Source organism: Gnatocerus cornutus, chromosome 1 (assembly GCF_029298725.1).
Source record: "Gnatocerus cornutus isolate USDA-ARS CGAHR chromosome 1, icGnaCorn1.1, whole genome shotgun sequence".
Classification (NCBI taxonomy): Eukaryota; Metazoa; Arthropoda; class Insecta; order Coleoptera; family Tenebrionidae; genus Gnatocerus; species Gnatocerus cornutus.
The window spans coordinates 24,515,419-24,775,026 of NC_142233.1; the positions used below are offsets into that span (position 1 = coordinate 24,515,419).

At 33.2% G+C, this 259,608-nt stretch overlaps 25 protein-coding genes, 8 long non-coding RNA genes, 1 other non-coding gene and 1 pseudogene across 37 annotated transcripts; 10 read left to right on the plus strand and 25 right to left on the minus strand.

The window, feature by feature from the left end:
• Window positions 1-413: 413 nt before the first annotated feature.
• ssp3 (SCAPER domain-containing protein short spindle 3) lies at window positions 414-40,502 on the minus strand. Its single transcript, XM_088037514.1, has 10 exons — window positions 40,272-40,502; window positions 40,037-40,221; window positions 35,987-39,468; window positions 35,810-35,939; window positions 32,077-32,204; window positions 8,701-8,866; window positions 8,461-8,652; window positions 7,526-7,726; window positions 804-974; window positions 414-757 (listed from the first exon to the last, which is right to left on the minus strand). The coding sequence occupies exons 1-10, from the start codon at window positions 40,363-40,365 to the stop codon at window positions 680-682; spliced, it is 4,827 nt and encodes a 1,608-aa protein (XP_087893640.1). The 5' UTR covers window positions 40,366-40,502; the 3' UTR covers window positions 414-679.
• Window positions 40,503-44,019: 3,517 nt separating this feature from the next.
• Window positions 44,020-44,493, minus strand: LOC148180915 (uncharacterized). Its single transcript, XM_088049875.1, has 2 exons — window positions 44,406-44,493; window positions 44,020-44,359 (listed from the first exon to the last, which is right to left on the minus strand). Exons 1-2 carry the CDS (start codon window positions 44,412-44,414, stop codon window positions 44,063-44,065), a joined length of 306 nt encoding a protein of 101 aa, XP_087906001.1. The 5' UTR covers window positions 44,415-44,493; the 3' UTR covers window positions 44,020-44,062.
• A 2,192-nt stretch (window positions 44,494-46,685) lies between these two features.
• On the plus strand, window positions 46,686-47,109 carry LOC148180916 (uncharacterized). The gene is made up of 2 exons (XM_088044140.1): window positions 46,686-46,719; window positions 46,771-47,109. The coding sequence occupies exons 1-2, from the start codon at window positions 46,696-46,698 to the stop codon at window positions 47,107-47,109; spliced, it is 363 nt and encodes a 120-aa protein (XP_087900266.1). The 5' UTR covers window positions 46,686-46,695.
• A 530-nt stretch (window positions 47,110-47,639) lies between these two features.
• LOC148180917 (uncharacterized) lies at window positions 47,640-48,289 on the minus strand. Its single transcript, XM_088049661.1, has 2 exons — window positions 48,210-48,289; window positions 47,640-48,152 (listed from the first exon to the last, which is right to left on the minus strand). Exons 1-2 carry the CDS (start codon window positions 48,234-48,236, stop codon window positions 47,766-47,768), a joined length of 414 nt encoding a protein of 137 aa, XP_087905787.1. The 5' UTR covers window positions 48,237-48,289; the 3' UTR covers window positions 47,640-47,765.
• Window positions 48,290-54,979: 6,690 nt separating this feature from the next.
• LOC148180918 (uncharacterized) lies at window positions 54,980-55,955 on the plus strand. The gene is made up of 2 exons (XM_088049653.1): window positions 54,980-55,206; window positions 55,256-55,955. The coding sequence occupies exons 1-2, from the start codon at window positions 55,204-55,206 to the stop codon at window positions 55,862-55,864; spliced, it is 612 nt and encodes a 203-aa protein (XP_087905779.1). The 5' UTR covers window positions 54,980-55,203; the 3' UTR covers window positions 55,865-55,955.
• LOC148180919 (uncharacterized) lies at window positions 55,883-60,896 on the plus strand. Its single transcript, XM_088044189.1, has 3 exons — window positions 55,883-55,920; window positions 60,453-60,543; window positions 60,594-60,896. The coding sequence occupies exons 2-3, from the start codon at window positions 60,541-60,543 to the stop codon at window positions 60,894-60,896; spliced, it is 306 nt and encodes a 101-aa protein (XP_087900315.1). The 5' UTR covers window positions 55,883-55,920; window positions 60,453-60,540.
• On the minus strand, window positions 59,413-59,969 carry LOC148180920 (uncharacterized). The gene is made up of 4 exons (XM_088049666.1): window positions 59,889-59,969; window positions 59,784-59,843; window positions 59,687-59,732; window positions 59,413-59,638 (listed from the first exon to the last, which is right to left on the minus strand). Exons 1-4 carry the CDS (start codon window positions 59,937-59,939, stop codon window positions 59,478-59,480), a joined length of 318 nt encoding a protein of 105 aa, XP_087905792.1. The 5' UTR covers window positions 59,940-59,969; the 3' UTR covers window positions 59,413-59,477.
• A 24-nt stretch (window positions 60,897-60,920) lies between the features above and the next one.
• On the minus strand, window positions 60,921-61,620 carry LOC148180921 (uncharacterized). Its single transcript, XM_088049665.1, has 2 exons — window positions 61,458-61,620; window positions 60,921-61,404 (listed from the first exon to the last, which is right to left on the minus strand). The coding sequence occupies exons 1-2, from the start codon at window positions 61,467-61,469 to the stop codon at window positions 61,021-61,023; spliced, it is 396 nt and encodes a 131-aa protein (XP_087905791.1). The 5' UTR covers window positions 61,470-61,620; the 3' UTR covers window positions 60,921-61,020.
• A 422-nt stretch (window positions 61,621-62,042) lies between these two features.
• On the minus strand, window positions 62,043-62,637 carry LOC148180922 (uncharacterized). The gene is made up of 4 exons (XR_015770212.1): window positions 62,547-62,637; window positions 62,435-62,494; window positions 62,324-62,378; window positions 62,043-62,271 (listed from the first exon to the last, which is right to left on the minus strand). It is a non-coding gene; the product is annotated as an uncharacterized LOC148180922 (long non-coding RNA).
• Window positions 62,638-62,686: 49 nt separating this feature from the next.
• Window positions 62,687-63,271, minus strand: LOC148180923 (uncharacterized). The gene is made up of 2 exons (XM_088038028.1): window positions 63,156-63,271; window positions 62,687-63,103 (listed from the first exon to the last, which is right to left on the minus strand). The coding sequence occupies exons 1-2, from the start codon at window positions 63,168-63,170 to the stop codon at window positions 62,789-62,791; spliced, it is 330 nt and encodes a 109-aa protein (XP_087894154.1). The 5' UTR covers window positions 63,171-63,271; the 3' UTR covers window positions 62,687-62,788.
• Window positions 63,272-63,364: 93 nt separating this feature from the next.
• Window positions 63,365-63,873, minus strand: LOC148180924 (uncharacterized). Its single transcript, XM_088038041.1, has 2 exons — window positions 63,763-63,873; window positions 63,365-63,710 (listed from the first exon to the last, which is right to left on the minus strand). The coding sequence occupies exons 1-2, from the start codon at window positions 63,772-63,774 to the stop codon at window positions 63,402-63,404; spliced, it is 321 nt and encodes a 106-aa protein (XP_087894167.1). The 5' UTR covers window positions 63,775-63,873; the 3' UTR covers window positions 63,365-63,401.
• A 1,965-nt stretch (window positions 63,874-65,838) lies between these two features.
• LOC148180925 (uncharacterized) lies at window positions 65,839-66,297 on the minus strand. Its single transcript, XR_015771066.1, has 2 exons — window positions 66,178-66,297; window positions 65,839-66,115 (listed from the first exon to the last, which is right to left on the minus strand). It is a non-coding gene; the product is annotated as an uncharacterized LOC148180925 (long non-coding RNA).
• Window positions 66,298-66,599: 302 nt separating this feature from the next.
• LOC148180926 (uncharacterized) lies at window positions 66,600-67,593 on the minus strand. The gene is made up of 2 exons (XM_088044401.1): window positions 67,456-67,593; window positions 66,600-67,401 (listed from the first exon to the last, which is right to left on the minus strand). The coding sequence occupies exons 1-2, from the start codon at window positions 67,483-67,485 to the stop codon at window positions 66,649-66,651; spliced, it is 783 nt and encodes a 260-aa protein (XP_087900527.1). The 5' UTR covers window positions 67,486-67,593; the 3' UTR covers window positions 66,600-66,648.
• A 126-nt stretch (window positions 67,594-67,719) lies between these two features.
• On the minus strand, window positions 67,720-68,096 carry LOC148180927 (uncharacterized). The gene is made up of 2 exons (XR_015771015.1): window positions 68,004-68,096; window positions 67,720-67,955 (listed from the first exon to the last, which is right to left on the minus strand). It is a non-coding gene; the product is annotated as an uncharacterized LOC148180927 (long non-coding RNA).
• A 12,198-nt stretch (window positions 68,097-80,294) lies between these two features.
• On the minus strand, window positions 80,295-80,786 carry LOC148180928 (uncharacterized). The gene is made up of 2 exons (XR_015770921.1): window positions 80,670-80,786; window positions 80,295-80,609 (listed from the first exon to the last, which is right to left on the minus strand). It is a non-coding gene; the product is annotated as an uncharacterized LOC148180928 (long non-coding RNA).
• Window positions 80,787-81,846: 1,060 nt separating this feature from the next.
• Window positions 81,847-82,394, minus strand: LOC148180929 (uncharacterized). Its single transcript, XM_088049747.1, has 2 exons — window positions 82,339-82,394; window positions 81,847-82,282 (listed from the first exon to the last, which is right to left on the minus strand). Exons 1-2 carry the CDS (start codon window positions 82,351-82,353, stop codon window positions 81,929-81,931), a joined length of 369 nt encoding a protein of 122 aa, XP_087905873.1. The 5' UTR covers window positions 82,354-82,394; the 3' UTR covers window positions 81,847-81,928.
• A 3,303-nt stretch (window positions 82,395-85,697) lies between these two features.
• Window positions 85,698-86,408, minus strand: LOC148180930 (uncharacterized). Its single transcript, XR_015771693.1, has 3 exons — window positions 86,247-86,408; window positions 86,087-86,192; window positions 85,698-86,031 (listed from the first exon to the last, which is right to left on the minus strand). It is a non-coding gene; the product is annotated as an uncharacterized LOC148180930 (long non-coding RNA).
• A 2,765-nt stretch (window positions 86,409-89,173) lies between these two features.
• LOC148180931 (uncharacterized) lies at window positions 89,174-89,820 on the plus strand. The gene is made up of 2 exons (XM_088044289.1): window positions 89,174-89,200; window positions 89,260-89,820. The coding sequence occupies exons 1-2, from the start codon at window positions 89,174-89,176 to the stop codon at window positions 89,818-89,820; spliced, it is 588 nt and encodes a 195-aa protein (XP_087900415.1).
• LOC148180932 (uncharacterized) lies at window positions 89,804-92,206 on the minus strand. The gene is made up of 2 exons (XM_088049263.1): window positions 91,834-92,206; window positions 89,804-90,111 (listed from the first exon to the last, which is right to left on the minus strand). Exons 1-2 carry the CDS (start codon window positions 91,840-91,842, stop codon window positions 89,860-89,862), a joined length of 261 nt encoding a protein of 86 aa, XP_087905389.1. The 5' UTR covers window positions 91,843-92,206; the 3' UTR covers window positions 89,804-89,859.
• A 243-nt stretch (window positions 92,207-92,449) lies between these two features.
• Window positions 92,450-93,333, plus strand: LOC148180933 (uncharacterized). The gene is made up of 4 exons (XR_015771037.1): window positions 92,450-92,618; window positions 92,738-92,915; window positions 92,967-93,030; window positions 93,076-93,333. It is a non-coding gene; the product is annotated as an uncharacterized LOC148180933 (long non-coding RNA).
• A 296-nt stretch (window positions 93,334-93,629) lies between these two features.
• Window positions 93,630-93,701, minus strand: TRNAD-GUC (transfer RNA aspartic acid (anticodon GUC)). Its single transcript has one exon. It is a non-coding gene; the product is annotated as a tRNA-Asp (tRNA).
• Window positions 93,702-94,420: 719 nt separating this feature from the next.
• Window positions 94,421-97,883, minus strand: LOC148180935 (DNA helicase MCM8-like). Its single transcript, XM_088045990.1, has 10 exons — window positions 97,662-97,883; window positions 97,235-97,612; window positions 96,924-97,183; window positions 96,777-96,881; window positions 96,526-96,687; window positions 95,737-96,114; window positions 95,481-95,693; window positions 95,325-95,431; window positions 94,894-95,278; window positions 94,421-94,660 (listed from the first exon to the last, which is right to left on the minus strand). Exons 1-10 carry the CDS (start codon window positions 97,804-97,806, stop codon window positions 94,457-94,459), a joined length of 2,337 nt encoding a protein of 778 aa, XP_087902116.1. The 5' UTR covers window positions 97,807-97,883; the 3' UTR covers window positions 94,421-94,456.
• A 1,114-nt stretch (window positions 97,884-98,997) lies between these two features.
• LOC148180936 (stromal membrane-associated protein 1-like) lies at window positions 98,998-101,083 on the minus strand. Its single transcript, XM_088048486.1, has 2 exons — window positions 100,840-101,083; window positions 98,998-100,589 (listed from the first exon to the last, which is right to left on the minus strand). The coding sequence occupies exons 1-2, from the start codon at window positions 100,955-100,957 to the stop codon at window positions 99,475-99,477; spliced, it is 1,233 nt and encodes a 410-aa protein (XP_087904612.1). The 5' UTR covers window positions 100,958-101,083; the 3' UTR covers window positions 98,998-99,474.
• A 1,072-nt stretch (window positions 101,084-102,155) lies between these two features.
• Window positions 102,156-160,156, minus strand: Calx (sodium/calcium exchanger 3). 2 transcript variants are annotated; one of them, XM_088031000.1, is made up of 8 exons: window positions 159,345-160,156; window positions 156,014-156,907; window positions 116,931-117,022; window positions 109,004-109,140; window positions 107,630-107,828; window positions 107,364-107,522; window positions 105,091-105,262; window positions 102,156-105,040 (listed from the first exon to the last, which is right to left on the minus strand). In XM_088031000.1, the coding sequence occupies exons 1-8, from the start codon at window positions 160,004-160,006 to the stop codon at window positions 104,836-104,838; spliced, it is 2,520 nt and encodes an 839-aa protein (XP_087887126.1). In that variant the 5' UTR covers window positions 160,007-160,156; the 3' UTR covers window positions 102,156-104,835. The 2 variants fall into 2 exon arrangements, with proteins under 2 accessions (XP_087887126.1, XP_087887132.1); XM_088031006.1 differs by having other exon boundaries at window positions 109,004-109,149; window positions 159,345-160,154.
• Window positions 152,897-153,728, plus strand: LOC148180938 (uncharacterized). Of its 3 annotated transcripts, XR_015770843.1 has the most exons (4): window positions 152,897-152,989; window positions 153,049-153,148; window positions 153,197-153,397; window positions 153,551-153,728. It is a non-coding gene; the product is annotated as an uncharacterized LOC148180938 (long non-coding RNA). The 3 variants fall into 3 exon arrangements; XR_015770841.1 differs by having other exon boundaries at window positions 153,049-153,397; XR_015770842.1 differs by having other exon boundaries at window positions 152,898-152,989; window positions 153,028-153,397.
• LOC148180939 (uncharacterized) lies at window positions 152,988-154,426 on the minus strand. Its single transcript, XM_088046812.1, has 2 exons — window positions 153,716-154,426; window positions 152,988-153,656 (listed from the first exon to the last, which is right to left on the minus strand). The coding sequence occupies exons 1-2, from the start codon at window positions 154,130-154,132 to the stop codon at window positions 153,009-153,011; spliced, it is 1,065 nt and encodes a 354-aa protein (XP_087902938.1). The 5' UTR covers window positions 154,133-154,426; the 3' UTR covers window positions 152,988-153,008.
• A 10,686-nt stretch (window positions 160,157-170,842) lies between the features above and the next one.
• PNPase (polyribonucleotide nucleotidyltransferase 1) lies at window positions 170,843-174,920 on the minus strand. Its single transcript, XM_088036230.1, has 7 exons — window positions 174,658-174,920; window positions 173,521-174,609; window positions 172,154-172,347; window positions 171,943-172,103; window positions 171,336-171,647; window positions 171,053-171,286; window positions 170,843-171,005 (listed from the first exon to the last, which is right to left on the minus strand). The coding sequence occupies exons 1-7, from the start codon at window positions 174,774-174,776 to the stop codon at window positions 170,880-170,882; spliced, it is 2,235 nt and encodes a 744-aa protein (XP_087892356.1). The 5' UTR covers window positions 174,777-174,920; the 3' UTR covers window positions 170,843-170,879.
• A 151-nt stretch (window positions 174,921-175,071) lies between these two features.
• Window positions 175,072-178,747, plus strand: cpa (F-actin-capping protein subunit alpha). The gene is made up of 2 exons (XM_088036242.1): window positions 175,072-175,600; window positions 177,662-178,747. The coding sequence occupies exons 1-2, from the start codon at window positions 175,187-175,189 to the stop codon at window positions 178,112-178,114; spliced, it is 867 nt and encodes a 288-aa protein (XP_087892368.1). The 5' UTR covers window positions 175,072-175,186; the 3' UTR covers window positions 178,115-178,747.
• Window positions 178,748-179,547: 800 nt separating this feature from the next.
• Window positions 179,548-180,556, plus strand: LOC148180942 (glutathione S-transferase 1-like). Its single transcript, XM_088035181.1, has 4 exons — window positions 179,548-179,801; window positions 179,864-180,064; window positions 180,121-180,288; window positions 180,346-180,556. The coding sequence occupies exons 1-4, from the start codon at window positions 179,661-179,663 to the stop codon at window positions 180,496-180,498; spliced, it is 663 nt and encodes a 220-aa protein (XP_087891307.1). The 5' UTR covers window positions 179,548-179,660; the 3' UTR covers window positions 180,499-180,556.
• A 1,738-nt stretch (window positions 180,557-182,294) lies between these two features.
• On the plus strand, window positions 182,295-183,362 carry LOC148180943 (glutathione S-transferase 1-like). Its single transcript, XM_088034244.1, has 4 exons — window positions 182,295-182,560; window positions 182,613-182,813; window positions 182,874-183,041; window positions 183,095-183,362. The coding sequence occupies exons 1-4, from the start codon at window positions 182,420-182,422 to the stop codon at window positions 183,233-183,235; spliced, it is 651 nt and encodes a 216-aa protein (XP_087890370.1). The 5' UTR covers window positions 182,295-182,419; the 3' UTR covers window positions 183,236-183,362.
• A 3,232-nt stretch (window positions 183,363-186,594) lies between these two features.
• On the minus strand, window positions 186,595-187,752 carry LOC148180944 (uncharacterized). The gene is made up of 2 exons (XM_088044411.1): window positions 186,967-187,752; window positions 186,595-186,915 (listed from the first exon to the last, which is right to left on the minus strand). The coding sequence occupies exons 1-2, from the start codon at window positions 187,750-187,752 to the stop codon at window positions 186,595-186,597; spliced, it is 1,107 nt and encodes a 368-aa protein (XP_087900537.1).
• Window positions 187,753-189,954: 2,202 nt separating this feature from the next.
• Window positions 189,955-192,403, minus strand: LOC148180945 (uncharacterized). Its single transcript, XM_088044501.1, has 3 exons — window positions 192,397-192,403; window positions 190,315-190,601; window positions 189,955-190,266 (listed from the first exon to the last, which is right to left on the minus strand). The coding sequence occupies exons 1-3, from the start codon at window positions 192,401-192,403 to the stop codon at window positions 189,955-189,957; spliced, it is 606 nt and encodes a 201-aa protein (XP_087900627.1).
• A 3,252-nt stretch (window positions 192,404-195,655) lies between these two features.
• On the minus strand, window positions 195,656-196,940 carry LOC148180946 (uncharacterized; annotated as a pseudogene).
• Window positions 196,941-208,818: 11,878 nt separating this feature from the next.
• On the plus strand, window positions 208,819-214,332 carry LOC148180947 (uncharacterized). The gene is made up of 2 exons (XR_015770068.1): window positions 208,819-209,278; window positions 214,205-214,332. It is a non-coding gene; the product is annotated as an uncharacterized LOC148180947 (long non-coding RNA).
• An 18,084-nt stretch (window positions 214,333-232,416) lies between these two features.
• LOC148180948 (uncharacterized) lies at window positions 232,417-233,296 on the minus strand. Its single transcript, XM_088044756.1, has 2 exons — window positions 233,096-233,296; window positions 232,417-232,656 (listed from the first exon to the last, which is right to left on the minus strand). Exons 1-2 carry the CDS (start codon window positions 233,294-233,296, stop codon window positions 232,417-232,419), a joined length of 441 nt encoding a protein of 146 aa, XP_087900882.1.
• Between the last annotated feature and the right edge of the window lie 26,312 nt (window positions 233,297-259,608).

The following is a 259,608-nucleotide window of genomic DNA, read 5'->3' on the forward strand; positions in this document are numbered from 1 at the left end:
CTTCTTACAACGAATAAAAGATCGCGATCAGCCCGGGCTGATGTCCGGCCGTGGCGAAACATAGAAACAATTATTGAAAAAATTCAAAAGAAATCAGAGTAATAAAAAAATAAAAAACTTAATTATCGAAATTTCGACCCTCAACCCGTCTAAGTGATTTGTTGCTGCTCCTCTCGTTGTCACTGAAATATTTTTACCAAAGAACTGCACAATAATCGGTGTTCCAGACTCAGCATGCCCGCGGAAAAACAGCGTAGGGCAGTAGGGAGCTTTAGATTAACACGAGCACTTAGCACTAAGAGCATGGGGCGACGTCCCCCACAACGACACTTCTCAAGGGGAAGATCCGAAGACGTTACGATCTCGAGGGAAGTGCCTATTGATTATTATATCTCAACAATGAAACGCATTGACTGTCTTCATAATTACTATATTATAGAAAAGCTACAAGTTACCTAAAAATATAATATTTACCACGATCACATAATAATCTCAAAAATACGATCACATCGAAACTAAAAAGCCAAGCAATTGTTTATAGTGCTTTAAAAATCAGTACACTGTTAGACACAATAAATGGAAAAGTATGCGCCCTCACATGAAAGGCTGGTTAGTTTATTAATTTCTAGTGACTAATGGAATCAACAATACTCTTATAAAATACATTGCACGTAGTTCCTTAAGCTCGAGCTTTGTTTAGTAGTTTGACCAAACGGTGCTTTTGACCCACTTCCGACGTGCGGAAGTCCTCCAGAATCTAGAAGAAACCATATAAAAGAGACACCAGATGTCATTTTACTCACGTTATAGGAAAGTTCTTGTTGAAGTATTGCTGTGGTGTGCTCGTTTCCGACACAGCACGCTAACAAGGTTGGGTAAAGCACGTTGGAAAGAGCCTCCACAGAGAAATAAGGAAAAGGCAATGAACAAAGTTGTTGCAGCACTGAAGGTGGTTGTCCGCTTACAAGCAGCATCTGAAAAAAATCGACCATCTATTACAGATCCTCACGAACAAGTTTGAATAAACTTGCAAATTACGTCGAGAGTGTGAGGTAAAATGTCTTTGTCGGAGTTACAAAGTTACATAATTGATGAAATTATGCAGTTGTTAAAAGGGGTTCAGTAGTAAAATACATTTCAAGAAGTAAAACAAATATTGACGAAGAAGAATCCTTAAAGGCAATTTAAATCAGAATGGAAGTATTCGTAACTTTATAATTATCAAACACTCAATTAGAAGCAGAAATTCAAATTTGAGAGACGGAATTGGAACAAAGGAAGTTGCAAGATTCGTATCCATGAATTAAACAAAGGAATTTACAAACTTAGTAGGTATACATGCAAAAAAGTTACAACTGGAAATATTAAATACAGGGTGTCCCAGGACTCGCGCTCCAGAGAGAAAGGGCTTATGGAGGCAACAATTCTGAACCAAAATTTTGAAACCATAATTTTTTAACTCAAAAAATAACCGAGATAAGACAAAAAAACTGTAGCCAATCCCGAAGCCGAACAGAATTTGAAAATTGGTAACTATGGACACATACTATCCATCCATTGGTCAGTTAAGCATTAGACTCTCGTTGCCTAGGAAATTGGGATTAATCTCTTTTTCAAATATGCAATTTAAGAGCGAATTGCGAGTTATTGATGACTATTTATTTGAAAACGTGCGTAACAGTCGTAACCTTTGATCCAAAAATAATTTTTTGGGCATATTTTTACACTTCGGTCCATATGCTTCTAAGAAAAATTGGATTATCTAAACTTAAGTCCCACTTAGTTAAAGAAACTTAACAATGTTTTTACAAAAAAAAGGTAATACGTTATTAGAAATAATGGCTAACAAAGATATTTTAAAATTAACCCAAATTCAGCAAATTCTATGGACTATTTAACCTTAAAAAAACTTTCACAAATTTCGTTCTTATGACACCAAAAATGTCGAAATTAAAGCGCGTTCAAGTTTTTTTTTGTACATTTTTTTAGCTGCTCGAAATAAAAATTTCTACAAATTCTCTTTTTCGCTCTAAATTTTTGTAAATCGGCACTGCAAATAAGACAGTCAAGAGTGATAATCTCCACAAATTTCGTTAAAATCACATTAAAAATTAAGAAACTACAGGATCTTAAAAAAAATTGTGGCATTTTTTTGGTCTTAAAACAAAAATTTCTATAAAAACGAAAAAACGACTTTTTGATCAAAATTTTTGCAAATTAGTGATATTACTAAAACAAACAAATAAAACAACATGTATAAATTTCGTTCCTGTCGCACTTAAAATAACGAAATTACAGTGTTGAAAAAAATTGACATTTTCACAGTTGTCCAAATAAAAATTTCTAAATATTCTCCGTTTTGGTCTATTTTTCTAAATCGGTTCTCTTAATAAGACAGTCAAGACTTATAAAACTCCACAAATTTGGTTATGGTGGCATTAAAAATGAAGAACTTACAGGTCGTCAAAAATTTTTGATCACATTTTTATTTGGTCAAAAAACAAAAATTTTTCTTGGCTCCTCAAAATCAAAATTTCTAAAAATTCTCTTTGTCGGTCTAAATTAATTAAAAATTAAAAAATTAAATTAAAATTAAATCAAAATTTCTAAAAATTCTCTTTGTCGGTCCAAATTAATTAAAAATTAAAAAATTAAAATTAAAAAAAGAAGATGTAAAGGGTAATAAAAAACATTATTTAACTTTTTCAATTTTTCACCAAAATTGGAGATAGACTCTTATGCTTCTGAGGTACCGAAATAGTGAATATAAATTATCAAAACGCAATAAACGGCAAAATAGGTATAGCAACAATAACAATAATAAATTATACAAAAGAATAAAATTTAAAAAATATATGGAATGTTCGGAATGTGTTGGGCGGTGCCATGTACAACAGAAAAAATGTTTCTCAAGATATGATGGATGGTGGAGTGGAAATATAATGTCAAAATTAAATGCTTGGACTCCTAAGTTTCGAGGATTTTTAGCTCAAGAAATTTCTTGTTCTACAATCGTTATAGAAAGTAGGTACGCATATATGCTTGCATTTGACAACGCAAAGTTGACGCTCTAATGCGACAAAGTTGAAAAAACGTTCGCACGCGAAATTTTTTTCTATAAACTACAGCCAAGGGTAGATTTTTCAATTGATTAAATGTTGTGTGAAGTTGAATGTTGCTTACGTTAAAAGTTTAAAAGTGGAACTAAAGTGTTCATTTGAATTGCGTAAAATGCTAGATTGTAGAAAAAATTCTTGTGTGAAGTGCGAGCAAAAACTTACATTGTCAATTTCAAAAGACGTTGCTCAACAATGTGTAAATTTGCGATCTTATTTATATACAAATTGCTATTAGTAAACTCAAAAAATTTTATTTCTTGTTCCAATTTATTTCGCAATTTAACCAACATCGAAAGTACCTACAAATTTTAAAACCTAAAAATTTTTAATCTTGAATATACGAATCCAAGAAAATTGTGAATATAGAAGATTCTTTCATGTAATTAGAACATTTTTCCTGTAAGAAATTTTCCTTCGTACCTGCTTTCATTTCTCAAACAGTAATTCTGATTTCTCGCTTCCCAAAGATAAAAATGAATGTTTAGAGGATGAGAACTAAACATTTTAGTTTGAATAAAATATTTGTTCATTCAAATAAGAAGAAAAAACAAAATATTCCGAGTTTGTAACCGGTAATTTTTTCTCTTGTAATCAGCACACATAAAATCCCTGTAATAAAATAGTACCCTCCATAAATTCCGGCGTACATTTTTGTTGTTTCAATAAAGCCTCATCGCCCGTTAATTTCCATATAAATTAGAAATTAATTTAACATCGCGTCGATTCCTGCCACCGGCTTTAAAACGTTCGTAATATCAACGACGGCCATAAAGTATAATGCACAACAAAACGATGTATCGCGTGCCGTAATTTAATCATACAGACAACGCTGATGGTGGAAACTATCATCGTCGTCAACTCCTGCAGTATCGGTGGAAATAATCACGATTAGTGATCGTGACCAACGACATCGAGGGGTGTGGTATTGTTCGGAAACGACCTCGCGATAACAACATTAACACTACGAAGATGATGACGACGAAGACGAAGAGAAACAACATCAATCTAACCGGTGGTGTTTTTCGCAGCATGGCAGCTTCGATGGCGCCCGCGCTATCTTAATGACGGCGGCCGGCGAGACCGAACAGTCGCAGGAATGCAGAGATGCTTTCTGGCCCAATTGCACCCACGGATAAAAAAACCCGAAAAATTTACGAGGGGGAAATAGGACCGTGCTTTGGAACGTGTCGAAAAATAAAATAAATCCAATGGAAAATATTGTAGACATGTGTTAAGGTCGGCGTTCACAAGAACTTGTGTTGTCGAGGACCGATTAGTGTGACATTTTATCTGAGTTTATTTCGTTGTAAATGCATTGAATTTGGAAATTATTTATATTCAAATGCGGTAAAATAATATTTTATTCATTTTGAATATTTTATTTTCCACAATAGGAACATGATTTCACAATTATACTCTCAATGTGAAAACGTAAACCGGATATTTGTCATTATTTTTCGTTGATAAGACTCTTTTAACAATTTGTCCAATTATTCCGATAAAAACTGCACTGAAAAATAGTCCTGTTTGCACACAAAATGAACAAATGTTTCAAAACAAAAGCTCGACATTACAAATTGTAACTTTATTTAAAAATTCGACTATTATTGTATTAAATAGTATTGAATTATGAATCCATAATCAATTTTACGTTTTAAAATATAAACTAAGTAAATGTTTTTTATTGTATGAGTTTCTTATAAGGCCTTTAAGACAAGATAGAAAAGAATAGATACGAGATGCTTATGTTTTCAGTAATGAATGCATTACAAAATTTTATTCGCAACCGCGATAGCAAACTACAAATGATTCTTTTTATGATTTATTTGTATTTGTCAAATCCGATAAAAAGATATTAATAGCTTGAAGTTCAACAATTAAATAATACAAAAAGGCGTACCATCGGCAATAAACGTCCTTCTGCCGTATTTCTGCAATATTAATATAAAATAAACTACTATACAGGGTCCGGCAACACTTGTGTCCACCCCCAAAATCGTCTTTAATTTTAAAGTTAAAATTTTGAAAATTTGCATACGCTCATAGTTGACAAAGCTCTAGAAGCGGACGCAAAAATTTGTTTTTTATCACTGATAGTTTTGGCGTCGCGACGCCTCAAAAATGAAATTTTTAGTTAATTGTGAGGGTTTGTGATATCAATCCCTAATTTAACTTTTTTTCAATATAAACGTGTTAAAAATATTTCAGTTGTTATTTTCAATTCAATGCAAATTGTCTTCAAAATTTGAGAAAAAAATGCTGTTTTATCAAGTTAGTTTCCAATTGCATTACGTCAAAGTTGGGAACTGCGTTTACACCCATCTGTCAGCATCTTGTGTCACAAATGACATCTATCTTTTGGCTTACTTTAGATTGTAACAAAAGTCTTAGTTGGTGAAATTGTCGCTTTGTCGATGTTAATTACCAATTTCTGGTGTCCATAAAGTGCAAGATGCCCGAGTTAATCAAAATTGACCTTCATAAGAGTGAATGAAGTGACTTGTGAAATTTTGGTGTAAACGTAGTTTGCCGATGCGCTGCCATAATTTTGAAAACTAACTTGATAAAACAACGTTTTTTTCGCAAATTTTAAACACAATTTGCATTTTATTTAAAATAAAAACTCAGATATTTGTATCAGTTATGTTGAAAAAAAATTGAATTCGCGAATATTTCCGCAAAAACTCAAAAATCGCTAAAAAATATACCTCTTAGGCATCTCGACGCCAACCAAATCGTGATAAAAAACACATTTTTGCGTCAGCTTCTAGAGCTTTGTCAACTATGAGCGTTTGCAAATTTTCAAAATTGTAACTTTAAAATTAAAGACGATTTTGGGGGTGGACACAAGTGTTGCCGGATCCTGTATAAACCACTAGTATTTGACTAACCACATTGTTGTGGTTATGGATATATGAAACTATTTGTTTATTAAGAGCGCAAACATGCACATTGCATAAGGCATAAGCGATTTATCGAAAAAAATTATCCGAGCGAGCGTTTTTTCAACTTGTCGCGCTAGAGCCACAAAGTGACAGTACTCGAAAAACGTCAATTTTGCGTTGTCAAACACAAGCGCAAATGCCTAATTTCTATATCGATTGAAGAAAAATCATTTTATCATTATGTACTTCCTCTGTTTGGAAATAAGTGTCCGATTTTGACTTTTGTTTTAAAATAAAGTTTTGTTAAGAAAAATTTAAAAACAATTATCACTGTCAGTTACATCCATATTCAGTGTGACAGTACATGCAATTTTGCCAGTTGTTGTGTCTTGTCACTCGTAATAAATAATTCATCTGTTTCTCATTTGAACTAAAAGATTAAAACACCGGTTTGAAGAAAATATGGAAACTGCAAACGAAAATTTAAGGAATTTGACAAAGAAAAAGCAGAACTGCCTTTCACAAGAAAACAAAAAGGGTGTTCTAAAGTACATTTTAATCAAAAATGCTAAAAATTCAATTGTTCAATGTTTTTATATTAGCAATAAGTGTTTATAAGTAATATAATATGTTAAGTTGATAATTGTGACAGAAATACAATTTTTTTTAAAATTGAACATTTATTTTCGAATAGATAAAAAGGTGAAATCGAACACTTTTTTCCGAACGAAGGGAGTATTACTTAACACAAAACAAACCTACTGTAACTTTATAGAGAAAAAGAGAAAAACTTTAAACGTCCTGCTATAAATTTGTAAGTATGCCAACTTAAAATTTATCGACTGTCAGATAGCTTTGATATGCTTAATTTAAAAAGTTTTCTGCATCTCGCTTCAAGAAGAAAAGTTTTTCCTTTTCTTAAATATGTATAAGGCAACGTCTTCTTGTATAAATAATAAAAAATGCGAATTATTCCAAGCCCCCCAGAGGTTCCTGGTGGAAGTAACACGTGTCAAGCCCGTGTGACCGGAAACGGAATTAAATGGCGCGCGGAAAAGCTAACAGGTAAGTTCTGACACGCAAACGGTTATCGCTAATGATGATATCAGAGTATTACATCGTCAAATGAGTTATTTACAGGTACGTGTGGATTTATTGCTTGGCTAATTAACATCGAACGAGGAACGAGTTGGAAAATTATGATTAATCACGACCACAAAAAAATCAAAGGAAAAGTGTTTACATTTTCCACTTGTGCAGATCCTAAACCACTCAAATATTGAAACACGAAATCGAGTTTTGACATTTAATATATCTCGTCTACCAAAGAGGTAAAAAATTAATAATGAAAATTCTCAACGGATTCTTGTCTGTTGTTCGAGACACCCCCACTCTAATATTAAAATCACCACCCCACACTTACAAACGCAAATTTCCACCCCCTTTTTGCTATCTGAAAACTATACGCCATCAATTTAGGTCACGATTGATTTATGGATTTTTAACACCAATAAAACTGACCTGATTGTCGTTATTCTCCACCGCAAAATATCCAGTAACTGCAATAACTTCGTGGAGAAGATCCTGATGAGCACCTGTTTCCGAAGCGGAATCCTTCCCATTACTTTTTGATGATGTGGTCGTCGGGAGAGCGCAACACCAGATCAAATGGCTGGCGATGTGTCGGAACTGCAAAGAGATACCCTCCGCCCCGAGAACTTCCTGAAATAAGACAAAAAAACTGGCTTGGGAAAAATCAATCCATCATTGAATCGTAAAAATTGAATTGTGGTTATTGTGTGCCTTAGTTTAACCCAACAGTCGGTTTGTTAGTTACAGGCGGAGTCTCTAGAGAATTGACCGTGCTTTGCGGGACACACGCTCTATCCCAAGAGGGTTTAATCAAGAGCGGCGGGACCTCCAATGAACACATATCAATCTCACGCGTGCAGATTAGGTCATCTGTGCAAACTTTCCGGGGGAGGTAATAAAAATTAAACTATTAAACCAAGAGAAAACTTGAATGTGTGCGTTGCAAATTAGTTTTTTTTTAATTTGCTTCTTTAAAATCTACCTTCCGCAGCAAGAAGAACGAGTTAAACAAACAATTTCAATAACAATCCTGCTTAAAACCCGCCACGATATGAAAATTACATCAGTGTTGACACAACAAAAGAAACAAGGCTGGTTTAATTAGAGGATACACCACCAAGCAAACACGGAAGCCTCTCTCTGTGCTTACATCCTCCATCTCTTGGCTCGGCCCCAGAGACCTCCCACAAATTAACTTCAACCCGGTACAAAGCTAATTTCCAATTGGAAGCAAACTGATTCAATTAAAACGCGAGCGGCGGTGGCGTATCATCTACTGCAAACATGGTTAGAGGCCGATCTGTAAACAACGGCATTCCCCGTTGCGAATTGTACTTTCTGGATTGAAAATGAAAAGTACTGACCTGAAACTTGATCAAGTCCAGCTCTGCGATGCGACGTAGTAAATTAAACGTGGCGGTGGCTAAGCTAAGACAGGGGGCAGGAACAACGGGAGGAGATTGTCCTTCGACGCGAGGGGAGGAATCTGGAGGAAGGAGGCTGCCGTACAACATGGACACGGCGCCGAGAAGCTCGGTACCGTGAAGAGTACTTATCTAAAAAAAAATGTTTGACTAGTCCTTACTCTTCTTTTTCAAACTTACTAAGTGTGTGGGATCCGCGTCTTCCGGACAATTGTCGGCCAAAGCGGCCAAGAACTCCAAAGCGGCTAAAAGGAAGGCACAAGCTGGAGGAGAGTCATGGACGGGTCCTCGCACGGCTAAACAGCATTGTGCGAGCTGTTCAACGATGCCGACACAGACGCAAAAGCTGAAAAAAGCAGAAAAAATATATTATGGGCATGTGGTTCAAATGGATAGTGTCACGAGTGAAAGCGGCGCTAAGAGGCTGCAGATGACACATCTAATGTGATTATAGGGTGGGTTGAAGTGCGGCATGTGCCTAGGCTCCCACACATGCCGACATAACTTATACACCTTATCAGATTAGAACGGTCATTGCGAGATGGCTAGTTAACGAGACAGATGTGACTTGGAACACATATGCTCAGTTCGGTCCCTTTTTGATTCATTCTGGTGAGAAAAAGTGGATTGCTGCAGGTAGAAAACTACCTGTCGGGTGTTAATGAAGACATTAAGTGAGGGCTGTAAATGTTAAAAAAAGTATTATAGGCAAGCAGTGCTTCCGAGGAAGGTATGAAAAAAAAATTGTTCCGAAAGTTTCATCTCCGTGCAGTAACATATTGTTTACCCCTCTCCAAGTTGTAGCAAATAATTAACTATGTATATACATCCTCAATCAACACAAAGTCGAAGCACATGCAAATCCCGCCTTCAATATAGCCCTGTGAGGGCAACACAAACAATCTAAAACAGCATTTGAATCTAGCAAAAGCCACTAGAACACGCTTGACCCGTCTCTGAAGTATCTCATAAACCCGGAGCGGACCAACTTCGCTATCAAGTTATCAAATAGAAATGGGTGCCGAACCGACGAGCTTACACCGATGTCGATGGATATCGAGGATTTATTCATTAAGTGCTTATCTGATGGATCTGTCTGAGCAAACACCTGATTCAGTAGTTTTCGACGGACAAGTACAAGAACCTTCGGGTAGTTCCCATCATCGATGATGGGAAATAAACAGAACTGTGACCAGGGAGAAAATGTGCTAAGAAGTGCACTGGCTTTCCAAATCTGGCCTTCGTTTCATTTTCCCCTCTCCGGTGTTTGTATAGAGGGTTTCCGGAGCCGATCCGGCATAGCGGGCTCTTGTTACTATTGGGATGCCTGGGAGATGACATGTGTGTTTGAATGTACTTAGCAGTGCGATGACTCTTGTTAGAATTAGAACACAGCTATATGTTGATATTTTACTTTAGCTGCTCCAGTTTGAGATTTACCTTGTCGAAATTTACACAGCGAGTTATTTGGTTAAAACTTTTGTACATTATTCGGCCTTTACACGTTTTAATTATGCCAAAAATAGCTCCTTTTGCAACAAGTAACGTTTTCCGCACGTCGTGTGCGTAACATCCATTTCGCACGAGTTGAAACAAGATTTTTTCAACAATCGCAGTAAATTAAGCAAAATTGAAAAAAAATACCCACTTCAAAAGGCAGTTTTAATACGTATGTTACTTGACAGAATTTCTGTACAGTTTTGGAGTGCGAATTTAATCACGACATACGTTTTTACGCGAATTCAATGGTTGTAATTCCAGCAGTTGGCACGAATATGCGTGAAATCTCACAAAAGTCGATAAACCACCTATGGGTACAAAACGATTAGTCATTTACAGTTTCAATGACAAATTCTTTTACAAACTTGCATTAAAAAGCGTGAAAAAAAATGACAATCAAATGTCTATTTTATGTAGCGATTGAAGAAAAAAAATCTTTAAAATGGAAGAACGGTTCAAAAGCTCTAGCTTCTACTAAGTAAATAAGTTAATACATGTGCCCGTGGAATAAAGATAAAAAGTTTATTCCAAATTTTAAATAATAATTATTTTTAAATTACATAATTATATTCAAACTAAACAATAACGCCCAGTGAGTTTAATACAATTATACGAGAATTCGATTACATTTTAAGTAAGTGCAATGATTAAATATTTCGTGTAAAATAAAAAAATTTGGTTTGTGTATTAAATTGTTTGTAACTACATTTTCGATAGCAGCTAAAATACCTTTTTAAACATGTTTCATATCGCTATATTGGAATTATGTACTGTTTATTTTATTAAATATTTTATAAAATTTTTCGTGGAAATAATTAAAACTGAATTTAAAATAGCTTTCACGCTCATGAGCGCCAGAGGCAAATTTTTTGGGCAACAAAATTTGTTTTCATCCCTGCATCATTAAAACTAACGGTATTTGACAGATTGTACATTTTCTGTCACAAATTTGACACATGTACCATTGAAGATTTAAATATTAAACATCCGAAAATATTGGCAAGGATTTATTTTAATAAAAAAAATAAATCAACATGTTCACCGAGGCAAGAAATATTCAATCCTAAAACAGATACGAGTAAATAATCACCGGTGGAAATCCTAATGACCGTTCGACAAACAGCCCGAAACAAAACAAACGGAATAAATTAATCTGTAACGATTGGACTTGGGCGATGATTAAAAAATAATAAAAAGGGAAGTGTGAATACGAAGGGGACGCAGTTACAAGTTGGGGTCGTTCCAACTCAACGATGAATTGACATTTATGGCCTTGGAACTAACGCTCCTGGCATGTCTATTCGCATTATTTTAGCTGCTGCTGTCTAATCAAGATCAAATCCACTTCATTAATCAGAATGCTGATCCGTATTGTAGCTGTGTTGATCAATTTCTTTAAGGAAATTGAATTTATACATTTCGTCGTCCTGTCAAGATTAATAAAAACGAGGAGTGAGAAAAGTCATCGTGGAATATTTAGAACTAAATAGAGAAATAATGTTTTTGGTTATCGGCGTAGAATGGCATGGAAGATAAAACTGAAAATCTTGATGGAACCGTGTAATCCAGCTGAATTCACATTTTAAAGTTATATGGATTTTCTGAGTAAAATATTCCGTTCTGTGTTTAATTTGGAAAACGGCGTCGAGTCCCAATTCACAAGACCAAACAAAAAGTCATATTGAAACTGGCATTATCATCTCTAATAAAAATTGCATGGAAATATTAACGTCGAGGACTTCGTCTGTAATTAATTTACATTGGGAGGCTTTTTTACCCGTCGATTCTAATTAAATTTGCTCGTATCTCTGGAAATATACCGTCTTTCCTCTACTTCAAACAGGCTTCGTTCCATAACGAAAAGAGTGTTTTCTGCATAAAGTGAAAGCCAACAGAGGAAATTCTTAATTGACAAAAATTAAAAAGTAATGAAGTGAATCACGGCTCAGCGAATGGAATCGACGGTCCTGAGGTCCTTCAGAGCCGAAAAAGGGTTGCTAAATCCTAATTTAGGCTTGATTATAATAATTACGTCTGAAGAGGAAATTGGTGTTTCCAGTTATGGAAAAGGCTCTTCAGAGAGCCGGTATCTTTTTAAAATATTTAGCTTTTTTAAGTACATGGAACATACATTTGCGTCGATGGGTTTTTTCTCACAGGCTTTTCCCCCTCCTTGAACTCTCGGTACGAAAATGATTTTATTTTGCCTAATTGAAATGTGCACAAAGCGAAAACTGAAAAAGTATCTGGCTGAAATCCAAATATAATTACGGAGTAGCCTGAATTCCTAAAACTGTTCAAATACCGGCTGTTTGCACAGATCCACAGCAATTTCACGAGAGGCGCGCTTTCTCTTCCCATCGTTCCGCCCAAGAATCCTCCGAGTTTACATGGCAAAATGAAAACATCAAACAGAGGAACCCAATTATAAAGATAATTTTTCGTGTATCGCCTTAAAAATGTTGAAAAATTAAATTAAAGTACGTTCAGGGAATGGAGAAAACCGAAGAGAATATGCAAATGGAAAATTAATGTTTGACTTGAATGTTGAAATATTCAACGAGAAAAATCAGTTTTTTCGCTCTGCAAACTTATCGTTCTCGTACGTGAAATATTCAAGCAGTCCATCAATTTATTATACACATTATTATAATCTCATGTTTGTGCACTCTTCGCAATAACTCTATTTTTGGAGTGCTTCAATGTCGAATGCATTATTTGCTTTCCGGGCACACGTTTATTATTCGATTTGTAACAAATACCCGCTATTTGGAGCTCTAACGTCGGGGGAGCGAGCTTATCAATAGAAACATCACACAAAACTGCACTGGATCTGACAGCCGTCCCTTGGAGATGCCATCTTATTGCAACAACTCTTTTACACTTTGGAATGTTTGCGGGAGGCAAGAGTGGCTTCTGCATCCAACGCTAGACGTGACGCTTCTCTTGAATTAGCACTTTACTTTATGATACAGCATAGAGGAAATAAGCTCTTTGAAAACGAAAATAAAAAAGCTCAGTTCACACATTTTTTAACTTAGTCTTAAATAAAAAATCCTTCACTCGACCGACATAAAATTCTTCTAGGACCAAACACCATGAAGTTGCTATGATACAAAACCTTAACAACATGCAAGTTTAATGGATTTGAAGTTGAATCGGTGTACTTCATTTTTCGATATTTACGAGTACCTACCAATTCTTTACCTCCGTTAACTTATTTTCCACTTAACGCCGTTATATTTCATTTTAAGACAGAAATCAATTTCAACAAAAAACCTATCTCTATAGAGGCATCAAAATCTTACCCTTACCACATTAACCCGAACTTACCACCAAAACATGTTTTCTTTTAGTATTTTCCGCCCTAATCGATTTTCACATTTTTCACGAAAATGTGAGATGTTGTCCGCCCCCGTCCGATAAAATCCGTTTATAAATGTCGAAATTTCTTTTCAAATTTGACATCACAACGTGCGATCCCAACAACCAGATAAACTCATGATATGGTTACGTATTTTCGTGCATACACGCATGTTTCGGGGGCGGCTCCGTTATGAATAATTAATTTGATCAAGTGAGGCAGTCGAAGTGAAACTCCTGCTTCTGTAGAGGGAAAACGAAGCCCTTCAAGGCTAAATTGAACCCATGTGACACTTTGGCATGTGCAGAGAACGAAGGAAAAGGCATAACTATTGAAATGTATGCAGTTTTAACAGCACATATGCATCACTTGCAATATCTAACAAAAATTTGTTTCAGTTGAGTCTGAGAAAAACTTTGCTATAAAGACTAACGTCTATCTGTGTAAATACTAATTAATATCATAGTTTAATGACCAGTTTACACACTAATAATTGACATTAGGTTAATCTCGCAACTTATTTCACGATTGATGATATTTGATTGGCGGAAAACGGTCACATGCTACTTTAATATGATGTTAAATATTTAATCAAATTGAATTAGAAGTACTTCATTTTGCTTTTGTAAACTGGCCCTAAATATCCTATAAATATTTGTGGTTAAATGAAACCAGAATCTTAAAGGAAGCCTGTGCTGTTAGTTTAAGATTATGTTTCTTGTGTTACTTTTATAATACATATAATTTACCGAAAATGTATATAAATGTATTAAATTTGATTTCCAACAATTCATATTCATCTGTTTGTCCTTTTTTGATACAGAATTTTTTTGATTAACTGTAAACAATGTAATGCCACTAATGTCTATAACAATAAAATTGTCATAAAAAGTTTATCGAAATAGTTTGATCGTTTATAATAAAAAACTACTATCTTACTTAAAAAAGCAGAAATTTCGTTTTGGTTTTCAATTTTGGGCTCAGGAAAGAATTAGCTGCAACATGATAGATAGTATGGGCGCCTTATTTTTCATCACACTATATTCATGGTTAAAAATTTCTATTTTCATCTGAGAATGCATTATAATAGTTTCAGGCGACGGATTTCAGTTTCAGTTGACGTTTGATCTTTAATTTTGGTAAATCGTCCGTCAAAAGAAATTCATCAAGAATTCCTAGCCTCATAGAAATGCTAAGATTAAGATAAATATTTTACTAAAATTTTCACTTCAAAACGAAATTTTTATCTCAAATTGCTGAAGAAATGTTATTTAAATCTTTAACGTTTCTTTCGAGACCAGAAATGACGCAAAATCTGTGAGAATCTATCAACCTATACAGGGTCCGGCAACACTTGTGTCCACCCCCAAAACCGCTTTAATTTTAAAGATAAAATTTTGAAAATTTGCATACGCTCACAGTTGACAAAGCTCTAGAAGATGACGTAAAAATTTGTTTTTATCACTGATAGTTTTGGCGTCGCGACGCTTTAAAAATGTAATTTTTAGCTAATTGTGAGGGTTTGTGATATCAACCCCTAATTTAATTTTTTTTTTCAATATAAATGTGTTAAAAATATCTCAGCTGTTAATTTAGATTCAATGCAAATTGTCTTCAAAATTTGAGAAAAAAATGCTGTTTTATCAAGTTAGTTTCCAATTTAAATACGTCAAAAATGGGAACTACGTTTACACCCATCTGTCAACATCTTGTGTCACAAATGACATCTATCCGTTGGTTCGCTTTAGATTGTAACAAAAGTCTTACTTGGTGAAATTGTCGCTTTGTCCATGTTAATTAACGATTTCTGGTGTCCATAAAGTGCAAAATGCCCGTGTTAATCAAAATTAAACTTTATAAGAGTGAATGAAGTAACTTGTGAAATTTTGGTGTAAACGTAGTTTGTCACTGCGCTGTCATAATTTTGAAAACTAACTTGATAAAACAGCGTTTTTTTCGCAAATTTTAAACACAATTTGCATTAGATTTAAAATAAAAACTCACATATTTGTATCACAGTTATGCTGAAACAAAATTGAATTCGCGAATATTTCCGCAAAAACTCAAAAATCGCTAAAAATTATACTTCTTAGGCGTCGCGACGCCAACCAAACCGCCATAAAAAACAAATTTTTGCGTCAACTTCTAGAGCTTTGTCAACCATAAGCGTATGCGAATTTCTAAAATTTTATCTTTAAAATTAAAGACGATTTTCGGGGTGGACACAAGTGTTACCGGACCCTGTATATAAAAAATGGACGCGTTTATAAAAACCTGCAATCACCAAAACATGAGAATAAACAAACACATAATGTTAAAAAAACTCAAAGTTACACCACAAAAATATCTTTTAGATTGAACTGGACGATAATTATAACAAGATATGTAGAAACAGCAGCAATCATCTAAAAAATGTCACAGTTATTAATTACATTTAATAGTCAAAACAAGTATTTACCATATGAAAAAACTCCCAATTTAATATAAAAAATCCGTCAAAACTCGCTTTAAATCTCGAATACAGCATGCTGACAGATACTAAGCGAAGATGGCGCAGCTGCTTATTAAACGAAGACTCGGAAGAACATTTATTCCATAAACTATGTGGAAACGTACATCCCTCGTCTATTATACCTTCTAAACTACTAAGTTTGAAGATGACCATAAAAAAACAAAACATGTAGTAAATTGTGCCCAGTAGATTACAAACAAATCTAATTGAAACTGTTTTCCCATTGGCTACTAAAACTATTGCTGTATAAGAACAATCCACTGTGCTTACAAAGCATATTCCAATTCCCATTATCACGGTGACTGAAAATTCTTTAACTACGTCAGCTGCTAGAGTCAGAAGGTAATAGCGACAATGTGACAACATCTGAACCTCTTCCACACAGTACCGAATTTTTCTTTCGTCTAATTCAGAGACTTGCACAGAATCGATAATCAGTTCCAAATGTAAATTCACTAATTCTATTTTTTCATAAACATGCCACAGCATTTCAGTCAAAAACAAGGCTTCAAAAGTACTGACTACGGCAGGATACATGAAGTAAATCTTGAAGTTGAAAGTTACATCACTAAAGCTATGAAAGATAATCCTCAAAATCAAAACTACAATCACAGTAATGTCCATCCAATGTTTTCTCTTCTTAATCGATTTATGTCGCACTTTTACTTCAATGATCTGGTGCAATAATAGCTTCAACTTGTTACTTCTCCTATAGAAAACCATGGCAAAAATAATCATACAAATAATATTACTGTAGTTTGAAATAAAGTTGAAATGGTCAAAAACTTCCATGTTTGTTTGCATTATGTGGTTGTATTGATAAGAAATATAAAAAAAGTATGTATACGAAATGACGCCCCATGATCGAGCTATCAGTGTTGACACATTTTGTGACCGGACGGGCAGACTGAAAACTGAAAAACACCAAGAAGTTTGTAGGTGTATAATAATACAGTTGGAGTTGATTCAAAGGGTCTACATGCCATATTAATACTGACAGCGTTTAAATGTAATTGCATAATCCTAGGTCAATTTGTCGTTTCATCAACTAATAGATAGGCAGAGGTCAACAGCGTATTTATTGATCATAGATATGTAACAGAATGATGCCATGAAACATCAATATTTAGTCGTTTAAATAGGATGCTATATAACAAATTTTAAATTAAAATTCGTCGACTTAGGTCGTAAAATAAATATCAATTTTAACTTATTACTTCTTTTGAAAAAGAGTACCACGTACATAGTCATCCAGACCATATTGCAATAGTTCGTTACAAAGCTAAAGTAGTTCGGTGTTTGTTTCGTTGTGTTGTACTGATGAAATGTAAGCGAAATAAAGTCCATATTATAAATTTGGCCGCTAGCTCTAACGCATTACTCTATGACTTGAAATTGTCACTTTGACAGATTCGAGTGGTTCTAAAAAGTTCGCTGCAGGTATCCTGTTTGATGCATTGAAAATTTTTGGATTTTAGGAAATTTGCTTTTCCTCTGCGTAAAACCACTTATTACTTTAACAAATGATAGTTATTTCCAACGCAAAGACAATAAACCAATAATAATTTTTGACAAATACATTTTACCCAGGCCAGCCCAGATTTAACTACTATTTTTTGCCACTTGAATCTGTCAGTCTTACAATTTTGGTCCATAGCGTACTAGTTAGAGCAAGCGGCCAAATTTATTCAAATGGACTTTAGGTGAAAGAGATTGAACACCACAATCGGAATAGTTTCTTATTTTGAGAAGCAACTGAAAACTGAAAAATCCCTAGTAGTTTGTAGATGTACAATAAAAAAATTGGACTTCGTGCTAAGGGTTTGGATACCATCGTAATAATGAGGTAGTTTAAATGCCTAATTCTAAATTGGCTTGTGGCTTTATTAAGTAATAAAGTGTACAGTTGTAGGCGTGATGTTTACCGGCTGATTAATTTCTGGTAGCTGTGATGTTTTTATATGGTAATGTAATGACCATTTAAAACTTTTATTTATTTAAGTAATCAAAGACAAGTTTAAAGTCACAAATTGACAAGACAATTTTTCTTTATTATTTTTATGGTAACTTCACGAAAAAAAGCGATCCAAACACCCGGTTTACAAAAGTTAAATTAAATCTTTAATTCAGATTAAATATTTAACGCCCCATTAAAGTGACATGTGACTGTGAAAAATTAACTTATATCAATTAAATTATTATGTAACCGACCCTATGTCATTAAACATAAAAAACTAAATTAAATGGTTTGTTGCATCATCTAAAACATACCCACTAAGATATTTTGTAAAAAAAGTTACAAAACAAAAATATCTTTTAGTTGAAACTGTATCAGAATCGTTACATACGTAGACACAGCAGCAATAATCTAAAAAATATCACAGTTACTACGTTTCAAACACAAAGTACAATGAAATACCACATGACAAAATCCCCAGTTCAATATAAAAAATCCATTGATATTAGGTACAAATCTAGAATGTAACATCCTTACTGACACCAACTGAAGATGTCGGAGATGATTACCAAACGATTCTAAAGAATACATATTCCACAAATTGTGTACAAAAGTACATCCTTCGTTTGATATTTTTTGGAACTTACTAACTCGAGAAATAATTGCAACAAAACAAACCATGTTGTAAATCAAGCACAGAAAATTAGATAGAAATCTAACTGGTGTTACTTGATCATTGATTAGTAGAAATGTTATTGTATAAGAAACATCCACTGTGTTTACAAACCAAAACCCTAATCCTATTGGAACAGTGATCGAAAATGCATTAGCTATGTCAGTAGCCAGAGCCACCAAATTGTAATGACAATGTGACAACACCTGCATGTGCTGCACATGAAACTTTATTCTTCTTCGATTCACTTTTGACATATTTGTGGACGCAATAACCATTTTGAAGTGCAAATTTATCCATTCAATTCTTTCGCAAACGTGGTAGAGCGTTTCATTCAAAAAGAGAGCTTCGAAAGTACCCACAGTAGCAAGATATATAAAATAAACTTTAAAAATAAATTTTTCGCCTCTGAAGATCAGAAGAATAAATCTAACAACCAAAATAGTAACAATTAAAGTATCCAACCAGTAACTTCTCTTTTTAGCTGGTGATTTAATATCTTCTGCTAATCTGATAACGTGGTATAACAACGACCTCATCTTACTGCTTCTTTTGAAGAAGAGAATCGCAAGAGTAGTCATGCAAATCATGTTGCTGTAGTTTATAGCAAAGTTGATGTTATTGAATACTTCGGCAGGTTGTGTTGTCTTGTTGTACTGATACGAAATGTAAATTAAAAAAGCAAAGGAGACGACGCCCCATAACCTGGGTGTAACAGCCGACAATTTGTGACTTGGAGGTGCCAACGAAAATTGAAGAATACCTAAGAGTTTGTAAATGCAAAGAAGAAAAGTTGGAGTAGACTTGAAGAGTTCACGAGCCATATTAGTACTGATAGTGTAATTACTCAATACATTAATAAATATGTAAGCAATTGTCAACATGGTATTGATTAGGCGAAGTTTGTGATGACTATTTTTAAACCTTGCATTAGCTGGTATTGCATCACATTGACAGAAATAGTAATTACATTACAACTTGATGGATTTTGGTGTCGTTATTATTTGTAATCCCAAAGGTTTTAAAGCCATTTCCTAAAAAACGTTTTCTTTATTTTCGATAAGATTTCATTACACAAAGTCCTAACTTAAACCAAAAAAATATCTTTCAATTGAAACTGTATCAAGATTGTAACGTAAGTTGAGACAGCAGCAATCATCTATAAAAGATGTCCGATAATAAAAAATTGCAAGTACTGCATGAAGTTACTTACCATATGACAGAATCTCCAATTTAAAATAACAAACCCGTAAATGTTGACTCTAAATCTAGAATGTAGCATCCTCAATGATATTAACTGAAGATGTCGCAGGCGCTTATCAAACAAAGTTTCAAAGCAATACTTGTTCCATAAAGCATGTATCAAAGTGCATCCTTCGTTTGATATATTTTGTATTTTGTTAGTTTCGAAGATAAACATACAGAAAGATAACATATTGTGAATCATACAAAGAAGATTACTGCAAAATCTCAGAGAATTAGTTTCACCATTGGCTTTTAAAAATGTGACAGTATACAATGCATCCACCGTATTTATAAATAAAATTCCCATTCCCATTAGAACGGTGACTGAAAATTCATTGACTACCTTAGTTGCTAGAACCACAAGACTGTAATGATTGTGAGATAAACTCTGAATCCGTTGCACTTTAAATTTAAGTTTATTGCGTCTTTCTTTCGTGACGTTTACAGAACCAACAATCAGCTTAAGATCTACATTTATTGATTTTATCCTCTCGTAAACGTGGAAGAGGGTTTCATTTAGAAAGAAAGCATCGAAAATGCTCACCATGGAAAGATACTTAAAATAAATCTTTATATTCAATTTTGCTTCTCTGAGTGCCAAAATGATCACTCTCAAAAATGTAATTATAATCACCACCATGTACAACCAGCAACGTCTTTTGTTCCGGGATGATTTTACCCCCACTTTTAAGTTAATGATATGGTGCAACAACAATTTTAATTTATTGCTTCTCTTGTAGAAAAACACAGCGAATACGGCCATGTAAACTATGTTGCAATAGTTCGAGACAAAATTAAAGTGGTTGAACACTGTGGTCGTTGTGTTGTACTCATACGCAATGTAAATGAAGTAAGAGTAAGAGAAGAAGCACCATATACGGGGTGTTAAATTTGACAGTTTGTGAGTTGAAAACTTTTCTGAAAACTGTAAGACACCTAAGAGTTTGTTAATATAAATTAAAAGAGTTGGAGTTGACTTAAAGAGTGCCATACTGATGGTATTTCAACGTGGTAATTTCATTGATCTTAGATTAATTTTGTTGTTTCATACATTAATAAGGAGACAACAGTCAACATGACGTGTATTGATCATGCACGAATGTATACTGTAATAATGCAAAGTGTAAGTTAGTGTATTTAACTAGAACAGTTACTGCTTCGTATATATTCCGCTACTCAAGTCAAGCAACATCTGGAAAAATTTGTAACGATTGTAAATATAAAAAACAATAAATGAAGAGAAGAAAACCTAAAACCTAAAAAAAAAAAATGGACTACAAGAATCTACAGGGTGTTAGGTAACGTTGCGGCCATAGACTAATGGGTAATTAAGGAAGGCAAACTGTCTCGGAATCCGCAATTAGTTTTATTTTTTTCGTTTTAGTTAAAAAGCTACAAGGCTTTAAAGTTGACCAATAGAATGGCTTCAAATAATTTTTCAATTTTACAGAAATCCAAGTAGCTTTCGGACCAAAAGAATAATTTGTCACTTTCCCGTCACATTTGAAGTTTTAAATTAGTGGCGTCAATTAACGCAATTTTATTTAAAAAACAGACAATAAAGCAACACTAAAATAGATGTTCAAAATGGCCACCATCTTATTGAACACATAATTGTAAACGACGCAACAATGTTTCCTTTATTGTACCCAACACATTTTCGTTTTGACGAACTTGATTTGTGATGTCCACAAAAATGGAACAAGCATACTTCTTTTCAATTCATAGCGAGGCCCCCATTTTAATGTCAACTACACCATATTTCAACTGAATCTGTGGTCCAAATTTCAACACATGCCCAAATTTTGGGACTGTACACGAAATTGTGTATAGGACTTTATCACCTACTTACATTTTTACTTTTGTTGGGTTTGCTGTTAATATCTGTAATATTGACAAACACGTCAACCTGACAGAAACCAGAAATTATTTTTGATTTTGCACAAATTTAGAGACTAATTGTCAATGTTGTTCGTTACATGAAGAGCTTTTTCTGTCTTAATATTGTGACTTTAGGTTGGGTGTAATAAAACCCCCAATGTATAAAAAAAAATAACAGCAAACGGGTTGTAGTTGAACCTAATGTAGTCGTGCCAGTTTTTAAGTTTTTAACACTTTAAAACCTGGAATAGATTAGAGAGAATCTTGCGACACTTCTAGCGCGAGTTCTTGCTTATGTGTTTACACTGCTTGCAATAAATACTGCAAATGTCTCTCGCGAGAATCTGATGGTGAGTTCTGGCTTTTGCCATTTCTTACAGACCCCTTATTTGAAAGAACTTGAGCAAGATCAAAAATGCTTGTATACATTGGAGAGATTATCGCTCGCGCGAGAACTTCTGCGAGTTCCAGAGAGTCAACTTGCAGCGGTAGTTACATTAGGAGCAGCACTGTCCGACAGAAACTCAGGCGAGATTTCTCGCAAGTCTATTTCCGCCTTTTGATGAGAAGATGCACTGTTTATATTATAACTTGGCTCATTTAGATTTTCAAATTAAAACCCTTACGATGAGATGTCAATAATTGCCGACCGTTGCACATGAAACAAAAAGAATCTTCCAAATTTGAGATGTTGATAATGTCGTCTTTTCGTTTCTTAGTTCCACTTGCTTTGTTTCTAAACTTACAAGCAATTAAACGAATCCAAAACGGTCAACTCACAGTAAAATTCGGAAAAACACAAGTGTTTTATTTACAATTTTTGTTTTTTAAGTTAAAGATAACGTATAGGACATCGTACAACTTCTTTATTATTCACTTTGCATCGAATGGGACGTACATTTTTTGCTTTTCCAACAAATTCCTGACTTGACAAATAATGTCAATAAATTGTAACCAAACTAATTTTGACAACTCTCCCACTCTTTAAACCATTACCAATTTTAAATAAAATCACTAGCTGTCCAGATACTCCTCATTTATTTTGAATACCGCATTTCAAGGTCAAAATTTGTGAAAATTGTGGAGCTCTACGGCCAATTTGAGAAGATTTATCCATTGAATTGAACATAAACGAGTACTGGAACACCCAAAGACCTGTTCGTGATTGTTTGCAATACATAAATCCTCTTAAATTTGTCGTAGAGCACCACAACTGTCACAAATTATGACCTTGAAATGCGGTATTCAAAATAAATGAGGAGTACACTCTGCACTTACATACACTTGTCGCCACCAAAATTGGGGCCACAGTTTCAGTTGAAATACGGTGTATATAGTATACATGAGTGACCAGTATATTGTATTATGTTAGTAAAATGCATGAAAGTTGGTACTAATTGGGATGTTTTGAAGAAGAGGGGGATTATCGTGTCATACGTCAATTTGTCAAAATAGATTTGTTTACTCTAACCTACAAGCTTAAATTTTTTAACTTTTCTGGCTCATAAAAAATGCACTGTAAGTTGAAAGTACGTATTAAAACACTAAAAAGTAAGATACCGGCCATTTCTTTAACTGGACCGATGCGTAAGCTGCCATTGAAGACTTCGCAATGATAGGTTACGTCCAGTACAAAAAGGTACCCCAAACTTATACAAAGGCAATTTGGGGCAAGATTATATCAAAATATATCAAAATTCTTCAATCCTTTAATTGAGTAAGCATTCCTGTTTCAAAAAACTCAGCGAGATTTTATTACTTCACTGTTAATAACCAACAAAGAAACCACTTATTTAAAAACCATTTCAATTTGTAAGACAATAACTTCATATTTTCGAAAGAATTCAACAGTTTTTGATATTATCTCATCAGTGTTTACAATTATGACGTTCCTGTCAAAATGCTGTCATACATGTCGGCAACTTTTGGTGTTAAAAATGTCCCCAAAAAGTACATTCCTTGACACAGTTTTTGGGTACAGTCCCAAATTTCGGGCCAGGTTCGACCTTTGGACCTCGCTAAGAACTGAAATCTATATACGCCACTGATCAACAATAATTTGACATCAAACAAAAAATTTCCTTCAGTAACTCTGATTAAAATTTTTGTAACCTTATGCAAATTGTTCCCTGATTGGTCACATTCAAAGCCTTCTTTCTAGCTCTGAAACGGTTCAAGAAAACCCGAAAAAAACTGCAAAACATTACTTTTCACGGCTGCCTCCATCACCCCTTTTTCTATGGCCGTAACGTTACCTAACACCCTGTATGTTGGAGCAACAACTAATTTTTTACAATTATCAGCATAATCAATCATTTGTAAGAATTTGATTTGCGCTGGTGCTCATTCCTTTTAAGCGCAAAATTCGCATTGTCGCTACGCAATACCTCTAAAAGCAAAAGCTATGCGGATGCTGAAGCCTCGCTGTTATTGATATTCCTCCCTGACGTCCCACTGAATAATTTATCCTCCCACGTACAACATCGGTGTCGAAAGGCAACGAAAAAAATTCATTTGTCGTGTTCAGAATCAATTTTGCGTTCTCGGATTACTGAAAATTTTGTTGTGAAGGCAACGCGAAACCTTCGAATGAGAACCATACAACATGACATAGTTGCCCCTCTTGACCGTATGGCCGCGAAATGAGCAACACGAGGGTATCGTCTGTTTATGCACGAGGGGGCTAAGGTGCGTCTAGGGGGAGATCCGTTCGCCCACTGTGACATGTGCAAACAATGATAATCCCCGATTATTTTAGTTTGATAGCCGGAGATGTGCACGAAACGGATGTCTCAATCAAAAAACGAGCCGCAGTGTTCTTTTATGATGTTATTATTGTAATTTAATTCGTCTATTAATGCATTCGGTGGATGAGACCACCCCGGATCAGATGTGGTACTGTTTCCGGAATTAATTTCATTATGGAGTGGTGAAGCACATTAAATCTTAATAAGATCGGGAATATAATTAAAGTTGCAGATTAGAGCGACGGAGAGGTATCGGGTTTGAATTTAATTTCGCCAATTAATCGTAATCAAATTAATTTAATGAAGGTCGTCACTGTAAAGGTAGAGATTTGAAATTTTGCGTCTCGTATTAATGCAAAAAACAAACTTTTTTTTCAATGCAAATTGCGCCAAAAGCTTTTTTCGCATCGTAAACGCTCATAATAACATTTTCATAGCCTTTTGTTGCAGGTTTGCCCAGCTCTATACAAAGCGGCAACATTAATTCTTTGCGCATGAATAAATTGGGTCACCGTTAATCTTCCATTCCGGGTTACTTTTAATGCGGCATTTGGTTATTAGTTATTTCGATGCCACCAACTAGTTCTTCTTTCGCAAAATGTCTTTGACACAAGACCGGTTCGTTCACTCTCTATTTTTAATTAAACCTTTAATCCCTTCGACGGTGTCAAAATTAAAGTTATGGTGATTAATACTGACAGAAAAGAAAAGCACGGCGTGGGCCGATCAACCAGCTACCAAACTATGAATAAATAAATATAATGTTTATTCTGTGTCCTGACAGCAACCGTTCATAATCCTTGAGCGTTGATTACAGCGTCACGCTTCACTTAATGACCATATAATAATTTCGGCAAATCTAATCTCTACAAGACGGTTTTCTTGGAGACCTGCATCGTTCTGCGAAACCATCTGGACAAATGTCTGATGCTTTTTAAAAGGTGATATTGTTTTATCTTTTGTCTGAAGACCATTAAGAATGGATTTTGTTAAATTATTCACCCATTGTTGCAGTGTAAACATTTTTATAATACAATTAATGAAATATTTTACATATCAAAACAATTCCATTTTTGGAAAGGTCACACCGGCTTGTAAACAATGTACACTAGCCTCCAAAATTTTTGCATCATCCAATAATTTGTAGTTATTATTTCAGTACTTATTTAGATTAAGCTTTCCATTAGAAATCAACAGAAATTTTAAAGAAATTGTCTTTCAGATAGTTTCGGATGATTTTGATACGATCCTTCTTGAACTATGTAATAATGAAAGCTAAATAATTATACCCCTTACATTCTTCTTTGGAAACACATGCGGACTTGCTCATTGTACCAAACGGCAGGATCATTGTGGATTCTTACATTCTAAACAGTTTGGTACCTTTGGTGGTATGTACCATTCAAGCCATTTAGTTTTGAAAATGTCGTATTTATGCACGACAAAGCAGAACCCCACATTGCTGGAGTATTGCGTACGTACCTTCAGATGGTTCCAATTCAGAAATTGAAATGATCAGTACGTAGTCCCGTCTTATTAAGCTTAAGTTGCTTAAGATAAAATAGGAAAGAGTCTACGGAGTCACCTAAACGGACCTAACGCTGTCAACGAGTTTGCCATATATACAGAGTGATGAAAAAATGCTGCCAATCATGTTGCAGGTAATTCTTTCCTAAGCCCAAAATTGAAAACCAAAACGAAATTTGTGCCTTTTTAACTAAGATAGAAGCTTTCTTTTATCAACAATCAAACTCTGTTTGGATAAACTTTTTTATAACAGTTTCATTGTTGGACATCACATTTTTTACAGTTTATGATATTCTGTATCAAAATGAGAACAAAAAGTGCTTTAAACTAAGTTTTAAAAGTACTATTTCTTGGCTTTGTAGATTATTTTTCAATGTTGCAACATTGTAAGGCTCTAAGTTACGGCGACTGCCGAATGTAAAATTTTATTAAAAGAAACATATTGTAGAAGGGAACAAGTTTAAATTAATTTTGTTTTAATTTCTGAAATAGATTAACTGAAAAAGACGTGGTACTTCCACTCAAGCGCGCCTTTTTTTTCACCCTGTATAACTAGAGAACGCAAAAAACTCCATCGAGGATGGAGATTTTTTGTTTTAATTGTTTGAATTAGAATGCTCACATTTTCTATTTTTCTTCCTATAAGGTATTAATCTGTAAAGTTTTAGCATGTATCCACTTAATTTGTCGTTTCTATAAAATATAGTTTTTATTTTGGATCTTGATAGTGATGCGATAATTTTGAAGGCAAGTTATTTAAACCACAGGAGAAATCCTAAAGTTTTTGTTTAATGATTAAAGCAAAAGTCTTGACCGAATCAGTCAATAAAATTTCCACAATGCAACCCCATTGTCCATGCCATCCGTGCTAGTTAAAAATCTATTACACCCCAATCGAATCTTGCACATCCAAATTAAATAGGACAAATCCATGCCCCGGCGGCTTGTCTGTTTATGTATAATGTCCGTAGAGATCCAAACCCCAACTGGTCCAATAATAATGAGTATCAAATATTAAGTAGCCGTGTCGGATGAGAGGGCCGGTGACAGGCTAGACAGACATACGCGCCCTTATCTGCTCATCTGCACATCTGTCGACCTGCCAATGCATGTATAACCCTCGACCTCAACCCATCCGAGGGGATTTTACATTTTTTTTCCAAATTTCATTCGATAGCGTAGAAGAAAATAACGACGCCGACATCGTCGTCGAGGTGCAGTTACACTGTCACGTAATGTGGATGAATGGGTGCGGTCCGGCGGCGCTAATCGAATTCATAACGCGTATCGCACTTGGCACCCGCACCCATTAGCAGATTACTTTGGGGGTCGTTGACGGAGCGCGCCTCTTCTTCCCCGAATCCATGTGTGGCGAGGAAAAGGGAAGAGGGATGCAGGTTCTTGCGGTGATTTTACAGCAAAAATGCTTTCTATGTGCACAACCAACTGCTGTATAAATTCTTGTTTGTCTTTTGTAATTGCAACACATTTTAACGATAAACACCACGACAAATACCCACACACTACAACTGTAATTTTCAGTTCGCACACTTTAGTCGCTTTTTCAGGTTCAACGTGTGCGGTTTTCCGCCGTCATCGTTCTAAGCCCATTTTAAAATTCCGCCCCCAAAACATTATCACGGCCCGAAGGGTTCTCTAAAGCCAGTAATGCGGCTAAGGGGGTGCTTTTCGCCCCCTTTCGCCATGATTACGCACTTGCACTTGCAGTCTTTAAACCCGGCAATCATTCATTCGATACTGTGATTATTGTTATTACCCCCCACTAGTCTCCATATGCCTTTAAATTTTGGATTGCCTTTGAACAGTCAATCGATTGGAATGGGTCGCACACGACGAATCAATAGGACGACATTGCGTAATTATGCGTACACGCAAAATATTTCAGATTTGCGTTCCTACAAAAAGAAAAAATTGTGTTTCTTTTACCGCTCCTCGTATTCTTTTGTTTTTCCTCCAAATAAATCAAATCAAACTTCAAAAAATGACTGATCGCCCTTTTAATTCGATGTAAATCCATTTCGGGGTCAATACCCGATTACGGCGATCTCGATTACTAAATAAACCGAAGCGCATTTCTCAGAACCCATCGAGGCTTTCGAGTGGACTACGCAGAACCCGATGAAAGCTTCAACCACTCTTACGTCTTGAATTTATTATTAGGTCTTTATGAGCTCCACTCTTGTTTTTGAACCATCTCGGTGTGTTTAATGCATGGGAAAGTCGTATGCCGGGACTTTGATTTTTGACTTTCATTACATACTCGAGGAAGTAAGCGCAAGCAAAGGCCTTCGCTCTGTGTTGTTTTATTTCGTCAGAGCTGATGAAAGATTCAAAATTGTAGCTAGGAGAAGCGGAGGAATATGTGTACACGACTGATGATTAAAATGTATTTATAATAACGGGATTCGAAGTTGATTCGCTTTAAAATGTAACGTACACAGAAGCAGTTAACGAAGTCTTAACTGATACTCAAGTTTGCAGAGCAAACATTCTGCTAATCTCGAGCACCAACTTTTAATAGGAATCTTAACGTGGATCACACCGTTAATTGAAACTTGAGACATGCGAGCCAGGGAAGACGTGTTTTAGTTTTAATCCACTTCTAACGTTCACACCTTTAAGATTTTTTGCCAAACTAGAGTGAAATAAAGTGGAATTTCTTTATATACAGGGTGGGCCAACGAAAACGAAACAGAGGCGTTTTGAGGCACTTACTGGTGGAATTTCAAAAAACGCTGAGACCGGTCAATTTTAGTTGTGAGGGGGACACACAACACACGTATTTTCAACTTTTTGCAGTCAACTGCCTTTGAGGGGTGAAATTAACCCCTTTAATTCTTAAAGATAGATATAGGACATGCCGCTTTTTTTGAAAGGCCCAATGAAGACCTTTACAGTAATATTAATATTTTTTTTATTTCTAAGCCCTATAAAAAAATATTCGAAAACGAAACTGGGACGTTTTAAGGCACTTACTGGTGGAATTTCAAAAAACACTGAGACAGGTCAATTTTAGATGTGAGGGGGACACACGACACACGTAATTACAACTTTTTGCAGTCAACTCCCTATGAGAGGTGAAATTGACCCCTTTAATTTTTAAAGATAGATATAGGACATGGCACTTTTTTTGAAGGCCCATTGGAGACCTTTACAATGATATAATTATTTTTTTTTATATTTAACCTCTATAAAAAAATATTAGAACTAAACAGTTGCGACGAATTTACGTACATATCTATCAACATAACCAGGCATGTATAGCACTAAAATACGTACATTTCATTTCAAAAACAATAACAATAGTGTATTTTTTAGAATAACCCTATCAACAGGGTGGAAATCACCCCAAAGTTGAAAAATACATTCTAACAAAAAGGGCAAATAAAAAAAATTATATCACTGTAAAGGTCTTCAATGGGCCTTTCAAAAAAAGTGCCATGTCCTATATCTATCTTTAAAAATTAAAGAGGTTAATTTCACCCCTTCAAAGGGAGTTGACTGCAAAAAGTTGTAATTACGTGTGTTGTATGTCCCCTTTACAACTAAAATTGACCTGTCTCAGCGTTTTTGGAAATTCTACCAATAAGTGCGTCAAAACGCCTCAGTTTCGTTTTCAAAAAATTTTTTATAGGGCTTAGAAATAAAAAAAATATTATATCACTGTAAAGGTCTTTAACGGACCTTTCAAAAAAAGTGCCATGTCCTATACCTATCTTTAAAAATGAAAGGGGTTAATTTCAACCCTCATAGGGAGCTGACTACAAAAAGTTGAAAATACGTGTGTTGTGTGTCCCCCTCACAACTAAAATTGACCGGTCTCAGCGTTTTTTGAAATTCGACCAGTAAGTGCCTCAAAACGCCTCTGTTTCGTTTTCGTTGGCCCACCCTGTATAGTAGTCGTAATCCGGAAATAATTCTCTGAACTCTACCCTACTCTACACTAGGTATAATTCAAATGTTTAATATGAGTCACTGATTAAACTTTTATAATTAATACAATTTTAGACTTCGACAATAGCTATGGACTTAAAAAAGTTCGGAGTTAAGTCCATTATTTTTTCGTACATTACAGAATACGAATTGCATAAAAATAATAGTTATTTGTGTACCAAGGCCAAAAAGTGTTTCTTTTTTGGCCGAGCCTATTTTTAATGGCCGAGGCGATAGAAAGAAGGCGAGGGCAAAATGGCACTTTTTGGCCGTGATACACACAAGATTTTTTAGGCGACATCATTAAATTTACAAGTTAATTAATTTTATTTATGATTTATTGATTTATTCATTTATAACAACTAAATAATTGTAAATATTTATGAATCCTTCAAAAAAGTTCATATTTTCTTTATTTACATTTGCAGTTTCGGTGTTTCGGCATGTATAGCTTCACAATTTGTATGAATTAGGTTTGAGGTACATTTTGATGTTGCAGCAGGACTGCAAGACATGTTTATTTTCCATAATTCAACACGTCTTTGTTGCACTTTACAGCAGTTTGTCGATTTGATTTTACCCAAAAAATTATAAAAATGGGGGTAATGCCGGTATTGATATGCAAAACTATGGATAGATGGCGCCACCATAGATCGGCCAAAAATGTTTGCGGCCTGAAAAAACTTACTTTTTGGCCGCTTTTAAGGCCAAAAAATCCCATTTTCAGTTTAAGTCGGCTAAAATAGCTATTTGTGTATCAAGACCAAAAAGTGTTTCTATTTTGGCCGAGCCTGTTTTTAATGGCCGAGGCGATAGAAAGAAGGCGAGGGCAAAATGGCACTTTTTGGCCGTGATACACAACAGATTTTTTAGGCGACATTATTAAATTTACAAGTTAATTAATTTTTATTTATGATTTATTGATTTAATCATTTATAATAACTAAAAAATTGTAAATATTTATGAATCCTTCTAAAAAAGTTCATATTTTCTTTATTTACATTTGCAGTTTCGGCATGTATAGCTTCACAATTTGTATGAATTAGGTTTGATGTGCTTTTTAATGTTGCAGCAGGACTGCAAGACATGTTTATTTTCCATAATTCAACACGTCTTTGTTGCACTTTACAGCAGTTTGTGGATTTGATTTTACCCAAAAAATTATAAAAATGGGGGTAATGCCGGTATTGATATGCAAAACTATGGATAGATGGCGCCACCATAGATCGGCCATAAATGTTTGCGGCCAGAAAAGACTTACTTTTTGGCCGCTTTTAAGGCCAAAAATTCCCATTTTCAGTTTAAGTCGTCTAAAAAATTGTTTTGTTCAACTAAAACAAGTGAACACTGCACTGGTTTGATGGTAGTGTTCGTTTTCTGAAATATTTCAGTTCTGTAAACTCCCATCATTACATGAATGTGATAACCTGATAACTCATTGGGGGTTGTTTTTGCCACGAGTTGAACTTCGCACTCTTTAAACACGTTCTTAGGCTTGTATTTGCCAGACGTCTGCCTTTGGAGGGCGTCGCACTGCAACATTTTTACATAAAACCAGCCACACACTCCGTTTGTTCGTCTAAACCCTTGCTAATTTTCCAAATCGATTGTGAAAAAAAGCGTCGAATTTACATAGAGCTCCAACAATAGCATGCATGCAGTTCATTTAAATTTGATGCATGCGTTTTAAAGTGACCCATATGTCGGGTTAAGCAACTAAATCACGGACCCCTCCATTTGCTGGACGATTTATTTAATAAAACCCTCCTTCGAATTCACGTCACGACCGATTATGACGACTTTATTTAGACGAATTAGCATTGGTGCGCGCCCTCTAATCTAGTAACCAGAAAGAAACGGGAGAGAGAATGTAGTTTGTGGAGTTTTCATTCGGAAAAGGATGATACGAGGGTTTCGACTTTCGGGAAGCAAAGACAATAGTGAGACACCCCGACAAAGGAACAGTCGGTTTCTTGTGTCGAGTGGAACACAAACACAATTTGTGTAAACAGCGGAGGGACGGACATGGAGGCCGATTGTCTGATGCTACGACCGTTTCTTTGCGTTCGATCAGGTTACGTGGCTTGGTGGAGGCCTTCGAGGGCAAGAAATGAAAATTTTATTAGGGAGTCAACAAAGAAATGTCCAACTTTAGACTTCGACGCTTGCTTTTTTTTTAAACTTAAAAATTCCTACCTTACGATGTCCTGGAGCCTGTGGGGCGGCACCGTCTTCGGGGTGTTCCTCAGCACCGTGGCCAGCAGCTGCATAAGTGCCGCACACAAATTATCGGACGGTGGTGATTCTTCAGAGCTGCTCAACCCCTGCAAAAATCGAACAAAGTAGTAAAACTTTATCGACCCATTTTTTAGCACCGAACAACGCTTCCATCTGATTGAATTTGAGAATGTCCGCCCGGGCATTATTCAATTTTCCGATTTTATCGGGCATGTAAAAAACGTAAAAGTCCCGAGAATTGAATGTCCGGCGGTCCATTTGCCGATTTGTTCAATTCAATTACGGCTAATATGCATCCCTATACCCTTTTCTTCCGATATGCATGGACGATTTTTTATTTGTTTCAATAGCGGAGCGAGTGTATTGTGGAACGTATCTTTTTTATTGCCGCCGATGCACACAAAATCGTATCGGTTCACCGTAATCAAGGTTTTTCCTTTATGTTTTTCAATTCACGAAATGTATCCGATATCCCCCCGTTTGGAGCAGAGAACAGTCGAGCTATTTAATTTTAAAATGCCGATGAGATAAGAAAGTTCGAGGGAATCAATCACATTAGCGTCACATTTAACAACTTAAATCCGAATCTGATCATTGAAAAGCTGAAACCGACTCGGGCTCATCCCCACAGCTGACATTATTCTAAGCTAGGCCACAGGTGTTCACTGAAAATATGAAAAAATAATGCAGCAGATGAAAAATACGAAGATTTATTTTTATCCAAACAAGTTCAGATTTTTGTTTTTTAGTTTGTAATATTTGAGATAAAAAACGACAAAACTAAAAGCCAAGTGAAAGAAAACGAAGAGAATTTAATTCAGCATGTTAATGTCGTTCGGTAAACACGATTATGTTCTTAACCATAATTTGTCATTTCTTTTTTTAGCACCAAGAACAACAAACACAAAACATGACAGATTTTTCACAAAAGCCCATTTTATATTTAGAATCCACTTCGTACTTTTTCAAAACTTAATCTACAATACAATCATTACAATTGGTTTCAATGTGATCACTCTAAATTAACAAAATAAATTAACAACTTCCTTTCAACTGCGCTAATTTGTAATGTTTACACGATAGTGCACTACGTTGTTTAACTACTTTAGTATTGGGTTATTTAAAAACTTAAAGCATGTGCCTTTTAATTAGAAACAAGCTTAAACGTCGAACTGAGAGCGTTCGTAACTTTGGTAAATAGCTCCCAACATACTTTTCGTTTTTGTTTAATTTATTTAATCCGTTGGTAATGTGCTTTTTGTTTTATTTCCTAGGATAAATATAGTCACAAATATTGAATTAAAGTCTCACTTAAAGTACGGTAATGGTATAATGTAAAATGTATCAGCACAAATATAAAATGTAAAAATACAGGGTATAGGTTATAATTTTCAAAAAACTAGAAAGATTTAGCGACATTTAATCGCCAAATTACATTTTAGAACAAAACTTTAATAGTAGAAGTTGTTCAATACTAAAATTGCCACTATAATCGTTTCATTCTTTTTATTTTTGAAATGAAAAAAGAAAAAAAAAGATGTTACTACTTCAACGCTACAAAAATGGGATTTCTTATTGTCAAATTCGTGGAGAACCGTTGAATAATGATTTTATAACTTATAGTCCTAATCATATAAATCAGTAAATAAAATTTACATGATCAAAAACTGTCATACAACCTATAAGTTGTCACTTATATAACGTTTAAAAAAAAACAATTTAACATTTGGTTAACTAATAAATTAATAAAATAAGTATGAACTATTATGAACCAAAATTAGTTTTCTATATTTAAATTCAGATTTAATGATAATTTAACAAATGTGTCAGTTCTTATTTGACATGTCGCAGGAGTTGCAGAAGTTGAAAAATCAACATTTTGAAAATAGTATACTGCTAAATAACCAATCACACAGCTGCATTTTAAATTTGGCGCCTACAAAGTGTTTATAAATGTTCCCAGCATAAGGGATGGCTATGAAATGTCAAGGAACTTTTTCGCTCTTTACAAATGTGAGTTTGAATTTTTTCAACTGACATTTGTAGTTAACCATAATAATAAAATAAAGTTAGTTTTCAAAAAACTGTTGTGCTTAGAAGCCAGAAAATCAAAAACTTCATTCATTTTAAATTTTTAAATAATTTTTTTATTTTTTAAATAATTTTTAACATATGTATGTAGTCATATTCACTATGAAAACAAAGCGGCAAAATACTGCATGACAGGAATTCCAGAGCCACCCTTGATGCCAGAACATTTATAAATAAATACCTTGCGTAAATATCTGTTTTACATTTATAATTTTAGGAATTTTACAATACTGGTATTAATAAATATGTAGATCAACCCAGTCAAAAAGTTTTTTGTTTGCAAAAAAAAAACAATTTACATTTAACTCATTCGAAAACAAAAATATATAAACAGATTGTGCATAAATTATCGTAATAAAAACATCACAAAACATTTGCCTTTCCAAACTCAATATTTTCACAATTCCATTATGCAAAGTCGTTTTTTGTGTAAATTTATTTATTTTCAATGGAAATATCGCGATTAAACGACAATGTTTTAATAGAGCAAAAATTAAATTAAATTTATTAAATAAAAAACTATTATCAGAAGTAAAAACTATATTAGACAACAGCAAACCTACAAATCGGGGGTCAATCACATGAAGATGATATAAGCTTATTAGAGCATACTATATTAATTTGAGTAATAAAGACGTAAATTAAAAGATCAGTTTAATAGTTCCGAACCTTCCTTCCTCGTTTCTATAAATTCACATTTTTTTCTCTCGAAATTCTTACATTTTCAGCTTTCAACACCCACCGGCAAAAACCCGCGTAGAAAAACCCAATCTCATATTAAATTATGGACATGCACACACAGAAAAAAAAAGAGACGCCTGAAAAGGATTTTTTCCGTGGCGGTCGAAAGCTCTGCGTTCGTTGGGTTGATATTAATTCAGGGCGAGCATTCCGTTTTATGGGCGACTCGGTCGGCGGTGGCGGATAGAGAGCAAGAGAGCCTCTCACGGCACGACGGCTAAAAGCTCCGCGCTAATGCACCCTCCTTTCACCCCTCCCACGTTCTCCTGCGTTCTCCAACATACACGAGAGATTTTCGACCATACGTATGTATAAAAAAAGGTTCAAGTTTCTTTGTCGACAGTAGGAACGAAGAAAACACGGGGAACGTCTTAAAAAGATCGTCGTTTGGAGTGTGCAATTGACGGTAGAGGGACCTAGTTGATGGATAGTTTCCCCCACAGATGCTATGGGAGGAGTTCGACGCTCAATGAAGGAAAATATTGATGATGGAATAGGTGGAGACATCTTGCGAATGCGTGTTCAATGGAAATGAAATTGAATTAGCCAGGAAATGAAGTAGAAGGCGCCATCTCTTCAATTCAACGAAAGATACGACTATGTTTGCTCATGCAGTGAGAAGTTTTCCACTTTTTGTCATGTTGTTTTTCTGCCAACATTTTGAAAATGTAAAACGTCTAAAACCTAACCGAATCTCGACTAGCTACAACAAAAAGTCGTCGCGACGGTCAAACGCCGTTGCCGTTAACAATTTTTTACTCAATTTTACTCTTGTGAAACCGTTGGTCAACATAGGCAGGATTAGACAGAAAATATATGTATAATTAATTAACTACGGTTCGTATATCTACTGCCTTACCTGCAGTCTTGTGTTAAGGAAATCGATGGCAGGCGAAAGTCGATTGGACAAGATAACATACTCGCAATTCGCTGCACCATTCGGACCCTTGCACGCAATCTGCCACAGATTGCAACAAATGATCAGAGTTCTACAAAGAATCAAATTAAACCAAGTTAACTAAATCTCTTCCCTTACTTTAACGATATCGAACTACAAGTAGAATCCTGTCCCATTGTTAACAACTTTCCCAAAACTGTGAATCCCCCAACATTTTGAAACACGATGAAATCACTGTCGACACCTTTATTCAATAATCTAGTAAGTTCGTTAAGTATTCGGTCCAACTGACTAGAACTGGCCGGAGACAATCCTTGACTAGCTTGATTTGTAATAGAACCTATAGTATTCACACTTCTATTCAGACTTCTCTTGTTAGCACAATCGACGATGTGTGGCTTATAGGACGTTTCGTATTCAGCCCCTTTCATCGCCATTCTCTGTCGGATCTTTTTGCACCGTTTTCTATGAGTTTTACTCCGCTCCTTAGCGGCGACGTCTTTCGGATCTTCTTTGCCAGCAGGGGCGTCTACTATCTGTTTTAAATTATACTGTTCGAGCTCATTACACGTGAGAGTAGTGGACCCAGGATTCGCTTGTTTTACTGCTTCTTGGTGAGCACGTCCTCGAAGATGACTCATTAAATACACCTCTGATTTAATCAAGGTGTTACAAACAGTACAGAATTTCTGCGTAGGATAAGGAGTACTGTTAGGAGCCTGATTATCGTCAGTGTGACATCTATGAATAGACAACTCCAACGCCTTTTGACGAATTTGTTCCATGTTCTCTTCGTGTCTCCTCTTCGATTCTTCCTGTTTCTGCTCGATCCTTTTCTGCAGCTCCTGAGTTGAGGCCAACTGCTGAGCGTGAAGAGCAGACAATCGTTCTTCTCTATCCCTGGCTTTTTCTCTGGCCAACTCCTGACGTTCCCTCTCCCTTTGTTGTTGCTGCAAGAAGATGCGCTCATCCCTCTGTCGCCGTTCATCTTTCAAACGATCCAATCTCTCTTTCCGTTCTCTTTCACGAGCCTTTCTTCGTTCCTCCACAGCAGCCTCCTTGGCCGCTTTCTCTTCCAACTTCTTCTTCCTGTCGTCTTTCAAACCCTGAATGCGCCCGCGTTGCTCCCGACATGATTGCAAAAAATCATGACGCTTGTTCTGAGCCTCCAACTCATTAATAAAAGCGATTTCTTTCAACTTCTCTTCTTCATCATGCGCCTTTTTAATGATATCCTTTAAATGTCTTCGTCGGTTCTGTGTGGCTTTTTGCAAGCGTGATTCCATCCGCTTCTTTTTCTCTTCAATCAACTGTAGTTTCGCAGCTTTCACATCTTCAACTCTGCAGATCAAAGCGTGAAGCTTCTGAGATTTCTCTTGTTGTAGATCCAACCTTCTCTGTTGAGCTCTTGCTTGTTTAGCTTGATATTTCTTGATAGCTTCAGTTAGACTGATTTTCCGCGCTGGATTCGACAACTTTTGGTGAAGCTCCAAAGCACGTCCAGGATGTCGCGCATTCAAATCTTCCAAAGCTGCCAGAGTGTCGATTCGGTCACTCCACGACATTGCTGCCAACATCGGCTCATAACGCGCCTCCAAAGACATCGAGTCATCGTCTTCAACGGAAGATTGCATTTGGTCTTCGCTGTCGCCTTGCCATTCGCCGTCAGTTTCAGTACCGTCGGTTTCGGTATCAACATCAATTTCTAACCGCTTCAACTGCTCGATTTCTTGATTTAAACGATCTTCTTCCTCGGATAACTGTATTGCTTTCTTGAGATGTTCTTCTTCAGTGGCCGAATCGTCTTGTAGGAATTTCGTCTCATCGTCGGTTTCGGAATCGATGTCTGAGACTTTCATTCGGCGTTCTTCTGCGGTTTTCTTGATGTGAAGATTGGTCTTGTTCTTCTCAAAGGCGGAGTTTTTTGATACCGTCATTTTGCTTAAAGTAGTGTGGGAGCGTCTCAACGGCATTTTACCTTGGTCTTTCAGGGATTTAAAAGTGTTTAAGTTTTCTTTGACGCTCTTCTCCATGCATTTGGAGGTTTTAGCACCATCTCCACTTTCTGGAAGTAGGGCTAGAGCTGGTAGACTCGCGGTAGCACTGACTTGATGGAACCTTGTCGCCCATGTCAACGCAGTGTCTGACCGTCTAGACTTGTTATTGCTATTTTTAAACCGAGATCGACATTTAACGGTTAACCATCCATCAGAGTGCAAATTGTCACTCTTTGGGTTGTCATTATTGAGAGTTTCAGACGAACTTGCAATGCTGTTACTCGAGTTCGTAATGATATTCTCGGAACTTCGTCCTTGGTTTACCAACGTCTCCACAGAACTCGCGTAGTCGGTCAATGACGGTGGTTTGGTCAAGTGATCTCTTGTAAGAGTCGTCTTGCTCTTCGACAACATGGAGCCACTTTTAACCTGCTTATTGGTGGAGTACTTCGACTGAGTGTCAAATCTGGACATCACTTTCGGTTTCGAATATCCAGTTGTTTTAACACTTTTCATGTCGCCAACAGTTTTACTCCTAGCCAGACCCGTGCGTACCGTGGCCATGGTAGAACTCCTAGCACTACCAAACGGTTTCATAGGTTTGACGATCGGTTTAACCGTTGATTTAACTTCAACTTTAGGTTTCATTGTAGGTACAGCTTTGGCAGAGAAGCTTTTAGTGAGTGCTGTCGAATAAGCTGGTCTGGTGGTTGTCACCACTGGTTTGGTCACCTTAGGTTCAACCTTGGTCGATTTATTGACAGGACATGAAGTCTTCTTCTCTGAGTCATCAGTCTGACACTCTTGGTTCTTATTTTTAACAACCGGTAAGTTTGGAAAATCTTCAGTGCTGGTACTCTTTTCAACAGTTTGAGGTTCTTCGCTGGCTGAAGTTTCAGTGATGACTTCAGGTTTTTCGTTGGTGACATCTTCAGTGCTCTTTTTTAATTGGACCTTAGTTTTGTTTGTGTCAACCTTAGACTTGATTTGTTTAGGCACATCTTTTTTGGACAAACTGCAAGTTTTTGCATCTCTCGGTTTGGTAACAGCCGGTTTAGGTTTAGTCTCAGCTGGTTTCAAAGTGTCCACTTTTCTCTTAGCCAAAGGTGACTTTACAGCTCTTGATGGTTCAGTCTTGTCTTCAACCTCAGTCTGGCTTTCCGCTGCTTTAGTTTCCGGTTTATCACTCTCCTCTTTTGTTTGAGTCTCAATATCCTCCGTCTGTTTTTTCGGTGGAGTGGCCGTTTCAATTACTTTTCCTTCAATGATGGGTTGGTCAAAAGCTGGTAAAGGACTTGTAGGTGCTGAAGAAGATCCCTTGATTTTATTAGGTAAGATTCTAGGGCTGACTTTTCCGGAGACGCTAGGGCTACTGCGACCAGAACCTAAATTTGGACTAGATTTACCAGATCTATTGTTGCCTTTGGTGAGATTCGTTTTGCAGATGTCCCAAGTTAAAGAGTTAGGTCTTTGCAGTAAAGGAGTGTTTTCATAGTCCCATTTTAAACGAAACCAATCGGCTAAGGCGGTGAAATCCCTTAAATAGTTTTCTAAAACTAGTAATACTTCTTGGCATTCGGTAATACTTTCGTGAGTTTCCACCGTGTTGTAGATTTCGGCGATCTGGAAATGGTACAATTAATTCATTAAAAAGATTAGTATATTAGCATTGCATTGAATTCAAAACCGTAGATTTTTCTTCAATAAAGTAAGTATAAAATGTTTTGTTGCATTAATATGTAATTTAATTGTGCAGAAAACCGAAAAATGTGAAAATTGAAATAAAGATTTTCTTAATTTAATGGTCTTGTTTTTTTATAACAGTGGTGGTAGCACTGAATTTCACTTTTTTGAACTGCCAATAATGATTTTACTAGATATCAATTTGTACCTGCATCCCATATCAGAGTTTTTATATGTATAGTATTTTACCAAACGTTTCAGTTAGTTTTAAGTAGTATGAATTCGGTTTTTGTACAGAATAAATTTAACATTTTTTTCAAACAAACAATGCTTTTTACACGCAGTTTTTACGAACTGCAGTTAGAAATCAATGTATTACAGCAAAACCAACGTATATAAAAAACAGTCAACTCTACAGCCTCCAGACAATAACCTAACATGACAGATTTATTAGTTTGGATTTTAGTGAATTTTATCTAAATTTAATTCTACAACTATAGTAACCTACAGATCTTTGTAAATTCCCAAACAGCAGCGCCCAATATCGTGCTCTCAACTCTGATCTTTTATCTCTTCCTGTGGAGGCAGATCGAACTCTAGCTCCAGTCCTAGCACGAACACCCAGATTAAGTTTGACATTTGGAGGAGTCTCCGGTGGCCGTGGCGGGCATGGTGGTTTTCGCGAGACCTTGCCTAAAATGCGCATTAATCGTTGAATCTCTTTGTTTGGTTAATGTATTTACTTCCAAAGTTGTCATTGAAGGGCGAAATGTTAAAAGTGAGAAGATTCCTGGCTTCACGACCTTGTTCTTGCACTAGTAATCGCACTTGCTCCATTTCACTGATTTTTTATGCATTTACTGAACGAAATGGTTGGATTTTCTTGTTTTTTTACATCACATTTGATGGACGTTTGAATTTTTGACAGTTGTTTGACGGTTTCACAACAACCGCCATGCTAGTTTTGCAACAGCTGATTTGGATGTAGGGAGTGGCGTATTCCACCACGGTTGAAAAAAAGTAGGAAAATTTGGTAATTCTACACGGGATTTAAAAGAATGATAACGTTTTTTGATTTTGTAGTATTTTGCTTCAACAGTTTTAATATTAATTTATTTTGTCATGTATTCTTTATTTTTATTAAAATTTAAAACTGTTGTATAAGATTTAAACCATGGAGGAATTGTTCAATTATAAATAAGTGATAAAGATGTATGAATTCATTGTTATTCACTTTTAATTATATATTTGTATGTTTCTAAAAACCTTAAATAAATAGCTGTGGGTTGATCTTTAAATAGACATTGCGAAATAAAAAGGATTTTACAAATATTAAATACCACTTATAATACATTTCTGTATAGTTAGTTGCTTGTTTATTTTAAGAAATATAAAATTTGTTAAATATCAACAAAGCCAACGAATTTGAAAATATGAACTAAAAGACAACGCAAATACCTAGAAATGCTCAAAAACATTGTTCTGTTAGCAAACCTTTAGTTTGCCTACAAAAATTTGTAGCTCAATAATTTTTTTTTGCACTAGTTTATGCTGATTGCTTTTCTATTTTTTTTGCTTTATGCTTTATCATTTGCCTTTTAAAACGTGCTTAGTGTTTTTATAAGAGTAGATAATATCTATTTAACTAAAATTTATTTATTTATTTTTTCCCAAACGGGGTGAATCAATGTAAACAAATTATAATCATCTTCAGAAATTTTTACTTTTCTTCGGACTATTAATGCTTTAATAAGTACATTCGTGTAAAAATGCATAATTAAAAATTAGCTTCCTACCTTTTGCAATAGCAACTTATTTTTAAATGAATGGCACAATTTTGATACATCAAAAATGGAATTAATTTGGCGTTAAAATAAATTCACCTACCGACTGCCATTAATCAGCAACATTAACTGGACTCTATTATGATAACGTTAACGTTTTTATTGAAACATGAACATTATAGATTCATAATAACATAATAGTTACTGTTTCATAATAGCATAGTTGCCATCAATCCATGATAATCAATTCATTTACGAAAATGAAAGCAGTTCCAAAGACCAAAATTTGAATTGTAAAATAAAATATCTCGGGAAACGTTTTCCTTGCTGTTTCATCGCGTTCAAAACTTCCGTCAAAAATTGGAAATTTTCAGAACTTTTCAGTGGTAGCATTGCCACCTTCTTACATGTTTCGATAAAGCTTTATATTTACTACAGATATTAACTAATTCATAAAAAACTCGAGCGTTAACAAGTAACGTCCTCGTTCATTATCAATTAGTTAATATTCTTTTCAAATAAATAGCTATAACTCAAACAAATTGTAACAAAGTATTTGTGCCTAAAAGTAAATAAAAACGAATTTGATACGATTATAAGTAATACGATAATGTTTTGAGTGGATAAATAATAGATTGTTTTAACAGTAATCCGTTTTCCCAGGAAGTACAAAGGAGATAATTAGCTTTACACACTTTTTTACGAGTGGCACATGCTTTTAAAAATATTAATTAAAAATAAATTTTAATTTTTTATGTTGTTTTTTTATGTTCTCGTAAAATTGCATAATTATTACCATAACAACAAGTCTGTTCTTAACAACCAAGTAAACAAGCTCAAAAAAACAGCAAAAATGCATAGTTTTGATGATTCTGGCATTTTTTGCGAAGCTGCGAATTTAGTACCTGCGAAATTGAAACACAAGAATGAAAAATATCACAAACACTTTAGTGAATGGAGAGGAACAAAAAATACAATAATATAATAATATTGTTCATCAAAGATTGAACAGCAGATGTGATAGTGATGCTGGCTGGTTGAGAACTGGAAAAGTGTTACTACCAAAAAAAGTGGCACTTTTCTTTATTATTTTCTATAAAAACTTGTTTATTTACATTTACCTACTACCATACAATTTCTTTTTTTTCTTTGCGGAATTAAAAAAAATGTTAAAACCTTTTTTTACTCTTTTTCGTAAACTAATTTTGATTAAAAATTTAATGCCAAAATAAACGATTTCTGTGCAATAATTTTTCGTTTAAGTGAATTTGTCACCTAAAGGACATTTTGCGCATAGGCATGGTGCAAAAAAAATCGAAAAACTCTTGTGCGAAATGCCTGAAAACTGTTAACACGATTATTGGGGTAACAGTTCAGCAATGTTGCCAATTTTTTTTTCCCAATTTTATTTTGGTTCTACTGCGAAAACAGAAAACGTGGATTTTTTTTTAACATTTTTTGGTATTCTGGGGCGCCACCCAATTACCCCCTTTCAAGAAGGTGCGCCACATTCCGGACACTTATAGTTTACAAAAAGTCATCCATAGCAATGAAAAGATCAATAGTAGTGCGAATTTTATGTTTTAATTTATTTCATATAAAATCTGTCAAACTTTAGATAAAAAGTTTACAAAAGTTCAACATTTTTAGCTATTGTTTTTAAACGGTAAACAAGTGGATGGAAAAATCTTAAAAACCATTGAATCTAACCTTAAGAAATTTATAAATAAATACGATTTGTTGAAAAGATTTTTAATGGTAATTTCCAAAAATATAAGAAACAATATTGTAGTTGTATACTACTTACAAATACTCGCATAACGTCACAAACAACCATAAAAATGCACAAATTACGCAATTAATTGTCAGTAGTTTTAAAAAATATGATTGGTTTTTAAATTTGCTAAATTTATTTCATAAACAGTTTTTGATTTTACAATTATGTAACTGATTATCCATCAATGACGTAAATGCACGAAAAGTATGCAAATTCCAAAAATTGTACTGTTGTTGTAGTTATTCGAAGAAATACCGTTCTAAACAAGAAGTGTCACTAGTAGTGAACGTGAATTCAATAAATACAGAACATTCACGGATTGGGTAATAAAATTAACACTTGTTCCCACACCATGTTTCTCAGCAATGAATAGACAGGTTTTTAGATGAGCTCATGTCAGAAGTTCCAAACGTTAGTTCAAGGCCGTAGTTAATATTTAGATTTTTTTAAGTAGGTTATACTATTTACACCACGTTTACAGCTGTTGTACGTTCCAAGACTGCAGATTAGCAATGCGGAACTCCTTTGTCCGAACTTGCTACCATCAGGTAAAAACCGCAAGCGTAATTTATTACAATCAGACGATACTATGAGTGCTGCATTTTATTACCCAGATGGGAGCGAATAAAACCAGAAAGATCATTACCGTAAAGGTAAAGATGAATCTCTATACGGTCTTGACCTTGTACCATGGGATTCCCAATAGGTGCATGAACATCCTCGACCCCCAAAATTCTGCCGAGGTATTGTCATAAACAATTTTATGCGGACGTGACTTATGGAATCTACGTCAAACTTTTTCTTTGGTCAATAATTAAATTAGGGTATAATTTTCATTAAAAATAAACAATCAAAATCACAGTCGTATCATAAATATTTATTAATAAATTAATTATTATTAGATATTATTAGACAAGATAATATATATAATAAATAAACACTGGCAGTAAAATGTGGCACTTTATTTTCACCTTTAGAGATGGTATCCACCCCTATTTTTCCAACCACCTCCATAAAAACCTCCGAGATACCCACCCCCACGTCTCCATCCTCCACCAGAGATATATCCACCTCTTTGTCCAAATCCACCGGCGTACCCTGGATTTCTCCATCCAGTTTCAGCAGTAGCAAAGATTTCAGCATTGTGAGCCAAATTCGCAGGCGCTCTCACAGCATCAGGTTGGACTACCACCGCCATAACTTTATGCAAAGGAGGTGGAGTTGGCAAAGAAGCACAAAACACTGCCAAGACCACCAAAATTACGATTTCCTGAAAAATAAAATGTTTAGAAAATGTTTTGTTCAAAAAAATTTACCTTCAGCATGGTTGATGCACTCGAAGAATAGTGACTTGAGGACGGCGGTTCTTCTATTTAAGGCCTATGAAATGTTTTTTTTTTATTAAAGCATTCGTGAAGATGTGGTTGACCGGGAACGACCAATGGAAACCTGATTGTTTATCAGGCGTTAGTGAACGTGTTTACTTTTATTTGTCCCACGGATCTCGATCAAAACATGAAATTATCCGAGTTCAATGTTAAAATTTAGCTAAATTCGAAGAAAAGTGGTTGGGAAATATCATAATCAACATTTGAGATTTGGAGGAATGCAATTCCGTTATAAATGCAACAGTCTTGGTTGGAATAGATACATTTTTTAAAACAAACTTACATGATATGCATATGTTGCAATTTTATAGACGTTTCTTAAAATGTTTTTGAGTATTATTATTTATTATTATTTACTATAAAAATATTGTTCCAAAATTAGCAGAAAAAAAACAAAAAGTGTGATAAACTGTGTTAATGTTAACCGAAATTTAATTACAATTGCATTTTGCTGCCGCATTTAAAAAAAACCGGGACATAATTTAGCAACAATTTTTACGTTCATGATATATCAAAAGACAATATTAGGCAGAACTTTATTAGTAATGCAACCACTCGCAACACACAGCGTAACCATTGATACATTAGGCAATATGTTGCCAAATAAAAATCAATGGAAAATTCATAAAAATAGTTCAGTCTTAAAACCAAAAAAAGAAGAAATAAATGTAGATATTAAGGAAATTTGTTAAAGCGTTATTATGTGTAATTCAACATTATTTGTTCCGAAGATTTATCTACAATTTTTTTAAATAATCAAGTGAATGTTACCAACTTTAAACTTTTGTAAATTCTTAAAGAAAAAAAGTTAACTTTTTTACGGAAAATTATTGTTCTTGTTAATAAGTCTTATCCTGTTGTTGTTGTATGTATTTTTGGCGATAATTTTGTAACACTCTATGATATTGCGGCTCCCAAAATATGATTTAATTCATGACTGCTTTGTAAAATTAAATTATTCAGTAGGTAATGTCCGTACACAACACTTTTATTTTCTTCATTTCCAGTTATAGTTACTCATATCTGTGCATGTGTTTATTTATAGTTGAACATACAATGAAAAACTTGATGACCATAATGTGACGATGATGGCACTAATGACTAATTTGACAAATAATTGAAAATATTTTTGTAATCATTTATCTACACAGGTGAGTACCTACTTGAATGTACACATATGGCCGGTGTCTTGTACAATTAATTTGCTTGAGTCTCTACAAGACTAACAACAATAACACTTTAAGACTCTTTTTGCTGCAGCTTTCAAGTCTTGTTTGCCGTTATTTGGTATTCATCATCATTCATCAAAAGGTTAGAACAAGAGGATTTTCTACTAAATAAATTACTAACAGGAGTTAAAAGACTACTTATTAAAATAGTAATAAATTTTCGTCTCAAATATCAATAAAAAACTGGGATTTTTAATGATTAAGCATAAACTGGTAGGTATGGAAAATTATTATGATTCAAGTATGATCTATTCAAGTGGGATTAATATAGAAATAAAACTAATATTATTAGTTGATTACCTATACATGTCCGTTTTATTAATGAAGTAATTTGACCGAAGCCGCCGTAAATTTAATTAAACTTAAATTAAATATCGCATGTCGTTTTTAAATCTTTGTCATGCCATGCTAACATTAAAAACAAATAACACACTTCTTCATTTCGTAAAATAAAATTCCCCCAAACATAATTTTTGTGTCAACAATAGTAATTAATTCAATTATAGTTTAGTGTACGGAAGGTCATTTCAAAAGTTAGTCAGCTTACACTTAACTTTAAAAAACAGAAAAATCTTCACACTACTTGACCCTCCAGCAAATTAAAAGCTAATGATTGTCTAGACGCTAATATTTACCCTTTTTGCTAAATCAACATTTTCATGATTATAAAGTCTCTTTTGTGTTTAAATGGTAAAAATTTTGAATAAGCAAAAACTCAATGTTTTATAAAAAGCTTATGTTTACGTTTTCGTGACTTTTGCTGGGATTTATTGAAGCAAATTAACAAGAAGTTACCACTAATATTTTATTTAAACAATAATCTAATCTAACAATCGGTCAATTTACATCTAATAATTTACTTAAGTATTTTTTTACGTATTTCTATTGGCTATTTTTACTTAACACTTCACCACAAAATTTAGAGAACGTAGGTATAAAAAGGAGGAAGAATTTTGTTTTCTTGTCAGTTAGATTTACCACTCGCTAAAATGTACTTTACCATCAGTTTCAAAGTAATTACAGTTCTTTTTTTTGTTCAGTAAAAATGTTTTTTTTTATTGCAGGTCTTCTTGTTGGCCCTTGCCCTCCTTGCTTTAACGAACGCCGCTCCTAGATACGGTAGAGGAGGTGGTGCTGGAGGTGGCTACGGAGGTGGATTTGGAGGTGGTGGTGGCCTAGGTGGAGGCGGAGGCCAAGGCGGCGGTGGCGGCTTTGGAGGAGGCAGGGGAGGAGGCTTTGGAGGTGGTAGAGGAGGAGGATTCGGTGGAGGACGTGGTGGAGGCGGTGGCCTTGGAGGTGGTAGAGGTGGAGGTGGAGGATTTGGTGGAGGTTTTGGAGGCGGAAGTGGCAGTGGTGGTGGATTTGGAGGAGGATACGGCGGTGGTTATGGAAACGGAAAATAAAACAAATTGTAGTGCCATGTCAAATATCTACCTTGTGTAAATAATTTTTAAATAATAAATAAAAATGTAGTTATAAAATAAATACTTCAATAGGTAAATACATACTTATTGTTATTAATTTTTTTCGAAATATTTTATTCTTGCTAATGGAGAATAATAAACTCTTCTGTGTGGGACATTTTTTCGAGCACTATATTTCATTCTGTGAAATGGTCCCCGATTATGAATGAATCCTCCGAAACGACCAGATCGGATAGCGGGAGTGACCCATGAAAATGAGAATGTGACAACGAGAATGAAAACAAACCATATCTAGATTTAGAACTTTTATTTAACAATTTTTTTAGTTAATTTGAACAAAAACATTTACCTTAAAAAGCAGCATATCTAACAAACGAAATTAATACACTGAAACTTCTTCAATAAGTAATCAAATAAACACAAATTTCTCCACTTTATACTTTCCGTGGAGGTGAAAAGGTTAATGTCCTGATTCTCAGAACAGGAAAGCGGTACAAACGACACACAAATTCTTTAAAAAATTTATTTAAAGGGGGTCATTCATGAACATAAATTACACTAAATAAATGAGAAGTCCACACTTGTTCGACGTGTAACTGTTCATTCTCGGCAACAACGCGTTCACGACTTCACTTTTAACGTCCGTATCCACCGCCGTAGCCGCCGCCAAAACCGAATCCACCTCCAAAACCGCCGCCTCCACCGTAGCCGCCGCCACCACCGAAACCGCCGCCACCTCCGTAACCACCGCCATAACCTCCTCCATAACCGCCTCCGTAGCCGCCTCCATAGCCGCCTCCATGACCTCCACCATATCCCTGATGACCATAACCTCCGTGTCCTCCGTAACCTCCATATCCAACTTTTTTAACGATTATGATCGCAGTGCCGCCGCCGTGGCCACCCCAACCGCCACCACCGTGGCCCCAGCCGCCTCCGTGACCCCAGCCGCCTCCATAACCTTTGTGTCCCCATGGAGCAGAACTTGCCAAAACAATGATGGCAAATAGCACTAATAATGTCTGTAATTTGAAAATAAAAATTAAAATAAATTAAAAGTAAAATAAATTTTAACTTACCTTTATTGGCGCGAAATTGAACTCCATTGTGGTCTACCTGTTTCTAAACTAGCTAAAGGATGGAATAATCACAACAAAATCTGATCTAACATTTTATATCATCTCTTTCAAGAAATTCAAGGTGAAACGTCTGGGATTCTCCTAACTACATATTGTGTGCGCGTAATTTCTCACTTTCGATGCTTTTGTTGTAAGAGTGGCCCGTATGAGGTAATTTTTAAAATGTTTGCTTTAGTTTACTCATTGAAAGACGACGTTATACTTTAGGTGGGTTTGTGTGCTTGGACAATGATTGCTTTGGATGGTAACTTTCTCCAAACAACGGTCGACATTGTGACAGACGGATTTTCCAAACAAAATCTGAAATGCACTGTGCAATTTCTTACATAAAAAATTAACAAATTTTTGTATAAATGTGCGTTAATTTTTGATTACACAAGTATAGTGTCCCTTCCGTAAACTTGACATTTCTCGGGAAAAGTTGAGATAAAATCAGCCATGGTTACAAATTTTCAATTACAATTTCTAGATATTTCAAATATTGTAGATATCATTATCTTCATTTTAAACAATAATTATTAAGATAAATGTATATGCGTTCTAATGTCAAAATTTCCAGTTACCTACATATTCACTAAAAAAGTATGAAGTACACTGGATTCAAATTATTATTTGACGAATTTTTTGTCAAAGTAATTTGACGTCAAACCGAAAATTTTGTGAAGTTTTTAAAGTTATTATGGATGTATTGAGAAATGTCATCTTATGAAAAATTAAGCGTAACACAACAAGTCTTCCTTTCCATTTTTTTGCATTTCAAAACAGTTCCCATCTAATACCTCAAAATTGACAGCTGCCAAAGTAACAGTTAAAAACCCGCTAAAAATTTGAGTCCAGTGTTCATGATGTATTCATTCCAAATTCTGAATTTTACTTTCTAGTTCATCAAGTAATAGTTAGAGGAAAGTACAAAGTGTTTATAAATGTTTCTATCATCAAGAGGGGCTCTGAAATTCCTGTCATGCGTTGTTTTGCCACATTGTTTTCATAATGAATATAACTATGGTCAATTATTTCAAATGTCACTTACGTCTTTTTAGTTACGGTTTTATGTCAAAATTTTAGATTATCAGGCTTTAAACCACAACTTGAACAATTTGTTTTCAAAACTAACTTTGTTCAATGATTAAGGTTAATTACAAATGTGAGTTGAAAAATCTAAACCCACATTTGTAACGAGCGGCAAAATTATTTGACATTTCAAAGCCACCCATGATGCTAGAAACATTTATAAACACATTGTACAAGTTATACAGTTTATCAGTGGTTCATTCGTGTAGTTCTTCATCTTCAACGATTTATCAATTTATAAGATATGTACCAAAATCTGACACCAAAATTTTTGCTATACAGAGTCCGGCAACACTTGCGTCCACCCCCAAAATCGTTTTTAATATTAAAGATAAAATTTTGAAATTTTGCATACGCTTACAGTTGACAAAGCTCTAGAAGCTGAAATTTGTTTTTTATCACTGATAGTTTTGGTGTTGCGATGCCTTAAAAATGTAATTTTTAGTTAATTGTGAGGGTTTGTGATATCAACCCCTAATTTAATTTTTTTTAATGTGAATGTGTTAATAATATCTCAGTTCATTGCAAATTGTCTTTAAAATTTGAGAAAAAAATGCTGTTTTATCAAGTGATCAACTCAGATATTTGTATCACAGTTATGTTGGAAAAAAATTGAATTCGCGAATATTTCTGAATATTTATCTCAAAAATCGCTAAAAATTATACTTCTTATTAGGCGTCACAAATCCAACCAAATCGTGATAAAAAACAAATGTTTGCGTCAGTTTTGTTAACTTGAGCGTATGCAAATTTCTAAAATTTTATGTTTAAAATTAAAGACGATTTTAGGGGTGGACCCTGTATATGCAAAATCATGCAAAGAAGTCCGTTTTATATAAGGGATTACTGTAAATAAAGTGCAAAATTTAAGGCTATTTATTTCAAGTTGAAAAACATAAATTACAATATTGCTTAATCATAAAAATCGTAATAGTATGTACTTACTATGATAAAATAATTACAAAATTCTATAAACCTAGTCCGAAACCAAAACCTCCAATGCGTCGACGTCGATAGCGCCGTCGAAACACAGAAGGTGGTATTACAAATGCACCACCTCCTACAAATCCACGACCAAATCCAACATGACCGTGGCCAAAACCTCCATGTCCAAAACCGCCATGTCCAATTCCTCCATGTCCTCCGAATCCTCCATGTCCACCGCCAAATGCTCCACCATGACCACCGCCACCACCACCACGTGGGTTAGGCGCAGGGTTTCCAGACAAAATTGTTATCAAGGTTATGATTACAAGTGCCTAAAATTAATGGGAAATGTTTTAAATAAATACAAATAAAATTTCAGTTAATCATATTCTTACAATTGTTACTAGGGTGAGATTCATTATCTATTTCTGTGAAAGTTCAAGTTTGTCCCCTTAATTGTTGTTGCAGAAATGACGCTAAGATGATAAAGTGAGAATTTGTCAAGGTTCTTTATATGAATATGAATTTTAGAAACACCCAATAAAAATATTGCTGAGATTTAAAATAGTGTATTGAACAAGATTTCATACGTTGAATCAGTTCACCAATAGATGACAAGAGTTTTTTGACAGCAGGAAAAGTTCTAGTTCAAACTGCTAAATATTCGTCTTTAATCAATTATTGTTTAACTTTGAGGTGACACAACAATACTAATCTCAAAAAAAAGAAAAACCATTTTAACCATAGGAACTTTATTTACAAAAAAATGTAACAAGTTTAATTACATGTAACTTAACCGTAAAAACCTGTTCCAATGGGAACTAACACAATTGCTCCACCCGGTCTATAACCACCATAGCGAGGGCCCCAACCACCACCACGTCCCCAACCACCGCCCCATCGAGGACCGCGACCCCATCCAGGTCCACCACCCCATCTTCGATAAGGTTCAGGAGAAGGGCTAGGATTAGGATCAGGATTAGCTGCAGGTGCACTCCAACATAACGCAATCACAGCAGCCACCAACAAAAGTTCCTAATTTGGACCCAATTAATAAAAATTTTACAAAAATGTGGCGATTGTACTTACAATGAAAAATTTCACTTTATAATTCATCTTCTATACTGCCACTTGCTTATTTAAAACTGCGAAAAAAACGCAATTGATCCTATTTATATTGATCTTGTAGTTGACACGTATTTGACGGTAATTCAAGGTTGAGCTTGGTCCAAAACTCGAAAAAAATGGGATAAACCATTAGTAAGTGTCTAATTCGCACATTATGATTAGAGTTTTTAGTTAACTTTGTTTTCACTGAAATGAGTAATTTTCATAATTCATAGTCAGTAGAAGCAGCAAGTGAATATGTAAATAATAAATATTATGATTTATTTTCGTAATGTGCACTTTATTGTTTGTTAATAAGTTGTATCAATATTCGAAACGTTGAACTTGAGATGTTTTTAAAAAAAATATTCCTAAAATTTTATAGTAGTGTACATTGTTAGCTTTATAATTTTACGGTTTATACGGTTTTCCAAAAATGTGTTTTCTTTTTTTGTTATTTAATTGGCTATTTTTTATGTACATCAAAAAGTGCCAATGGAACATATTAGGATTTCAAAAATTCAAAATTTCAACATCTCCAAATTTCTTATACGTAAGTATCTAAATCTAGAAATAAAAAAAATTTAAATATTAAAACATTTGAAATTTCTAGAAACTAAAAACCCTTTTACACTTGACGGCAAAATTTGAAAATATAAGAAATGGGCTCATTTATTATTACGTATTATTATTTATTATTATTATTTTAATAATACGTAAAACATTAAAATACCCGTTATTTTAATTTGCATACAAACCAAAACATATTTATGAAAAAAATATTTTCTACCACAGTTCAGCAATATACAGGTGTCCCAAAACTCGTAACCCGGAGAAAACAGACCCATGCAAACAGCTAGTATATGAAACAATAATTTAAAAACGAAAAATGTTTGAGGCAAATGATGATCCAATCACTATTACCAGAGGTATTGTGAAAGGTTTCCTATAATAATTGCTAGGATACGTAAAATAGAGAGTACAGGGGTGCGATTTTGTTTCTCAAAATCATAAATATCGACAGTGATAAAATATAGTCATCTTTGTATTTTGCATTTAAAATTTGTATTTTTGTCCTTGTCATTTATCACTTCGTCACGTATCGTTCAGAAACAAAATCGCACCCCTGTTGTCTATTTGTCAGGCTGACTTACGGTCGTGTTATACCTAGAAAAATGAAATAACCTTTTATTTTCCTGCCATTCTACCTATGCAAAAGCTTTCGGAATTGGCTCTCAGTTTTTCGTCCTTGTTTGAATACTATTAAACTTAGACCATTTTGGTTTTGATTCGCAAGCTGTATTGATGACACCTTTCTTTGCTCTCTGGGTCATAATTTCTGGGACACGTGTATACAATATTAAAATACATTAAAAATCAAATTTCGTTCGAGCGCCACTGAAAACTGTAAATCCAGCAGACTGAAATAATTACCAAAACTTTATTTTTCCTGTAAAGAATTTTTTGTCGGCGCCTAATTTAAAATGTGACACTGTTTCATCGTGACATTTCACAATAAGTAAAAACTTGACAGTTGTTTGTGTAGCTATCTATTAAACTAAATTAACATGTAACCAATACAGGTATCTAACTTATCCCGTTCAAATCCCGCTGATTTCTTAAACTGATTTTTTATAAATCGGTAAAACGGTAAAATTATAGAAGTATTAAATATAAAAATGTTACTACACGAATTCTTTCGAACAAACTCGAGAATCTGAAATAAACATGTATTGTGTGATTCATTAAATTTCCATTCGCAGTTGGCTTTGAGAAAAAAATTCATGTCGTAACTAACACCATTAATGTAGTTTCGACTTAATATTTGCGAGATTTGCTAGTTATCGAACAAGAAGTCAACGCACGTCCAAAATACACGGCCTACCTAGAATGGAAATTTAATGAATCACACGATATATTACACTGTGTAACAAAATTTCACAAAAGTTTTTTTGTTAATACAGTTGCTAGTTGTCTTTCTTTTAAAGAATATAAATTTCATTTGTGTGAGTTGTCCTCAAGAAAAATAATAAATTTATTTGTTTGTCGCTTTGGAAAATTAACAATTATATTCTTAAAATAAAAAACCAGTGTTAAAAAAAAACAATAAACTATGAAAATAAAATGCGGTTTTACGTTAAAAATTCAAAATACAATTTTTGTTCTTTTCCATTTTGTTAGCAAATGGAAAATAACAGCAACCCAAGTCAGTGAAATGGTCTTGAAGTTCTCTAGATACTGGGATTTGTAAATGTCATTGATTTCAAAAACTCACAGATACTATGCCTTTAAACTCGAGGGGCAATTTCACACAAAAAAAAATTGAACCCTTGACATAGCGGATTTGGAGATTTTAATGCCGAAATAGACTTTATACGCTTTCAAAAATTTCGTCGCAAAAATGATTTTGAGTTTCACTTATTAAATTGTTATGTAACATCCCCCTACGTAGATAAATAGATCCGAAAAGAATTTACATTTTCATCTTGGGCCCACTTTTTAATTCGCAGTAATAAGGAAAACAGCAGAAACAAAAATTTTTGAAAATATTTTTTTCTCTTAATATAACGACATTTCTGCAAGACTAATAACCGTCTGTAACGATAAATATGAAAAAAATAACATAATTATTTTTGTTGTTACATAGTATTATTTTATATTGTACTTAACCAATTGTTATGTCTATTCTTTGTTTCCTGGAGATAGATCAATTACAATTACATACTAAAATTAATTCAGTAAATAAAATTAATAAATTTTATAGATGTTTAATGTCTTTTTCAAAAAGAGTACCAGTTAAATTAGATTATAATTATGTACCGACCTACCATTTTGATGTAAAAATATTAAATCATAATTTGAGACTGGTAGTAATTTACCTTTATGGCTTCGTTGTTTTGTAGTAATTGGAAACTCCAAGAAAATGATGAATCATGAAAAAATTTAAATTTTAATTGTTACGTAATATTCTAAATTTACATCACATTGTTTCGCTCTGAATTATTTTATCCTTTTTACTGAATTAGCATATTTTTATTTATTACATGTGACGGGTCACGGATAAGACATTCGACCAAATATTCCATGAAGAGTCAATTTGGAGTCGTAATAAAACTAAGCAAATTACGTCTTCATTGATAAACTAGAGCGTGTTTAGCTTGAATTTATTTCCGATAATTTATACCATAATAGCTAGTACATAGTAGCCTAACAGTGTCATTGTTAATCGACAACACAATGCAGGCAAATCATCTTAATTGCTCAATATAAATAAACACAAATAAATTAGCGTTCTTTATTTCTTTCTTTCGGTACTATACAGACAAAAGCGAAGTTATTTTAATTTATTTTTCATTACCACGTCACGGTCAGGGTTATCCAGCAATAAACACATCTACAATGTGATGCGTGTGATAATTAACTTATTCCGGATAAAATTTTCCCCTTTTGGTGAAAAACCCGAAGAACAGTGAAGTGACGCAGCAAAATGCAAAAATTTTGAAAATGAAAAATGACGTAATTGTTCTTTTATGATGTTATGAACAACATAATTAGCGCGATAATGATCGTGGATGCGCTTTATTTTGTCAAGTTTATGTTCGGAATGAGTCTGTTTATAAAAAGTTAATAAAGATGCTGAAAGTATCGTTAAAGTGACTAACATTGATGTTGATGGAATGATAATTTTATCGCCACAAAGACATACATTTCATGAAACGGTAGCGAAAGAGGCCTTGGCATTGATGAGTTGTATATATAACCTATTTGGCAAAAATAATCACCCAACATAAAGAGTAAAGATTTGACTGAGAACGGAAGTCTCTCTAAAATGGTAAGATAACAATGTAACCAGTAGTCATAACATGTTGTTTGTTTTATAGAAAACACTAGCCATCTTATTTCTAACAATCGGGTATAGTCTAGCTTACTCTTTTGTGGACGATCCAAATTACTACACTAGACCCCAAACAATATTCTTTGGAAAAGACTCCGGATATTGGAACGGTCCAAATGCCTATTATAGAAGCTATGGAAACTACATGGGAGGGCACAACAATGGATGGGGTAGTGGATCTTATGGATCGTACGGCAGTAGAGGCTATGGTACTGGATATGGTACTGGATATGGTAGCGGATATGGTAGCGGATATGGTAGCGGCTATGGTGGCGGATATGGTCATGGATACGGTAGCGGATATGGTGGAAACAGAGGATATGGTAGCGGGCTTGGTGGATATGGCGGATACGGTACCCACAATAATGGTTATGGGAGCAGATATGGTAATAGTGGATACGGGAGTAACTATGGATATGGCAACTATGGATATGGATCTACTTATGGTGGGTATGGAAACGGCTATGGTAACGGTTTAGGCGGTCATAATTTAGGCTATGGTGGAAGTGAACACGGTTATGGACCAAGCTATGGGGGATACGGTTACAGTAGGGGTGGTTATGGAAGAGGCTATAGCAGTAGTTATCTCTATTAGTATTAATATAATGTATATTGTGAGTGAAACTGTGAGCTTAATTGTGTACAGTAAACGTAAGTGTTAAATTTTAATAAGAAATTTCATAAGAGTTGGATTAAATTTTTTAATTTTATTGTAAACCTATCCTTGAAAAAAAATCCAGATTTATGCTGACATCATCTTTTAACGCGAAGCGGTAAACGTTAACACTTCATAAAAATATGTTTTATTAGATAAGTGATTAAAATGGATATTCAGTTGAAAGTAAATGGCTCATAAAATTATTAGGAAAAGAAAATGCTTTCTTGTACATCCACTTTGCAGTTTTTCTTAAAGAATTGGAATTTCATCGATAATTTACTAATTAAAGAAGAAAGAACATTAATTAAAAAATTGGTTTGCAAGATCGGCAATTCACATTACACTGGTGTATAGAAACATTATTGTTATTATCCATGAAAACTAAATACGGTGGAACTTCCCTTAAGCGGACACCAGTGGGGGTCAAGATTTTGTCCGCTTAATAGAGAAAATACAAATTTTCAAAAACATTTTTATAATAAAAATCTGTACTTAATAAATAAAGCAAAATTTCTTCAAACCAATAGTTTATTAACAATAAAAAATTAAAGAAAGACAAGTACGTAAATTGTTTTTGTGTAAATCCTTAAACATTACATATTAATTAAACATTAAAGATAAACAATAAACATAACAATAAAACATTAAAAAAAGAGCAGAAATGTAATTTATTTTTTTTTTAAATCTGTTATTTTTGTTTCAATTTTGTTTCCACAGCATTTTTTTTAACTGAATTTTGAGGTTGACATCGTTTACACACCTTCAATAGTATATTAAACAACGTGTTTTATAATGGCCAATTTGGTGCACGAGTTTCCGGTGTACAAAACGAGCCGTAGGCGAGTTTTGTATGGGGCGAGTGCACCAATGCCATTATAAAACAAGTCCTTTATACTATTTTTTTGAATTTGCACCCTTTTTTTAATAAACAATTAAAATATTCCAATTCTAAGACTTTTCGTTTCACACGATTGGTAATGGTTTTGTAACCCCGACCTGCCACTTGATTTTCGAATTCAATTTAAAATTTGACATTTATTGAGTTTCACTGTCACTGAATTTTGACATAACGTAACCTAACCTCACAGCCAGTATTCATATCTACTATATTTAGGTACAATAGGCTATCGGACCCCAGAAAAATTGATGCATTTTATTATGTTTATGAGTTACGTATACACATGAATCAATTACCAAACAGATTTTTTGTTCTCCAAAGGTCGGAATTATTAGCTAAATATTCGTTTGAAATCCAGCTTCGCGCTGGTAGTTTAAATAAGTGTTCAGTGACTACGTCATAACTCCTTTCTATGCATATGAATTGAGAAAACGCATACGTCAACGGAATGTTACATTGGTGAAAGTGAGATAGAGTAATCGTTATGATTCCTAACTGGTTTCCGGTTTATAGCACCCTTGCGTCAACCAATCAGAAGTTTTGTTTTCATAAGTCATCTGTACAGAACGCCATCAGTCCATTTTCACTTTTTGATTATTGGCGCACTAAAGTAAGAAAGATACAAAAACTACAACAATTCACGTTCTGCACACACATTTGATGCATTCATAACCTCAATTCCAACTCAACTTCATCATTTTCACCAATGGCCTCGGCATTCCTGTAGCCAATATGCGTCGACTAAGAAGTTGTGACGTCACCAAGGCGCGTGTTTGAAACTATCCGTTTTTTAAACTTTTTTTTTTGGTATAAATAAATTGCGTAAAAAAAATGGACACTGATTTTTAATGTTTTCAGACTAGACAGATTTGTTTTTTGAAATAAAAAAAAAACAGTCCGGTAGCCTATTATTGTTGGCCGCAAAGGACAATTCAATTATATTGATGCATTTTTTGTTCACGCAGCAATTTATTAAACACGAATCGTAAAATCCAAATTGACCAAGAACTTGACAGGAAACGGGTGACAGCCAGACTAATTAGTTCTGCCAGTTCTTAAAAAACAAAATTTCCTACTTTAAGTTCTCTTATAGATACCTATAAACGACTCCAAATTGAGTACTTTAATGGACCTATTAAAGCGGCAAATTCGAAAAAACCATTTAAAACAGGAAATATTATTATTAGGAGAATCGAGAGTTTCCTAGAAAACTAAGACGTCTTGTATGAATGCGGTAAAGTATGTAAACAAAGAACGAATCTGAATTTTTATAGTTCACCGAAATAAGCGTTGTTTTGATTCTGACTGTCCGCTTATTAAAGGTGTCCGTTTGAAGAAGTTTCACTATATCACCAAACACGCGCATGAACAAGGACAGCCGCCGCCATAGGCGTCGACAATACAAAAATTTACTACAGGCTAAAGTCAAGTTTAATGACACATAAGCGATATTGATGCATTTTAGTTGCATTTTTAACTTAAGATTTGAGGTTTCCCTGTTTTAAAGAGAGTTAATTTGAATATGAAACTTAAAACTTGCGTTAATTGTTTGGATTCCATTGATGCCACGCCACTGCTATAGGAATCAGCTGAGTTGCGCGTCCGCATATTGAGAAAAATACTCTTGCGGACATATTTGTTTGATGATACTAAGATTTTATGATCTATACATATTTGAATAGGTCTATTTCTACATGTCCAACATTTTTCCATTTTTCATTTACCTAAATGCTTTTTCACTATATCAACATCTAACTACAAAAAGAACATTGGCCAGTTGATTAATTCGCAAAGTATCGACAAGTTTTGATAGATATCATAACAACTTTAACCCAGTATTTCGCTTTTCATTAATTTAATTAATACTATGTAGGTAGATATACATACGAGTACATGTATTTTTTCGAGATTTTTTAAACTGACTTTGCTAGTGATATTGTTTCAATTTTTCACAATTTTTGTATTTTTATATCTTCAACTTAATTTATTTTTTATACTTACATACCAACTAAACTGGTCGAAAAAAGTTTGGGATAATGAAAGAATTCACAAGGCAATACCAATAATGTAACTCACTCTTTCCATAAATAATAAACAGTACTATACTGAAAATGTTTATAAAAAAATTTCTCCAATAATACGTTTCAATCACAGCAAAAAAAAAATCGAAGCTTCTAGCACATGAAACAATCAGTGGAAATAAAATTTTATTTAATAATAAGTTCTTTCAACACGACGCTCTATGTATTTTAGCTTTTCTACCTCGACAAATTCAAAATTTTTCAAAACAATTTTTTATTTTTTAAGGAGCAGGCAAATGTAGTAAATCTTTTTACCACTAGTATTACCATAGTAATAAAAGTCTTGTCAATAACGTTTTATATTAAAACATCTCACCCCCTTCATGGCCCTTTAATTTATAATAATATAGTAGTCACTTTAAAGATTTCAGCTTCTTCAACTTCAATGGCTCAATATTTATGTATTACAGTAGCACTAGTTAATACTTCTACTTTTTCTTTTTATTAATTAAGCCCATTACATAGAAAAATCATACTGTATATATATATATATATATATATTTTGTATTATACCTATTAGTCTTCTACAAAATACAATTATACACTCAAATTCAAATAGATAACCAGCCTTCTATTTTCTTCTAAAAATCTCTCTTCTCAAACCAAAATTACCCAAATAAGGATATCTTGAAAATTCGTTATAATATGGATTCACTTGTGGAATATAACCAGAAACGTAACTAGGATAAGTTTCTTCAAAAAATTCACCTTCACTTCCTATAATTGATCTTTCTACGAAAAAAAATTCTAATGTCACGACAAGAGCTATTAAATACTAACCTGGACGAGCACTTTTAGTAGTTGTAGTTTCAGTTTCTTTTATTTCCTATTTAAAACAGAAATATTAAGTAAATAAAAAAATCATAAAACAACTTACATATGACTTAGCTTGCCCATTAATGCTTAGAAACGCCACAATTCCCATGAACATAAAAATCTGTAAAAATTATTTTTATAAGCTGTTTAATATTTTATTAAGTACCTTTGTAAAAACTGCCATTGTTGAATGTGTATGAAGATGTACGAATACCATTTCGCCTCATTCGTTTCGTTTTTATACAAAAACAATAATCTTAATTAGTCCTATATCTATGCAAAAGGACAATGACAACTGATGAAAACTCCGGAAGAAACAAACAATTACTTTTATCATCACGGATGAAAAGTAACCTTTGCAAATTTGTAAAAATTATGATAAGTCGGAATCAGTTACCGTGATGTATAAGATTTTTTTGAAAAACAAAAAACATGAGTCAATGTTTCTGACATGATAAGTGGATCATTAACACAAGCACCATTTCTTTTGCCTTGACTAACCCAACATCTTGACGTCAATCTGAAAACCCATGACCATAAATTTCAAATTCATGGCTAAAGAAAAATGCGAAGTAGGAAATGAACTTGTGATGCATCAAACAAAACATGACTGTTTTAATTAACATAACGTTGTGTATTAAATTCTGCCACTAAATTCACAAAAACTGAATAAAGTATTCACTATTATTATTTCATCTTGTATTTTATATTTAATTTTTACCGTCCAAAGACTCCACCACCAGCAGACGGTTATATCAAGGCCTTAACATTGATGTGATAATAAATAAATAAAATAAACGAAGTAACTTACAAGAAATATGGTAAGTTTTATTTATATTTGATATATTTTTTTAATGAATTCTTATTTTAGAAAAACTTTATATTCTTGGTTTTGATAATGATCGCTATCACTTATGCCAACCCTTCGGCGGAAGCTAAACACCATAGAGACTATAAAGGCTACAGAGATCATGAAAGAGGATTTCATGGCGGATACAACCCCTACGGTGGAGGCTATGGAAGTGGATATAATAGAGGCTTTGGAAATGGATATGGTCTAGGCCATGGAAGCGGTTTTGGGGGCGGTTATGGTGGCGGGCATGGAGACGGTTATAGTGGTGGTCACGGAGGCGGTTATGGCTTTCACAAAGGTCATGGATATGGAGGTTTTTAAATACCACAAAAATTGAAAACCATCAAAATCCAAAAATATAATTGTTTACAAAATTATTATTTAAATGTAAATAAATAAAATTGAACAAATGTTGCTTATGTACATATCTATGGATGTCTAAAAATTAATATCCAGGACGTTGGAATCCGCCTTGAGGTCCTCCTTGTTGAAATGCCATTCCATTTCCTGGAAATCCTCCCATATTTCCACCAGGATATGCACCTTGGTAATATGGTCCTCCCCCCCCAGGAAACCCGCCGATGTTACCAGGATAACGTGAATTACCAAAACCCTGTTGGTATCCTCCCATACCTCCACCAGGATAGCCTCCTGGATATCCACCCATATTTCCAGGATAACGCGAATTACCAAAACCACCTTGTTGAAAATTTTGACCACCTGGATACATTTCTGGATAACCGAGATGACCACCAAGGCCACCGCGAACGTTGTGATTGTTGTGAGCGGGGGCAGCAGAAACCACCACCACAGTAATTACACACATAAGCTAAAATAGTAATAGAAAATAAAAACAAAACTTGCAGAGCTAAGTTTACTTACAAAAGCTTTCATTTTGAAACTATTAACTTGCAATCATAGCAGGAACTAAAACACTCGACAACAATTTTTCAGGATTATATAAATTATTCACCCGGAAATAGATAAAATATTTTTGTTATTGTCTTAATTACAAGAATAGATGTTATTTGGAAAGTAATAGACTTATACATTTGTATTACTTGGAATGATATCTCGTAAAAAGAATTTTGAACTTCAACCTTAATGATTGGAACTTTGAAGGAGCAATAGTATACGGTTTGTGATATAGTTGTGATAACACCAACACTGAATAGATTTTTCTACTTTTTAAGATTTGTTTATTATTTTTTATGTCTTGAAAAATGTGTTGAGAATTCATTAAAGATTTAGTTTTTATGACACAGTCCCAAGTTCAACAGTAAAAAAAATAAAAGTTCATCTATCCGTTCTAAGGTTGACTTAAAAATGTCATTTTGTTCGAAAAGTTTATTTGCAGGTATTTTTTTGTTATTGTTTGTACTTTTAATATCAAAGTTCTTTATATGTGTTAAAGTATTTTAAAGTGCGTTATCAGTTTATTGGGTTGCCTATATTAAATAACACTGATAAATTTAATGCTCTCTTTATTAGTAACTTTTTTCAACAGATAATAAATTTAAAATGCTGAAGAATAAGTATTGATAAGACTTTATAATTTACCCATAATAGCCCAATCGCCTCGAAAAACATAAAGTATTAAGCCTATGGTGAGGAATTTCAGAAGGGATGTAGCTTTGATCATGCCTTGAATTCTGCACTTCATTGGGCTCTACCGATTCATTCTCAAAATATTTTTCTTAAAAAAAGTAATGTTTCACCTAGGTTACATTTGTAAAATATTTGTCTACCTGCTTTAGATTTCTCATGATCACCAGGAAAGTGAACCCCTTCATTTTGAAGATTCTACAAAAATGTGAGTTCAGATATATCTTAAAACATCGATGATTAAAGAAACTTACTTTAGATTCAGTGTTAATTTCGGTGAACCAGAAAATAATTAAAGTCAATGCTGCACTAACCTGTTTGATTCAAAAATTGTTAATTTGTGGTAGAAATTCTTTTTTAATTTACCTTCATTATGTTTAATTCCACAACAAAACTTGTTTGAAGACATTTTAAATTTTTCGTTTTTATACTATAACCTCACAGGTCTTCTAATTATGGTTTAATCTATTCAAAAGGTCAGGAGCTTAAATTAACACAAAAACAAAGAATTCTTATCGTGTATTACGTACAACCTTTTCAGTGTGTTATTAACATGACTAAACTAATTAAAGTAGACTAATACTGGGGAAGATTACAATACATTTTACCTAAAACTTTCTACCGTTTCTTTTTACGGCTGCTGGAGACGCAGCTTTTGGTTGTTCAGTTTCATTTTCAGTTTGTCCTTCAGTCGATTTTTCACCTTCTTCCGACCCTCCTGCTTGTTGCAAAATAGCACGACATTCCGTTATTTTAGTTGCCATAGAACTATCAGATTGTGGTCCTTCAGACTGACTTTCGGCAGGTTTGGGAGGTTCAGGACCTTGCCCTATTCCAGGAGTGCTAGTTCTTCTGGAACTACCACTTCCAGCAGGTGTGGATGAAATAACTGCAGCTCCAATCACCACGAGTCCAACAATTAACTGTTAATTGCAACGTTCACACATGTTTTTCTCGTAAATGAAAAATACTTACGCAAAAATGACGCATTTTTATTACCACACTGTTAACTTTTCAACACTTCCACTAATATTGGTCTTGTACCATCAAATGGAACTTTTATATACAGCTGAGTACCCTTTACGGCTCATTGGACCAACCTTTGATGAGCGTAGTAAATTCTCAAATCTATTATAGTCAAAGCGTGAACGCTCACGAAGGACGGAAACCAAAAAATAGAACAATTTGTTTTTTTATTGTTTATTTAAATTTTGAACAGATCTAATATCCGTGTTGTTGGTAACCTCCTTGGTGTGCTCCATGGGCTCCTCCAGCACCAGTATGGTGAGTTCCTGGATAACCACCAATGTTACCATGTTGACCACCCTGTCCTTGTCCACGACCACCACCGAGACCGCCTTGGCGTCCACCACCTAAACCATTTTGACCACCCTGGAAACCACCTCCTTGACCTCCTGTGTGGTGAGTTCCTGGGTATCCACCGATATTACCGTGGCTACCACCAGATCCTTGTCTGCTATTGTATTGTGGACTGGCAGCAATGGCCACGATCAAAACCATACAAATAATCTACACGAACAAATATAAGAAAACATCGAAATAGAAGTAAAAGAAAACTTACGAGAACTTTCATTTTGAACAAGACGTTTCTAACTTGGGAACAAATTAGTTACTATTCTTCATATCCATTTTTGAAACCTTATATATCCAAGAGTGACCTGCAAATTTTAATCATGATATCAGAATGTTATTAAGTCAATATCGACGTGGAATATTTTCGACCTATAAACGCGGTATTTTTGTTGATAATTTTATTCTGTTGATTCTCGTAATCTCGTTTTATAATAAATAAATTAAACACATGGATTAAATATTTATGTCATTGCAATCCGAAACCTTTTTTTTACTCAAGAATTCTGTATTTATAAATTGTAAATACAAAATATTAATCTGTAAGTATATAATTTGATAATGTTATTCTTAGAAATGAAAGAAAAACAAAAGCATATAAAAATTTGTAATTATTAACAAGAAGAACTTATTTGCAGTTGATAAGTTTCACGAAGTCGTCTTCTCTTTTGAGAGATAAAAGAAATAACTTCTTTGTCAATTTCAAACATATCAACATTAAATTTTTTTTTAAGTCCAGAGAAATCATTTTACATGATCACTTCTTTTTATACCAACTTATTTTGTAGCTACAACCACTATCTAATACAAGGTGTTTATAAATGTTTCTAGCATCAAGGGTGACTCTGGAATTTCTGTCATGCACTGGTTTGCCGCTTTAGTTTCATAATAAATAGAATTATTTTGAAAATTATTTTTAATGTCATTTACGTCAACAACGTTTTTGTTACGGTTTTGTGTCTAAGTTTATGATTTTATAGTTTCAAACTACAACTAGAAGAGTTTTTTTTCATTGAGGTTAACTACAAATGTCAGTTGAAAAATCTAAACCCATATTTGTAATATTAATATCCTGTACGACTCGATACTGCCAAAATTAGAAATGAAAAATGCAATCCACGGTTGCTTTGAGATGGTACAATGTCACTTTGACATTATTTATTTAAATTTCGTCTTTATTCTTGATTCCGCTCCATTAAAGCGCCACTTCAAAATCGTCCAATTAGATTCATTCAATCCAATTAGTTTTTCGCCCATGTAAATAATTTGTCTCTGAAATCAGTGGCGTAGATAAGAGAAAGAAAAAGTCTGCAATTTTGTCTGAAAAACGAAACGAAAACAAATTTCTAATAAATGTTCAAAATGACCCTAATGTTCAATAATTCAAACATGTAACCGCCGTAATAACGATAGCCTTGATGTGTGACAAATAAGTTTATTTTTACAATTAATAAACCCACTACGCCACTGGTATAAAATAATAACTGTCAGTTTGACGTTAATCAAAAAAATTTCTAGGATGACTTTGATTAAAAAATTTGTGGTTCTTTGTAAATTGATCTCTGATTGGTAACAAATAGTCTTCCAGCTCTGTAAACAGTTAAAGAAAACCCGAAAAAAACTTCGAAACATCGTTTTTCACAGTATAGGTGCCTCATTGACTTTAATGTCAATTTTATAATTTAAGAAATAATTTGCATTATTATAAAAATAAATTACGTATTCATGTTAGGAAACCTAAGCTTCTTGGTGATTTTGAAATTAACCTAATTTATCTATTTTAAAAGCATTTTACCGGTTATATCCACCATATCGGTAAATCAAAGACATAATTTCGACCCTAGAGTCGTATTTTCTTTTGATGGAGAATGAAAAAGTGACTCTATTAGTTCCCATTAGAATAAATAGCACAATGTAATCTGAGTTTAATTGTATAAATTTGCTCGTCAACACGATGCAGTTTCCATTGTGATAGTATAAATACTCTGACATTGGTGAAAAAAAAATGTATATGTAATTATTATCATTATTATTTATAACATGTTAAAATAGTTAGGTATTTGTAAATAACTAGAAATTTACAGTAATTAAGCTAAATTACTTATACATATTGCTATTATTATTTAACAATAAATTTACCACAGCTTCCTCGTTTACAAAAATAAATCAAGTTTTAATAAAATTCTATTAAAAATTATTTCTTTAGTGTTGCAAATAGAAAAACAAACTTTTAGAACTAAATCGAATTCATTTAAAATATAAATATGTAGGTAGGTATGTACATCAGTTATCAGATTTGCATAACATTTTTATTTATGTTATTTATGCAGCTATCTATCGATATTTACAAAACTTTTCAATTAATGTAAAACATCCCTTGAAGCACCATTTTTCGGAGCCAACTTTAAATAAACCCCTTTGTTTCCAGTCAAAGCTCCATCAACACCATCTAAAGAATATTGGTAAGCACCATGGAAATAATCAGATCCACGAATTCCCATGTTATTGTTACTAAATATTACAGGTGTAGCAGTAACAAAAGCTACCACAACAAAAACAAAAATCTGTAAATAGAATACATAAAAATGGGATACCAAGGCGTGATTTTATTAAAGCTTGTACTTACCAAGATTAGTTTCATATTTCAGATGTTCCTGTCATGTACTGTTTTTGATTACAGGTTTGAGGGTATATTTACATATCTTTCAAAGTGTTATCATTTTGACCTTAACTTGTTGAGCCTTCCACGAATATTCTAATAATTGATTTCGACTGGAAAGTATTAATGTGTTATTTTATTTTAATGCTGAGTTATCAATTCTAATCTTTGCATTGTTTTTTTTCAGACAATTTGTTAAAATGCTTTTAACTACAACGCAGTTTCTTTCTTATAAGTTGGTTTTACACGATTATTTATTAAATTTTGCGTTTTTAGGACTTTTTAGGTATTTATGTAGTCTTGAGAATTCTTGTCAAATACCGTTAGGGTCATTTGATTTTACTTTAGATAAGTTGCCAATATAAGTCAAAGATACAAATCACTAAAGATTATGGTTAATACATTTATTTTAATATGTTTGGTAAAATACATTACAGTTTATTCTTCCTCTGAACTTTCGGCACCATGATAATAACCATAATGCTCAAAATGACCTTCAGAATTATCATCATCAACATCTTCTTCTTGAACATTTCCTTGACTATTTCCTAAATTTTCTCCTTGATTACCATTTGCTTGGCTAATTCCGGTATTTCCTTGATTACTCCATTGGCTACCTCCTAGGTTTTCTCCTAGATTCCCCCCTTGTGTATTCCCAGATTGACCACCCAGCTGTCCACCCTCCTGATTTCCTCCTTGAGTATTCCATAACGTCGCTTGCCCATTTAGTTGACCACCTGAATTTCCTCCTTGTGTCGCCCACAACGCCGATTGGCTACCCCCTTGAGTTTCTTCTTGAGTGTTCTGTTGTCCACCTCCCTGGCCACCGTTCTGACCTCCTCCTTGTGTGTTCCATAAAGCTGGTTGACCATTCACTTGTCCGCCTCCCTGGTTACCACCCTGACTTCCACCTTGACTCCATTCAGTATCCGGACGACCAGTCAAACCCCAATTTCCTTGAACGTTCGGATTTTCACCTCTTTGGTTGTTGCTTTGAGTAAGAAATAAACCCCCGGGCCGATTTCCTCCCTGACTATTTCCAAAGACATTAGGCCGATTTAAACCCTGGTATTGTTCTCTATCATTATTACCTCCAACTTCTTCAACCACATTAAATTCCGGATATGGATTAGGAGTTCCTAATGAACTCTGAGAAGATGATGTCTTGACACAATAAAGAAAAGCCACAAACTAAAACGTAAATCAGTCGAATAAATTAACAAAGGATATGCAAAACAAACTCACCGCAAGAATTAATTTATAAGAAACCTTCATCTTGAGGTAGGATAAATGAATGTGAAAAATCAAATGTGACAAATTCTTTTAAGCATGACGCGTCATTGTGGTTATTGATAAGTTGTGAAATTTTTAGCTTTATCTGCATTCTAACGACAAACTAATTCATAATTAACTATTCGAAATCAAACAAACGCTAAATTTTCTAATCCACATTTTCACTTTTTTTTAATGAACGCTGGGCGTTCAATCCTGGGGTTTAATCATTAAATGTTTAAACATTTTATTTTTTATTTAAAATATGCATGTTAACAATAAATTAAATTAAATGATGTCAACTGACTTTATCCCTTGTTAACCGTTTCAAAAGGATAGAATACGTCTGGTGTGACCGAAACGGTTTCTCTCTCTTCCTTTAGTCGAGTACCAATTTCAATAACTTTTTTGTGGGCAGTTCCTTTGTGGCTCTGAGATAGTGTTGGTGTAATCAAGTATAAAACTGCAAACAACTAACAAACAGCTATTAATATCAGAAAATGTTGATATCAGTAATTTACCAGAATTATTAAATTACAAAGTAATTTCATTTTGAAGTCAGATGTTACAGTGCACACGTACAATGAAGTTATCGCCGATTATATTTATAGAAATATTCGGTCACATGACTATCATTACCGTTTTAAATTACTGCTTGTGGGATTTTGATTTTTATCTCTCTTTTTTTAACGAGCAAATAATGGACTTCTACAATAACAATTCAACGACGTTATTAGAAGAGTGGGTACAAGTGTAAACCTGTTTATATCCATATTTTAATTTTAATAAGTTTTTTGTAGGATTATATATTTTAGTTAATATCAGTCGTAGAACTGTTTCTAGAAATCTTATATGTATACATAAAGTGGTCTAAAGAAATCTGTTTGATTGTATGGTTTTTAATATACATCATTTGATTAGAAATAAAAACATAAAAAAACAAAAAAAATCTTTCTTGAATTCATTAATTGCAACCTTCTGACAGCCTTGTATTTCCATCACATTTTTCCGCTGAAATCGCCGGATAATTTTAAACTTTCTGCTTTAATTGTTACGTACTTGGAATAAATAAATTTTATTGTTTTAAATATAATATACATACCTATAGATATGTATCTTAGTAATGTTAAAATTGTAATGCATTTTAACAATAACAGCTTGATTAGTGCCAAGAACACCTAAATTTTGTATTCAAGAAAATTTTGAGGAATCGAACACATCATTGTTTAATAAATACAAAAAATGAGCGTACAGATTAAGGTTTAAAAGTTTAAAAGACCTATTAAAAATAATTTACGATTAATTTATTAACAATTTATCTTTATATAGGTACATCCGCATGGTTTTATTCATAATCACATTTTCCAGCGATTTTTTGTATTTATTATTTCACTGTAACACCACAACACCTACGCTCAAGAATACTAAAATTGTGAGAATATTTATTTAATTTCTCAATCCTACTCCCAGAAAACCATTTATTAAGAGTTTTACATATTATTATTGCTGAATAAATAAATAATAATCAAGACACCTAATAGGGAGATAATTTCTTTTTGTTACAAAGTTTACAAGTTTTCTAAGCAAATTACAGTAATTTTAAAGTGCTCTTTCGACTAAAAATTTTACACCTTCATATCGTCAACTTGCAGAATGACAGTCCTTTTGGTTCTTTGGATTCCTGGGATTTGTTGGATTTATTAGATTTTTTTTATTTCTTAGATGCGACGGATTCGTTAAATTCTTTGAATGCTTTAGGTCTATTGGATCCTCTAGACATTTTAGGTTTATTTCATTTCATCCATTTCTTGGGTTGCTTCAATTCCTTAGAAGCGTTAGATTTGTTGGTTTGATTTAGATTCTTTAAAGTTTTTAAATCTTTTGGTTTATTTGAACTATGTATTTAAATATTTTAATTTTTAAATTCTTTTTTGGATTCGTCAGATTTTTTTGATTTTTTGAAAGCGTTAGATTTATTGTATTTTTTGGATCCTTTGTATTTTGTAAATTTTTTGGAGACATTGCAATATGTACTAGAACTTTCTGGGTTTCTTTTATTTTTTGGATTTCTTAAATTTCTTGGATGTGTTGGTTTTTGGATTATTTGGATTCTTTTCAAATCGTGTATTTTTTGGATTCCTTGAATTCCTTGAAAAAGTTAGACTTATTGTATTCTTTGAATTTTTAGAATTCTTCTGATAATTTGGATTCTTTTTATTTTTTGCATTTTTTGTGTTTTTTGTATTTTTAGAATTCTTTGTATTCTTTGGATTTCTAGCAAAATACTTTAGATTTCATATTTTTTACACGCATAAACATTGTCAAAATTTTTATTAAAAAATCTAAAAATATTTTTCTATTTTTCAATTATTATTTTCACTTCTTAAAACTTCTTTGGGATCCTCGTAAACTAAATAACCATTTTCCATTTTTTTTTCTTCAAGATCTAAAGACTTTTGACTATCCAAATGTTTAATGTTCGGTGAAACACTTTCAAAAGACCCATGTTCCAAATGATCAAATTTGAAGCGATGACTGTCTATTTGAATAGGCTGAAAAAGTCTTCGTTCTATGCGGCCACTTTCCAAATCTAGCACGTTTTTATGATTGGAATAATCGCTATACAAATGTGGATGATTTGGTAATTCAATTCCAGGAAGAAAACTGCCACGTTCCACGTGATCAAATTTCAAATTAGCTGTACTCAAATGACCTTTTGCCAAGTGTTTGTGAGTTACGTCGTCACTTTCCAAGTATCCAGGACTGAAACGTTTACGATTAATTACTAAGTGATCACTTTCCAAACGGGGATAATGGCGATGTCCATGACTAAATTGGAGTTCCTTGATGAGGTGATGACGGCCTGAACGATGAAAATGTTTGCGTCTAAAATGACTTTTGATCAAATCATGATCAAAAACTAAGTGGTCAGTTTCCAATTGTTTCTGTTTAAAACTTTCTAGATGCCCATCTAAATGACTACCAGTTTTGTCAATTCCATCGTGACAATTAACTTCTTTGACTGCATCAAAAAGTACTTCCTTTTGAATTGAAGTCGCAGCAGTGAAGCTGAACACAGCCTAAAAAATACAATTTAAAATTTATTTTTATAAAAACTATGAATCTTACCAAGACAAAATGTAACCTCGCAAACATTTTTGTTACTTGAATGTTATTGTATTTGTGGGTTATATATACCTTAGATTATCCTTAAAAAGAAATGAGCAAAATTTCCTTCATTATTTAATCTAGTATTTTGCACACATCGGCACTTTAATGGTAAAACCACCACTCACTTAAGATTACAGTTTTTTCCATACTATTAGGGCATGTACATACCACAAATTATTGTCATTAAAATGATGGGATTTCCACTAATATTCCTTAGTCTAAGTAAAGTATTGTAAAAGGAGTTTTATTTTAATGGTACAGTAAAACTGCGGTAGTAAAGTAAAAAAATCTGTATTTAGGTTTATGATTATAATACAAGCTTAAACTAGTTTAATCACTATTTTAACTAACAGTATAATTAACATCGAGATATTCACCAATGGTGGCTTCAGAAGTTGTGGTACTTTGAGTTGCAATCGGTTTTCCATGGATTATAACGTGAGCTGCTTCGTTGAATCTGTCAAAAAATCCTAATGGACCAGTTTGTTGTTGTCTACCAAGACTTATTAGAATAAATGTCTAAAAAGTATACCTTAGAATTATGTATATAAAGCAACAAATAAATACCAAAACTAGAAAAAATAGTAGACGTGCCATCTTAAAAGTCGATGTAATAATAATAATTAAAAGGTACCAAACGTTCTCTATTTATACGTAATAGATAAACCTAATCACGTGGGTACTAATTAGAAGTTTATTACCTATTCTACACTAAAGAATAAGTTATTATATTTTTAAGTTAACAATATGGAATATAAAATCAATTAGATTTGATGCAGCCTCCACTGCCTTTTTAAAAATTCACACTTAGTAACACTTTAACAACAAGCATAGATATTACACGATTTTAAATTCTAAAATCCTGTGATAAAGTGGCTCATTATTCACTCATTTCCACTACAAGAACAGAGGCTATTGCGTCTTCTGTCAAAATTTTTTATTAAATTCGAGTACAATGGGATTTTATTTACTAAAAATTTGATAAGTCTGTTAAATTTACAAACTTTTATTTGTTTCTAATAATGACATTATAATATCGCTTTCTTAATTGTTTAAATGGGACCATACGAGACATCGAGATATTCACCAGCAGCATCTTCAGTTGTCTGCATTGACTCATGGACTCCAAGTATTACCTTCGATGCTTCTTTTGCTCTTTCAAAAATGCCCTGCCCAAAAGTTCCGAGTCGAATTGGACCATCACCCTGAACGCCGAAAGTTATTATCAAAAGTATCTAAAACAAAAAATATTCAAAATAAAACACACTAAATAAATAAAATTTGTACTGTCAAAAGAAACACTAAACGTGTCATCTTCACCACGATTCAAAAAATAACTACAATTTAGCGAGTTTTTGATATTTATAAATACGTATAGATCACGTGGGACCCAATTATGATTGAAGTGGAAATCAACATACGCCAAAATTATTGTTCACATTTATTACAATCTATGGATTATAAAAAAATACAAATTCTTATCTGGGATCTTTTTCATTTGGTTCATTTTTATTATCATTTTCATTTCCGTATTTAGGAACACCCCACACGAGAACACTTGTAGCGTTGTGAGTTTTTTTCACGACATCTAAACCAGCTTGAAAAAATGATGGAACTTCTAGAGGTCCAGCAGCTACCAATCCTACAACGATCTAAAACAACGTTAAAAGTTTTGAAATGAAATCAAATTGTACTTACAACAAGAAAGAATATAAATCCAAAGCGAGTCATTTTGAGACAAACATTTATTTTCGATTACAGAATATATAGCCAACACAGATAATTTGTTGGGTATTTATTAGTAGCTCATATACTAATTAACCTGTTATTATCAGTGAAACTACTGTTTTCAAAAATATCTAATATTTCCATAATTTCTTCATTCTGTAGATTCGTGTGTTAAATGCCTAAAAGAATTTTACATTAATTTTTTAATTTCAAAACTGTAAGCTCAAATTGTCCAGTTAAAATATAGTAAAATAGTAAATAATAGTAAAATATACTTTAAGTAAAATAATAACAACTCTAGTTGTTTACCTACACATAAAGTTACAATATTTATCGACTTAACCAAGCAATTTGTCAAATAAAAAAGTGAAAACGGAATTTTCTCTGTTTAGCATTAATTTGTGCCCACTATTGAAAGTTTTCACTATTTTATAAAAGCAAAAATCTTTCTTTGAGGAAGTACAGTTCCTATCCACCTTCATCGAAGTTGATTGTGTTAGTCAAATCAAAAATAATTGTTCACAATGGTAATCTCAACTTAACTTAAGTATGCTTATATAAATTATTTAATTTGTCCATTTCAGATCAAACTTTTGCTTTTTCTGGTAGTGTTTACTTTAACTCAAGGAAGACAAATTCAAAGTACGGATTATCAGTCTGAAGTACGTCAGACACGAGATGTTAGTGCCATGTATCGTCATGATGGTCATTTGTTAGATATTTACAAAAGCAATTTACCAGCGATTGTTGCCAACGATAATTTAGTGAAAATTAAGAGTCAAGATAGAAGAAAAAGACAAGTTAATAGAGATAATGGTTCTTCGAATGGAAGGCCCAGGCGGCAACAGCAACAAAAAAGAACGACCACGAAGAAGCCAAAAAGTAAAAGACTACGTTGGTATTTTTAAGATATTGTATTGATTAAAATAAAAGATTTTGTTTCTTGAGGAATAGAATGGACATTGCCAAAAGTGGCATAATAGAAAAAAAAATCGTAATGATGCTAATTAAAGAGAACAACTTAATAAAATCTGTTTTGTTTAATAAGTTTAAGTTTACCCTTAATTAATTACTCCATTAGTCAGGTACCTACATATTATGGAAGACAAGATTTATTATTTTTACTATTAACTAGTTTAAGTAAATATGAATACATTATTTATTTATAATTGTACCAAACCTGTCTTCTATCGATCCATTATCTCAATTATATAAAGATTTTGACAGTTTACAATTTAGCCCGGCTGACCATGACCACCAGTGACCAATGCCATTAAATCATTGACCGATAACGTGAAATAGTTTAGTTTAGTTTAGTTTAGGAGTACAGTACAACCTCGATTATGCGTGCTTGTCGGGACCGGAGCCTTCACGGATAATCAAAAAATACGGATAATCGAGTTGTTAAAAAACATACGTTTCAAGGGAACAGAATTATTTGGAACGTTTTTTTTAATTCAAAGTATACAAAAACTTTAACAAAATTTATCAAAAGACAATTTTTAATTTTGAAAGAAATTGAATCAATCAACTCTTATCAGACATATTACATAAAAGTAACTATTTTGTAGCAAAAAAAATCTGGTGCTTCTATTTAATTCTTTTTAGTCTTAAAATTTTCTTTGCCACTTAAGTTTTTAGTTTCCTTAATTACGAAGGTTTTCATTGTAAAAGAATTTATTTCAGGCATTTTTGTTAATGTTTGCGAACACTAGGTACTATTTAAAGACAAAAATTGTAACTCTTAATTTTGTTTTTGCTCTCTGCCCTGTCTTAAATCTTATTAAACTACACCAACTGTTTCTCGTGAAATTACAAATTTTAAGTTTTCTAACATTGAAAGCAAAAATACGAAGTAGTTGGTTTTCGATTGGTGTGTTTTTTGTAATGCACGGATAATCGAACGAATACCCTTGCACGGATAATCCGCATCGGGATAGTCGAGGTTCTACTGTATTCTGTTTGAGAACCGTTTACATTCCGTTCACAAAACATAAAAGTTACTATGGTTGGCAATAAAAAATAACCCTAAACGGAACAGTTGGTAAGATTGGTAACCAAATGGACATTTGACAATTATAATGCCAAAATTTCAAAATGGAATCTTTAATTCCGACTCACTCTGCAAGAAAGCGTAAGAAATAAATAATTTCTGCATGGGACAGTTTCAACAAGACACTAAAGAGTTTTCTACGGTAAACTAAAATTAAACAAATTGAACTGACATTGACAACAAACTTCAAAGTACAGTCCCATGAAATGATGATTGAAAAGTACACTCTGATTTTACAGAAATCAAAGGTAACATGATTTTTATATTTTGTGAATGGATATTATGTCATTTATGCAAACTAACAGTCTGACTGAAAACATAGTAGGTATGTAGTTTGGTTTTGACAAAAACTAGAGTGCCAAACAACAGACACATTTGACATGATTAGTCAGTGGCGGCCCCAAATGTACTTGAAACTGAATATTTAATTCGAAAAATAAATCGTATACAAAATTATAAAACCAATCAGATTGTCCTTTGTTCCGATCTAAAACAAGGTGTAAACGCCGCAACAAGGAATGATTTATTTTAATCTCAGGACCATTGCGAAATCGTTCAGCACACGTTGACAGATACCTGACAGCGCACGCCAATGTCCCAAAATGTCAGGTGTGACATTTTGTTCCACGAAATGCCTTGATTTCTTAAATTTTCCAAATATCCAAACTGTGACGTGATTGATTACTTTTACTACTGCTTACAAGAATTGTTGCGTTGCAGAAATAAAATTCTTCGAGATTTCAATTACTACCACCTTCATAACATTGCTGTTACAGTTTGGTGCTTTACTTACCAAACACCCTGTATAAAATATGATGAGTTGCAAATAGTGAATCCTAAGCTACGAAAAATGCGTATAAACCGCGAATAAATGAAATTGATAAACGGCGTTCCCGACCGCGAATACCTGAAACCGCGGATGCCGAATACGCGGATACTCGGAATTCGTACTCACGTTGTGCACTAATAATTAATGTTGGTAAAAGAGCAAAGTCTGGTTATTTTCTGTTGTAGATTTCTATTTTCACCAATTCGCAAATACGTAGTCTTTGGTAAACTTGAAAGTTCCAGTATGAAATGATACCAGTATAATTATTTTTGTCAACTAAAAAAGTGGACAAATCTATTTGAGAACATTAGTATCAATTAGATGGCACAAAAAACACAATGACACAGAATTTACGTGTCTAAGATATCCCCTATAAAAGGAAATCTTGTATGACACCTTTAGTTGCAGTTGCTAAAGTCAGTGTGAAGACAACAAAATGGTAAAGTTCCCTCTTTATACAGACATAATATAGTTTTTAATTACATTTAACTGTTTGTTTCAGACTGCAATTATGCTAACGTTTCTGACAATTCTTACAGTAACAGTTTTGTCAGTAGAGGCAAATAACCCCTATAATCAGATTATCTTAGTTCGTAAAGCTCGTGCTATTGATTCGGATTTTAATCGACGATATAATCATTTGAAAAGTGAATACAAACATAATCCCTTCGCTTTTAATTTTTTGAAGTATTTCTTAAGAAATAAAGGACAACGGAGAGATAAGAGACAAATTGACTTTAATTATCCAAACAACGGCTTTGACAATCCTAGACCAACGAGAGCTACTCAAGGTGCAAGACCAACTGGAAATAGCCAACGGAGAAAACCATTTAAACCACTTATAATCATGTTTTAAAAAGAAGTCGTTTTCACAATTTTTCTATAAATTAATGTTTATGCAGGGTGTAATCAAAGACTAATGTCATATATAAACTTACTGATGAGTGAGTACATACTACCAAATCTAAAAAAAAAATCCTATCCCGATCAGCATAGTAACAACAAGTAGAAGCACTTGCATAGCAACCAAATAATTTTCCATGACGTCAAAGTTTATACATTAAAAAATTCAGCCCGATACGAGTGGTATTTGCTATAATACATGTAATAACATTAAGCACTATACTAATGTCAAAATTTAGATATAACTTCAATATTCGCAAGTAGGTATGTATTTTGGTTACACTCCGTATAGCTATTTATCGTAATCGATCACTTCTTGAAAATCTAGTCATGTTATAAAATGCTAGATTATGCCAAGTAGCTAGTACAAAAATAATGTAGGTATCTATTTATAATTAATAAAACTATGTACTTAATTTATTATTATAATTAAAAAATAAATAAAACATGTTTTCAAGAACTTTTAATTTTTATTTCATTGTACTGTAAACTCAGATCACATACACCTAGTAAACATTTTATGGCTTAAGTCAAACCACCCTTATTAGAAATAAAACTGGGTGTTGTAAACTGAGGTTTGAACAGGTCCGGACGCATTTCGTGCAATATTTCGATAAACTTCTCCCAAAGAAATTATTATACGTTTAAATAACGACAGTTCCAAATGAGATGACAAATTGATTTAAATTTTAAAATGGTCAAGTGTGTGTATCTAAATATACAAGCTGTCCCAGAACTCGTGACCCATAGAGCAAGGGAGGGTGCCGACAGCAATACAGATGATAAATTTCAAAACAAAAATCGCTTAAATTTAATAGTATTCAAGAGAAGATAAAAAATTAACAACCAATCCTGAAAGCTTATTCTAGCTGTAGAGTAAAAGGCCATCCCAATTTCTTAGGCAACGAGAGTCTGACCAATGGACGATAGTATGCGTTCATAGTTACCGATTATCAAATTCTGTTCAGCTTCCGGATTGGCTACCGTTTTTTTGACTTAACTCGATTTTTTTTTGAGCTAGAAAATTTTAGTTTCGCAATTTTGGTTCAGAACTGTTGCCTTCATAAACCTTTTTTCTCTGGGTCACGAGTTCTGGGACACCTGTATTATGTTTGTCTATTATATTCGATTCAAGTCGTTTAAATACGACCGATCACGGCGTGCGCCTATTTTTATGGTCCCCAACCGGAAGAATTAGTACTGCCCGGTCCTCTCACAATGTGGCCATAAAATTTACTAGTTGTATGTCATCTGAGTTTACAGTATAGACAGCATTAAAATAAATCTAACAATGAGCTAAGAACTCACGAATATGTTTCCAATTACGAAAATATTTGGCTTTTGCATCTTTAGATCGACATGTTTCTAACTGCTCAATTTCAAGCTTACTAGACTAAACCTCATTTTTCCTGCAGAAAATTTTTCTACGCGCCAAATTTAAAATGCGGCTCTGTGATTGGTTCAAAGAACTGACACCAAATTATGGGAGCGGCACTATGTTTTTGTTATTTTCAGTGTAGATTAGCTAATATTTTATTATAACTTTATGTTTTTCATCATGATATTTTGCAATTAGTTAAAAACTTGACAGTTGCTTGTGGAACCATTTATTAAACAAAATTTCTAACTTATCTTTTTAAATTCTGCTTGAAATTTCTAAAATTGTTTTTTTATAAATAGTTAAATTCAAATTTGCTAATTTACAATGAGAGAAATTTTTGTTATCAGTAAAATTTGTTGAGTAAGTAATTGTTAAGTATATTAAGTAAAATTGGAAATTATTTGGTAGCGAATAGTGAAAATCAACATTATTTAAAGAACAAAAAAGCAAATCGAAAGAAATAATAAAGATACCTGTTGTGGATAGATGTCAAATATTTAATAGGTGGCTTCACGTACATGTGTTATCTTTTAAACTGACCACAGAATATGTATCATAAAGTAAAATATGCTGTTGTAATAAAATACATGCTAATCTGCACCAAAAATGATAAATTCTAATGTATTAGTATTTACACTTGCTAAACGCGACAAACCTGCTTTTTAAATTTGGTAAATTTGGTACCATCCGCTACAAGAAAAATGAATTGTAGGTGGTATCAATACAATACAGATTTTAGAGTTCTGCGGTGTCTCAAAAGTCTTTAGATGCTCAAGATTGAATTGCGATATATGTATTTTTGATTTCTTCCCTTAAACCCTCTTAGATCCTTTAGACTTTTTGCGTCTCTAGGCGTTCATAGGTTCAAATCTTTACCAATTTCCAAACTTTCTTCAATTTTTAATTGTTTTAAGATATTTTTGTCTACACCCAAAATACACAAAAAGTTAAGTACACCTGCTGTTCATATCTTACCTCGTCCTTAATTGGTGTAACAAAGTAGTTTTATCCCACTTAATACAAAATTCTAAAACAATTAATTCATATCTATAAATTATTATTTAATAAATTTATTAAAAAAAAATGTTCAATAAAACTTATAATACGACCAGGGCCTGTGATAGTTGGTATAAGAAGGCCTTCGTGTATGATAATAATAACTATTATATTGATTCCAACTGGGAGTACTCGTATAATACTTATGGTTAGACGTGTTGTATTTCCGTCTTTGTGAAGTTTTATTATATTTCCTCCTTTGTGCTTGTGCCTGTCTTCTCGCCGCAAGTCTCCTTGAAGCAAATCGGGGCAAAAACACTTGCTCCGCTGTCATTAAAATTTCATCACCACCGTCTTCATTTTGATCTCTAACCTGTGATACCACACTATCTTCGTTTATCACTGGTTTGCAGATTGTGACACTAATTACGGTTATTAACAAAACAATCTAAAAAACCAACATTAATGAAATATTTTGACTGGGAATACTCTTTATCTCACTGTTAACTCTTTCATCTTGTGATGGTTTTTATTAAACTCATTAACGAGGTGTGGATATTCGTGTTCTTAAATACTGCTGAAGACTTCTTGCTCTATTTTACTGTTTGTTGACAAATTAGTGAGATTGACCTGTACAGTTATAATTAACATAGGTACATGAGGTGGATGGACTTTGGTGAACGGCTAATTGTGTGTAAAAATAAGAAGTTACAATAAGTATAATTTATCTTATTCTGAGTTCATTGCTTTGTTGGTTAATTTTCCAATTGGCAATCTCAAATTTTGTTTTTTTAGGTAAACCAGTTGCGATAATTCTTGACTTGTGGTCTTCGAAGTCATGGCCATTTCTTCGGTCACGATAAACTGTGTTTCCAAACATAACATGAATGTTTTATTTGTTTTCAAACACACTATGAAAAAAAAATGGTAACAATGCAAAACAGTGCAGAAGATGCATAGTAAATGTTTGTTTACATACAAAGAACCATCATATCTAATTCTTAAACTTAGTTCAATTTTTATTTATAAAATAACGAGTTTTACAAGATAAATTGTAAGCCCGAAATCCGGGTGAAAGTTTTTTGAGTGTCACAACCGTCCATAAAGCACACTTTTCCGAACACATGTCAACGGTAACTCAACTTTTGCGCTGTCAGTGCTGAAAAAGCTGCAACAATGCGGCAAAATGGTCAAAAAAAAGAAAGGAATCGTTACCACACCAAAGTATTATTTACACAAGTTGTTTCTTTATTTAAGACGATTTTTTCACCTTGCACCTTAAAAATAAAAAAAAACAATTACCCTAATAAAGTCCGCGGCTTATACGTTGTTTTTTCCTGTCGGGTCTGCAGACTATTTATTTATGAGGGCAGATACGCGAGTGCGGACTATACGTTGTTAAAAAAATCTAAGAAATATATTTAAACTTTAATAAAAATCCATCTATTGCCATCATAGTGCCATCTATTGGAAGACTCAAAAATTGCAAGTGACGTTAAAAACTTGTAAGATGTGTCAGGTTTTACCAAATCACAGACTGTAAAACATAAACGTCTCTCCAGCAAATGCCGCCTTCGCTTGCTAATATTGCTATCGGCAAGACATTGCTCTCGTGAAATCCTACTTTACAGTTGCAGTTTTAGTTTAATTGTTCTCTTTAATTAACATTATTGATACAAGTTTCAATCATTATTCTCTTGTATTCTCTCGATGAAAATAAATTCTGGCTTTTGGAGTATCTAAGCAAAATATCATAATGTACCTAAATTTTATTTGTTTTTAGTCCAATATGATACAGAAAACACAAAATTAAAATATAAATATTAAAATTACTGTTTAACATCCACTGATATGACATTCCATTATGACCGATGTCTTCTTAATGAAAACCTCGGTAAAAACACAGTTTCTGCAGTTTCCATAGCTTCCCCATTTCCTGCATTTGTGGGTCCATTATTAACTGCAGCTACTTGATTTTTATTTTCTTGTTTTTCATCTACTGGTTGACTGCGTGTGGGATTAAGGAATGTTGCTAGAAGAACAATCACACAAAGAAAAATGCTCGCCTAAAATGTGAAGGTACGTGAAGAATTTAGAATGTAAATACATAATGGAAATATTCCTACTTTTGACATAATTAAGTACAAGTTCACAGTATTGCAGACAAATATGAACTAATATTTTTATATAAACAAGTTTAATCATTGATATAATAATATTTCCATCTCATTTGCTTATTTTTGTTGAGTTGTTTGTTGAGATTAACGAGAATATCGCCGATTGCAGTTTTTATTTTTTGTGAAACAAGATAAACACATATAAACAGAGTGTCCGGAAAGTGGCGCACCACCTTGAAAGAAGGTAATTGGGTGGCCCCTTGCGCATCAAAAAAGTGTTAAAAAAATTCCACACTCTCTGTTTTCGCAGTAGAACCAAAATAAAATTAGAAAAATGTCCACTTTGCTGAAATGTTCCCCCAATAATTTAAATTTCCAGTATTCAAAAGCATGGTAACATTGCTGTTGTATTGTTGGCGTTAGTCCGGTCGGCTCATCAACGAGTAATGTAACTATATGGTTTCATGTGAACGATGCCACACTGATCGAGATTGTTGATTCAAAAATCTTGTTAACAGTTTTTAACCATTTTTCACAAGATTTTTACAATTTTTTTTGCATCATGCCTTTGTGCAAAAAGTCCTTTAAGTAACAAATTTATGTGAACCTGAAATTATTGCACAGAAATCGTTAATTTTGATGTTAAACTTTTACTCTTCAACCCGTCATATCTCGAAAAATTGAAGATATGAGTTTTTTTTAACATTTTTTTAGTGATGACATTGTTCGATAATACAGTATCCCGGTGGTGCGCGACTTTTCGGACATCGTATTACAGTGAGTAACAGCACATTTTTTTGGGTTTTGTTCTCATTTATAGGTAAATAGTTTCATCTATGTTCCTGTTTTTTGCTGCTTTTTTACTTTTTGTTCATACATATGTTTTTATCCTGGATTTATATTTATTTGTTTAAATTTTTTATCCTGAATTTACTTCATAAAATTTGCGTGCTACTTTATCCGGATTCATTCCGTTTTTTAATGTACGCTTTCGTTTTTCCATAAGAATCACATAAATAGATTATAATCTATTTGGTTTGTCGTGCTCTATGTTGGACCCAAAAATATTTATTTACGTTATATTACGTTTATTATTACTGTAGATTGTTTGTTTATAATATAAACAATACATTTTTAGTTGCATTTATTGATTAAATAAGTATTAGTTACTACACAATAAATAATTAAATAAAAAATCAAAAATAAATAAAATCACAATAACACTGGCACTGTCGACATCGACGTATTTAGGAAATCTTCAGAAAAAATTACGTGACAGTTGGAAATCGGTCTCCACTGTCAGAATAGTGCCTCCTTGGAGCATACACTCTTCTTCTATTGCTCTGCGTTCTTCTAATCGAATAAACAGGTCGGAAGTAGTAATCAGAATAATATCTTGCATTTGCAGTATCCAACATTTCGCCATCCTCGTTCTGTGTCGGCGCATCCACCATTGGTACTATTTCAACTCCTAGTGGAACCACCATAAGACTATCTTCGTTTTGATCATCTTTAGGATATGACACCACAGGATTCCTTTCTTCATTTTGACCAGGTTTTGTGGCTGGTTTGGCATAAACCAGTGCAACCATAATGGCAACGCAAACGAAAAAATGTGTCATCTGCAAGAATTGTAGCGTTAGTTTTATCTTAGCTAATGAAGAAATTAAATACTTACAGTAAATGTTTTCATTTTGCTGCACTATCACTTCTTATTAGACTGGACTCTTGTGCTTTCTGACTTGTACTGAAGTGTTAAGCCTCCACTTAAATATATATATCCACTTTAGATGTTACCAGAAAATAATCAAATATTTTTCCAGAAAAAGCAATTACTCGTTATTGTTTGACCATCTTGTTAGATGTTCGTAAAGTTAGTCATAAATTATATTGACGCACGATCGCGATTGTTTCGAGTACTAATTTCATATTGGCATTAATTACAAATGTTAATTGTAAATTAAAGAAATATTTGGCGCCTTTTTGTTTAACGTCGGCACGAGTTTCTTTGCCCATCAACAAGTTTATGGCTATTTACAGTTTTGGTTGTTGATTTTAGTTATTTGCAGGCTTAAATTTTTGCTAAGCAATAATGACAGCATGTCAATATAATTTCTTTCGGACATCTTTCCGCTCCTTTTTCTAAGATGTGTTTGTTTAGTTTGTTTGCTCGCAGATTGTAAATTGTGTTACTATTATGCTCGATTTTCCGCGGATTTTTTTAACTGACCATAACAAGATGTTCTACAGAATTTTTGCACTCATCGAAATTGTAAGTTTGACCAATGTAATTCTTCAATTAAAGACTCCGTTTTAGCTCATTTTCAAAAGCCTGAGCACTTGTTTTACTGTCTGCTCCAATACAATTATCAAAGGACTGGCAATGGTGTTCTTCAGTGTGATGACTGAGATTTTCACTTACATGGTTTTGGGGTTGTGTTGTATCTTTATTACTTTGATTATTCAACTTCACGATTTTTACGAAAAGAGAGAGGATCAAGTAGTGGAAGTAAATTGCGGGGATACCAAAATGACGAAGAGCATTACACAGACGTAAAAACAATTTACATTCATTTGGCATGCTATTTTTAGATTGTGTTGGTACAAAAATAAACTGTGGATAATTAGGAGTACCTGTTCTTGTAACGGTTAGTCATCATTAATAGTGAGTGGCCTTAAATCTTTTATTGACAAAAGTAATTAGAGTGCGCCTTGTATCTTCCGTTCCGAATGGTATTGTGTTGAGAACAAAAGTTTTAGGTTATACGGTACATCTAGCTAATTTTTCTAGAAGAGTTTTAACCAAATCAAATGAAGGCATTATTCAAAAACATGTTTGTAAGGCATATTTAAGGAAAATTGTAAAAACAATTACTTTCAAAGTGCTCACCTTCTAACTAATTGAGGCTGTCTAATTTTAGAACGATGCCATAAACAATTTGAACCTTGTTTGTAAACAACAGTTTGCAAAAATCGATCAGTGGCTGTTTTGTGCATTTAACGTCTTACAATTAATTTTAACAATAAGGGACAAATTAATACTATAAAACAGCAAATTTAAGAAATGTCGCCTACCTATTCCAGTTTTTTAATTTTTGCCCCAATTATTATTATTATAAGTAACAATATCACTAGTCTTTTTAAAGTACAATGGCCTTCTGATACCAAATTATTTTTTTAGATTCTACAACACTTCTTTTCATCAGATTTACTTGAAAACTTGTAAAGTTTTGAAATTAGTTGACAGTGTTTTGAAATAGCAATTTAATAATCATGCCAACAACCTGTAAAACTGCGCCAGGATTAATCCCGTAAAAATTTTGAAAGACTGATCTCATGCCCCAAAAAACGCTGTTTCTAGTGATTTTTATGTCATTTTGCAAATAACTCAAGAATTATCAAATCAATTTTTATTTGAAATGCATCACTGAAAAGACTAAGATCTTTCTTTTTCGTTATTTTTTAGCGACTTCATTAAAAAAATAAATGCTATTGCTTACTAAACCCTAATTTTTAAGCACAAATTAAGTTGCAATAAGACTTTAATGCTAACATAGCCTAGATTAGCACATAGCATAACATAGCACAAAATGAGAAGGAAGGTGGTGGTTGTTGAAAATTTAAAACTTTCTTCCGGACATCTAGTGACAGAATAGATATTTACATAATAAGTGCGGAAAGTGAGCAATTTCGCACGAGTGTAAATGTAGATGCACGAGGCGCCAGCCGAGTGCAGATGTTACACGAGTGCAAGAAAGACAGTTTCCGACGAGTTGTGTACACTATTTTTCCTACGACCTTCCATCATCAGGAAGAAACCATAAGTCTTGACAATAGTTCATTTCTTATCTATTCTAATTATCATTTTTTACGACCATGAGGTTTTATATGAATAAAAGTGACGTATTCCACATAGTTAGATGGTTGATGTTTACGTACATCAATTTACGAAAGTAAAAGTCACTAGTGTGATATGAATATATCCGCACAGACCTGTCAAAATTGTCTTGTCAGAAACCACCTAACCAATTCATTTTTACCATTATGCATGTTGTTTTACAGTGAATCGTCTACATATTTAAGACAAAAATTTAAGAATTACATTTGTATTTCAAAATAACTGTCAATTTTGACAGGTCTATGCGGATATATTCATATCACACTGGTGACTTTTACGTTCGGAAATGGATGTACGAAAACATCAACTTTCAGAGTCATTTAACCATGTGGAAAATGTCACTTTCATAAGGGGTCGTAGGAAAACCCATGAACACAATCAATTTTACGAAAATTTGGAATGGAACAAGATTAATAATTATCTAGATTATGATTTTCCATTTTGATCAGTTAAATCATTTAAAAACGCGAGATTTATAAAAAAAACTAACATTTGTGTGTATTCAAATTAAAATTTTGTGCAAACTTTTAAAACATAAACCCTCTAAATTACAAAAGATGACGTAATACATTAAAAAATCATAGTGCCAATTATTTAGAGGTTTTCTGCAAAAAACGGATCAAAAACTTTTAAAAAACTATTTGTTGTGCGAAATTTTCATTAGTTTTTCTCAAATAATTTGGCAAAAATTAACTCTCCCGTCGATTTATTAGTTTGTTGAGAAGCTTGTTTCAACGATGATTCATGATTTTACAAGTGGTTAAGTAAAACTGGAAAAACTGAAGTTAAAGCGGTGTATTCAAAAAAAACTTATTTTACAAATATTTCCTGACCTGATAGTAAATAAAAGGGGGTTTATAGCTATTCAGAACCAAAAGACAATTCTATAATTTTGTCCAAAATTTGTTCATTAGTCCAATTTATACTCTATTTATAATAATTATTTAACTAATAAAAAGTTTGTGATTAGCTAATTTCAAATTGCTTTTTTTTATTTATTTTAAGATAGAATCCTTAGATCTTATGATACTTCTGATTAATTTTTTTGAACATAAAAATACATAACACATTTTGATTAAAAGCATATGCATACATTTAATAAAAGTTATACAATACAAAAAATAAATAAAATTTGAAACATCGTGTTAAACTACTCTAAAATCAATATCACAATATCGCATTCATAATTTTCGATTAACTTTATCCGTAGTAATATCCATAGCCTCTACTCCTTGGAACATAAACTCTTGCTCTTTGAGTTTGTCTTCTCCGATAAGCAAACAACGGTTGAAATACTATAGAATTGGCAGTTTCCATAAATTCGTGCTCTTCATTTCTTGGTGCTTCAAACTTCTGAACTGTGGCAGTAGAATCACTTTGAAGTTTCTTGCTGATTTCACCGTTTATAGGGGTTGAACCAACTTGGTTTGACAGCAGAAACACGACTATCAAACAAACAAATACACGTGTTACCTGAAAAAAATATTACAAAATTTTTATTTAAACTAAACAACAAAAGAAAACTTACGATAAATGTTTCCATTGTTAATAAAAATTTCTTGGCAGTCTAGATGTCAACACGGCCACTCTCAAACTTTGAGTGGTTTGGTTCCAATTTAACAACAAATTTATAGCTGCAATTTTGCAAAGCGTGAATATCAATCATAGTTCTTAGCAAAAGCACTTACACATTGTTTGCTAAAGGTGTTAGAGCTGTGATTCGGAATTATTGGTCATTTGTAAAACAAAAATACTTTTTAAGAGAACCATGAGACCATGAATTGTTTATTTATTTGTTTCTATACCATCAAAAGCTGGCTAAAAAACGGCAAATTTTAGAAGCATAAATAGTTATTTATAGCTACATAAATTATTACCAAACAACAACAATTTAATGAACATTGATTGGTCATTTTTGCGCCTCGAAACAATTTTCGAGGCGCAAATCATCGATTTATATTTAATTTAATTAAAAGCATGGCAGGTACAAAAAGAAATATTTAATATTTTTGAGAATAAAAAATCCAAAGACAACTCTAAATTTAGATTTGAGGACGTTTTATATTCGAAAGACACCTTATTACCAATGGTTGTATAAAATAAACGTTTTATTATGAAGTAAAGTAGCAACGACAGACAGGTGGGGCACCAATTTTAATTAACATTCAAAAAATTCTGACCAATTCTGATAAAAAATAAATTAAAACTTTTTATACCAAAATTGTCCATTTAGTAGGTAGGGGAGACTGAGGTATAATGATCCCTTTAGGTCTTTAGCACCATAGCTACAAATCTTTTATATTGATAAATCTACCACTTAGGCAGGAGCTTTGGCAACTAATGTACTACAAGTCCGCCTAAAAAAGCATCCGAAATTTTGCACAATTTTCATTATAATAAAATTTAAGTGCACCCATGGACCAGAGGTAAAATGATCTCTCGATTGGGTTAAAATGATTCCTTTCTATCGTAAGAATGTGTTATGTTAAAAAAGTTTTATAAGTTAAGCAAAATTTAGTGGAAACAGTGAATATATTTAAGCAATAAAATAAAAACAAAATGAACTTAAATAACAAGAAGTAAAACAACAAAATAGAGACTCTTATTGAAGACATAAATAAACATTAAAAGAATTACAATTTTTTTGTAAAAACGAATAGTTTTTAATTCCGCCAAATAGAAATTGCAAGTGAATATATTTTTTTCTTTTATTTTTACACGGCATCTAATCCAATCCTCTTCTTTTAAAGAGTAATTTTTTTTTCAACAAAAAATACATTCTAAAAATATTCTTTCTTTCGATTTTGTTTTTTATCACTGTCTTTTGTCAAATATCATACAATTATTCATATTAGAGGTAAAATGATCCCGGGATCGTTTTACCCAGTACCTAAGTAATCGTTTTACTCCAAGAGCAATAAGAACAAAGAACATAATCCATAAATTTACAACATGCAAGGTTGCAACTGAATCTACAAAAAATTGAAAGTTTAATGGTAATCTTTTAAAACACCACAGAGGTCATTTTGAAATTTTAATTCGAAAAGTAAAATACACTTGATTAAAAAATGCCTTACCTTACATCGAACCAAGAAAAAACATAAATATCGCTGTGATTCTTTTGAATATACACCGGTGCTTGTCCGACATATCCGCAGGTTCAGTAACATATTTAATCCTTTTATTGATCGATGGAACTAAGGACAGTTTGGAAATCAAAGGGAATCATTTTACCTCGAAGGATCATTTTACCCCAGTTTCCCCTACATACATTTTTCTGAAGAACGTATTAAAAAGTCCGTCATTTTTGAGACACCTGTATAGTACTATTGGCGACAACGAAATGTGACGATTTTTTCGTTGTCATGGATTTTTCTCTTAATTTCCAAAATGTCAATCAGACTTTAAGCAGTGGCGTTCTTGTTGATTTTTTTTTCACTGCTCTTAGCGACCGGTTTTCTTCAAATTTTGCAATGGCTTTTTGTTTTTCGACTACAGTTCAATGTCTAGTGAATTTTAACTAACTACTGTCATTAATTATCATCTGTGATTATCATAAATGACAATTAGAAGTGCGTCTGTGATTTAAAGTAAAAATTTTGTTGTCAATAGTATCCACATTGCCGAGAATAAATTTGTCAAAACGTTAAATTATTATAACTATCTTAAAACCTACAAACGTCGAATTATCATAAAAAAAACCTGGTTGTAACTATTCTATTTCATAACATGTACACCCACATAAAAAATGAATTAATTTACAACTGATTAGTCACTAAAATGGCATGAAGTTTCGTGTTGGTAAAAGTAATTAGAGTGTCTTTACGGTTGCCTTTAATGACACTCCGTCTCCTAAGAATAATCGATTTGAAATGCTTAAGTCGTTTAGAACACGACAAGATTCATTTGGAATTAACATTATTATTTACCTCAATGCATCTTTAATAGGTGTTCTTGGAAAATCTTGTCAATGTAACGCAATAGCGACGATTTTTCTCATTAAATGTCATCAAAGATCCGAGAAGAATAATAATCATTGAAAGTAGATTCGCTGACTCAGCAGATGCAATTTCACACATACTCTATAAACAGGTTGCCAAAATGAAATGTTTGAATGATGAATTTTTCCATGATGTGTTTTATTATTCAGTAACAAAGCTAATTGAATTTAGTAATTTTTGTAGTAAAAAATAATAACATTCATAGAAAAATGTCTAATCTGTCGCTAATGTCTGATCTTCTCTTCTCCTTATTAGGATTAAAAAATTGTGTAATCTAGTCTATTAATTTATTTTAAAACAAAATACATGAATCTTTTTTTTAGAACTTTTGTTTTACTTTCTCTAAAGAATTTGACTCACAATAGTAATGTCCTACAAAATTAGTAAAAAAATAATAATAAGATTAAGTCCCAAGAAATTGAAAAAGGTTTACAAAAATTTGTAGAAAAAAAAAACATTAATCTCTGTTCGTCTCTATAATAGAAAGTTGCTTCAAAGGGTAGTCCCTAATTAGCCCACTAATTACAAAACGGCACTATATAAGAATTACACCAAACTTTAAGGGCATTTACAAGCACAGTGTCCTTCTGTCAACATAAAGCTTTAAAATAACAATGTCTCCATCAAGCATTTTATATTTGGTAAGTTAATTTAAATTAAAAAAAGTCCACTTTACTAACATCTCTCATATTCTCTGAAGATCTCAATTTTGTCTTTGGCATCCTGCAACTTCTACAACATCCAAAACGAAGATGGTTCGTACAGGATTGGTTTTAATTCCGATGCTCAAAGCGAAACCCCCAATTCTCTTTTGGAACTTTTATCAAAATCCGCTGATTACACCATTGACAAAGCAGCTGAACAAAAACATCAAGAACCTGAATATTTTTACAACGAAAACAACATGGCAGAATCTAGAGACCTTCTAACTCCTCATTTGGAAATCTTGCAGCTCATTGAAACTTTTATCAGGTTTAAAGGAGAAATTGCTTCAAGAATCCAGGGTCTTATCTCCGACAACTCTGAACTTATTCGCAGCATTTATTCAACTGTGGTCAGCAAAATTGGCACTCTTCACTCTTTTACTCTGACTGGTATTAAAATTTTGAGAACCGTCTTGCAACTTGCTATAAACTTGATGGCGCAGTGGCAAATTAATCTACCGGGAGTTTCCTTAGATGTCAGTGTAGGAAATGGAGTGAATAGTGGTCAAGCATCGTCATTTTCGTTCAATAAAAACACTCTTTTTGGTAGGAAATAATTTGTAATAATAAAACTTTATTTAAAATACATTGGTTACTTATTTACGAAAATTGTATTTAATTTGAGGGACATCAAAATCCTCCCAGTTGTTTCCATACGGGTAGAATTTTCTTGCTGGTCTTTGTGAACTATCGACTGCTTGCCTTTCATATTTGTCGTAGCCTAAAGCTTGTCTGGCTCGAGGAATATTTGTTGGTATTACCTGGGGACCGTAATTGTCGGGTTCTTGAATCCCAATAGCGTAGGTGTTGTGGTATAAAAGTGCCAGAAGAAAAATGACCCAAATTTGCTGAAATAGATGGATGTATCTAAAGATCTTTGAAGATTGATGATAAAAATTGCTAATTTTCAGCAAAATTTAATTTAATTTTTGTAGCTTAAAAAATTGGAAACCCCTAAAAACAGACTCTAGAAATTTAAGTTAAGTCAAATGTAGAGTTTGACAGTATTTTTCTTCGACCTCTAAATTATACTAAAACAAAAGTTTCGAATCGAAGAGTTAAACTAATTTACAAATTTCAACTTATTTTATATCCCGAGATCGTTCAAGGGTTTGTTCTCATCTTAAAAAGTCATTACAACTCATTTTATTTCGTTTTTGTAAAAATATTTAAAAACAGTAAAAAAGTTCTTGCTATAATTTCTTTGTTGTTTCATTTCTAGGCTAATTGCTAGGGTAATAATTAATATTGTTTGGTAATAATAGAATTTAGAAAAAACATTATTTGACTACATTGTATATTATTTTAAGGAAACCTGTAAACATACATTTTCAAAATTAAAAAAAAAAGTGTTTTAAACACAGAAGTAAATTTCCTTTCAAGGAAATTACTATAGGTACATTTTTATTTTTTAGACTATATCGCTTTTAGCGCCACTTAATTATAACACGTCAAAATTATAATTTTTATGTTTTTATGTTTATTTTTTTAGGCTTATAAAAAATAGGTACCTAAGTAATGGACTTGTTCTACATATATTGATTTTCGAATTCAGGGAACACGATTTAATAGAAAATTATCAAATTTGATCGTAAGGTTTTTGCTTCATTTTGTTCCCTTGAAAAATAATAATTTTAATTTTTATTAAATATCTGAAAAACAAGACGTGGTAAAATATTCTATCTTCAGAATTCTTTGAATTCCTTGAAAAAAGTCTTTCAGGCTCAACTAATCCCATCATGGGATATGAAACCTTGAACAATAATTGTTATTTAAATAAATAGTATATAAAAATCTGAAAATCAAACCTTAGAACCTGAAAGTCCATCAACTCGAAAACTAAAAAAACTCAAATCCTGTCAAAAATTTGAATTTGTATCTTTTTTCAAGCAATAGATTCTTGAACCAGTTTTATAATAAAAATGGATGCAGTATCCTTAAATTTTATTTGGTCTTTTCAAACGTTTTTTGATTTATCAATGATCAATAACAATTTTCTGTTTTGACTTAAAATTGAGTAAATTAAAATTTTTATAATTTAAAATACGCTGAGTTAACGAGTCCTTCTGAAGTTCTGAGACATCCTGGATGAATAGAAACCACTAAGTTTACTTATTTTTGTACATTTATTTGCAGTGAATGTAACGATTCTATGTGAAATGTTGTTAGAGTGAGAATGCAAGAAACAACAGAATGCTAAACAAATAGAAATTATGAAAAGAAAAGGTCAAAAAATTATCGCATACACTCAAAATTTCTTATGTAACAATCGACAATATTCAGAAAATCTGAATTTAGCCAAACTTAATGAATACTGCACACATTTTTAATTACGTAAATCCTGCAAATATTTTTAAGGTATCTAAAATTAACGCATTCATCGATGTTTTTGAAATCATATTTCCATATTTATGTGAATTGTGATGTCACTTTAAAACAACGTTTTTTAATAAAAAACAAGCAAAACAAATTTTTTGTTTACCCGTAATTTTCCAACTCCGCTAAATTAGAAATATTACAACAAAAATGAATTACCGGTCAAATTAAATTAGAGAATTGAAATTACTCACCAGATGCATTTTTAGGAAATCCCGTGTTGTTTCCTGCACACTGTTTCACTCTTATCTCGCGACTAACTTTTTTTTAATAATATCTTCATCTTCTCGAATAAATTTACTTTCAATTATAACTATGATGGGGATATGATCCGCCTATACTTGGCCAGACGTAGCTTTCTAGTCACAACATAACTATTTATTGTGAAAAAAACACTTATTATAAATTACGAATAAATTAGTCATCTTCAAATTACGTAAATTGGCCCAGATGATCAAATTCTTTCGAAAAACGCGCATATCCTGCTAATATTAATCGTAATTAGAGGTACCCTTTGGCTATACAATTAATATAAATATCATGTATGAATAAATATTATTTATGTTCTAAAATCACGATAAATTAATCAAATTTCAAGGCCTGTAACTGTGCTGCAAGAGTTTAGTCTGCAACTTTAGAGCAAAGTCTTGATGTTACGTATGTGGTCGAAGACAAAATATTATTAGAGTCATTGTTTGGTTCAAATTATTACGACAAAGACACCAAATCATAATTGTTGAGTATTTATCAATGATGATAAGGGTCAAGGTTGATATCCTATAGCAATATTTAACTTTCAGTCTCTAATTCAAAGTCAAGGAAAATTAACTCTTCACAATGTGAAAAAATTGTATTTCGACAAAATTTTACTTTTTGGATTGCATTATAAATAAAAATTTAAACAACAACACCTATAAATTTGTAAACAAAAAATCATCAGCATGAATGACAAAAACTCATTGTTTTAAAGCCTTGACGGGTGAGTGACGACCTTCATAATTTATTGTTCCCTTTCATCCCATTATTCGTGGTTCAGCATAATTTTCGCATCTTCACTACTTGCAATTGAAAACACGTCTTACTTTTTTTTTATTTAAGACATCATCGTTTTATTTTAAACAGCAATTTGCAAGAACCAGTAGTTTTTTTATAACGACTCTTTGTTGATGGTGCGTATGTAAATTTTGCCCTTTGCTTGAATCTGGTATATAAAAGAACATGTCTGAAATACACTCAAGTCTTGTTTGGTGTGTTGAAGATCATGAAGAGAAAATTGGTGAGAAGTTTTGTTAGTTAACTTAATTCGATTCTGATTGTTTCTGCTTAGACAGCATTGCTCATCCTCGTGCTCACCGTCGTGGTGGTTTGGTCGGAGGAGGTGTCCACTGAAGGTTGTCTCAAATTTGAAGTTTTGTTTTATTTGTAAGTAATTTCAGGAAGTACCACTTTAACGACTGGGGTGCCTGGAAGTGTTAACAACAATGGAGATATTGGGGTTCAAATGAGTAATGGTACTAGACTTCAAGGAGAAGATCGATATGCAAGTGGACACGCAAAAGTAAAAGATTGAAATATGAAGACTAGAGGAAAAGAGAAAAATCAAACTATCATCTGCTTTTAAATACTCAAGTTTAAGTTGCCTTTGTAGACAAAAAATATTCTTTTGCTATCTTAAATATAATATTTCGCAAGTATTGTTGATAATGATAATAATTTATTCGAAGAATGGACGGAAAGTTCTGTAAAAATTTCCATTTACTTCTCAGAGAAAAGGCATGAAATACCAATGCAAATAGCGACTAATAATAAATAATAACTTGCCTTCTATGAATTTAATTATAACCGCCGATGCACGAATTAAGTATGTAAATTGAGAAACAATCAAGCGTGAATAAATTATAAATACACGCAGGAAAATACAAATCATTATAGTTTTAAGTGTCAAAAAAATTGAACACCATTATTTTTACGAATAAAAGAAAAAAAAACCCTCCCCGGCGGGGAATCGAACCCCGGTCTCCCGCGTGACAGGCGGGGATACTGACCACTATACTACCGAGGATATATTCTAGACATTCAAAATACAAGTACTTAATACTCCGTCGAATTTAAGTGTACGATACAATTTAAATTTTAGCAAAAGGTATGGATTAGGATCCATAAGTCCAAAGATCACGCAATAATCTTCAAATGAATTATTTTCTATTTATAAATTTAAAAATTTTGCGCATGCGTCAGTCCAATTGGCCGAATCTCCTACATTTTCGTTTACTTACTTAATCAGCTGGAAAACTACCTGTGCCCTAGAAAACCTGACTTAAATCCAATTTTTTCGTTTATATTAAACGTAAGTTTCGTTCACATCTGTCAAAATTACTAACTGTCAATCGAAATTTTAGGTTATTTCGGGCACCGATGATTTTCTCAAATATAGCCAACAGATCGCTTTCTAGCGCTATCGCTAGGATTCCAATGATTCAGTTCCGTTATGGGGCTTCTCGTGATCAACATAAAGTAAGTTCAGCTGTCACAACTCCTGGGGGTGCCCCCGGAGGCAAACCTGGCCAACCAGCAAGTAACGAGCCCATTTACGATTTCCAAATTCCTCAACGATGGCGAAGACGCCCCATTAGCGAGGAAGAAATTGCGTACATCAATAGAGGGGGCCCCGAATAATTTATGTGAAACAGTATTGTAATTTCAAGAGATGTAAGTAATGTAGTTATTGTTAAAGTCATCTGTCACTGTTAATTGTTCCATTTAAATATAATATTTAATTGATATTTTTTAGAAAATTTTATTTACAAAATTACATAATCACAAGTCTGCAGTTACCAGTTGGTATTTGTTGGCGCCTTTATTTAAAATGAAACCTTGAAGGTTCAGACTTTCAAGAACTGAAAAAAACTTCATGGGGTTAATTCCAGCGTCTTCGCTTAAACTGCGGATTTCCTTGGTCGTGAAAATCGATTTTGAATCGGATTCAGACTGTGCTTGCATTAGTCTTAGCAATTTCATCACCTAGAAAAACATGTAAATAAAGATAAGTTTTAGCAGCAAGACTTGTGGGGTAATCAGATTATTAAATGGATTTAAATCAACCCAAGAGCACAATAATCTATAAATTACCTAAAATTAATACACTTTAAAACAATAATTCAATTCCACTTAAAAGAATAATTAATTAAGAGTGGAACTTTTTTTTGCCTTTCTACCAAATCAAAAGCAATTTTAAAACTAATATTGCTAATTACTTGATTCTTGGTGCTCATTCCCGTGCCATGTGAAGACCTCGTCGTATCAACAGCACCAACTTCATTCGTAAAAATATCCATCAATGTTTCTTTCATTATTTCTACCACGTCTGCTGCATCTTCCTTGGTAGCCAATTCTCTTAACTCCGCTTTAGCCCTCGCTTGAGTTAATCTAATCAAAGAATTCAACTGTCTAGTTGTAATAGGAGTACAATCACCCGTTTGATACTGTTTCCGCAATTCAAGAAAGTAATCTTTTAAAACTTGCTTGGCTTCGTCTGACAACTGTGGCTTAACGTATCTTTGGGCATAAGCGATGTATTTTCGAAATAGGCTATGGGGTAGAAGCTCGATGTCCTCGTCGTTTTGCAGACTTAACCGTTCTCTATTAAATGCTCCGTTAAGTCACGTGACATTGAAGGAGGGCTTACCTTAAACTGTCGTTAGGCTGGGATGCTCGAGAAAAAGTTTTATTTATATTTGATGTTGAACCCGAGCGAAGAGCTAGGACATGTTTTGAAAGTTTCATGTCTATTTCCTACAAATTTAAACAGACAATTGTTTGGTTGTTTGGTTCAACGTCTCACCTCATTGGGACGATCCAGAAGAATAAAAATCAAATCAAATCGCGACAACATCGGCGAACTAATCTTCAAATTCTCTGCAATAGTCTTCGCTTTATTATAGTGTCCTCCAGCTGGATTAGCAGCGGCTAAAATCGTCGCGCGAGTCGGCAATGTTCCCACAATTCCAGCTTTAGCAATACTGATACTCTGCTGTTCCATAGCTTCTAAAAGAGACTACACCCCAAGTAAAAACAAAGACTATCTTCAACTAACTTACCGCGTGTTGAGTAGGCATTTTATCAAACTCATCAATACAACAGCATCCTTGGTGAGCCAGCATCAATGCTCCTGCTTCTAAAGCATACTCTCCTCTACTTTCTCTCGTAAGGGTGACTGTTAAACCTGCTCCTGTACTTGTATTACCACAGACATAGACACCTCTCGGTGCGATATTAACACAGGAATGTAACATTTGAGATTTGCCTAGACCTGGATCACCGACTAGTAAGACGTGAGATTCTGCTCTCGTCTTGTCGGATTTGGTGCCTCCAAAAAGGGAAAGGAGTAAGCCGGCTTTTACTAGTTCGTAGCCGTAAATGTTGGGGCAGAGAGACTGGACCAGGTAGCGAAAGAGGTTGGGGTGCCCGTGGATTTTCTAGAAATTGCAAAAAATGAATGAATTTTTACGTTTCCTTGTCGTTATGAAAGGTAAACACGCCTGGAACAAGATGCAATGGGACAATATGGTGAAAAGCGGGACAGAGTCAAGAAAGTTGTAAAAGAAACAAAAGAGAAAAAAAAGGAAGATCCGGAATTGGGTGCAAAGAGAAGTACATAATAAGATCAGAAACATCTGAGATAATAGAAATAAAAGATATACTAATAATTAGCTTTTAGTCAGTTGGAAACATAAGGAGAAAAGGAACAAGAAATCACATGGCAGCAAAAAAGCGCGAAGAACCACTCAACAAAAGTAGACCGTACGCAATAAAATATCTAACAAGTTTAAGGAAGCAGATTCGCATGGTATGACAACAATAAGGTAAATAAGTGAGAAACTCCTTACTTCAATGGCGTAATAGTCGGTAATGTTGAATGTCATCCGATCTGAAGCCCCATAACTGCCTTCACTTTGATTCTTGTTGTTAACAATAGATATTCCATCCAAGTATAAAAGAAACAGACTGTTTTGTTTGGCTTTATTCGAGCGTTCGGCACTGTTGCGTTTCTGAAAATTTTGTAATTACCTAAATTAGAACAAAAAAATGTGAGACACTCGTAAATGTTAAACAAAAATATGACAAAATGCAAACAGACCTTAATCACTCCAGTTATTGTGATATCATTTCCAGGAGTGCAAGTATCGACCAAATCTGCTGTGAGCTTACACTCAAGTGTCCTAGGTACCCGTCCATTCTCAAACTATTTTTTTTTTATTTAATGTTGATAAAAATTAGTGCATACCTCATCACTACCGGCCATTTCTTGGATTTTTATGGACTGAGAGCCAACAGTTGTATTGTATGGCGAAGAATGTAAAGGCTCAAAGTGTGATTGAGCTCTACATTCTTCAGTCATGCATTTATTAGGAATTGTGTAAACATTATCTATTTGTCTAACAACTTGAACACCTGTACAAGTACTGCAAGAAAATGCAATATATAGAGGAGTGATCTTAATGTTAGAGGCTTTAATAACTGTTCCTTTCAATGAAACCAGCTTTCCTAAAATAATAATTTAGACAGTAAAATATTCAAATAAAAAGGTTGTTTTACCGTAATTATTTACTCTAATATCCCTAACTTGTTGGATAGGCTCATAGTTAATAAGTCTGGCCCTAATTATGGTTAAATTCTTTTTTTGAAAGTTGCCTTCAGGAGAATTTTTGTTTTTTTCTATAATATCATTCATAATAGTTTGGTGCATTGCCAAGCTCATGCAATTTAAACAAAACTCCGTATTATTAATAATTTCAGTCTTTAGATTTCTCCATTCAGTCGATAGAGGATTGGAATTTGAAGTTATAGTTTTGTAGTCCACTGTGAAAGACTGTATCACTATGATGTCTTGAAATGAATAAATACCAGCATTGTTTTTAATAAAGTTTTCAAACTGAACAACACAGCTGATTAACTGATCAACCTTCATGTCATCTGAAAGAAAAAGTTACATTACTTTTTTAAATAACTATCTAATACTGACCTTCTTCAGGGAAGTATAGTTTGAAACCAAAATATCCATATTTTGGTTCGTGGTTAAAACTAACCGCTGTTCGAACTAAATTAACATTGATTTGTGGTTTCTTTTTCTTGAACCAGGGTCGTTTAAAATTTCTAGAATTGGACATTCTTATAATGTTTAATTGTTTTCGAAACTTTGAGGTTATATTTTGGAGATTTAAAAATGACAACCTGCAGTCACTGCCAACTTAGAAAAAATTAAAGTTACTAATATGGTAGCAACACAATCACGTGGTTAGTGGCACAGATATCGACGGTTTACGCGGGATTACAGGTGCATGGAATGAAATGAAATCTAACAAAAGTCGATTAATTAATGGGGATACCATGGCTAACTTCATTTATTTGGACTGTTCCTGAAAAGTGTGAGTATAAGGTTACTGGATGGCAAAATCTAGTTTTAATAAATGCAAATTATGTTTCAAAAAAACGGTATGAAAAGTAAAACAAATCGCGCCTTGAGAACTATAAGGTTCTATTAAGAACGGTAAGGACACTTTCGAAGACAATTGTTATCTCCAATTATTGTCTGAGATCGGTATAGTCCTTTACGTTCGTGATGCTTATAATATTTTTTGCACGATAGACAAATTTCGATTATTTTTATAATTTTAAAATGTTACAAATAATTGACATTAATTGTTCTTCAATAATTCCTGAAAAGTCAAAATTTCGGTATGAGAATGGACATAAATTCTTTTTTTTAAAGTTCTAGAACGGTAAGTAAATTTTGTACTTACCGTTTTGTTTATCTTGGTAACCAATAAATTCAACTTACTGTCCCAACAGCAAGCGCGGTAACTAAGCAAAATTGTTCTATCGTACAAAAAACAATTAAATAATTCATTTAAAACATTGATTAACGCCTGTATTTTATTGGCGACAACTACATGAAGGATCGTAGATATTTCAACATTAATTAAAAACAGTGGAAGCCGATACCGAACGGTGATGTCAAAAACAAAATTACGTCTCAGTTTTATAATACATCATACTACAAGAAAAAGTACCATATTGGTACTGTAATTGCTAAATATGCGAGGGCTATATATAACTGATCTAGATCGTCACAATAATAATTCAATTCAAACGTTTGCAGATTCCACTGCAAGTTTGTTTTCTGGAGATTTCAAGTCAATGAATTATGAGGATGAGATTAAGGTGTTCTCTATACTTTTGCAAATTATGTAAAACAATTCGATGACTTCTTTTGAAGAAAAGCGATAAATACATACCTATAAACGGTATAAGCTGTCGTAAAATCGGAAGATGTATCTTACATACTTAAAACCACTAGCAATTTTCAAAGAAATTTATTGTTTTATGTACCGACATAAATTTACTTACAACATATATAAGCAATCAAAATTTTCATACATTTCCATATTTAAAAAAGTATATAATGTTATGTAATCGTAGGTACTTAATTTTGTGTTCAACTTACATAACAAAATGAACTTGCAACAGTCTTAAGTAGAAGAAAAAATGTAAAACGTTGGAACATGTAACATTACAGTTTTTAACTTTTGCACTTAATAATTTCTTTTAGAATAATTCCCTCCATGTAAAAATATTGCAACACCCAATAAATAGTTTTGTTATTAATATTTTATAAATCACAATTCTAGATAAATGTGCAAGAACATATTTAACCGAATGTCTCTTACAAGAAGACGCAAATAAAAAAATAGACCACTTTATAATATCACTGAGAAACATAATAGTGAGCAACAAAAAAAGAGAAATAAGATGAGATAAGTTTATTAAGGTAATATTTACTGCCATATATTGGTGGCGAGTGTGGGCGCGGCATTAGCAGCAGGTTGATTATTTAAGCTCAAAGTATTGAACTGCTGTTGCAAACCGTTTTGATTGGCGAAAAAAGGGTTTGGCGTTTGCGCTGCGTTGAACCCCTGAGGAAACTGCCCGAACTGTCCGCCTGCTGCAAATTGAGTGTTATTGGGGAAATTACCGAATTGATTTGGGCCGTTTTGAAACTGATTAGTCGCAGGAAACTGACTAACTGGCGCGGCAGGCATTTGACCTTGTACCGGGAATTGTGATTGGCCACCCCATTGAGCGAACTGACCCGTGGGCGGAGCCATCGCGAAACCCTGCTGTTGTTGCGGGTAACCCCCAAAACTCTGAAAATTCTGTGCTTGGAAATTCCCCTGGTAAGGCATCTGGCTTTGAAATTGGTTAAAATTATTGGTTGGTGTGTTGCTATATAGTGCTAAAATACTATCTTTTGTTAGTTTTACTTTCTCCTTCTCAGTGGGGGCGGTTTGATTGAAGAAACTCTCCTCTTCGCTCTTCGCGGATTTCTCTTCTTCTTTCTTTTCTTCGTTGGTCGCCGGAGCTGAGAGGAATCCACTAAAGCTGTCTTCCCCGTTCTGTAAACCTAAGAGATCATTTTCTTTCTTTGCTACTTCAGGTGTGCTCGTGACGCGTCCCGGTTTAGGGCTCGGGTTCTTGGGTTTGGGCAATTGGGGCACTTCTACATTAGCTATGGGTTTCTTTTCAACGACAGTTTTCTTTTTTCGTTTCTGTTTTTCGATTTCCTCATCAATTTCTTTCTCCCAATTGACTTTCGGCAAGGTTGGGGGCACCCATTCTCTAGCTATGTACTTCTTGTGTTCATACTTTGCTCTGATGAAAGATTCAAGACTTGAATCGTTCTGGGGTCTTCTGAAATTGTCAGGGAGGTTGGCTTCATACACTGCTCGAGCTCTGGAGTTGCCCATTTGTTGCAGTGACACCACCTGTTCGGGGGTCCACGTGTCCAAGTTCACCGACTTGACTTTTGAGATGTGGACACCCAAGTTTCGATGAATTCCAGCACATCTTATGCACAAAAATACGCCTATGTTCCAGGAAGCCCATCTTGGACCTAAAATGAAATCAAATCCCAATAATTATCATACATTTAAAAGGATCTGGTTAATGCAAATTCAGAGTGAAAACAGAGGATTTATCTCTATTATTAGAATTGAAGGCAACAAAGATAAGATTGAAACTTTAGGATAGAATTTGTAGGAAATGCGACTAAAATTTTGTCATGTGGGTGGAATCGGTGCCACGTTGATACACAATGTGTAAGCAATTGATCTTTTCAATTAAATGTTTTATGAGAAACATACCTTTAGAGTCACAATCCACGCAGTATTTATTATCTTCGTCACGAAGAAGACCATTAAGAACTGACTGACATTTATCTTGTAATTGCTTCGTTTTGTCTTTTTCTGTTTTCGTACTCATTTCTATTAAATTTATTTATAAAAAATCTATAGCAAAACGGATTCGTAAATGACAACGGGGGTGGTTGCCATTTACAAACGTCAGTAACGTCACTGAACCGCGTACGCATGCGCGCGGCTGTCACCGTTCTGTCAACGGTTCGATTAGTTTTCTGCGCAAGCGCGCCAAATTTGAAAGTCGATAGAAATCTCAAATTCAAACATCTATTTATCGATGCGTGGCGTTTAATAAAATCCTCGGATGAATGTTTATGATAATTATTCTAGTACATTAATAGTATTGCGTCGTCTATTGCAAAAGAGGATTAAATTAGGATGCGTTCTTCTCGTAAAATTAATTCCACCACAATCTGGGTTTTATGTATTTTGAGACGACAAACAATGACAAACAACATTATTTGCTGAATTTGTTGAGTTAAGAACATTAAAGGGATCTGGTGTCTTTAAAGAGCGTCCGGTTGTTCCGCCACAAAGGAAAATTCTTGCTTTGTGAAGAAAAAATCCGACATAAACTTGAAAGCTTGGAATATTTGCGTACTTTAGTTACAGCCACTTTCATAATAAAATTATTTGCAGTGTTTCATATGTATTATCTAATAGTAATAGTCCATCTAGCTACATGCTAAATTATAGAAATAAAGAATTATGACCTTGAAATGTCGATTTAAAATAAATAGAAGTTCACAAATACATAGTTTAATTATGCTCCATGATCAAATTAATTTTCACTTTCTTCCTCTTTAAAATATGGAATGCATTCTACGCTACGTTTAGTTTACTGGCTTTCACCCTCGTAACTATTATGACTCATGATCATGAAGTTTTGTTTCGGTTGAAGGATACTAAAAAAAGAGTACTTGAAACACGCACGTTGTTTTTGGACACACTTTATCCTTCATGGATAAATGCATTCATTTTTGTGCCATTTAAATCCATAAAAGCATTTAAAAACCGTATACAGACAGTGCCCATGCATTTTCTAAATTCTTCAACAGTATTATCGGTTTCGAATCGATGTTGGTTTGTGAATAAAAGATGAGATCTTTTAAACTATTTGCGTACGTGCATGGTTCATACATAATTATGAGAGCTGTAAAACTCATTACGTCTCAAGATACCAGTCCGATAAAGATGCTTTTGTGTACCGAGTACTAAAATTACAATTTTGCAGACAATTGATGAAAATAAAACACAGGAGGTCAACTAGATACATACTTTATTCATACTTTATTGAATCGAACAATCTTTTTAAATTTAACCGTTAATTGAATATCATGACAACAACTCTAGCAAATATCCATTGTATAATATTTTTTGGTTCATTTGGCTTGCACCGTTGTGCCAAAGATATGTAACAATCTAAAACTACATAAAGTAATAAAAAAATATAATCTAAAATAAAACAACTTTAACAAAATTTTTAAAACTCACTATGACTACTTGAAATTAAATCTGAATAAATATGTTCGTAAATAAATTTACATTTCTTTAGGGACAAGATAATACAATTCTTAGGTAGGTATGTGTTAATCGAGTAGGAATTTGTTGTCTCAAAACACTGTTTACAGTAAAGTGGCTCTAAAACACGCACAATTTATATTTAATTATTGGACTTATTACATCTGCGGATGTAAAAATTTTCATAATTTACATTTACATCTAGGTACAATGGCAAAATATGCTATCATAAAAAAATATCAATAAGCTGTGAAGTTACCGTTTTTGAATTTGAAACTACAAATTAAATCGATAATTAATTCGAAAACATTTCCGAGAATAATTCTATTGGAAGCCCTCTATGAAACATGCAAACGGGATGATTTACGCGTAAATCAATCAAACAATGAGTTAATCACACAGTGCATCGGATACATTCAATTCTAGACTCGCCGGACAAAAACCAAGTTCCGATAATTCGAGGCGCCCTTACAACAATTCAGCCGAGCGGGTTTGCTTTGCACTCACGTATAGTAGATATTTTATGAAAACTTAAAAAAAGACGCAATTCTGGGCTTATTTTCTGCATATTTTTGCGGAAGTTGATGGTGACGCGAATCAGCGATGCACAACACGGCCTAATCCATGTACAGTGACGGAACTAATTTAAAGTCATAGAACGTACGCGGGGCAAATTCTATTAAATTGTTTCGGTAGCTTAACGACAGAAGTAGCTGATTAAGTTAACTGCTATTATCATCCAAAGATGTAGAGAAAGTTCATTATTATTATTATTATTATTACACAACGGAAAACGGAGGAAGCAATTGGCGCCTATGTGTATAGACAACCCGCATTGCTGGAAAGTTTAGATAGGCATCAAATTGTAGACGTTGTAATGTTTCTTATTATACCTAATGTAAATTTTTCCAGAGTCAGAATTACATAATTATTATGTTTGACAGATTTAGTTTATTTTTATTAATTACTTGCAAATTTATTTCAAAAAGGACGTAAATGCCGGCAAAATTCACGCACGTTTAATTAGTTCCATCATTTCCAACCCCCTAAATTCTGGTCCCTTCAGTCCGAACTATCACAACTTGATGACACAAACAAAACAACCATCAAAGTTTCTAACTATATATCTGGAAGTGTTTAATATCTAAAGATCTGGTTTAAAGGAACCGGTAATTGGCTCTTCTCTCTTATCTTTTGATAATGTAATGTAATGGGATCAAATTATAATGGAATCGCTACAGGTGTTGCTACAACTAGCTACTGTCCATTTAGAAAAATCGTTTTATCAACTTTGATTTAGTTTGCTACATGTACAAAACCTAAAGGGATGTATTGGAATACTTGAAAGATCATTACTTTTAGAAGTTATCTGAAAACAAGATCACAGTGTGTGCTACATACAGTTCATAAAATCCAGTCTGACAGGCCACTCCGGAGAACACAAGAAGACTTCTCATACATCCAGGAATGTTTTACAGCGTTGATCACGCGACGCAATTTTATGGACCGTTGGCACTGAACTAAATGGAAGATCTACATTACAATGATATGACTGGATTAAAAGGTTAACAAAATAATGCCTTTTAAATATTCCCATACCTACAGTACACATTCAGAATATTTACTACCGAATGGTTCCGTTCGTCAGCCTTTTGAATGTATTCTTGTGTATATAATTTGAATTCCCATTTTAATTACATCGTGGTCTTTTTAAATCACTTTTAACACATTTTAATATCTAAGATGACTAGAACTATAGATATACAGGTGTTCGGAATATGGCGCCCACTATTTTCAGATAGGTACGTCAATTTCTGAAAGCTGCATACCATTTAACAGCACAACATTATAATAATTAAAGTTGACTTAGTCCTGTAGGCTATGTTATTTGAACACTCGCACAGTCTAAGGCTAATTCAGACTATAATCTAGTTCAAGATTATTCCCTTTGAAGTGCGTAATTATGTATGTTATTTAAAAAAAAAACCGCTACTACGAGGCAAAAGAAACATTTTTTGTACTAGCATCGTTATAAAACTGATTCATTAAAAATATAATCTAGTACAATGGCAGGCCTGTCTTTAAGGCAAAAATTAAGTCTATACTTCAACCATGAGATGGAGACAATGAATCGATAAGCAGAAAGAGTTGTGTGAAACGGACCAATCACCATATAGTAATAAATGTTTCAGCCAATCATATGACTCGTATTTCCTCACGTGACGTAGTTGAGGTTATGTATTGAATTGTCAGAGCCGTATGATTGGCTCTTAGAATTAAGTACATGTTAGAAGCCTTAGACTAAGTATGTGGTAACCACAACCAGGGTGACTAGTACTGGCTTTATAAATGGAACGCTGATTCGTTGTTAAGTTTACCAAGAACTGGACGAGAGCCGTTGAAGAACTCCACATACACGTTCTAGAATGTTTTAATGACATGATAAACTTCCAGCGTTGACATGGTAAGGTAAAACAACCAAAGACAGAGAAAAAAAAACGATGTTAGGTACTTGAGGCACTTTGGTCCTCCTAACTCGCCACCGACTATACGCGATCTTCGCAGGAAAAGCACTAGGATGCAAATCACCGCCTCCGAGCAGAATATCGTCACAGAGAATGCCAAGCTGAAAAAAAAGTCTTCGTTTGTGCTCGAGATACAACGATACCAACTTACTTTCCTGGTTTTACTTTGAACGGTTTCTTTTTCATGTTGTGGTAAATGGCGGCGATTGACCAGGCCACTCCGATACCAAGGAACACGTTTACGGCGTTGCTTCCTGTCACGTTCCCTATACTGGCATCGGCGTGCTTGTCGTGGATGGCGGCTACTTTGCTAGCGAATGTGTCTGCAACAGATAAGCAAAGAGCTGCAATTTTGGAAGTCTTTAAAAGTTCAGAAATTTGCTTCTTTGTAGCGAGTTAACAATTTGAGATTCATACAAGCGAAACAGCTGCGAATTTCTGCAAACATGTAATCCATTATGAATGACGGGAAGTATGTTTCAAAATGAGTGACTATTGGGACGTACGTTTCCGAAGCGAGATGGAAGTATATTAAACGGAATAAATTGTATGTGGAAGAGATGCACACGAATTATTTCCTCTTTCGTCTACCTAAAGGGAGAGGAAAATAAACGTTGGGGAATTTCAAATTGAAAATGTCAACGTTGAGAGATCTATAAGCATAAAATTAGATTTCATAAGGGTCCGTCTTGAACTCTATCTTCTAATGAGAAACTGGAAAATGGGCTTCGAAATTGAAAAGTCAAATGATACTTGAAAAAATGGAAACCTGAGATTATCGATTGTTATTTCTCTCTAACAGAGCGAGCAGTTTTATTATTATAATTATACAACGAACGAATTAAACGGAGTTTGTAGTTTCAATAGAAAAAACAGATCATTTGTGTTCCTTTTGCTTGCTAACGTACATTACGTGCAATTACAGTTTTAGAGTTTTCCAGATGATCGCTCATTAAAACTTGTTTTTGTTATCGTGAGTAATTCATCACTGAGTAAAAGCATCCTTATCGTGATTATGATCGGAAATGTGAAGTGAGCTTTTCGCTGAAAGTACATTAGCACATTCGACTTACAAGCAGACAAATGACCATAAAGAATATTACGACGTCATGCAATAGTAGTACAATAACTAGTTTAATGTTTACAGACATGCGACTGCACGTTTCTCCTTTCCCAAGGCGGTCTGGTATTGGTTTTTCCGAGCAAACTGGCATCGACGAGATAACGCAAATTAACATGGAATAATTCTTCTCATGTTTCTGATATCGATCTTCTCACGTGTTACTTGTTGAATTGAATTGCTGCCAACTGAATGAAAACCAATAAGAAAAAACGTCTCAAGCAACCCTGACAGGAGTTGTAATTCAGTAGACTAATAACGGAAGAGTCCATCAACGAAATATTAGATGTGAATTAATTTAGAGGCTTTAAGATTTGGAGAGTCTGATAAAGATGCAAGGGACGACTCAATTGCCCTTTTCAGGAAGTTTGTGTGAAATCCTTATTGGAGTTTATGTTGTTCTTTAGTATTTTGTTTAAAGTGCAAGAGAGACACTATTCACTGGCACTTTGCGATGTGAAAACATTACCTCGTTGCTCCAGGGAGTGGCAAACGAACCTGGCCTGGAAACAAATTACTCGCAACGGCTTCATTATTTGCATAAAACCCTTAAATAACTGATTCATTCAAGCTCAAATATTGGAAGAAGCCTTATTAAATACCGAGTTTCTTATTTGAGAGAAGAAATTTCTCAACTTGGAAGAAACCAATTAAGCCAAGTGAGCAAATGCAAAACTGCAAGATCCGTGTGTCTGTTATCTAGAGTGTAGCGCCAGATAGTTCATCCTGACTTTGATCTATAACGAAGTAAATGCAATAAGAAGCTTTCCAGAAGGTTGGCCTACATTTTCCAAAAGCTCATGCAAAAACTGTGCACATTTGGTAACAACAAACTCAAATCGGGTCATCCAACTGACTGAATTTGTGGTGTCGTACACGTAGCACATGCAGTCACAGTGAAGCCAAAACGTACGTAATTAAAGAGTTTAATACATTTTGGATTATATCTAGCAGAAGTCCTTGGGGATGCGAAAAAGTTTATTTAGGTAAATTGAAGTGGATGTTCTGTGCAAAAATGTGGAAACGAATGGGAAACGTCCCTTGGTGAGACGTTCGTTTGTTAAATGTCGAGCTAAACTAAGCTTGTAACGTGAGAGTTTTCTTTTAGGAAACAGACCCACATCATTACTGCAACTGAAGTAATGACGTTTTTACTGTGGAGCGATAAAAATTTTTGCAAGAAATAAATTTTCCGACTCGGCATGATTGATTATGTCGCAACTGAAGGAACTTGCTTAATCAGATTAATAAACGTCTTGTGAAGACTTTCAATTTCCGCGTCTGACTTAATTATCATTGCTTACCTGGTATGCTGGTTCCGAGAGCTACGAAAACGATCGCAGTGACAGAATCTTGGATACCTAGAGTGTATCCAAAGTGGGAAGCCACGTCACCTATTACAGCCGTAACTATCCCTATGATCAAGATCGATACGACAAAGCAGAGATATCCTTTGCACAAATCTACAAAGAGAAGACAGTATGGTTTATGCGAGTGGAGGAGGTCGTTGAAAATTGAATTACAGAATTCATAGTCGGTAATAAATTGCGAAATAGTCAGAATCGAATACCTGTGGGTGGCACAAAGGCAAATAGAATTTTCCAGAATAACGTGACGACATGCATCACATAGTCGAGTCCAGACGGCTCCTTCTGGTCTGAATCTTCACTGGCGCTCACTGTGACGGCTTCTACGAATTGTTCTTTCCAGGATGAGGTACCAATCAGCAATGAGGCGTTTGCTCGTTGTACTAATTTGTCTACAGTGTTCTGAAATCATAAAATTGTTATTTTCTTTACACACTTATGGTGAAAGGAAAATTAAAATGCTCACTCAAAACTAAGTGTGCTGATTATATAACTTGCACCCCCGCCGCGAAAGTAGTGGATATATTTAAAGATTGGGGTGAAGATAACAACAGCACTAAAATTTGACTGGTTTATGCAAACGGCCAAAATGGTAGTAGCGTGTTAAGTATATAGGCTTGATAAAAAGATAATAAAATTATTATTATTATAATTTTATTGTTTCGACATAAATTTTAAGTAAATTGGTAGTTAGTCTAGACAGCTGGGTTATGTTAGATGTGACTGAAAGCCTATTTTATTTGAGATACTAATTATGCTAATCCTCATTTTTCTTGTAGAGATTTTTTTGAAGGCGCGAATTTAAAATGGAGCTCAGTGGTCGTTCAACAGAATTTTATTAAGTATAACTTTATGTTTTTCATCATTACATCTTGTATGTCATTACTAACAAACTTGTCCGTTGCTTGTGAAACCATCTATTAATAAAAACTGACATGTATCCTTTACAGGTATCTAACTTATTCCTTTCACATCCTGCTGATTTTTAAAATTGCTTCTTTGTAAATTAGTAAATTATTTGAGAAAAAAAGAGCGTATAGAACTAACTGAAAGTTATGTGTCAAGTTGGATGCTTTCATAGTTTTTGAAGAAAAAATCGAAATAAAAGCAGAAATAATAATATTTGAAACACGTTCCGGAGGCCAATTTCAGCACTGATTTGTTTGACTACTTGTGCAAGATTCTGTGTAAAAATACTATTTACTACAAAATAAAAAACGTCACAATAAGAACAATTAAATTAAATTTTCAATTAAGCTGAAATAAGAAGAAATATTGTTGCAACTGAAATTCTGTGCTTTTCACGATTTTCGCAGTTGAGTTTGCATTTAATAAAACCCTGATTTCTTTTAACGTAAAAACCACGAAACCACGTTCGGAATTTATGTGGTGGCGAAACAAACGTTTATTTATTTTATTCTTTTTCTGACGTCTTGACTGTAAATGACGTTCGAATTTATTATCTTGTGGTAAAGCTACAAATAAAATGAACGTGTTATTAATAGTGATTATCATTAGAGTCCCTAAAATTATCTTCAACACTGATAATAAAAAATTAGAGCAGTGAAAAAACTTACTCTAAACTCCTTGCTCTCTTTGATTCGAATTTGTGCCCTGACGATATCTCCAAGTCGTGGCTTCCCCATTATCGCCACTTTCTCTTGCTCTGTCCTCTCTTCAGGTCGTTTCTTTTCAGCTTCAGCTGCTAAGCTTGCTACCTCATCTATAAAATAGCGCCAGATTCAGCACTTTTCATGGAATTTTTCAATAAACTGCATTCCAAAACGTCGTAAGGTTATTTTTGAAATATTATGTAGCTGTACAACAATTGGAAGATAGTTGTCGTTTTTTATTAAATCTCTCAGTAACAAACAAAGTTTTCAGCACAACACGAGTACACAAAGATGTGAAACACAGTAATTAGACAAGACTGTTAAGAGGAAGAGTACAATTAAAGCGATAGCGTCAGTTTTACATTTCAAGTAAATGCACACTTTACCCCTAGTTTTCAGTTCGCGGAAAATAAAACAGTGGGAATGGTTCTTAGGGTACGCGGTTACGTAATTAGGTTTATTAAGGGAGTTTTAGTTTGAAAGGCATCGATTTGCCCCATTTTCCTAGCTAAAGCAACCCCTCAAGAACAATATGGGGGCAATTATTCAATTTGGTTCACGGACTTACACAATTAGAGACAATAGCAGGGTTAGGCTCTATTAACGCGAGCTCATGTTTATACCACATATTAGATTACAACGTATTCTATAAATAGTACCCATCTTTTTAGTGGCTGTTTTCATTTTTTTACAAAATCAATTTCCTTTTATTTGAAAGTGATGTTGTTTGATGGATACAGAGAAGCTTCCACTTTGCTGCCTATGTGGCTTATAATTTCCGGTTTGCGTTACTTTTATATGTCTGTCTTTCGCCCTTCATTTTGTTATTCCATTTCCTCTTGTATTTCTCTCGACACCAGTTAATATGAGTTTATTTCGTTTTGCCTGCCCCATGTGTGTTATCAGATCATCCTATGAAAATTGAACCAGCCCTTTATAATACCCACATTTTCTTAGGGAAAAACGTCATTCGACTTGAAATGCTTGTTTACAAGAACGACAAATCAATTCAAATTACACCAAAATGTTACTTAAAACGCATCCGAAATCTGATATAAGCAAGAGTGAAACAGCATAAATCAACTTGTAAATCGAGAAACCTTAAATAGTTCCATAATTATGTTTAAAATATTAAATGAGGAAAATAGATCAAACGGAACTGGCGCATCCACCACTTCAAATTTGATACAGGTACTTTCAGTTTTTATTTTTAAAAAGACCTGAAATAATATAAAAGAATGTGTAAAACGTATAAAAGTCCTTAAGAGTGGTCGTTACCCAGCCCGCTCTTCAGATTTCGGTTTCGGTAGTGAACTGTCACAAAAATGACCAGGCCAGAGCTTGGGTCTAATAACCGCCATAAAACAATCAGCTTAACATAATAATTTCTTCAAAGCAAATTGTAGAACCTAGAGATGCACTTTCTTATTTGTTTCTTTACCATTTAAAAATACCGGTTTTTTTTTATAAAGTAAGATGCATTTTATAAAGTAAGGTGCCTCATATATTCGAGGTATATTATACAGGGTGCCTTAACGAAAACGAAGCAGAGGCGTTTTGAAGCACTTACTGGTGGAATTTCCAAAAACGCTGAGACAGGTCAATTTTAGTTGTAAAGGGGACACACAACACACGTATTTACAACTTTTTGCAGTCAACTACCTTTGAGGGGGTGAAATTAACCCCTTTAATTTTTAAAGATATGTATAAAACATGGCACTTTTTTTGAAAGGCCCATTGAAGACCTTTACAGTGATAATTTTTTTTTATTTGCCCTTTTTGTTAGAATGTATATTTCAACTTTGAGGTGATTTCCACCCTGTTGACAGGATTATTCTAAATAATACAAAATTGCTATTGTTTTTGAAATGAAATGTACGTATTTTAGTGCTATACATGCTTGGTTATGTTGATAGATATGTACGTAAATTCATCGCAACTGTTTAGTTCTAATATTTTTTTATAGGGGTTAGATAAAAAAAAATAATTTTATCATTGTAAAGGGTTCCAATGGGCCTTCAAAAAAAGTGCCATGTCCTATACCTATCTTTAAAAATTAAAGGGGTCAATTTCACCCCTCAAAGGCAGTTGACTGCAAAAAGTTGAAAATATTGTGTATCCCCCTCACAACTAAAATTGACCGGTCTCAGCGTTTTTTGAAATTCCACCAGTAAGTGCCTCAAAACGCTTCTGTTTCGTTTTCGTTGGCCCACCCTGTATATTTAATAATGAAAAAAGTGATCAAAAACGCGACTAACTGATTAAAGTAACATGAGAGCACAAAACTGCCTAATTTATATTTTTTAAATTTAACAAAAATTCAAAATTAGTTGGAAAACAAATATGTGCCATTTGATCAAATGCTTACGGCTTATGGTTGATTAAGTTCCAGAATATAACGCTTTTTTATCACTGTCAGTTTGGCGTCGCGACGTCCAAGAAGTGAAATATAGAGTTTTAGTGGAAACACTCGCTAATTCTTTTTTAACATAACTATGATAAAAAAGTCTCTGTTTTAATATTAAATTTTATGCAAATTGTGTTTTAAATTTGAGAAAAAACGCTTTTCAATATTTCAATATCATGACGAAACACTTGCAAATTTAGATTTATTCCAAATTTCGCAAATCACTTCATTTATTCGTCGAGGTCATTTGCATTTGAGATCGTACGGCTTTTGTTACAATCTAAAGCGAACTAAAGGATCGTTTGGTGTATGCGTTTCCAATTTTTACTAATTTGATAAAAAAGCATTTTTCCTTAAATTTTAAAAACAATTTGAATCAAATCTGAAATGACAACTGAGAAATGTTTAACACATTTATATGTAGGGGTGGGGGAGGGACATAGTGGGAAACTTAACAATTAATTAGTCACGCATTTTAAAATAATAGGAATTAACAAACAATTTTTACTAAATATCATAGACTAATGTATTGCGAATGATTTTTAAGGTACTTTTTTGATTACAATAAAAACTTCGCCAAGTGAGCATTATTTTGAAAAATGGAATTGGGTGTTTGGTTCTTTTATGCCTCAAAAATCGCTAAAATTTACAAACTACATTTTTAAAGCGTCGCTACGACAAAATTATTAGTGATAAAAAACAAATTCACAAAACTAATTCACAAATAGGTAGTTGTTCCTAGTACAGAAATCCTTATTAATATAAGAGGTTTTTTTCAACATTTTTCCTGTGGTCCAATAATGTAGTGCAAAGATGAAAATACAGTTCTATTATTTTCCTATTGCCATTTCCAAGAAAGAGCTATTATTTCACAAACAGCTGGACCTCTTGGTTTCGTCAAACTACCTGACCCCACCATAAATTTTGTGCTTGTGGAGAAGTACTCATTTCTGTGGTTTGCCGGCAATTGCTGGTTGTAAATTACAAAATTTCAGCTTCGATTTGAAATCTAAAATTTTACGCAACGAATACTCGCTTAATTATTGGAATATTTTTTAAAACTTAGGACCGTTGTATTCAGAACGACTTGCTTTACAATCCGATTGGATTCATTTTTGATACAACAACGCAAACCGAAGTTACAGTCTTCAGCCAAAATTGATGCAGTGTAATTACCGTTCCAGGGGTGATATCAATAAAAAAAATCATGCAATTTGTAGATAACTACAAGGACAGTATATATTCTAAATTTCAGTTTTCTAGTCCAAACCCTTTTTGAGTTATGATGGCTCCAGTTTACATTGCATTGCCCATAAGGATTTTAGGCAGCGACCGCTCTTAAAAAGTAAAAAGTGTTACTTTCACTCTTAAATCAATCCTATCGATAAAATTTAAAGTTAATCTGAGCAACAGTTTTTCCGAACTTTCCTCAATTATCACATGTTTTTTCTTTCTTCATTTTCCCCGTACCGAAACTTGTACGCACATATTCTTTTCAATTTTTATCTTTTTATGATTAAAGACACATTCTTCTCGGTATCAATCTCTTCGTAATGTTTGCTCAACACTTTTCCGGCGTGCCGAACTGTAATGTCTCTTTTAAACCCAGCTGCCAGTTGAGGTTGTTCCGCATTTATGTCAACAATCGATTGACGGACAGGATTTTAATGAAAGATCGTGTTTTTTCACTTTTCAATTTCCAGTTTAATTAAAGTAGCTCATTAACTTCCTTGTGCTAACACCGTTGAAGTTTCCCCGTCAATATCGACGGATGAACTGTACTTAAAGATTTTACTACATGAAGACGCTTTTTCATTTAAGTTCTGACACTCCTTAGTGTCCCGGAGGGACATATAGTTTCTTAGTGAAGTAATGCAAGAACCTGACATCGAACGTGACTTTTCTTTTAGAAAGATGCGTGTTGAAAGTAGCGTGCTAATCGATTTTCTTGATTGAAAGCAATTATTCATTCGTTGAAAAATGGGACTGATTTTCATTCGAGACTTTTGGTTTTAATTTATTCATGAGTTTAAGCCATTTAGTGGAATAAGAGAGCTGTAAAGTTTACATTCAAACATAAAGAACTTACAATCCCATGTTGCAACTTAATTCTTCTTTTATGTCTTGTTTTAAAGTCCTTCAATTTTGAAGTTTGGGGTCTCATTGATTACGTGGGTCTTAAAATTTGTCTATTTAATTTTCTTTAAAAATAATCTCATTTATTATTAATAAAATTGTTTCTTTACTTTTAGTGTCTTACTCCGGGACCAATTCCCGGACTTTGAAAATATAAACTAAGTATTCATACCAATCATGTTTGCTCCCACACATGGACTTACACAATGAATAATGTGTCTCTGAAGGATCGAAAGTACAAGGGAATTCCCTAATCGATAATACAGTACGATCGAAAATAAAATGAATTGGAGCAGACGGTGACATTAAGAGCAGAGTTGAGTGTAGTGCATGTATGAACTAGCGTGTTTTATCCACAAAGAACTTCAGTGAAATAAATTAAACCGTTTGTTAGCTATAGGCACATTTTAAAGAATTAAATTAGTACGTGTTGCCATGAATTCTAATTAAAACTTTATAGCGATGGTGGAAAGGTCTTATAATCATCTTATTTTAAAAGAGCCTTGCCACGTTTCAATGGAAAATAAGAAGCTATGAATTTGAGATACATTACTGTGGCTATTTTAATTTAAGTCAGTCTCTATTCGTAAATCAAATAACGTCGTAATGTGATTTTGAATTGGTAGAACTTGACCTCCTTTGGGTAAATTTAGATTACTATAGACCAGAATTTACATAAATGGTTTCCTCGTTATTTGACAAATATAATTCGCTAGGTCAAGACTAGGTGAAGGAAAGTTATCCTGGATATTGCAGCCCCATCCCTTTAATGTTTCAAAAGGTAGATTAATTAGTTTACATTATTGAAAAATATTTTACCAGGTATACGTATTTTATACACTCCCGCTCAAAAGTATTTGCCCACCAACATTTTTTTTAGGTAAATAAAATAATTTCTTTCTTTCGCTTTTGTTTGGCGTTTTTTGTTTTCATGTTTATATATTTCACTGATTTTTTCAACAATTTTTTTCTTCTTTTGATATTTTAGAAAATATCATTTTTTTAAAGTTTTTTAATGTACTTTAATTGAAAAAGTTATCGTCTCACATATTTTCACAATTCATCAGTCTATAAATGTAAAAACTAAAGTGTTGATTGACGTTTACCGTTTTTTTAATATCGTGAAGGTCTTTGACAACAAAACTTCTTTAATTTATGGTTGCGGAAGTTTAATTGTTCTCCAAGTTTTTCTCAAAAAATTAGTGGCAGTTTTGTACGGAAATGCTGAAGAAAGTTAAGTTAGGTGTGGAAACGCGTGCAATGATTATCTCTTACCACAGAATCAGCAGAAATAACCGCTAAACCCCAAAAGAATTATTAATACTTTTAAGTGAGCAAATACTTTTGAGCGGTAGCGTACATATCCAAAAACATGTTTTGATAAAACATACAGTGTTTTTGAAATACACTACCAAAAATTAAACATGATCTTAGATAGCCTTAAGGAATAAAATCGACTATATTTTATTTTTTTCTAACAATAACAAAAAAATCTTTCACCACTTACTTGGATCAGCACTGATGAAAATATGTACCCAACTAAAACAACAAACCTTGGATTGTTGCTTAGCAATTAAGATTATATTCTTTAATCCAGTGGAGAACTGGCAATTTTGACTAAATATTCGAACAATTTTATCTTGAAAATGAAAAGATTTTTACATACAGCATCTTTTGCCTATTGATTCTACTTGTCTTCACCAATTACCGTGTTTTGTTTGGTAGTGTATTTCAAAAATACCATGTAAATTGTTTGAAATTATTGTATGTATAGTTAAGTTACATTTTTTAGATTTTTCAATTTTTTCGACCATTCATAAATGTTAAATTCCTTTTCGCCCATCGTCTCTTTTTATTCTTTAAATTAAATATATTTTTTAAAATACGTGGAAATTTTATGTTATGGTTCGCTCCGCAAAATTTTCTAATGCATGGTGGGACTAATTATATTGTCTCTAGCGCGTGGTTGAACTACTTGTTTCATAGGGGAAGTTGAACCACTTGTAAATAAGACAATTGAGGGAGTAGTAGGAGAAGTAGGTAGCTGTTTAGTTGGACTTCTTGTAAATAAATAATGCAGGTGGGGAAATAACCGTGTAGTTGGACTATTTGTAAATAGATAAAACAAGAGCGCAAGAAAATATGTAGTTAGCCCAGTTGTAAAAAAAAGAAAACAGTCGAGGAGTAGCTGTGTAGTCAGACTACCTGTAAATAAATAAGACACGCTATAGAATGGCCGTGTGGTTGGACTACTTGTAAAAAGGACACGCGGGGAAGTAGTCGTGTAGTAAGACTACTGGTAAATAAATTAATAATACAGGCGGGGAAGTACACCAGTAGTTAGACTACTAAGTTATAAATAAATAAGACAAGCAGCGGAGTAGCCGTGTAGTTGAACTACTTGCAAATAAATTACCAACAGTAGGCTATAAAATTCAACTAGTAACCAATTATGATGTTTAAATGTTCGTTAATTTTAGCTTTGGCTGCCACAGGAATCCATTCACAAAATAAACAGTTTGACGATCGATCAAAACCCACGGATGTTTAGAAAAAAATTATTGAGATTTGTTTGTCTGTTGATTCGCCATTCGATAAAATACGTTCACTTGCTGTCAATAATAGGTACTACAAATCCGCATTGGTTTCCAGAATTAATCCAACTAAAACAAAGTATATTTTACTACCCTCAGATTACCTACTTTAGTTAATTTACATAATGTTTGTAGAACTGATTGTGTAAACAGACAAATTACAAACTGTATGTCCATGAAATTTATTTTTCGCTTTATGGGTGTGTAATTATTATAATCGATACGAATCAAATTCCAATTTCGATAAAATTTGGTGATTTTCTCAGAAAGAAGATGTAAAAATATTGCATGGGAGGCATAGTTCTGTTAAAAAGCAAAGTGACTCTGGTGTGTGATAAAGTTTGTTATCAAAATTAAAGAGATTCTAAAAAACGTATCTGACAATCCATATCTGGTATAAGATGCTGCCTGTGCTAACCGCGCCCATTCGGGTATTTATAGGAAACCCCATCTGGTTTTTGTCTTTGCCTAATTTAATAGAACGTGACCAGCCTTTTTTATGAATCTTCCTCAAATAATAAAAAAGAAGCGCCAGTCACGTCGTGGAGGGTAACTAAGCCGTAATTTTCCTTTCAAATTGACGCATTGCGTGATAAAGTGTGCATTTAGCATATATGAGAAAAAGGAAGAAAAATAAAAAACAGTTTACTTACATAACATGCATCGTGACCGAGTAGATAGAGGAAGTGCAGAAGAGAGTATGAAAAAAATTGATATGAAGAGGAACGACACTGACATTCATTGAAATTCTTACCACCAGACATTTGAGGTTCTCCCAACTGCACGTAGAACAAGACATCTTTTTCATAGCTGTCTTCTTCGATTATTGATAACGGGATGGTTTTCCTGAAAAAAAATCAAACTTATTGAAGAGAAACGTGACCTATCTGCATTTAAAGCTTTCAATAATACGCAAATACAGAATGAATATTCATGCGTGCTTCGATCGAAGTTTTATTCCCTCTGATTTTCACCTGGAAAAGCACGACTTAGCAATAATTCCAGGTGGAGGAACATCGACTAAATTATGTGTTTCGGAATTAGATTCTATTGAGTCACTATCAATAAATTTGGCTAAATGTTTTTGCTCGGACCAAGCTAGATAATGGACCATAAGCTGGAGAGCTATAAAATTATTAGAATTCACGCAACATTAATACAACATCCTGAAGCTCCTGAAAATTACGATTGGTAGTTAGGACGAGAATTGGTTGCTATGGCGAGAACGCAATAATCGTGTGCTTCCAGACGCTGAAACACGATATCATGGGGATCGAAATTAAAATGATAAAAGAATGTAAATCGTGGAAAAATCATAATTCGGTATTAGCGGGTCTGCATAAAATTTTAATGCCACTTTTGTTGGGGAAACTGGAATTGTTTTTAATACACCAAAGTGGATGACGGAAAACCGCAAATTGTCGAGGCGTGAAAATTCAATCACGACGATGCTGGAAATTTCATACCCGTTATTAAGAAGCGTATTCATAAAATTATTAGGTAGGTCACACGAGAGAGTAAATCGCGTTATAAACAATCAGATTCTGATTTTATGTTTGAATCAATTTCGTTCGGGCTTCTCCTGTTGTCTGTTCCCAGAGTTTTTGTCTTGCAGTCATTTACTTTGAACACGAAAAGATCTTGAAATTTAAACAATAGACTTTAAATTTTGCAGTTCCTATTGTTCGGATCGAAATTTTTCATTTGAATATTTCAAAACTTTGTTCGTTAAAAATAAAAACTTTAGAAATATCAGGAAGTTACTGCCATCGTAAAATTTCTATCTCAGTTTTTTTATTTTACGAAACTGGGATATCGAGCTTTTATTTTATACTGTCCTGCAATTCCACCCTTTACAACCTGCATAACGACTAGCAAGGATTTTGTAGACGTAATTCTCATTTTGTGTCCTTCCTGATGTCTTATGTCCTTATGAGCTATAGGTACACGTGTTATATCTTTACGATTTAATTTTGTACCTCTAACCATTTCATTATAATATCCCTTGGAGGGAAGAAGATTAGAACATGGCCGTTGAGTATTAACTCTGTAACTGTTACAACGGAATTAGAATTAAGAAAATGGCTGAGAAAAAATATTGCTATCAGAGGAACATAAAAGAGAAAATAAATAAACGGCGATAAACGCCAGTACTGTAACATCATTTTTCCTGCAAACAAGTTTTCGTAAGCGGCAAATTTAAAATGCGACTCTGTGATTGCCAGTCCAGCGAGTTACAAAATGCTAATTTTTTGAACTTCTGCAATTCCTGCGGAATTTCAAACAAGAACTGCCACATTTATCAAATTGAAAAGCGTCAGCAATAAAGTTGTTTTTTTTTTATTTTTAGTGCAAATTAGCAGGCATTTCATTTAGTATAACTTTATATTTTTTATCATTTGCGATTACTAAAAAATCAGCTGTAAAAAATTAGTGGCTTGCGGGGACAATCTATTAATCAAAACTGCTATGTATCCCTTTCAAATTCTGCTGATTTCTACAATTGCTTCTTTGTAAATCGGTAAATCCTTTGCAAGAAAAATAACGTATAGTCTTGTATTACAAATTGATTAGATCACAAACCAACAAATCTCGTTTAGAAAAGTTTGTTAAATTACTACTGTGCTTTCGATTCTTTCTTTCCATTCATTACCAGTATGTCATTTCCTTCTTAATAATCAAGTAACATTTCATTGCTCAATAGAGCGCTTTAAACATTTCTTCGCAAATAATCTCACGCAACAATCCCTGAACTGGGACCAGAAATAACTTGCGTGACTTCGACATAATTCCCTGTTACTTGTCAAATGACTTCTCTATAATTATTTTTGAAATTAAACCAAAATCGCTGAAGTTAATGGCGAAATAATCTGTCAGTCGTGTGGCAATTTCTAACAAAAACCGAGTTCATAGCTTGACATGAATGCGAATTCATTCATAGACTGGCGCCTGAAATTGATATAATTTTTCCGCCACAAAAGATATTGGATCCCTGAAATACAGCTTTGAAAGTGTATTGGTAATAGGTATAAAATGGAGCCTCATTTGTCTCCATCAACCAGCGAATCGGACACAATTCTCAAGGCAATTGACCAGTTTTGATTGCAGATGGGACTAGTCGATAATTGCTCTATTATCAGGAAACAACAGGATTCTAGAAGTGTAAACAGGATAATTGAGAAATGGATTGTCATTCAAACAGACTAATAAAATCCTGTTTAAATGACACTTTCATTATAATAAAATAAGCTTATAAATGTCATGTTTTATGAGTAATAAAGTTTCACTTTATAATGGGTGACTTTAGCAGGATTAAGTGCAAAGAGGCTTTTAGTTCCTTCGTTGTGGTTTAAAGTTAACAGTAAACATGTGCCTCACTAGATAGAAAATCAGGATAAAATAGTATCAATATTTTTATTAGCAGTTTCCACGCCGCTATTGACTAAATTATTGTCCACTCTAAAATATAAATTTAGAGAAAACCAACAAGATAATGTAGAAAATTAGAGCTTGCTACATCCTTATTATTTCATGTGTTAATTGGAGAATTGTAGTCTCCGCCATGTTTAATGAACGGCTTGTTTTACCATTAACTCGTATTTTTTATTTTTTAACGAGCTTTAAATGTTGTAAAAACGCTTTTGGTCCACTGAATTTAAATACTTTAGTTTCCAAGTTTCCAGATCTAATTAAACTAGTTCTAATTACAGCTAGATCTAATTTACCTACATAGAGCGTTTATTTATGTACGGATTTTAGATATTTTTTCTTGTACTAAAACTTAATAGATTTTTAATTTTTTAATTATCATAAATTTATATTTAATAATTTAATAAGAAGAGGAATAATTTAAAAGTAAAATGTGTTTTTCTTTAAATTAACTTTAACAAGATTACACCCGGAAAAGTATTTGGCGACAATGAATTTATAGAAAGTTGAGCTTCCTTAATTAGTGCTCTAATTAACTCACTTTTAAAAATAATCATTATTACCATGTTTAGTAAGTATTACAACCGGCTCAGTTACGAGAATATTAATTATGCATTCTGGTTGCACAAACTTTACAAGTCCTATGAAACAATCCCTACATCTTGAAGGTGCATTTGCATTGTTATGTATGCATTCAAATTTGAATTAAATGGATTTTGAACTTCAGGGCAAAATCCCAGTTTTAATGAATTTGGGTTTGAAATCTTGTTTACAAGATAAAAAATCGTTTAACACTAAATTTTTTTATTACAGTTATGCAAAAATTGCTAAAGAAAATTGAAAGCAAAATTGTCGTTAATTCTATAAAATTATAAAGTTCAAGCTTTAGTCTTTGAAAAATGTTTTGATTTTTTTAGTTTTTAATTAATATCTAGCTAATCACAACCTGATAGCAGTGGAAAGTCATTTCTAAAGCCTTCCGTTTCTGAATCCGAAACCCGTTTTGCTCCATCAGGCCAGGACTCATTGTCAGAGAAAGAAAAATATTTTTTTTTCAAGTACTAACTCTAGTAATGAGTTTTATATTTTGTTAGACAGTTTATTAAAGAAACCAAACACTATCGGGTAAAACCCTGCAAGTTTTCGAGAAAAACAAAAAAAAAATTTTATAGTGAAATCCTAAAAAAAAAGATTTTTCAAGAATATCTTTGAATTCGGACCTGAACGGACTTTAGATTTCGAATCAGAAGGTCATTTTCTGTCGTACAATTTTTTTTCGAAATTTGTTGATTTTTCTAAAAGGTTAGAAGATATTTTATTTCCTAAATACACCAAAATATTCGTTATTATTATCTAAACCACTTTAATTAAAAGCATTTTGGACAGCTTTGCAAAAGTTCAATTAGTCAAAGTCAGAATTTCACTAACCGGTGTTGATATTACCTACAGTGTAGAGTTCCACCCCAATTCCAACACTAATGATTGGTTCGATATTGACATTTGATTTTGTGCAATTATTTCAAGATATGACACAGTTTGATAAAAGCTCTCTTTGAAGATAGTTGAAGACTGAAATTGCCACTATAGTGCTCAATTCCAACCTCGCTACCAAGGCAAATTTAACATACTCGTACGTTTTAGTTAGCGTGTTTACAAGTAAACGTTGCAAATAGAAATGACATTGTTTTTAAACTAGAAAACACTTTGCATGATTGCATTCCCAAAATATGCGTTTCGGAACCGGAACTTGCTGACTTCAGCATGGGCAATCTGCGCTTTCCGCCTCGGTAAACCTTCAAATTCTTATCACCTTAAAACCGAATCTCTCTAAAACTTTCACAACATTGATACGCGCAACCGTAGTCGTTTTTCATTTTGAATGCTGTTTCCGGAATTAAACCGTAAATATTTAAACCAAGAAGCTCATCCTGGAATAAATAAAGGGACGGGGTAAAATCCACCCCATGTGCAGCCGGTTGGAGTCGACATTTTAATCAACTTGCACTAATTGCAAATTATATTACACGTTTACACCCTTTGCATTTTGCAAATCTCGATTACACGAATATGACAGGTCGCTGCGCATATATTTACAGATGTTTTGAATTAACGGGGACTTTCCTTATTGGATTTCTTAATAATCGATTTTTTATTTGTTTAAAGTGCAACAAGACATAAACAAAGAGTCAGGGTATTCGGTTTATGGATTTAGAGTTGTGGGCAGATAAATTCCAATATTCGCGCTTTTTGTTTATTTCATTTCGTTCTGTCCGAAATTTACAAAGGGATAATCTTCAGGATTTGTTTATCAATTTATCAATCATCGACTAATAAGGGTAATAAAAATTTAAACAACAGCGGAATGAAAAATGGACATCGGAATAAACCTACTTGTGTTAACTGTATTTCAAATTTCTTTGTGATGGAGCTATTTGTAGGCATGTTATCGTACCGTGGCCAATATAATTAGTTTAAAACACGAAGTGTAAGTTTTGAGTTTTATCGGCACTGTAATCGTATAGATAAATAAAAAAACTACCAACCATTAGAAGTTGTATTCCAAAACTGTTAGATTACTGGATAGAGAAAGTCGCAGTTATAATCTTTTTTTTCAATCGGAGCAAATTGTTTTTTTAGGTTTGAATAAGATATACATATAGCCACCGAAAATATGGTCAAATATAGTTGCCCTTGTAAATATAAAACGAAACAAGTCGGCTGCCCCAAGCAAAAACACAGTAGGTATCTGCTTTATAATAAATTTTTTGCTGGACCCAAAAATAATTTATATAAATGCGTTCATACATGATTTGAACTCTCCACTTGTCATCTATCTTTTTGTGATTTAAGAATGTTAAGACAATTACAAGTATAGATTTCAAATCATCTGTCAAAGTATTTTAAATAAATCATTTTTAAGTCCAGCGAAAAATTTATTAAAAAGCAGATACTGTGTTTTTACTTGAGGCAGCCAAAGTAAAAGTCTGCTAAAAAATTTTTTTTTTTACTACTAGCTAGAGAACATGACATTCATTATGTCGTCTGCTTCTAAACTGTGGAATTTAATTTTTCTTCTACGAGTAAATAAAGAAGGGCGTATTTTGGGTTGCTTATATGGCGCTGAACATTTAGTGGGGAAGAAAACAAACAAAAACTACATGGACGTAGACAAAAATAGAATATAATACCACAGGAGAGAAGACTTTTCCGGCCTGAACGTTCTAATTTTCCTCAATTCCTCCGAATATCAGGAAAAAATAATAATAAATAATAACGTTTGGGTCAGAAAAGTGTCTTCTCTTTCTAGAAACATAATTACTATTACATATTTGGTCACAAAAAATAGTATACAAACCTCGACATACTATTTCTTTCCTGTGATTTTATTACCTCCGAATCCACGCACCTGCCTAAACCACAACAGTCTAAATATAAGCGAAGTGTACATTACTTATAATTTACTGACCATAACACTTCCATTAACATTAAGGAAATTTACGCGAATTCATTAAATTCCGACAAAAAAATTTGTTGTTTCCCGGATTATCCATACAGTTTCCGTCTGCGTGTATGAAAATAATTTCTCCACTGCTTGTCTGGTCACCCCATTAATAACTGTGGTCGAAAAAAATACAAAAGGGGTGTGTGGTGGATAAAAAATACCAGCAAGCAGGTTGCGCACACACAAGATTGCTTGTATCGAACCATTTATTTGGGGATGGAGGCTAATTAAACTTCCTGAAATATAGCTTGTCTTGGACTATAACACTCGGAATAAATTCTAGTCGCAACCACAGCTCAATTTAAATTTATGGTGCTTACATCAACTTGTGCTTTAAAATCGAACGGAATTCCAGCGCAAGGGTAATTAGCAAATTATCCAAGCTTTCAAAGGGAAATAGAAAGAATGGTCATTGAACTTTAACTGAAATTTTCATAAAAGGATTCAGTACAAAAGTGTCATTTTTCTTTGCAATGTAAATCAAATATTTAGGTCCCAGTGTGGAAAAGTTAAATCAAAAATGACCCAATTTGTTATTTGTTGTGGTTCCTACTTTGTTTTTCCTTGTCTCTACTACTTTAATTGTTCAAAATTAGATTCCAGTTTTATTGCAAGCCTGATACTCTAATGAACAGTGGTTTGTAGAGACTTCTCCCACTTCAAATTTGCAATTAGCGACCGGAAGTTGTAGCACTGTTTAATTTGCGGCACGATTGTTAAATAAGTTTTATGGGCGCAAGGACAATTACTGAAATTTGCGCGCGAATATGGATGGCTACAATTTAGAGAAACAATTCTCTTATTTTTTGATGGCACTTTGGTAAAAACAATCTTAGAAACATTTTTTTAGTTGTGGAAGATCAGAAGTTGGAATAAATGTTGAGATGATTGATACTCTAAATACATATTTTAATTTTAAATAGTAGCCACCCCCAAAATCATCTTTAATTTTAAAAATAAAAAATTGATAATTAGTACACGTTCATAGTTGAAAAAAGCTCTAGAATATGACGCAAAATTTGTTTTTCATCATTGATAGTTTAGCCTAGCAAATTGAACTTTGGCGATTTTCGAGTTTTTGTGGAATTATTCACAAACTTAAATTGTGTTGAAAATTTGAGGAAAAATACTGTTTTATCAAGTGAGTTTCCAAACTGATGTCGGTCACAGTCGGATACTACGTTTAAACCAAACTTTTGTCTTTGGTCTCAAAATGTCATTTATTCTTTAATTTACTTCAGATGCAACAAAGGTTTTACTTGGTGTCTCTGTTGTTTTGTGATATTGAACAGTTTTTAGCGTACAAAATGTGAATCAGAAAATTATTCTTCATAAGAATGAGTGTCTTGTGACAATTTGGTGTATATAAATATTCCCAAACTGTTAAACGCACGTAAATTTTCAAATTTTTGTCTTTAAAAATAAAGTTGTACTTTAAAATGGTGGATGCGCCGGGCTAATTATAAAGAAGATAATCATTTTTCAATAAATTGTTATTAAAACTTGACAGTAAGGAACATACTTTTCTTTAAATTTATATCATTGCGCTACCAATGCAGTAACGTAATCGTTTTTCTAATTCAAATTACGCCATTATTCTAAAGTGCTTCTACGTATTTCAATATATTTTATTGAGGTTATTGCATAAAGTTTTGAAGTGGTAATATTCAAGGTCACATTTATTAGAAATATTCAATTTCTGCTTTTTACTATTTTTTCAAAAAGAAACATTAGCGTTTGGAGTGAAGTTTAATTGAAAAGTTATGACAAAATATGAAAAGTTAAAGAAGTTAATTCCACTTCTCAAGAAAAGTTTATTATTTATAACGTTAATGGTAAAGTTCCTAAATCGATTTCTGTAAGTATTTATAAGTGTGTTTGTGTAACGAAAACTTTTATCTTTTCGATTTATTTTTCCTCGCCATTATTATTTATTTGAATTTTTTTTAAATATTCTGTGCACAATCAATTAAACCAATAAGCAAGCATACCTACACTTGTTAAACTTTTATAGAGTATTTAAGAACAACTACAAATGTAAGCGTTATAAAATTTGTCTCAAGAAACACTTTATAGCTTGTATGTACAAACCATCTTCTATGTGCTCAGTTAAGATTTACAGTGTCAATTTGTGCCAAGAAGTATTCTTGAACTTTCAATATTTATTTCAAAGAATTCACACTATCTCTTCAAACTGTCCTAGAGCTCTCATATTAGTTCTCTCTGAGGAAGGCTCCAATTATCTGTTTGAACTCTTACTAGTCACTCTCTAATTAATGCTTTGGCGAAATTTGGCAATCACTCTGCCAACTAACCCGAGTAATTCCGTTTTACGTTTGAAGTATAATAATATCATGATCACAAGCAAGAAAATTAGAGATAACGACGTTCCATATTTTTTCTATTCCATTCGATGGTGCAACATGCTCTTCCAGATCGATATGACTACTAAATGAAGTTAAAATGAGACAAAGTGACCTTAAATAATAACAAATTTCCGAATTTTTAGTTGTAAAAATGTTGTTTGGTCGAGTTAACGATATGATCAATATAAGTTTGTTTGATGAATTATTTAAGGAGTTTGTTTCTATTTTAAGAGCTAATTACAAAAATGTGCTGATGGTTAGCTTAGACAGGTGCATTGAAATTCGCAGTATATTAGTTTGCTAAGTAGTTTGAAGCGCTGTGGGGAGCTTTAATTTAACGTTTAAGAGCGATCACCATAAGCTAGTTTATATGTAAAGTCTTCAGAGATTCAGCAACGTTGGATTAGTGGATAATTTTGAAAGTCTGCTTATATTAGTCTTGTAAAAACGATAGCCTAATATATGTTTTCTATAGAGTTGACATTTTGATTGTTATATTTTAATTTCGAAATAACACTCTTTTAGGGACAAGTGCGTAAAAGTGACATAAAACTGTGTATTGATGACTTACAGTTCAAGCGAAGAAAAGTCCTCACAGCGAAACGAGCGGCTCGACGACGTAGTCGGAGCGAGCTTTCGCTATGAGCTTTTTGAGAGAGTATTGTACATGACTTTTATACTGCTTTTTTATAAGATGTGTTTTAGTAATGTTATCTGATGCACGTTGGTATTATCTTTGTCATCAAGCGCTAAGTGTCAAACCTATGACAAAGCCGATTTTGCTCGATTTTGCTGGGATTGTAGAAAAAAATAAAAACTCCAACCATTACTCGTGAAATTCCAAATTTTAAGATTTCTAACAATAGAAGCAAAAGTACGGAGTCTTCGATTTGTGTGTTTTTTGTAATGCACGGATAATCGAGGCACGGATAATCGAACGAACACCCTTGCACGGTTAATCCGCACTCGGATAATCGAGGTTCTACTGTAGTGTGACATGGATGTTACGCTCGATTTTAATTTGCAAAATAGCTAGTGTCTCACCACCTTCTTCTTAACTTTATTTTCAATCTTTTTTATTAATAATGAAGGTTTAAGCCCCAGTACAAAGTTTTACCCATAATCAATCTTAATAATTTGTTGGTTCAATATCACAGTTATTAGACATTAATCATTTTTAATTAATCCCAAATGGGGCTAACTTTCCGCAAAGCATCTCGATCACTCCCATCCACTCCACCTAATTAAAAAATAAACTGAAGTACTCTAGTTAAGTATCACGTGCAATTCAACGATTTCACGGTATCTACCATTGATCACTATGATTTTAAAAGTTCGTGTTTTCACATGCAAATGTTGCACACGACAACCCCAATGGGGTAAATTTATCTAAGCCGACTCGCACAATAATGTGCATAAAGCTTCGTTAATTTTGTAGAAGATTTAATTAACAGCTGAACGAGGTTTTTAGTTGCGTTCACGAAGAGCTGCGAATAATGGGGAAATCGTGACAAAATGGTAATAAATCAGACCCAAGAAACCTGAGTCTAGGTCGCTAATGTCGCGCCAATAAGACATATCAAGAAGATTTAGTGTCGGTTTCAATTAGAGGGATTATACGAGACTTTTAGGAAACGGTCATCAATTATTCATCCTGTTTATATATGACAGTTATGTTCTAGTTGTAATTACGGAAGCAATTATTTTGATATTATCAATAGATTGTGATGAAAATAAAGTTACAAAGCTTGTTTTCATATTGTTTTTTAAATGCTTGGAATACATGCGGCGCTGTGGTATGTCTGGAAGCTTTTCATGTGCGAAAGATGCATATTTCAGTAGCAGAATTTCTGTAATGGGATTCCTTAAAATGTCATATAGGAAGCGTTTTTTTCTGAAGGGAACGGCTTAAAATGGGTCAACATTATGTGAGCAGAAGTTTGGATTTTTTTCTAAACTAATATAGGATCATTTTTTAACTTTATTTATTTGACTCTTTTATCCGGGTATACATTTTTACTTCTTTTATGTAGTGAGTACCTCAATTAAGCCATACACACTTGCATTTTTAATCCCTCTAATATCAACTGCCTTACAACGATTAAAAATCGGCCGAGTCGTAAGTAGTCAATAAAATTCGAACTCGTAGCATCAATTTCATTTACCTTTGGTTAACTCTAATTATCATCTTTTTACGTGTGCCTTAACTTTCGATAAAATCGTGCAAATCTGTTTTTTGATATTTAGTCGGAATTGACACTTTGAGAAAAATAGGCATACGCGTCGCGTTCATTTCATTTTGTATCTGTTGTTTGCATGCGTATCCTTTAAAAGAGTCTGTTAGATACAGGTGTCCGGAAAGCCGCGCACCACCGTAAAACTGTATCATCGGACAATGCCATAGATCACCGAAAAAAATGTTAAAAAAAATCCATGTCTTCAATTTTTCGAGATATGATGAATTGAAGAGGCAAAGTTTGATGCGAAAATTAACGATTTCTGTGCAATAATTTTACGTTCAAATGAATTTATTACCTAAAGGACATTTTGCGCAAAGGCATGGTGCAAAAAAAATTGAAAAAATCTTGTAAGAAATGTCTGAAAACTGTTAAGAAGATTTTTGAATCAGTGCGGCATCGTTCATGAGCCGACCTGACTAACGCCAACAATACAACAGCAACGTTACTATGGCTTTGAATACTGAAAATTTAAATTATGGGGGGTACAGTTCTGGCAATGTTACCATTTTCCTAATTTTCTTTCGGTCCTCCTGCGATAACAGAGAGTCTGGAATTTTTTTTAACATTTTTTTGGTAGTCTGGGGGACCACTGAATTACCCCCGTTCAAGGTGGTGCGCCACTCTACGGACACCCTGTATACAGGGTGTCTCAAAATTAGAGAATTCCGAATTCAGAGCGCGGTAGGGGGAACCCAGTGGTGCCCGTAAATACTTAAAAAAAAATTTTTTTCGCACTTTCTGAAGAAAATGTAAACATTTTAATTTTGTTCAATGCGACAACATTGCAAAACTCACATCCTGACCTATCTTATGATTTCTATTTGTATTGCTTAGATATGTTCGAAACCTTGTAACTGACATTGTCAAGTAATGTCAATTTTGCCACTTTTAAGCAGCTTGCTCACTAAAGAAAGACGCACATCTAACTGACGACCCAAATTTCGTGTACTAATTTTTGGATCGTTATGGGTAGCGGTAAGAATCTGCTTTTCCATGTGGGGAATCATCTTAATGCTTACGCGTCCAGCGACGAAAGAGTCCTGGAATTGGATAACGGTCAATTGAGCTATCGCTTCCTTGTATAGGCGAGCAACTACCACAGGTCTGTTATCTGATGCCTCCAATACCAAATTCATGTCTGCGTATTCATTATTTGAATAAAAATCCATCATTTGAATCAAATTTTTAGCGGGGTGACAGATTTTGACAAAATTTATAATTGCCTGTATCCATAGTAACAGACTAATTTCTAGCCTCGTTGCCGTTCCACTTTTTAGAAAAATTCCAAAAATTTAAGATTTGTTTACTCTCAAATAAAGCAAACTCTTCAAGAAATTGTTTTACATTATTATTATCTACAATCATCAACACCATAAATAACAATAAAAACTGGAATTTTTACCCTGAATTTGAAGAAAAGGCAGTTTAAGGACTGCACATTCAGATCAATGTATCTTTGTGGGGAAGTCTCAAATCTTGATTTTTTTTTTTTCATATTTAAACTACTGAAGTGATTCTCTACAACGCTCTGAACTCGGAATTTGCGAATTTTGAGACACCCTGTATTTGGTATCTAAGCAATTTTTTTGTACAGAGTGTCAACAAATGTTAGTCTACAATGAATTCGCCCTTGTAAAGAAAAGTTTCGAAACATGCTTCCAAATTTTGAAGTGTAAGTTACGCATACATATCGAAAACACACCTTGATGGTCAAAGAGATCCTGTATTAAAAATATGCCGAACTCGATTAATAAATCAATTTTCTTCGTTGCTCGGACCGATTTAAATAAGTGCCGAGACGAAAAAGCCGCTACCGTACATGTTGTGTGTACAAAAAATCAGATCCTTTTCTAAAACGTTGAGAGATTTTTATGACTGTCTCTTGGCTTAATAGTTTGGTCCCCACGTCAACCAACGTAGAGCGATATTCCAAAGGCCACAGGATTAACCCCGAGTTTTAAAAATTTATTTCGCGAAAACCAAACGGCCGAAGAGGATGAAAACCCGACGGTAGGATAGACGGAAAACTCGTCGATTTTTGGGCCGCGGCAAAAGAAGCGAAAAAGGTACGGTGCGGGAGGAGATACGTTTGTAAGTACGTGGCTCACCCAGCGCGTTTTAGTGTAGAGTTAATTAATTAATATGTATACGTATATCAATCGTTTTTAATATCTCAGAAAATTGTAAGACCTTCAGAAAGTTGTCCTTCTAGTAAAGTATCCTGTAACTTTGTAATTCATCTTTTCCCAACCGAAAATATGTCCGAGAACTTTTACAAAGCGAGGATTATAATGAGCGACAATGTAGAACATAAATTTGAGGATGCAGATTCTTTCATTATAACTTAGTTATTTCAATAATTATAATTTGTAAGACATAATTAAAGTAAAATAATAACATGAAAACTCGTCTCAAACACACGCCGAAAATTTTGACTTACGAAGCGCCGAACAATGAAATTCAAAGAATATCATTAATCATACCTTGTGAAATTAGTGTTCTAAACTGAAATCCTTCATATAATTGCTTTTCTAACACAATCGATCTACCCAGTAATTGATTAAATTAAACTTCAACAACATAGATTTTAAAATAAAATATGCACATACTTCCGTGAAAAACCATGTCCACTGTAAATAACGACACGAAACTACGTTTGAGTGAAAAGCGTGTCTCTGTCACTGAACACTTGGCTGGCAGCAATTAATCACGCCAATATTTTCCAGTCACTTCCATGACTCGCAGTTACAAAAACACACATCATGACAAAATTAAAACCCAACGCAAAAACGATTATCTCGCCCTAAAAAAAATCACTCCCTTTGGTGCCATCGTAAAAAATCTCTCACTTTGAACCCCTCTGTGGCATTTTAATGAAATTGTGGCTCGAGTTTTATCTCTATTTTGTTTTTAATCCCATCTAAACCGCCATCGTCAAATTAAGTACACGCTAGCTTAGCGGAACTGTCTTAAATCAAGCTAATGCTTGGTGTGGGCTTAATTTGTTTTCTCACGAGCTTTAAAATCCATGTTGCTTTTTTGCAGATTTGTTGCAATCGTCAAGTTGTAGCACTTCTGAAATTGATTTTCACAGCAGTGGCGGTGGCCAGAAATGATTCTCACTGAAGATTAGAGGGAAATCGGGTTTTCCACAGGAAAATGCCTCTTTCGGGAGTTTCGGAATTTGTCATAATAAAGTGTATTATTTTTCGGATTTAATTCAAGGGTTAATGTGCTGGAGAAGATGGGAAGAAAAGTCCTAAAACTTTTCAATGCAAGACTGAGGTGAGTAAGGGAAAAGTAATTGAAATTTAAATATTTCGTTGCGAAACTTCATGGTAAAGCTTTAAAAGCTGACGGAAAGTTTGTATTAAGTTTTAAGGAGAATTGTGCAGTGCCTGCAGTGTTTTTTTAATCCAACGACGAATGAAGTTTTCAATGTATTGACAGGTTGGGGGCAAAGTTTGTAAGTATCGGTATTGACGGAAATATGTGTTGACGAAGTTTACTTCCAGATTTCAATAAATAAAGAAAATATTTTTACTTTTTCGCGAGAGTACTGAACATGATTTTTTATTTTTTATTTACTGCTATTTCTATGATCATTACATTTTTATGTAATGTTATCAAATGCATGTCAAATAATAAATAAATGTCAAAACAATGTTAGGACCGAAAAAAGATTTATTGTTGTAAATAAAATTTATTACGTATTGCATCGATTTTTGGTATCAAATTCTCATTCTAATCATACGAGTATAAGTATTTAAATTGGTTTCACACAGCAAATGTCCTACATTATAGGTATTGTCAGATTTTTGATTATTTTCCTTCAGTCTATTTGTTTTAATATTTATCAACAGTTTAATATTATTTTGCTTATACAATTTGCTTTAGTATAAGAAAATTGTCCAAATTTTATCCACATGTCTAGAGAACATACAAATAAGTTGGAAAATCTGCGTTCATGGCCCATGAACCTAACTTTATTCCGACATTAATGGCATACTCTGAGCATCAGTTATAAAATTTCTACAGCTCAATATCGCCGTAAATTTTGAATATCCTCTGTAAACGTATTTATCCAAGCTTAAGCACGGAAAACTCGAAGAGGTTTTAAAGAGAATGTAAAATTTTAGTGTCACCGCAGCTCGCATTTATGAAAACATTAATTAAGTTTAATGTAAAATTATGGTGTTTTCGCCTCCATATTTTTATGAAATTAGTAAAATTCCACTAAATCTTACATAAAAGCTCGTTTATTGAAGCGTAGTTTTAGCCGCAATAAAATAACGTTCTAATAAATTTTATATACCGTCATATTGTGGTCGCGGTATTGATTTTCTTTATAACACTTACAAAAGCAATAATCTCTATTTTCTTTGGGATAATCGAAGCCATTCATTAAGAAGAGCACAAAGGCTCAGACACAAAGAGTCTGCGAACTCGTTTCCGCCACTGAACTAGAAACAGCTGAAAAAAATCATGCGGGCAAATTTCGTCGAAAAATTGTGGTTTTACGCCTTTTGCACCGAAAATACGTTACACATGTTGGAAAAGGGTCAAAGGAAATTTCGTTTGCATGTGAGGTTGTATTGAGTTGACACAACGTGAGAAGAAGGTCTTCAAGTGGTTAAATATTTATGGAAGCTGTAAAGTAAAGGAAAAATTAAATTGCAAGAAGATGCCACAAGACTAATTCGACTATATTTTCTGCAAAAATTCCAATCAGAGTGAGTATTTTTATCAAACCGCAACCGACCTGCCAAACAAATTTTTATATTTATTTTGCATGCGAAAATCGATCAGTCGATTGCACTCGCGTTTATCCAACGAATAAATAATTCTCTTATCGACCTAGTTTTAACCAAAAGATGATCAAATATTAAGACGACATTGATGGAGTTTGATTTTTGCTCTTGGAATATTTTAGGGAAGAAGATTCGGGAAGTTTCATTAGGGTTGCGGAGCAAGCGAAATTTGAAAGCTTTGGGGATCTCGCTGTCTTGAGGGCTTTTTAGATGCGCCGCAATCATCGAAATTTTTTTATTATGTTTGGTTATGAGGTGGCGGAACTCTTTTATGTGTCAGGGGAATTTTAAAGTTGTGATGGTTGGGGAAATTTACCTTATTCAGTGCTAGCTTAATGGTAGTCGTTAAAGAAAATTTAATTTATTAGGAACGAACGATATTATAGCGCGACATGGTACATAAATATGTAATATTCTGATAACGCGTTCGTGTTTTTAAAAGTTTTATTTAAAATATTTATTAAAAAAATTTTAAATAACTTTTTTGGCCTCATGAATTGTAAACGTCAAATTAACATTCAATTGACATCTTCGGAAACATTATATTTACAAGCACCCTTGTGCTCAAATTGCTCAAATCGTCTGCTCTTCAGATGCGTTTATAAATTAAAATCACTTTGCCATAATGAAGATTGATCACCAAAGTGGAATCTACCTAAATTAATATCTCAATTAAGACAATATTGCTATTTTTAAAGTCAAATTAAAACGTTTTTTATACAGCGCCATCTTGTGTATTTTTTGTGCACCAACTACAAAATTGACAGAATTGACAGATGATAAAATTTATAAGTGTCAGATGTGACAGTTCTCATAAATTTTAAAAAACCCAATTATTTAAATTAAAATTTTTCGGCCAAAAAGTTTAATACAACTCTTGTGCGTTAACCATTTTACAGCGCTCAATAGCAGGCCGTCGTGCTTCAAACTGATTTCGCGCTGTAAAATGTAAATTACCACACGCGACTGTAAATAACTATTACTGGGGTCAATTGTGAATGTTGGCAGGAATATTTTTTGGAATGACTTTATTATTTTTATTAATCTATAAGTAGTTTAAGTATATAGCACAAAACAATTTCTGTAAATCCCCAGGTGAAGCGGGCCACCCAATTTTTTTTTCAATTTGTAAAACAATCATACCGCCCTAGATGCTTAAACAACTATTTGGAGAAAAAAAGCATGAAGGGAGAAAAATTAAGGTTTCTAAGTGAAAGAAAAAAAATTAATGAAAATAAAAAAAGAATAATTTTAATAAATAAAAATTAAACTACGAGAAAAGAAGAAATTGTATGGACTAGAAATAAGATCATTGTCGTATTGCTAAACAAAAAATGTGGAAAAACAAAAATTGAAAAAAGATAGATATTTAAAACAAATGTTAACATGATTTAAAAAAAAAGTTCATAAAGTAAAGAATAGATCGCGCCTACAAATTGAAAATGTTAGAAAATTCGTGTTTAACCTGAAGAACAGCAAAAAATTATTTGTTGAGCATAATTCACTTCACTGACAATCACATAAGTTATAATTAAAAATTAAAGGTTAAGTTAAAAATATGGGTGGCATATTCAATAATCATAATTCATAAAATTTTAATTCAATCCTACTTTTAATGACAATGATAAATATGTAGTACATTATGTCATTAAGAGCAAAAATGAATCTTTGTGTGCTGAGCCTGTTGTGTCTCTACCAAACGTAGTGAAGTAATTTTTGCTCTGAATGGCAAATACAATTTTTTTGCAAACGATAGAAAATTACTTTATTTTACTTTAAAAACATTAAATTCATGCAGAATCAAAGTGCAATAGAAACAGTTCTATGGTTACAGTGGAGCCCAAGCATATAAAGTGCTGTGTTCTGCTTAAGCATATAAGTGAAACTTATACCCCGACAATCGAGCTAGATTATGTGTCACTTTTATGAGGTTTGACAAAAAAATCCGATTGAAATTAATTAACCATGAATTATTTAAAGTGCAATTAAAATGCAGTGCGCGTTGTGGTCATTACGATAATAAAAACATGCACACCGTTTAAAGTAGCTGCTAAATTTATAAATTCTTGTAACTTGTAATCAATATTGATTAGAATCTAATTATAACTTTAATTCTATAAAAATCGTCGTCCCTGTGTTCCAGGTCAATTTGTGTCCATGTTAGTTATGTATTTTCTCTTTAAGAGGGAAACTGTACCGCTAATGCGATTATATACTTATTCAATTAAGTCTTAATTACATGAATGTTATCCCTATTCTTTGTGAAGACTTCATTTCCGAGTAATCGGAAACCTTGGAAAAATTGATAACTTAAAAATATCACGATTTTAACGTATTTCATTTCATCCGAGTTCTTCTCCTCGGGGAAATAGATTGCCACCCATTTGTACAGGCTCTTGCAAGTCTATTTCACTGGAAAAATGTTCGCTATCGGCTTTATTGAGGAAGCGTCACACTTCCTGGTTTGTTGGGAAAATCGGCGAAGAACGTTCATAAAGCTGTTGCATCTTCAACTCCACTAGAGTAAAGTGTTTCCACTCGCTCTTCTTTGATTTGTTTGTCTATAGGATGTGTCAAGAACAGATAGAGAAATAGGTGGAATAAAAAGATTTCTTACTTTTATGAGAAGGAAATTTTCCTTTGGAAAGCAAACCAAAGATAACATTACTGAAAAACGAAAATATAAAGAGGTTTTATGTTTAGAGAAATAAGGGTTGTGGCGAGGTAAATAACGACACTGTAAAATGCTGCAATAGCAGGAATATCCAGTAAGTTGTAAAATGTCTTGTAAAACATGTAGCTTTAATCGGGGTTGGGAATTTATTTATTTATGATTGTCTCTCTTTTTCTAAATAAAATCTTTACAATTATTGATTTTACAATTTTTTCTACTCTCGCATTTAAAATGCCGTTTTATATAAGTCGTCATCTTATAGTGATGCTAAGCGGCGCTTTAAAGAAGTTAGCGTCGTCATTTTAGTCACGAGTTGAAGTTAGCCACGATAAAATTGATTTGTGGTTTCCAATATTATAAATTTAATTTTAATTATAAATTTGTAACTTCAATAAAGTTGGTACATATTTCATATTTTAGTTTTAATATTTATTATGGTAGCCATTTACGAAAAAAATATAGTATGTAACACGTTTATAAACTACTCTAGACAATCGTAGCCGTGACTAAAAGGACGTTTATAAAACTAGTTACATAATATACTATTATGTTAATTTTTTGTTCTGCAATACATAGTGTCATAGAACTCGCGTCCCAGGCAGAAAGGGTTTATGGAGGTGATAATTTTGAACCAAAATTTCAAAACAAAAATTTTTTAGCTTAAAAAATAATCGAGTTAAGACGAAAAAACAATTTGAAAATTGGTAACTATGGACATATACAATCATCCTTTAGTCAGATGAACATTCCACTCTCGTTGCCTAGGAAATCGGGATGGCCTTTCACTCCACTTCTAGAATAAGCTTTCGGGATTGGTTGTTAATTTTTTATCTTATACAGGTTCCGGCAACACTTGTGTCCACCCCCAAAATCGTCTTTAATTTTAAAGATAAAATTTTGAAAATTTGCATACGCTCACATTGACAAAGCTCTAGAAGCTGACGTAAAAATTTGTTTTTTATTACTGATAGTTTTGGCGTCGCGACGCCTTAAAAATGTAATTGTTAGGTAATTGTGAGGGTTTGTGATATCAACCCCTAATTTAATTTTTTTTCAATATAAATATGTTAAAAATATCTGAGTTATTATTTTAGATTCAATGCAAATTGTCTTCAAAATTTGAGGAAAAAATTTTATTATGTCAAAATTGGGAACTACGTTTACACCCATCTGTCAACATCTTGTGTCACAAATGACATCTATTCTTTGGCTCGCTTTAGATTGTAACAAAAGTCTCACTTGGTGAAATTGTCACTTTGTCGATGTTAATTAACGATTTCTGGTGTCCATAAAGTGCAATATGCCCGTGGTAATCAAAATTAACCTTTATAAAAGTGAGTGAAGTGACTTGTGAAATTTTGGTGTAAACGTAGATTGCCGCTGCACTGTCATAATTTTGAAAACTAACTTGATAAAGCAACGTTTTTTTCGCAAATTTTAAACACAATTTGCATTAGATTTAAAATAAAAACTCAGATATTTGTACCACAGTTATGTTGAAATAAAATTGAATTCGCGTATATTTCCGCAAAAACTCAAAAATCGCTAAAAATTATACTTCTTAGGCGTCGCGACGCCAACCAAACCGTGATAAAAAAACAAATTTTTACGTCAGCTTCTAGAGCTTTGTCAACTATGAGCGTATGCAAATTTTCAAAATTTTATCTTTAAAATTAAAGACGATTTTGGGGGTGGACACAAGTGTTGCCGGACCCTGTATAATATTATGAAACCTAATTAATTTTTGTTTTAAAATTTACTGTCTGTATTGCTGTCGGCATCCTCCCTTGCTCTCTGGGTCGCGAGTTCTGGGACACTCTGTATATTTCAGTTTTAATTATTATAATTTTAATTCGGAGACGTAAAAAAATATAGTTTGTAACGTGTGTCTCTGCTCCGTGACGCTAACCTCCTGCCTATTAAAACTAAAATGTTTAAAGTATAGTTTATTCCACTAGTTACATAATATTCTAATTATTTCAAACAATCTTGTTTTCTAAACGACTTTAAATCGATATTTCCATCAGTTTAACATACGTTGATGCTTTTCTTAATTGCGTGTGCCGTAAAGACTGATAGACTAATTGATTTGGGGTTAGGGACCCTCTAGACCGAATCCCATTACTGTAATTAACAACTAACACATTTTCTGTTGTAAATAGTATTTCGTAATGAGCACTCATTGACTGCTACTGGGTTTGATTTTTCTTTTTACTGAAAGCTTTATTAGACCTGTACTAATAAATTATTGCTGTAGTGATTAAATAATACAATTTTAATTTTATTTGCATTGAGTTTCTAGATCTAATCTACTAAAATGGTGTGCAAACATTATGATATTTAATGAAGGTTTATAAATTAATTTTATCTCAAACGTATTTCCGTTTTACATTAACTAAAATATAATGAAATGAAATGTTATTCAACACCAAACAGAATGAGCGAAAATGTATGAATTCATGTCAAACTAAATAAAACGAGATTTATAATTAGAATTAATAATAATTCGGAAGTTTTTAATGCAAGTAACACAACTACAAAGACCATAAATTGACAAAGTAAAATTGTCATAATGATGCCTAACTTAGGCAATTGATTAAATTCATTTCATTAGATACAACTCAATTTTTAAGTTTTTCAAAACGAGCTATAAAGTAAAGAATAAAAAAAGTATAATATTTATACCATCTTTACCGGTGCTGACCTACCGCAATAGATAATTTGGTACGTTTAATGGTTTTTGCGGAGATTTTTCCATCTTCGGCTATTTATCCATGAGCGGGTAAGGGGTTTTCACAGCAAATTTTTATTAACTTTTAATTCGAAAACGAAAGCTTTTCTTAATTTTTTCATTAGAAAAAAAAGTTTCATATATTGTGAGTTCTATTACCAGTTTAATATTGTGTAACTCCTTATTTTTATAACACCCTATTTAAAAAAAAAATATTTTTTTTTAATAAAGCTGCCTTCTGTCAGTAAACCAAAACACATTTTGGCCTTAGGTATAAAAAATTATACTTTCGAACTAAATAGTTTTAGCGAATCGAATATTTTAGTTTGTATTGACGTATGCAATAGGAAATAAATTTATTTTGTACCTCAAATTTCTTATTTATGTAATTTGCACTTCGTAGCAATTATCACTAAGCACATTAACTGCCATTTGGACCACTGCTAATTGAATTTAACTTGTTTAATTGAATAGCAGCAACTTTAAGACCTTTACTTAGACATTTAGAACAAATACTCCTACCGTGAAGTTGTTTTTAGATTCTGGTTTTCTCTTTTTTCGGATTATTTAGTTCTGAGATTCAGAGATCTTATATGCCACCAGCAATTAGGCAACTTTTTTAGATTCTTTACTTTCAAAGCTTGACTTGATCTAAAAACAAATCGAAAATGCCACAAACAACTAAACAGAAGTGTAATAACTTTAATTAAAATACCGGTATTATGTTATATTTATTGGTTTTAATAACAATGATATCAAATATTTGAAATTGTAAGTTTAAATTATCCTGTTAAATAACGATAATAATTATTAAAATTTCCATAATAATAAAAATGCGAAACGAAAATTGCAATTTAATGCTTTTGGATCGACATTAAAATTCCGACTTTTTATAGATTCAACGGTTGGAATACACGTGAAGTCTAACAAAAGTCGATAGATCATCTAGAAATGAGAGTACAAAAAGATTGCTTACATACAATTTCAACTCCTGTGAGGTCTAAAAGAATATCTTTTGGAAATCAAAACAACAATGAAAATGTAATATAATTTATATTCTGATTATGGAAAATTGTTATTTTAATGATTTAAGAGTTACATTTTTTAATTGTTACCGATGCTTTAGGAAACTCCTTAAAGCACTGTTTTGTGAGGGTACTGCTGTTAAATATTTGCCTAAACTATGAGATTTATCCACTAATAAACGTCAAGCCATGACAGTTTAGACTTGATTGATGTTTCACCAAATTAACTTTGAAAATGTCCTCAAATGTAAACTATAATTTGATTAAAAAAACTGCTTCAACGAAAAAAATAGTAGATATAATCAAACACTCGTTTCATAATATGAAACATTTTTTTTAATATAATATTCTAAAACAAGTTGTAGAATGTTATATTCTAGAACGAGTTCGAAATACAGGCACAAAAGTCTTATATGTACTTATACTATTTTCTTTACTACAATTTAAATGTGAGTTTCCAATTTGTTTCCAAAAATCGTGTTGAAATAGGCCATTCTTAAACGATTTTTAGTTCCATTTTATTCCACCACGCTTTTTTGTATCAGAGTAAGAGTACTTGTGCTTGTTAAAATATGATTTTTGAATTTTATATTCGTCATTTTAATGCCGACAAATAGAAAAAAAATGTCAGTAAAGTCGCTTTCAACATTAGTACTGTTAAAAATTTAACAACACTAAGAGCTTTAGGATGAAATAAAACATTGTTACGACAAGATAACGATATAAGCTTTTACACCACTTGGGAATTTTAAAGAACTCTCTCTTATTGTAAGTACCCTAATAATGTTACTGGTTTCGTAAATATCTACAGTAGTTTGATCTAACGTTTATAATTAACTGTTAATAGTAATTGTCACTTCCATTTGAATTCATCATCGAGCTATATTTGGCTCCAATTTATAGCTATAGTTTTGGTGTAATATGAAATATGTATGTATGTACAACGAAAATCTATTTTAGTCAACTACTAAATGCATTAGGTAAAAGCGACAGTTATATTCCATTGCTATCAAACGTTGTTCTATTAAATAATTCAGGACTTCAAACAATCCTCTCTGTCTACAAACACTCTTTGCCAAGTTTAAAATAAACACGAAATTTTCAAATTTTACAAGCCGTAAAACTGTTTGTAGGTACTATGATGACTTAAAATTGTGTTTAAACATGTTCAAAGTTGGTTGATTTAGGTATATAAATATTTTTGAAGAACTGACAAAATATTTGAATCATTACGCTTACAAATAATAATGAATGGAATAAACAAAATTCAATAAAACATTTCAAGATCACCCTAACATTCTATTAATATAAGGGTAACTTGAATTTTAAATCAATTGTGCATCCCTTTTATCGACCATCTAAGTAGTTCTAATTGCTCGTGAATAGTAGATAAGGTAAATAATGCTGACAGGCATTTGTTAAGTTACCCACCCCATGAAACAATCAACTTCCGCTTCTATGAATTCAATAGGTGAGTGTTTTAATTAGTTTGGAAGTAATCCGAAGTTTTAACGAACTTTCCTTTGAATAAAAGCTTGAATAGATCTTTATAATTTTAAACCATTTTACCTGTAGAACAAATCAATTACGTTTGTTTACAAGTAGCATTCTTATAGATTTATTAGGATTGCTTGTTTTCTCGATAAAGTTTCAAATATTATCAACTATAAATCCGGTTTTCTCAACATTGCTCAGGATTTGCATGGAAACAACGTCTTAGAAATGCAAAAACAAATTTAAATTCTTTATAAAAGGAACTTAATTACTGAGTAGTGTTTGGAGACAATAAAGTTAATTAGAAGCCAGATTTTGCGTATTTTTGAAAGCCCTAATTAGGTCGATACTTCATTATTTTTGTCTGAGTGTTTTGTTGACGTGATTGTTAAGACAAATTAGGTACGATCATTTCTTTTGTCGAAACGAAAATCGCCCAATTATTTTTCTACTAAGCAAATGGCAACTTCAAGAGCACTTGAAGTAAACAGAATAAAACTATGTGCTTTTCCGTCGTCTTGTCAAAAGCTATTATCCTCCATCTCTAATTCCTTTAAAAGAAGCAGATTTTCAGTGCTTGGAATATTTTATATTTTGTTTGTGTCTTCACGATGTCAATATTCGTCGACACGCACTGTGGAATATTTATAGCGTCCATGAACTTATATCTCAGCTACACGACGTTGCCTAATTTTTAAGGTTTGGCGCCTCCACCATGCTTTCGCTGAGAATTTTGAAGCCATGATTGAATGTCCTGAAGCATCCAATTCATGTGCAATTTATTTTGTAATACTTCCGACAGGTTGTATTTTACTTAGTTACGCTCGTGCCTCGTGCCGTTATTCTGGAAAATTATTAATTTGAGATAACCCTTGAATGGAAACTGTTGTTTTATTATTTTTGGTAGATATATCTTTCGGTTGTATTTTTTTTTTCAGTTTCGTACAAATAAAACTTGTAATTGAAATTCGAGGAACGCTGGTTTTCCATCTACATCTAATCATTTTATTCCTTGAAATTAATCTTTGAGATGCATTCTGCTGCTTCTAGTTATGTTGTGCTGAATGACTTTTAACTCACAGTTGTTAATTAAGTCCTTACAACCGGTAGTTTTGGTGAATAAGTATATTTATGATAAATGAGTTTATAAAATTTAAAGTAGAGTTGAAATCATCTCTAACAATTATTTGGTATAATATGATTGATGCCAGATGGTATTAAAATATCATATCAAAATTGGATTTGCTATTGTTTACTCATAACCATAACCATGAGCCGAAGATACAGGGTGTATCAAAAATGGCGGATATGCTCTACAGTACATTGTTGAAATACCTTGATAAAATCTAAAAAAAATGTTAAAAAAAATTTTTGGCTTCTACTTTTCGAGAAAATCGAACTTTTAAAAGAATTAATTTGGCAACGTTGCATAGCGTAGTGCCTAAGAAGGAAAGATAGAAAAACTACAAGACGCTTACGTAAATTGGTGTTGTTATGGTCTTCAATCAAAATTGATTGACGTCTTACTTTTAGGTTGTAGGCAACTTTTCAATTATTATTATCAAAGTAATTATTAACTAAAGAAAGAGTATTTTTATTTGAACAAGACGTTCCATTGATGGATGGTTATTTTCATATACTTTTGTGTAAAGTGCTGAATATTTTGCGAATTTATGTTTCCACTTGTTCTAACAATTTTTAAATGCCTACGTTAAGTACTTTTAGTTATGCATGTGACCTTGTTTAAGAGCCTACAGTTGACGCACTTTGGAAAACGAATTCACCGAAAATGTTGTGATGAAACTCCATTAAAGTTTTCGAGTGTTGCAAATTTCAAATTTTTTGGTTTAAAGTGCTATTGGTTTAATTTTAGCTCCATACTTCTTCAATCCAAAATTTATTGAACTGAAAAGTCTAAATCGCTAATTTCTTCCCCACGACGAATTAATTCATTCTTTCATTCTTGCTGAACTTCTAACGAAATGTGTTTTTCATAAGTTGTTTTGGAATTGCACTTTCCTTTCGTCTACAAAGAAATAATGAGCTGAAAATACATTTTTCTTAACATAAATAAAGGCAAGCCAAAAGTAATCATTAATCAAAAATTGTATTTAAGAAAAAATAAAAACATTAGTTCTAAAGGAGGTGTTCAAAATTTCTGCTTTCAGCGTCTAAACATGCTTCTGCTCTTTTTGACACATTTTTTTGAACCCTGGCTAACATGTTAGCATTAATTCCTGCTCCGGCTACATGAATTCGTTGTATTAAAACGTTTAAATTATCAATTGGTGTTTGATACACCAAATTTTTTATGTGGCTCCAAAAAAAAAAATCTAGGGGGTTTAAGTCCGGCGATCTGGGGGGCCATAAGACTGGTCCATTCCTCCCTATCCACCGATTTGGAAAGTTGTCGTCTAACCAACGTCGAACCGGTACCGCATTGTGGGGTGGAGCGCCATCTAACTGGAACCACACCTCGTTCAACTGTCCAAGAGGTATATCGTCCAAAAAATTTTCTATGTTGTGTAGAAAATGTAAAAAAATTTCCCCATTCAGACGATTAGGTATAATAAAAGGTCCAATTAAATGGTTACCCAAAATCCCGGCCCAAACATTTGCACTAAAACGATGTTGATGATCCACCTGCCTAGCTAAATGGGGATTTTCTAAGATTAAAAATGAGAAAATTTGCTGGTTGAAATAACCATTTCTTGTGAACGTTGTCTCATCACTCCATAACACATTTGCGGCAAAATTTGGATGTTGGGCAATTCGTGCCAATAATTTGACCGTCTTGCAAAATCTTGAGGAAGAGCAATGCTTGGACCCTTGTGATGTGGTAAGGGTGAAGCCTTTCTTCTCTAATGATTCTGCTGACCGACGTGTGATTAACATCCAGTTGAGTGGAAATTTCACGGGTACTTATTGCTGGGTTTTCATGCACCAAATGTAAGATCTCTTCTTCTAGTTGCGGTGTTCGGGTTGTTCTCGGACGCCCTCGATCATGGGCATTAATTCCTAGAGGGTTAAGGCTCCCTGTTTCTCTCACTCTACCGCCTAATCTTCGGATAGTATTAGTTGGCGGGTGTCGCCTAGCAGGGTAACGCTCTGCATACACCCTTGCGGCTAGCGCAGCATTATCTTCAAATTCTCCCAAAATGAGGTACATATCAGCGTACTCATTGTTTCCATACATTTTGACAAGTTTGATTATAAATGTCAAATCAAGTCAATTTTGATATCAGCTATCTACTTCCTTTTCTGTTTTTGCACGTGAAAATCACCCTGTTGCCAAATGTAATTTGATCGATTTTTATTCAAAAATAGAAACTAAAAACTTGATAAATTTAAGTTAAAATGGAATGCAGTCGGGATAAATGGAAACAAGAACATTAATTAACGGTATTACAACTAGTTACCACAGTCATGCATGCATATGCTAGAAGCTACATCCTTTTGAATGAATGGGTTACCTTTGAGATGCTATAACATTAAGAAAATGAGGCAGAGATTTTTTTTACTATTTTTCCCGTGTTCTCTAAATAATTCGCAGCAACGTACTGAAGAGCATATCCGCCATTTTTGATACACCCTGTATACAAAGTTTTTAAGAAATGACTCTGACAAAATTTATACAGATGTCCGGAAACCGCGCACTACCGAGATACTGTATCATCGAGCAATGCCATAAATCACCGGAAAAATGTTAAAAAAACAAGATGTCATCAATTTTTCTAGATATAAATTGAAGAGTAAAAGTTTAATGCCAAAAACATAAAACTATAGTAACAGTTCAGCAATGGTGCCATTTTCCTAATTTTATTTTGGTCCTACTGCGAAAACAAAGCGTGTGGGATTTTTTTTAAACATGTTTTTGGTACTCTGGGGACCACCCAATTGCTTCTTCTGGGCCATAAGTTAATAAGGATTTTAATTTTGAATTGGCATCCTTTAGAACCAAGTGCGTAAAAGTGATAATACGGGTGGGTAAAAGTATGTCATTTAAAAAGAATTGAAATTGTAAGTATAGTTCCACCAAGTTCGTCTGAGCCACCATAAAATCATAAAAATTTGCGGACAACCGCAACGGGACAGCTTGAATAGATTTTCAAGTGCATATAATGAGGGTTTATTTACCCAAATTTGCACCCTGCGATAAGAACACTATCCCAAGCCAGGGCAGCTGTTTCGTCATAAATATAAAAATACCACAAGCTGTCCAGTTGTGGTAGCGCTCAAATTTTTATGATTTTATGGTGGCTCAGACCAACTTGGTGGAACTATAAGCACTCGTTGAAATTTGAAAACTCCGTTGAATCCGCACCTTGAAACGGTACGGAAATTCTTTCAACTAAAGTGTCAAGTTTAAAATAATTCTCAGAACAGTCACTTGAAGCATTTATAGTTAAATTTTGGTGGGATTGTAGAAAAATTTTGATTTCTAGTCGTGCGAAATGAAATATCACACGACCCATCTACAGCCTCGTTTGACTAACCATCAAATATTACCATTACGCAACATGTTGTAAAAATAGTTATTTCCTAATTTGTATTATAAAGATACTCAAGTTGCTATGGAAACAAAGCTATTATAGCATTCCGTAACGAAATAGGATATTATAGCACTGAAAACTAATGCGGAAATAGCGAAAAAAGCCCTGTTAGGGAAAAATAGTATAAAAACCTCGTTCATAACGCACACATGCAATTTAAACTTGGATTCGTGCCTTAAAATTAGCCTTATGAAACTCGGTGTTTTAATATACTATTTCCAAATGTTTTGTTGTAAGAGAGCTATTTTCGCATTCGTTCCGAATGCGTTTATAGACCATTTCATAAGACACTTGTCTCTTAGACAACTCGTCTACGAGCTTGTTTTCTAATTTTAGAACATGTGCGCCAAAACCCATGTCATGAAACGTGTATTTTGCGTATATTTTTGTATGCACCGTGTTCGAAAAAAAAACTCATTGTAGTTAAACATAAATTAAAAAATGCCACTTTACGAAGATTAGTTACCTCAAAATGTATACATAAAAATTAAATTCTTTCCTATTCGCGATTTTGACGTTTAACAAGTGAGATTACTGACTGAAATCCAAAGTAAAATGAAACCAGCACCAAAGAAATTACATTCCCAAGGTAAATAGAAAAAAATGAAACAGGGTGTACTATTATGATATTGTTTAGCAGGCATGGGAACGTCAAAGCTCATTATATTTTCTTTATTGATAGTCGATTATTTACATTTTCGTTTTCTGAAATAAAAATGATTATTATTTTCATGAATATTAGAATACCTATATTAGATACGCTTACTAGTACCTTCATGTCATTACTTCTGCAATCACTATTTCGAAATTTTTACTTTACAAATATACAGGGTGTCCGGACAGTGGCGCACCACCTTGAAAGGGGGTAATTGGGTGGTCCCCCAGAGTACCAAAAAAATGTTAAAAAAAATTCAGACTCTGCTTTCGCAGGAGGACTAAAAGAACATTAGGAAAATGCAGAACTGTTCCCCCAATAATTTAAATTTCTAGTATTCAAAGCCATAGTAACGTCGCTGTGGTATTGTTGGCGTCAGTCAGGTCGGTTCATGAACGAGTAATGTACCTATGGTTTCATGTGAACGATGCCACACTGATCGAGATTGTTGATTAAAAAATCTTGTAAACAGTTTTCAGGCATTTCTAACAAAAATTTTCCGGTTTTTTTTGCACCATGCTTTTGCGTAAAATGGCCTTTAGGTAACAAATTCTTTTGAACCTAAAATTATTGCACAGAAATCGTTAATTTTAGCATTAAACTTTTCCTCTTCAATCTATAAAATCTAAAAAAATTGAAGACATGAATTTTTTTTAACATTTTTCCAGTGATCTATTGCATTGTCTGATGATACAGTTCACGGTGGTGCTCGACTTTCCGGACACCTGTATAGTTTATGTTAGATAGTACCTCATACCGTGAGATCATTTAAAAAAGTAGAGAATGATTTTCAAGGTTTTAGTAATGGAACACTGTACCTATTCAATTTTTAAGACCTTTTTACGGTTTAATTAGGATAATTAGTATATGATGTATTTATTTAAGAAATGTGTTTCAAGGTGTCGTTTTTTACTTCTTTTGGAGCACAAAATTGCAAAATAAGTACTTTCTAATTGTTTTTTTAAACAATGATATTTGTTGTTTCACGTCGAATATTTAATTTGAATATTGTCAACGTTAGCCAAATAAATCAATACCGTAATAACTTCATGCTGCTTGATCAAACCCGACGTAGGAGACAATGTCAGACATAAATAAAACACGGAAGCACCCACACTGTAAGCTAAAGAGAAATAAGACATCCTGTGATTATTCAGTCTTGGTCTTATGTGAATGGTATACAAGATGTTATTTGTTTTATACTTTATCGATTATTTGACACAACTTTTAACTTGTAATTGACATTTCATTACAATTCCAAATACTTACCTTTCAAAAACGACATAAAACCAAAGAATTTAATATGTGCCAAACTGCAGCCATAAAACATTGACATCGATATGAAAATGACATAAAGAATTGCAACATTGTGAACCTAAAACTGCGGTCCACAATAGTAATTCTTCTTCCTTTTGGGTGCTCGCAGACTCGTGGCATCGTGAAATATGCAAGTTTCCCACTTCACAAAGTTACGTGAAATGACACTCTCCTGGAAAAACGAAGTAAAAATTGACATCGACGCAATATCATCAATTCGTCAATAATATCCTCTGAAGTAGAAACTCCAGCTGACGCTGATATTTTAAGCTCCTCAAAAAACTGGAAACATATTCAAGCACTTAGCCCTCACGCAGACAATTTCAATTTGTTAATTGCTATGTCATCGTGGTGAATTATCGGATTAAGGACTAACTGAAACCAATAGCTGAAATTAAATTCTGCCGTTCTACATTTCAGCCTTTGTCGCTTTAAACTTGTTGAGGCAATTTTAATCAGTGTGTAAAGCTGACAGTAACATTTGTCTTTAATTTGGGGAAAAAGACAAAAAGTGTAATTTTAGAGAGCAGTGTCAGAAACATGTTCACAGAGAGTAGGTCATGGTTGATGTTCAAGTATTTAAAAAACTATTCATTTTGCACCAACATGGCAACCTAATGGTGTTGAATTGCCTAAATGGGGAAAATGATTAATTGCACAATTTTCGTTTTGTAGGAGGTATTTTGTTACGTTTATTTACAGTTAATGAGTTTTAATGACAGTGCGTTGCTTATCCGATGAAACTGGAGAGAATTTGCGTGTTGGGGGCTTAATTAAATTTTTGGAAACGCAAAAGTGAGTTAAAGTGGTTAAGCGCGCAAAGTTGTGGCGATGTTCTTTCAGGTGACGATTGATTAGGCAAGAATATTTTAAAAGCTTCGTTAGGTAAGAAAATATTTACCTACAAATTTTTATGCTTTCATTACGTCGATTACAGAGACAAAAAAACTTAATAAACAACTTTTAAAAGTTTAACTGGTGGTCTTGACAATTAATTAAATATAATAAATATAATTAAATGTTTAAGTTAATCACAGTTTATACAATTATAATACTGAATTTTATGATGGAAACTTTTCTTCATTCGTAGCTATTTCGTGTTTGTAAACCTCTAAAAATTATAAATAAATTGTTTAATGGCCAAGCGGAAACAATAATTTCTACATATGTACCTATTTCTATTAAAACGAACTAAAATCCCGCATTTGAAAGATTTGTGAATTTTGGGAAAACATAATTATTTTCAAGAATTTAGGAAGTTATTTAGCAAACGAACATTAAAGATAAGGTAGTTAATTAATTGTTATTTAATTGATTTATAATGTAATTGGAATTTAATCATACTTAGAAAAATACATTTTTCATTCTGCATCAGTAGAAACTTCAATTTTCGACTCATTAAACAAAGCCGAAATAGTTTACATTGGAGCACCCCATATATTATTGCATTTTCAGATTCTACATTTAAATTTTAACTTTATCTATAATGTGCTATACTTAAATTGACTTTGAAATTTAATTGAATTTGAATTTTCAAGCTATCTCTGAAATGGTTTAATTTATAGATAAAGTGCCCCTAATTTGGATGTAGAATCTAAAAATGCAATAATATATGGGGTGTTCCATTTAAAATAAGCAAGTCGACCACTTATTCCGGCATAACCGGAAGTGTCACAAACATGTGAATATTGTTGTTCGATTCGTTTTATGTGCTTATTTTGTTTCCCAAAATTTTAAATTTTCATCCTTCGTAATTTATGAAAAAAATGTCAAAACATATAAATACGTTTACAACAGTTAAAGAATTAAGAAACTGTAAATAGAATTTTACAGCTCAAAACCAATGTTTGAATCGTAGGCAAAGGCGACAAAGACGTAAAATCCTCACCGTGCGAAATTTGTATATATCTTTTTGACCAATAAACGATCGAAATGTAAATTGAACACGTTGATCTAACAATTCTTTGATACCGTTAGTTGCAATTTTTTAATTAATTTCTAATACATCAAGAAAATTAGATTTTATATTAATTTGGAGGCAAAAAAATCATCTTGAATAATAAAACATTTTGTGTAAATAATACTTTTATGTATACTCCTTGTTGTAGTAAAGGTTGCTTTACTTTTAAATTCTCCTGAGCGGTCAGTGCAATTTGACTTTTTTGCCGCACTGCTGCAGCTTTTACACACTGAGAGAGCAAAAGTTAGTCACCGTTGCAATGAAAAGAACGGAAATGTGTGATTCACAACTCAAGAGACCACAAAAAAAAACCTTTCAGGCTTTAAAAAGTGATTTCGCTTGAAGTTCTTTCAACCTGGAAAATAGAGATTTTCGCACCTCGGTGTACACACTAATACTCCTATCTAGTATTTGCAAAAATTAAAATTTTATATTCAAAACCAAAAGGGCAATTTATAGTTCATTTGTGAAAATGATATTATAAATCTGAACATTAAAAATTTAATAGCATAATAAAATTATCTAAGAATTTTTAGCAATTAAAAATTAAATTAAAAAAAAGTACAGTTATTTTAATTTTCGCAATTCTGTGAAATTTAACAACAGTCTTTGTCTTTGTGTTTTAACGAAAATCCTTTAATTAATCTAATTTAACATTTTCTGGATAGTAAGCTCTTTGTTTATAGCGTCCACAATAATAGTAGCTTCCAACATCATTGTCTTGTCTTGCGAATAAAATAGGTGAATCTAGACAAATTTATTTACTGCGGTGAATTAAAAATTTCTGTCATCCTACCTTCGTTAAGAGATAATTTGGCTAGAAATTCTGTGATTGCTGAGTATCACCTTGGAAGTAAAAACAGAATAAAATTTCCTTTACAAACTTCAATGGTCTATAATTAAAATTAGACGTAATTCCACTAGGAAACAGTATAAATGAAATAGGTTAAACATCCGTGATGCAATGCAAGCAAAACATAAAGGCTTCTTTGAATCGTAGAAAAAGTTTTTGTTCGCGAATAATGTATGTAGACAATTTTAATAAACACCGGATATAATTAGTCCATACCTTGAGGTAATATTAGATATAATATGTAGAGCTACGCGCCAAGCCTCAAGTTTATAAATAAACCAAAATAGGCGTTATTGCACGTTCAGAGTACCTACATATTTTCACATCAAGCTCTAACTCCAACATTCATCCTTAAAAGAGCGTACAAACACGACAACGCTTTTAACCTACTGAATTTTGCATCGTGTAACACGCTCGCTCATTGAAATTATACGAATTCACAGAAAAATTACAACCATTTTCACCAAAGCTTTAGACTTTCTCAAAGTAACCACAGCTTTAAGTTGGAAAAGCTGATTTCATGCTTTATTTAAGATAAATGCCATCAAAGTCAAATTTTAGACGTTTTATTTAAATAACGCATTATTGAGGGTTTAACTGTAAGAACACTTTCCTGTTCTAGACATGGCAACAGTGACCATACTTTTGCGTACACAGTGCGGCAAAAAAGTTAAATTACTCTGAGTGAAGCATTCTTTTTACAAGTTGTTTCGTTATTTAAGATGATTTTTCCATATTAAAAATCAAGCTAAAAATTAATTTTATTGATGACGCCCTTTATTAGAATATGTATTTTAAAGTTCAAAGTGGCGTTGTCAATGTGTTGTCAAATGTTTTAATTTAGGTTTAGATCTCGCACTGCAAGGAGTTACGTCTCTCCAGCAAATGCCACCCTGGCTGACGGTTCAAACGGCAAACATTGGTTTCGAGCCGTAAAATCCAACTTATAGTTGCTCGAATGTAAACAACTATTGACAATGTTAAACAAATGATTGAATTTAAGAACTGTACAAAGCTCTGAATCTTCTCAAAGTAACCACAGTTCAAAGTTTGCAAAGCTGTTATGATGTTTTATTTCAAATAAATACCATCACGCTCTCGATTTTTATCCTTTCGTGGCTCTGCAAGATTGTCGATCCTGAACTGCGGTGAAAATTTTCATCTAAATAAGGACCCGATTTTTCCTGGAAACTGCAGTAATTTTGTCTTTTATGGTTGGGTGAAAAATCCGTCTTGCGTCAAATCCTGCAGGATTTGTTGCTGTTTTGCTACCGACCATGTAAGCGTTATGGCCAATGCGAAGTTTTATCATTGCAGTCGTTTTATTGTCCTCGATGAATGGGAATGACCGCGTGCGTTTAATAAACCCCCAAATAGGACAGTCGTTAATTATTTATGGAGAAAGGGTGAAACGGTGCTAATAGTCTCGCAGGACCAGCTAAACGGTGAAATTTTAATTTTCAGGAAAGGGAGGTTTATCCCTCTTTCTTGCCCATTTGCTCGGTTTTATGTTCGTTTAACTCTTTTTGTACTCCTAGAATTCATCTTTGTAGTGTCTTTGTCGTAACGTAAATCGATTGATGACAGGAATATTGGATCAACTTCCTGCAGGTCCGGCTATATTTTCATTTGAGAGGTCGTTTGAAAGCCCATTACTTTCTTCAAACAGGATTGTGAGTTTTAAGGGATTTTTTCTTTTGGAATGTTCTGCTCGTGGGAAGAAAGTCGATTTTTATCGCAACTTTGTGTTGTGATTAGAAATCCGTTGAAAGAGTCTCGTTGAAAGTTCTTTAAGCAGTTCTATCTGAAAACCTCTCAGTATTCAGATCACATGAAATTACTTTTGCAATAGTATAAATGCCTTCTGTTTCATCACAGTTGTCTAAAGCAAGCGTTAAAAACGAGGTGAATCTGTGAATAAATTGTAGCCGGTTCAATCTGCGGCTGTGTAATTGTAGAAGCAGTAACTTAATTTGAGGTGTCCAATTTCGCTTGAGTCGTTAATGAAGGTGAGCTGAATTTGTCGCGTTGAAATTTTTAGTTTCCTGCTTTCGTAAAATGTAAGAGCAGTTTTCAGGTACAAACACTCAAAACTTTTCCTCTTACCCAGAACTGATCATTCAATGAATACTCAAAGTTAATCAAAGTCAGAACAAAATGGAAATGTCGAGCTGGATCGAAAAATAAAATTGGGTCGAGTTTGTTTACAGATGGGGAAAAGACAACAAAATTCATGTCTTTTGATTTGATTTTATTCAACGAAAATTCGAGCAAATTTTGCTTACTTAAAAGTCTTGTTTGTCGTTCATTTAGACGCTTTAAACAACTTTGACTTTCTCTTATTACAGTTATTCGTGGCACAGCTAAGGCTTCTTACGTCCTTGAAGAAAATTTAATAATATTTTTTTATCCCCTGTAGGGTTTTGCGTGGGTTATGTTAAGCTTTATGTAAAGCACAACTTGGCGGTTAGCTAAGGAGTAATTAATAGCGGTCATTTCTCCTCAACTTGCAGGAAGTTATAATGGATCAAAATTCCGGACTCTTATTGCATAGTTGCCGTTTTGGGGGTCATAAAGAAGTAACGTGAAGGAAAGCATGCAAAGGGAATGGGATGGAAAATTAGGAAATAAAATCTTGATATAATATGGATTTGTGTTGATGTAAATATTTTACCAACTGGAATAAATTCAACAATTCTTGCAAAAATGCTCCCAAACCACAAACCGGAAAAGTAAGATAATTTTAAATTATCAATTATGTATTATCATGTTATCGCATGACCTCATCGTGCATCCGTAATAATTATTTTTTCACTCATAGATCAGGAACAACGATTTCGCGCATAGCAACCATCACCGGTAACTAAGGCTTTCGAGCACTAGTGCGGGAACATGCACGCAAAAATTTTGCCATAGAAGCCATATAGAAAATATCAGTTACTACAAATTTAAAGAAACACGCATTGGGATCCTCTTCCCCTAATATTTATTTAAATAAGTTAACAAATTACAAGAAAATTAATATTTTTTGAGAAAAAGTTCATAAGCGCCATCTATTAGCAACTTAATAATTGTTGCTCTTTTGTAAAAACATAACCTCAAAATAACATTAACAAGTTTTATGATTTTAACGATTAATAAAATTAAGCTTTTGTGAAACGTTTTATTTTACAAATACTCAAGTAATCGATGTTGGTCATCAAGTAAGTATACTCAGTACTTTTAATTTTTATTATTATAGATGTTTATGTTGAATGTGCAGTTGCTGCACGAAGCAAACGACACACCAGAAACTCCAGCAGTGTTTTCAGTTCTCACGGCGTTACTAATATTGTACGAATTGTTGGAATTGGATCTTACAGGTTCCGTGTCTGTCAAAGTGTCTGCTACTTCTATTTTATTTTTTAAAGAATCTTGGATATATCCCTCCGCTACTGCGGAAGATTTCCAACCACCATGTCTTTTAACGGCTAGAAAGTCAAGCCCCTTGTTTGCTAATAAAGTAGCACTGCTCCTACGAAAACAATGGCCAGTATATTGATGAGGGTTTGGAAGTTCAAGATATTTGGCGATCAATGATGGAATTTTCCCAATGGTGTTTATACCAATAGGTAAATTTATACATTTTCCTGCACGATAAGTTAGAAATAGTCTCCTGTTGTCAGTCACAACTTGTAGTCTTAATTTCACAAATTGCTTTATTATTTCGACCCATTCCCTTTTGGTTATGGCAAATTCCCGTTTAACCTTAGTTTTTGTTTCAGGAATAGAAACCAAAATTATGTCATCTTTAAAGATAACATCACCAATCATCATCTTACAAATTTCTTCTCGGCGGCAGGCTCCAGAAATTCCCATAATCAAAATCGTCTAAAATATAAATGTTAAATTTTTGAATGTAAATTTCTGAATAAAGACAAACCACTCACTTTCATCAAAAAATATTCTTTGTTAGGGGCCTCTGTCAAAAATTTTGTAATATGTTCTCCTTCAAGTATTTGTGACTTTTTTGGAATGTGATGTTCCGTTTTCCTTTTAAGAAGGGCAAGCAATTTTGGATATTTCGAGATATCTATATTCTTCTTAATATTCAAGCAAGATCGTATCATGCTATAAATTGGCCACAATGTTTTTTTAGTAGAAGCTATTTCTTCAAAATAGGCCACCAAGACGTTTTCAGAGTAATTTTTGATCTTTTTATCTTCGCACCATTTGACAAACTGAGAAAACGTACTCTCATATCTGGGGCGTGATTTTGTCGGCAATAAATTGTTTATTGCAGCAGTTGCCGCACTTTTCACTTCGGGTGGTGTACACTCGAATTCAAACTCTTCTTCCGAAGACATGGTACAAATCAATACAAATCTTTATTTTTGAACTTTTTGCTTGACAGAATTGACAACTGTCAACTGGAAACTTCAGCGACTTGATTTTTTATACCAACAAATGCGAACTATATATGATGGCGAAAATTTGTTACAAACTTCGTGCAAAAAATGTTATACAAGAGACGTGCGGGAATAATTTTGCCTGATTCGTGCGACATTCCTTCACTCGTGCGCGGGGCGCACTCGTGTTGAAAGAGTCGCACTTATCTGCAAAAATTGTATTCCCGCACTAATCATGTAAAATACTATTACTTAATAATAATCGTTTTTATTTCATCGCAAACTAAATAATAGGTACAATGCATTTGCTTAATATCAAGAATAGGATTGATCGCCCTAAGGCCAACGATCGACGAACATTCACTATCGTCGTAATTACTAGTTATACTCTAGTCAAGAAAGAGAGTAGTCAATATTTAATCGATAGATAATAGGAATCAATATCACGTTTTTTCACCTCTTGTTAAGCCGTTTTGTCTACACGATTTACTTTATACTTGTTAATCTTGATTAACGATAGAACATAAAATTGCTTAACGAACAAAAAGTGTTGTAAGCTTTAAAGTGTATTATTTGTAATTTATATTACTTTTTCACAGTTACATGTCACTGATAAAGTGAGATAAATTAAAAGTGATCACCGCGATTTGTTTTCTCTCTGCGAACTGAATTAAAAAGGTGTTCAGTTTGCTAACGTTGCGTAATGAAATGAAAATGGCAAATAAATTATAAAGAAGCTTGTTATTGGAGCTTTAATTGGACGTGTTGAAGTTTTGACGTGAAAGACGAGAAGAAAAATTTCAAAAATAGGAACTTGTGTAACAGTGGCTTCTTACTTAACTAGCCTAAAAAACACTGCAATTTTTCCTAATTAGTTTTTCTCTAAATCAGCAAAAGTCAACCAACCTTAAAAAGTCCATCACGAAAACGAGTATGATGCAATTACAAGTCCAATATATTTATTCCAAAAACGTTCCCCGCATACAAAGTTCATTAAAGAAGGTTTAATTGAAAACACTAAGTGCATGCCAACAGAAGACTGTCTCTAGCGTTTATTATGTATTCGACGTTTATCAAATAAAGCTTAAATTGTGCAGGAATAAACGCAAAACGTCAGAGTAAATAAACAGCAGAAAAAATTATGCATTGATCGTTTGCTTATTTAGTCATCAATTTTTTATTAACTATATGATTCGAACACGAGCTAAAATTAAAAGACTGGGAACATTGAGCGAGTTAGTGAACGGAAAGCAACATCCTCATTATCCAAACTTTTCAAATGAAGCCATTTTTGAAGATATAATTAAACTGGGTCGATATTAAGGCATTGAACTTTGTTAAAAAACAGATAAAATAGATAGTCATTTTTCCTGTAGATAATTTAGCGGTTTACAAAAGACCAATTTTAGGAATCAGTAGGATTTGAAAGGGATAAGTTAGATACCAGTAATGGATACATATCAGTTTTGACTAATAGATGGCAACACAAGCAACTGACAGTTTTTTTGAAATCGCTAATATAATAAAAAAAAGTTGTAATAAAATACCTGCTAATACGCACTGAAAATTACAAAAACAAGGTTATTGCTGATGCTCCTACCATTTGGTGACGATTTGGCAAATGTGACAGTTCTTGAACGACCAATCACACACTACATTTTAACTTTTGCGCCTACAAAAATTCTCTACAGAAAAAATGTGGTTTATCTATTTTTATCTTGGATCAAATATCGTTTTTCAAACATGCAGAATTTAAAAAAGCTGGTAAAATAAATTGCCTTCCATCATTTTTTTGATGTCAAAATGTAATCAAATTTGGGTCAATTTAATTGAACTTACTCTGACTCGTTGTTTTCAAAAATTAGTTGTCCTTCGTTAGTTTCATATTCTTTTCCAGATTTGGCAGTCCCATCTTCAGTCCAGTACGGCACAATCACTCGTCCTCTAGCCCCAGAACACCTAACCACTTTGAGTTCATAAGTTCCAACACTTTCCACCAGATCATGGTTTTGTTCCTCAAACTTGAACAACCCTCCATGGTCATCATCCAAAATAATAACAGTCGCCAAGGTTGGCGAAGTTAACACCCCCGACGGCTTCGCCCCTCTCAACTTCACAAAGAAGTGCTCATCTGGTTCAAATACATCATCATCAATCACTTCCAAAGTCACCTTCTTCTCTTTATCTCCAGGCGCAAAATGTAAAGTCCCTTTAGCTGGAATATAATCACTCCCAGCTTGTGCAGTTCCATCTTCAGTAAAATATTCGACGCTCACGGCGCTATCAATATCACCACTTCTTGCAATTCGGACTTCAAATTGGCCACAACTCTCCAACACGGTATATTTGGAAGGTTCAAAGAACAACTTGCTGCTAGAAGGATTGAATTCGGTGGCTCCAGATTCGCGTTGGATTTCCGCTTTTATTTCGCTGAGATCACTTTGAGCCCTTTCGGAAATACGACGGAGAAGATCACCACTGCCCATTAGCTTTCTTGTTGCTTGGATGCGGTAAAAAGCGCGAGATTTTGGACCACGATTAAGAAGAATTTCATGGGCCATGCGTTCAAGAGCACTAAGGTCGGCATGAGGATGTTGTTGGCGGAGATCTTTTAAGGTGGTTATGTACTCTTGCTTGATGTCGTCGTGGACATCGTCGAGACCGAGGAGTTCAGCACTGCCCATTTCTAGGTTGTCGCCTTCGGCTTGAACGATGACGCCGCGACGATTCATCCTGCAAAAAATAGTACAAGTTTGACAACTGGTGAATGCGCTGGTACAAAGGTTACGAAAATCGTAGGAGTTTTCTTTAAAATTATGTGCTTGCTTTCTTAGTCTTCTCTGAATAAACCAAGCATCCATTCGTTAATCATTTATTTTCCCACATTTGACCTCACCTTTAAATGTCACCATTCCCCGATCAAGTATTTTTAGGAAAATGCCACTGAATGCGGTAATCGCTACCATTAATTTCACAAATTAACGGAACACCGCATTGTAAATATCATAGTAACGCCATTAAGAATCAAAACAAAGGAATTATTCAATACGAATTTTAACATTCGGTGTGTTCAAACACTAATTGTTTGTCCTCGTGATAGTATAAAAGGATGTGTAGATTTAAGACCGTTCTGTAATGCTATTATCTGTATAGATTACAAGTCTTCGTATATGCTTCTCTAACAAAAGACAATATAACACGGATGAATAATAAATTTCCCATTGTGCGCATACATTTCACATTAAAGTTTGTGATTATCAAGCTTTGTATTCCGACTGAAACTCGTAACAACACTTGCAAAGTGTATCAAATATTGTGACAACTGAGGTGAAATTAAGTAGATATTTATGCGAAAATTTAGTAAATAACAGATAACAATTTATCCAAAAGTTGTCCAGACTGCGGTACTCTTTGTAAATCCATATCAGAACAGTAACATAAATTGATGGTGGATTATTATTGTGATAATAATCAGTAGCGATGAATATGTATGTAGAGTTGTAGGTAGGAACATGTTTCCTACATTTATAGCTCGGTTGTAATTGAAACTAATATGCATGACAATTTTATTCAATTTTCTAATGATATGTAGAATTATCCACATTCATTTAGCCTTACACATCTTGTTTTAATATTAGCATAAATGCAACTACATATTATTGTTGTTATTACTCGAGAGTTGATAAATACAATCATGTTTAAAAACAATTGGATGTATGAATGTTTGCATGTAGTATCAAAACAATATTTAGTTATTATCTATTGTATTTCTGGTTTAATCTACTTTATTTATTTCTGAAAAATCCAAAAAATGTGGTTATGCATACAAGGTATCTTTGGGTGGTACAAAGTTTGACCCAGAAAACTTGGGACTTGTTTTCATAATGGTATGACAACTCTTTTCCTGCATATGGAAAAATGACGTGATAAATTTTCAAAAGTTGAATAATATGGACATTCACATGTTAATTTAAATGTTTCCATAAGTGTGCGTGTTAGTAAAAGTGTCGGAAAAATACAATTAGGAGATTTTATAAAAAATGCATGTTTGTTAACTTTTGCAATTTGATTTTTTTAATTTAGAAGATTTGTAAGTACATTCTTTAAAAACCAAAAAAATAAGTCGAAAATTCTAGAGAATTCAAAACTAACAAACAAAAATTTAGGAAAATTAATTCAAAATATTTATAGATATTTTTTGTTTCAAAGCATTTCATTCAAAAGCGTAAATTTCGAAAATAGACACTCGGCTTTAAAGTTAGTTGGGTTTTTATTCTTACAAAATGTTTTATCAGTTTCATAATCATTCCTTAAAGGCGACTTTAACTAAGGACCTTTAAAATATTTTTTCAACAATTTGTTTCTATGGAAAAAAGTCACTTTAAATGGGCTCTAAAATGATTATGAAACTGACCCTTAGGCTCTTAAATTATCAAATTTATATTACCAAATTATCAGTATATCAATTTTAAAATTATCAAGAGAGTATTACTTTTTCAAATTGCAAATCATGAGAACAATTTTTAGAAGAAGAATCATTTAAGATAAAGATAAAGAATAGAAGATTCTAAAAACAGTTTGGGACGTGTAAAAAATCGTAAGCAATCTAAAGAATTCAGTGAATTTTTAAGTTCAGTGAATTTGAAAAATCAAAAGACCTAAAAAACGTATAGTAAAGAATGAAGATGATTGCAAGGATCAGCAAAATCTTAACAAAAATAATTGTTTGAAAAATTGACATTTTTTGCGTAACATTTTTGGAACATCCTGTATAATAAATAAATACATAATTACATTTACTACACTTGTGAATGTATTTCAAATTTAGAGATTTTCGTCAAACGTACAAATGTTACAATATCCAAATATATCTTCCATGTTCGCTGGACACACGAACGTAAATATGTACGTTGAGTTCTATTTACTGTTTTAAACGCAGCATTAACGCAAACAGAGCTAACACAAATGTTACAAATTTAAACACTAATTAAGGCATTTCTTATAAACAAATTAAAATTCAGAGTAGTTATAGTAACTAACATACATAAAAGTAGTTGTACTATTTTATTTCTTCGAAAGACTGGTGATAAAAGATCAGAAATAAAATGTTTTAGTGGAAGAACTCAAATTAATACTTAACTCATTTTAAAAACCACAAAGTTAGTTTTACCTATAATCCTTCTTCATGTATTTGTACATTTTTCTATCAGCAGCGTACGCTGTGAGTACTGTCAATGGGAAGAACAGGAATGTGAGCAACCCCTCCCAGATCTCCACTTCCCCCGGTGAGAATAGTTCCAGAATCATGTACAACCAAACATAGGCAAAGACCGACCAAATCGCTGTGACGAAAAACACACTCAAATGCTTGATTCTTCTGATTTCCCCATCGGGGATGACAGAAACGCAAAGTGCGATAATCACGAAAAGATTATACGCTGCTGACCCAACGATAGTCCCCGGGCCTAAATCTCCAGCTTCAAAGTTCTTCGCGTAGACCTCAATGACCGACAGTAAGATTTCTGGAGCGCTGGAGCCCAAAGCCATCAACGTTAAATTTGCCACCGTCTCATTCCACATCCTCACCACCACGATTTGTCGCTCACCCCCCGGCTTCTTAATAGTGACCTCGCGTTCTTGCGACGTGATCACCTCAATCGCCGCCATAAAGCGATCGGAGATGATGGACACTCCGATGAAGAGGTAGATCATTGCGAGGAAGTACACTATACCGCGTCCTACAACCTCGGTCAAAGAGACGACTTCTCCGGGTGGCCCCCAGCATGGTAAAAGAAGGCCAGGGGAGCAGTTTTTCGTCTCGTTCGAACTCATCACGGGCGCGCTCGGCGGAGGAACATGACAGACGCCACGACCGTCGACGCTGAACTGCGGAGCGGACGAGCCAAACCCTCCACGGAAGTCGCGCAAGTCCGTGGAGATGGCGATCGGCGGTGTTGGAGAGCTAACCGAGGGGTACACGCACCTCGTGCGGAAGCGCTGGCAGACACACCCACGCTAGAGATGATGAGAATATTTAGGAACACAACGGACCTTGAGGCAGCGATTTTCTAGCTGCGAACCAGATTTAAACATTTCGCGTGTTTTGTAGCCAAAAGTTAATATACTGCGCGCCAAAATTACGGTTTGCTTACACAAAGTTTGTGCCACAGAAATTGGAACACCTAGAAAATTATAATTAGAATTTGGAAGAACAATGAGGAAGGAAAAAGATTATAACGCCATGTCCTTTAATTTACATGGCGATAATGCATTCCTCCTCCTATGTTTTAATAGTTTCAAATTTAGGCACTGTTATTTCGTCTTGTTCAAGAAAGTTTGAGCAAATTTATGGAAGTGCAGAGGTTTGTATAATGCTTCGCTCATATTTGACGCACCTTGCCAAAAGTTTGGCAGACAAAAATAAAGAAACTGCCTAAGTTAGTGCCTTATGGTGGTACACTTTGAGAATGTGTGAACACCAATTATTATGAAACATGAATGTTGCATACTTATTGCATTATTTTTCTTAAATATGTAAGAACTAAATACAATACAGTGGAACCTCTATAATCCGAGGTAATGGAAGGGTTAATCAAAACTTTTTTAACGAATTACATACCACATCTAATCTATCTATGTAGATGTCATGTTACCGAGTTTTAGAGGCTAAATTACGAAGTTTTGCTTTTTTACAGTTTGATACAATTTTTCGTACGTCAGTTCTAATTTTTCCTAAATTAAAGATGTCATGTAAACCAAAACTGCTTCTATTGTCCAAGTTGCATTGATTTTTTCCATATTCTAATCAGGTACATATTAATAAAACAGTTTTCGGAAATAGGTCATAATTAGGATGCGCAGGCAAGATAATAATGCATGGATAATTTGGTAATGCTGCTCTAGCTGACACTTCCCTTAATAAGGAGGATTGCAGATGCTGTGAAATGATATAACGATGTGGCACACAGGAATTCTGCACAAACAAGCCAGCCAATAATGTCAAAGGATATCAGAGGAAACAGATTTACTGGAACGGGATGCTTAAATATCAACGTACAAAGATGAAATAACCATTACATATTTCCGATGAAATTACTGTTTTCAACGAACTCATCATGTGATGAAGAAGTAATTAATAAGATAGATTAGATTAATAGATAAGAAGTAACATTAAGATGGTTCCAGTTCAAAAATTGGAATGTCCAGCATGTAGTTCTGTCCTAAACAGAACTGAAGTTCCCTTGGAGTAAATGGGAAGGAGTTTATGAAATTATCTTAACCGACTTACCACAGAGCTTGTCATATAACGTAACCGTAATTGTCGCAGCTAGAGAACAAAAAAGTTCTATTGGGCGTGGCCAGAGTTCTTGTTTTAATTGTTTGAATTAAAATGCGTTTCACATTTTCCCTTTTTTACTTGTTTTTGTTACATTAATCCGTAAAGTAGTGACATCCTCTTAATTTGTCGTTTCTAATAGTTTTTGGCGATTTTGTGGAAAAAGATTGCTATTAGTGATGCGTTAATTTTGAAAGCGTACTTACTATTATGACAATGTTTAGCATGCATGAGAACATCAAAACATAACATTGCACGACAAATTCAAATTAATTTTAAGTACCTTTTTTGAGAGTTAGCGTTTAGTGATCTAAGCAAAGTGCCAAACAATATCTTCACCTCAAAGACTTCGTATCACGTACCATTTTTTTGTTATATCAATTTGAAAAATAGTTAAAAAATACATAGAAAAGAACTTTTTCAGGTTTAATAAAGATTCAAAATATATCAGAAGAAAACAAAAATTTTAAAAAAAATTCAAAATCTATGCAAATCATATCTGGTTTGAACCGCCTACTTTGATGCGAATTTTTTCACGCACTAAAATTCGTCGTTTTTACAATAATTTTGAGTGAATTGTACTTAAGCTGTGTCAAGGCTTTTATTTTGAAAACAAAAAGGTGGTTTGATATTTGCAATATACTCATAATCTATACCTAACTTAAAAATTGAATTTAAAAATTGGTATTTTTGAAAAAACGCCGCCATAACTTCTAAACGTGACGTGATAGAGACTTCCGCTAAACGACATATAAAAATGTGGGCTACTTATTGCACCTAACAATTTTGAAGGTACCAATACCTTGTCACGCAGTGTTATTATTATATTTTATTTATAGATAGTCGATTATTTACCTTTTTATTTTTTGATATAAAAATGATTATCACTATCATGAATATTATAACACGTATATTACATACGTTTACTTGCACCTTTATGTCATTATTTCAGCAATCACTATTTCGGAATTGACATTTTAAAGAAATGTTAGATCAGTATTGTTAGATTTAGTTTGGACAGTTAAAAACTATTTTACAAATCTAGTACTGTAATAAGAATTTTACGTCTCTCTAGCAAATGCCGTTCAGGCTGCACACATTGCTATCGAACCGTAAAATCATACTTACAGTTGCTCCAGTGTAAATAACTAGTTCGTTCACAAAATTTCAATAACAACCATTCAAAGTTAGATCCAACGCAGTGCACTATTAAAAGATAACATTAACAATTTTATAACATCATTACTCTGTGCCTAAGTGCACGTCAAGATTTTTTGAAATAAAATTCCTAATTCTCCATGACGATTTAGCATTTTAAAGTCTGCTTTTATTGGTTTTCCAATAGAAATCTTACACTTTGAATAATTTTAAAGGCAATTAATAATTTATGCGGGCATAATATCAGGTAGTTTCCTGCTTTACCTTTTCTCACTCAAGAAGTTTAATTTTGGATTTTTTTTATAAGTACATCCAGTAAAATGTCTATTTATTTACTTCTATAGGGTTTGTGTCAAACGTTCTACTGGACAGAAATTGAACCGTTAGCGTTGATAACACAAACACTGATGTGACAAGAAATCTGATCAAAAGTCTTAAAAGACGATTTGAGGGTGAATTGTGGTGCAAAGGAAAGCTTATCGTACAAAGTGGGAAATTGCGAGCAATGCCATCTGCTTGGCAAGCAACAGCGCAAGTTAAATTTCTGGATGTCTTTTTTTCTTTTAAATTAGGTACATCAAAAACAAATCGTAAAACGAACTACATAATATGTCTTACCGATTACTTATTTTTTGATTTTGTTTGGGTATTGTTTGAAGAATTTTGTTTTTATTTAATTTTATTAAATATTAAGTAGATTTTCCTTTGCTTTTCCAAGACAAGACGGTAAAAGGTTTCAACATTCTAATATCCATCACAAATATTTCCAAAACAGATTAAACAATACACGGAGCAGAACGAATAAAAATACCAAGGAACTCATTCCTCTCCGTTATCTTCCACACCCGCATCAACACAACTTTTCAGCCGTCGCTTCCGAAAATTAACATTTTCTTTTCGCTGATAACATCAAAATGAAATTTAAATTTGTAATATAAATGGAATTTTCTTGCCAATGCAGTAAGGTGCATTTTTCAGTTACAGTTTTCAAGGACAAAAACCTAATTAAAATTATTATTAAAGGACGTCCTGGGTATGGTGCCAGAAAATGTCGCTGCGATCTGAATAAAAAGCTCTTTATCCGTAACTCCTTGACGAGCAAGAAAATGGGAAAAATTAAAACGATCTTAAAGGGATTCTCTGGCAATTTCCTGAAAGATTTTCAAGTGACCTATCAATTACACTTCAGGAAAACGAATCGTCCTAAGGTGACACTGGAGACAGGTGCTCAATTAATCGAGGACAGTTTTATAAAAAAATTGATTGGAATTTATGTAATAAATTTGTGAGCTTGTTTGAAAACTGAGATAAAGCACCGCAGATGATTTCGGTGGCTTGCTAATTCGTCGAGAGGTAAAAATAAAACATCTAAATAAGATACGCAGGCTCGGAAACGTAATCATGAGGAAAACATCGATAGTACAAATGTGCCTGTAATTAGGTTTGTACAATGTCGGGTTTGTAGGGGTGTAACGAGGTGTTGATATCGTGACAGCTGGTAGATGAGTCGTGACATCAAGAGCAGAAAATGGATATTTCTTTGGAGAGGAATTGAACGAAATCGTGATATACATTTAATGGTATGATAGCTATCATATCGTTACAACTTTATCATTTTGTGACTTTCATATTAACTATGTATAAAAGTGCATAACGTGCAAATAAAACTAGGTACGTTTATTGAAAACATGAAATTTAATGGTGCTTAGACAAAAATAACTCTAGTAAGCAAATTTGAAATAGTTTTTTGAAATGTCTCTCTTTACATAAGTACAGTAGGACCTCGATTATGTGGGCGCGAATTAACCGGGCATTATATATTAAAAAAAGTAAATCTACATCTACATTTTTCCATCTTTTTTTATTTTTAAAGGCTGTTTGACACAATCACAATTTTGAGAATTTTTCTGGCAAATTGACGTTCAAGATTTGTCACAAAATTGATGCAGAAAATGAGTTCTGCCTAATTGTCTTTTAATTTCATGAACGTAAGAATTGTTATAATGTTGCTAAATTATCTCTAATAAGTTACAATTTCTTAAAACTAACAATGGGACAATACAATAAAATTCTAATTGTAATTTCAGTTAACATTAATACAGAAAACTTCCAGAAAGTTCCCAGAAAATTCTCAGAAAATTTCGGATTGTCAAGCACTTGAACGTGCAAGATTTGAATTGGAAAATTCTGGAACCCAAGATAATATAGACTTTACTGTACAAAAATGAGGTTTAGTAAACAAAAACAAAAGAAAATCGTTAAAACCAACATTATGGGCTGGTTTACAGAAGCTACGTTATGTGATCATTTTTCCGCCAATCAAATGTCAAGAATCGTCAAATTAGTTGCGAAATTAACTTAATTTTCAATTAAATTATTGTGTAAACCGGCTCTTAAAGTGCGATTTTTGAAAAAAGTAATAATTTCAATCAACCGTGAATTTCAGTTATCCTTGCGATGCTCCATGCCGGTCTGCCCGGATAATCGATGTATCTATACTATAAAAAAAGTTAAAATGAGATTGAAGATAAATAAAAGTAAGCTGCAAGAGGAACTCTCTACGAAGCTATATAAATACAGTGTTCATCTTCTGTAGACCTCTACAATCTCCCTTTTTCTTTGTCTTCAAAATTACAAGAAAATGCAAAGTAAACAAAATTGCCTACGCTTTCGGAAATAAATTTTAAAACTTGACACTTTCAACAGGTGAAAAATATATTACGTTCATCTCTAGGCTTTTCCATAGACTAACAGAATCATCCATCACACTATTCCAGACATATTAATAAATTTTCTTTGACCGAGAATCTTTCATATGTACAAGATGAGTCTCATAATAACGAACTCAAACTGCAACTCAAAATTTGACATTAACAATAGTTCTGTCACATAAACCAAGCAAAGTGTCGCAGTTATTTGGTTATTGTGGGTAAGAAGCTCATTTTTGGTGAATGATCAATCAACGCTGTTGCAGTCGCCAGCCCTTCTGCACGATGATAACCTGGTACCACCCTTTAGAGCAAAATTTTAGGTATTAGAAACGTTAATAACACACTAACCAAAAGAAAGAATGACTAGGGCTCGAACAGCCACAGGCATGCACAATGAGGTCCAAGTAATCAAAATTCATGAATTGTGCAAAATAGATGCCCACCGACGTTGATCCTTAATTTTTTTAGAAATATTTTGGTATCTAATGACAAGTGAAAGATGTATTATGTGTTGCGTTTTCAAATCGTTAGGATCTCGTTATTAGACGACTCACCTTGTACAATTATAACTTCGTGGCCATTGCTTAAAAATTACGAAATAATTTTACGATGGCCTAGGTCCTATAACCCTGAAGCGACCTCAGTAATGTGAATTTCTATAAGGAGTGAGAGCACAATGACGACAGCCAGTAGATGAGAAGTCGAAAGGTTGAAATAAAAAATGCTGGCTCGGAAATATATTCATGAGAATCATGAGGAACAGAGGATATTGCAAATTCAAGATACTTTTACGATGGGTGATGATTTTACGAGGATTTCTTAGAGCAGGCGTCATAACACCTATCTTTTTAAGGAAATTATTATTCGTATAGAATGTTTCCGAGCAAATTACCAAACGTTGGTTGATATATTTTCTACGTTAATATTTGATCGCTATGATGCTACTTTAAACACCCTCAAAAAGAGAGGAAACTTGATAAGCACTCTCTAAATTAAATTAAATTGCCTTTAAAAAGAAAAATCAACTGAAAGAGTAAGCATTAAGAAGGGCATTTAAGTTCATGTTTAAATAAAAAAAAATTCGCTCTTTAATTGAAATTAATACATTTTGGTTGGATGATTCTATCCTACAGCTCCAATTACACTTTTATTGCACTCAGTCAGTCGACTGCAATTTTTAGTTTTAGTTGCCAAATTTTATTGAGCGACTAGACGTTCGCCCAAATGCATGCATAGTGTTAACTGACTTTAACATCATAAAAATTACAATTTTAATAAATACAAAATGCAGCGAATTTGAAGTTTGCAGACATAAAATTATAATTTTACGTTTATGAGAAAATATAGGTCAAATATACATAGAAACTACTGGATGTAACATGTTTAACGTAAAGTTTGCTATTTCTTCCGCTGGGTATATATTTTATTAATAAATCACAAACATTCCACCAGTTTATTTTTCTTTGAAATTTATGCGCAACTAAAGTCTGCACATTGTTAATTGTTTCTTAAAAATAGTTTCATAATATCCATTTACAAAACATAAAAGTGATAATTTCTACATTGAGAGGCATGAATTGGATCTTCCCTTAGGTAACCTAAAATAACATAAATGGATCTGACAAACTTCAAAGTCCCAAATAGAATTCAATTTCAATCTTTAAAAACATTAAATCGGTAATCCTGTACCCCCCATACTAATTCGACTAGTTATTTTCACCGATTTATCGTTTTATAAAATGCACTTCCGATATAAAACGCAGCTGAATTATCGGGCACAATAGTAATTTGGATCACAAGGCCGGAAAATGCTCTTTTGGTAGTCTGAGTGAAATTGCGAAGAGGCGGAGCCGAGTCGTGGCAACACGAAGACTTCCAAAACCATTTTCAGGCGTGTAATCTACATTATTTTTTAAGCCAATAAATTAAAAAAACAAAAAAAAATTGATCTAGTGACTTTTACTTTGCTAGGTTGCTGTCTAGCGACTATGTTGAAAATAAAACAATTTATTCTACTTCAGCAGACTTCTGTTCATTGATGACAGCTGTTTTCCGACCTATTTATATGTCTCCAAAAATGTTATAAAAAGACGGCGGCCTAAAAATAAACGTTTTTAATTTAAAGGAGAACAGAGTTTGAAGAATTTGAAATTTAAAATCGAAATAAAAGAAAAAAATAGAGATCTTAAATTGTAAAATTAAAATATAATTTGACGAAAACAAAAGTTCCAAAACAAAGACATTATAATGGTCCAAGAAGAATTTAAGTGAATCTGAGGTAAACGTTTTATCGTATCAAAGTGTCTAAATAGTTTGTAGCTATCAGCAATTTGCTTCCATTTTGCATACATAAAACCTCTTCAAACAGCATTTATAGGAAATAGTAGGGAACTACAAATAAACTATTAGCACAACATTATTGAAGTCATGCTATTACAGCTGCAACTTGGAACTTTGCCCAACAAGACGTTCTTTTATGCTATTTAGTTTTTAACACGAACTTGACTTGCTCCGGAAATAGAATAAAACTTCGAAATTTCTTTTTCAGTTACGAACAGTCCGTACTTAACTAAAAAGATGCATTGTATGTTGGATACCATTTAATTTTCATTAAAGTTCGTTCAGTTCACATTCCAATAAAATGCTCGATTTATGCATAATGCGTCGCCGACATTCGGATGTTTAATCATTATGTAAGTGCATAACTCAAATCGTTTGAAAGTATGTTCATGTTCCATTTTTAATTTGAAATTCAAATTGGATTTAATACCGACGCGTGCATGGTTAGTTGCACGTTGCACGATTCTCAAACGAGAGGAGAACGCACACCTAAATGGAAGTAATGTGAGCAGAGGAATACCATTACCTTCTCATATGTAATGGGATTACCACGAATAAATTAGCCATGATGCGCTTAGTTGCAATGTACGGTTTGAGTGTAACCAGGATAATTTCAGAATTATTACGTCCTATTTCGTATTTCCATTTAATTAAAATATCTTTGTACATGATGGTGCCAATAAGATGGCCAGAGAATGAGGACAATGAATATGGGTCTACAGGGATTCTCTTTAAATGGAAATAAGTTTGTAAATAAAGCAGCAATTCAAAGGAAACCAATTTTCAATCCCACTGTAAAGGGACGTTGAAGGGTTAGGCAAGATTATTTCCATTGGAAAAAGTTGAATTAATGGAAATTACAGCTGACCCAAAGCGACGATTGCTAATCCCAAGCTTTAGTAAAAGTTTGCACATCTAAATGCGTGGAGCCGGAAACAATCAACTTTAATTTAATATTTGTAAGTATAACTTATTATATTGTCATAAAAATGTTGCCAGAAGGGCAATCAAAATATGAGTCTTTTTCAAAATCATGGGTGATGGATAGTTTTAATATAAGTTCCCATATTTCAAGCTGGTTGGAAAATGTTAGCTGACAACGGTCATTTTTCAAATATATTGTTTGCATGAACAGAATTAATTTCACACATAATATACTGAATCTTCCACCGTTTCTATAGTCAGAGCTGACTTACGAGTATGTAACTTAATTTTGCAATTCATTCTCAAATATTAAGTTTCGAGAGTTTTTATATTGTGCAAAAATTAACATCCTCATTTTATTACACATACAGGGTCCACCCCCAAAGTCGTCTTTAATTTAATAAAACAACGTTTTTTTCGCAAAGTTTAGACACAGTTTGCAGAAGATTTAAAATAAAAACTCAGATATTTGTATCACAGTTATGTCGACAAAAATTGAATTCGCGAGTATTTCCGCAAAAACTCAAAAACTTCTAAAAATTATTGCGACACCAAATAAATTGTGAAAAAAAATTGTCAACTATAAGCGTATGCAAATTTTCAAAATTTTATCTTTAAAATTGAAGACAATTTTGAAGGGGGACACAAGTGTTGCCTTGCCGGACTCTGTATATGTACAGGATGTTATGTAAATGAAGCACCAATTCTCCCCTACAGAATCAAACATTGATTGCAGAAAGAAGTTCTAAGTGGAAATTTTCTATAGTCGTAGAATTCTATAAAAGGAATCACTTCACTGTAAGTCACAAACTTGATATTATGTATACTTATGTAGGTACTACAATTTATATGAAACCAATTCTCTGTATGCAGGGTGTTTTTGAATGCATGTACAAAACAGTTATGCGCCATTTGTCAAAAACTGATAAAAGATAAAATAACCCCAATTCACGTATACTTTCTACATCACTGGCAAAAAATGACTTGATTCCTAATCAACCAACTCGACTTTTTGTTTACTTACACATTGAAATTTTTACGTAATTTTATCTCGAAAACAAAAAGACTTACTAAAACTTTTTTCTCTTAATAGGCTCAACTTGTGAGAAGGAACTACCACACTCTTTTTGTACAAAAAATACCCTCTGTAAAATCGTCTAAAGACAAAATTAAGAATTTTAGCTTCTAAACTATTTAGACTTTTCAGTTTGAAGGTGCACACAAGCAGAATATTTTTCAAGTTGTTACATTTATTATTATTAACTTCTCACATAAAGAAACAAACAATACGTATTGGATCAATTAAAAGTCTTTCAAAATTGATAAACCAATGACCTGAGAATTATAAAAACAAAAATTTTAAAGCCTAAAAATTTGGCAGTTTTGGTTCTAGGTTCTAGGTAACCAATTTGTGTAAATTTTCGGTTTTTCTAAATCTAAAAATGCTCACCACAATTCTCTTGGAGAGTAATGAAAGTGGCTCGTGCGCTATACAAACAAACATAATGATTGATAGAACAGATATTAACAAATCACCTGTTATTTTTAAACTGGATGCGGTTTCAATTTCGTGATTTTCCAATATTCCCTCATTTTATGCATCGTACACTTCCTATACATAACATAACGTTTATTGTTATTTGAAAGATTGATGAAAACCACGATGCTACACAATGCAAGTTTGTGATATTATAAATTCGACACTCAAGGCACGATATGTTGTCCATCAGATGTTTTAAAATACGAGGCTTTCCGGTAAAACCTGTAAATAGAGTTGATGGTTTTGTCCTGAAAAAGCGTTTTTTAAAAACGAAAAAGTTAATCAAAATTCAAAAGCTATCAAATCTAATCATTTTAAAATTGTTAAAAAACGGATTGTTGATAAAAATGGTGAATGCGCCGGGTCAGATCGAGTTTATTACCATGTATAAATTTCGTTTTTCGAAATCAGCTTCCGTAAAACATCAGTATTGATCAAATTACTATTAGGCCTCAAAACCGAAAGTGAAAATTCAATAACCCACAAGTAGCCGTTGATTAAATGCCAATTAAGCCTTTCTATCCGATAAAGGATGATTGATTGGAAACTTGACATTTTCTCTGTGACGAATCGACAAAACGAGCTTTATCCGTTCTTTGTTTGTATCAACCTCCATTATATGAGCGAATCATTTTTCGATATTAAAGCAAATACTTTTTTTGTAAACAAATTTATTAAAAAAGTATAGTACAAATATTATTTGGGAGGAGCTTGTAGAACTTTCCGTGACAGCCTCATCAGCCCCGACACCGGATCCCTGCCAAAATATTTAACTTGTATTTCTTGTCCCACTTGTAAATCCAACGTCGAAGGGTGCGCCACCTGCAAAAACCGAATAATCAAAGCACAGACTAAAACGTGTGAACGACCTTTCTCTGATCTAACTGTGAGTTGTGGAGCAACGCCGGTGGCATTCCAGGATATAAAGTAACCATAACACCTATATCACGAATTTCCACAATGTTGGCAGCGTAAATTCCTCCGAATTCTAATTCAGGAACTTTCTCCGCTGTCAGAAGTTTATTTATGTATTCTTTTGCCTCATCCATCGCACTTTGGTTTGGAGCAAACATTTCAAAAGTATTGTCTTCTAGTGCAGATACCTGAAAGTCGTAATTACTAACCGAGAGCGCAGAGATATAAATCACTAACTTGGACTCCAGTTTCGGCAAGTAACTTCTTCAAGTTCATGCCGCCCACACCGATTAATTTTGATCGTTGGTGCGCTTCTACATTTAGTTTCTCACATACGGGCCAATTGTCTTTTTTCTCTATCCTGGGTTTGTCGATGCAATCGTGCATGATTTGTAGGATTTTATGTTTCGCGTCCGCCGCCTTTTGCAACGCTTCCATTACGACCTTTAACGGCAGACCCGGGATTTTGATGTCAGCTTGAAGGGCTGTTACTCCTTTTTTAGTGCCGGCGATTTTGAAGTCCATGTCTCCCATGTAGTCTTCTATTCCCTTAAACAATTCTTGTTGAAACACGCTACACGAGGAATGAGCAACAGTGGCATAATTCCAAGTTAAATTTCCCAACAAAAAATAATATGTTGTACAACAAAAACGGCGTCATAACACAGAACTGTTTTGATCAAAACATGATGTTACCGTAAAGTTATTTTCAAGAACAAAACTTTGCTAAACCGCAATGTGTAAAAATGTCACGTTTTCTTTACCATAATTGGAAACGCGCAATCTTTCCGAGGGTCGATTTTATTGCATGACATAACAGTGAGGGGTAATAAAACAACAATACCAATAAGTCGGTCAAAAGACGATAATCCTCGATATTTTTCTTCTCGTTGTCGTATCGCGTGACCAAACCAATTGCAACCCCCGCTGCTGGCGCGACAATAGGAACACCTGCATCCATTAGAGCCAAAGTGCCTCCGCAAACGCTCGCCATCGAACTTGACCCTACAAATTTACAATTTCAAGATCAAACATCGTTCAATCGGAACATTTACCATTCGATTCCAAAACCTCAGACGTCAGACGAATCGTAAATGGGAAATCGTCTGGTATTGACGGTGTTAACCCCTTTTCCGCTAAAGCTCCATGTCCTATCTCTCTTCGCCCTATTGGACCTATCCTTCCTGTTTCTTTTGTAGCGAACGGAGGAAACTCGTAGTGGAGGAAAAAATTTTTCTCTTTCACGCCGCTGAAAGGAAAATATCATCGATAAATCGGTTTCTAAAGCTGAAAGTTAAACTATTATCAGAGCGTTATAGACTCTTCTGCAAACAGAATTTGTTGCACTGTAAATAACGCTTGTATTGTAGCTTGCCGTGAAAATAGAACGAAAGAAATTGAGTTTATTCTGAGCAAACAGTGAAGTGAGTGTAGCTTTCGTTTGTTGAATGCAGATTACAAATGGATAAAATAATGAATGATTGGAGTTTTGCAAAAATTGAATTCATGAATGGTACCGAGACAATCAAAATTGCCATGGCAACGGATCTATTCGCTGTAATTATGGTTGCTATGGCAATAGGGAAACAAAACCACGTTTCCCTGGTGATTGAAGATTTGTGACATTAACGACAAACCGCCAACTAGATGCTTTGTTGAGCAAATGGCCATCAATCGCAACCGTTGCAACAAAGAAATGTGAGAAGTTCATACACTTTTCAGTAGTGTTTGCCCGGCGCCTCCACCATATGTAAAAGATGAAAACATGTTTGGTAATTAATTGTATCAGAGCCCCGGAACTTCGTAATAATTCTATTTATTCCAGTGCCAAGTTGTGTTGAATATTGTCAATTACAAACTCTAATATGAACGGGTGTGTAACTGGGACAAGTGCTCTCATTCCGAGCAATCTTAACGTTAAATTAATTTAAACACAATTCTCTGAATACAGACATCACAAAACTGTTCAAACCATTAATTATTTTGTGTCTGCTGAATTATTAACAAACTGTTTGACTTTAATTAGAAAAGCTATTTAAATAAAACGAGACATCGTTTATGCGTTATATGTCGTGATATTTTTGGTTATCCAAAATTGTTTTTTTACGAAGTGATTGAATCGTCAAACACCGTTCGATTTATTTAAATTTTTGAGTGAGCAGAGCTTAAACATTCCACACAGAGCGCGTTTGATGGCAGATCGACCTTCGGTGGTATTTGCTTATGAGAAAAAAATCATACAATCAATATTCGCACGCGGTGGAAGTTTGTCCTTCTCTCTTCAAGGGTTTTACGCTATATCGAATTGAAATGAATAGAAAGGTACTCAAAGGATTACCCAAAAAACCCTTAACTCAATTCCACTCCATGTAAAAGCGTTAATTTTAAAACCTGGAATCAATTCAAAGGCGCTTAGACTTACCTAATTAACATAGCCATTGGATCTAGCTTCATGGCACTTTCGTGAGAATCCAAAGTAACTGTACAAAAGACCTGAGTTTGTCCTCTTTGGAACATGGCACTTCCGTGTAGAGGCTTGTATAAATTAACTTTACACTCAATATTCCTCAATTGATCATAATCACGCCCGTCGCATCTTTTCTCCTCTTCGAAAATCAAATCCCGGAAAATTTGTTTGACCATTTTGTTGTACGTTTCATTTAACAAATTGGGATCAAGATCAGGGAAATTGGATTTCATTTTTTCGGTAACATCAGTCCTAACATCTGCTAAGGCATAATCTCTGCTTAACTTGTCGTGAGTGTAGTCAGTGAAAATTTTACGCACTCGCATTTCACAGAGAGACCTCACAGCTTCAATTACTTCTTCACTAGCTTCTGATGCGGGTTCTACCCCTCGCTTAGGTCTTCCATGAGATTTTTGTAATGTTTCAATGCTATTTACAATGTGTTGAACTTCTTTAGTTCCTAATTTTATTGCCTTTTGTAAGTCTTGCAGGAAAATACTATTGGCATTGCCTTCTAACATTACAACTAAGTTCCTTTTTGTGGCTGACAGGATTAAATTAAGACTAGAGGACTGCAATTCCTTGCGTGTGGGATTAACAACAACCTCATTATCAATAAAACCTAATCTGACAGCCCCAACAGGGCCATTCCATGGTATATCACTAAGAGCCAATGCTGCGCTCGCTGCATTAATCGAAATAACATCAGGATTGTTTACCCCATCAACAGCTAACATATTACAGACCACTTGTGTATCATAATAAAAATTATCTGGAAAAAGGGGCCTTAGACTTCTATCGATCACCCGCGACGTCAGGATTTCTTTTTCACTTGGTCCTAATTCACGTCGAAAAAAGTTCGTAGGAATACGCCCCGCAGCGGCAGATTTCTGTCTATAGTCTACTACTAATGGAAGAAAATTACTAGGACTGGGTTTTGTCTTTGAAACGGCTGTAACCATCACGGATGTATCCCCAAGAGTCGCAACTGCGCAACCATCGGCTAGACGAGCGTATTGACCCGTTGATATTCTAAGGGGGCGCCTAAAATACAGTTTAACACCACAAACAAGTTGTTTATGAAATAAATACCCATTGGAAAAATTCACGTCCACTTCAGGGGCACTGAGCTTGTCACTAAAACGTCGAAAGAACGTTTGTTTAAGTTTTGAGGTTCGTTTAAGGGGGTTCTTGCGTGTTATCAAGAACATTTTGGGAACTAACCTCAAAAACCGGGTTTCTAACCTCGAAATCGTCGGTTGTGTTTAGGGGAAAGCTCATTTTAATATCGTCATGTTGGCATAGTCTTAAAGCGTTTTTTGACAGTTGTGACAGTTATTGTAATAAAGAAAACTGTCTTTTCGCGAAAATTTACAGATGAAGCTCTTCTTTAAGGTCCGAGGTTGTGCTGGAAAAGTGCTCTCAAGGTGAAGAAGTAAGATTTTTTTGGTCAATTTGTGGTTATATTAATTTAATTTTAAATTATCTCAGGTGATTAGTCGGTAGAGGTCGCTTGGTCGTCCACCGCCACCTATCGCATTTTCACCGTGAGTTTCTTCTGGTGACGTGCTGGCAGCCGGTATGTGAGACTCCTTATCCTGTGAAACAACCCAACCTAAACATGGCGTCTGACGGTGACGAAATGATAACTGACCAGGAAAAAGTGCGAATAGCGTCCGATTTCATCCTCCATTCTCCTCCTGGTGAATTTAATGAAGTGTTCAACGATGTCCGCAAGCTTTTAAATAACGACGACCTTCTTAAAGAAGGCGCAAGTGGGGCGTTCGCCCAATACAACAAAGATCAACTCACCCCGGTTAAAATCGAAAATGCCGAACACTTGGTGCTAATCACAGAATACAACGATTTAGGGAACAGCAGGTTCTTTGACCCGAGAAGCAGGCAGAGCTTCAGGTATGATCATCTTAGAAAAGAGGCTTCAGACTACCAACCATATACCCCGGATCAACAAGCAGAGTCTTGGCGGGCGGCTCTAGATGCAGAATTTATTCAGTATACCAAGAATCATTATAAGGTGAGTTTATAGAACGATGATATTATTCCTGGTTTTAAGAGAAATTGGGGTTTTTGCATTGTAAGCAGAGGTCATGGTGAATTAGAAAGTGGTTCTTATTACAGTTCATTCTAAAATACAATCATAGAATCCAAAAAAAAGACTAACGTGCATAATTGTCAAATTCCGGATGACTAATGGCAAATGTCAAAAGTGACAAGTTGGGGCAAAAATGTGCATGTTCCTTTTTTGTCCTTAAATAATTAATTTAATTTTATTAACACCAACATAACAGTAAAAGCTGTTGTAATATGAGGCATCAATTAAAAGTTTCATTGTAATTGGGAACATGACCATATATGGAATATTCGCAGAACTTTGTATGTACACGTAAATCAAGATTATTTCAGTTATTCCCAGAATTGCGTCCAATTATAAGCTCTATAAATGATAAATTTCGTCTGACAGATCCACGAGTGGTTTAGTTAAGTTCACCTTTCACGTGGTCTTTGGAATTGTGGACGTACGTCTGTCATTTCATTAGTATGATTGTTTTGGCATCTGCACTCACTGAAAGAATACACTTCAACGACCAGTTTTTCAATTTTGGCTAACATTTCATTAGATTAGTAAATATAGGAACAACTATAATACTTTATTTATACCTAATGTTAATTAAGGCTCAAAAAATCGACCATAATTTATTTACAAGTTTCAACCACAGAGATAAATTTTGTTGCACTTTAGTGGTTAAGTGTAGTGACGTAAAATTTAATAGTTGCTCAAATGGTATGATTATCCATCTCAACCTTCATTTACAAGTTACTATGTGTAACGATAATTTCTTGTATTTAGGTTTTTGTTAATTATAAAAGATCTATGCCGCGAATTTACTGCCGTCATTTTAAAAGGATAATGTAGTTCGAGTTTCTCGTAACTTACATGGACGCAATTATAATCACATATAAAAATTAATTGCAAAACAATTCACTAGAAATATCTTAAAGCATCTGTTAATTAATCATTGTAAAATGACACCAATTCAACTGCTCATTGGATTATTACCTATATAACTTTTATATTCTTGCTGTGGAATTCTGACTATTTTCTGTTTGATTGTAATCATATTTAAATTACGAAGTTTAAATCTGTCAATTCAAACGTCAAATCAGCTCAGTTAAATAAAGGCGAACTTGGTACAAAATTCTTAAAAATTCAGTTGTGCCAACCCTTCTATCTTAGTTTGTGATTAATCCAATTAAAATATGTTATCAGTATCGGAGATAAGTTTTTAAATAAAGATTGTTTAGCATTTTATCATGTAATTTTAAGTTATCTTGTTTGCAATCCTTTCTAGAAAACTTGTTTGAAGATGTAGTAGACTGATACATAATATATTCGTCTCAAAGTACATATACATTTGCACAGTCTGAGAATAAAAGCTTCACCTGACATTTATAATTTAATTTGTCTCCTAGGTTTTCTAATTTTGTTCGAAAGTACAGTTGATATAGGGACTAGATATGTACGTGTAAAATCAGTAATCTAAAATAAACGAAAAAACATGTGCAAACGTCAGATTTTTTCAAAGAGAATTCTTGAGATATGTGGTTTATCTGGGATTCTGCACGAATTCATTCTAAAAATACTAAGATGCAGTTGCGTTAAAATGAGGTCAGCTTATTTTAATTTTTTTAAAGTCGGTGAAAAAACAATAATGATTCTATTTTATCCAAAGAGTTGCTGATTTTGTGACAATTAAATGCTAATGATTTTTTTATCATTGCTTCTCTTCTTCATCCAAATTCTGTGCATTAAATTTTTATAGTAATAAATTTAAAGTCACAGTTCAGCATGTCTTGGAAAATTTGTAGTTTTTATGAAGCACTATTGGATTACATCTTAGATTCAGACACTTTGAATTTAAATACACTGACAATGAGAACAAAAACAAGAACTTTATTTGTTTACTTTAAAAACTTTCCTGATTGAATTCACTTATATTTGAAGTTCTTTTTATGAGCGTTGGGTCTTTATTGATTTGACCTTATTTTCGTCTTAATGTTCCTGTTTCTTTTGTAGGACGGCGTCTGCAGCGTCGTGGGTCGTAGCCAACCAGGCAACCCGGTCACCCTAACAGCCTGCATCGAGGACCATCAGTTTCAACCTAAGAACTTCTGGAACGGTCGGTGGCGATCCCAATGGGCGATAACCCTCAACGGTTCATCAGCCGAAGTGCGCGGCATTCTTAAAGTGCAGGTGCATTACTACGAAGAAGGTAATGTTCAACTGGTGAGTTCCAAGGAGATCAAGGAGACAGTACCAATGTCGAACGAGGTGCAGACGGCTAAAGAGATCGTCCAACTGATAGAAACCGCCGAGAACACATACCAAACAGCAATTTCGGACAACTACCAAACCATGTCAGACACCACGTTTAAAGCATTGAGAAGATTACTACCGGTGACACGTACGAAAATCGAGTGGAACAAGATCGTGTCATATAGTATCGGTAAAGAACTGAAAACGCAATGATTGGTGGACTGAGTGTAACGAGATCGAAAAGAACGGCTATCTTGCGCCTTCTTGTTATCGCTTAGGAGTGTTGTGTATATACGGCCAGATCTTGTTAAGTTTATGACGAGGCAGGGATAGCCAGACTTAGTCTAATTACTACATTTGCATTTTTACCTAGCGATTATTTCATGATTCATCCAGCGGGGAAACCACCGTTTCTGTTGTCTTCGTAACTTTCATAACTTTTCAGTATAAAGTCAATTATTCTACTTAGATCAAAGGACCTATTTTCTACTGTTTTTATATCAATTCCGTTACGTCTATCCCTGTTATGGAATGTGCAATATGCTCAGCACAGGAACCGTCGCTTTCTTTTAATTAACGCCCTTATTTCTACATTATTCTATCAAATAACTGCAAATAACGTCTAATTCTTAATTTACGATAATGTATTGTCTTTTTTATTCAAAAAGATTTTATTTGTTATTTTGTATGTTGTAACTATAGGGAATTTTTCCATCTGTGTGACGAATAGGATTGGTCTATAAGTCGCTAAATTGCTGCCCTTATAAAGATGAAAATAATTTATATCTTGTTAGAGTCAACCGTTGTATGGGTTATTTTTAAATAAAAAATATTGTAAGTAGAAAATCGTTTCAAAATGAGTGAAGTCTTATCTTTACGAACTATGTATGTTTGGATTACATTACGAAATTGATATGAAATAATCATAAAATGTCACACCTAAATAAGGTGAATCATTTTTTTATTTCGTTTTTTAGCTACTTTTCAAAGTAAGAATTATAATAGTAGATTACTCAATATGTGAAGTTTGATGAATTTTAATCACAGGTGGACTTGCGAATGAGGTAATAGAGTCCACTGGTGATTCAAATTTATGATCAGAATAAGTTTTGGAGATTTGAAGTCATGTCTGTTCTATTATTCATATGGTTACTTTTATAGGTTGTTAGTGGGCTGTCATTCTTTTTTAAAAATCTCCACCTAGCATTTCTTTTAATTTTATCACATATTTTCAGCTTTTTTGTTTCGTCTTGTTTCGTCTTCTTATGTGTAGGCATTACTACCCCGGCTTCTAGCAAATATCAACGAACTATCAAAATGTTGCATAGTAAATCAGACTTCCAGGTAAAATTCAATTGGCCTAAAAGGTAGGCGGAATTAAACCAAAGTTATAAAATTCTGACTATAATAAAAAATTGATGTTACATCAATGTTCTAAAATGTACTACATAGTTTCAAATTTTTTTTTATCTCTGTATTATTCATTGTTTGGCAACACTGCCTGAATTTTTTTGAACGAAACAATTACCAAATTTAGCAACTAGGAGTAATATCAACAAAATTTTCTCTTGCTCTTGTCTACGATACGCCACTGGTAAACTGACTAAAAAAAGTGGCGGGATTTTTCAAATACTTTGATAAAACTAAAAATATACCTCTTTACGTAACCGGAATCAGTCAACAACCTGTACCTTTTCAAACTGGGTCAACGACATTGCAGTTGTGTACACAGTAAGAGCGGCAGTTTGTACCCATAACCATGGTTGTAACTTTGTACCATTTTCCAATGAGTGGACCATCACGTGGGGCCCTTTTAGCAGCGAAAGCTGTAGGTGTTCCTGTGGATGTTCAGATTCTAGATTTAATTGGTAAAGAACAACTAAAACCCGACTTTCTTAAGGTAAACAAATATTTGAGGTTATGTTAGGTTATGTGAGTTGTTTGTTTTTATCAAAATTTTAGATAAATCCTCAACATACTGTTCCTACATTAGTCGATGGAGATTTTGTTGTCTGGGACAGTCATGCTATTGGACCGTACTTAGCCAGAACGTATGGAAAAGACGACAGTCTTTATCCTCAAGACCCTAAAGAGAAAGCTGTAGTTGATCAACGCCTTTATTTTGATTGTGGCACTTTATATCCGAGAATACGTCAAATCTGTGTAAGTCAAGACCATTGGTGTGTTTATTAGAATATCTAAAACTGTCTTTTGATTAGTATCCAGTGCTGTTCCTAGGAGAACAAGAGATTTATGATGAGCATAAAACTTCCTTAGATGAAGCTCTTGGTTTCCTAGACGTTTTCCTTGAGGGCAATGATTTTGTAGCCGGGAAGAATTTAACAGTAGCCGATTGTTCGTTGGTCTCTTCTATTTCATCAATCGCCGTAAGATAATTCATGTAATTATGTTAATCACTTGAATGTTTAAACTTTTTTTGAAAGGCTGTTGGATGGGACATCACTCCATATTCTAATGTAGCCTCCTGGGTTGCACGATGTGCTTTAACAATTCCTGATTATGCGGAAAGTAATCAAGTTGGGGCTAATCAGTATGGAAAAGCCGTCCGCAGTAAATTAGCAGCGGGTCAAATTTAGAGTCATTGCTTTTTTGTATTTTTTCTAAGTAAATAAAGGAGTTTTATATTATAAACAACGTTTTAATAAAAACTCATATTTGAGCTTGCAAAAACCGTACAAAATGTTTTATCTCTGATGGATCCTGGAATTAATAAATCGGCTAAATTACACCCAACCGCATGAAATTTTGGAATTCGGTAAGTTAACACTTTCTTAAATAAATAAGCTTTCATATGCCAGCAATAAACCACACCATCATTAAATATTTTCGAATTCATTTTTGTCCCTCGCCTTTGGTTTTATTATTTTGTCTCTCCCCTAGCATACAATGAAGCCCTATAAAAATGTAATATTTTATATGCGACGTTCAAATTATAGTAAAGAGGTGATTGCGATTTATTTAAAAATTAGAAATAAAGATTACACAGATTGTTTTAACCTTTCTAGTAGTTAGCACTTTTGGGCAGTTTAGTACATACAGTATGTCCCCGGATTGAGTTCACAAGAGGGAAAAAAAGTTTATTTTTCATTTTACAAAAAAATGACAAAGGAATAACATTTTTTGCTTATTTCAAAACAGATAAATCTGCAATTAAAATTTCAAAATTATTAGTTTGTACTCTTAAAATTAAATTTTTTATTATTTTTATTTATTAAATTTTGTAATCGTGTTTAAATAATAGCAGGCTGTGGATTCGCAATATCAAATAGTGCGTTAAAGATTAAGGAAAAATTTACCCAATAATGTGTAAGTATTAAAAAATTCGAAAAAAATTCAATTGCATCCTTAACAATAATTGAGAAAATTCGAAACAGTCTTAAAGAATTACGAGTTAGAATTGAACTATGTGCTAAAATAGGTAATGGGTCAATCAAATAGTGGAAATTGGTTTGAGTTAAGGAACAAATTTCATTCCTTTGCCATTTTTTGCAAAATTAAAAATTAAAAAGTTCTTCGTTATTTTTTGTTTTTTTCGATTTTAAGAACACAGCTTTATAATATTAAAGTTTTAATTAAAGATTTATTTATTTTAAATTAAGCAAAAAATATTATTCCTTAGTCATTTTTTGTAAAATAAAAAATAACGTTTTTTTTCCTCTTGTGAACTCAATCCGGGGACATACTGTACATACATACCTACCTATCTATGTCTATGGAAGATTTTACAAAATATAAAGGTGTGAAAAAACTAAATTTATAAGTTATTCTTTTATGTAGGCTCAGAGTTTTTAAATTGGCACTAATATAGTGTAGAAACCTGAGATTAAAGATGTACCGGTGTCGACGTCATATGTTCTAAATTGCGGATTTTAGGGTAGGTATTTTACAAATTTAAATTTTGAATAATTTCCCCACTCGTACTTTTGTTATTTTTTTAACTTTATTTCATTCGTTTCGGTGTTTGTTGAAGGAAAAAGAATAATAAAAGCGGTCGTAACATTAAAAACCATCGAGGAGACTAAATTATGTATGTTTTTTTATGTAGAATTGAAAATTTTGTCAAAATGTAGTTCAGAAATCTTGTTTGATCAAACGTTATAAAAATTATTTGAATCAGTTAAGAAATAATAATGTTTCGAGCAGGGGAAGATACCTAATTTCGATTTTTAAACCGCTCTCAAATGCGTCAGGTAAGAATCAAATTACTCATAATTCGAAATCAACAACGAGCTGCATGAATTCATGATTCCAATATGAGCTCTAGTTTTAAATAGATCTTCAAGGCCACATTTTACCATTATGAGGTCTGAAATATCAAAAATATTAAATTTGAAGTGCCACGATGAAACTCAATAACCTTATCATCCTAGTTAAATGATTCTGATTATGCTTTAGATAAATTCAGATGACATTGAATTTTGTTGAAGTACGTTCAAAGAAACAGTACACGCGTTTACGTCATCCGAATTACCCATCAATTTGCACGCGACCACAACCATGGTTGTGACTTTGTACCATTTTCCAATAAGTGGCCCATCCCGTGCGGCGCTTCTGGCAGCCAGAGCTGTTGATGTTCCTGTTGATGTTCAGATTGTTAATTTAATTAACAAAGAACAACTAAAACCCGACTTTCTTAAGGTAAGCATACGTAATTAGAGAGGATGATAGCTTAGTTATCAGTAATTTTTAGATAAATCCTCAACATACTGTTCCTACTCTGGTCGATGGAGATTTTGTTCTCTGGGACAGTCATGCTATTGGACCGTACTTGGCTAGAACATATGGAAAAAACGATAGTCTCTATCCACACGACCCTAAAGCAAGAGCTATAGTTGACCAACGACTCTATTTTGATTGTGGTACTTTATATCCAAGAATTCGTCAAATATGTGTAAGTCAAGACTACTTAAGTGCAACTTTTCTACTTATATGTATTTTAATTTTTCATTAGCATCCAGTGATGTATCAAGGAGCGAAGGAGATTTGCGATGAGCATAAGAGTGCTTTAGATGAGGCTTTTCGTTTACTTAACGTTTTTCTTGAAGGAAATAATTTTGTAGCTGGGGCGCATTTAACGATAGCCGATTGTTCGTTAGTCGCTTCTGTCTCATCAATTGTTGTAAGTTGATCAGTGTAATGCTCATACTTAAGATGTGAAATGTTTTTTTATAGGCTGTTGGATGGGATCTTAGTCCATATTCTAATATTGCCTCGTGGGTTGCACGTTGTGCTTTAACAATTCCGGATTATGCTGAGAGTAATCAGGTTGGGGCTGACCTGTATGGAAAAACTATACGTAGTAAATTGGCATAGGATTTTTAAATATTAATTATTTATTCTACTAAAATATAGTATATTATAATACAAGTTTATAAGCAAGCCTTTAAAACACGCACTTACGTCGTAAGTGTTTTAAAGGCTCTTATAAACGAGTGTTATACGTTATTTTTTATTATTCCTATGCATTTACAATCCTTTAGGAGCATTGAAAAAATATGAATTTACCCAATAAAATTATCAAAAGTTGTTTGTGAATCGTTTTCGTAGAGACGCTTAGCAATTGTTTGTTTACATTGTTAAGCACATTTTTTCACGTTTGTAAAAAATCGTTCAGAAAATGAGTGAAGATATTAAAAGGCTAGCAGAACATGCAGAACTGCGATTAATTCTGAATCAACCCGACGCTGAGAAATATACTGGTCATGCTTTCCGACGAACTTCATACGATTATGGCAAACAGTGGTATGAGCATCGATGAGTTGAAACGTCAGGTGGGATGGAAATCTTCGAGTGTCGCTAGTGGGTATATTGAAGAATCCACTTCAAACAAAATAGTTGTTTCCAAACGCATTACTGGTGTTCTGAACACATCGGTTGCTAAATCAACTTCATCAAGAGCTATGGACGTCCAAGAGAAGAATAAAAATGGAAAAGCTTCTACTAGTTATGAATTAGAAGCAACTAACAACAGTAACCAGCTTAAAGCGGCGGGCTTTGAAATTTCAAACAATAATAATTGTAATTTTCATGTTTATTTATATTATAAATAAAAATTGGTCCTGACATTTCACTATTTCTTGTTACCTAGACAACTTTAAAGCTTAGGGCCAGTTTCATAATCTAATTTAAAAGCTCCTTTAGCTAAAAGGATTTTTAACTCAAAAATTTCGTTTCATAATCTTAAATGTTCATTTAAATCCTCCTTTAACATAAAGGGCCGACATCGACCATTTAACTTCTAAAAGACGCCTTTAAAGCAATTTTAACCTCAAAAAATAGTCGCATCTTTATTTACCTAGAAGTATGTATATTATTTTCTCACTTGTTCTGATCTACTAGTTGTTTGCTAAGTACACATTAAATTACATTTTAAATATGCTGTCATCGACCTCGGAAAGTTCATCATCAGAAGATGAAGTGTTTTTATTCGTAAGATGACCAAAGTTATACAAAAAAAGGAGAAATGCGGTGGAGGAATATGATGATTTAGATTTTTCGAACGGTTTCGGTTAACAAAACCTACATTCTTCAATTTGTTAGCACAAATTTAACATCTAATATCGCCTAGGACCAACCGGTAACTACATACTCTTTCAATCTATTTATTATTTATAATTGAATTATTTTTAGTTGGGCGCAAATAAAAATTGCATTTGAAAGAAATTATTTTCGATTAGGGAATTTTGAAAGTTCGGTTGGTGACAAAAGATGTAATGACATTTGTTTAACAAAATTTCAATTCAAATAATTACTGACGTTTTCTGTTTAATTTTGCAAAATTAGGTATTGCAACGTTTGCTTTTCTTCTGGTTCATTATTCTTCAATTCACATTTTCGTGATAATGATGATGATCATCATTGAGATTTTGATTCAACGTTCAAGTGTAACAGCCAACATAACCAAAAAAAAATACTGTTTTGCGTGCAATAAAAATAACAATTGTTTTTATTGTGAAACGCGTTTCATAATGAAAGTATTATTAACGCAAAGTAGAAAATTTATTATTATAATGCAGGTATAATAAAAAAGGAGTTTTATACGTATAAAAGCACTTCAAAAAATAAGTTTGCAATCAGGTTTAATTGATATGATAGTATTTTTTTTATAAAAGTTAACAAAAACATCATAGAAGCTTTCAAATCTATTGTACTATTTACGGAAACGATTTAGCTCGTCAAAACATTGGGTGGAGTGAATATAAGTGTAGTAAACGCTTTTACTTACAATTCTCTACTAAACACTTAGAAAAGAGTGAATAAAATTTAAGTTTTAGCTTAATCTAATAAATTGTAGTAATTAGTTTTAGATTGATCTAGTTTTTCCAGCTAACGCTTAAAATATGTGAAAAAAAACAAGTGAACACTGATAATTTTAAGCAATAACTGTAAATTTTTGTAGCATGCCTTTTTCTATGCTAAAAATTAAAAGTTGTTTCAGTTTTGACAGTTATGGCAGTGTTTATGCACGTTAGACAACTAAAACATTATTTTGAAAGAACTTCTTGAAGACCCAGCGATTATAGAAAGTTATATCAATTTTCCGAAAATTCAGTTATGTGGTTAGCAAACCATTTCTTAGGGGAGAGTGATGAAAAGCGAGGGGGTGCACTGACACCCAAAAAAAAGATGGAAATATTTTTACCATTTTTGAGTGATCCAGGTTTTCAAATGAGTATTAGACGCGAAGAAGGTGTGCATCATACAACTGTGTGCAAATCAGTTAGTGCTGAATTAATGAAAATATCGGAAAAAGCACATTTGTGGGTGAAATTTTCAAGAGGTCGTACCATGGACGAGCAGCAGCAGATATGGATAACAAAGTATCAGTTTCCAAGTGCAAGAATCGGTCATTTTCAACTAATAAATCAAATAAATAAAAGAGATAACTAATAAATGCGGTAGGTACTTCTCATTTATGGAGGATTTATGTATTGAATTGAATCACGAACGAGTCTTTGGGTGTTTAAGTACTCGTTTATGTTCAACCCAATACATAATTCCTCTCAAATTTGGCGTAGAGCTTTCCAATTTTTACAAATTATGACCTTGAAATGCGGTATTCAAATTAAATGAAGAGTAGGTATTTTTTTCTGTATTCAAACCGGTATTGCTACGATTTTAATCTACGTAAACATCTTTTTACATTGTGTTCTTAAGATGGCAGTTTTAGCTTATGTCGGTTTATTCACAAATGTGTCTAAGGTAATGCTACAATTTTCTAGTTTAAGCTGTTCAGTTGTAGCTCAAGCTTATTCACATAAATTACAGCATATGCTAATATTGATAACTAAAACTTAATAGTAAAAGCTAGTGCTATGACTAAATTCTTAAAGCAAGCTCTTCAGTTTTGTTCACTCCACCCATTAGCACGTAATAGATAATTCAACTTCATGTAGCTGCCTGCAACTTGCTTAAAATCACTTCAAAAAATTATATCACTTTTATAAATAAATTATGTCTTGTGTAGCTACTGGGAGCTTTTTTTCGGATGTCTCTCGTAAGTCTCACTAGTATAAAAATTCTGCACTCCGTTGAAACGTTAAAACTACACCGAAGCATCCAATAGAAATGCAGCAAAATCTGTACTATTTTTATTTTGTTTATTTTGACTGGTCTCCGTGAATATACCATACATATTCGAATTTTTCTTGGAACAATAACATTATTTCGTATTATTTCATATTATATTTACCACTTGCAGCCGACGTGCTACTACTTGTATCGTGCCCTCCTTCGAACTGAATCATTACAATTAAAAAAGTGATAAGGGCATTGAAAATTCGAAACGTCGTTTTTCTGTTGACATCATAAAACCTAGCGGCTGAAAAATTCGGGAAATTATCTTGTACCACATCAATAAATGACCGTATTTCGACACTTTCTTTCCTGTTTTCATTCAAGAATTTGGTTTCCACTCTAAACGCAACAGATAAAATGTTCTCAACTTCATGTTTTACTGTGTCACATAGGAAAATATTTATAAAAGTGCAAACCTAGAATGATATTGTTAGTACTTTTAAATGTTGTTTTTTGTATGTACTTACCAGATGCCAAAGCACCAGCAAAAAGACGTATAAAACTGTTTCTACAGAGGTCTTCGCTTTTATAAAAACTGCCTGCAGGGCCATTAAAATTTGTAAACTTGTGAATGATATGATGAGAAGAAAAGGCCATCCAAATATGTTGTTAAAGATTTCCGTGGTTTCGCCCAAAAGACAAATATCATTCTTGAGTTTTCGTAAGTGGTTGTAGTCGGATTTTAAAATTAAGCTCTCTGTGTTTTCTGACAGTATTTTTGTGATCCATTGGTATCGGAGGAGTAACATTCTTAGTACCACATGAAGCAGAAAATACATAACAAATTGTGCATAAAATTGAAGATATTCGATGGCGTATAGTTTATAAAATTCCCAGCCCATTATTTTTGTATACACATAACTCTCATATATTGTAAACGACCAGAAAGCAATATTTCCAATAAAAAAGTGACATACTTTGAGGTCCTTAATATAATACTGAGTCATTTTGAAATTTTTGATTAATTTAGACCATTCTAGTTTTTGTCGGAGGGTCCCGAAGATTGTCGATATGTTAAAAACAAACAATATAGTATCCAGAAGAAGCTGCACTGCAAGTCTTACATTGCTTAATTTTATGTACGATGGATATCTATAGAACGCAGATATAGAAACTCCCACTGTATAAATTGCAATGAAGAAGAACGCGTGAGGAGAAGTAGGAAATGTTGTTTTGGCGTGCTCAACTTTTCCGGGGGTCATGGCCAGCGTTTTTCCTACAGACAGAACTATATTTAGCAACTTGAAACTCATCTCACTTGTTATTTTCATCAAATTGCTTTGTTGTCGACTTGTATTGGAACAATCAATATTTGTGGAGTAATAAGTAATTAATTCTAATCCGGATTTATGTGGTTTGTGCTGTTAATGTACCCTACTTACTGATTGATGTGAGATAAATGATAATGATAACATATTTCTATGAATCAATATAATGTAAAAGCTATAATTTATAAAATTATAATAATCGATCGATGTATTTACTGAAATTTGTTGTGCGTTGCAGAAAAATATTCTGAAGCACGCATGAATTAATTGCTGTTATCATGTCTGAAAAAATGGTACGTTTTTTAATATGAATTACCTAGTTATGAGGTCACTCATAAAATCTCTATTTTTAATGTAAAAGAAATTGTGAATAATAAGATAACAAGTTAATGAGTAAGTTATTCTCATAAAAAAAACTGTCGCTTCGTTGCCTCAAATACTGTTTTGTTTTTAGATTTCGTTCAGCACATCACAGAGCGGCATCCACAGTATAAAATATTTAATCAAAGAAACTAAAAAGACTAGATTGTATTTAACTTGATTCGAGAACCAATGTCAGACACTTCTACCTATAAGAACCTGGGACTTAGATCATAGAAAAATAGAAAAGTTGAATATGAAGATCTAAAAATGTCGAATCCATGGACGAATAAAAAAATAAAATTACTATATAAGTAGTTGCAAAAGATGAGTTCAAAGACCAGTCATTTTAATAATAGCTTGGTATAAATTTTCGAAATTTATGACAAGAATCTAAAAATTATAAATAGCGTCAAAATTAAAAACAATAACTCAGAATAAATCAAGCAAGACTATTTATCAAACATATTTCACATAGGTACATACATCCCATTTTTATGTCAGTGATACTTATTAATTAAATTAATTCAACCAGCACAAAAAATAAGGAAACTAAAGCCAGAAATATTTATTTTAAAAGTGGAATGGCTTCTTGATTGCGTATCTGAAGTCTATTTAAGTCCATCAGGCTTAGATGGTGAAATATTCTTGAAAATTATTGTTTTTTGGTTTTATTGTATAGAAATCTATATTTTTTCATTTTTTGTTTGTCAGTGTTTTGAGAATTTAATTTAGTTTCCAACTACTTATAAAACTTATCGCTCGGGTTAGTATATACAGTCGACTTCAGGTAAATACAACTCTCAATAAATTGAAATTGTCGCTAATTTGAAGGAATTCTCTGGTCCCTTGAGATTCTCCCGTTAATCTCTATAAAATGAAGTCAAAGAAACGGCACCCTTTAATTTGAAGTAGGTAAGGTGGGAATCAATGCTTGCTTTTCTTTATGTTCTATTTCCAAAGAGTCAGCCAGTCGCAACAACAATGATTATCACATGCACGCCTGTTTCTTTAATTTTCATTGTCATGAGCTGAATGTATCTCTTTTTTTTGGTGCACTTAAATTGAATTTACGTGATTTTGTAGTGATGCGCTGACACTTTTTCTAGGATATGAAGCTCTTCACTTCTTCTTACTATAATAACAGCCACGGCTCCCAGAACGCATAAATATATGTACATATTATTCTCCACACTCGGTAATTTGAAATTTTTTCCTTGGCAAATCGCAATAATAAACATATCCGATAATTAAAAACTCTCGGTAATTTGAAGTTTTATCAAGGTCCTCAGGATTTCAATTTATTGGGAGTCGACTGTACCTCCAATAATATTTTTGAAAACTGATCTTATGTTAAAAAAAATAGTTTTCCATCTTTTTCATATGCAATTACATCGATTTTTCATTGTATTGTAAGGCATAATTAAATAAAAATCTTGCCTTTTCATTGGCGCTTAAATTATGATATGTAATTACCTAATTTTATCATTTTTTTTTAAGTAAACAAAATGTGATATTTTTTGTCATGTCTAAAGTTGAGCAAAACTAAAAACAAAGGTGAACAAGATGTACTCAAAAAATAGAAATATCCTGACCTAATTGAGCTAAACGATCTTCGGATTCAAAATTAGGAGGCAACTAATTCTATTACAGAAGTATCCACTGCTCCAGTAAAAATTTCGTCCAAAATTTGTTGACTAGTCACTTAATCAATATAAATAACAAGAATTTTCTAATATGTAATAATAGTTCATTTATTTTTGGATTAAAAAGGTGATACATACACAGAATACAGGACTTTGTTATATGCCTCAGTTAAATGTAGTGCTACTTCTGTAACTCGTCAGAAGTAGATAGTTTCTGATTATAAAAAGAACTTCCAGTTTCGAATTGTATCATTACAATTAAAAACGCAATAATAGCATTAAAAATTCCAAAAATAGCGCTTCTGTCTATTTGAAAAAATCGGTCAGCAATAAAAACCGGCGAATTTTCTTTGATAACATCGATTACTTGGCGCAGTTTCTGTTTGTTGAGTTCACTTGTAGAGTACTTTTCTAAACTAATAAGATGTTTTTTAACTTTATCAGCTTCATGTACAACTGCGTCGCATAGTAATATATTCACAAAAGTAACCCCCTAAAATCAAAGTATTATTTTGATACTAAAATATTTTTATATACTTACAGAGAGCCATACAATAATAGCAATTCTTGAAAATACTACAAGCAAATTTTCATTAGGCATAGTCGAAAGTGTATGAAAATATGTAAGCATTTGGAGACTTGTAAAACCAATGTTAAGCAAAAACAAGAACCCAAAAATGTCGTTAAAGTTGGTAATTCCTTCCTTTAGAACAAAATATTGGTTTCGTATCACATCTAATTGTGTTTTAAAATTTGGTGCGTCAGGTGTTATAGTCGGGAAAATTTGTGTTAATGCTTGATACTTTTTTTTAAAAATGTTTAAAATGACTGCAATTAAAAAACATAAGATAAACATTGCGTAAACTTGAATTAGTTCAAAAAAATGTTTTTTGAAAAAGTCCACGGTTTTCTTTTCTTGTTTCAATGTCAGAGATATGAACAGCAAGTAGCCGTGGACTGCCAAGTATGTACCGTTGGCTGAAATAAAGTATAAAATATCAGAAAGACAATTAACTGTTTCTTTTTCAACTTCTTCTAAAGTTCTAATTAGATTGAACCAACGGCATTTTTGTTTTATGGTTCCGAAAATGGCATGTATATTAAACCAGAACAATAATAAATCTAATAGAATTTGTATGGTAAATTTTATGGTACCCAAGTTCATGTAGTTTGTGCTTTTATGAAAGCTGGAGGATGCTACCCCACATGTAAAAAGTGTTGCCACAATATAAGCCTGCAGTTTGCAAGAGTTTTCTTGATGATATGGTATAATTGCTAGTACTTTGCCTGTTATAAGTACCAAATTTAGTAATTTAAAGTTCATAATAGTGTTGCGATATAAAGACTGAAAGCACATATGGAGTATTGGCATTAATCCACGTTTTGTGGTGCCATAGGATGTTTTAAGTATGTTGGCGATGGCAGTGATTAAGTATTGATTGTAGATTACTACTTAATTTTAACCTGCCCCTAAATTCGGGCTATTATGAAGTAAATATTTAAATGAGTCGAACAAAAATATACTATTGTTTTTATATTCATATGTTTTGTTGTGATAAACGGTTTCCGGGCTGCTTTACAAACATTATGGTCGATTTTTTTTTACGTTTATTGTGTACATTGTTTCGCATTCTATGTTTTTCTAAACATCTATTTAAGCAAACAATAAATTTGTGATAAAAAATAAAGTGCTATTTTGATTTGATTTCAAAGAACAATACTCTCCTACTTATGGTGGATGCGCCGGGTGAATAAAAATGAAAAATTGAGATAAATAAAAATTAACTTAATGCGATTTTAGTCCTTACATTAAAAATAGCTATTTATAAAAGCCGAGGTAGAAATAATGTATTTATTATCCATCTAGTCGAAGATGAGATAACAAAACATGTGGTCTAATATTTTTTTTATTTTTTATACCGGGTGTTTTCAAATTGCCGCAAAACATACAGCAGGATAGAACATGTTAATATAAAAAATAATTTCCATTAAAAAAGTTATAGCGCATAAAAATTGTGATTTATTTAAGGATTTTGTAGATAAAACTAGGAACAATTCATGTTGAATTACACATTAATAACTCGTTAACGAATTTTGTTCATAAAAATCTATAATTTCCTTCTAATTATGTATTTCAAATTTTTGAACTGAATTAATTTTATGAACTTTCTTTCAATTGTTGTCTTTTTGGCAACATACAAGTGTCCCAGAACTCGCGCCCCAGAGAAAAAGCGCTTATGGAGGCAACAATTCTGAACCAAAATTTCAAAACAATAATTTTTTAACTCAAAAAATAACCGAGATAAGACGAAAAAACTGTAGCCTATCTTAAAACTGAACAGAATTTGAAAATTGGTAACTATGGACACATACTATCATCCATTGGTCAGATGAACATTAGACTCTCGTTGCCTAGGAAATTGGGATGGCCTTTTACTCCACTTCTCGAATAAGCTTTTGGGATTGGTTATTAACTTTTTATCAGTTTTTGAATACTATTAATCTTAGTCAATTTTTATTTTGAAATTTACCATCTGTATTGCTGTCGGCACCCTCCCTTGCTCTATGAGGCGCGAGTTCTGGGACATCTTGTATATTGTCGAATGTATGTATCAATGATTACGCTTCATGTTGCGAGTGGTTACCACGACTAAAGTTCAATCTAATTGTTATCTTTTAATTTCATGAACGTAAGAATTGTAACAATGTTGCCAAATTATCTCTGATAAACAATAAAAAGAAATGCTCATTGTGAATTTCAGTTAACATTAACCTAGTTCAACATTCTTTTTAATTTTTTTGTAAGTTAGGCAATTTGAGAACACATTGTATAAGATTTTTTCTAATTCAACAACAAAAACGCTTCCAAATATATAAAGATTTTTCAAGATCGTCAGACTTTACAATTTTTCAAGTCAGTCGCGCAAAATTGCGTTGACGCAGTTGATAAGGCAACATCAGTTTGATTGGGGTTGCTAAGGCGCAATTCTAATTTGCAATGTCGCAACATGAAATCGGGCTCTTGTAGTTTTTAATTCGAAAAAGTAAATAAAATCTTGTGGTCTAGGGCAGTATTGATGCTTAACAAACATAATAATTTGGGCTGGTTTACAAAAGCTTTTTTTTCTTTAATTTCGATTAAATACTTAACATCATGTTAAAGTGGCATGTGATCGTTTTTCCGCCGATTAAATGTCTGCAATTGTCAAGTTATTGGCGAGATTATCATAATTTTAATGAAATTATTTTGTAAACCGGCCCTTCGTATTTTATTTTTCGTAAAATCATACCTATATTTCCATTGTTACGTTTTCGTTGTTACAGTTTGGACCATTCCATTTACAATTTTCAACCGAAGCTTTACTACTTTCTTCAAACTGAATTATTACAATCAAAAAAGTGACAAGACCATTAAAAATTTGAAACGTTGTCTTCCTGTTAACATCGTAAAATCTGGCAGCTGAAAAATTCGGAAATCTATTTTGTACCACACCAATAAATGCCCGGATTTCGACACTTTCTTTTTTTCTTTCATTTAAAAACTTGGTTTCTACTTTAATCGCTATTGATAAAATGTTTTCAACTTCTTGTCTTATCGAGTCACACAGATAAATATTTACAAAAGTGAAAATCTAAAATAATAGTATTAAGTACAAATTTCGATTTTCATAACCTACTTACAATATGCCAAGCCACCACCGAAATAAGATACAAAATAATTTCTACGTCCGTATAAATGTCGTCTATAAAAAATGTGTGCAGGGCCGTTAAAACTTCTAAGCTTGTGTATGAAATGATCAGAAGAAGAGGCCATCCAAAAATGTGGTTAAAGAGTTCGGTGGTTTCGCCCAAAACACAAATGTCATTACTGAGTTTTTGTAAATAATTAGTGTGATCAATTTTCAAAATTATTTTTTCTAATTTTTCTGACATTGTTTTTGTGATCCATTGATATCGTAGAAGTAACATTTGTAGTACCACATACAGAAGAAAATACATCACAAAGTGTGCGTACATTTGAAGAAATTCGATGGCGTATTGTTTATAAAAATCCCAACCCATTAGTTGTACATACACGTAGAACTGGTAGATAGTATACAGCCAATAGGCAATATTTCCAATTAAAAAGTAAGACGTTTTAGTGTCCTTAATGTAATTCGGAGTCAATTTGAAATTATTGATTAATTTACACCATTCCAGTTTTTGTCGAAGCGTTCCCAAGATTGTCCAAATATTAAAAACAAATAAAACTGTTTCCAATAGAACCTGTACTAGAAGTCTTAGATTGCTTAATTCCATGTACGATGGATATTTATAGTATGCAGATATCGAAACACCTACTGTATAAATTGCAACGAAAAATAACGCATGAGGTGTAGAAGGAAATGTTGTCTTGCTACTTTTTACTTTCCCAGGTGTCATTGCTATGGCTTTTCCCACATGCAAAACCATATTTAACAAATTTAAACTCATTTCACTTGTTTTTATCAAAATGCTTTGAAGTCGACTTCTTTTAATTCTAATATTTGGAAGCAAGAATAGATAATAGATCAATTCCTATCTTAATTTATTTGGTTAGTACACAGGTAATATATTGGATTGATGTATAACAATATTACGTATTTATCGAATGTTGAAAATTTGTTTCAGGATGTGAACCTACCTAATGGAAAATATTCTGTAACACGCATGAGGTAATTGCTTTTATCACGTTTGAAACAATGGTTTTATTTTAGAATATAAAATATGTACCTATACAGGGTCCGGCAACACTTGTGTCCACCCCTAAAATCGTCTTTAATTTTAAAGATAAAATTTTGAAACTTTGCATACGCTCATAGTTCACAAAGCTCTAGAAGCTACCGCAAAAAATTTATTTCTTATCACGGTTTGGTTGGCGTCGCGACGTCTAAGAAGTATAATTTTTAGCGATTTTTGAGTTTTTGCAGAAAAATTCGCGAATTCAATTTTTTTTCAACATAACTGTGATACATATATCTGAGTTTTTATTTTAAATCTAATACAAATTGTGTTTAAAATTTGCGAAATAAACGTTGTTTTATCAAGTTAGTTTTCAAAATTCTGACAGCGCAGTGACAAACTACATTTACACCAAAATTTCACAAGTCACTTCATTCACTCTTATAAAGGTTAATTTTGAATATCACGGGCATGTTGCACTTTATGGGCACCAGAATTCATTAATTAACATCGACAAGACGACAATTTCACCAAGTAAGACTTTTGTTACAATCTAAAGCGAACCAAAGGATAGATGTCATTTGTGACACAAGATGTTGACAGATGGGTGTAAACGTAGTTCCCAATTTTGACGTAAAAAAATTGGAAACTAACTTGATAAAACTGCATTTTTTTCTCAAATTTTGAAGACAATTTGCATTGAATCTAAAATGACAACTAAGTTATTTTTAACACATTTATAATGAAAAAAATTAAATTAGAGGTTGATATCACAATCCCTCACAATTAACTAAAAATTACATTTTTAAGGCGTCGCGACGCCAAAACTATTAGTGATAAAAAACAAATCTTTGCGTCAGCTTCTAGAGCTTTGTCAACTATGAGCGTATGTAAATTTTCAAAATTTTATCTTTAAAATTAAAGACGATTTTGGGGGTGGACACAAGTGTTGCCGGACCCTGTATACCTACCTATTTATAATATCTAAAGTCGACTTCTAACAGATCGAAACCTGTGGAACCACACACAAAGTTCAAATTACTGAAATGTTTGATTTATTGAAGGTTCGAATCATCAAGAAATACATTTAGAATTACTGAATTTTACGATAATGGTAACGAAAGTATGTATCTACAGATTTCATCTACAAACCAAAGGAATCACGCTGACGATATTACCATCTATAATTTTTTAATTTTAGCAACTTTACTTATATTTTCGTTGTTACGGTTTTGTTGGTACCAATTTGTGTTATTCCATTTACAACCTTCAATCGAAGCTGTGCTTCTGGTATGACGCTCTCCTTCAAACTGAATCATTACAATCAAAAAGATGACAAGTCCATTGAAAATTTTAATCGTTGTTTTTCTGGAAACCATAAAATCTAGCAGCTGAAAAATTGGGAAATGTATCTTCTAGTACTTTAATACAGTGTTTTTCAAAACTTTTTGAATACACTACCCCTTTTCAGGCTAAAAATTCTGGCGACCCTCTTGTTGGGCAATAGAAAGACAAAATTCGTAACATAATTAAAATACTAGCCCATCCTTCTCACTAAAATTGTGTTTTACTGTAGTGAACCATGTTGAACTTTGGCTTTTTTCTTTTGTCGGCGACCGACAGAATGAAAAACACCTCTTTAATAAATGCTCGTATTTCACTTTCTTTTTTCCTTTTGTACAATTTTGTTTCTACTTAATCGCTAATGATAAAATGTTCTAAACTTCTCGTCTTACTAGTGTTGCTACGTCGCAAACATCTTTAGCGACGTCGCTAAATAACTTGAAATTGACCCCTATGTCTAAATAAATGTTATTTTTAAAAAATGTGTCCAGGGCCAAACTTGTAAGTTTGTGTATGATATAATCAGGAGAAAAGCCCATCCAAGAATGTGGTTAAAGAACTCGGTAGTTTCGCTCAAAACACAAATGTCATTCTTGAGTTTTTGTAAGTCATTATTATGATCAATTTTTAAAACTTTTTTCTGAATTTTCTGACAATGTTTTTGTGTTCCATCAAAATCGGAGAAGTAACATTTGTAGTACCACGTAGAGAAGAAAATCCCAACCCATTAGTTGTACATACACGTAGAATTGGTAGACAGTATACGACCAATAGGTAATATTTCTAATGAAAAAGTGAGAAGCTTCGATGTCGTTGATGTAAATAATACGGAGTCAATTTGAAATTTTTTATTAATTTACACTATTCCGGTTTTTACCGGAGCATTCCCAATATTGTCCAGATATTAAACACAAATAAAACGGTTTTCAAAAGAACCTGTACTATAAGCCTTACATTGCTAACATGGATGTACGCTAGATATCTAGAGAAAGCAGATATCGAAACGCCAACTGTGTAAATTGCAATGAAAAATAACGCGCGAGCAGTAGAAGGAAACGTTGTTTTGCCGTTTTCTACTTTTTCAGGTGTCACTGCCAAGATTTTTCCCACATTTAAAGCCATATTATTGAGCACTAAATCTACTTTATAAAATGACGGTAATCGTTATATTATTTTTTTTATTAATTTACCAAACATTAAAAATTTGTTCGAATTATTTTAAGACACGCATAATGCATAACTGTGTTTAATTTCAGTTTAGAATATAAGTTATCAGTTTGATGAATTTGCCATTTCTTAATAGGTACATTACACAAGCAAGATACAGTGGTGGCCAAAAGTAACAGGTAGACATCTTGGAAGGTATTTTCTCAAAAATGTAGTAAATTTAGATGTGAGTCATAACAAAATAGGCATAATGTAATTATGATTACTGTGGGTTTCGAGTGACACTAATCAAGCAAATAAACAAATTGACAATGCTTCCTTTAGGAAGTTGAAATTACATGTTTTAGAAGACCTAGAACAAGTTTCATAAAACGTAGTATACCAGAGCTCATATGTTAAATTACTGAGATAATTTATTATGATATGATACTAAGGTGATTTACAATCATAATTACTTTAGTAAACTTACAAATATAGTAAATTATTTTGATAACTCAGGTTAGGTTTATGAAGTAAAAATTTAAGTTTCACTAGATACAAGATAAATTCCTGTACAATTAATGTTACATGAAATTTGACCGGTTTCAAATTGTATCATTATAATTAAAAAAGTTACAAGAACCTCTACCATACCAAAAATTGTTTTCCTATTGATAACAAAAAACCGGGCCGCATAAAACTCTGGAATATTATGTTCTACATCAAAAATAAATTGTTGAATGATTTTCTTATGTCTATTGGTCTCAAATAACACGTATTTTTTAAAGTTGTAAGTATTTTCCAAAATTTGATAGGCTTCGTTGGATATAGCATCGCATAAAAGAATGTTGGTAATCGAACAGACCTGAAATGTACAATTATTTTCAAACTAAACACTTTCGTACCGGTAACCTCTTACACAGTGCCATATTATTAGTATAACACAATTAACAATCGTTTCCGGAGTATAAAAAGTTCCAGCAGATATACCATGTAGATACGTTAAAGTTTGAAGAAAAAGGAATGCAATGCTAAATAAATGGGGCCAACCGAAGATTTTGTTGACCATGTTAACTGCCTCTTTTAAAAGATGCATTTCGTAGTTAATTTTGTTTAAAAACTCCACTGATAAAAATAGTTTTTTCTTTTTCTCTTTCTTAAATAGATCTTCCAAACGATGGGTAAGAAGACGATAGTGTTGCAATAACATTTGCAGAAAGTTGTACAAGACAAAATTTACAATAAACATTTCGTAAGTTTGTAGATATTCAATCGCAAATTGCTCGTAGAAATGAACACCCATTAGCTTATGAAAAATTAAGGTCATGTACAACTGATAGAAACAAAATCCAATATTAAAGATTCCAAAAATGAGAAATTGGAAATTTTCGTTCATTATCCTATTAGTATCAACTGTTTTGAGATTTTGTATTAGTTTATACCATTCGTTATTTTTCCAAAGAGGTGCCAAAGTAGTGTAAATATTTGATATGTATAACGTCGAGTCTAAAAATATTTGAATTACTAGTTTCATTGTGGGCAAATAACAGTAAGAGGGTAATCTATAAACTGTTGATATTGACAATCCAATTGTTAGAAAAACGGCCATCGCATAGTGGTACATTCTTTGACATAACGTTTCTTTTCTTGAACTACTGTGTCTGGGAGTTACAGCAAAAATATGTCCGATTTTAAGTAAAAGATTTAATAAGCGAAAACCCATTTTAGCTTGGTTATTCGTTATGTTCAAAATCTGTTTGGTGTAATAAATAAAATGTGTAACATTCAATTATGTACTTATTGTTAACCTTACATTCGAACGAAGCATAAAATAGTAGTTATTATGGAAAAATGTGGTGTGAATTATCAGGTGTTCTTGTTAGGATTTTTGAAAGCTTTGGATCAATCTAATGTACCTACCTATCTAAATTTAACTTCAATTATTTGTGAATTTTTGACGTATAGATACACATTTTTGGTGGACTGAAATTATTTTTTATCATGGTAGCATTGCTATCGAAACGCGCGTCAGGATTTTTTGACGAAATTTGGTGTTTAGGAATGAATTGTATTTTTGATAATTTTTGTCAACGCCAAGATTTGATCAAATAAATTTCTTTGAGGGAAATATCAATCAAGTAGTAGTTTTGTTTTTCGTATTTTACACTTTTATATTATCAAAATTCAGAGTATTTGTTTCAAATAGATTTATTTACGTTTAATTTGATATAGGACCTCCTGTACAATTAACATTACACGAATTTTGACCTGTTTCAAATTGTATCATTATAATCAAAAAAGTCACAAGAACTTCAACAATACTGAAAATGGTTCTTCTGGTGAGAGCAAAAAACCACGCAGCGTAGAACTCCGGAATATTATTTTTTACATCAAAAATAAATTCTTTAATAATTTTGCCATTTTGTCCCTTATTTTCAAACAACTCGTGCTTTTTAAAACTGTATGTAATTTCCAAAATTTGGTAGGCTTCGGTGGATATTGCATCGCATAAAAGGATATTGGTGAAAATGCAGGCCTGAAATTATAATTTAGTCTGATTTCATGCTTCTAAAAAGACATGACAACTTACACAATACCATAATATTAACATAACGCAACTAGTTATTGTTTCTGGAGTATAAAAATCTCCAGTGAAGATACCGTGCAGATATGTTAAAGTTTGAAGAAAAAGGAATGTGATTCCAAATAAATTAGGCCAGCCAAAGATTTTGTTAGTCATGTTGACTGCTTCTTTCAAAAGATGGAGTTCGTAGTTTATATTGTTCAAAAACTCTAAAGAGTAAATGTATAGTAGTTTTTTTGTTTTCATTTTCTTGAATAGCTGTCCCAAGCGATATGAAATAAGGCGATAGCGATGCAACAACATTTGTAAAAAGTTATAGAAGATAAAATTTACAATAAAGAATACGTAAATTTGCAGATATTCAATAGCAAACTGTTGGTAAAATTTAATACCTATAAATTGGTGAAAAGTGTAAGTCATGTAGGACTGGTAGCAACAAAATCCAATATTAAAGAGTCCGAAAATTACAAACTGTACAGTTTCGTTCATTTTCCTGCTGTCGACTTTTTTTAGATTTTTTATCAGTTTGTACCATTCTTTATTTCTCCAAAGAGGCGCCAAAATAGAGTAAATGTTTGATACGTATAAGGTCGAGTCCAAGAAAATTTGAATTATTAGTTTTATTGCTCGGAGGTGACAGTAAGGGGGTTGGCGATAAACTGCTGATATTAATAATCCAATTGTTAGTAAAGTGACCACTCCATAGTGGTACATTTTTTGATATAAGTTTTCTTCTTTTAGAATATTGTGTCTTGGAGTTACGGCAAAAATATGACCGATTTTAAGCAAAAGTTTTAATAACTGAAAACCCATTCTAGTTGGGTCACCTCTTTTAAAATTGGATTGATGTTTTACTATAATACTACACTAAATAGTTGATACCACATTAGAAGGATGCATAAAATAGTAAGGTTAGTTATTATAGAAAAATGTGGTGTCAATTATTTTCAAGTGTTTGAAAGCTTCGCATAAGTTTAACTTCAATTATTTCTGTTTTTCTATTTATTAAATAAATTAATTTTTCTATTTTGGTGCTCTAAGTAAGTTTACCGTGAGTTGGTACTCCTGTCAATTGCTTGTCAAAACTATGAGATTGATTCAATAAACTGTTTAATGAAAAAACAACAAACACTTAAATGAAGTTTTACCAACTTTCCCAACCGTTCTAGGAAAATGTCACTAAATAAAAAAATTTTTTTCAAAGAATATTGAAAATAAATGCCTCGATAAAAAAATAAAAAAAAAAACACAGTTTAGCGCACTTGTCTGTTTTTTACGAGACATGTCCGCCTAATCCACCTCATTTCTAGTAGTCAAAAAAAGATTAACCTTGACGTAATTGTGACAGGCGTAAAAGTAATCGTCTTGGGGAAGTTTGTCAAAACATGTTAATCATTATTTAAATCTGTAATTCATTTATTAGTTAATGTGATATGTTGACACATTACACTTTCCACATATTTACACAGGAGACTAACGTATTTTGACAATAATTGGCCACAGCAACTAGAATATTTTTGAATTTAGGTAAATGTTTAACCCAAATTCAAATTTAGTTATAACTTAAAAATGCTTAAATAAAATAATACAGGGTGAACCCGAATAAAGTGCAAAGATTTTAACCACAATATCAAACACCGCTGTAGATAATGATGCTGCAAAATAAATCAAAATTTGAATGGGGCAAAACCTTACCCAGATTACCCGTTATTCTATGCTTATGGGACTGAATTTAATTTCGGTTTCTCAAATATATAATAACTTATTATTTATGAAAAGTGAAAACATGTATGGGTTATATATGATGTGTTCATCTCATTTTCATAAAAAGTTATTTATATGTATAATTAAATAATTAGGTAGTTGAGAAATTAAAAATGTAGTAAAACACATTATAATAATTCAACTGGGTTAAGGCTATATGGTGTCTACTAATTTACCCTTTTTCATGGGCATGTTCCATAAAATATTTTGTCTGCTTTTACCGAACTCCCAATTATGCTAGAGTGGAATCCAGCTAGAAATTCACGTGGCAATCATTTTACTGCATTCACTATGGTTCAAGTGGCATACAGCAGAATATTTGTCGACTGTTGCGTACTTCTTTTAACCCACAAAACATCTGTACTACCTTCAAATATACCAGTTTAAATTTGCTCAGAAAGACGCGACGTTAAGTGCAAGGTTTAGTATGACCCTATTTACCGATCTTTACTCATAGATTTACAAATCTCTCTACTTAGACTGTGAAGAACACAAAATGAAGAAGTTTCAACAAACACATTGTATGTATGTATGTATAGTCACCACTACATATACAGGGTGATGAAAAAAAGGCGCCCATGCTACCTATCACGTTGCAGCTAATTGTTTCCTGAACCCAAAATTGAAAACCAAAACGAAATTTGTGCTTTTTTAACTAAGCTAGAAGCTTTCTTTCATAAATGATCAAACTCTGTTTGGATAAACTTTTTATAACAATTTGATTGTTATCACATCACATTTTTTACAGTTAATGATATTCTGTATCACAAAATTAAACTTTTAAAAGTACCATTTTTTGGCTTTATAGAAAAATTTTCAATGTTGCAACGTGAAACTGCTGTATGTAAAATTTTATTAGAAAGGGTTGAGCAGCATTGCTAATTTTCTTTTGAAAAAATCCCTATTGTGAAAATAAATGTGTTTAAATTAATTTTGCTTTAATTTTTGAGATGGCTTAACTGAAAAGGACATGCTGTTTCCACTCATGGACGCCTTTTTTTCATCACACTGTATACAAGGGTTTGATCAGATGTAGCTCAAAACTTGACTTGATGAATATCATACTTTAATTTGAATACGATATTTCTATTGAATCAACTTTTATTAACATTTACACACATCTTTTGAGTGAAAAGTCAATTCAAATTGAATCATAACAATTAAAAATGAAAAAATTGCGTTAAAAATACCAACAAAAGTCGTTCTGTTGACAACAAAAAATCTAGCTGCAGAAAACAACGGAGCATTATCTTGTAAAGCAGTTATAAATTTTCGAAACTCTTCATATTTCTTCTTGTTGGAAACAAATTTTTCTAACTTGCATGCTTCTGCTATAAAATTCTCAGCTTCGCCACACACAGCATCACATGAAAAAATGATTGAAAATGTGCCAACCTAAAAACAAATCGGTCAGGAGTTATTTAAAAAATTGAACTTACATTGTGCCATAAAAGAACAGTGATGTAAAATGCTGAGACTTTAAAAGTCGTCAATTTGAAAGAGACGAGCGTCTCTATGTAAACAAGAGTTTGTAAACTCGAAAAAGTAATGTTTAGAAGCATTGTCCAACCAAAAATGTTATTTAAAATATCAACAGATTCTTTAAGTAAACAAAAATTGTATTTCATGTTCTTAAGATGAAAGGATAAAATTGTTGTCTCCGGTTGTTGAACATTTATAATTAATTTTATCTGTTGTTTGAGATCTCTTCTTAATTTTCTATACCGCACAATTAACATTTTTAAAAACACATATAAAAGAAAAGTCACAATAAATTGGTTATATAACTGCAAGAACTCAATTGCAAATTGTTTATAAAAAATTGAATGTTTGTAGCCTTGAGTTATCCAACACATGTACAATTGGTAACCACAAAAAAATATGTGACCACTAATCAAACACTTATAAGTGTCTTTTTCTTTTAAGCTGATGCGATCTTTTAATAATCTGAGATTTTCCAAAAGTTTGTACCACAATGGTTCCTTTAGGATTGAGCACGAAATTGCGTAAATATTTCCTATATACAGTGTGGTGTCTAAAAGAGCTGCAACTATTATTTTCATGGGCATATACCGCATATAGAACGGTATGCGATGAAATTCAGAGTAGCCCAACCATATAAAAAGAAATATCAGCATAAAATACGAGTATTTTTTTTTTGAAAAATGCGTTTTTTTGTGTTTTTGGTAATTTGGAACAATAGCCAAAATATTTCCTATGTTAAAAAGAATTTTTAACAATGCGAAAGACATTTTGGTGAATATTAGAAGTATTTACCCCTAAACTAAAATATATTTATTTTTACTTTGGACAAAGTAAACAATTATTATTAAAACAGAAAATTGGATTGCTAACAATAATTGCTTGTTATTCTTGTGTAAATTTCTGCTAAAGGTTAAATATTGACTAAACTCATTCGACATTTTCAATAAAAATCAAAATTTCTAAGTGGTTTTTATTATTAAGTACATTTTTATTCTTAAACTTTGAATTTAGTTATATTTACATCATAAATTCTCAATGACACACATCTGTTGAACAAAAATTCACTTCGAACTGAATCATGACGACTAAAAACGAAAAAATACCATTAAAAATACTTAGAAAAGTTGTCTTGTTAACAACGAAAAATCGGGCCGCTAGAAAGTACGGATAATTATCCTTTAAAGCAGTTATAAATCTTCGAAATTCTTCCAAACTTCTCTCTCTTGTGTAAGACATGTATCTCTCCAAGTTGCATGCTTCTGCTATCAAATGCTCAGCTTCATTACATACTTCATCAGACAAAATGATGATTGAAAATGCTCCAAGCTAGAATCATTTTAAAAATTGTCTACTTAGATTAAACAACTTACGTTGTGCCAAACTAAAGCACTTAGAAAATAGACCATTATTTTAAAATCCTTCAGTTTAATTTTTATTAGTAGCACCAAGAAAACCAAATTTTGTAAACTGGTGAATATTATAATGAATAGCACTGGCCAGCCGAAAATATCATTAAACAAATCAATCGATTCCCGAAGTAAACAAAAATCGTATTTTATTTGGTTTAGATGCAAATGAACAACTCTTTCTTTTGTCTGCTGAATTTTCAAAACTAATTTTGTTCGAATACTAAGAATTTCTCTTAATTTCTTATATCTAACTAATAACATTTTTAAGAACACACAAATTAAAAAATTGATAATAAACTGATTGTAAAATTGCAGGAATTCAATGGCATACTCTTGAAAAAAAACCACGTATTTAAACCCGTCAATTGCCCAAGTCATATAAGATTGATAACTGTAAAAGAATATGTTGGTAAAAATAAATAGTTTATACCCGACTTTTTCTTTTAATTTAGTATGATCTTGTAATATTTGCAGGTTTTGGAGCAATTTGTACCACGACGGCTGCTTTAATATCGAACATAAAATTGGGTACACGTTTCCTAGGTACAATGTGGCATCTAAAAGACCTTGAACAATTCTTTTCATGGGTTTGAATTTCATGTAACTTGGGAAACGGTGGTATATGGAGTATCCCAAAGTTATAGTAATAAATGTTAATATTAAATAACTATAAACCTTCTGACAGAATTGTGGTTTTTTACTCGGTTTGAATTTTGGTGTAATCGCTAAAATATTTCCTACTTTAAAGACAACTTTTAACAGTTGAAAAGTCATTTTTGTTGGAATAACTTTAAGGTTTTATTGGGTAAAAACTTAGTTAAATGAAATTTATCATCAACACACAATGAAATAGTACGTAACTAATTGTAAGTCAAAGCATGTTTGTTAGTTTAGTCCGTAACAGATTATAATTGTTTGTTATTTTAACCTGAAGTATATGTATATGGATTGTTATCGTACTCTTATAAAAAAGTATGCCGAAGGTAGATTAAAAAATTGACAATTGACGTCGTTGAAGTTAGCGTCATTTTACCGGATTCAGTTTCTTAAATTAAACGCCGCAGTACTTCGCCTCAAATGACGCATGCATACCGGTCGCACTTTTCACATGCGAATTTCCACCGATCGTCGTCTTTTTTTCACACAATTTTTGACCAAATGACACCGTAATGACCTTCTGCCCCATCTTCAATCAAAATTTTCCTTCTACATGAGAACAAAGTGGTAAAACTCAACCCTTAACCTAACTAGAAAATTATTATTCATTTCAACCTTCAATAGTAATGTAGCTTCATAAATATGACATCGAAAAATTACAAATAAATCACTTAGTAATCTCCCATATCGCTTATACTCCCACCACCCGTCAGAGGGAGGCAATCTCAACCCCTCAAACACCACCTCCCACTATTTCGAAAAATCCGCAATGTAGCCCTATGAATTTGAACTCGAAAAATTACAAATAAATCACTTAGTAATCTCCCATATCGCATATACGCCCACCACCCGTCAGAGGGTGGCAATCTCAACCCCTCAAACACGACCTCCGACTATTTCGAAAAATCCGCAATGTAGCCCTATGAATTTGAACTCGAAAAATTACAAATAAATCACTTAGTAATCTCCCATATCGCATATACGACCACCACCCGTCAGAGGGTGGCAATCTCAACCCCTCAAACACCACCTCCGACAATTTTGAAAAATCCGCAATGTAGCCCTATGAATTTGAACTCGAAAAATTACAAATAAATCACTTAGTAATCTCCCATATCGCTTATACTCCCACCACCCGTCAGAGGGTGGCAATCTTAACCCCTCAAACACCACCTCCCACTATTTTGAAAAATACGCAATATAGCCCTATGAATTTGAACTCGAAAAATTACAAATAAATCACTTAGTAATCTTCCATATCGCATATACGCCCACCACCCGTCAGAGGGTGGCAATCTCAACCCCTCAAACACCACCTCCGATTATTTTGAAAAATCCGCAATGTAGCCCTATGAATTTGAACTCGAAAAATTACAAATAAATCACTTAGTAATCTCCCATATCGCTTATACTCCCACCACCCGTCAGAGGGTGGCAATCTTAACCCCTCAAACACCACCTCCCACTATTTTGAAAAATACGCAATGTAGCCCTATGAATTTGAACTCGAAAAATTACAAATAAATCACTTAGTAATCTTCCATATCGCATATACGCCCACCACCCGTCAGAGGGTGGCAATCTCAACCCCTCAAACACCACCTCCGATTATTTTGAAAAATCCGCAATGTAGCCCTATGAATTTGAACTCGAAAAATTACAAATAAATCACTTAGTAATCTCCCATATTGCATATACGCCCACCACCCGTCAGAGGGTGGCAATCTCAACCCTTCAAACACGACCTCCGACTATTTCGAAAAATCCGCAATGTAGCCCTATGAATTTGAACTCGAAAAATTACAAATAAATCACTTAGTAATCTCCCATATCGCATATACGCCCACCACCCGTCAGAGGGTGGCAATCTCAACCCCTCAAACACCACCTCCGACTATTTTGAAAAATCCGCAATGTAGCCCTATGAATTTGAACTCGAAAAATTACAAATAAATCACTTAGTAATCTCCCATATCGCTTATACTCCCACCACCCGTCAGAGGGTGGCAATCTTAACCCCTCAAACACCACCTCCCACTATTTTGAAAAATACGCAATGTAGCCCTATGAATTTGAACTCGAAAAATTACAAATAAATCACTTAGTAATCTCCCATATCGCATATACGCCCACCACCCGTCAGAGGGTGGCAATCTCAACCCCTCAAACACCACCTCCGATTATTTTGAAAAATCCGCAATGTAGCCCTATGAATTTAAACTCGAAAAATTACAAATAAATCACTTAGTAATCTCCCATATCGCATATACGCCCACCACCCGTCAGAGGGTGGCAATCTCAACCCCTCAAACACCACCTCCCACTATTTCGAAAAATCCGCAATGTAGCCTTTTGAATTTGAACTCGAAAAATTATAAATAAATCACTTGGTAATCTCCCATATTGCATATACGCCCACCACCCGTCAGAGGGTGGCAATCTCAACCCCTCAAACACCACCTCCGACTATTTTGAAAAATCCGCAATGTAGCTTTTTGAATTTGACATGGAAAAATTACAAATAAATCACCTAGTAATCTCCCATATCGCTTATACTCCCACCACCCGTCAGAGGGTGGCAATCTCAACCCTTCAAACACGACCTCCGACTATTTCGAAAAATCCGCAATGTAGCCCTATGAATTTGAACTCGAAAAATTACAAATAAATCACTTAGTAATCTCCCATATCGCATATACGCCCACCACCCGTCAGAGGGTGGCAATCTCAACCCCTCAAACACCACCTCCGACTATTTTGAAAAATCCGCAATGTAGCCCTATGAATTTGAACTCGAAAAATTACAAATAAATCACTTAGTAATCTCCCATATCGCTTATACTCGCACCACCCGTCAGAGGGTGGCAATCTTAACCCCTCAAACACCACCTCCCACTATTTTGAAAAATACGCAATGTAGCCCTATGAATTTGAACTCGAAAAATTACAAATAAATCACTTAGTAATCTCCTATATCGCATATACGCCCACCACCCGTCAGAGGGTGGCAATCTCAACCCCTCAAACACCACCTCCGATTATTTTGAAAAATCCGCAATGTAGCCCTATGAATTTAAACTCGAAAAATTACAAATAAATCACTTAGTAATCTCCCATATCGCATATACGCCCACCACCCGTCAGAGGGTGGCAATCTCAACCCCTCAAACACCACCTCCCACTATTTCGAAAAATCCGCAATGTAGCCTTTTGAATTTGACATGGAAAAATCACAAATAAATCACTTAGTAATCCCCCATATTGGGTATTCTCCTACTACTTTTGAGAGGGTGGCAAACATAACCCTCTTTCTACAGTATCCGGCATTTTTCGAAACACCTCAATGTAGCCCGTTCAAAATAATATAAAAAAATGTATAAATAAATCGTCTGTTAATTTACATAAGGATTGCCCCCACCGTCAAAGGGTAGAAAACCAGCACCCTTTATGTATTCACGTTCTGTAAATGTAAAAAATTTAAAATTTAGCATAACGTCATTAGTATCAAGAAAATTTAAAAAATTTACTGAATAATGTTTTATTTCAAAAATAGCTTTACTAACTCTCAAAGAGTATCGTTTTATTTAAACAAAATAGCCAGTTTTTTTTATCTGGCAACCCAGAATACAGCTTCTCTTTTTTAGATTTGCAGACTTTACAGGGGATACATTTTACAAATGAGGAGCAGACTTTCAAAATGCAGTTTGTCCTTATTGCATATTTTTAGAAATTAATATAATCTGCAGCTCCTTTAAGAAATAACTTGCATTTTTAAACATGTAGCAATATAATAAGGAAAATTATGTACTATTTGCACACAAATTTCACGACTAGAATAGAAGAGAATTTCGCAAAAAAACAAAATGGCGCCAATATCTCAATTTGTGAAAAAATGGATAAACTGCACTTTGAAAGTCTGCTCCTCAAATAGGATCTGAAGAAACGTTATGTTATGATCCCACCGATGATTCATGGACCCATCACTGATCATTATGGCTAATTATGTATGCTTTGCATGACGAAGGTCCATGGGTCTAAGTGATAACAGAACCTATATAATTGTACCCCCAACAGTATTCAAAATCATTCAGTATTCAGCATTCCATATTCCATATTCAGTAATCAGTAGTTAGTAGTTAGTCGATCACGAAGTTAGTCTGTAGAATTAAAGAATATATATATATACCATCTAAAGTTTGTGTCAATCCTCTTCAAAATTCGACCGGCCCAAAAAGGAGATAAAAAGAACCATCACAAACTGGCGCAGTCGTTAAGGATTTCCAACCGGGAGCAGAAAAACTTGTGAAAAAGGGAAGATACGGTCAACTTTGTTGAAAATCCGCAACCTGATTTCAAGTCTACTGGTCGAAAACGAAAAGGAAGAAACAAACTTCTAGATCCGAGTCATCTTCACGGTAAGTGGAATTATTCTTTTGACCACGAATTTCTAACTTATCTATACGATGGTCGATACACGATCCAACCAAAACCAAAACCAAAATCAAAATCAAAACCAAAATCAAAATCAAAATCAAAATCAAAATCAAAATCAAAATCCAAATGAAAGTTCTGTCCAAACTTTCAATCTATCTGATATAAGAGCAATCATTTCTGACGACTTTGATGGAAATCGAGAAAAACTCTATGATTTTGTTCAAGATTGTACACAAGCTTGGTCATTATGCAATGATCAACAGAAGCAATTACTACTTCCTTACATTGAATCGAAACTAAAAGGTTCAGCTCGTGCTCAAACAAGAAACAGACGATTCAAAGACTTGCAAGAATTAAATCTCTATTTACTTCAATTATTCGGTGATCGTCGCGATTTATCACAAATTTTAGAAGAACTAAATTTAATTAAACAAAATAAAAATGAGTCAGTTCAAAATTATTTTAATCGTATTGAAAATCTACAAACTATCGCCCTAAACACATCAGCTTTACAGGATGCAATCCAAAATCCAGGTAGAACAGCTATGATAATGGAAATTGCACTTCAACGATTTATTTTACATTCAAATGATGCTATTTCGAATTGTTTACGTAGATCAAAACCGCAAACACTAAATGATGCGTTACGCGAAGCATTATCAGAAGAAAAATATCTCTTAGCCCGAAATCCACATTGCAACGGTAACACTTCTACATTATTTTGTTCCTACTGTAAGAAAAAAGGTCATAAAACTCAAGAATGTCGAAACCCTTCTCGTGATCAATCTAAGTTCCATTATTCAAACTCACAAAGACAAACTAACTCTAATTCTAACTCTAATTCTCATAGTACGACTAACTCTAATCGCCAAAATCAAAATACAAATCAAAACTCAAAATTCTGCAACTATTGCAAACATAAAGGACATATGATTTCAGAATGTCGAAAACGACAATATAATAATAACAAAAATCAATCAAGTTCACACAATTTACCTTCCACATCATCCTCATCAAATTCGGTAAATTTAAACGCCAAAATGTCCGCAATCAGTGTCGCGTTGTTGGACATCCCACATTACTAAAAAGCGATACGCATTCAAGAAATCATAATTTCAAAAAATCAAATCAAATTCATATGCAGAATATCGACAAAGAATTTTTAAATAAACAATCCTCTTATCATATTGATTTATCCAAGTCAAATCTTACATTTGTAAATCTTCCTCATTTCAACAATCAAAAACAAATAATCAATTTCAAATTTCTTGTTGACACTGGTGCAAATGTCTCTCTGATAAAAACCGATAAGTTGAAGACAACATCATTAAATTATAATCCTAACGATACCACCATGATAACTGGTATTGACTCTAATAATGCAATTTTAACTGCAGGCAGTGTTTCCTTAGAACCTCATTTCGAGAATCACGATTTAAAGATCAAATTCCAAATTGTCCAAGGTGATAACGCTATTCCTTACGATGGTATTATCGGTAACGATTTCCTAACCGAACAAGAAGCAGTAATTGATTTGAGTAATTCTGAATTAAAATTAAAATCTTTGCCATTCCCACTAAAACTGTATCCGCATTGTTCCTATTCGATCAACTCTTCCGTACCAACAATTTTAAAACCGCGTTCTGAAACTGTTATTGAAGTCAATATAGTTAACGAAGGAAATTTAAATGTTGGACTCTCACCGGAAATTAAAGTTCACGATGGTGTTTTTTTGGCAAAAGCTATCCTATTTGTAAACAAAGACAAGAAAGCTTTAACAACAATAGTTAACACTACAGACAAATTTGTAAAAATAAATCATATAAATTTACTTCTGGAAGAATTCAGTGAGGACCGCAGTAACATTTTTCTTAACACATCCGAGTCAAATATCACGAATCAAAAACAATACATTAAAACAAGATTGGAAACTCTTGATGCCAATCTTCGACTTGACCACTTAAACGGCGATGAAAAACAATCTGTAATTAGAATTTGTCGCAACTATAACGATATTTTTCAACTACCAGGAGATCATTTAACGCACACAGATGCAATTCGTCATAAAATCATTACAACAAATTCAGAACCAATCAGTTCAAAAATCTATCGCTTTCCAAAAGTACATCAAGTAGAATTATCTAACCAAATTGATAAAATGCTCGATCAAAAGATTATAGAACCCTCAACTTCACCATTCAACGCACCACTATGGATCGTCCCCAAAAAAGTTGATAGCTCTGGTAAACCAAAGTGGCGCATTGTTGTGGATTATCGCAAATTAAATTCAGTTACAGTCGGTGATTCATTTCCAATTCCTAACATCGAAGAAATTTTGGATCAATTAGGTCATTCATGTTATTTTTCAACTCTTGATTTAGCTAATGGGTTTCATCAGATCAAAATGGATGAAAACGATGCCTATAAGACAGCATTCTCGACACACACTGGACATTATCAATTCACTCGTATGCCATTCGGTTTGAAAAATGCTCCATCAACATTCCAAAGAATGATGAATACAGTTTTAACCGGATTACAAGGCTCACAGTGTTTTGTGTACCTTGATGATATTGTCATTTATGCTTCATCAATTGAACAGCACGAACAAAAACTAAAGGCTATATTCAAGAGACTTCGCGAAAATAATTTAAAGCTTCAACCCGACAAATGCGAGTTCATGAAAAAAGAAATAACATATCTAGGACATATTATATCTGCAGAAGGTGTGAAACCTGACCCTATGAAAATTCAAGCTGTTACTAAATTTCCCATTCCGACCAAAGTTCAAAATGTTAAACAATTTCTGGGCCTAGCAGGTTATTATCGGAAATTTATTAAAAATTTCGCAAAAATTGCTAAACCACTCACAAACCTTTTAAAGAAAAATCATCCATTTGAATGGAAAGAAGAACAACAAAAATCATTCGATCAATTGAAACAAATACTAACAACAGAACCCATACTTCAGTATCCAGACTTTGAGAAAACTTTCATCGTAACAACCGATAGTTCAAATTTTGCAATTGGTGCTATTTTATCTCAAGGCGAAATAGGCAAAGACTTAGCTATCTCTTATGCTTCACGCACATTGAATCAATCAGAAATCAACTATTCAACAACTGAAAAAGAACTTCTCGCTATTTTATTTGCTGTCAAGCGATATCGTCCGTACTTATATGGTCAAAAATTCAGAATAATCACAGACCACCGTCCTCTCCAATGGTTATTCAATTGTTCAGATCAATCATCTAGACTTTTAAGATGGAAATTAAAACTCAGTGAATTTGATTATGAAATTGTGTACAAGCCTGGTCGTCTAAACGCAAATGCTGACGCACTGTCACGAAATCCAGTTTTACCCATAACCACTGACGACAGACAGTATTCGAAATTTCTCGAATATCACTACAAAAACGACAAAACAATTGAATTTTCCTCAATAAAAGAAAATATCTTTAACGTAAGTCCTAATGTCTTATTTATAGCCAAAGATCTACATCCAGACAACAAAAATTACGAAACTCTAAATGAAAAATACGATCTAAATGTATTGAATGCAGATAATATTAATCTTCACGATGTTATTGTTTTACAAAACAACAGTTCTAAAACTTACATATTAATCACACATTTAAATCATTTTGATCAACCCACCTACCAAGACATTTACTATTCTCTTATCAACCTCTACGATAAAGCTAATTTAGAAAAGGAAAGGCAACTCTTCATCAAAGATCCTTCCTACTACAATACAAAAATTAAAATGACAAACTTTAACAGCATGCTCTCGTTCATCTTTAGCGATGTAGTCAAAATTACGATAATTCAATCCGAAAAACTAACGCCAACATCTGAAAACGAGAAAATCAAAATTTTAACCGAAAACCACTCAACTTCAATTTCAGGACATACCGGGTTTAGCAAAACTTACAAACGAATAAAAGAACACTACAAGTGGAACGGTATGAAACACGACATCAAAAAATTCATAAAAAATTGCAGAAATTGCCAGATAAACAAAATTAATAGACATCCCACTAAAGCCCCAATGCAAATTACTACGACTTCATCCAGACCATTCGAAAAGCTATTTCTGGATATAGTAGGACCTTTACCAATAACGGAAAACGGAAATAAATTTATTCTCACCTTACAAGATGATTTAACAAAATTTTCTTATGCATACCCATTACCGAACCATGAATCTAAAACAATCGCGGATAAATTTTGTGAATTTATACTAATATTTGGAACACCCGAGAGTATAGTAACCGACAATGGAACCGAATTCACATCAAATTTAATTAAAGAGATCAATAAACTTTTCAAAATAAAACATATTACGACAAGTCCTTACCATCCTCAAAGTAACGGTGCCTTAGAAAGATCACACGCTACTCTTAAAGACTACCTCAAACATTTCGTCAACAAAGAACAGAATAACTGGGATCAATTCATACAAACAGCTATGTTTTCATACAATTGTCAAATTCATTCAACTACACATTTTTCTCCTTACGAATTGTTATTCGGACACAAACCACTACTACCAAATTCAATCACCCGTACACCAGAATTTCGTTACACATATGAAGACTACCATAAACAATTACAACTGAGACTCAACAAATCATTCGAGACCGCTAAATTAAATGCAAATCACTCTAAAGAAACATCTAAAATCCGTTATGACAAAAGAACAAACGACTATAAATTCAAAATCGGTGACTATGCTTACTTAAAAAGCAAATCAACAACTCCAGGAACTTCTCAAAAACTCTCACCACATTATAAAGGACCATTTAAAATAATCAGAGTAAACGCTAACGAAACCGTAGTCCTAAAAATCAAAAATAGAGAACAAACGTACCACAAAAATTTATTAAAACCAACCATTGTTTCAGATGATACGAATCCAAATAATACTACTCCTTGCACTCGCAAAGACATCACCGTCTCTTCCGACGAATAACTTCGAAATAACGCCGATAGAACAAAAGTCAGGACTTTTTTATCAAGATTTAGGCCAAATTCGCATAAGCAACGACCATTTCACTCTTCTCACTTTCAAAAACATTTCGTTTCTCTCTAACAAACTCGCTTATATCCATTTAATTTTTAACAACTCTCAAAATCTATGCGAAACAATCACATCGATCAAATTCCCTTCAGCTTACTGTGTTAACTCAATTCGAATTATGAAAAATCAAATCAAACATTTGCTAGAAAAATCAGATACAATCAGACATCTAGTCGGACACACTCTAACGAATAAATTTAATAGACAACGCCGTGGATTAATTAACGGAGCATCAACAGTTTTAAAATTTCTTTTTGGTACCCCCGATGCAACGGATGCTCAAAGATATGATAATGCTATAAAGTCACTAGCAAACAACGAAAAACAAACAGCGATTCTCATGCAACAACAAATTCGAATCATGTCTTCCACAATCGACAATTATAATAAATCAGTTACTACCCTCAAAGCAAACGAAGAAAACATTAATAATAATTTTAGAAAATTTCAACAATTTTCAAATAATGTCTTAGATCGAGTTACTCAGTTAGAACAACTAGACTCTATCACAAAACATTTCGATCTCTTAAACGAAATCATAGTAGAACTTAGTAATGAGTACGATTCCCTCATAACTCAATAATGTTTGCTAAACTAAACATCATATACCCAAAGGTAATCAATCCTCAAGACCTATGGTCAGAACTTTCAACTATAAAAATTAGTACAGATTTTATTTTTCCAGTCACTTTGAATGACTATAGTGATATCTACAAACTATATTCACTGTGTAAACTTAATGCAATTTATAACAACGAATTATTAATCTTTTCTCTCAAAATTCCATTAGTTGATCATAAAAATTATAATCTTTTTAAAGTCATCCCTCTACCTATTCAACATTACAACTCTAACATATATTCCTTTATAACGCCTTCCTATCCTTACTTGACTATCAGCATAGATAAAGACGAATTCGCTGGATTGAAAGATCTTTCCAACTGCCAACCACTGGAAGAAAGGATAACACTATGTTCTGATGTTATGACATACGCCACTACCTCAAATCCAAGTTGTGAAGTTACACCTAAAGTAGAACATTCGAATGAAGTACCAACAAATTGTCATCTCAACGTAATTAAAGCACAGTTCGAAGTTTATCACAAAATTGGACCCAACGAATGGTTGTACATTGTTTCGAAGCCAACGAGCCTCACCATCAATTGCAAATTCGATAAACAGGACTCTACGGACAAAACCATAGAAAACGTCGGAATCATTCGATTAAGCACAGGTTGTGTGGGTCGCACTATGTCTTCATCCCTTAAACCAAGTTATAACCAAACCGTCATCGTTCATCACTACATCCCTAATTTCGACATAACGAGAAATGTCAAATACCCAGGGAAAATCAAGGAGTTAAGCAGGATGGAAACCAAACCCGTGATGTTCCGAACCGTCGATTTAGACCAACTCCATGATGCCAAACATCAACTCCAGATGTTTTCAGATGTACTACAGGACCAAATCAACAAACCTATCCTAGGAACTTACGTCGACCACTCCGTGATAATATTTTCGTCGCTCATTTTCGTAATCTTTGGTGCCATGATCACTTTCATCTACAGAAACAAATTGGTGCCGAAGTGTTCAAAACGCAAAAGTGAAGTGTCAAGTTTGCAGAATACCCAAACTGTGCAGCAGACTGTTCCACAAAGTGAATTTTTGATTGAAATACCTCAACAAACTAGTAACGAAACTCATAATGTAAATTTCAGAAGCATTTATTAAGTAGTTCTCCCCTTTTTATATCTCCATGTTATCTTTATTGTTTTTTTTACCTTTTTATATATTTGTATTCACACATATATCAAAAAACTTAGGAGGGAGGAGTGTTATGATCCCACCGATGATTCATGGACCCATCACTGATCATTATGGCTAATTATGTATGCTTTGCATGACGAAGGTCCATGGGTCTAAGTGATAACAGAACCTATATAATTGTACCCCCAACAGTATTCAAAATCATTCAGTATTCAGCATTCCATATTCCATATTCAGTAATCAGTAGTTAGTAGTTAGTCGATCACGAAGTTAGTCTGTAGAATTAAAGAATATATATATATACCATCTAAAGTTTGTGTCAATCCTCTTCAAAATTCGACCGGCCCAAAAAGGAGATAAAAAGAACCATCACAGTTATTTCATTTGAAAACATCGTAGACAAAATGGCGGGCCGACTGATTATGTAGCCTAGTGCATTTCATATTGTAAATCAAATAGAGCTAGGTAAATTGAATTGAATTAAAGGAAATTAAATGGTTCCGTCACGAAACTAAATATTACAATTTGATGCCTAATAGGTGCTAAATGACAAAATGTGCAAGAGGTTACAAAATGTTACAAATCGAAATTGCAAATTCCAAGTAAAATTATCTATACGCATGTACCTATTCCTTAAAATATCAATTATTATCCTGTGTAGGGTAGACACCACCCAGGGTTTTCCATTACAGTTCACCAAACGATCTAGTGCGGTTGTGGCTTTGACTTTTTAAACCGTTTACAGCAATTTTACCGCAAACCTTCATAAACATAATCGTCCTCAAGTGGTTGGGTCTTATCTGCATTGAAATAAACCGGTAGGATAGACGTATTTTGAAGAATTCTATTGTTTCGATTTGTAAGACTGACCAGCTGGGTAAAAATGTGTATTCCGGTTCAGATCTAACCACCAGAGAATGTTTATGTTTATGGGGGTTTGCGGTAAAGTAGCTGTAAACGATTTAAAAAGTCAAAGCCATAAAAGCACTAAATCGTTGCGTGAACTGTACCTCCGTGTCGACGCAGCTCCGAGCCTTGACAAACTCACGTACGTCTGATAAGTAAACGATTAATGAAAACAATCACATACATAAATTCCTTGCTGGTGACGTGTCAACGAAAAGGATGGTCAAAACAAAACAACCAACTTAGCGAATTTTTTATTGTTATTAGTCTAATTAGATAATTAGGTGGGTACTCAAAACAGAGTGTCTCAGAACTGGTGAAGATGAGTTAACAGATCCTGGCTAAATTTGCTAAAAACAAATTAATTAATGCAATATAAAATTAAACAATCAAATACGTTTCTTTTTGTGACAAAAACGATGTTGCTAAGTATCTAACAATGTAAGGTACATTTGAATATTGATTCATAAAATATTTGTGATTGGTTGGCGTTACATTGCTGTAATGTAAAATCTAAGGAGCTATTTCAATTTCATTTGCTTAATGCAATAATTAGGCAGAACCTGAGGTTATCGAGTCGTTCAGAAATTCTGAGACACATACATAGTATGTATATGCATTGATTTTCTCAAAATTATTTGTATTTATTTACCTTATAAATAAAAAGTAAATTTAGTTAAAATAAAAATCCAAAGTCCATGCAAAATTGAAATTTCAAATGTGTTACGAAAACCTGTTGCAGCTATTTTTTATAGAGACAGCGGAAGAGGACATAACAGATAGCTATTTCCTTTAAATAACAAAAAAGTCAAGCAAACCTGCTTGGTAATCTATAATCTATAAAACCTCTATTTTTGTATCTAAAGTTTGAAGAAACTCTAAGGAAAATTTAATGAAAACCTCGAGACATTTTGCGTAAGATTATACGGCAAAAACGGGCAGTTTTAATTTTCAGATAAAATATCGATTTTAACGTATTCTCGCAAAAAATCCCATGTTCAGTAATTACTTAAAAAAAATTCTGGTGCATAGTCAAAAACACAATGGCCGTAAATTCAATAAAAAAAATTAGAATGCAACCTACAATTTTACAAGGTGCATTCTGGGTTGCCAGACTAAAAGGTATTATTTTGTTTAAACAATTACACCTTTACCCTCTAACAGTTGGAGGGTGTAAACCGGATATAAGAAATTAGCGATGTCATCGGACTAAATAAAAGTTTTTTGAAAAAAGTTGAAAGTTGTGGAAAGGGGTTGAGATTGCCACCCTCTGACGGGTGGTGGGCGTATATGCAATATGGGAGATTACTAAGTGATTTATTTGTGATTTTTTGATGTTAAATTCACGAAGCTACATTGCGGATTTTTCCAACAGTCGGAGGCGGTGTTTAAGGGGTTGAGATTGCCACCCTCTGACGGGTGGTGGGCGTATATGCGATATGGGGGATTACTAAGTGATTTATTTGTAATTTTTCCATGTCAAATTCAAAAGGCTACATTGCGGATTTTTCAAAATAGTGGGAGGTGGTGTTTGAGGGGTTGAGATTCCCACCCTCTGACGGGTGGTGGACGTATATGCGATATGGGAGATTACTAAGTGATTTATTTGTAATTTTTCGAGTTTAAATTCATAGGGCTACATTGCGGATTTTTCAAAATAGTGGGAGGTGGTGTTTGAGGGATTGAGATTGCCACCCTCTGACGGGTGGTGGGAGTATAAGCGATATGGGAGATTACTAAGTGATTTATTTGTAATTTTTCGAGTTCAAATTCATTGGGCTACATTGCGGATTTTTCAAAATAGTCGGAGGTAGTGTTTGAGGGGTTGAGATTGCCACCCTCTGACGGGTGGTGGGCGTATATGCGATATGGGAGATTACTAAGTGATTTATTTGTAATTTTTCGAGTTCAAATTCATAGGGCTACATTGCGGATTTTTCAAAATAGTCGGAGGTGGTGTTTGAGGGGTTGAGATTGCCACCCTCTGACGGGTGGTAGGCGTATATGCGATATGGGAGATTACTAAGTGATTTATTTGTAATTTTTCGAGTTCAAATTCATAGGGCTACATTGCGGATTTTTCAAAATAGTCGGAGGTGGTGTTTGAGGGGTTGAGATTGCCACCCTCTGACGGGTGGTAGGCGTATATGCGATATGGGAGATTACTAAGTGATTTATTTGTAATTTTTCGAGTTCAAATTCATAGGGCTACATTGCGGATTTTTCAAAATAGTCGGAGGTGGTGTTTGAGGGGTTGAGATTGCCACCCTCTGACGGGTGGTGGGCGTATATGCGATATGGGAGATTACTAAGTGATTTATTTGTAATTTTTCGAGTTCAAATTCATAGGGCTACATTGCGGATTTTTCAAAATAGTGGGAGGTGGTGTTTGAGGGGTTGGGTTTGCCACCCTCTGACGGGTGGTGGGAGTATAAGCGATATGGGAGATTACTAAGTGATTTATTTGTAATTTTTCGAGTTCAAATTCATAGGGCTACATTGCGGATTTTTCAAAATAAGTCGGAGGTGGTTTTTGAGGGGTTGAGATTGCCACCCTCTGACGGGTGGTGGGCGTATATGCGATATGGGAGATTACTAAGTGATTTATTTGTAATTTTTCGAGTTCAAATTCATAGGGCTACATTGTGGATTTTTCAAAATAGTGGGAGGTGGTGTTTGAGGGGTTGAGATTGCCACCCTCTGACGGGTGGTGGGCGTATATGCGATATGGGAGATTACTAAGTGATTTATTTGTAATTTTTCGAGTTCAAATTCATAGGGCTACATTGTGGATTTTTCAAAATAGTGGGAGGTGGTGTTTGAGGGGTTGAGATTGCCACCCTCTGACGGGTGGTGGGCGTATATGCAATATGGGAGATTACTAAGTGATTTATTTGTAATTTTTCGAGTTCAAATTCATAGGGCTACATTGTGGATTTTTCAAAATAGTGGGAGGTGGTGTTTGAGGGGTTGAGATTGCCACCCTCTGACGGGTGGTGGGCGTATATGCAATATGGGAGATTACTAAGTGATTTATTTGTAATTTTTCGAGTTCAAATTCATAGGGCTACATTGCGGATTTTTCAAAATAGTCGGAGGTGGTGTTTGAGGGGTTGAGATTGCCACCCTCTGACGGGTGGTGGGCGTATATGCGATATGGAAGATTACTAAGTGATTTATTTGTAATTTTTCGAGTTCAAATTCATAGGGCTACATTGCGGATTTTTCAAAATAGTCGGAGGTGGTGTTTGAGGGGTTGAGATTGCCACCCTCTGACGGGTGGTGGGCGTATATGCGATATGGGAGATTACTAAGTGATTTATTTGTAATTTTTCGAGTTCAAATTCATAGGGCTACATTGCGGATTTTTCAAAATAGTCGGAGGTGGTGTTTGAGGGGTTGAGATTGCCACCCTCTGACGGGTGGTGGGCGTATATGCGATATGGAAGATTACTAAGTGATTTATTTGTAATTTTTCGAGTTCAAATTCATAGGGCTACATTGCGGATTTTTCAAAATAGTCGGAGGTGGTGTTTGAGGGGTTGAGATTGCCACCCTCTGACGGGTGGTGGGCGTATATGCGATATGGGAGATTACTAAGTGATTTATTTGTAATTTTTCGAGTTCAAATTCATAGGGCTACATTGCGGATTTTTCAAAATAGTCGGAGGTGGTGTTTGAGGGGTTGAGATTGCCACCCTCTGACGGGTGGTAGGCGTATATGCGATATGGGAGATTACTAAGTGATTTATTTGTAATTTTTCGAGTTCAAATTCATAGGGCTACATTGCGGATTTTTCAAAATAGTCGGAGGTGGTGTTTGAGGGGTTGAGATTGCCACCCTCTGACGGGTGGTGGGCGTATATGCGATATGGGAGATTACTAAGTGATTTATTTGTAATTTTTCGAGTTCAAATTCATAGGGCTACATTGCGGATTTTTCAAAATAGTGGGAGGTGGTGTTTGAGGGGTTGGGATTGCCACCCTCTGACGGGTGGTGGGAGTATAAGCGATATGGGAGATTACTAAGTGATTTATTTGTAATTTTTCGAGTTCAAATTCATAGGGCTACATTGCGGATTTTTCAAAATAGTCGGAGGTGGTGTTTGAGGGGTTGAGATTGCCACCCTCTGACGGGTGGTAGGCGTATATGCGATATGGGAGATTACTAAGTGATTTATTTGTAATTTTTCGAGTTCAAATTCATAGGGCTACATTGCGGATTTTTCAAAATAGTCGGAGGTGGTGTTTGAGGGGTTGAGATTGCCACCCTCTGACGGGTGGTGGGCGTATATGCGATATGGGAGATTACTAAGTGATTTATTTGTAATTTTTCGAGTTCAAATTCATAGGGCTACATTGCGGATTTTTCAAAATAGTCGGAGGTGGTGTTTGAGGGGTTGAGATTGCCACCCTCTGACGGGTGGTGGGCGTATATGCGATATGGGAGATTACTAAGTGATTTATTTGTAATTTTTCGAGTTCAAATTCATAGGGCTACATTGCGGATTTTTCAAAATAGTCGGAGGTGGTGTTTGAGGGGTTGAGATTGCCACCCTCTGACGGGTGGTAGGCGTATATGCGATATGGGAGATTACTAAGTGATTTATTTGTAATTTTTCGAGTTCAAATTCATAGGGCTACATTGCGGATTTTTCAAAATAGTCGGAGGTGGTGTTTGAGGGGTTGAGATTGCCACCCTCTGACGGGTGGTGGGCGTATATGCGATATGGGAGATTACTAAGTGATTTATTTGTAATTTTTCGAGTTCAAATTCATAGGGCTACATTGCGGATTTTTCAAAATAGTGGGAGGTGGTGTTTGAGGGGTTGGGATTGCCACCCTCTGACGGGTGGTGGGAGTATAAGCGATATGGGAGATTACTAAGTGATTTATTTGTAATTTTTCGAGTTCAAATTCATAGGGCTACATTGCGGATTTTTCAAAATAAGTCGGAGGTGGTTTTTGAGGGGTTGAGATTGCCACCCTCTGACGGGTGGTGGGCGTATATGCGATATGGGAGATTACTAAGTGATTTATTTGTAATTTTTCGAGTTCAAATTCATAGGGCTACATTGCGGATTTTTCAAAATAGTGGGAGGTGGTGTTTGAGGGGTTGAGATTGCCACCCTCTGACGGGTGGTGGGCGTATATGCGATATGGGAGATTACTAAGTGATTTATTTGTAATTTTTCGAGTTCAAATTCATAGGGCTACATTGTGGATTTTTCAAAATAGTGGGAGGTGGTGTTTGAGGGGTTGAGATTGCCACCCTCTGACGGGTGGTGGGAGTATAAGCGATATGGGAGATTACTAAGTGATTTATTTGTAATTTTTCGATGTCATATTTATGAAGCTACATTACTATTGAAGGTTGAAATGAATAATAATTTTCTAGTTAGGTTAAGGGTTGAGTTTTACCACTTTGTTCTCATGTAGAAGGAGAATTTTGATTGAAGATGGGGCAGAAGGTCATTACGGTGTCATTTGGTCAAAAATTGTGTGAAAAAAAGACGACGATCGGTGGAAATTCGCATGTGAAAAGTGCGACCGGCATGCATGCGTCATTTGAGGCGAAGTACTGCGGCGTTTAATTTATGAAAATGAATCCGATAAAATGACGCTAACTTCAACGACGTAAAAAATTGTAGGTAAATAAATTAAGAACATAACAAAATAACCTGTGATCATTTATATTTTGTGATGCAGGCGGCTATGAAATTTTGTTTCAATTCATGTCTGAGTGTTTACTAAATTGGACATAACCACAAATTTACAATTCATGGTAAAAACTTTCTGCTGAAACGTTAAGCCTGTACTGAACTGCTGCTCAAAGTGTTTTATTGGCCGACAGGATGTAACAGTGGTTATTTCATGACGATATATTAGAGTACCACCACTTTCAAAGTTTGACGCCTTTTCCAGGTTCGAACCTGAAACTGTCAAAATTGTTAGCAGGAAACCTACGTTAATTTGAGTCAAAGCCACCTGGATCACAAATTAAAATGATCCTCTGTATGAAAATAAACTAGGTAACGTTGAAAAGTTTTGCACCCCCTAAAAAACTTTGATAAATATTAAAATTGGAATTCGGGCTTATTTATGCTTTAAACAGCATTCAATGGGACCAACATTTACAAATAAAGCTATTTGGATAGCCCTCAATTTTCAAAAACTATGTATTCTGTGCTCTTACAAAAAAAAAACATCTTAGGGTTTGTTTTCTTAGGGGGTCAATTGTTCAAGTGTGACTTGCGTTGCTGGTAATCGAATTTGCAACAGAGTTAGCAAAGGTTCGTTTATTGCAAACATGTTGACAAACATTGTTAAATATTTAAAATAAGTGCATAGTTAGTTTTTAAGCGGGTTGAAGATCATAGACTATCTTACCCTAATTAAGAGACAACACACTTGGGTGTTGAATTGATTCAAGAGTTCTTGGAATTATCACCATGTGTGGGTGGGGTTTATTTGGTTCTGTTACCATGTGCCAACAAGCAACACTGGATTTCAATGATTAAAATATGCAGATTTTGTAATAAATTTCTAAAAGTTAAAAATTCATTTGCAGATGTTTGTTATCAAAAACATGTTTTTTCGATCAGTAAAAATTATTTAGAATTGTAGAACAATAAGAAATGATTATTTAATTCTTCGTCAGACCCTTATTAATAAGTAATGCGTTTTTATCGAATACTGACATTGTAAGTTTTTGCATGTCTTCTCTATAAATGTTTTTATCAAGCAGTGACAATTTTATTTTATTTGATTTTTTAAATTGAAATAAAACTCATTTTCTTTAATGGGTATAGCACCTTCTGCTTCCCAGACATCAATTTCAAGTAAAATTGCATAATTTATATTCTTTAATTATTATCAAAAATAACACCGGGACGAATTTGTATGGTTTAAATTACATTGACAACAAATTGACCGGGGGATAAAAAAGCTGGGGATGAATAGGTGAGGGACAAATTGTCGGGTGCAAACTGGTCGTATTCCGCCGAGAATGGCATTTTTTACGCCGAATGCCAATAATATTCACATTAATGCCAGTTAAATGGTAAAATATGGATAATAAAATGTTAAAATGATTAAATTGTGTTAACCACGGTGCGAAAATCGTTTTACCAGTTAAGCAAATCAACCGAGTGAATAAGAGGTATAACATGTGAGCGTAATACTATGCTTTATCTACGACCATTTACTGAAATACATATAACATTCTTTTTAACAGAAAATATCTAATAAAAATTAAAACACAAGTTACAAGACGCAGTGATTTTGATGATTACAATGAATTATTAATCGTAGGTACAATCCTAATAATACTATCTGTTCAATTAAAGCTTAATTCAAATTGAACCATGACAATTAAAAACGAAAAAATTCCGTTAATAATACTGAAACAAGCAGTTTTGTCGATTACAAAAAATCTTGCTGCTGAAAATGATGGAAAATTGTCTCTTAAACTAAGTATGAATTTGCGAAACTCTCTATAACGTTTATCCTTCTTATTTGAGAAATAATGCTCTAATTTGCATGCTTCCGCTATAAACTTGTCAGCTTGCTCACATACTGCATCACATGAAAAAATTATCGAAAATGTTCCAATCTAAAAATATAATCTTAAGGTGCTATTAACAAAAAATGTACCTTACATTGTACCACAAATAAAGACCTATAAAATATGTTAAGTGTTTAAGATGAAGCTCTTTGATGGTAATTAACCCTTCCAGATAAACCAATGTTTGTAAACTTGAAAATGTAATTAATAGTAATATAGTCCACCCAAAAATATCATTAAAAATATCAACGCTTTCTCGAAGTAAGCAGAAATCATATTTTAGGTTGTTGAGATACGAAGAAATTGACTTGTCTGTTTGTTGAACTCTTATCATTGTCTTTGTTTGCTGGCTTAGAATTTTTGTTAATTCTCTGTACCTCGTAATAATCATCTTCAGTAGCACGCGCAGTAAAAAAGTAACAATAAATTGATTATAGTACTGCAAATATTCAATTGCAAATTGTTGATAAAAAAGTTTATCGTTGTAGCCTTCTGTTGCCCATGTCATATAAGATTGGTAGATACAAAATAATATGTTGGTAACAACCAAAGATTTGTAGCTGACTTTTTCTTTGAACTTGATTTTATCTTTTAATATTTGAAGGTTTTCTAATAATTTGTACCATAATGGCGCCTTTAGGATCGAACATAAAATTACATAAATATTTCCTGCGTACAGTGTGATCTCTATAAGAAGAATGACCGTCACTTTCATGGGTATAAATTTTACATATTCAGGTATACGATAAAATTCAGAGTAGCCCAAACATACAGAAATAAATATTACCATGAAATATGAGTAAAATTTTTGGAAAAAAGATATTTTTTTATTTGTAAAACTTGGAGTGATTGCTAGGATATTTCGTATTATAAAAACCACCTTTAACAGTTTAAAGCTCATATTAGTGAAGGCAAAGAGACGCTCAAATTGTATTTGTCATCACCTTGAACGAGGTAAACGTGTACAGTTTCTAAAGAAAATTCGATGATATTTGATAAAAGTAAATAAACAATGATATATAATTAATGTTTGTTGTGCTTGGATTTTACTATTTATTTATCCACAACCGCTTTCTTATGAAGGTAATTATTGTTTCGAGTGTGAAAAAACGTACCCACTATTAATTTAAGGAAATATACTACAGTAAACCCTCGTTATAGCGAACAATTAAGGGAGAATGAATTGTGTTTGCTCTATCGAGATGTTCGTTGAAACGGTGTTTCATTATAATGAACTGCTGTTCGTTATACAGGGTGATTTTTTTAAAACGACAGGCGTTGTAGAATTTTTATTTATGAATCGATTTCAAAAATTTAAAAAGCAAATTAAATGGTTTTTAATTTACTATAAACTGATGATTTTAAAAATTTTCTAAATGTCTTAGTATCTTTTGGGCGATACTCAACTTTCGTATTTTAAATTGGAACCCATACTTTTTTTTTCATAATTTGGAAGATATTAATTTTCTTTATTCAGAAATGTGCAATATGTTCTACTTCTACCAAAAATATTTTACAAAAAATTATCAAAATTGAAAAAAAATAAGCAATAAAAGTTAATAAAATCTATTGCATGGTGTCAAATAAAAGAATGCCGTTATTGTAATGTCAAAAAGCAGCAAATAACAGAAAGGATCGGCATTTTTTTTGAAATTATTAATAACAAAAGACAATAATAATTACAAATCAAAAAAAACAACTACTGAATTTAATTAAAATACTGTTGAAACGCCATCCCGTTTTTTTCATTGCACAATTGACACCATGCACCTAGATTTTATTAATTTTCATTGCCTAAATTTTTTCATTTTTGATTTTTTTTTTAAATATTTTTTGTAAAAGTAGAACATATTACACATTTCTGAATCAAGAAAATTAATATCTTCTAAATTATGAAAAAAAAAAATATGGGTGTCAATTTAAAATAAGAAAGTTGAGTATCGCCCAAAAGATACTAAGACATTTAGAAAAATTTTAAAATCACCAGTTTATAGTAAATTAAAAACCATTTAATTTGTTTTTTAAATTTTTGAAATAGGTTCATAAATAAAAATTCTACAACGCCTGCTGTTTTAAAAAAATCACCCTGTATGAAAAAGGAAACGTCATTATGAGTTTTAGCACACCCATGACACGTTTTGCCCTTAAAATCTTAAGTACGGTCTCATAAAACTCTTTATCGGCATGAGAATTTTATTTTCATGTTTTTTTTTGGTAGACAATGTTGATTTAGAGATTTTTATTTTTTTTTGCAATTTCAATTTTAGTAAGCACATTTGTTTCAACTTCTTCTAAAATTTGTAATTTTTGATTTAAAGACACTGATGATTTGCAGTAAAATGTTAAGTATGAGTTTAACTTTCCATGATAAATAAAGGCATGAAAATTTCAAATTACTCTTGAAAATTGTACATTGATTATTAGTATTTAATGTTTTTATGTAAATCATCGTGCATATATTCTTTTAAGACTTATTTTTTACTTATTTGAGGTAGACAAAGTGTCTTATTACTGGCTAGGACCCACTAAATACTAAACGTTGCTGTAACTTCTGTCAATTCATTTAATGTTTTAGTTGCAACCAACAGACGGTTTGGATAAAATTTTGTATTATACTCGAGTATAATGTCATTTTGTCCATTTAAAAGATTTATCTCTCGATCTACGACCTCGCAAATAATTGTTTTTTTTGTGGGAACAAAATGTGCCATTATAGCGGGCGCACAAATCCTTGAAGCTTTTATCTGTGGCAGTCGCGTCGTATCAATTGGAGTCTAAACAATTAATACTCGCTTGATGTTTTGTTTATTCTTTCTCTTTTTTAATTACAGTACTGTTAAATCTTAAGCTCTAAGTGCAATCAAAACTTATCATTATCAGTTTAATGTCAAGAAACCCTCGAAATTGTTCCTGACGATCAAATTTTCTACTTGCGACGTCTATGGCTCGGCACTTATATTTAGTTTCAGTTTGTTTAGTTCAGTTGTTACGTATTCTAGTGTAATAAATATCTATTGTTTCCATTTAAATTTTATTGACACTGAGACAGTAAGCAGCAAATATTATATAATTATATAATTATAGTTATTTAAATTTTGCTTCATTTTCTTAATTAGGAGATACACACTTTATCCTTTATCCTTCGATCGAAAAGCCAGTTCAAACTGAACCATGACTATTAAAAATGAAAAAATACTATTGTACATACTGAAACATGTCGCTCTGTTGATAATAAAAAACTTAGCTCCATAAAACGACGGATAATTATCTTTTAAAGCAGTCGAAAACCGCCGAATTTCTTCATAGCACCTTTGGCTGTTGTTGGATACGTACTTCTCCAAATTGCATGCTTTTGTTACAAGATTATTTGCTTGTTCACATACTGCATCGCACGAGAAAATAACTGATAGCGCTCCTAACTAAAAACAATGTTACGAATTTATCTTAAACTAAGCATAAACTTACATTATGCCACAAGATTATGATGACATAGTATGTAACAGTCTTCAATGTTTTGGTCCTTGCTACAACCAAAGTTTCTATATAAGCCAACGTTTGCAGAAAGGAGAAAGCAATCACCATTAGCATTGACCAGCCAAAAACGTTATTGAAAATATCGACAGATTCCCGAAGCAGGCAAAAATCATATTTTACTTTGTTGAGATGCGACCGAATGGCACTTATTTTTTGGATTTTCAAAATTAATTTGGTGCGTTCATGTAGAACTTTTGACAAACTTTGATATCTTACAAGTAACATTCTTAATATTACATACATTAATAAATTAAGAGTGAACTGATTATAGATTTGAAGAAATTCAATGGCGAATTCCTGAAAAAAAGTCGCATCCACATATTTGTAAACTATCCAAGCCAGGTAAGACTGATAGCAAAAGAAAACTGTGTTACCAATAACAAAAGATTTATAGCTGACTTTTTCTTGAAGTTTCGTGTGGTTTTGTACCATTTGAAGATTTTTTAGTAGTTGATACCATAAAGATTGTTTTGATTTTGAACATAAAATTGCATAAATATTCCCTACGTAAAGTGACGCGTCCACAAGAATTTGTACTATTCTTTTCATAAACATACAGTTTGGTGAATTAACAACCGTAATATGGACCAAATTATAAGGCGATGTGGGGGACAAGTGTTCTCCCACCTACTTGTTCATATTGCGCCCGCATTAGTGGGTGTCTTTCTCACACTAAGGCAAATGACTATCGTTTCACTCGCGCGCACACGATAGATCCTGGTTTTTGGTGAATTGTCGCCGAAAGATGGAAAAATAATGAGTGGGATAAAGTAAACATGCATTTGCCACTAGTGCAAGAGAGATAAAAGAAAGTATCTCCCACCACATGAACAACCTCAGTTCATGAAATTGTCCGCCGTGCTCAGCAGTACTCATTAGAAATCGTTGGGATGTTGTTGTTTTAATCTGAAATACAATAAATTGAAATCGTTAGCTAACTAAATCATTGAATACAAATATTTATTAATCTTACATCAAACATAAACAAATATTCTCATTGTTGCAATAATTACAACCCACCCAAAATAAAAAGAAATTTTTAACTAAAAAAATAGAATAAAAATTATTCCAAAAACAATATTAAGTTCTAAAAACACAAAAGGAAATTTTTATAAAAAATGTTCAAAACGTCCTCCTTCTTGGGCTGAACAGTAACCTAAACGGTTATAAAAACTAGTTCGTACGTTTGTCAACATTTCTGGGCCAATAGTTGTAACTGCATTTTGAATACCAATTTGCAATTCTTCCAAGCTATTAGCTCGGTTTTCTTCAAACCCATAAATTTTTGATTTAAGATAACCCCACAAAAAAAAATCATTTGGAGCTAAATCCGGTGATCTGGCGGGCCAACAAATGTTTCCTCTCAAACTGATAACTTTGTTCGGGAACGTTGTTTGTAGATACTCCCGAACTAAAAGAGTACTATGGGCAGGACAACCATCTTGCTGGTACCAAATATTTTCAATCCGTATGTTAGGAATTTGTCTAACTGCGGGAATAATGTTATTTTGCAGTAGATCTAAGTATTTGCGAGAATTTAAATTCCCATCTATGAAAAAGGGACCAATAACGTGATTCCCAAGCATACCTGCCCATACATTTAATTTTTGGGGGTATTGAGAGCGAGCAGTGTAGGTTAAATGCAAATTATTTTTGGCCCAATATCGGCAAACGGATGGATTATGGTGCCCATGTAACGGAAAAGTGGATTCATCCGTAAATAAAATGTTTTCCAAAAACTCTGGATTTTGATTTGCCCTTTCCATTACGTGTTCGCAAAAATCCATACGTTTAATTCGATCTTCGGGAAAAATTTCGTTTGTTTTTTGCAGTTTAAATGACCGATAACCATTCTTTTTTAACACACGGCGGATTGTGTTTTTGTCAACTCCAAATTCCACAGCAAGGGTTCGACTTGACTGCATTGGATTTTCCTCAACGCTTGCACAAATCATTGTGTCCCTGTTTTCCCGTTCTTCATTGAGAATTGGTTGTTTCGGAAATTTATGTTTTTTTTGGAGAGACGCAGCCGTGTGTTTCAAAATTGTGGACAATTCGGTACACTGCAGAAATTGGGGGAGGAGGACGGTTTTCAAACGCAAGAAGAAATAAATTAGAAGTGATTTCTACAATCGAGTGACCTTGAAAAAACCACTTTACAATTTGTACCTTCTCAGAAATTTCTAAGTTCATTTTGACAGTGAGATTATTATTGAACAATGACACCTACTCGTTTACCCTGACGTTTCGAAAAGAACAATCTAAGCACGAGTATCGCGGGATTTAAGGGGAATGCGTCAGCGGTACGCCTCATCACTCCTCTAATCTCCCACTTTCAATTAAAATATATTGCCATATTACGGTTGCTAATTCCCCAAACTGTATATCGCATGTACCATGGTACACGGTAATAAAATGAAATTCCCAGACCCACGGATATCATTCCAATCATGAAATATCCGTAAATGTGATGGCGATATTGGATTTTCTTGTTTCGCTTATATGGCGGAGTGATGGCTAAAATATTTCCTACTTTGAAGACCACTTTTAACAGCTGGAAAGTCATTTTAGTGAACGTAACTAATACATGTTGTTATGTACAGGAATTGAATTGTTGTTTTTTGGATTTGAAAACATACATAATTGTTTATTGTTTTAGTGTGGATTAAAAAAAATATTCCCGTGCGTTTCGAAACCTCTTTCTCTCTTTCTCTCTCATCTGTCAGTGCAAAAATGTTTTAAGTTTTTAGTTTTACCAGCCAAAACGCTTTTAACAAATCTCGCATTTTAGGGATTTTATGATTTTATGCGGTTCAGACGACAAACATTGTTGTCGAGGCGTAAAATTTTAATAATATTTGTTTGAATGTAAATAACTATTCTTAATTAGTTTTATATAAACTTGTTTATACAGCAGAGCTGCTTACTTATCTTGGCAGTTCTGTAATGGTGGAAGCGCCGGGCAAAAACTACTTTTTTAAATAATTTCTACTAATTAACATACGTTAGATATCAAGTTTACTCAAAAATTATTTTATCTAATACAAAATTTATTATTATCGAAACAGTATAGAACAAAAATAAAATATAATTATATTTGTTTAATTTCGCTTAACTTTCTTTGTACCTACTTAGAAAAGGTCCTCATCTACTTTATCGACCGAAAAGCAAGGTCAAATTGAATCATGACTATCAAAAAATATATACAGGGTCCGGCAACACTTGTGTCCACCCCTAAAATCGTCTTTAATTTTAAAGTTACAATTTTGAAAATTTGCATACGCTCATAGTTGTCAAAGCTCTAGAAACTGACGCAAAAATTTGTTGTTTATCACGGTTTGGTTGGCGTCGCGACGCCTTAGAAGTATAATTTTCAGCGATTTTTGAGTTTTTGCAGAAATATTCGCGAATTCAATTTTTTTCAACATAACTGTGATACAAATATCTGAGTTTTTATTTTAAATCTAATGCAAATTGTGTTTAAAATTTGCGAAAAAACGTTGTTTTATCAAGTTAGTTTTCAAAATTATGACAGCGCAGCGGCAAACTACGTTTACACCAAAATTTCACAAGCCACTTCATTCATTCTTATAAAGGTTAATTTTGATTAACACGGGCATGTTGCACTTTATGGACACCAGAAATCGTTAATTAACATCGACAAAGCGACAATTTCACCAAGTAAGACTTTTGTTACAATCTAAAGCGAGCCAAAAGATAGATGTCATTTGTGACACAAGATGTTGACAGGTGGGTGTAAACGTAGTTCCCAATTTTGACGTAATCAAACTGGAAACTAACTTGATAAAACAGCATTTTTTTCTCAAATTTTGAAGACAATTTGCATTGAATCTAAAATAACAATTGAGATATTTTTAACACATTTATATTGAAAAAAAATTAAATTAGGGATTGATAGCACAAACCCTCATAATTAACTAAAAATTACATTTTTAAGACGTTGCGACGCCAAAACTATCAGTTTTTTTGCGTCAGCTTCTAGAGCTTTGTCAACTGTGAGCGTATGCAAATTTTCAAAATTTTGTCTTTAGTATTTAAGATGATTTTGGGGGTGGACACAAGTGTTGCCGGATCCTGTATACAATTATACATATTAAAACATGGTGTTTTGTTGTCAATAACAAATTTTGCTGCATAAAAAGACTGGCAATTATCTTTCAGAGCAGTCAAAAATAACTGAAATTCTTCATGACGTATTTGTCCGCTGATGGATGCATACTTTTCCAACTTGCATGCTTCTGCTACCAGATTATTTGCTTGTTCACATACATCATCACACATATTTTAAAAACTTCTCTTATCTGCATACCTATAAACTTACATTGTGCTACAAGATTAGAATAACAATATAATGTTTTCACTGTTTTTAAATTTATAACAACTAAAGTCTCAATAAAAGCGAACGTTTGTAAACTAGAGAAAGCAATTAGCATCAGCATTGACCATCCAAAGATGTTATTGAAAATATCAACAGATTCCCGAAGCAAAAAGAAATCATATTTGATTTTGTTTAAATGTCATCGAATCACACTTACTTTTGTTTGTTGGATTTTAAAAATTAACTCTGTATGTTAATTGAGAAATGTTGTTCAACTTAGATATCTTTTAAGTAACATTCTTAAAAGAAAAAAGGTAAGAATGAACTGATTGTAAAAAAAAACTCAATTGCGAATTGTTGGAAAAACGTCGCATCCACGTATATGAAAACTGTTCCAGCCATGAACGACAGGTAACAACAGAACACTGTGTTATCGATAACAAAGGATTTATAGCAATTTTTTTCTTTAAGTTTGGTGGGGTTTTGTACTAAATGAAGATTCCTTAACAATTGATACCATGATGAATGTTTTGATATCGAATATGAAATCGGATAAACATTTCCTATGAAGAAAGACGAGACGCGTCTCCAAGAATTTGCACCATTCTCTTCATAAACAACAATTTGATGCAATTTGGTAAGCGGTAATAAGCTGAATATGTAAGTCCTGAGGTGATAAATAAAATCATAAAATAACTATAAATTTCCTGGCAAAATTGTAAGCTTTTGTTGCTCTTATATGGCAGAGAGATGGCCAAAATGTTTCCAATTTTAAAGATTAATTTTAACAACATAAAAGTCATTTTAGTAAACATGAGTACACTAGTTGTTGGGCAAAACTATCGTTTTTTCAATACTTAATATAGCGTATTTAAACGTTTGGTGAAAATTAAAGTGTCTATATTTATATTGGAAAAGATAATTGTTTATTAGTTTAGTTTAGATTAAAAGAAAACTTTTTTGGTTAAGTTTGAAAAATGTAAATGTCAACACAATTAGCATATCTAATAGATTTATATTGACAGTTACGGTATGGTGGAGGCGCCGGGTTAAAACTCCGTTGGATTAATTTACCTGACGATTAACTGATTAAATTGTAGAGTTAAATAATTTGCACTTTATTTTTTATTGTTATAATTTGAAAACGAATTTAAAATTGACATTTTTCTTGACTAAATTTCCATACTTTTTTTACGCAGATTCACCGGTTAGAATTTCAGAAACTGGCGCAAATATGCTTGAAATCTAACAAAAGTTATAATGAAATCTAACTAAAGTTAAATGGGGGTACACGGTACAAAACGATTGTTTACTTTCAATTTCAAATATTGACAAAGTGAAAGACTTTCTGACTCGTTTTACCACTTTTACGCACTTTCATGTCACTATATACACTAAAATAACAATCTAAATGTCAACTTTATATAGCGGTGGTTGAAAAATGTTATATTTGTTCTTTATTTATAATTTGGTCGATTTAAATATTAAAATAAAAACACCAAAGTATGTAGTATTAGGCTTTGATACATGAATATAAAACATCGTAGTTGGCGAAAACAAATAAAAATGTGTCGCCTTTTAGTAAACGTGAACTCTGCCAATGTGTCAACTTTGGAAATTTGTTTTTACTCTCGTTGCATGTTTTTGAAAAAAGTAGATCAAAATTGATTTTTCCAATGTGTAACATTGTGCAGTATTTGAGGTAAGTGGCAAATCATGGTTATCTCTTCAAGTCATTTATTTTTCACAGTGGATGTTATATTCATTTATAAAAACCCTGTAGCATAATTTTATTGTCCTTGACTCATTGACTCAAAATTCCAAATATTAATTTTTTTAAGTAAAGAGGTCTACGCACATTATCTTTCTACGGACGTCTATTTTGATTAAACTGAATCATGACAACCAGAAAAGTAGCAATTGATCCAAACATACTAAAAATTGTTGTTCTGCTAACAGAAAAATCGTGCTGCGAAAAAAATGGGTAAATTTTGCTTGATTACTACAATAAGTGTTTTAATCTCATTATGAATGTTAAGTTCTTCGTTGCCAAAAAAATTTCTCATAGCTGTAAGCTTTCCTTAGAAGTTTCCTCGCCTCGTTGGTAACTTCGTCACAGAGAAAAATTATTATGGTGGTTCCAACCTGTAAATTTTTTATTTAGATTTTGAATAACGATCTGACTTTAGTATTTACACCATTCCAAGTGACTATTATAAAAATGTAAATAACCAAACCAATGTCCACCAAACGTGTGCTAAATAAGTAGACCAACATTTGTAAAGTTGTAAAGAAGATGGTAAATAAGAAAGAAATTCCAAACAAGTCATTTAAAATGTCTACTGAGGTTTTTAATACATATAAATCGTCTTCAATTTTTGCTACTTCTGTAAATAAAAAATTCTTTCTTCTTTTTTTCAGAAGTTTAAGTTCAGGCTTTAGACTAATTGTTAGGTATCGATACTTTTTAAATAATATTTTTAGAAAGACATACATAGTATAATTTTCTAAGAAATGGATATACAGCTGAACGTATTCAATAGCAAATTGGTGAAAAAACTCCACGCCAATATGAGAGGTAACTAGCCATGTCGTGTAAGATTGTTGTAGCATAAAAATGCAGTTACATACAATAAATGAAATGTAACTAGAATTATTAGTGATGCATACCTTCCCGAGTTTTTTAGAAGTAGGTACCACGCAACTTTTTTCCATAATGCAATTAGTATTATTCAAATATTTGACAAATATAAGATTGCGTCTAATAAAATTTGTACAACAGCTTTAATAAAAATAAAACTAGAATAATGAGGTAGACGATAATACAGTGAAGTTCTAAGTGCCAAAGATATTAGACCAATCACAAAATAAGCGAGAAGTTTTTCGGAAACTAATTTTATTCTATTTGATGATTCCACATTGTACTTGGGAGTGATTGCAAAAATATTGCCTATTTTGAAAACAAGTTGCAGTAGCTTAAACGACATTATTGTTGAACGTGCTATATAAATTCTAATTTAATTGCTTGTTTAATAAAAGTGAAACTGCTTCATTTGATTCTAAAAATACATAGTTTATGTCAATTACAATAAATAACTGTACCTAAACATAACCTTCTAAATTAATAATATGTGCTTTTAGGGTAAATAATAATATTTTAATTCGTTACAATAATTGCTATAATTTAAAATTTGGTCAATAGTAACTACTGTATTGTTTCAAATATACTGATTGACATAAAAAGTGCAACACCTTATAAGGAATTAAAAAGTTATGCTTGCATGTTTTTAACTTTTTTCATTTTTCTTTTGTTGAAACATACCAGCAACTGATATTGTGGTTAAAATCTTTGCACTTTATTCGAGTTCACCCTGTATACAATCGATTCCGCTTAATAGGAACACATCGGGAAAATGTACAGAGTGATTCTTATTAATATTAATCAAAGACGGCTTTGCAAATTTTGACGTAGGGCGTAGTGCAATTCGCTACTAGTAGACCGTGTTACACATAAGCGTAGAATTGACGGGGGTTAGGGTGTATGTATTAATTGATTATTTTTCGACAATATTGAACATTGAACTACTGCTACTTGTTATGCACCATTAATGCGAACTGAAATGATGCAAATCTAGTGTAGTCAAAGCATATTTTGGACATTTAAAATGAATTTGTTTTACCGCGAAATGTTACCACATGATACGCCATTGGGCTCCAACTTCGCTGTCACTGATATGTCATCTGTCAAGTCAGGGGTGAGTGTTAGATTTGCGAACTGCGGTTGTTACAAAACACATGAACACTTTTTGTGAGCTTGTTTCATTGTTATGCGTGGTGAAAAATAACAAAATAACGCCCACCGCTGCAGAGGACGCAGTTTTTTCTAACTTGAGCAAAATCGTATGGTGTAAGAAAACACATGTCCAAAAAATGTCAACGCACCCTTTGATTAATATTAATAAGAATCACCCTGTATTTTGTTCCAATTATCCGGAGATTCTTATAGACCGGAGATTAGTAAATTCTTGAAGAAAAAGATGTTTTTTTTATAATTCACATTTGATTATAAATAAAACAATAATAATTTGTACAAAAAACTAAATGCCAATGTTTTTAAGAGTTAAAATGCTAAAATCCTTTCGGAACATTAAAAATTTGAGTCCAATTCTTAGTGAGGACTCGTAAATTGTCTAGTTGATTATATTTTGTTTCTGGAAAAATGCGATTTATAAAAGGTGTTTATAAATGTTTCTAGCATGAAGCGTGGCTGTCGTACACTATTTTGCCGCTTTGTTTTCATAGTAAATGTAACTATCTTGAAAATTATTTATAATGTTACTAACTTCAATGATGTTTTAGTTACGGTTTTGTGCCCAAGTTTTCGATTTTCAGGTTTTAAGCCACAACTGGAACAGTTTATTTCTCAAAACTTACTTTACTTCATGTTTGAGGTTAAATGCAAATGTCAGTTGACAAATTGAAACCCATATTTGTAATAAGCGGCAAATTTCTTTGACATTTCATAGCCACCCTTGATGCTAGAAACATTTATAACCATCTTATATTTTGTTTCTCAGAAAATGTGGAATTCCAGAATATTCTATCCCGATTATCCGATGATTTTGTCCCAATAAAGAGGAGAAGCCTTACTTTTATTTGGTTCCGTTTTTAATAATATGTCCCAATTATCCGAAAGCCCAATTAAACGGAGTCGGCTGTATTAAGATTTTCAACTTGTTCCTCACGCGTCGTAGTCGTACGGACCGCCACTTTCTCTAAACTGAATCATAACAACAAGGAAAGTAGCAATTGCTCCAAACATACTAAAAATTGTTGTTCTGCTAATATAAAAAAAACGTGCCGCAGAAAAAAATGGCAAATTTTGTTTAATCACAGTTATAAGTATCCTAATCTCATAATGAATGGTAATGTCTTCGTTACCAAACTGCTTTTCGTATCTGTATGCATTTGCCAGGAGTTTTCTTGCCTCGTTGCAAACTTCATCACAGAGGAAAATTATGGTTGTGGTTCCAACCTGTAATTTTTTTATTTAGATTTTGAGAGACGATATTATGATATGTATTTACAATGTTCCAGACGACTATTAACACAACGTAGATAAGCAACCCAATATTAAACGTGTACTGCACAGGTAGAGCAAAATTTGTAAACTTGTAAAGACGATAATTAATAAGAAAGGTAGTCCAAACACGTCGTTCAAAATGTCCACTGTTTTTTTTAATACGAACAAATCAGCTTCAATTTTTTCTATTTCTGTGAACGAAAAATTGTTTCTTCTTTTTCTCAAGTCTACTAGTTCACACTTTAAAATGATTGTTAGATATTGGTACTTTCCTAACAACATTTTTAAAAGCACGTAGAGTGTATAATTTAACAAAAAATGCATGTACAACTGAACGTATTCAATAGCAAATTGCTGAAAAAATTCCACACCAATTTGAGAGGTAGCTGTCCACGTCGCATATGATTGTTGAAGCAAAAAAAAGCAGTTACATAAAATAAACAAAGTGTAACTTGATTTATTATTATTAGTGTTGCAGACTTTCTTCAAGTGTTTCAAAAGAATGTACCAATCATCTTTTTTCTATAATGCGATTAGAATTATTGAAATATTTGACAGATACAAGATGGCGTCTAATAAAATTTGTACAACAGCTTTAATAAAAATGAAACTAGAGTAATAAGAGAGACGGTAATAGACTGAAATTGCAAGTCCCAAAGATATTAGACCAATCATAAAATATGCGTGAAGTTGGTAGAAAACCGATTCGCTTTTATTGGTTGAATCCATGTTGTGTGAAGGATACTTGGGAGCGATTGCAAAAAAATTGTCTATTTTTAAAACAAGTTGTAATAGTTTGAACGGCATTGTTATTGAACCTGCTGTATAAATTCAGACATTTAATTACGTGTTGAGTGCTGTTGATGGAAGTATTTGCTTAAGTGGAGTAAAAATATTGTGTCAATTACACACAAAAGTAAACAGAACTTATTGTCCGGATACGAACAAATAACAATAAAATCAGAGAAAAACAGTTCAATATAATTGAATCAATTAAAATTTTGTCTGTTGGTAGTTTATTAATTATTAATATGTAATAAATTTTTCTTATGACCCCATATAAAATAGGCATTTTCTACACGATTCAATGACTCCGAAAGTTGACTATTTCGTACGTACATCCATTTACGATAGTAAAAGTCGCTATTGAAATTTTGTCGCAAATTCGAATTTAACCTCTCAGATTTCTTCGTGTGTATGTAGTAGGAAATCGTTTCTAAGTACGTATTAATAAATTTATAAATTCATCCGCTATGAATGCATCTGCTAAGATGAGGTTGACTAACTTCCAAAAAAATTTAAACCGGCTAGAAATTGTAGTATGGCAAGCTTCATTTGATTGTTAGAAGTTGCCCATCAATCGTGTTAATCCATCAAAAATATTCAACACGCAGAATTTATTTATACGATATAATTTTAATAACTGTGCATTCGTAATATCAAACGGACTACCTACTGTGGTCTCGAATATGTTTTACGATATTTTAACCTTATCCGAGTTCTGAAATAAACTAAAGCCCAATTTTTAAAATAAACAACAAATACAGTTAAAACTTTCTGGTTTTGCCATATTTTGGAACTAATTTATCAAGTTTAAGTGAAAATTTGCTATAGCTGGGTTATGGCCAAAAATAAAAAAAAATTTTCATCGTTTGAGTCGGGTTTTTTTTCGCAAAAAAATCGACAATCGAATTTTGGGCTTTTGAGAATATTTTCTAACGTAAAATGAGCAGAGAAAAAGAATGGCGCGAACCGCACCTCCATATCTCAAATAGTTTCCGAGATATTTAGCTTTAAAAATTACGAAAAATGAGGAAAAATGAAAATCAATTTTTCGAAACTTTGATCAGCCATAACTCAGTTATTTGTTGTCGGATCTGAATTTAAATTCCAGATTTGGATTCTGCGTACACTGATGTAGAAGAACTTAAGTTTACTCAAAAAAATAAGCGAGATATCGATATCAGAAGTTTGGCAAGTTTTAGTCATGAATTTTTGCAAAGTTTTGAAAATTTCGACTGTAGAAAAATCAAAGAACTATTTCTTATGTAAAAAATCGCGAGAAAAACGATGGCTTAAACCGCATCTCAAAATCTAAAATACTTTCCGAAATATCGAGCACGAATTGTTTTGAACCTTCAAAAATTTGGCCCTCTGGCGACAACCCAAAAATTCAAACGGCCATAACTCAGTTATTTGTTGACGAAAATTCAAAAATTCTGATGTTTTTAGATTCAGCGTGACATTCAGCGTAAAATGAGACACAAATTTGTTGAGTTTGGTTAATAAATAAACGAGGCATTGGCCAAAAACTGTTTTAAAAACGTCATTTTAGGGTGATTTTCAATCAATGTTTTCAAGATGAAAACGACGTTTAATAGCTTTGAATTATACATCAGTTAAAAGAGGAGCTCGAAATTTAACTACAGGACAAATTTGAGATCGATTGGACAAATAGTTTACAAGTTATGGCCAAAAATAAAAAAAATGAAAAATTTTCATCGTTTGAGTCGGAATTTTTTTTTCGCAAAAAATCGACTATCGAATTTTGGGCTTTTGAGAACATTTTCTAACGTGAAATGAGTTGAGAAACAGAATAGCGCAAACCGCATCTCAATATCTCAAATAGTTTCCGAGATATTTAACTTTAAAAATTACGAAAAATGAGGAAAACGAAAAACAACTTTCCGAAACTTTGATCGGCTATAACTCGGTTATTTGTTGTCGGATCTGAATTTAAATTCCAGATTTGGAATGAGACCCAATTTTATTGAGTTTGCTTATTAAATGAACGAGGTATTGGCCAAAAACTGACCAATAATAGTATATTATGATACGAGTTTTATACTGAAGATTTTGTCGCACGCACGGGTTTAGGGCACGACGAGCGCAGCGACAACATCCAGTATAAACGAGCTATTATACGCTTTTTTTTTATTTTGCGCATTTTGAAACAAAACAAGCACATTTCAAAATTTAGGGAATTTTGCGACAATTGGCAAATTCGGGCAGAGAAGCGTTTCCTCAAGTGTGTGTGTCTTTATTAATTTCTTTTTTGATATTTCTAGGTAGCATTGGATGAAAGAGGGATTTTCCAGGACAGCAGATTTCGAAGTGGAAGATAGAATTTCCTTCACGATGGATAGAATGTGGATTGCTGAGTACATCGATGGATTGGCAAGCACCCAACCCACCCTCCCACAGCTAACTGACTTCTTGATGCCTTTTCGCAATAATAAAACCACTCGACTCCAAAACTCTTCGCCCATGACCAAGTGTTGTAGTGCAAAATCAATTCTCGCTTCCTTGTGGCGGTGCATCAATTGTTATTGGTGGCATATCGCAGAAAAACGTCAATCATAATGACAATAAAGCTAGAATTACATCGAGACTTTTTGAAATGACAGGAAAGTTCTGTCCAAGATTTAGTGTTCACCATAGTACAAATAAATCAGAGCTTACATTTACTATTTTACATATTTTGTTATGCAAAACTTATCCTACTTCTACTTATCCTACTTCTTTACACAGAATTAAAATTTAGAACTATCATTTTGCCCAAACTGAATCATAACTATTAAAAAAGTGGCGATTGACCCAAAAATACTAAAAATAGTTGTTCTACTTATGTTGAAAAAACGTGCGGCTGAAAAACTTGGCAAATTTTCTTTGAGAACCGATATAACTTGTCTAATTTCGTTGTGAATATTATTCTCACTCCCAAAATGCTTTTCGTAACTGTAGGCTTCCCCCAGCAAACTATAGGCTTCGTTGCATATTTCGTCACACAAAAAAATTAAAGCCGAAGTTCCAATCTATAACTAACAAAATTATATCTTGTATATTAATATTTCTGGAGTATTTACACCATTCCAGAAGACTACTAGAAGAATATAAAAAAGAACGCTAATATCCACAGAGCGGGCTGCACTGTACAAATAAATCAGTATCTGCAAAGTTGTGAAAACGATCAGCAGAAATAAAGGAATTCCAAATACGTCATTTAGTATGTCTACTGATTCTTTCATCACACAAATGTCATGTTTGATTTTGTTCAATTCTGTAAACTGAAACATATCTCCTCTTTGTCCCAGTTTTCTAAGCAATTGTAATTCACTGGTCAGGCGTACTGTTAACCGTCGATACCTTTTTAATACCATTTTTAAAAATAGGTAAAGTATGTAATTTACCATGAACTGAATATAAAACTGTAAATATTCAATGGCAAATTGTTTGAAAAACTCCACGCCAAGATTAGAGTAAACTAGCCACGTCGTGTACGACTGATTTAACAAATAGACACAATTACACACAATAAACGTGGTATAAGTGGAATTATCGCCATCATACACCTTTTCCATTTTCTTTAAAAATTGGTACCAAGAATCTTTTTTCCAAAGCGCAGATAAAATTATGGATATATTTAACAAAAACAAAGTAGAGTCTAATATAATTTGAACGACGGCTTTAATGAAAATAAACTGAAAATAATGGGGTGCACGGTAAAATACTGAAATTCCAACCCCTAAAGATAATAAGCCAAGCACAAAATAAGCGCGACTTTTTTCAAAAACCGATTCAGTTTTGTGTATTGAATCAACATTGCACTGAGGGTATTTTGGAGTGGTTGCTAAAATATTGCCCACTTTAAAAACCAGTTGTAAAAGCTTGAACGTCATTTTTGTTCAAGAAGCTGTTTATAATGCAATTTTTAATTGTGTTTCGTGTTGCTGTTGTTAGAATTATTATCTTTAATTGATTCTTCGAAAACTGTGTGTCAATTACAACTGTAGTGGTAAACGTGGAAAATGAAATGTGTTGTTGAAATGTTTATTTTTGTTATGCCTATACGTAAACAAAACTAATTGACAGCCAAGTTTTTTTTGAATTGCAAGAATATTTTTCTTAACACATTAGTTATCGCGCATTTTTTATTTTTACTAAATTACTATGTACCACACCATTTCCAAGTGTATTTCAGAAAGCGTCAATTGTAATTCAGATTAGTAAGTTTAATTTCAGAAAGCGTTAATTGTAGTTCAGATTAGTCAAGTTAATGTCAAATAATATCAATTGTAACTCATACAGGGTGATTTTTTTAAAACGGCAGGCGTTGTAGAATTTTTATTTATGAACCGATTTTAAAAATTTAAAAAACAAATTAAATGGTTTTTAATTTACTATAAACTGATGATTTTAAAATTTTTCTAAATGTCTTAATATCTTTTGGGCGATACTCAACTTTCTAATTTTAAATTGACACCCATATTTTTTTTTTTATAATTTAGAAGATATTAATTTTCTTGATTCAGAAATGTGTAATATGTTCTACTTTTACAAAAAATATTAAAAAAAAAAATTAAAAATGAGAAAATTTAGGCAACAAAAGTTAATAAAATCTAGGTGCGTGGTGTCAAATAACACAATGTCGTTATTGTAATGTCAAAAAGCAGCAAATAACAGAAAGAACAAGTTTTCTTTCAACAAGATGGGGCTACACCTTACAATGCACAATGCATTTCTCGTAGGTGTCAATTGTGCAATGAAAAAAACGGGATGGCGTTTCAACAGTATTTTAATTAAATTAGGTAGTTGTTTTTTCTGATTTCTAATTATTATTGTCTTTTGTTATTAATAATTTAAAAAAAAATGCCGATTCTTTCTGTTATTTGCTGCTTTTTGACATTACAATAACGGCATTCTTTTATTTGACACCATGCAATAGATTTTATTAACTTTTATTGCTTTTTTTTTTAATTTTGATATTTTTTTTTTAAATATTTTTGGTAGAAATACAACATATTGCACATTTCTGAATCAAGAAAATTAATATCTTCCAAATTATGAAAAAAAAAATATGGGTTCCAATTTAAAATAAGAAAGTTGAGTATCGCCCAAAAGATACTAAGACATTTAGAAAATTTTTAAAAGCATCAGTTTATAGTAAATTAAAAACCATTTAATTTGTTTTTTAAATTTTTGAAATCGGTTCATAAATAAAAATTCTACAACGCCTGCCGTTTTAAAAAAATCACCCTGTATAATGAATTTCAAAACCTCATGCAAAAGATGCCGGTCCACAACGTAATATTGCAATGAAATCTCACTATAAAAAATCAGTAATTTTTAAGATTATTTAAGATTTTATACTGATTGTGAAAAAATCAATTCGAAATTTGTTCATTTGACAGATTTTTGAAAAAGAGTCATTGAAACCCTGCAGACGGCACAATTGTTTTGAAAATTAATTGTTAAAGGTAAAGACGCACTACCGAAATGTCACGTTGAATAACAAATTTTATTTTCCACAACCTACGTGGTACATATTCAAAAATTGAAAAATTTTAAGTAAATTGAAATTTATTTGATCAAATCTGAATTACAAATGATCTTTTCTGAAATATAATTTACTAAACTTAATTACAATTGATATTATCTGATATTAACTTGTCTAATCTGAACCACAATTGATATTTTCTGAAATCAACTTGATCCTTTCTGAAATACTGAAAATAGTACACTAGTATAAAAGTGGTGGATGCGACGGGAAAATGTTTTCTTTTCTCTAATATTTTTTTAAGAATAGCTAAATAGAATTCTTCAGATCTTCATCAATTTTTTTTCGATTGTCTATTGTCTGCAAAAAAAATCTTATATGCCATTCAGAGCAAAAATGGCTTTGTGTGCTTCTCCTGTTAATGTCTGCCTCACTACGTTTGGCAGACACACGAACAGGCTCAGCACACAAAGCTTCATTTTCACTCTTAATGACATAATGTACTATTGTTGTAAGAATACATAGTATTAAATTCAACATGCGTGCATTTCTACATCAAAGTTAAAACCCTAAGGGAAAATACAACACATATGTATTGTTGATTACTTGAATTCAATCAACTTCTGTTCTACTTAATTTTGCCCTGTTCCATTTTTATTACAATTTTGGCAGTAATTAGTTTTTGTATTTCCACCAACTTCAAACTGAATCATAACTATCAAAAATGTTACAATTGCGTCAAAAACACCGAAAATTGTACTTCTATCAATGACGAAAAATCGCGCTGCGGTGAAACTAGGCGCATTATCTTTGACCACTGCTATAAATCTGCGCAGCTCTTTACAGTTTTTATCATTTCTGTTTGTAAAATATTTCTCCAAGCAGTATGCTTCTGATAAAAGTTTATATGCCGCACTGCAAATTTCATCACATAACCAGATGTTTCCAAAAGTGCTCACCTGGAAATAAATTATTAAAAAAAACTTGGATGTCACATCTACTTACCGCGTTCCAAAAAATTATAGAAATAAAATAAACAGCAAGTGTAACGTTAAATCGTGTTGAGACAATCTTTTGAAGATAAATCAACATCTTGAAGCTGGTAAAAGCGATTACGAAGAGAAATGGCCAGCCAAAAATTTTGTTCACTATATCTGCTGCTTCTTTTAGTATGCATAGATCGTTCTTAATGTTATTCAGATCTTTGAAGGAACATTCCTGTCCATTATTTCTCATTTTTTTGAATACGTTCAGTTCTTGTGCGAGTAATCTATTTAGATATTGATATCTAATTGATAACATTTTTAAGAATGTGTAAAATACAAGATTGACTACAAACTGAATGTATAGTTGTAAATACTCAATTGTATATCCTTGAAAAAAATCTACACCAACGTGCAAAATGACAATCCAAGTCATATAAATTTGGTGTAAGAAGAAGACAAAATGTGCACCGATGAATACGATATATTGTGAGATTTTTTTAATCTTATCATTATGAACAGCATGCAAGCTTTTTATGAGTTTGTACCACTCGTTTTTCTTCCACAAAGCAGACAATATTATTTCAATGTTCAGTGCGTACAAGCTTGAGTCTAAAATAACTTGAACGACAGCTCTGATAAACGCCATTTCAGTGTATTCAGTGATTCTGCTAATGATTGAAGCTCCAACTCCTATGGAAATTAAACTAATCATGAAAAATGCGTGGAATTGTTCACAGAATTTTTCTGACGAATTGTTAGAATTGTATTTCGGTGTAATTGCCAAAATATTACCGACAAAGAAAAGTAATTTTAGAAGTCTGAAACACATGATCGTTTGTTACTTGTGAATTAATTACAGTTGTGAAGAACTTTATATACACTAGAACATCCATTATATAATTCCATATTGGGCTGCTATTGGTGATAAACAAATTTGTTATGAACTAAAACATGCAAACTAATTGTATTTACTTTTTCTGCAATTAACGGCTGTTGAGTGAAATAGACGTCAAATAAATGCTCTTCCAATAAACCGAATGTTGACACTAATATTATAATACATTGAAAAAGCAATTACACTAAAATTTAAAGAAAGCTACGGTAAAAATCTAGCGAATTAATTTTAATCGAAGAACAAATTTTGAATATTTGATTCTTATTAAAAAATCATTTTACATGAAATTAACACATAAGTTTAATAAGATGAAGTTTGAACAGGATAAGAGAAAAATTCGAAATCACCAAATGCATATGTATAAATTCGTTATCATTGTTTTTACCTTAATAAATTAATGCCAACTATAAAATTTATTGCAAATATGTTTTTATGTTATAGACTCTTGCATTTTCGTTTCAAATTACTATTATTAAAACCTTAATAATAATTACACAGTAGTACTTTTTGAAACTGTACCTATTTATTATACTCAACATGTGTGTTTAATAAGACGTTTTGGATCTTTTTAGTTCATTAGAAATGCAAAACATTTTAATTTAAATGCCACTAATAATTTGAAAACAAATCTATTAAAACTAACTTTAAAACTAGTTAGAGAAGTTAGCCATCTAATTCGTAATTTTTTTTATTACAGTACTGTTAGAGGTAATACTGGTTACTTTCATTTGACTGGACGTATACTGAATAAGAGCAATCAGAAATGTAATAACAACATTAAAAACACCAAAAATTGTCATTCTATTGATCACAAAAAAACCAGCCGCTGTAAAGCAGGGAACGTTATCTTTCAAAGCAATCATAAATTCTTGCAATTCAGGATCCATCTGAAACTGTTTCTCCAAAATAGTACCCAAAGTCAAGATTTTGCATGCCTCGTTGACAACTGCGTCACAACAAAAAAAGTTAAACAATATTCCACCCTAAAATAGTAAAAAAGTGTCAATTAGATGAATAAAAATGAACTTACAAATTGCCAGAGAACCACCATTATTATGTAAAGAACTATTTTCAGCGGCATATGTGCGCTGAGTGTTAGACCTTCAAAGTAAACCAAAATTTGTAAACTTGCAAATGTGATTATAAATAATATTGACCAACCAAAAATGACATTGACGATATCGGTTGTTTCTTTTAAGAGACAAAAGTCATGTTTTATTTTGCAGATGTTGTTGAAAGAATGTCGAAATACGCTTTGAGACTTGACAATTTCACTTTGCAATTGTGTCGATATGCGTTGGTAATTGCTTAGTAATATTTTCACTACTGTATAATATAAAAAATTTATCAAGAATTGGCTATATAGTTGTAAATATTCAACGGCGAAAGCTTGGAAAAACTCTTCACCCAAAGTCTCAATAAGAATGATAGAAGTATACAACTGATAACTCCAAAAAATTACATTTATTACCACAAAATTGATATAATGAGAACTTGCTTTCATGGTATCCTGTTCTTTTACTTTCTTCAAATTGTTGATTAGATCACACCATAAACGTTGCTTGCTTCCGGATGTTAGAATACTGTACATGTTCAAAGAGTATAAAGTGACATCTAACAAAATTTGAATTATTGCAGCCGCATGAGTGTCGGAATAATTTTTAATTCTAAACGTTACTATAGCTACTATTAGTGCTACAGTTATAAATCCTGCTATAAAAATTGAATACAATTTTTGAAAAAACCGCGGATTTTTTTTATCATATGCGGGGGTAATAGCAAATATTTTGCCTATTTTTAAGACAACACGTAATAGTTGGTGACTCATTTAAAATTAAATTCTGTTATTTTGAATGGCTGAAAAAGTATGAAGGTAAGGACAGAGCGCCATAGGAAATAATATGTTGTTATATGACAAGTTCGCTGGATTGGGGTGACAAAATAAATAATAATATCCAATTATCTTGTATTACTTTTCGTGAAAGCTATTGAATTTAGTTTTAACTAGATGTATGAATTTACACGAATCAAAGATTTACATGACAACATTAAAATTAGCAAAAGTGTTCTAAAAATATAAAGTTATTGCCTTAAAAATTGGGACGGGTTTTAATTAAGTGTTTTTTTTTTGTTTGTTATTAGCAGTGAAGTAATAGAATCTCGCCGACAAGCAGTTTACAATTGCGTTTTGACACAGGAATGTTTAATCTAATTAAGGAACTGACGAAGACAAGCAAAGAGATGCAAGTGAAACTAGAATGAAATAGAAGAAGTAATAAATTCGAAATTTGATAAGTTAGCTCTATTCTTAACCACTCTAGTTGGAAACTGTCTGATTCCACTTCATAAATGTTTGCAACCTTACCGCATTTGCGTAAATTAAGCACATTACTAATTTGATGATCAAAAGTCTTACTTATACAGGGTGTACCGAATATCAGACCACGCAGTTTGACATGAAGACAAAATTTCCTCCATGGCGAAAGTAGCTTCCACAATCATAGACAAGTCGGTGTCATCTATGTTTCCAGTTTTTTCTCCAACCGCGAAATAATCCTCAAAAGCGGTTTTACAATGGGCAGGTTCCTTCCTAAAATAGCCGAAAAACCCTCCTCCTTTTTCCGGGCTTGGGACCGGCAACAGCGTCCTTAGTGATACGGAATGTACCCTAGGGGGCTTGTACCATAAAAACTTGCTATGATAAATTACTAACAACTTAGTTCAAACACTAATCAACTTCTAATAATTGTAAATTAGCAGAGTTAGTTTTATGAAACAGACCCCAGGACGCTGCAGGCGGAGTTAAACCTAAAAAAAAGTGTTTATTTATGTGATAAAATAATATAAAATGGTGTGCTTACCTGGACATATGTTAGTTGTCTTCTACCTAACAATTTCGTTTTCAAGAAGTGATAAAGACAGTTACTTATAGGAGTCGCTTGAATGCAAAATCTGACATCTGCAGTCAACCCTAATTTTCGGAGCAATTGAAAAAGCTCGATGAAAGATAAAATTAATAATAATTTAATGATAAATATGTATAATAATAATAATAATAATAATAATAGCCATAATATATATACAGGGTCCGGCAACACTTGTGTCCACCCCCAAAATCGTCTTTAATTTTAAAGAGAAAATTTTGAAAATTTGCATACGCTTATAGTTGACAAAACTCTAGAAGCGTACGCAAAAATTTGTTTTTTATCACTGATAGTTTTGGCGTCGCGACGCCTCAAAAATGTAATTTTTAGTTAATTGTGAGGGTTTGTAATATCAATCCCTAATTCAACTTTTTTTCAATATAAATGTGTTAAAAATATTTCAGTTGTTATTTTAGATTCAATGCAAATTGTCTTCAAAATTTGAGAAAAAAATGCTGTTTTATCAAGTTAGTTTCCAATTTCATTACGTCAAAGTTGGGAACTGCGTTTACACCCATCTGTCAGCATCTTGTGTCACAAATGACATCTATCTTTTGGCTCACTTTAGATTGTAACAAAAGTCTTAGTTGGTGAAATTGTCGCTTTGTCGATGTTAATTACCGATTTCTGGTGTCCATAAAGTGCAAAATGCCCGAGTTAATCAAAATTGACCTTCATAAGAGTGAATGAAGTGACTTGTGAAATTTTGGTGTAAACGTAGTTTGCCGATGCGCTGCCATAATTTTGAAAACTAACTTGATAAAACAACGTTTTTTTCGCAAATTTTAAACACAATTTGTATTTGATTTAAAATAAAAATTCAGATATTTGTATCACAGTTATGTTGAAAAAAAATTGAATTCGCGAATATTTCCGCAAAAACTCAAAAATCGCTAAAAATTATACCTATTGGGCGTCGCGACGCCAACCAAATCGTGATAAAAAACAAATTTTTGCGTCAGCTTCTAGAGCTTTGTCAACTATGAGCGTAAGCAAATTTTCAAAATTGTAACTTTAAAATTAAAGACGATTTTGGGGGTGGACACAAGTGTTGCCGGACCCTGTATATATATATATACACCTTCGTAATTTACAAGCTTTTAATTTATTTATTAATTAAATAAAATAAAAGCTTGTAAATCACGAAGGTGTTTTCAAAATTTGTATAGAATCAATTAGTGACAATTATGAAATTTATATTGGCTGTGTTAAAATTGGGACAAATACAGATATTGTCTCTTACATTTAGGCGACTGTTCATCTCTTACCTGCTTGTTAACACACACTAACACAACAGCACTAACACTACCACTGCGCAAAAAACGGGTTCACTTACACTCTGCGAAAAACCGCAAACGCAACATCCCAACACCAAAAAGAAGAAGAAAATCCTACCTTGTGAGATCCAACATCGCGTCGCCGTCATCTTCGTACATGGACCTACTGCAATAGTAATGTTTTATTAGTCATTTTACTCGCATTTTCAAATTGACGATGGAATTTTATAGCTGTAGCACAAAAATTACCAAAATTGCGAGTTTTAAGGGAGGATTTCTTATATTTCGGCTTGTCTTGAAAATAAAAATTTCTAAAATTTGTGTCCTTTGATCTATAATGTTGCAATTTGGCAGAGTTTATAAACGATTGAAAACTAGCAATTTCCCCAAATTTAATAGCTGTAGCACTCAAATTACAAAAATTACGAATTTTATGAACTTACCCTTTAGTCCTGATCCCGAAGTTGTGTCGGCAGGCTCTTACCACTGCATCCCCCTCTAGGACACAGGAAGCACTCACTCATTTTGTTTCAAAAACGGTTTTAATTTTAGCTTTACGACACTAAAGTAGCTCGCGCACTAAATAGAGCTTCGGCACTGTTTCGCAGAACTCGACTTTTAACTTTGACACTCGCGGAAGTTCCGAATTTACGAAGAGTTGTAAAGAGGTGAAATTATATTCATTTAGGTAAACAAAATTTTGTCTTACCTGCATATTAACTTGCTCAGTGTCACTGCCACTACCACTTGTCAAAATACGAATGCACTGACACTTCGCGAACAACTCCCATCGCGAGGTCTATCGTCGTTCAAATCCCGTCACCCAGAAGGAAAAAATCCTACCTTGTGAGATCCAACGTCGCCATCGTCTTCGTACACGGACTTACTGCAAGAGAATTTTTTTATTAGAAATTTGAACTAACATTTTAAAGTTAGCAGTTAACTTACCTTTTAGTCCTGATCCCGAAGCTGCATCGACAGGCTCCTACCACTGCATCCCCTTCTAGGAATCAGGAATTAGGAACCACTCACTTACTCACTCACTCACTTTGTTTTAAAAACGATTTTAATTTTATTTTTAAGAAGCTACAGCAACTGAACCAAACGATCTCCCGCACTAAAAATGTCGGCACTCGAAATTAATAGTGAAATTAAATTAGGAGAAATAATGAGAAAAAAAGAGAACAGTGAAACAGATAAAATGGCAAAATTACGAACGTCGTAAATGGTGGAATGGAGGAAAATTTAAAAATAGTGTTCAGGTGGGAAATGGGTGGTTGGGCAGAGTGACTCATCGAAGATTGAACAAATAAGACACAAATTGGAGTTGAAAAGTGTAAAGTGGCAAGAGAAAATGAATGGAATTCGGATGACTTTACCCCCATTTTTTAATAAGAAAAAAAGAGAACATTGAAATAGATAAAATGACAAAATGAGGAACGTTGTAAAATGGTGGAATGGAGGAAAATTTAATAAAAATAGTGTTCAGATGGGGAATGAATGGGTGGTTGGGCAGAGTGACTCATCGAAGATTGAACAAATAAGACACCAGTTGGAGTTGAAAAGTGTAAAGTGGCAAGAGAAAATGAATGGAATTCGGGTGACTCTACCCCCATTTTTTAATAAGAAAAAAAAGAGAACATTGAAATAGATAAAATGACAAAATTAACAACGTCGTAAAATGGTGGAATGAAGGAAAATTTAATAAAAATAAGACACAAGTTGGAGTTGAAAAGTGTAAAGTGGCAAGAAAAAATGAATGGAATTCGGGTGACTCTCCCCCCATTTTTGGTCTCAAAATACACCCCTTTCGCGAACACAGACACCGTAGGGGATCTTGGTGGAACCAAAATGAACTCGGCTCCCGGAAGTCCACAATGTTCAACGAAACAATGTTTATCCCGTGAGTGAGCATCTTGACCAAGGTGTCCCGTAAAGTGTGTCCACCCTTCTAGCAAAACTAACCGGACATTTACTTTCAAACCAACACCTAGCTAACCGTCTTGAAAAATAAATTACACAAAATGATTCTAAACCTATTCTGAACGCTATGGTAAATTTTGATTCGAAGGGCAGTTGTGCTATCAAACGACAGCTAGCTCCCGTCTCCCGTCTTTACATTGTCCTCGTCCCCCTCAACATGATGTTCGTTCATCGCGCGCCCACATACTAAGGTCTGTCGGCTACCAATTGTCCAGTCGAGGCCAGTTTTTCGGTGGTGCCAAATGAATACTGTCCAACCAGTGTTGGAGAAATGAAAGCAAAATACCTCAATAGTTCCGTTCCAACCATTATGGTATAACACAATCCGAGCCTGGGGTATTGAATGACTAACATTGGCCCTGTTTCTAGGTTAGCATGTGATGCGACCGGCATTCTCCTTCGGCTTTCTAGCTAAATCCCCCCGCCTTAAGGTTCATCCACCCCCCCTAAAGTCAAATCGTGGAGATATGCAGATACAGCTTCAACTAAATGCGCTCTGAGAGTTTAGAGCTGCAAATGAAGTCATTCGTACCCGACGTCTGCTGGTCGGTATCGGATTGACACCGTCGCATCATTAGCTCACACAAACTGAACACCTTTAGAAGACTCTGTAAATGCCGTAACTTGACAAACTAATGTGTCGGCTACAGAACATGCATGGATGTTTCCATAGACGCACGCAAAAGGTACCTAATTTCCTAAATGTATGTGCCTACGTGGATGAACGTGGGTCCCCTTACTAGTGTTGGTATGCTTAAGTGTACAGGGTAGGTGGCAGTAAGTGTAGTGATGTTAAATTATGTGCAGAATACAGAACATACATGGATGTTTCCATAAACTCACGCAAAAAGTGTGTGTATCTAATTCCCCAATTTTGTCAACCTACTTGTTTCCCCTTGGTTGTGTTGGTATAAAAGAACTGGACAGACTTTTCCAGTGTTAAGAAAGAGAGGGAATAGAAGTTCATGGTTGTGTTGGTATAAAAGAATTGGACAGACTTTTCCAGTATTAAGAAAGAGAGGAAATAGAAGTTCATGGTTGTGTTGGTATAAAAGAACTGGACAGAATTTTCCAGTATTAAAAAGAGAGGAAATGGAAGTTCATTGTTGTGTTGGTATAAAAGAATTGGACAGACTTTTCCAGTATTAAAAAGAAAGGAAATAGAAGTTCATTGTTGTGTTGGTGTAAAAGAACAGACTTTTCCAATATTAAGAAAGAGGGGAAATAGAAGTTCAGGTGGTAAAAGGGCAAAACGCAGATACGTCATTGAAAGGAGAAATTTTATTTCAATAGAGATGAGACTAAGAAAAAGTAGAAAAAAGATAAAAAAAGGGGGAAATAGAAGTTCAGGTGGTAAAAGGGCAAAACGCAGAAATGTCATAGAAAGGAGAAATTTTATTTCAATAGACATGAGACTAAGAAAAAGTAGTAAAAAGATAAACGGGGAAATAGAAGTTCAGGTGGTAAAAGGGCAAAACGCAGAAACGTCATAGAAAGGAGAAATTTTATTTCAATAGAGATGAGACTAAGAAAAAGTAGAACAAAAATAAAAAAAGGGGGAAATAGAAGTTCAGGTGGTAAAAGGGCAAAACGCAGAAACGTCATAGAAAGGAGAAATTTTATTTCAATAGAGATGAGAATAAGAAAAAGTAGAAAAAAGATAAAAAAAGGGGGAAATAGAAGTTCAGGTGGTAAAAGGGCAAAACGCAGAAACGTCATAGAAAGGAGGAATTTTATTTCAATAGACATGGGACTAAGAAAAAGTAGAAAAAAGATAAAGGGGGAAATAGAAGTTCAGGTGGTAAAAGGGCAAAACGCAGAAACGTCATAGAAAGGAGGAGTTTCATTTCAATAGATATGAGACTAAGAAAAAGTATAAAAAAGATAAAATTAGTAAACGTAGAAATGATGCAAACTGTCCTACCTTAATCCTTCGTCTTACATTTTTCAAGATGTTTCAAGATTTCGAGTGAAAATTCTGAAGTTAGTTAGATGATATCTGTAACAAGTAAATACAAATAAGTAAAAAAGTCAAATACAGAGTGTCCGGAAAGTCCCGCACCACCGTGATACTGTATTATCGGATAATCTTAAAAAAAATTCTTGTCTTCAATTTTTCGAGATATGATCGATTGAAGAGTAAAAGTTTAATGCCAAAATTAACGATTTCTGTGCAATATTTTTAGGTTGAAATGAATTTGTTACCTAAAGGACATTTTGCGTAAAAGCATGGTGCAAAAAAAAATCGGAAAAATCTTGTAAGAAATGCCTGAAAACAGTTAACAAAATTTTCGAATCAACAATCTCGATCAGTGTGGCATCGTTTACATGAAACCATAGTTACATTACTCGTTCATGAACCGACCTGACTAACGCTAACAATACAACAGCAACGTTACTATAGCTTTGAATACTGGAAATTTAAATTATTGGGGGAACAGTTCAGCAATGTTGCCATTTTCTTAATTTTCTTTTGTTCCTCCTGCGAAAACAGAGAGTCTAGAAATTTTTTTAACATTTTTTTGGTATTCTGGGGGCTCACCCAATTACCCCCTTTCTTGGTGGTGCGCCACTTTCCGGACCCTGTATGTATGGAAAAATAGTACACGCCTACATTGAAACCATCGTAGCAATGCAAGTCCTACCATTAAACCCTGGCAATCACTAAACTACACTAAAATAAATATTGAGTCACCGTAGCACGTCTTTCTAACACAAAACTCGGAGTACAACTAAATAAATAATGACTTTACGGACGTTATTAGATAACGATGATTTAACTCTTATTTTCTTGAAAAAATTGACTCCCAATTTATTTGTGATTGCACTGCCTTTTTACTAATTAGGAATAATGCAGCTCAGTTACGTAATCTGCATTAAAAAACAAGACTAAAACGGGCGGAAAAATGCCATACGGTCAAAAAATATATCTTCTGATAGAAAATCTATCAAATTGCTATGAGATTTCGTTACTATTTCGCCTCCCGTTTTCAAAAAACATTTCATTTCAAGACTCGCGGAAAATACCGTTTCGCCAATATTAAAACTAATCAATCGGAAATTTACCGAAAAATATGACGCAATTTTTGTTAAAACAGTTCCCTTACATTAAAAACTTGTTGTATTTAGCCTGCCTTGCAATATGTATCTAACTTTCTTTAAAATCCGATTATTGCTAAACATAAACACTCTGTATATTAAACTGCTTGCGTTAACGCTAACAAACTGAAAAAATGGACAATCAAACGCGCCTAACGTTTCTCTGAATTGAAAACTCACGAAAATGTTTATAAATGAATATAGGTTAGTACTTTACCTTACAAAATATTTTCTCAAAACAACACTTTGTAGCAAACATCTCTGAAACGAACGTCTTTATCGAAAGTTGAAACACAACTGTTTTCAATAATGAGATTTAATATGTAATTTCCTAATTGCTTATAACAAAAAGTTTTACTTTTTTCTTGAGCGAACAAAAAGTACTTAATCAGGTGGCGCTATTGCCATAACCGAAGGTAAGAATGACAACGATTTTTCAGAAGGTAGAGTTCCAAAATAAATCCAAATATACGATGGGTAGACAAAACAGATTTTGCAACTTTACATAGTTTGAAAATTTTCAATTTAATAATGAAAGAGTAGCAACAATAGTGCTAGAAAAACAATAGAGAAAACCGCATATTTCTTATCTGTCACAAAATTGATTTACATTCTAATTTAAACAATCGAGTTTTGGTGGTAAAACACGACTTACAAATAGTAACTTTCTCAAATTTCACTAAAATTACGAGAGTTATCAATTTTAGTGAAGCATTTGGGCATAAAAAATAAAAATTTCTATTTATGTTTTTTGATTTACAATTTTGCAATTTGGCAGAGTTAATATTTGATTAAAAACTAGTAATTTCCCGAAATTTCATAATTGTAGCACTAAAATTACCTTAGTAGTACTTTACCTTGCAAGATATTTTCTCAGAGCATCACGAAACGACCGTCTTTATCAAAAGTCGAAACATATAACTGATTCTAGTAATGAGATTTATTATGTAATTTCCTAATTGCTAACTCCTTTTTTCTTGTGCAAACAAAAAATAATCAGGTTGTCGCATTTTTTTTCAAGACTTGCGGAAAATACCATTTCGGCAATATTAAAACCAATGAAGTAGAAAATTTACGGAAAAATGCAATGCAGTTTTTGTCAAAACTGTTCCCTTACATTAAAAACTTGTATTTAGACTGCTTGCAATAATCAGATTTATTAATTGCAGATCAAACCAAATTTCGAATTTTTAAAACGAAACTCCGAACACGCCTAAATAATAAATAATGAAGCACTGATTTTACTATGCCATAAAATTTAATCATTTGATTTTCGCTGAGACGCTGATTTTGATTCCTTGTTAAGTATGCAATAAGACGTCTGGGTCACATCAGGAATTTTAGCGAATTTGTCATATTTCCTCGAAAAAGCATCAATCAAGGCACATTTCAACAAAGGTTTATTAGTGTGGGCTTTTTTCATATAATTGCACTTGAAATTGAGCACAATAAGAGCGAAGTTATCAGTATTGCTATCTAACTATTTTTTTGCCAAAAAAAACTAATTGTTTGTCGATGGTGCGGTACCGCTCAACTTGTCTGACTCAACTAATTACGTAATTGAAGGATGAAATGAAATACATGAGACCTAAGTGAATTTCAACATGGTGACGTGAGACGACTATGGAAATTTTTACGAAAGATCCAAGCAAAGAAAACTGAATTTCTATTACAGAACACGATTATAAAGTTGAGTTCCATATGTGCTTTCAAATAAAATTTAAATCGCAAAATTAATATTGGGTGGCTAATTTTAAGAGATGTTTTCGTCTAAATGAAAAATTTCCAAAATTCTTTGAGCAACCTTCTAATTTTGTTCATTGTATTGAACAAGCAAACACAGATCTTAGATAAACATTTGTAAGAACAAAAAAGTTTAAATGTATCTAACTTCCTGTAAATTCCGATTATTACTAATCATAAACACTCTGTATATTAAACTGCTTTTATCAACGCCAACGAACTGAAAAAATAGACAATCAAACGCGCCTAACGTTTCGCTGAATTGAAAACTCTTGAACAATATAGGGTAGTACTTTACCTTGCAAGAGCAGCACTCTGTAGCACAGATCACCAAAACAACCGTCTAAGATAAATCAAAAGGCGAAACACAACTGATTCCAATAGTGAGACAAATATGTAATTTCCTAATTGCAATTGAATAGGTATATTATATTAGACATTTTTTAATTATACGACTAGTTATACAGGGTGTTATGGAAATGAGTACACAAAATTAAACTGGTAAGAGAATTCACCATATGCAACAACTTTTCTTAATAAAAAAAATTCCAAAATGCTTTCGTTTTCGAATTAAAAATTAATGAAAATTTGCTGTGAAAAGCGTTACCCGCCTATGCATTAATTATTAAGGATACTAACCTTCGTCTATTCGACAAAAACCATTGCTTCATAAAAACGAGTGGTTACATCAGGTTGATACTTTGTCGCTCATTTGTTTGTAGGAAAAAAAACAGTAATAAATTCACGAAAACCCAATTGAACAAGAGTGCCGAATTTGTTTATAAAAATTGCTCAAAATGCCGTTCTTCACTGTTAATGCATGCCTGAATTCACTCACAATTATCGCTGGGTTTTGGGGAATTGTTTCAGCCACAGCGTTCACACCTTCACTTATATTAATTTTTCCACTGAATTCACGGGGTTCGCGTACACCAACTCTTTCATATGTAACCACAAGAAAAAATCGCAGAGATTTAAGTCTGGCGAACGAGGGGGCCACAACACTGGTTCATTTCTACCTATCCACTTGTTTTCAAAGTGCACATTTAGCCATTGGGACACGAGCACTGTACTGACTCTTTACCCCGACCTTGCCCATAGAGAAGCACCATATCTGTGTACTCCATGTTGGTATAAACCATTTTGTACCACCTTTTGCACTTTAAGAACGATCAGATAACTTTGACACTGTGAAAATTCACAACAAACTGAGCGTTTTTAATTAAATTACAGCTGATCAGTCGTTTTTATGACAAAAAGTTATGATAAGGTTTAAGTCAAAAAACCTCGTTGCGGAAATGAAAGTGAATTTGTTTAGAGATATCGAACGGCTGGCCAAATTAAGGGCGGAAAAGGCGAATATCAAAAGCGTTTACGGAAAAAAATGATCTAAAAAAGTTGTAGATCTTGATGCGTTCTAACCGGTTAAATTTTGTGTATTTAATTTCATAACCTGTTATGATTTTTTTGAATAAAATTTTTGTAAATTCGCAAAATGTTTTTTTTATGTTAAACTTAATAGTTCTAAACACCACCGCAAATTAATTAAGAATGGTCATTAATAAAGTGTTTTATAAGCGGACTGATAACGCAGAGTTTTTTATGCTTTTTTGTTCTTTAATTTTATAGCAATTCAATGGTAGGTGGGCAACTCGTCAAAATATAGGGGGGAAAAATTAGTTTAAAAACATGCGATTTCAAAAAAAAATTATTAAGAAAAGTTGTTGCAAATGGTGAGTTCTCTTACTAGTTTAATTTTGTGTACTCATTTCCATAACACCCTGTATGTATAAATAATGAAGCTCATTAAACAACTAAAATATTATACAAAACCAGTGTACGAAACAATATATAATAAACATTCATTTTGTTGTATGTTATCAAACCAGTTAGTGAATACTGCAGTTAAATTTATTCCTATCATTTTCAATCATGGATATAGAATTATTGAAACTATACAAAGCAATCAAAAACGTAGCAACAACATTAACGATTCCACCAACTGTAATTCTGTCGATCGCAAAAAAACGAGCAGCGGAGAATTGTGGAATGTTGTCTTTAAAACCAATTAGAATCTCTTGCATTCCTGCATTTATGTCACAACTAAATAAACAATGCTTTTCTAGCGAAGCAATCAAGCAGAAAATTCTTTGTGCTCTTTTGATAACTGCATCACACAAGAAAATGTTTACCAAAATTCCGAGCTAAAACACAAAGTTAAAATTTACCAGATCAAAGAAAGAAATGTAACTTACACACTGCCATGAGACTACCAATGCTACGTGTAGAATCGTCGCAAAATTTTGGATTGTTACGAGTGCTAGATCTTCAAGATACACCAAAACTTGTAAAGTTGCAAAAATGACGTTGAGAAATATTGGCCAACCAAAAATGTTGTTGAAGATGTCAGTGGTTTCTTTTAAAAGACAAAAGTCGTGTTTGATTAAATGGAGATTAATAAAAGTGTATCCTTGCAGGTTTGGTTCAAATTTTTTAATTTTAGATATTTGTTTTTGTAATTTCGTCTCCAGATGTTGGTAGCCAGTCAACAACATTCTTAATATGGTGTAATACAAGAAGTTTAACAACAGCTTACTGTAAAGTTGTAAATATTCAACAGTCAAGGACTCGATAAGTTCCACACCGATTTTCTTATAAAGAATTTTACTGTACAACTGATAGCTCCAGAAAATTACGTTTATTACCGCAAAATCAATGTAATCGGAACTTTTTTCTATAGAATTTCGTTCCTTGATATTCTTTAAATTATTTATTAATTCTCGCCAATAGCGCTGCTTATTTGAGACTGTCAAAATGCTATACATACTAGAGGAATATAAAACTAAAT

Coding starts and splice junctions, on each gene's coding strand:
- ssp3 (XM_088037514.1), bottom strand. CDS start 40,365: ATGGAGCAAGTGCGATTACTAGTGCAAGAACAAGGTCGTGAAGCCAGG. Junction 32,205..35,809: donor TCCTTAACACAAGACTGCAG/GTAAGGCAGTAG, acceptor CGATTTTTGCAG/GGGTTGAGCAGCTCTGAAGA. Junction 8,867..32,076: donor AGGCTCCAGGACATCGTAAG/GTAGGAATTTTT, acceptor TGCTTTTTTCAG/CTTTTGCGTCTGTGTCGGCA.
- LOC148180916 (XM_088044140.1), top strand. CDS start 46,696: ATGTACTTTACCATCAGTTTCAAA. Junction 46,720..46,770: donor ACTTTACCATCAGTTTCAAA/GTAATTACAGTT, acceptor TTTTTATTGCAG/GTCTTCTTGTTGGCCCTTGC.
- LOC148180917 (XM_088049661.1), bottom strand. CDS start 48,236: ATGGAGTTCAATTTCGCGCCAATAAAG. Junction 48,153..48,209: donor TCAATTTCGCGCCAATAAAG/GTAAGTTAAAAT, acceptor TTCAAATTACAG/ACATTATTAGTGCTATTTGC.
- LOC148180920 (XM_088049666.1), bottom strand. CDS start 59,939: ATGGTATTCGTACATCTTCATACACATTCAACAATGGCAGTTTTTACA. Junction 59,844..59,888: donor CAATGGCAGTTTTTACAAAG/GTACTTAATAAA, acceptor TAATTTTTACAG/ATTTTTATGTTCATGGGAAT. Junction 59,733..59,783: donor ATGGGCAAGCTAAGTCATAT/GTAAGTTGTTTT, acceptor TGTTTTAAATAG/GAAATAAAAGAAACTGAAAC.
- LOC148180926 (XM_088044401.1), bottom strand. CDS start 67,485: ATGAAGGTTTCTTATAAATTAATTCTTGCG. Junction 67,402..67,455: donor CTTATAAATTAATTCTTGCG/GTGAGTTTGTTT, acceptor TTTACGTTTTAG/TTTGTGGCTTTTCTTTATTG.
- LOC148180931 (XM_088044289.1), top strand. CDS start 89,174: ATGTCTCCATCAAGCATTTTATATTTG. Junction 89,201..89,259: donor CATCAAGCATTTTATATTTG/GTAAGTTAATTT, acceptor TATTCTCTGAAG/ATCTCAATTTTGTCTTTGGC.
- LOC148180935 (XM_088045990.1), bottom strand. CDS start 97,806: ATGTCCAATTCTAGAAATTTTAAACGACCCTGGTTCAAGAAAAAGAAA. Junction 97,184..97,234: donor TATTAGAGTAAATAATTACG/GTAAAACAACCT, acceptor TTATTATTTTAG/GAAAGCTGGTTTCATTGAAA. Junction 95,279..95,324: donor CAGCCTAACGACAGTTTAAG/GTAAGCCCTCCT, acceptor AGCATTTAATAG/AGAACGGTTAAGTCTGCAAA.
- LOC148180936 (XM_088048486.1), bottom strand. CDS start 100,957: ATGAGTACGAAAACAGAAAAAGACAAAACGAAGCAATTACAAGATAAA. Junction 100,590..100,839: donor CGTGGATTGTGACTCTAAAG/GTATGTTTCTCA, acceptor ATTTCATTTTAG/GTCCAAGATGGGCTTCCTGG.
- LOC148180939 (XM_088046812.1), bottom strand. CDS start 154,132: ATGTCTTCGGAAGAAGAGTTTGAATTCGAGTGTACACCACCCGAAGTG. Junction 153,657..153,715: donor AAGAATATTTTTTGATGAAA/GTGAGTGGTTTG, acceptor TTTATATTTTAG/ACGATTTTGATTATGGGAAT.
- Calx (XM_088031006.1), bottom strand. CDS start 160,006: ATGAGTTCGAACGAGACGAAAAACTGCTCCCCTGGCCTTCTTTTACCA. Junction 105,263..107,363: donor TCTCGGAACCAGCATACCAG/GTAAGCAATGAT, acceptor TATCTGTTGCAG/ACACATTCGCTAGCAAAGTA. Junction 105,041..105,090: donor TTCAAAGTAAAACCAGGAAA/GTAAGTTGGTAT, acceptor CTTTTTTTTCAG/CTTGGCATTCTCTGTGACGA.
- PNPase (XM_088036230.1), bottom strand. CDS start 174,776: ATGTTCTTGATAACACGCAAGAACCCCCTTAAACGAACCTCAAAACTT. Junction 171,648..171,942: donor GTCTTTTGACCGACTTATTG/GTATTGTTGTTT, acceptor GAATTGTTTAAG/GGAATAGAAGACTACATGGG. Junction 171,287..171,335: donor TTGCCGAAACTGGAGTCCAA/GTTAGTGATTTA, acceptor TACGACTTTCAG/GTATCTGCACTAGAAGACAA.
- cpa (XM_088036242.1), top strand. CDS start 175,187: ATGGCGTCTGACGGTGACGAAATGATAACTGACCAGGAAAAAGTGCGA. Junction 175,601..177,661: donor ATACCAAGAATCATTATAAG/GTGAGTTTATAG, acceptor TTTCTTTTGTAG/GACGGCGTCTGCAGCGTCGT.
- LOC148180942 (XM_088035181.1), top strand. CDS start 179,661: ATGGTTGTAACTTTGTACCATTTTCCAATGAGTGGACCATCACGTGGG. Junction 180,065..180,120: donor CGAGAATACGTCAAATCTGT/GTAAGTCAAGAC, acceptor TCTTTTGATTAG/TATCCAGTGCTGTTCCTAGG. Junction 180,289..180,345: donor CTTCTATTTCATCAATCGCC/GTAAGATAATTC, acceptor TTTTTTTGAAAG/GCTGTTGGATGGGACATCAC.
- LOC148180943 (XM_088034244.1), top strand. CDS start 182,420: ATGGTTGTGACTTTGTACCATTTTCCAATAAGTGGCCCATCCCGTGCG. Junction 182,814..182,873: donor CAAGAATTCGTCAAATATGT/GTAAGTCAAGAC, acceptor ATTTTTCATTAG/CATCCAGTGATGTATCAAGG. Junction 183,042..183,094: donor CTTCTGTCTCATCAATTGTT/GTAAGTTGATCA, acceptor GTTTTTTTATAG/GCTGTTGGATGGGATCTTAG.
- LOC148180944 (XM_088044411.1), bottom strand. CDS start 187,752: ATGAGTTTCAAGTTGCTAAATATAGTTCTGTCTGTAGGAAAAACGCTG. Junction 186,916..186,966: donor TGCTGGTGCTTTGGCATCTG/GTAAGTACATAC, acceptor ATATCATTCTAG/GTTTGCACTTTTATAAATAT.
- LOC148180945 (XM_088044501.1), bottom strand. Junction 190,267..190,314: donor CTATTATTGTATGGCTCTCT/GTAAGTATATAA, acceptor CTTTGATTTTAG/GGGGTTACTTTTGTGAATAT.
- LOC148180948 (XM_088044756.1), bottom strand. CDS start 233,296: ATGACTTTTATGTTGTTAAAATTAATCTTTAAAATTGGAAACATTTTG. Junction 232,657..233,095: donor TGTTGTTTATGAAGAGAATG/GTGCAAATTCTT, acceptor TTCTTTTTGCTT/CGGGAATCTGTTGATATTTT.